Genomic DNA, 255,161 nt, shown 5'->3' with positions numbered 1-255,161 from the left:
GAGCCTACTCCCCCCATGGGGCTGCTTCTCCCACCCCCCCTTGCCTCCAACCATCCCCATCCATGGGGCTACTCCCCCCACCGCACCCGCATTCCCCCTGGGCACAGCAGCAGTAACATGATCCCTTGAGCTGTTTCAGGACTTGGATTCACCTTTATAAATGTGAGGTGCTACCACAAAATTTGGGACTGGGTAACCCTAGCTAAATGCCACAAACAGCAGCAGATAAGAGGAGGAACTTACCAGAGCTGTTGGGAGACAGCTCCTTAGCTCCTAGCCTGTGAAAGATCCCAGCAGACAGGCTCCCAGCAAATGGATGGCTAGGCCATAGACTATGCATGTGCCTGACCCTTATAGGCACACAACTGTCAACATTCAAAAGCTAGTATTGTTATTAGAAATAATGTATATAACACCCTGAATCTAGAAGCTGCAAACACCAATTAAAACATACTCCTTTGCCTGAAGAGCTTATTATTTAGTGGGAGTATTTGCTGCTAGCAACTGTCCAGAAAGAAATCCTGCACACTACGACTGGCCTGGTGTTAAACAGCTCCCAGTGCTAGAGGGGTGCTTTCCGAGTGAGCCTTTTAATATGGTTTAAATAAGGCTCTCTGGAGACTCCAGGCAGTTCATCATGCCATTCTAATTTACATGAAAATTTGTTTAGAAATTACAGTGGTGGGTGTGATAGAAAAAAAACTAAAATAATTTGGGTCTAAGTGATTTACCTCAGAGATTCTCAAACTGTGGTGGTCCACGAGCTCCACTCAAGTGGTCCAAAGATAGTTCGCTCTAACCATCCTCCCACCCCATGGGGCTGCTCCCCTGAACCCTCCTCCCAGAGCCTCCCTCCCCTATGGGGTTCCCTCTAAGGTGCACACCAAAGTGGCCACACACAAGAGAACGAAGGGCCACCCACCTAATCAGTGGAGTCGCACAGGCGTGGCTACACTAATTAGGTGCCTGGACTCTGGAGAAGATGCAAATGTAAGGTGAGATAGTGGCCTTGGGGACAATAGGGAATTGGGGGGGGGGCAGTGAGGTGAGAAGAGGGGGTGGGGGCAATTAGGGATGTGCAGGGCTGCGGCAGCCAGAGAAAGAGGCGACTTCCCCAGCTCCAGGGCTGCAGCTGCTGGGAAGAGACCCCCCTCCTTCCCAGCCTCAGCTCAGGGACTGCTGCGGTGTGGGAGAGAGGGAGAGACTCCACTCCTCTCCAGCCCCAGCTCAGGGTCTGCTATGGCAGGGGAGAGGGGCACAGCCATCACATTAGAAATTTAAAACTACTGATATTAAAATATGAGTTGTGTGCTTTTAATTTGCATAACAAAAAAAGTTTATTATTATTAAGGGGGGTTTTATATAGCACTTTTCATCAAAATGCTTTACAATCATTAGCTAATGGTGTTGGGTCTAAACTTTTGGTGAACTTTGGAGCCAAAAAAGAACACCCAGACTGGCCGTCTCTGCATAATCCTTTCTGAACCTTTTTTGAACAAAGCACTGACCTGCAAACTACTCATGACACCCCCTTCCTCAAGTAGCCATTAGCCTTTTATCTCTATGCATTTACTTCTTAAACTTGCTCTTCCTGTAAAATCTTGATTGATTATGCATGACCATTATCTTTTGTTAATCACTTTGTTTACTTCTGTGTATAAATATTGATGCCCACCCCTAATAAAGGGGCCACACTTATTCTAAAGCTTTTGGGGTAGTGTGTGCCCGTTGATCAACGCATTTGTGTCTGGTCTCTGACAGAATTGTGGGCCCATATTCCAACTCCGCACAACCTCGGGTGTTGGAGAGGTGAGTGAGGACTTGCTTTATTACCTAACAATTTGGGGGCTCGTCCGGGATTCCTTCTGGTGCGGTACCTCTGTCCAGTGGTCAGACCACTCATATATGAATTGGCAAGGCGCCACAGGAGATTTCTCCTAGCCAATTCAATATTGAGGGGTCGTGTATTGGACAGCAGGGTAAACGCCAGTTGGAGGGCTCCTGTCAGACACCATGGGTCAAGGGACTAGCGTGCCTCTTGAGAGTCCGTTGGGGATTGTAAATAAGTTATGGAATGAAGGGAAACTCCCAGTACAGACAGGAATGTCTAGGAAGAAGTTGTACACACTATGTGTAAGGAATTGGACTGGGTATACCGCGGTATTGGCCGACTCGGAGATGAGGTGGCCTTCGTATGGCTCTTTCGAGCAGGCTGCCTTAAGAGGAGTAAAGAGCCAGATCGAAAAAGACCATCCGGGACAGTTATGTTACTGGTTTTGTTGGGACACAGCAGCAGAGCTGTGGAAATCTTTAAAAATTATGGCAGTCAGGTACTCTCCCGAGAGTGAACCCCCTCCAGGTTATTTCGATGAAGGGTGTAGACCACGGCGTGTTTTGACTCGTCAGCTGGTCCCCTCTGCACCTGCCCCTATTCCTCCGCAGGGGAACTCTCTCCTTGTAGCAGAGGGGAATCTGCAGGATCCCAGATTGGAATTTGTGCAGAAGGATGAGGAGGAATTGGAGGGGCCAACCTTGGGAGGAGTAGTTACTAGGCTTAGGTCCAAGCAGGTACAGCAGGGTGCATGCCCCCCCCTGAGGATAGCCTAGAGGATGTCTCTGTCAAATCTCTTGCGAATAATAAAAGTATGGTTATAGAGATGCCTTTACAGGTGCACGATCAACCTTATATGAGCAATGATGGACGATTGCAACATGCTAGTATTGTGGAATATAAAGGATGGCTAGAATGGGATTTGAAAGAGTGGGGACAGTTGTCAGGGTCTTTTGGGGAAAATCCCCGAAAGATCATAGAACTTCTAGAAAGATTGTTTTTAAGTTATAATCCTACTTATACGGATGTGGATCAGTTGTTAAGTAGAGTTTTGACTGGAGAAGAACGTAGTAGATTGTGGATGGCAGAAAGGACATGGGGAGATAGCAATGCAGCTAATGTTACTTGGATGGATAGGCGGGATCTGGCCGCTGGCTGGAACCCCCTAGACTGGACTCAGCTAAGGCTGACTCAGCTGCGAACAGATAGAGAGCGATTGTTAGAGAGACTCAAGGAAATGGCTCGCCGCTCGCCTAATCAGGCTAAGTTCATGCAGATTCGGCAGGAATCTGATGAGCCGCCCAGAAAGTTCTGGTCGAGGCTATTGGAGGGGGCCCGAATGTTCACTCAGATGGATCCTGAGAGAGAAGCAGACCACCCTACTCTTATTTCATTTTTTGTGAATCAGTCGGTGCCCCCTGTAAGGGATTACTTCTTAAAGTTTCGCCCTGGTTGGGGAGGTGAGTCAGTCACTTCAGTGTTGGAAGTAGCTGATTTTGCCTGGGAGAAAGAAAGGGAAAGTAGTAAAAAGAAAGAGAAAAAGGAAGAATATAAGCTGATGGCTTTAGCTTTTCACGGTGGTGTTCGAGGCAAAGGCCGTGGCCGTGGCAGGGGATTCCAGGGCGCCCGGGGAAGAGGGTCCTGGCGACCCCAGCCATCAGGAAATTGTTTTCAGTGCGGACAGCCTGGTCACTTTAAACGTGAATGCCCCTGGGGACGCCCAGAAGGTCTGGCTGCATCCGCAGATGCTTACACAAGTGAGGAATACACCCCTGCACCACTAGCTCAGCCCATCCCCCAGGCCTGGATCAACTATGGAAAACAGCAGCAGCCGCAGCAAACGCAGCCTCCTCAATGACGGTACCCCGGGGGCGAAGGCAAACAATGTGATGGTCTTATTTCCTTAATGTCTTTAGCCGGCTCCTTTCTCACTTTCTCTCCTCCCAGCGAAGAGCCTCGTTTAACCCTTTCAGTCCAGGGACTGCCTGTCTCTTTCCTCATTGATACTGGGGCTACTTTCTCTCTTTTAAATCATGCCCCCTCTCCCTGGCTATCCTCTGAGATTAAAACTGCGACTGGGGTGGAGGGCAACCCACAGTCTCTGGGACTCACTTTGCCTTTGAATGTTATTTATGCTGATAAATGTTTTTCTCACCGTTTTCTTTTTTCCCCAGCTTGTCCGATTCCTTTGATGGGCCGGGATTTACTCTGTAAGCTTGAGGCTACTTTAACCTGCACTCCTGAAGGGGTAGGATTATTGATGACAGTGTTAGGAGATTCGGCCCCTACTCAGGGTAATTGGGAAACACCCCCCTCTCTCTCCCCTGACCTCACTGACTTGCCTTCAACCCTCTGGGGAATTTCTGACACTGATGTTGGCCTGCTCCTTTCGGCAGAGCCCGTAAGGATTCAGGTAAAGCCTTCCTTAACCCCCCCCGTCAGTCCCTCAATACCCCCTGTCGCTGGAAGCCCGGGAGGGCATCCGCCCCATTATTGAGGGATTCATTGCACAAAAGCTAGTCCGCCCTCAGCGCACTCCCTGTAACACCCCTATACTGCCTGTCAAAAAGCCTCCTAAAAAGGACGGAGACCCTGTTCGTTGGCGCTTTGTACAGGATCTACGAGTTATTAATCAGTATGTGGTCCCTCTTCATGCAGTAGTTCCTGACCCAGCTACTATCATCAGCCAAATCCCCTGGGATGCTGAGTGGTTCACTGTTATTGACTTAAAATCAGCTTTTTTCAGCATTCCTGTGCACCCAGACTCTCAGTATCTCTTTGGTTTCACCTGGGAGGGACAAAGTTATGTCTGGCAACGACTTCCTCAAGGCTACAGAGACAGCCCCACGATTTTCAGCCAGTGCCTCCGCCACGACTTGGAAGGTTTCACCAGTCCGCAGGGATCCACATTGGTCCTATACGTAGATGACATCCTATTAGGTAATCGCGAAGAAGCTGCCCTCCGCATCGATGGTAAGGCACTTTTATTATACCTACACACCAGAGGCCACAAGGTAGACCCTAAAAAGATTCAGTGGGTCTCACAGAAGGTCCGATATCTGGGCTTCCTGTTAACCCCAGAAGGAAGACAGATGGACCCAGCCCGCATAAAGACTATTCAAACTGCCCTCTACCGAACACCAAGAAACAACTTCGAGGTTTCTTAGGATTAATTGGCTTCTGTCGCCCCTGGTTGCCGTCCTGCGGGGAGTTAAGCAAACCGCTCCACCGACTCACTGCTAACCTTGCTCCTGACCCTTTGCAGTGGTCCCCGGACACTATTCAAGCCTTTCAGTTACTCAAGGACAGTGTGGCCTCCTCCATGTCTCTCCGCCCCCCCAATTACAGCAAACCCTTTCACCTTTTTGTCCACGAGAGGGGCGGAATTGCTAGTGGTGTCCTTACCCAGCTGAGCGGGCCCCACCATTTCCCGCTTGCTTTTTACTCTCAGCAAATCGACCCTGTCGCTCAGGGAACCCCATCCTGCACCCGGACTCTGGCAGCAGCTGCCCTGCTGATCACAAAGGCAAAGAGCCTAACCCTGGGTCATTTTACCACGGTTTGGACCTCTCATGCCTTGTCAGCCCTTCTGCGTAGGGGCACAACCCAAGTCTTTTCGGCCCATCGTCAGCAACAGCTAGAGGCCGAACTCTTAGAAGACACTAACCTAATTTTTGAAAGGTGTGGACCCCTTAATCCAGCTACCTTGCTTCCTGACCTGCCAGTCCCCCAGGACCAGCACGACTGTGTGGAAGTAGTTTCCAGCATCTTACAGATAAGAGACAACCTGTTTGACGTGCCACTGGACAACCCCGATTGCATCCTCTTCTCGGACGGAAGCTCCTTCTATGTTGATGGCAAGCGTTTCACTGGTTATGCTGTCACCTCTGAATGGGACATTCAAGAAGCCGCCTCACTGCCAGGCAACTGGGGAGCCCAAGCCGCTGAACTCTATGTCCTGGCCCGAGCTTGCCAGTTGGCCGCTGGTAAGACCGTTACCATTTTTACTGATAGCAAATATGCTTTTGGAGTTGTGCATTGTCATATCCACCTCTGGAAGTTTCGAGGTTTCCAGACAGCTGCCGGTAAACCCATTCAGCACCTCCCCCTCATCCACAAGCTTTTGGACGCCCTCCAAAAACTCTCCGTCCTGGCTGTAGTTCACTGCCGGGCCCATACTAAAGATAGCAGCCCCGTTACCCGTGGGAATGCCCTGGCTGACGCCTCCGCCAAGAAGGCTGCCACCTTACCTTTAGCCATGCCCACATTGGCTATTGCAACCTCCTCCTTTACTCCACCGCACCCCGTACCAGTACCCGCTGCTGAACTAAATCATGGGAAAGCCTCGGGGCCACTCTGGTCAAAGGGACCTGGCTTATGCCAGATGGCCGAGCCTGCCTCCCTCGCTCCACATACCCTGTGGCAGTTCGCTGGCACCATGATAAAGGGGGTCACTACGGCACGCACGCCCTCGTGGACACTATCGCTCGCTTTTGGTATGCTCCAGGCATTCAACCCTATTGCCTATCAATAGTGAAAGCATGCAGCACATGTCAGCGTAATGGACCTGCTCCACCTCTTAACAAAATTAAGGGTGGAAGACCTCCGCCTGCTGCTCCATTTCAACATCTTCAAATTGATTTTGCAGATATGCCAAAGGCTTTTGGAAAAAAGCACCTCCTTGTTTTGGTTTGCCCTCTGACTTCCTGGGTCGAAGCTTTTCCTACTGCTAATTGTACTGCTGCCACAGTGGCGAAGATTCTCCTTAGAGATATTGTACCCCGTTTTGGCATCCCTCTTGTGCTCGACTCAGATCGCGGACCTCACTTTACTGGTCATGTCCTTGGCCATTTAGAACAAGGACTGGGCATTTCACACTCCTTTCATACACCCTACCACCCCCAGTCTAGCGGGAAAGTTGAGCGTATGAATAGGGAACTTAAGTTTACATTGGCTAAATACTGTCAGGAAACAGGATTAAAGTGGCCTCAGGTACTTCCCTTGGTCCTGTTTCACCTTCGTACTCGCCCAACCCGCGCATTGGGATTATCCCCCTTTGAACTGCTCTATGGACACCCCCCTTTCAAAGGCGGGGCGCTACCACGTGCTGATGTTTCACTATTGGGAGGGGATCATATGACTGCGTGTCAGTTTCTCTCCCTACAGGCTCGCCTCCGTACCCTTTGGAAAGCCTCGCAGTTTTCCCAGACCGTGCCGCTGGAGGAACAAATCCACCCGTTCCAACCAGGGGACTTCGTCTGGGCCAAAAAGTTCGTTCGTGACGACACCCTCCAGCCAAGGTTTACTGGACCCCACCAGGTTCTTTTGACAACCCAGACTGCAGTGTTCCTGGAAGGACGCAAATCTTGGATCCACCACTCCCACGTCAAGCCAGCCGTAGTGGACCACAGTGACGGACCAGCAGCTCTTGTCACCACTGAGGACACTGCCTTCGACCAGTGGACCAGCTTACCTCTCTCAGACATTAGACTTAAATTAACTCGAAAAAAATGAGAGGACCCTTTATTCTGACAACTGTATGTTTTTTATGCTTTTTCAGTTTATTTTCTGCTTATGAAGATAATGCTTTTATTAGATATTCCCATGAGGTTAAAACTCGTATTTTAGGAAATAGAAGTGATTGCTGGGTATGTACTCAATTTCCAGTAAATGCAGCACAGGGACTCCCCTTCACACCCATTCCCCTAACCACTGCTAATATGACTTGGATGCCACCGACTAGAATAAAAGATCCAGTCCAACCCAATCTTACATGGGACAAAACAGAAGTGCCAATTAACAAATATCTCAGGGTAACCAATCAAACAGGATCATTGTGTTTTGTTAAAGAAAAAGGGTCAACTTTTGTGGGAACAAGTAAATGCAACATATATTTTAATGGCACCGCCTTTAGTAAAAATCTTGGCTTCAAGCCTTGCGCATCCCACTTATCCCATATGTGGATCCCTCACCCCGATCCAACCTTTTCAACTTTTTCATGGAGGGGCAGGTTTTCAGAGTCAGTTTTTAAAAAACCCTGCTCAGAGCTCGAGGGTGTCCAACTAATTGTTAAAGGATACACAATTGCCTTCTACAACTGCTCAAGCAGTACTACACTGCCCTTTGAGGACAACACTACCAAATTGTGCCTCTGCAGTTCACACAACGACCCCTCTGCGTTACCAGGGGAACAGTGGTACAACGGGCGGTGGGTTACCTCCTACTTTGAGAAATGGAATACCCAAAACGCATTATATGGAACATACTGGGTGTGCGGGCCCAAGGCTTATTATTTCCTCTCCCCTGATTGGGCAGGGTCATGTTATTTGGCATGGCTAGCACCGCCTTCTCGGATCTCCCTCACCCCCCCTCATTTTCCCCACGTTCGTAACATCCGTGAAACTGACAGAGATATTAATCTCCGTGATGGTTTGTCCTGGCAGCGGTGGGCTGGTCACACTAGCTTGAAGGGTGCTATCATCCGTCTACAGGGACTATTAGAATCTTTGACCAATGAAACTGCAACCCTATTTGAGAACCAGGCCGGGGAAATGTCCCAGCTGCGCCAGTTGGCTTTGCAAAACAGAATGGCTTTAGATATGATGTTAGCAGCCCAGGGAGGAACTTGCGCCCTCATAAATGAAGAATGCTGTGTTTTTGTAAATGACACCTACTCTGACACTTTTCAACGTACCAAACACCTAAGGGAAATGGCTAAAAACTACTCCTCTGGCCAGCCACCTTATGATTGGTGGGGAGCCTTATGGAATTGGCTGCCCGGATTTGGGTGGGTTAAAAACCTCTTGGTGGGTGTTGTTGGGGCCATGGTAGTCCTTATAATACTGTGTTGCTGTATTCAGTGTGTCCCCTCCTTCATAAACTCATGTAAGTCAGTTTATTCTTTTCCCACTTCAGCTAAAAGCCTTACTCTCTTCGAATTGGCCCAGGCTGAAATTGCCAAGCGGCCCTTGAGATCTTGAAATAGGGTGTAGCTTTTTGATTAATAGTTATCTCAAAGCTACAAATGGAGGAATGTTGGGTCTAAACTTTTGGTGAACTTTGGAGCCAAAAAAGAACACCCAGACTGGCCGTCTCTGCATAATCCTTTCTGAACCTTTTTTGAACAAAGCACTGACCTGCAAACTACTCATGACACCCCCTTCCTCAAGTAGCCATTAGCCTTTTATCTCTATGCATTTACTTCTTAAACTTGCTCTTCCTGTAAAATCTTGATTGATTATGCATGACCATTATCTTTTGTTAATCACTTTGTTTACTTCTGTGTATAAATATTGATGCCCACCCCTAATAAAGGGGCCACACTTATTCTAAAGCTTTTGGGGTAGTGTGTGCCCGTTGATCAACGCATTTGTGTCTGGTCTCTGACAGAATTGTGGGCCCATATTCCAACTCCGCACAACCTCGGGTGTTGGAGAGGTGAGTGAGGACTTGCTTTATTACCTAACAATTGTACAAACAACATTTGGAAAGTTCATTAAATGGTCCACCAAGACCCTCACCAATTTTCAAGTGGTCTGTGGAAAAAAGAAAAGTTTTATTGCATAATAAGTAATTATCTATTCATATCTGGGGGAGGGGGCAATGACTTTTCTGGTAAGCATATTAGTCAGTGACTGAAATGCCTGGTAAGCATGGAGGAATAGTAACTGGAATTAGGTAAGCCAAATCCTAGCACTGTGATGCTGGGTTTTTTTTGTTTTTTTTTATTGACAAGCCATATGGTAAGTAGGACACTGACTAGAGGCGCACTAAAGTACCCCTGCTCAGCCGCATTTTAGAAGGCTGGAGTCCAGCTTCTTCCTCTGCTACGGCCACCTGTTATCAGGTAGGGATGCAGAGGTGCAAAGGCTTCAACTTCCCGCTCGGCACCGGCCCGGCACCCTAGCCGGCACCGCTCCCTCTCCTCGAGAAGCAAGAAGCACAGGGCTCCTGTGGTACCTGCAACTGCACCGCAGTCAGAGCGTGCCTCCAAACCTGACCGCCCGGCACCGTCATCCGCCGCGGCACCGAGCGTCGTCACACCGTCGACTCCGGCTCCTCAGGGACCGTTGAGTCCGGTGCATCTCAGCTCCCCAGTGAGAACAGCGGTTGAGCTCGTCGCGCCCTCCACGCCGGAGACCTTCTCCGTTGCACGCGACCTCATCGCCATGACAGAGCCCGAGCTGCCCCAACCCCCGGCACCGCCGGTGCGGGTTCTCCAATCTATGGGCAAGCCCGCCATGGTGCGGCCGCATTCGCCGGACACTACTGGGCATCGGTCCCGTTCCAGATCGAGGGACCACTCTCAGCGTCGCCGCTCGAGATCCAGACGCCACTCGCAGTCCCGAGACCGCTACCTGCGGCACCGGTCGTACTTGTGGCACCGTTCAAGATCCCGGTCGCCATCGTACTACTCTCGGCACCAGTCTAGATCGCGGCACCGACGTTCCTACCGCAGCCAATCCCGGCACGGCAGCGTACGGCACCGGTCGACCTCCCGGCACCGAGCTGGTAGCAGGTCTCGGTCCAGATCGAGGTACCACCATGACTCCTGGTACCGCTCGCCGGCACCGCGCAGCGATATTGGGGCGCACAGAGGCCTGATGCAGTCATCGACGGCTCCTCCATGGCCTTCGAGGCAATCGTCCGCTTCTTCCCATATGGACAGCGCCTCTTACGGGGGTTCAGATGTGCAGGCCCACCTGGACCAGGGACCACCTCAATGGTCCTTTTGGATGCCCTGGGCATACCACCAAGCCCAGGGTGAACCTTCGGGCCCCGCTCGCTCCGGCCAATCGGAGCATCGTGCACCGGAGGCTACGGCCAGCTGCCCCCCCCTCAGGTATGGAGGAAGTCCCTATGGATCCCCTGGCGCAGCAGGATGCTCGGGAAGTGGAGGTCCCTCTGGACGAGGCTTCAGTTCAGGAACCACTCCTCCCTGGGGTGTCTTCGTCCTCGTCCCTAGATGAGGCAGTAGCGGACACATCTTCATCAGGGCCCCCGCCGATTGATCTCTGGGCACACCAGGACCTTCTGAGGCGAGTTTCCCAGAACATAAACCTTCCTCTCGAGGAAGTCCCGGAAGTGGAGGACCCGGTGGTAAGCATCCTTTCTGCAGAGGCACCGACCAGGGTAGCCCTCCCCTTCATCAAGTCGATCCAGGCGAAGGCGGACACCATCTGGCAGTCTCCGGCCTCCATTCCACCCACTGCCCGCGGCGTGGAAAGGAAGTATATGGTACCATCTAAGGGGTATGAGTGCCTCTATGTACACCCCGCTCCCTGCTCCTTGGTGGTACAGTCAGTCAATGAGCGGGAACGCCACAGCCAGCAAGCTCCTGTGCCAAAATCCAGGGAAGCCAGGCGTATGGACTTTTTGGGCCGCAAGGTTTACTCCGCGGGAGGCCTTCAGCTCCGTGTGGCGAACCAGCAAGCCCTCCTGAGCCGTTACAGCCACAACACCTGGGAGGCTGTCGGCAAATTTACGGAGCTGCTTCCCCAGGACTCACGCCAGGAATTTTCATCTCTCCTGGAAGAGGGCAGGAGGGTCGCCAGGACCTCCCTACAAGCGTCCTTAGATGCCGCAGATTCGGCAGCAAGAACACTGGCATCGGGCGTAGCCATGCGCCATATATCGTGGCTGCAGTCTTCCGGACTACCGCCGGAGCTACAGTACACGATTCAGGACCTGCCATTCGATGGGCAGAGCCTTTTCTCTGAGAAGACAGATCCCAGGCTACAGAGCCTGAAGGATAACCAAGTCATCATGCGGTCACTGGGAATGCACACGCCCCAGACTCCGAGAAGGCCATTCCGCCCCTACCATCAGCGCACTTACCCCTCGCCTCGCCCCAGACAAGATTTCAACCGGAGGCGAGGTCGGCCGAACCGTAGATGTCAAGCAGGTCCTCAAAGGGGTAATACTTCCGGGTCCGACAAGCCACCGCAGGGACCCAAGGCGAACTTTTGAAGGTGCGCCCAAGAGCAGCTTACCAATCCCTTCCCTGGATCCACTTCATTTCCTCAACCGTCTCCGCCCCTTCCTGCCGTCATGGTCCCAGCTAACCTCGGATCGTTGGGTCCTGCGCACGGTGCAGTTTGGTTACCATCTTCAGTTTGTTTCTCCACTCTCCTCCCATCCTCCCTCCTCGTCCCTCTTCAGGGACCCCTCTCACGAGAAACTTATCGTCCAGGAGGTTCACAAGCTCCTGCTCATTGGAGCTATAGAGGAGGTACCAAGGGAGCTAAGGGGCAAGGGATTTTATTCCCGGTACTTCTTAATCCCCAAGTCAAAAGGGGGCCTTCGACCCATCCTGGACCTGCGAGGCCTGAACAAATTCATCAAAAAGTTCAAGTTCCGCATGGTAACCTTAGGAACCATCATTCCCTCCCTGGATCCTGGAGATTGGTACGCCACTCTCGACATGAAGGACGCATACTTCCACATTGCGATCTTTCCCCCGCACAGACGGTATCTTCGCTTTGTGGTAAATCAGGACCACTACCAGTTCACGGTCCTCTCCTTTGGGCTCTCCTCAGCCCCCCGGGTGTTCACCAAGTGTATGGCGGTCGTCGCCGCTGCCCTGCGCCGTCGTCGTATCCATGTCTTCCCTTACCTTGACGGCTGGCTCATTCGAGGCACGTCAGAGGCGCAGGTGACCGGGCACATCACCATCATCACGGAGCTGTTTGCGAGTCTAGGCTTGACCATCAACCCGGACAAGTCCACTCTGGTGCCTACGCAGAGCATAAAGTTCATCGGGGCAATGCTGGACTCCAACCTCGCGACAGTCATGCTCCCCCGGCACCGATTCCAAGCCATAGTGTCCATGGTCACAAGCCTACAGGCCTTCCCGACCACGTCTGCTCGAACATGCCTCGCTCTTCTGGGACACATGGCCGCATGCACCTTCATCACCAAGCATGCAAGACTCCACATGCGCCTGCTGCAGACCTGGCTCGCGTCGGTCTATCGACCAGGCAGGGACGGCATAGACACAATCGTAACGATTCCACTGAATGTTCTCGGTTCCCTAGGCTGGTGGACAACGCCCTCCCAAGTGTGTGCGGGCCTGCCGTTTCACGCCCCTTAGCTCTCAGTGTCATTGACGACGGACGCGTCATCGCTGGGTTGGGGTGCACACCTGGGGACCCTGCGTACACAGGATCTATGGTCACAGAGAGAGTTGACTCTTCACATCAATGTGCAGGAGCTGCGGGCAGTTCGCCTAGCATGCCAGACATTCCAACGCCATTTGCATGGCCGTTGTGTCGCAGTATTCACGGACAACACAACGGCCATGTATTACATCAACAAACAGGGCGGGACCCGGTCCTCCCCACTGTGTCAGGAAGCAATACGTCTGTGGGACTTTTGCATAGCCCACTCTATTCATCTAGTGGCCTCCTTTCTCCCGGGAGTGCAGAACACCCTTGCGGATCACCTGAGCAGATCCTTTCTGTCCCACGAATGGTCCATCCGTCCGGACGTCCTCTATGTCATTTTCCGGAGGTGGGGGTTTCCCCAGATAGATCTGTTCACCTCCAGATCGAACAGGAAATGCTAGGTGTTCTGCTCTCTGCAGGGTCGCTCCCCGGGCTCCCTGTCGGATGCGTTCCTCATTCCGTGGACGGGACGTCTTTGCTACGCCTTTCCACCCTTCTCTCTTGTCCACCGAGTCCTGATCAAGGTCTGGAGAGACAAGGCCCGCCTCATCCTGATCGCTCCGGCTTGGCCGGGCAGCCTTGGTACATCATGCTGCTCGATCTGTCCCTGGCGAATCCAATTGCCCTACCTCTTTGGCCAGATCTGATCATACAGGACTTCGGTAGGATGCGCCATCCGGATCTACAGTCCCTCCACATCTGTCTGCCTGGCTCCTGGCTGGTTAAGCCAGTCCGAGTTGCGCTGTTCTGATGCAGTACAACAAGTGTTGTTGGGCAGCAGGAAGCCTTCCACGCGTTCAACCTACCTAGCGAAATGGAAACGCTTCTGCTGCTGGTGCAACCAGCACGGCCACGACCCACTCTCCGTGCTAGTCCCCACCATTTTGGACTATGTGTGGTCTCTCAAGCAGCAGGGCTTGGCGATCTCCTCTCTGCGCGTCCATCTCATGGCTATATCCACCTTCTATCCAGGCGAGGCTGGCAAGTCCGTGTTTTCCCACCCTATGGTGTCAAGATTCATCAAGGGCCTGGAGTGACTATACCCTCAGGTCAAACGGCCTACCCCTACTTGGGACCTGAACCTTGTCTTGACTAGGCTCATGGCGCCCCCCTTCGAACCCTTAGCCACATGATCGCTGCTGTACCTGTCCTGGAAAGTGGCCTTCCTAGTCGCTATCACGTCGGCTCGGCGAGTCTCGGAGCTTCGGGCTCTAACCGTGGACCCTCCCGTATACGGTGTTCCATAAGGACAAGGTACAGCTGCGACTGCACCCGGCATTCCTCCCTAAGGTCGTCTCCGCCTTCCATATTAACCAAGATGTCTTCCTGCCAGTCTTTTACCCAAAGCCGCATTCATCCCGAAGAGAGCAACAGCTCCATACCTTGGATGTCCGAAGGGCTCTTGCGTTCTATATTGAGAGAACTAAACCCTTCCGACGCTCACCACAATTGTTTGTGGCAGCAGCGGAACGCATGAGAGGCATGGCAATCTCCTCCCAGCGTATCGCATCCTGGGTCATGTCCTGACGACTTGGCCCGTGTGCCAATGGGGGCCCTTACCGCCCATTCTACCAGGGCTCAGGCTTCGTCGGCCGCGTTTTTGGCTCATGTCCCCATACAGGAAATCTGCCGTGCGGCCACCTGGTCTTCTGTGCACACCTTCGCATCACACTATGCACTGGTCCAGCAAGCTAGAGACGATGCCGCTTTCGGCGCAGCGGTTTTACAGTCTGCAACGTCTTGCTTCGACCCCACCGCCTAGGTAAGGCTTGGGAATCACCTAATTGGAATGGATATGAGCAAGCACTCGAAGAAGAAAAGACGGTTACTCACTTTTGTAACTGTTGTTCTTCGAGATGTGTTGCTCATATCCATTCCACACCCACCCTCCTTCCCCTCTGTTGGAGTAGCCGGCAAGAAGGAACTGAGGAGCGGGCGGGCCAGCAGGGGTATATATCAGGCACCATACCGGCGCCACTCCAGGGGGCTACCTGCTGGCCCACCGAGTGTTGCTAGGGTAAAAAGTCTCCGACGAACGTGCATGCTGGGCGCGCACACCTAATTGGAATGGATATGAGCAAGCACTCGAAGAAGAACCACTGATTTACCTAGTGAGTCATTAGCAGAGCCAGGAATAGAAAACATGTATCTTGCCTCCCATTCTGGTGGCCTAGCCACTGGACCACACTGCCTCAAGCTATATAAATAAATGTGCAAGTCTTTAAAGTGCTTTGAAATCTACATCTGAAACAAAAATGTTAATGTATGGGCTAAACATTATTGCAGTGGTCCCCAACTTTTTTGGCCAACGGGCACCAGCCGAAGGACCACAGTGGAGTACCCGCCAAAATTTCCCGAATTTCGGCAGCATTTTGGCGCCAATGCCTCTTGATGACACCACTTGCCGACGCCTCTCGATGACGTCACTCATCGATGGCAAGCGTCATCGAGAGGCGGATGCTCTCCCGGGGGCCAGGACGCGGGCACATTAAGATGCCCCCGCAGGCACCATATTGGGAACCACTGCATTATTGAATCTGTTTGATAGACTAGGTTTGCCTTTCAAGAACCATTTAGAGTTCAGCCCACATTAATGGCAGTAATAGGACAGATTCTGATCTCAGCTCCACCCAGATAAGCCTATTGTATTGAATGGTAATAGTGTGGGTTTACATTGGTGGAACTGAGCTAACAATCTGGTCCAGTGATTTTACTTCTGGCTCTTTATTTTCAATCACTAGCTACCTGTCTTCTGAGCATAAGTTGATAAATAAATGGAATAATAATTACATCCCATATATGAGAAATTGATCAGAGCACCTTATATCGCTTCCCTTGTGAGGACATTATGACTATGCCCTATTTTATTTTCTCTATACGGACAAAGCTCCTTACAGCCAAGATAAAACTAGTTCTAAAATTTTATGTGGACTAAATTGTGGAACTAGACAGGGACTGTAGGAGTTCAAACACTTTGTATGGTAAACATAAAATAATTAACCATTTCAGTGAATCCTGTATGTTGTATGCATCAGAAACGTTAGCATTAGTTAACATTCTAGCTAGGCACAGCAGAGGATATAAGGCTGAGATTTCTGTGTAATGGATTGGGCTTAGGGTGACCAGACGGCAAATGTGAAAAATCGGGATGGGAGTGGAGGGTAATAGGAGCCTATATAAGAAAAAGAGTCCAAAATTGGGACTGTCCCTATAAAATTGGGACATCTGGTCACCCTAATCAGGCTTGTTTATAGAATCATAGACATGTAGGGCTGGAAGGGACTTCAAGAGTCTGTGTGTGCTGAGGCAGGATCAAATAAACCTAGACCAGCCTGACAGGTGTTTGTCCATCTTGCTCTTGAAAACCTCCAATGAAGGGATTCCACAACCTCCCTTGGAAGCCTGTTCTGGAGCTTAACTACCCTTAGAGGTAGAAAGTTTTTCCTAATAGCTCACCTAAATTTCCCTTGCAGCAGATTAAGCCCATTACTTTCTGCCCTACCTTCAGCGGACATGGAGAGCAAGTGATCCCACCCTCGTTATAACAGTCCTTAACATATTTCAAAACTATTATCACGTTCCCTCAAGTCTTTTCTCAAAACTAAACATGGCCAGTTTTTTAAACCTTTCCTCACAGATCAGCTTTTCTAAACCTTTAATCATTTTTGTTGCCCTCCTCTAGACTCTCCCCAATTTCTTCACAACTTTCCTAAAGTGTAGCACCAAGAATAGGACAGGGTACTCCTGCTGAGGCCTCACAAGCCCTGAGTAGAGTGGGACAATTACCTCACGTGTCTTACATACAACACTCGTGTTAATTGGCCCCAGAATGATATTTGGGATAATACAATTTGTACAGTGTATAATTAGCAGAGTAACATACCTGTCATGTCACTGCTAGTTTCTTTGTTGATATACTCCCATCTCAGTTTACATTACAAAAGAACAATGGATGTTATGACTGCTATTTGCATTTATACAAGAAGCAAACCTGGGTAGCACGTGCTCTCTGGACTATGCACGGCATTGGGAACTAGGAATTCCTGGGTTTTATGCCTGACTCTGCCACTGACTCTCTAGATAGCCTTGGGCAAATCTCTGTACTGTTCTGTATACGTTTCCTGTTCTGTAAAAAAGGGAGCTAATATCACCTACCTGCGGCTGTGAGAATGAATGACTTGCGCTAAAATTTTCAAACATAGCTGCCTAAAGTTAGGCTCCTAAATCCACATTTAGACATCTAACCAGAAGTGGTCTGATTGTCAGAGGTGTTTGGTGTCCTCTGCTCCCATGAACGTTAAAGTAATGTACCAGAGTGAAGAATCAGGCTCTTGGTCCCCTGCTCCACTACTCATGCTTCTCCCGCTCCATAGTATAGTACAGTAGCATGGACAGTAAGGAGCTAGCATTCTGTTATCTATGTATGGTTACTGTTTTATCAGAGCTGTGTCACTTCAAAGGAATCCATGCAGGATACGCAATATTCTTTGTTGAAGCAAAACCAATAAAAACTGTTCTTTTTTATTTCCAGTAGTGCCCAAACTGTTCTTTCCAAGCTGAGAAGACAACAAAATGCAGCTAAGCTGATTTACACCAGCCGAGGATCTGGCCTGCAAGGTTCTTTATTTCTTTGAAATGGAGGTGCTCTCCCTAACGTACCAGTCTTATCAGCACTACTTATCAAATGGGGAAACTGAGGCATAGAACTAGCAAGTCCAAGGCAGAGCCAGAAAGGGCACTGAGGTTTTCACTCTCTCGCTATGGTTTTTAATGGCACCCATCATGGCCAAATTTCCTAACTCCCAGTACAGTATTGTAATCAACAGACCATCCTCCTTACCCTTTAACTTTAAAGGTTACACCAGAACCTGACCTTCTTCCTGCATTTGTTCTCTAGAGGTTAGAGTGCTTGGAAGGCCTTACAAGGTCTTATCCATTTAATGACTTTTCCTTGTTTTATTTAGCTGATTCAGCACCTCCTCCTGTATTTGCCCTTTACTTAACATTAACAAATTACTCAGATAGTTTTACTGGCCTTTCATAGTCTACCACCGTTGTTGTAAGTGCCTCTTTATCACTGTGTTTGCATCTCATCCAAAGTCCTTACCACTTTTCTTCTGAACAGGGCTTTCAGCAATCTGTTGTCAATTTCCAATTACATTTTTAGAACACACTGGTTTAGAATGAGACATCATATCAAGTAGCAATGGCACTGCCACTGTTTTCTTTCTTAGATGTCTCTGCTCATCGGCTCTCACTTTCTTCAAATTTCATCCAAGAAGATCCTTTTCTATACATCTTAATGTATCTCTTCTGTTGTTTTTATTAATGGGCCCAAATCTGCAAACATTAAGGGTGAAATTTGTTCCTGTGCAGAGGATCTTTCTCACAAAGTCTGTACCACTTAAGTCCCACATAAGCCCTATTTTGGGGATTTAAGTAGTCTATAGGTCTTGTATTGGCCCCCTGTACAGGGATGAATTTCACCCAAGATTGGGAATTACAGAATTAGGCCTTAACTTTGTAACTGTATTATTTAACTGTATAGCATTTGAGAATACAGTTTGCAAGAAAGATACCTCTTGGCCTTAAGATCAAGAATAGTGTCAGTTTAAAATCAGATAATGTAGGAGCCTTATCTGTAGTCTTTATCCTACCCTTACAGGCATAAGAAATCCATACATTAATAAGAGGCATTTCCCATTGCTGCAATGATCCAAAACAACCACTCATTACTAAAAAGGTTGGGCTTTGATCATCATCAGAATCTTAACTTCACGCTGCTCTGTTCAAATGTTTCTTGTTTCCTCTGTTGATGCATTTTGGGGATGCACCTGTTTTCCTATGACTGAGTCAGATCCTCAGCTGATGTAAATCAAGAGTGAATCAATGGAGCTATGCTGATTATACCCGCTAGTGGCATAGCTAGAAGCAGTTCACTGCATTTTTCTGTCCCTCTTCTTTTCTGCTTGGGTTATTCTCTTTCCCGACAAGTGAATAAATACAAGACTCAACACCAATCCTGAGGTGAAATCCTGGTTCCATTGTAGTTAATGGGTGTTTTCCCATTGACTTCAAGGTGACCAGGATTTCACCCTTGCTTTCTAAACATCCTGTAGCTCTGTATTCTGTAAGTGTCCTGGCCTCAAGAGAAAGCAGCTGTTGGGGAATCCAATTCTATATACAAATCATAACTTTTCCTCTAGCAGTTTGGTTTTGAACCTTGATATTTAAAACAGATTTCACTTCTTTGTGCAGTTTCCACGGGGTTTCCCCGCTCCTGGCCTTTTTGGTTTCTGATTACATAAAGAAATTGTTGGCTGGTATTTTCACTTCACTGGGAGCTGGACATCTATCTCCCTTCTGCTCCTTTAAATATACCAGCCTTAAACTTTTTTTTTTTTTTTTTTTTAAGTGCTACAGGATCTTTTTTCTTTCATTGATGTGGGCTGGATGTTTACATGTATGACTCTTATTGGTAGGCTTACCTCCAAAATTAGAGAAAGAAGATGTTACTTTAAAGTACCTGTTTGAGTAAAGGTGGAAGACTCAGGACCTGTGTAGCACCAAGAATAGGACACGATACTCCTGCAGGACCTGTGTGCACTGTGTGAAGTTCACTTCTGTGCACAGGTCAGCACAAAGCTGATGTACCATTTTGTTCCTTTTTATGCCCTCAAAATAGGGTTTAAGTGGGATGTAAGTGTGACAGGCCTTGTTCAGGATTTCTGCACAAGGCCTGAATTTCATCCTTTTTGAGTGGGTCCATTTTAACCATCCTGTGTTAATCTATGTATTCTTTACTTGCTCTAATAATATTTATAACCAAAGATGTTAAGCTGTAGGGGCAAATTTTTCATACCTGGATGTGGTACTGAACGAAGAGCTGGATTCTGTCACATTGAGTAGTGACTTACTGTGCAGGTCGTCTCACTGATTTGAAATGGATTTCTCACAGAGTAAGATACTTGTCACCATGAATAAGACTGGCTCACCCTTGCCCTTTGTGACCTGATTTTCAAAGCACACGCACCTCCCACACGGATTTAGGTGCCTAATTCTAGGCACCCAATTTTGACCTAGAAGGTTTAAAAGTCAGAGGCTGAATCCTCAGATGGTGAAGAATCAGCATATTTCTATCCAAGTGGCACTATGCTGATTTACAGCAGCTGATAATCCGGCTCTAGATTTCTTAGGATGGTTTAAGATGGAGATTTTCCAGGGATCCTAAGGAATGACAACCCAGTTCCTCAGAAGTTGAGGATCTGGGCCCAGCTGCCCAAGGGTATGTCCACACTACCTGCCGGATTGGGAGGCAGCGATCGATCCAGAGAGAATTGATTTATTGCGACTAGTCTAGACGTGATAAATTGACCCCCGAGCACTCTCCCATTGACTCCTGTACTCCAGCGCTGTGAGAGACACAGGCAGAGTTGACGGGGAAGCGGAGGCAGTCAACTCACTGTGGTGAAGACACTATGGTAAGTCGATCTAACTATGTCGATCTAAGTATGTTGGGTAACTTAGATAGATTCCCGCCCCCCCACCCCCCAGTGTAGACCAGGGCTTAATCTCATTGAAATTCAGTGAGAGTCAGACAACTTATTCCCTTAGGCTTCTTCGAAGACCTCAGACTAATAGTCTATGGTCCGTGTGACCTTTAAAGTCCAGTTGTGTGATCTTTCCGAGTCATCATCAAATAAGAAACAGCTTCATCTTCACTAAGTTTGGTGGGGGAGAGGAAAAAAAGACACTGAATTTGAGTGCAAAAAATAAATATAAAATTTATTAAAACACCCACAATATTTTAAAGATATCAGGAATAATACATTTCACAAACCAGCTGGTTGTGTGTAACTTAAAATACAAATTAAAAAAAAAGGATCCATACTTGCAATTTTTAGGCATCCTAAAAAATAAATTTACTGAAACACTGGAGAAAAAAAAGTGTAAGGAAAAAATACAAACGAAAAAGAGGGGGGAAATTATACAAAATAAAATTATCAGCATAAATTTACTGTACTAATAATATCTACAGTTTAATACACATTAATCCTATTGCCTTGAGACATTGTAAAATCTACCATTCGTCAATCAACCCCAGATAAAACTTCATTTCAAGTAGCCACAGTCACAAGTCAACAAAGAAATCTTCAAGTGTGATTCACAAGGATGCCTCCACTGGAGGCCTTGTCACCAAATATGAATTCAAAGAGACAAGAAATCAAATACATAGAGAAGTTACGGTTTTAAAATTAACTAAACTGAATCAGTCTGTCACAATACAACCTTTTTCCTCATTTCTCTTAAATTAAAAATGCATTTTTGTTGTTAAAAAAAAGAAAAGACAGCATCACACCTATACTTAACCTGTTTTTGTTTTGTTACATACAAAAAAAAAAGTATTAAAAATAAAGACTTGGAGGTCAAGAACCAGCTAAACAGTAAAATGTTTTCAAAGTGTGACCAGCGGTGAGTAATCCCTGAAAAATGGTTGTTAAAATGAGGAAAAGATGGGAAAATCACTACAAAAAGGATCCCTGATATTGGAACAGAAGAAGAATTAGGCCAGTATGCTCTGCTATTCTTAGGCAAAAAGAGCAACATAAAATCTAGACCTTGAACCTGCATCTCCTTTATAAAGGCAAAGCTCCCATAGGGCCTGGTTCTCATTTACATTAAAGCCCATTTTACCACTTTGGCTGAGTAAAGGGACCTTAATGTAAATGAGCAATAGGCCCTGCTGAGTTTAATGGGATACTTGTCTTCATTAAGAAAGCAGGGGCGGTCCGCATTGCTACCGGATATATGATTTAGCATTGGCACCTGGAAAATAATCTATGTATGAGCTGAAGAGTACAGTTACAAAACATAATTTAGTGAGACCCTTGTTATTCAAAGGACTAAACAGAACTGACTTTGTGATGAGTTTTGGGTGCTCAGCACTGCCCAAAATTGGACCCTCAGGGCCAAATCCTCAGGTGTATGTGCCATGAATGATGCTGTTTAACACCAGCTGAGAATCTGGCACTAAATGTCACTGTCCAGTCTCACCAGATTATGTCTCGTGACTGTACTCTTCAGCTTGCATCTGGATTAACACACCCAGCACCTTCAATCCTTGCTCAAGCAAAAATCCCACTGAAGCTCAGGGAAGTTTTGCAGGAGAAATGGATTGGAAGCATGAAGCCCTAATATTTCCAGGAGTATTTTCCCCCAGAATATGTAGAAAGAAGCAAATATAGTTGTTTGTTATAATTTTGTTTAAAAAGACTAGTAAAGTATGCAGATCAAACTCTGCTCTGAATGACACTGGTGTAAATCCAGAATAAACACCACTGATTTCAATCAGTGCACAATACTTCAGATTTACCCCAGTGCGCCTGAGGACCTGAGTTTTGATACCATTAGTGGGTAGCTCTTTATTTCACAAGCAACGTCATTGAGCCAGAGCTTTGGCTAATGTAAATCAGTGTAGCTCCGCTGAAGTCAGTGAAACTATGCCAATTTATACCAGCTGAGACTTCAATGAGACACGTGGAATTAGGTCCTATTCAAAATGAACAAGGGTATTGAGTAAGATGAATGAGAAATCACCTAAGAATAGAGCTAAACAGGCCAAAAAGTTCTAAAATGTCAAGTACAGTGTAAAATTAACCAAATGCATACCCTAGTTTTTAATATTTTTATCTATCTTTATTCCATTATCTATAGTTGAATCATAAATTGCCACGACAGTCTATTTTTGAGGTATTTTTCTTATGTATCGTGACAACAGCAAGCTTACACAACAAAACTCAGGTGTCTGTACAGCTTATAACATCAAATCACATGAACCCAAAAGAAAAGAAAGAGTAGCGCAAGTGGGGGGCGTGGGGAGAATGGAAATGTAAAAGTATTGGTATAAGTTTTAGGTATCTCTCTGTTTCTAGCCACAAATAGTGATATACGAAGAAAAGTCAGACTAAGTGGTAGAAATGAAGCAGGCATTCCTAAAAGAAGCAGCTCTATGGTCTATCCTGCAAAAAACAAAGAACTCCCACTGGGCTATATTCAGCTGTCATTTACATCCCTATCACCTGACTTTCAGTCATGTGATAGCAGTGTCAGGGCCTGGTCCAAAGACCACTGAAGTCAACAAAAAGCTTCCCACTGACTTCACTGGACTCTGGGTCGGGCCCTAACCGAATGCAAAAGGAAGTGTTTGCTCTCGGTTACACTCGTGAAAACATGCCTTGATTTCAATGGACTTTCTTCAGATTTACCCCAGCAACACCGCAAATGGCATCTAGCCCAGTAGGAGATTTTCGTAAGTAAAGAGAGCAAGATCAGGGCCCCACAGGACTAAACCCTTACTTTTTGCTTTGAAACAAAGTGAGTTGAAGAAGTAGAATGTTACATTAACTTTTAGAATAACTGCTCTGGGTCCACAGAAACACGGTTCCTTTCTTTTCCTCTCTTCACACAGATGGAATTTACCACCCACTCATGGGGGTAAAAAATTCCATTCTGTGCTCGAACGACGCTAAATCTTGAATTCTGCACCAATTTTATTTTTGCATAATAACTATAAATTCAGGGCACCAGTTCTACCCTCGCTGCATTGTGCATCTTGGGTAAGATTTCACAAGAGTAACTAAGAGCACAGTTGGGACCATGAAGTGCATTTGGTTTCCCCGCAAGAAGAAAACCAAGGAAGAAAACCCCTTTCATTTTTTACCCACGGTAATAAGATTTACAGTTATTTGCTTGGGTTCTGATTCTGCCACCCCTTCCAATTTATAGAACTTTTCCAGGAGCAGGCAGGAATTAACCCTTAATTAGCTGAGCAAATACCAACTATAGGGACCAGATTCTCAGCAGATTTAAACCATCACAGCTTCATGTAAGTCATATGGAGCTACATTCATTCACAGTAGCTGAGGATCTGGCCCTGGGAGGCAAATTCAGATCTCACACCAGGTCTAAATCCAGAGTAATCCCCAGAAAATGATGCTGGATTTCCAGCAGCACGAATTAGATCAGAATCTGGCTCTATATTTAGATCCAGAGCAGAGATGCTAAAAGCTGTCACTGAAGAAAAAGAAACTTTATTCTCAGCTATTTTTTTTTCTTGGTTCTCTGGTTTTACATATACATAAGTAGCACCTCAGCAAGATGGAATCAGGCAAAACATGATACAATTTGTTAAAACACCATAGCACCATTTTATTACAAGATTTCATTTAATAAAAATATGCCTTATATAGCCCACAAAGCATATTCCAATATTAAAAGGAAAAGTTGAGGCACCTCAGGAATTCTTTTTTCTCTCTCTTTACTATGCCTTATTACAGGACACAGCTACGGTTTTGGTACATGAGGAATGGTCCTAACTGGTTTCCCAATGAGACTTTAGGCCCATAGGATTTTGCCTTTGACCTCATAGGGAGCAGGAAGAAGCTTCCTCCCCAACCTGTCTGCTAATCACTCGGAGCGAAATTTGTCCCCGCAAAGGGCCTATGTGCCATGTCAGATCTATGGGATTTGAGTGGTGTGTACTCATGCTGGTCCTCTGTACGAGGGTATATTTCACTCTGCATAAGTAATATTTAGGAGTACAGCAAATGCAATCCTGGATTCCTTGCACAATCTGAATTCAGTGATAGGTGAGGGAGGCTGGGAATGCAGCATCAGGGCCAATATTTGGTTCCCGTACATTCCCTTCACTCCCCTTTTGCTGTGAGCCCCGGATTTTATCAGAAGCAAGAAATAAGTGTCAAAAGCGAGAGACTTCAGTCCACTCCGCTGTGTCTGGGTAACAAGGCAAAGCATTACAGATGAAGAGACTGATGTCCTGAAAGAAAAACATTAAAACAACCTCTTTGGGCTCAAAACCTCTTCCCATGGAAGTCGATGGAAGCTTTGCTGATGACTTTAATGGGAGCAGGAGCAGGCCCTTTGTCAAGATTTTCCCAGGGTTATAGACTTGTTTGTTGTCCTAGCACCGTTTGTTGGTTATACCTGCTGCAAATCATTACACCAAAAGTAAATAAAAATCCCTTAGCAGTATTCTGAGCTTGTCATTTCACCTGTGTTATGACATTAAAGACAAATCAATGTGGTGGGACACTGGGCTGGATTCTGCTCTGAGTGGGTAAAATTCACCCTTGCGCAGAACACCTGTGCACCACTTATGTTCCACTTAAAGCCAACATGAGCTGAAGTGGTGCATCGGCCTTTAGCTGTTTCTCTGCACATGGCTTGCTGTCACCCAGTTACAATGGTGGAGTCAACGGGCCTGGATCCTCACCTCACTCCTCAGTGGACATCAGAAGTAATTCCATTGAAGTCGCCTGGCCTGGTGTAAATCAGCGCAGCTCTACTGTCATCAATGGAGCTACGCTGATTTATGCCAGCTTGAGGATCAGTGGAATTGCTCAGGGGAAATCAGAGCAAAAATCAAGCCTATTTCTTCAAGTGGCTTCAAATTTATTCTGGTGTAACGAGCAGAATCCGGTGTATCCTTCAATTATGAGAGATAATAGACTCCTAGGGACAGATCCTCAGCAGGTGTATATTGGCATGGCTCCACTGACTTAATCTTTTGCAGCCATCCTAAGAATACAGCTGTATATAGGGTCCATTTCTGCTTCATGCTATTGGATTCTTTTAATGCTTTGAATCACAATGGCTTTTTCATGGTTAAAAACAATTGTGATCGCCATGACATTAGATACAAATGATAGTGCCAATAGAAAATAAAGAAAAATATTTTAAACAGACTTTCAGCAGCAAGGGGTTAATAGCTGTGCATAGTTTTATATTTTTAATAGAAGTCTGAAGCATGCTAATTTTTAATGACTGAGATTTGAGGTAGGTTATATATGTAGTGTAAAACAATGTGAGACTGCAAAAGTATTCATCATCAATTAAAACACCATTTTAGCTGTGCTGGCTGGAATTGGGAGGTTTTGCTTTTAATTGGAACAGCATTATTTTTTTAACCAAAACTATCTATTTTAAAACTGTTTGGGAAAATGATAGGCCAGATTCTGACCTAATTTACTCTGGTGTAACTCCACTCCAGATTTATACCAACATAGATAAAATCAGAATATGAGGTCATGACCCTGACTCTGTGCCCCGTTATGCTGGTGTAAAATTGGCATGATGGAGCAAGTGGAGAGTCAGGCTCTATGTTCTTAGTTAAAGGGCCAAAACTACGGGCCAAGACTCTGATCTCAGTTACGCCAGTGTAATTCTACCAACTGGAGTGAAATGACTCTGGGTTTACAAGGGGGTCACTGAGATCAGAATCCGGCCCTCAAGGATTATTTGCGTGAGTGAGGCAAGCAGGGTTTGGCCCTTCTGTCATTTTCTCCCACTCCATCTAATAATATCACCACTATTACCAATAGGATATGACCAGACATACACTGAACATGAGTATAGTCACAAATGTTATAATATATCACAATCAGATCCAGTCTAAAAATTCCTAAACAGAAACCTACGAAGAAGTGTGACTCTGACAAATCAGATGGACTCTGTCACATTCTTAAAATGTATTCCCCTTCCCCTCCACCCCAAATATTACAATTTCTTGCTCTCCAAAGTCATCTAAAAGAAGCTTTCAAGGCACCCATGCAACAACCTAAAATATGGAAGTCGAATGAGACCTGGGTGAAAAGTACGGATGCTGGAAAGAAATCAAAACCACCACAACAACAAAAACAAGTCATTTTTAAGAAGTTCAGGTGCAACATTTCCTCAAAGCTAGAAAATTAGCATGCTCACTAAGGGCCTGATCCTGCAACTATCGGGGTCAATGGTAAAACTCCCATTGCCTTCAACAGTGCATTACAGGATCATAAGGACTGAGGGCCAGAGACACAGCTGACATAGTTCCACTGAAGACAATGGCCACTCTACACCAGCTGAGGATCTACCTCCTTGAGTGCTTTAGTTTGTTATAATATGAAGTTCAGAGGGTTTCCTATAAATCTGACTTGGAATAATTCTACAGCCTTGATATGATCTTGGGTATTTATAACTAAGCAATAATAGCTCATTGATTTTCCTTGTCAAATATATGCAACTATACAGAATACAGAAAAAAAAATTATGACGGACGGACAAAGCATGTTAAATATTTTGCCACTATATACAGTTCTCCCACAATAATTTGTTTAAAACATACTGCTTTCAAGTTGTCGGGGTTTTTTTGTTTTGTTTTGTTTTTAAATCTAGGTGAAAGTGCTTTTAAAAAAATCTTTCCCTATTTACAGTTTAAAATCAGACCACACAAACGTTCAGGATGTTTTACAGCGATCCTGTGATTTTCTGTGCCAGTGCACGAGGAACAAGGTTTACAGTAAACAAAACGTTATGTACGGTTAAGTTCTCAGTTCTCTCTCTCTCTCTCTCTCTCTCTGACTCTCCAAAAGGCACCTGAAAGTGCAGAATTATAACTGAGTATTGTTATCCAGTTTTAAATGTCTACCAGGCCTGATCTTTCAGAATCTTATGCAGGGGAGCAGCCCCTCCATCCCTAAGAAGTAATGGGGCTACTCAGCTGAAGAACCAGGCTTCTACATTTGGAATTTCCCACAGAATGTCCTGTAGGAACAGCAGGCAATGGACTTACTCTGACTTCCGCTGAAGTCAGTGGGAATTTTGCCGGTGATTTCAACGGGAGCGGGATAGCACCTGTTATCCATTAAGTACTTTATCATTTATCTCAGGGCTCAGTTCCCATGAAGGAAGAAATTCACCTCTGTAGAGAACATGCTCAAGGGCCCAGGCATCACTTAAGTACCATTTAAACTCTCAGGGCCAGATTCTCAGCTGGGGTAAATGATTGTAACTAGTGAAATCAATAGTCTTTTTACACCAGGCGAGACCTAAGCAGTGAGAACTCAGGGCTTAAGTTGGGCACAGAAATTGTGCAGGGCTTCTGCACATGGGTGAATTTCACCCTACATTTTTTTTTGGGATCACTCCATATAATTTCTGCTAACATCACAGAAATGCAGCCCTCCCATGGAGAACGTCTCTCTAGCTTCAGAGAATTTCCTCCCACCCGTTGCTCCTATTTAGCAAGTTATTTGAATCAATCGTTCCCAACAGCTTTGTAGAGGGGGATAAGAAGTCATGATTCAGATTGTTAAAAAGCACCACTTAGTTTTGCTGTAATCATCATCGTCGTTATAAAAAAATGGCACCAGGAAAATAATTAGCTTGCAGGAAACGGTCATCAATTTCATTTTTGTGTTTGAAAACGCCGACTTGTCATAGGGGAGTTTTTACAGTACAGAAGCATGCACCATTGGAAAATGTAGGAGGCGGCTTGCAAGTCATTTTCGGTATTCACTCCTCCCAGAGCTGATCAAACAGAGAACGTCCCCTTGAGACTGAAAGCACCAAACTTAGCAACAGTGAGTACACAGAGCAACACTAACTATTCACAGTTTTTGTTGGGTTCTTGAAGATACAGTAACCCCCTCTTTAACCCCTCCAGATTTTTTTTTTTTACCGCTATAAGGTGACAGAGTATGATCGGTACAAAAATAGCAAGGACAGTAGTCCAGATGTCCCAGGCTCATCTCTCTTGTATAAGAAACCTACTGTCCTCTATACTGTCACCTTGTAGCTGAATACATAACAATGTGAGTTTGGTGAGAATATCAAAATAGCTGATAAACTATTCAGCATGAAGACAAATCATCCTGGATAATTTGGTCTTGCTTTCAACCTGGTTTATAATGTATTCATCAAAAGTGTTTGGTGTTAGCTCACATTCTGAACTCACAGCACTTTAAAGCCATCAGACCTGACTGTTCTCCCACTTAGGAAATTACCCCTTTGCAGAGGGGCCAGGATGAGGCATAGCACCACTTAAGTCAGACTTAGGGACTTCTGCTGCCTGTTTACACAGGCTCTGGTTTTCCACTGGTGTAACTCCATCAATTTCAGTGGATTTATTCCTGAGGCAAGTAGGAGGCAAATCAAACCCTTTACCTATAAACAGGCGCTGTTAGGAGAAAACATCTCCGTTAGACACACCATCTTCAAAACCCCAGCATCTGCCTAGAAGTAGGAATCCTTTACTCTATCTGCAACTGGTTTCCACATCATTCTCTGTATATTTCCCAGCCCCAGAGGGTTACTGTATCTGTAAGAAACGATCAGTCAAGCTGCAAAATACGCACTTTAGTTAATTTGAAAAACAGGATGTTCAAACCATTTTCGATTGACTTTAAAGCACACATTTCCAGATGGTTTCCAAGCTGAAATTCCCTACCAGCGTTAACATGAGTGAGCTGTACAGATTCTACTTTTTTCAAGCTGGTTTGGTGTTTTTTTTTGTTTTTGTTTTTTTAAGATCTGCTTCATTGTTGTAATAATAAAAAAAATCCAATAAATACATATTTTAAATGGAATTAAAAACCTCTCCTTTGTGAAAGGACACTATAAATTTTTCTTTTCCATTCTTGTGATGTACAAGGATAGATTAAAAAAATGCGGAGATATAAATATTAGATTACTGAAAAATGTTAACAGCAATAAGTGTTCGTTCGTTCGTTTGTTTAACTCCTCTCAAAGTGCAGATTTTAGAAGGTTTGCACTTGAGTAGATTTTTTTTCCCCTACATGCATTAGGAGAAAGCACCACAAAGCAACACTGTGGTCCAGTGTCGCAGACGATGAGGTAAGATGGCCATATTAGCTGTATTAATCTCATATCCAGCGACTGTATGGTCCAGTTACCTTGGTATAGGCATATGAGGACACAGTGATAGCAGAGTTTGTTGGAATAGCCACTGCTTGCCGTGTTGGGACAGAATCTTTCTTTTCTTTGTGTCGGGGTTCGGGGGCCATGGCGCCTCCCCACTTGCGCTTTTTGCTGAATGGCTTGGTATCCTGCTGGAGCCCAAGCCTGGCTGCTTCTTCCTGCCTCACTCTCGCCCTCTCCGCCAGCTGTTTCATCTTGGCTTCCCAAAGGGCGAGGCCGTGATTGGGCTGGTTCAAGTTTTTGTGTTGGTAAAACACCAGTGAGATGCGGGTTGGGTGACACCGGTTGGGTTTCTTGAGCGGGGTGGTGGCGTGCAGCTCCCGCCTGGCGCATTCAATCAGGATGGAGCCGTGGGCCGGGGCCACCGCCACCCCGCCTATGTTTTCATCCAGGAAATTGTGTTCGCTGTCTGACCACTCCTCTTCCTCCTCATCATCTTCCTCCTCCTCCTTGAGGGTTTTATCGGGCAGCTCCTCCATGCTGTCATCCAAGCTGAAGGGGTCCCACAGTTTCTCCTGATGATGGATACTGGGCAAGAACGCATTACCGTCTGCTTTCAAGGTGCCAAATGGCTTCTCGCTACACACGCTTGACCCCATGGTGGCTGATGAGCCAAAGGAATCCCATGGCTTCTCATGCAGCCCTGAGCTAGGCGTCGGAGTCCTCCTCTCATCCACCTTGACCGAGTTCCACAGTTCATCTTGAAACCCAGGGTTCCCCTTGAGGGTGGAGCTGAAGTTCAGCTGGCTGAGGTTCCAGGGCTTTTCCTGCAGGTTTGAATTTGCAGAACTAGGCAAGACTGAAGGGCTTTCATTGAGTTTGCAAGGGCTCCATGGTTTCCCAAGCAGGCTAGAACTATGTTGCATTGCCTGCCCATCTCCAGAAAATATATTCCATTGTTTCTCCTGGAGCTGAGACTGGGGTAACTGGGTAGCGTTTGAGTGTCCATTGAAGGAATTCAATTTATCCTGCATGCTCGTGTTGGGTAAGTTGGTATTGTCATTGGGCGTAAACATATTCCAAGAACGCTCTGCATTACTAGTCCTGTCAGAAGGAGACACATTCCTGGTGACTTTGTAGGGGCTCCACTGTTGTTCCTGATCGCCGTTCTGCGATGACAAGGGCACACCGGACAGATTGAGACTTGAGTTTTGTACATTCACGGCAGCCCTTTGAATGGACTCGATGTGTGACAAGGCGTCTACGGGCTCTTGTTTGATTGCTCGGTTGCTGAAACAGTTTGTGTTTTGTGCAAATGGTGGGGTTTCCATTGGGACTGAGTTAGTCCTTTGGGACATGGCCATGGATTTCTGGCTGGCATACCTGTTGGCTTTCTCATAGGTCCGCTGGTGGTGGTTTTTGTTTCGTACAGAGGGTGGGAGTTGCTCTGAGAACTCTGAATTCCTGTAAGTGTGGTTAAGGTTATCTTGCAATTCTTGGAGGTCGGGTTTCTTCTCATAGCTGCTACTTACCCAATCCCCACTCCTCGGCTCAGTGGCACCATAATTCAGAAACTGCGAAGGGAACATGTGGTTGCTGGAGAATCCGTAATATCCAAAGGAGGGAAAAGTGAACTTTGAATGAAACCCATTCATGGAAGGCAGATTAGGCTGTGCATAGTAGGAATGGTAAGAGTAAACGCTGTTCATGCTGTACGGGTCTGAGGGGCGGCAGCTCCCCAGAACGGAGTAGCTTTCCACCACTGCATTGCCGTTGTATTTGAAAGTGTTGTAATGGTTGTGCGGTTCAACTTTGATGGAAGGTTTGACTGAGTGCTGGGAGAGTCCATTTTGTAATGCCATACCTGTGGGCAAAACACAAAGCGTAACGGTGACTGGCCATACAACCTAGGGGAATCTCCTTAGTAAGCCAAAGATTAAGTCATGGGCCAGCACTTCAGCTGGTGTAAATCAGCAGAGCCCCACTGGAGTCCATGGAACTCCATTGCTCTACACCAGCTGAGGATCTTCTCCCCAGAACCAATCACTGCCAAAGCTTCACCAAGGGTCATACGCTGCTTATTATGTGATTGGAGATGTCAAGAGAATGCTGGTTCTAAACTAGTGGCCTGTACAACACGACTAACGTAGAAGAGCTATGCCATCCAAATGCTGCTTAGAGGGCAGGCTGTGGCTGTGTTTGATTGTTGGTCACATGCCTATAATATTCGGTAAGCTACATGCCTTGCAGCAAAGCACAGCTGTCCTGGTGCACAGAAGATCCAAATAAAAAAGCCCCCACCGGCATAGCATTAAAAAGCCAGAAAAGGGCCTGAATAGTGCCTGAACTAGAAGCAGGATTTGTGGTCTGAATCTCACTGTGAGCATTAGTGCAACAGAACTATCGAACACACAAAGCATCTGTGCTCTAAAGTAGGCCTGCACAACTCGTAAAGCGGCAAGGGCCACATTACTACAAAGAAAATAGCTGAGGGCCAAACCCCCCCAGCCCCACGGAAACATCCCCCCCTCCAGGACCTCCCGGCCCTGCGGAAACACCCTGCCCAGCACCGCCAAGCCCTGCAGAAACAAACCCTCTTTCCCCAGCACCACCCCACCAAAACAGCTGTGGGCCAAAAAGGAAGGTTGGGGGTGGGAAAGTGATACTTGATTTTAAATCAATCAGGGGCTCCCAGCTGAAGAGGTGGCTGGGAGATGTCAGGGGCAAATTAAAGGGCCCAGGGCTCCGGCGGCTGGGGGAACCCGGAGCTTTGCGGGGCTGGGGCAGGGATTTAAAGGGCCCAGAGCTCCTGCTGCTGAGGGGAGCCCGAGCCCTTTAAATCCCAGCCCCAGCCCATCCGCTGGAGCTGCGGTCAGGATTCAAAGGGCTCTGGGCAGCCCACAGCCACGGGGAGCCCTGAGCCCTTTAAATCTCAGCCGCGGCCGGGATTCATAGGGCTCTGGGCTGCCAGCAGTGGCGGGGAGCCCAGCGCCCTTTAAATCCCAGCCGCGGCCGGGATTCAAAGGGCTCTGGGCTGCATGCAGCCGCGGGCAGCCCAGAGCCCTATGAATCCCGGCAGCAGCTGGGATTTAAAGGGCTCTGGGCTCCCCGCAGCTGTGGGCAGCTCAGAGCCTTTTGAATCCTGGCCGCGGCTGAGATTTAAAGGACTCTGGGCTCCCAGCTGCGGGCCACACAGTGAGCCTCCGCGGGCCGCATGTTGTGCAGGCCTGCTCTAAAGCATACCGATGAGCTAATACAACAGGGTACCACAAAGCATCTGTGCCATGAAGCAAACTGGTGAGCTAATGCATTGGTGCAACACAAAACTTGCTACACAAAGGATCTGTGCTATCGAGCGAACTGGTGAGCTAATAAAATAGTGCACCACAAAGGATCCTCGCTATAAAGCATCCTGATAAATTCATATCTGAGGGCAACAAAACTGTGCAACACACCTGAGATACAGGCACGTGGCAAACCCAGAGCCCTGCCCCTGTTACCTGTATTTTGCTGGAGTGTCGGGATTTCTAGTGCTTCCTGCTTTATCTTCTCAGGGGTGATTAGCTTCTCTTTCTGCATTTTTTTCTTCTCAGCAGCTGCTTTTTTGGCTTCTAGCTGCCTTTGCCTGCAAGACTTGGCAGGCTCAGGCAGCTTCCTGACCTCCCTGGGGAAGGAGGTGAGCACCTGAATGGCCCCACTGCCCATCTTTGCGTTTTGATTTTCCTCGCTGCCAAACTCATCCGTGGTGGACATTTTATACAGTGGAAGGACGTGCAGCTGCTCATCCTCAGGAATCTTTCCAATGCTCCGATTGTCCTCCTTCGTTAAGGTACACACCTGGGGTGGACAGGGGAGAGGCAGCAATTAACCAATGGCCAGGAAACTGAAAGCCCCATTCAAACTGTTAATAACATATGCCCTGAAAGCATCTCTGTTCAGGAAGGGCACTTAAATACATGCAGAAGCTGACTGTGGGACAGAAGTACACGGTTAAAATTAAGCACAGGCTTAAGTGCTTTCCTGAATTGGGGCTACCGTGGTGATAATTCACACCCATGATAAATGGCACCTCTCATCGCAAAGTATCCAAGACACTTTACAATCCATATGTAAAGAAGTATCACTCTGCCCGCCACTGAAATGCAGCCACCCCTAGGACAAAGCAAGGCTGCTGTTTAACAGCACACAGCACCACTGCAACAACAGATATGCTGCGAAGAATACTACCTACCCACTGAAATGGCAGGGAGGATTTATACGGATAATGTGGCAGATCTAGTAGCCTCACCTGCTTTCACTTAGCCTCAGTGCCTTATTTGTGCAAACAATTTACTCCTGTCCATGGAAATTACGTCCGCTGCTTCCCCCACCTAGAGCTTTTTTATACTGAAATAAACACACCAAGCCCCCTTCACTTTAGATATTTACACACATTATTGAAATTAGCCTCACATTCTTCCCCTTGGGGACTGGTAGGGAAGTACTTATCATCCTCACCCCCTCGGCAAAATGTAGCACAGCGGCTTTCTGAGCTCACGCAGGATGAAAATAATCCTTATGCAGAGTGTTAACCCAAAATCAACCGTGTGGGCTGTGGAAGTAGAGAAAGAACTGACAGGGATTTGTAGGGGATCTTAATGCATGACAGTTTCTGTTAGCAAGAGTTAGGCTAACTGTAACCCTAATTGCTTATTATTGTCTGTAACAAAAGTATAAATGCTTGCTGTAATTGTTTACTGGTTGAGAGACCTGTCTAGGAAGGGGAGACCCTATGTCCTAGTGCACTCTCTCCCTCCTGTAGCTGCTAAACAGAATAAAGTATCTGACTCTGCTGCACCCAACCAAAAAGTGAGAACTAAGTTTTTCTCCAACAGGGCCTTCTGTAGAGGGATGACTATCACCCACAGTGAGTTAGAGCACCCAGGAACAGCACCCAGGAGTGAGCCTTCCCAGAAACCTTGCTCCAACCACTGCACGACACTGCCTCCCAGAAAACTCTGCCAGATTTGTCAGGCCTGGGCTCAAGAGTATCCCATGTATTTTGGTGCTGTTGCTGGTGATGACAGCAAATTAATATCAGTAATTAGCACTTGTCCTTAATCTAGCCCTGGCATTTTCACAGCACTGTACAGAGATTAATTCATGAATCGCAAGGCTTTGATGTCCCTTCTGCATTCTCAGGCAATCACAGAGAGAGATTTGAGTGAACGCTGATATTTTGTCTTGCAATAACTGGGTATTGTACTCAGTGTGTGTGTGTTGGGGTGCAGGGGAAGGGTGTCATAATTAAGTATGTAGCCTCTCAGATCTTTCAGCAGTGGATCACAGAACCCTTGATAGGCAGAGATCATTCCTTCTCCAGAAAGGGAATTTCTAATTAAATCAAAACTCAAAGACGCCGCTATTGAAATCAAGCTCTCTGAAAAGAGAGGAGGGAATACAAATATTGTCTGTTAACAGATGGCAGCACTTTGTATATGCTGCCTAGCTACGTCCGAGCTGTGCTCGAGGCAGCTCAAGAGGGGTGCAGCAAAGGTGAGTAACCGTTATCTCCTCCCCCACTGCAAGGAGCAGCTAGCACATGCAGACCTGCTTCAGAACATGCCCTGAGTTTGAGACGTGGGGCCAGACCCTCAGCTGATGCAAACCAACACAGCTCTGTGGACTTCAGTGAAGCTATATCGATTTCTACTGGCTAAAAATCTAGCCAGTGGCCGGCCCCTTGCTAGGTGAGGGGAAGCAGCCTTATCCACAGCCCTGACTTTGTCCCCAGCTGCTGGATCCCAAACCAGCCCAGGTTCAGGGGAATCAAATGTTTCTGCCTGAGGGACAGATAGGGGCTCTCAATCCACCTGCATCTCTCACTCATACACACACATAACCAGCCTAGCGTAAATGGCACTCACTAACACCACCTGTCTTACATGGCATTTTTCATCAGCGGCTCTCAAAGCACTTTACAAAGGAGGTCAGCCCCACCATCCCCAATTGGCACAGAATGGGGAAGTGACTTGCCTAGCAGCAGCCTGGGATGAGAACCCAGCTCTCCTGAGGGCCAAGCTATTGCTCATTCCACTAGGCTATAGTGCTTCCCCTGATTATTCCTTAGCAGCCCCACTGGAAATGTCTGAGTGCACCATGGAGACCAACCGAACCCCCACCTCAAGGTGGGCCTTGCAGAGCAAAAGAGGGATGGTAGGGAGGGGTGTTGTCACGCTGCATCCACCCTGCAAACCAGGCACCTTTAACCCAAGTTGACCTTGCAAGAGAAGGGTGCTCTCCCCACCCTCTTTCTTTAAGCCGAGAATGAAAATGCCTCCTTACCACCGTGCATCCGTTGTAGAGGTTATGCTGATCCTTGTGAGCATGCGCACAGAAGTCCATACATGCGGTCACCCCAGAGAATGGCCTTCCTTCTTTCAGACCAAGCCGGCAGTCTATTGCGATATCCTCATTTGTAATCTAGCCCAAGGGAAATGAGACAGCTCCTGTTACTCCACTGCCATATGAAAACCTGCCCGTATCGGAGGTACCCGTTACTGGGCAAAGCCACCTCAGTAACATGCTGGAGTCAGGGGCCTGGGAAGAGACTTATGACACTCCAGACAACTGCTGGAGCCTCCATTGGCACTAGCAACCACAAGCTGAGAGCTGCTGCTGTAGGCCTTAGGCCAGCAAAACACTTTGGGTCCCAATTCACAGCTAGACTGAGGCCCTTTCACACTGCTCTGGCTGTACTCTAAAGGGATTAGCTGTCATCTACACTCATTGGGTACATCTACGCTGCACACTGAGCCTAGGTGCTGATTCAGATTTGAGTCCATGCCTTCCTTTCCGTCCACACACAAATTAGCCTGATTTGGCCAGCAGGTGCTCAGGGCCCCGCCAGGGAGGCGGGTCAGAGCCCGAATCCTGTCAAGACTTGGGTGCAAGCTCTGTTGTTCTGCGGTGTTGACGCAGCTTCAGCCGCAGTTGTGAGTCAGAAGGGCTGCATGACCCAGTACGGACAGGCTAGCACGGCGTGGGTGCAGCAACTGCAAACCCAGGGTTACAATGCAGTGTAGACAGACCCTGGAAGGCCAGAGTGGTGCAAAGCAGCTTTAGTGTGAATGAGAATTAGACCTTAAGCATGTGTGCATTTTTAAGCAGGTGAATGCTTAAGGGCTTTGCTGGATCAGGGCCTTCCATTATCACAGAAAAGCCCATTGGGATAAATGTGGGACCCTGGTACATCAGGTTTGTTGGGGCACCACCTCTGCCGATTTCAATTTATTTACACAGACATTACAGCTGTTTTGGGGGCTCCCTGAGTTTAGGGCTCTGGTACAACTGTCCCCCACATTCCCCGTCTGTCTACAGCCTTGATTACAGATCCAAATCTTTCTGGGGAGCGATGCTCTGAACACACACACACTGTATGTAAAAAAACACACACAAAGGGCTCAGTCATGACTGACTCCAGATTGGTTGTGCGAGGGGCGGTGGAGGGTAGGCAGAGATCACATGGCTGGCCGTGTCCCAGATGCCAGACTCTTGAGCTCAGTGCCATCAGCGTAAATCCAAAGCCAGAGGGGTGAGCCTGCTCCTGTCTGGACGTAACCCCTGCCCTGTGCATCTCTCCTGTCATCACCCCCAAGCAACAACCCTCCTTTTCTCTGCCTTAGAGCCTCAGCAGAGCCCAGGCTATATATGCTTCCCCAGCCGTGTTGTGGACACTCATCCTGGGGTGCATTTTCTCCAAGCTGCTGCCAAACATCCTCCTTGGAAACAGAACCCATGTCACTCATGATCCAAGCATCCTGCCTCCTGGTTTCGGCCACTAAAAACGCTCAGCCTGCGCCAGTCCTGATGGGGCTGGGTGGTTCTAACACGAGGGCGGAGCACAATCTAAGCGCACTTCTAAGTCATTTACAGCACGAACATCTGGCCAGATGCTATCACTTTATACTCAGGGGATGGTCTTTGGCCTGCCAGGTGCTGAGCTCCTTGAGTGCCCACCGATTTTAACTAAATTGGGGGATGCATAGCACCTTGCAGGACTGACCCTTTCTTCCACGCTGGCATAATAAAACTCCACCACTTTTTGGCAGCCTAAGGACTGAATGGATGATGGAGAGTGCTAGAGATGGGGGGATCTCCCCCAGGGGAAGCCCACCATGTGGAAAAACAGAGGAGTTTGGGGCTGTCAGCCTAGCACCATCTGCCAGCAATAGAATCCCTTCAGCTAATCAAGGAAAGCAGCAAATATCTAGCAGCCCTGAAGGCTTCACTCTGCTGGCATGTCACCCACTCAGCATTACAGGGCTGTGTCTGTGCAATAAGTCACAGGGGTACCGCTCTGGGCTGTATCACCAGGGACATGTGCCCACAACCTCCATGGGTTTGCATCAGGCAAAATTAGCTCTGTGCTGCTAGAGAATTGCTGGGGGAAATTCAAATGCCCAGTGCTGTGTCAGTCAATGACAGGACAGCTGCTTGACACCCCCTCCCACACCTCCTACAGTTAGCTCCAGCTGGGACTGTGGCCGTATCAGGGCAGTTGTGCTGGTGGGATCTTCATCCAAGCAGACACTGAGCAGCCCTAAACTAAGGATCTGTAATGCCAATACCAGAGGGGGGAGGAAGAGCAGTTTTATTTGGTACCTGATTTTGATAGGCCTGCGGCGCAAGCCTCCTATAAAGTGGAGCGACTTCAGTAGCCAAGTCCTGGAAGCTGTTTCTGAGCACTTCCTCCTGGAAAAGGGAATAAAGAGAGAGCATTTATTCTCCAGCGTCTCATCCAGATCACAGTCTGGGTGGGGCAAGGTGTGTACACCTCAGCCCAAGGGGGACATGGCTCTCGAGAGGAGAATGCATTTGTGAGCTACACAGGTCGCAGGTCTTTAGGCCAGAAGGAACCATTGTGCTCACATAGTCTGGTTTCCTGCCTAGCACAGGCCAGAGAATCTCACTCAGGGATTCCTGCACCAATCCCAGCACTTGTGGCTGAGCTAGAACATTCCTTACAGAAAGTGACACCCAACAGATTCCACGTGACAGGGAATCCACCACGTCTCTTGGGGTCTGGCCCACTGGCCAATTCCCTTCACTGTCAAAAATACGCATCTATATTTACTTTGAATTTTGCTGACTGCAGCTTCCAGCTACTGGATCTTGTTCTGCCTTTGCTTCCTAGATTACAGAGACCTCGAGTCTCAGATAACTTCTCCCTGCGTCGGTAACTATATGGCCTGGTTTGGGTCATCCCAACTGAGTCGCTGTGAAAGTTTTATACCACGTGGCATCACCACGTACTCTGGAGATCCCCAGGGTGAAAGCCTGGCTCCATCGCCAACAATGATAATTTTACCATTGATTTCGCTGGGGCCAGGATTTCACCCTATGTGTTTAACAGAAAGGCTATTTCAGAAATGCTTTACTGGGATGACGTTTTGTATCCTTTCATCTGTAAAGCCAGGATCTACTGATAAAGAGCCTCCCCTCCAGCACCTTTCCCTGCTTGAGTTAATGGAGGCAGGTAGAGGGGGCTCACTGACCTCTTTGGGATTGTCCCCCACCAGTCGGAACTTCCGGGGAGTTTTGCTTCGGGCGTACTTGCATCCATTGAAATACATGCTCCAAGAGCAGCCGAAGGAGAAAGAAGCACCACAGGTGTTGGGGTCCTTGCCCTGACATGCACAGGTCCGACTAGAAGAGAAAAGCAAGGAGGAATTTCACTCACCAGGGATGCCAGCTCTGTTCTGGCCAACGGAGCGCCCAGTAGACGCTGCGGCGGGAATTCCAGGAGGCAGAACGCACTGACCCCAGTTGGAATCTGGCTCTAAGCGAGGTAGCGCCCAGGTGAGTCTTTACAACATGCAACACACAACAATCTGTAACAGGATGAGCCCAAGAGCTGGGCACCTCTCATTAGTTTCCCTTTGCACAGGGGGCTGATGCAGTCGTTTCCTTGCAGGAGTTTGCAGCTCCTAAATTCCAGCCTCAGAAAGCTCGAAGTCAAATGCAGTCTATGTCTCTGCTGCGGCGGGCTCGTGGGATTCTCAGTGGATGTACACGAGCCAGCATGCTAAAAAGCTAGCCACCTGAACACACACCTAGGATCTCGGCCGGGCTTGTACTCAGGTGGCTAGTCCAAGCCGCTCTCTTTTTAGCTGTGCTGCTCTTTTTAGCACACTAGCTCCATCAAAGCTTGCACATGCATGTCTACCTGAGCTAGGAATGATATCTCCCAGCTGCAGGGAAGACATCGTCTTAGCTAAAACAGATTTGGGCTCGAAACTCCCCTTGGTTTCCATCCGAAAATCCATGGACCCAGCATTACATTACGGAACCTACACAGCACTGGGACTCTGGCGGAAAGAAAGTGCCATGAGACCTGTAACGTCCACAAGCCATCAGGGCCTCCGTTTGACGTGCCACCCAGAAAGATGGCCCCCTGGCCCCAGCAGTCCCACCAACAGCAGCGCCGTGCTGACTCTGAACGTCACCTGCCCTGAAGAGCCCCGGGAAGACCTCCCGTGCAAACACTGGCCAAAGCCCCTGTTTAGCAGGGGAAATCACAGGTCCCGGGCTGCAGCGCAAACAAAACTTACTCATCGTTCAGGCCGCATCTGCGGCTGGTGGGGTTTCCGTATTTAGTTAGCGTTTCAGTGAGCTCCTGATACAGCGTGTCACCCAGGGTACGAGGGATGCCCTCCCAGGCCAGGATTAAAATGATGATGACGGCGTTCTGGCAGTGGTGACCGGCTCGGTGCCGCACCAAACACAGCAGCTTCTCTTCTTGGTTGTGCCTCCTGATCACCTGGAAAGCAGCCATGCACAGTTAGTGGCGAAAGACAAGGGCGAAGACAGGAAGCTCTGTCCCCGGAAAACATCTGGAGCCAACTGCCCTCAAATGCATGTTTTCCTTCTCGCTTTCGCCAGGAATGGCTGTGAAGAGCTTGCAGGCCCTTCTAATCGGGGACCGGCAATGGGATATTCAACCCCTAGATCTGCTCAGTAGTGACCAATAGTCACTACTATTATTATGAACAGCTGTGCTACTGGAGTGCCCAGAGATCCCACCAAGAGCAGGTTGCATCGTGCTAGGTGGTGTACAGACATCTAGTAAGAGACAGTCCCGCTCCAAACAGCTTACAGTCTAAACAGATAAGACACAGGGTGGGAAGAGAAGGAAAAGCACAGGGAGGTGCAGTGGCTAGAAATGGGCAATGCTGGGAATAGAGCCTGTCCTACTGGGGCACGCTGCACTCAGTGGTCAGAAATCTAGGCAAAATATGTTGGCAATCTCAGGACTAAATGGGCCTGCAACCTGAACCCCCCTCCCTCGGGGTCCCGTCAGTGCTGAGACACACCAAGGACACTGTCATATGGTGGAGGTTGTACAGACACTGCTTGTGCTATTAACACTTGGTGGGTAAATGGAACTAGATTCTCTGGGTTCTCAATCCAGCTCCTTCCACCAGAACGTGATCCACTGGAAGGGAGAGATTTTCAAGAGCCCTATGGGATTCAGGAGCACAAGTCCCACCTCTGTTCTCCTAAATTCCTTACACGTTTCTAAAATATTGCCCTATAAGCAGGAGGCCAGGTATTCTCAAAAGTCAACCTGGCTGCCCACTTTAGAGGGGCCTGGTTTTCAGAGTGAGAGGTGCTCAACACTTTCTGAAAGTCACAACCAGTTACGATGTCTCAAAATCATGAGTCACTTTTGGAAGCCCTATGTAGATCTCCGGAAATATTAAAAGGCCAGATCTTGAAGACTTTAGTTTTCACCCAGATTTTGGGCTGGGCAGAATGGTTTTCCCATCCCATGAGACGTTTCAACATCGCAACATGTATTCCTGCCTCAAATCCAGAGAAAAATCAAAATGTCAAAAAAATTCTGCAAACCAAAAATACGAAAACAAAATTTGGTTTTGAGTCAATGGAAATGTTTGTTTTCCATTTCACCCTTTTTTCCTTAAAAAAAAAAAAAAACACCAAATTTTTTTAGTGTAAATTTACCCAAACTTGGAAATTAAAAGTTGTTTAGGCTTGAAAAACTTAAATTTTCTGGTTTGACAACTTTGAAACTATTTTTTTTTCACCACCAATTTTTCACACTGGGTGTTTCATTGAGCCCAGTGCTTAGAGGCCTGCAAATCTGCAGCTATCCACTTTATCCCCGTGGATATCTGCGGACCATGTTTGCAGATCGCAGATGGATGCAGATCCAAATTCTATATCTGGAGCCCTGCAAATCTGCAGATATCCATGGACCATGCTGGCAGATTGGAGGCATATCCGAATTTTGTATCCATGCAAGGCTCTACCAATACTGTCTTCAAACAGTTCAGGTTTCAACAAATCGGCTTTTTTTTTTTTTGATGAAAAACATTTTGTGGAAGAAATCCCAACAAGCTCTACTCAGGTCCCTACCTGGGCAAAGCTCCCACTGAGGAATTAATGGACTAACGGCTTCAGGATTTGGCCCCATACGCATGAGAAAAGTGTGTGTATGTCTCTATAAACACATACAGGAACTCCTCACTTAAAGTCGTCTGGTTAACGTTGTTTCAATGTTAAGTTGCTGATCAATTAAGGAACATGCTCCTTTAAAGTTGTGAAATGCTCCCTTCTAACCTCGTTTGGCAGCCACCTGCTTTGTCTGTTGCTTGCAGGAAGAGCAGCCCGTTGCAGTTAGCTGGTGGGTGGTTGGAACCAGGGTGGACCAGCAGCCCCCCAACAGCTCCCCACTCCCCTAAGTTCCCTGTGCAGCAGCTGGCCCTCCCCCCACTGCCATGTGGTGCTCCTGCCCTCTGCATTGGAGCTGCTCCCAGAGACTCCTGCTTGCTGTACGGGGGAGGGGCTAATGTCACGGTGTCTCCTCCTCCCCCGGCTCCTGCACCCTGCTTACCCCATCTTCCATAGAGCAGGAGGGACACACGAGGGAGGAAGGGAGCTTCTAGGCAGTAGCTGCAGTCTCAGGTCTCAGCAAGTTGATTTAATTAACAAGGCAGTGTACGTAAGTCTGGTGTCAGCTACTTAAAGGGGAAATGCGCATTTTTTCTCTCTCACACAGGGTGTGCATGTGAGTGTCTGCCCTCCCTCCTTTCCTGCTTGTAGAGTGTTGTGAGAATTAACCACTGAGGGCTCAGTCAATTGCTAGTTCATTTAGCAGTAAGGCATTCCCTGGGAAATATCCCACCTTCTGACTCCTCCACCTCAACCAAGCTTCACAATCATCATCACTGTGTACCAGTATTAAATTGTTTGTTTAAAACTTATAGTGTGTGTGTGTGTGTGTGTGTGTGTGTGTGTGTGTGTGTGTGTGTGTGTGTATTTTATATATATATATATATATATATATATATATATATATATATATATATATATATATATATATATATATATATATATATATATGGTCCTTTGTCTGGTGAAAAAAATTTCCCTGGAACCTAAACACCTCATTTACATTAATTCTTATGGGGAAATTGGATTTGCTTAACATCTTTCACTTAAAGTTGCATTTTTCAGGAACATAACTACAACGTTAAGTGAGAAGTTCCTGTATAATCAAATCCTGGAATCCTTTATTTGGGCAAAATCCCCACTGATTTCAATAAGTGCCACTGGAATTGCAGTGTCATGATTTGGCCAATCACAGCTGCTTCATACCAGATCTGTGAGCTAAAGCACTGGAGCCAGGCAGACGTTCTAACATAGCATGAGTTGAAATGATCTCTCGGACACCGGGGTCATGTGCCTATCACCTATCCCCACTCAATGTGGTGCGGTGTCCCTCTCTAGTGGTGGCTGGGCCACATACAGAGGTTGCTGAGCCTGCTATACTATCAGCCAACGGATGTGGGTCATTTAGCTCAGGCCCTAAACGCACGTAGTCCCAGGTTTGATGCCAATGACCCTCCCTGGTGCTTGGGAATTACACGCAGACTTTGCAAACTTTTCCCACGGCTGCTAACACAGGTTTCATCTGCACTGAGGCAAGCAGCCTTGATAGCCCTAGCATAGACAGGCCCCCAGCCTTTTGAGCCTCAAGAGTGAAATCCTGGACACAATAAAGTCGATGGCAAAGCTCCCACTGACCCCTGGAAGCCAGGATTTCAGCCCATGTCTATGAGACCTGCTCTGAGCAGGGTGTTTACAGCTGCAGAGCTGAGTGGGGGTTAGCAACGGTGGGAAATTCTGCAAAATTTCCCTAACACAGACAAGGTTCGACTAACCTACTCAGCCACAGCCTTTCACTTCCATATCGGCTAGTCCATTACACACACTGCTACTCTCATATCCTGGCACTCACTCGCTCATTCACCTCCCGCTGCTGAGACACTGGGGAATTCCTCACACTGGCTGCTTTTCACACCCACCCGGCTGCTTCTCTAAACCACATCCACCAGCGCTGCCATGAGCCACCAGGACCCCTGCACGTCTGACCTCCAAAGGCAGCATCTACACCTGGCTGGGGGCAACCATCCAGCACCAACTCAGATTATTTCCTACTGGTACATCGACACTGCTTGTTGGAGCAACTATGTTCTCTATGCAAATCTCTCAGCCAAGTACTGGCCCTGCTTAGCATGGGGGATCTGAGAGGGTCACGGGAAAGGGAAACACATTTGCCATTCAGCCTGTATCTGCATCTGGGGGGGTTTCCATGTTTTATGAAAGCATCAGTGACGCCTCCCCTTCTCCCTCGCAATGTCTGGGGATGTTTGAATCCAGGTCATCTCAACCACACATACCCACACAAATAAAAACACATCTGACATGCTCTAAAAGAAATCAACGAGCTGGCCCCTTGGACATGCATAATGTTCAAACTTGACTTCCTTTTCCCACCCCAGAAGAACATTAATTCCCACCCTGACAACAGGGTAAAGGTGCCCCCTCACAGCTGGACAGCAACCCCCCTGACATTGGGGTATATCCCCCTGAATGTGGTAGAACTGCACCTTCCCTGCTTTAAAACATGACGGAAAGGGTTTCTGTCAGCCAGCAGCACTGCCCCAGCTACCCTCCCTCTCTGAACCAGAAACAGAGTTGGTTCTAGATTGGCCTGTAATTTAGGATTCAGACTTTGTCCCTCGATCTCAAGTTCTTCATGTTTCACCACCACAGCCAGCAGCACAGAGCAACACAGAAACACAACTGAGTTGGCAGCTGGCTTCCACCCCCCAGGACACTGTGCTGTTTGGTCCCTGTTGGGCCAGCGTTATCTCCTCCCATATGCTCCCCGGTGGCCACTCTTATCAGCTGCTCTTGAGTGTCTCTGCCCAGCTAGCGTGTCCCAGTGATCACGCTCAGCCCTTCCAGCAATGCGACCTTCACTGGACACCTGTTCTCAGCTCAATCCCTCCCGATGCAGTGCGAGAGACAATCCCACAGTGGGCTCTTACAGAACGGCCACAAGGAACTGATCCGAATTAGCCGGACATCCTCGCAGGTAATAGGCAGCTCGACGTCCTGGTAACCCAGAGATACCAGCTCCAAGCTTGAGCCAATCAAAACTTGATGGGCAGATTCTGGGCTCTCCAGGCTTTCAAGGGGGTTGCTCCTGATTTATGCTCATGTCATTGAGAAAAGAATCAGGAATTCCTCAGTTACAGCAATGTAACTCCATTGCCTTCAGCAAATTTACACTGGTGCCAATGAGATCTGAATCTGGCCCAGTGTTCTTTAAAATAACACACGGTTAAAATGATTTCCGTAATTTCTCCCACAGTGTGGGTCTTTTCTGCTCCCTCCTTCTACACATCAGGTCCCTCCCCCACTTCTGCACTCCCCTGGCATTTCTTCAGTTCCCAGGGCTGAGCAGTGTTTAGGATGGAAATGCCCAAGATCCTGTTAAATGCAGCAGGAATCCCCAGAGAAGTCTGGGACAGGTGGTGAATTCCATAGTCCAGGTTCACCTCCAGCTACAGGTCTCGAAGTGCAATATTCAGTATAACAGGCACATGGACATTAACCAAATACAAGCTGGTGGTTTGGAACACAATGGGTCAGGTTCTCCTCTCAGCTGATAGGGTTTAAGTCAATTCGTTCATATGATCCCCTCGCTGAAACCAACTGAGGGCAGGGCTACACAGCCAGAGAGCGCACACGCTCCCCTACCTGAATCCAGGTAACAAAGGTAACTGCAGCAGTGTAGACAGGACAGCGCGAACTTCAGAGCATGCCAGGCTCTCTAGTACAGACTGTGCTGTTCACACTTCTGTTGGGACCCAAGCTAGCTGCATTCACGCTAGCCCGGATAGGGTAGCCCACCATGTGCAGCTTTTGCTGGGTTGCCACATCCTAAGATTGGCCCATTGGATTTCACAATACCAGACTATCTCGCCCTGAGCGTCCCAGGATCTGCTCCGGGAGCAGCCATCACTCAGCAGGACAAGAACTAGGTCCCTCCAGCACGGCCCAGTATCACCCAGCTAAAAACATCGAGCACCAAAAACAGAGACCAAAAAAGGAAAGACAGGCCCCATTGCTCCCATGGAACAAAGAACTCTGCCCAGCCAAGCCCTCCTGCTGCTCAGAGCCTCTGTTAGCCTGCTGATGGCCCATCTGAGCATGGAGCAGTTCACTGACCAGTGAGACCAGGTGCTGGGGGTAGAGTTGGTTTCCCCTCACCTCCTCGTTTAGAGTTACCACCATTTCAAAGTGGCCACTGAAAAGCACAGAAGGGCCAATCTGTGGCCAGCTGGCTGGCTGGCTGCCATGCTCTGAGCAAAGAGAGGGACCAGGTGGGGGAAGGAATGGGATAGTGATTAAAGGGAGAAATAGGGAGAGGAGAGAGAGGGAGGGTCAGTGCAGAGAGAGGAGAGAGAAGAGATGTCCAAATACCAAGGTGATAAGCGAGGCACGAATAACTAGATAAACTATGGCAGATTAGATTATTATTACTTATATCAGTCTCACCTGGAGACTCCACTTAACCTGTACATACACATAGTGCGAGACAGTCACTACAGCAAAGAATTTACAGGCTAAACAGACAAGACACACAAAAGGAGCACTGTCATCCCCACGTTAAAGATGGGCCCTGGAGGCACAGAGAGATAAGTGACTCATAGATTTTAAGTCCAGAATGGAACAATTTGCCCACCTATTCTGACCACCTCCATAACACCGGTCACAGGATTTCATCCAGCGGTTCTTGAATCAAGACTATTATTTGTGGTCTAACTGGAGGGTAGTTTTCCAGAAGACTTGCCCCACATCACATAGCGAAGAAATTGAGCCTAGATCAGTTGAGTTCCAGTCCAGCGTTTTAATCCTCCTCCTCCCCATAATTAGATTACGAAAGCAGATCAAACAGATTAGAGTAGATTCAACATACTAGCTCAAATTAAAGAGCTGTTTTAGATCAAACAGATTAAATTGCACAGATTAGATGCAGATCAGATTAGCGCAAACAGATTAGATTACCTCGGATAGATTAGATCCAATTGACTAGATTAGATGGCTAGATTAAGCCAATGAAATAAAATTAGATGGATTTGAGTTAAGAAAAGAGAGAGCTCTCTAACACTTCTGAACACGAGACCAACAAAAATATCCCACCTGTGTGTGCATGTTCTATTTTCTGCATCTAGCCCTCCATCCATTCATTCTATGCCCATCCTCACAGCCTCCGAGCGCCTGTACCGTTAATGTAGACACATTCTCTGATCACCTCATCTCCCCAAAGCACAAGATGACTTTGAGATCACACTCAGTCGACAGAAGAGTTGGGAAACCATTCTAGGCCTGAGTCAATCATATTAAAAAAAATCTGAAAGCCCACCGAGACAGCTGGCACTTACCCACTTCGCTATCGGGCAGCCCCGGGAGCTTTTGCCTTCCTTCCCTGTATAGATGACCTTTTCGATTCTGATGGCTTTCCCCTTCTCGCCATACCTGGTGGAAAAAGACATCAAATTAGTGTAGGCAAGAGTAAGGACATGCCACGAAAGAATGAGCACCCGCTGAGCTGCCAGAATGGATGTGATTTAAAAAACAGACTGTCCCTAAAGGAAATGAGAGAGAACAGCAGCATTTCCTAGCTGCTATATACAGCTTTTTCAGTTATAGATTTCAAAGTGTTTTGCAAAGGACGTCAGTATCATCGTTGCTTTTTTACAGATGGGGAAACTGAGGCACAGAGGTGGGGAAAGTGACTTGCTGCAGGTCACTCAGCATGCCAATGGCAGAGCAAGGAATCGAACCCAAGTCTCCTAAATTCCAAGCCCATTGCATCATGAACGCTTCTTTTCACTCGCATGGCCATTTGTATTTCACTTTCCTCCTTGCTTCCCCGAGCGTACATATTAAGATTTTCTTCCTCAGCATCACTGAACACCCCAAAGTCTTCCAAGTCTATCATTCGGCGTCTACACATCTTCTTCATGTCACCCATTTTTTGTAATACTGCTTCTGCAGTGTTCGTTATAAGTTTGTCAAACAAAATGGATTGGTTTGTAGTACTATAACGGCTTCGCCTGACTCTGCAACTGCGATGCACCTCCACATCCCCACTCTCTCCATGGACTTTTTCAGCAGCTTTCACATCAGTTCTGGTTTTCAAAGATCTAGTGACTGGAATTACTGCTTTATAATCTTCATTTTTTGGTCAGCCTGCAGCTTAGCCAACTGCCTTGTAAAGTGCCTTCCATTAACATTCTCACTTAACATTTCCATACTTTTGTCAAAGCTAGAGTCTGAAGAGTGCAGGTAACTTTTTCTCATTGGTCTTAAGGAATGTTTAGTGAAACATTCAGCTTTGCCAGAAGAAAATTCGCTGCCCGTGCCCTCTGGGGCTCTCCTGGCTCCTCTGCTGCATTTGCTGCCGGAAGCAGCTGCGGCCAAGCGGGTGCCCATCCTGTGGCTTTGGGGCACCAAGGAGTTCAGGGACAGGAACTTGGAGCTCGAGTCCATCAGGTCATAAATTGACCCCTGTGCACCACCTTCACCCTCCAAACAGCGGGATCCAGCTGGTGCACAGGTCTGGTTCTAACCTCTGAATTTCACCCTGTTCCACAAAGGTGACAGCAGAGCAGCCCCGCTCTAAGCTACGATTCAGCTCTTCTGTGCTGGCCATGCCAATGGGTGCGGGTGGATTCCCCTCAGATGTCTCAGGTGAGGAGATGGGGTAGCTAGCCAGACTCCAGGAGCGGAAGATCGCAGACCTCACAGCTATGTTAATTCCTGAGAGACTTGCTTATGCCCAAGGCATGGGAGGCATGGTCTCCCCTGGCCTCTAACCCCATCGGACGGGTGTGACTCACCCCACGCATCCCATCTGCTGCGCATCTAAGTGCCTTCCCCACTACAACCCCAGTTGGGTCCCAATCGCCTCTCCCTAGCCACCCAGCTGGAAGTCAACCAAGGTCTCGTCTGCACTGGGATTTTGAGACATAGCTACAGCTATGCAAATCGTGTCTGCACTAGGGATCTGCAGCTGGGCAGCGAGACTAAGGTCTAAGGACACCTGAAATTCTGCATAGCATTCACTCCCTCCCCTCCACCGCACACAGTAGTTTGGTAACACAATCCTTTATCCCAGCACAGCTGCGTCCCAGCCCTCTCATTCTCAGGAGCCACACTTCAGGTATGTCTACACTTGGACCTCAGAGGAGGCTGGGAATCGCATGCCTCCCTCCAAGCGTGGACATACTGAGCACCTGGGGTATCTCAAGGAGTGGGTCCAATTTTTCGCAGCCAGGGAAAGGAAGGCATTTTGAGGGAGACTACCTTAAGTCCCCCCACCTTTCCCTTACACTCCTCTTGCAGGATCAGGCCCTAATTTCTACACTGGTGTTATCCCATTGGCCGCGAGTTCAACAGTGTTCCTTCCGATGTGCACCAGGGGAGAGCCCTTTGTCTCTTCATTCCTTCCCCTCTGGCATGCAGACCAGAGTGTCCTGTCAGACACTCTCATCCAACTGATCGTGGCAACCTGGGGTTTTCGCTGGAGCTAAGCAGCACAGATTAATCTTCTCACTCACCTCCTTCCTGGAAGCACTAATTAACGAAGCCAGCTACTCCCTCCACCCCATCCCCCCCGAAGCCAGCACTATCCATCACCCCTGGGGGAAGAGAGCCGGCCCACACGGCCCTGCCGAGTTTTGTTAGCGAGATACTTTTAAACAAGGATTCCCATGCCCCGGCTGATGTTCATGGGTGAGCGCACCCACACAGCCATTGTGGCTGGGCTGCCTCATGCCGGCAGAACTGCCAGGTGCTTCAGAGACTTTGCAGATGTTGGGAACCGGGGGTAGGAGGGAAGCGGGACGGGGACACAAAAAGACAGGCTGGGTGCATTCTGATGGAAAAACCAGAGCTGAAGCGACTGCACTTTGGTCACACTTTATGTGTGGGGGAGGACATTTGTAAACAGTGGATACAGGGTTAATTTGTGTCCGATGGGTGTTTTAATACGTGGGCGATCAATTGCAAAATTGCGGCACTATTTGCAAACCATCGCTCTAATTACTCTGCCTGTATGCGAGACTCTTTTCTGTTAACCCTTTGTCTGCCTTATTTCTTTAGATTGTAGGGACTGTTTCTTATTATGCGTATGTGCAGCACCTAACACAACTGGGCCCCATTCTTGGTCAGTCCCTAGGCACTACAATAATGGCAAAAAATAGGTCAATAGATTGCTTTACAACCATAGCTTATAATTATCAATAATACCTTCCGCTGATGTGTGCATAACAGTCTGCAACACACACTGCTTCTGGGGAAGATTTTCAAATGGACAAATGGCAGTCGAGTGCCTAGATCCCACTGAACGTCATTAGCCTGTGGAACTCATTGCCACTAGAAGTCATGGAGGCCAAGAACTGAGCAAGAGTCAAAAAGGAATTCGGTGTTTATATGAATATTCAGAGATCTGTCAATGCCAGCAAAAGTGTTGGAAGGGATATGAACCTTCATGCTTCAAGGCTTGAGCTAATCTAACTGTTAGGGGTCAGGCTGAGACCAAATGTGGAGGGCAGATGATCCCATACCTGCTACTGCAGGGTTCTCACATCTTCTTCTGAAGCGTATGGTGCTGGCCACCATCTAAGACAGGACACTGGGATGGACTGAGTTTGGGTGAGATGCAGCCTAGCAGTTTCTATGAATTTCCAGGCAATGCCAGCCAACTCCACTGAGAAGGGCTTTGCAGGTCCCACTGTAGACAAATGGAATTTCAGCTCGATGTAAAATTGCTATTCATCTACATGAGATTTTGCCGCAAAGTGGGCAGCGGGCAGGGCCGGTTTTAGGCCAATTCAGCCGATTCCCAGGAATCGGGCCCGCACCTAAGAGGGCCCCATGCTGAGAGCCGGAGCCCCGGCCGGAGCGCGGCAAGCACCACCGCTCTCCCGGCTGGAGCCGCAGCCGGAGCGCAGCAAGCCGTCCTGCAGCCCCGCTCTCCCAGCTGGAGTCCTGGCCGGAGCGCAGCAAGCTGCCCCGCAGCCCCGGTCTCCCGGCCGGAGCCCTGGCCGGAGCGCGGCAACCAGCCCCGCTCTCCCGGCTGGAGTCCCGGCCGGAGCGCAGCAAGCCACCCCGCAGCCTCGCTCTCCCGGCTGGAGCCCCGGCTGGAGCGCAGCAAGCCACCCTGCAGCCCTGCTCTCCCGGCTGGAGCTCCAGCCGGAGCGCAGCAAGCAGCACCGCTCTCCCGGCTGGAGCTCCGGGCCCTTTAAATAGCCCCCATAGCCCTGGGATAGTGGGGGGCTCTGGGGGCTATTTAAAGGGCCGGGGCTCCAGCTGCCTCTGCCACCCCGTCCTTTAAATAGCCGCCGGAGCCCTGCCGCCACCATGTATTCTCCAGGCCTCTCGCCGCTATTTAAAAGGTCCAGGGCGGGGTAGAAGCAGGGGAGCCCTGAGCCCTTTAAATAACCCCCCGAGCCCTGGGATAGCGGGAGGCTTGGGGACTATTTAAAGGGCTGGGGCTCCAGCTGCCTCTGCTGCACCCCCTGCCCTGCCCCCAGCTAGCTCTGCCCCCAGCCAGCTCTGCACTCCGTGCCCACAGCCAGCCCCTGCCAAACCCCCTGCCCTGTCTCCAGCCACCCCCTGCCACACACCCGTGTGGCTCTGCCTAAAGCCAGCCAGACCCCACACACCCCTGCCCGCACCAGCCCTACACACCCTGCCCATACCCAGCCCCAAATCCCCTGCCCTGTCTCCAGCCAACCCCGCTGCACTCCCCTGCCTGAAGCCAGCCAGTTCTGCTCTCCTCTGTCTCCAGCCCTCCCAACCCCTGCTGCATCCCCCTGCGGCCCTGCCTGAAGCCAGCCCACCCCACACCCCCGTCTCCAGCCAGCCCTGCACCCCTTTCCCTGCCTGCAGCTAGACCCTACCTCCAGTCAGCCCCTGCCCTACCTCCAACCAGCCCCATGTCCACTCCTGCCCTGCAGTTCCCAGGGCAGTAACCCTGCACACTTGCTTCAATGAGGCGGGCAGAGAGCAGCTGAGACCCACACATGTGCACACCCGCAGGGAGTGGCAGGGACCCACACGTGTAATGGCGGTCATTAATAAGCGATCAACAGCATATATGATGCAAAGTACATAATATATAATTGTATTATTTATATAGTTATGGAAAGTAAATAATATATGGAAGAAATGAAAGGGTTTTTTTTTAACACTTTTTTTTTTTTTAAACATCCCTGCCAGGGCCCAGCCGAAAATGTTCGAATGGGGCCCCGCACTTCCTAAAGCCGGCCCTGGCAGCGGGTTTGCACACCACTGCCCTGTATGGGAAGAAATCAAAACTGCTTATCTGCGTGGCTTAGACCCCATACTGCTTTAGACCAAGCAGCAGCGGTTTGTCTTCTGGAACAGGAGGACCTGAGTTTTGTCCCCATCACATAGCAACGGCTGTGAAACCCTAGACACCCAAGTTTACAAGGACACGTGCACAAAGCTCCATCTCATGCATGAACATAACTGGAAAGCCAGAGCAAACTGCAGCACGTCTCCACTGCACAGAAGCATATTATGATTTATAGTGTGGTGGCTGCCCCGAAAAGCCCCGGCCACGGCCCAAGCCCCCATTATGCCAGGTGCTATACAGACACAGAACAAAAGGACAGTCCCTGTCCCCAAAGAGCTGACAACCTGCCCTGCTCTTCATCTCATGATCTCACAGTGTTGTATCAATGCCCCCACCTGCCTGGAAAGCACTGCCCTCCCCATGACAGTCTACGGGCACTTCTATTGAGAGCCAACAAATAAGCTAATCTAATTGCTGGCCATTCCCTTGTCACTGATCAACCCGCCTAGTTATTCCGTTCTCAGCTGAAAGCCTCCAGAAAAGAACGGCACCAGCAAGAGAAGATGGAGCCGAAACACAGGCATCTCATCGGCCCTGCAGAATTCTCCACTGCTTGGCTCCCAAGCTCAGATGTTCCTGATCTACAGGGTGGATGGGAACTTCCTGGACTGGATTTCATCTCCCTCACCCACGAGGAACACGGATAGCGATGGGGAAGATTTGAGCAGCAGCGGCTAATGCGTACATCTCATTAACCCGCTCTACACCCATTCATTTACCTCTGACCGACTGGAGAGAGATGCGATCCAGACAATACACTTCAAAAAGGACTACGGGGAGCGTAAAGCCAAGCCTCAGCATCCCACTTTCCTAATAACTACCTGCTTCACCACCGCAAAGTGAATCCAGAGCTCGCTCTGGCATGTAGGAACTGGTGGCCAGGAGGCAGCTGAGAAAACTGAAGCCGCTGTTGTAGGAACCGCAGGTGAGACTAAGCAGGAGAATGCATCATCACCACCACTTGTGGTAGGTCATTATCCAGGGCTTTAAACACAGGTGAGCACCCATGGGCTTGCAGCTCCTGGGCTGTGCCGTCACCCTCTCTGGCAGCCAGCTGAGAACAGGAGGCAATTTCCAGTATGAGCTTTCCAACCCCCTGGCCCCCATCGACACTCATGACTGTAACGGCCAAGGCGCAGGCAGTGATGTCTGCTGGGCCGGGGTCGAAGGCAGGAATTGGGACCAAAACGGGGTGAAGGATGAGGTCAGTAGCAGTAGAAAGCCAGAGCCTGCTTTGTTGCTCAGACGGCTTCCTGGGGCAGCTTCCTGCTTTAAATAGTTGGTGCTGACCAATCAGGCAGCTGCAGGGTTCTGTCTCTCTAGCTTCTTTGAGCGGTACTTCCTTCAGTGCCTAACTCACCAGTAATCGTTGGCTGCTATTTCACCTGGTTCCCCAGTAGGGTGACCAGACAGCAAGTGTGAAAAATCGGGACGGGATGGAGGGTAATAGGAGCCCATGTAAGAAAAAGACCCAAAAATCGGGACTGTCCCTATAAAATCGGGACATCTGGTCACCCTACTCCCCAGTGGTGAGGTGGAGGCATCGGTCACCCAGGACCCTGCAACCCCGGATCCTAGACCTGACTCAAAATGACCTGCCTGCTCCAGCGATGGAAACTGGGGCATGTGACAGACCAAAATTTGTTGCTGCACATCTCGAGAGGGATCTTCTGTAGCGTTTAGTGTTGTTCCCACTGAAGTCAATGGGAGCTTTATTGCTGATTTCAGCAGAAGCAGAGTGGGGACCGACGCTGTCCACTCCCGTCCTTGAACTAAATCCAGCCCATTTAGTGAAGGGAGCTTAGACACCCTTATGCACACTGGGATTCCTGGTGGGAGTTTTTCAAGGAACAGTTCCACCAAAGCTCTATGGTGCCCAGTGGACCAGCTTGTGCTCAGCTGAACTGGTGAATAGCCACTGGTGCCAGTGCAGTGCTTCCAGATCTACTCCGACCGAGTGCACAGCCTGGCTTGGCATGTGCAGTTCTGATGCTGAAGTCACTCCCAAGCTGCAAATGCTGTATCCCCTGACCTAGAAGCACAGACAGGTGTAAAAACACCATAAAACTCCACATTATTTCTGTGAAAAGACTATCTGCTGAAAGAGTGCGGGTGAATTTCTATTGCCCTGAGCTGCAAAGCTTCCAGAATCCACAGGGGGTGCTCACTGCACAGGCTGATGGGCAGGAAATTTAATTCCCACAAGCCCAGACTGAGAACATGAAATAACAAAACTTGTTGATTTCACTTTTCAAAATAATTTGCACTTGTATCCTCCCCTTCTATTCAAGAACCTCAATTCACTTCACAAAGATTACCTAACTTCAGCCTCACAACACCCTCTGGGAGGCAGGCAAGATGGGGAAACTGAGGCACAGAGCGATTTAATACATGGCTTGCTTGAAGATGACACAGTTGGTGGCAGAGGCAAGACTCCAAGCCAGTGAGAATTTATGCCTCATTAGGGGCCCGATCCTGCCAAGCAATACTGACTTGCATGGGAGTTGAGGTAGTCAACACCTCTCAGGGGTGCTTGGTACCTTTCTGGAACAGCACCAGTCAATGTCTGTTGGCTCTGAGGGCGTTCATGTGGCGTCAGTAATTACCCCCTGCCCTGGAGGGAGTTGTGGGTTCCTTTCAATGGCTCGCCTGTTCCCCCGTGATTCACCGTGTCTCCAGGGTCGGTGACGTAATGCCATCAACCCTGGTGATGTTGTATTTCTGGCTGACTCAGCACCGTGACTCAGTCTCCGGGCTGTAACCCAGTTAATCTGGGCCCCACCTGCCTGGGTGGTACTTTGCCGCTTCCCACCCTGCAGGCATATTTCTGCCTGCTGCACAATAGAGAACAAGCAGATCTGACACCAGCCCATTCATCACATAGGGGGCAGGCCTGGAGCAGGATTCTAGGCTTTGCCACAGCCAGGCTATGATGGGCCCTGTTTGTTTAGGCTGGGGGTGGAGTAGGGGGGTTGACCTCCAGAGTAGTCCAGAATCCAGGGGAAGCACAGCTGGTGCAAAGCCCATCCCCTTCCCCTGGCTAGTACCGTCCCCGTCTCCAACCCCAGGGTGAAGTTCTGGCCACGGTGACGTCCATGAGAGTTTGGCCTGCAACGAGGCCAGGATTTTACTTGGTGTTCCCAGTCCTGAAGGGCTGGAGGGCTCGATTAGATTAGCCTGGGATTAGCAAACCAACCCTGCCCTGTCAAATCCAAACATCCCAGCCCCTTGGTAGGACACAGAACAGAGGGGAAAGGGAGTGCACGTGCTCCCCAAGCAGCTGCCAGCAGCCCCTCCATGGCAGGTGTGTACAGTGGCTGAGGGTTCCCTCTAATGATATTCAGTGCCCAATCTGAGAGCTTGTTGCTGAGCCCATGGTCCCAAGTCACGGCAAATTGGGCTCTCAGAAATTAAGGCAGCGCCATCTGCTTTTTGATTTTCCTGACCAGGGGATGAGCAGAATGATGCTCAGTGCAGGCAGGAGGAGAGCTGGACATCTTAGCCAGGGGACTAAGCCCACAAAACCAGGATCCTGATGCACAGCTGGGCAGAGATCAACGGGGATTAACTCCCATTGACTGTCCAGCTGTACTGCCGCCTTGCGATCTGCAAGCTGCTCCCTCCCAAATCCCCACATTCCTACTGCTGAGAAGCCACAACACCCTCGAACTGCGCTGGCTCAGGCAACATGCATCCATCCTCCTAAGTCCCTTCCGCGCCTTTTCAACCTGCAAAGGGGATAGGTGAACCAGACAGCAAATGTGAAAAATCAGGACAGGGGGTGGGGGGTAATAGGAGCCTATATAAGAAAAAGACCCAAAATTGGGACTGTCCTTATAAAATTGAGATATTTGATCACCTTAAAAGGGGAGGATGTGGGCCTGGAGACAACTCAGCTGCACAAATATGTCCGGGATGTGATAACCAAGGCAGCAGATGGTAGAACTGGGTGGTAGGACCCTGCACTATGGGATGAAATTGAGCAAAGGGAAAAATGTTTCCTAACAGCAAGATCTATTAACGGTAGGACCTAACCCAGCCAGACTCAGGCACATTTACAGCTAACTAGCAGCGAGCAGGCTCTGGCTACCAGTGAGATTGTACAGTATCCCCAGAGGAAGGGGCGGGAGGCCTGTTGCTTGAGACAAAAAACAACCACCGCCAAAAATCCTGGACTACACTGGACAGCGAGCTGTAGGAAAGAATCCTGCCCTGGCAGAAGGACAGGTTGGGTGACCCCACTGGTCTTCTCTATTGCCAATTTCACAGACTTGACCACAGTCATAAGGAATAGTAACCGTGAAAGGTTTTGACTTGTCCTTGGCTGGTTGCTTAGTTTGGCAGCTGTTGAACTGTCTGTGGGAGGCAAATGATACGTCTCGTCATGCGATACTCATTGGCGTGCCATGCAGAAATACACCCAGGCAGCACACGAGTCGCCAGCAGCCCTGCCAGCCCTGGCTGTGGGAAGCAAAGCAAACCAGTTGGCCAAACCAAGCCCGAAGTGACTCCCTGCAGCAAATTGGACTAACCAGTGTGGTTTCCCACAGGCATCTAGTTCCCACCATGGCTTTCCCTTTCAGCACCTTAGCCTGTGTTTAAGGCAGGGTGTCGTGCCTCCACTAGGCCTTTCCGGAGTGTCAGCTAACACCCTCATCCAACTCTAAATCCTGATCTAGCCAAGGCCACAGTGATTTACGTTAAGTGCAGTCAGAGGTGCGACCACTGTATGTGCCGTAGGCTGATCTACATTAGAGTTAACAATAGCAGTGAAACCCCCCAGAAGCAGCATCCTTCCATATCAGGGACCTTGGGTATATACTGGGGTGCCCCCCACCTCCATAGAGCTGGATCAAAGATAGCTCAGGTTATCCATCGGTGCTGTAACTATGCCTCCCGTTGGCAGTGCAGAAAAACGCTTCAGGGACCTGTGAAAGTTGTTTTCACCAGCACCTCTCCCAGGCACTGCTGACAAACCCAGATAATTTTCACTGGAACTCAAGCTGGGAGAGCAAAAATCTCATGCCCCGTCCTGCACCACAACCCCGGGATAATGCAACCAGCAGGCAGGTGAATTCAAGCACAAGAAGAACATGTGCAGCGGGGGAAGCACGGTGGCAGGAGGGTGGCTTTTCAGTTTCCCATTTATGCTGTCCACAAGCGTCATGCCAGATGGAGGGGAAGCGGTGGGCCTGGTGCAGAAGAAGAATCTGGATGTGCCTGATAAATAGGAGGAATTGTTTGCCCTGGCACAGACACGATTCTGCCCAGATCAGCCTTCCACTGGGGTGACAACACCAGCCTTCCTGGAAGACGCCCGTGGGTTAGATTCCGCCTGGGGTGATGTGGCTACAGCCCCTGGCACAGGGGCCTCGGCGGCAGCATGACCAGCAGAGGGCACTGGAAGCATCTGCAATTGCCCCCCTCTTCCCAGGGGGTCCTTTGCAAGGCAGAAAAGTGAGCAGCCCCAGCTGTGAAGGAGGCAGGGAGGGGCAGTGAAGGAATGCACTGATTCAGCATAGCCCCTCCTCCACAGGGCCTTATGCACGGGTGTGGGGGGATTTTACTCTGCCTATCTCACTTGTTGCAAACCATCTGGGACGTACCTCTCTTCCATGAGATCCCTGATAGATGCCACTGTTGGTCCTGATCCCAGGTGGGTGTAGTATGGTCCCTCGTCTTTCTCCACTATTTGTTCTAGGAAAAACAAGGGGGAGGGGGGAAATTACTTCATTTGAACTGGTGCCAACACCCTCACCCCTCCCCGGAAGCATGCAGATGCTGTAGGCTAATGCAAGTCCTCAGTGAAATCAAGATGGCCCCACGTTCTTCACCGGATGCCCACCAGCGGCACCTGCGCAGCCTCAGTTTGCAGAGCTGCAGCTGACCAAACTTTGGGCGTGTTCACATGACAGGCGGCACAGCGCCACAGCTATGGAGCGACAGCTATGCTGCCATTTTCTGTTGCTGCGGGAACTCTGCCTTCCCGAGCAAAGGCAGCGACGTCGAGGGACGCACCCTTCCATCCCCCTAGCAGTGTCTACACTGCAGATTATATCGGCGTAGCCACAGCGTGCAGGGGGATAGATTCTGCACAGCCCCAAGTGCCAAAGCTCGGTCGATAGAAATTTTAAGCGCAGACCAGGCCTAAGGCTTGTCCACACTTGAAAGTGAATTCGGATTAAGGCAAGATATGAATTTAAAGGCAACAGCTGGTCCTGATCTTAACTCCAGGCGTAGCCAAGCCCTTAGCCAAGCATTTGGTTGACGATGCACAATAAGAAATGGCCCTCAGCTCCCTCTCCTGGGACTGCAGGGCTAGCAAGAGTTAGAAAGAGCAACGCTTACTACCGCATCTTGGGTGAGCAGACAGAACTGTGGGCGTACGCACAGAAGAAGTTATTACTATTATTGCTTAGTTTACAGTAGCACCTACAGGTCCTCACCCAGCTCCAGGCCCCTTTAGGCCAGGCACTGTACAGACACGCAGTGGGACGGCCCCACTCTCAAAGAGCTCACAATATAAGCACACAAAGGAGGGATTGTTACCCCCAGACTACAGCTGGGGACTAAAGCACATGAATATTACGTCACGTATGGCAGAGCCAGGAATGGAACATGGATCTGCAGAGCACCAGTCTAGTGTATTAACCACAAGGCCATGCTGATAAGCAACCTAGTGCCTTAGCTGCACAGTCCTTTCCCACACCAGAGCTGTGCTGTGAATGCCAGATTCTGCCACCCTTACTCCTGATCATTAGTGCCTTTCTCCCCTGTGACTTCAGTGGGCTCCGGAAAGCACAATCCAGCCCTTAGCAAACAGAGGTGTGCCGGCTTTTAACACACAGCCAACGCCTAGCAAAACCACCCTCCCTTTTCACGCAGTGACAACAAACAGGTTCTCAGCCATTCCTGGCAGGATTGCCTGCAGCACACCTCACGCCCTTTAAATGCAGCCATGGAGAAAAGCTGCTTCGGCGTGTGTTCCGTTTGCGTTTATTTTGCAATCAGCCGCGTGGGGAAGATACATGCAAATCCACCTCTCTTTCCTGAAACTAAACACAACAGGCCCGATCCCCAGCTGGGAAAGATCAACAGAGCTCCACTGAAATTGGTACAGCTATGGTAATCCACATCAGTGGAGAGTCCTGCCCAGTGAATCTTGTGGCGTGTAATGGAACAAGGTAAAACACACACAACCCCCAGACTCAGGTCCAACAAAACAGCTTCAGGCATGGCCCAGCATCAAGCAGGTACAGAGCCAGGCAGTCACTGCATCAAGCAAGCATGACCTGGCACTCACTGCGTTCTTATATAGCTGGCCTCTGGAGGGCAACAACCAACAGGGGTGGGCGATGTGAACACAGCTACGAGCCCTGCACAGGACGCATGAGTTCCTTGCCTGGAGACATCACAGTCAGGCTCCTCCAATCAGCTGGAACAAGATTGTCTGGTGAAGGCTGAGAAGCCGGATTATATTGGGAGAAAAGCGACAGGTTTCTAAATCACAGATTAACCAGCTCTCTGGCAGGGGCAGATTTTGTTATTTTCTGGCCCACACAGAATGTTTTCTCCCTCTCTCTTTTCACAGCCTCCTGGGATCAAGGTGAAGCTGGAGAGAGACAGGAGCAAAGAACGCAGCTGTGACCCAAAGCCATCTACGTTCCCCAGCTGGGTCAAATGCTGCTATTTCACCTCAAACCCAGGCAGTGTAAGGCAAGGGAAAGACCCTACTTAGTTATGCTCTGCATCTGGGAGATTATTGGTTGCCTCCTGGGTCAGAGCACATAGCTGAGAGAGCACAGGTGCAGCAGAGATGAACTAGGGAGAGTCCCATTCCTGTAGCTGGGCTTGGCTATGGCCAGAAAGCAGAACAGGAGTAGGGTTAGCTGTAGAGTGGAGAGGAATCCCAAGCCAGGGTCGATGAAGACCAGGGAATGAGACAGACGCATAGGAGGGGTGAAAGGCTAGGGGGAAGTCAGGGTCAGTACCTTGACAAGGGGAAGGAGTTGAAGTTGAGCTGAGGAGGGGCAAAGGATCCTTTTTTTGTTTAGAGCTGAACCCAGAAGGGGACTGAACTGAGCCATGCACGGAAGACCAAGCAAGGTGCTCTGGAGGAGGGACTGGCTGGGGCTGACCATCTGGGCAGAGGAAGTGCCCACCAGAAGGAGTGCAAGAAGCAAAATCCCCTTCAATGCCATGTCCGGGCACAAAGGGCGGCCTAGCGGTAAGGACGTGCGCTTATACTCCTTCCTTTACTCCAGTGTAAGTAGGACATGCCAGAGCCTCAACCACTGCAGATCAGCTCCTCACATTTACACCAACTGAGCATCTGACCCACTGGCTACAATGGAGTTACTCCTGACTTACACCACCGTGAGAGTCATTTATCTGAGTGCGGGTCAGATCCCTTTCTCAGGTACACATTTGGGAGACTCCACCGACTCTGAAAGGTCACCAGCACATGGCCAAGAGAAGGAGCTGTGGGAACGGCGAGAGATGGGCAGAAACTGATGACACTGGACGGGAAGAGGAGACCAAACTGAGCAAGGGCCCCAACTACAGCGGGTAAAAGCACCACGGATAACCCCCAGCTGGGCACCCAGGAGATGGAAAAGTGAGTGAGAAGGGCAACGGAGGAGAGGAATGAGGAGGAACAATCAGAAGTTCAGGGACGTGGACCCCTTCCCCATGTGGAGCCATCTACACCAGTGCAATGTGCCACCACAACTGAATATGACACTCTCTTTGCACTGTTGTGAATGACTCCACCACGTGCAGGGCACTAATGAAAGGGCCTGGCGTCAGAGGTAAGAGTGGGGAATCCAGCAGGAAATCTGGAAGGAGAGGCCTAGCAGGCTCAGGACTCATTGGTGCGGTGGAGGTAGGCTGGGAATTTCTATCCCAAAGCTTCTTTGGAAATCCTGGCCGTGAGTCACAAACTCAAAGGTAGCACCCGCTGTAACATTCACCGCCCCAGCACAACGGGACATGGAATTCAAGCCCAAGCAGCTGGGGGAGAAAGAGACTCATGCAGTCACTGGATATCAGACACCTGGGGGCTAGTAGACACCATGGCCAGTCAGGAAGACACAGGAATGGCCAGAGTTATAGAATCATGTCAGGGCCCAACTGAGCCAAAATTAGCTCCAATTTCTCCATGTTTCCTCCTCTGTTGTGTTTTTGTGTAGGAGGTAGAGTTGGCCTGGCACAGCCAGTGCCCCGATAAGGCACACTCTCTGGAGTTCAGGGGCAATGCCAAGGTCCACATTACCCCAAGCCCAAGGCATTATTGTCTAAGGGCACGTCTACACAGCAAACTATTGCCAACACAACTGACGTCAGCATAAAGCCGCCACAGCCAGTATATCACTCGTGCACGTACATATGTGGCTTCTTGCGTTGGCACTGCAGGAGCATTCGTGTCAATGCACGGTGCACCATGGGGAGGTATCCCAGTGTGCAACTCATCATCATCCAGTGCACTCTTTCTTGGGAAGAGTTTTGACAATGTATGGTGAGGGCAGAAATGAGTCACGCAGGGCGTGACTTGGCTTGTGGTACCAAGTTCCCATCACGCAACTTTCCCGATCCCATAATGCCATCTCTGTCCCATAACTGTCATGCCTATTTTGCAAATCCTATGAATCTGTGCAGGACTTGTCGCTGTCCATCATCTCTGAACAAAGCATGGAGGCTGCACAGCTCTGCATTATTGTCACGAGCGCTGCAAGCACAGGATGAGTGATCCTCTGGTAGTTGCAGAGCTGCAAGAACAGCAAAGGGGAAAAATGGTGATTTCCAGAAGGGCAGACCGCTGTGGAACGTAGCAAGAACAATTCAATCTCTCTGGTGGCATTCATGGAGCAGCTGCAAACGGTGGAGCGCCGCTTCTGGACCCAAGAAACAAGCACTTACTGGTGGAATCCCATTGTAATGGAGGCTTAGGATAATGTGCAGCGGCTGAAGAACTTTCAGATATAAAAGGCCATATTCCTGGATCTGTGTGCCGAGCTCACCACAGCCCCCCGGTACAGGGATACCAGACTGAGAGCTGCACTGACAGTGGAGAAGCGAGCGACGATTGCAATGTGCAATGCTGGATTGCTACAGGTCAGCAGGAAAATCATTCTGCAGTTGGAAAATCCACAGAGGGGCTACTGTCAGGCAAGTGTGCAAGGCCATTAACTGTCTCCTGCTCTGCAGGACCGTGACTCTCAGCATTGTGCAGGACTTAGTGGATTTGCAGCAATGGGGCTCCCAAACTGTAGTGGAATGATAGCCGGCATGGATATCCCTATTTTGGCATCAGCCAACTTTGCCAGAGAGTACATTAACAGAAAGGGTTATTTTTGTATGGTATTGCAAGTGCTGGTTGATCACTGGAAACACTTCACTGACATCAGTGTTGGCAGGTCAGGGAAGGTGCATGACACTTGCATCTTTAAGAACATAGAACTATTCAGAAAGCTAAAAGCAGGAATTTTCTTTCATGACCAGCGGATTACCATTGGTGATGTTGAAATGTCCACAGTGATTCTGGAGGACGCAGCCTACCCCTTGCTCACGAAGCCATACACTGGCCACTTTGGCAGCACCAAGAATAAGATTCAACAGCCAGCTCAGCAGGTGCAGAATGACAGCTGAATGTAAGTTGAAAGGATGCTGGGGTTGTTTACTCACCAGACATTTTCTGTGAGGAAAAATATCCTAGTGGTTAGAGCTGCCTTCTGCGTCCTGCATAATATCTGTGACGCAAAGGGGGAAAAGTTGCTGCTGGAGTGGAGGGTGCAGGTGGAGCAGCTGTCTGAGGAGTTTGAACAGCCAGACACAAGGGCTATCCAAAAGAGCTCAACGCAGAGCCACACAGCTCAGAGAGGCTTTGAAAGAGCACTTTATCAATGAGCCCAAGTAATGTGTCATGGTGGACTGTGCTCTACTCAGTCCTGCAGTTTGGGGGCCTGTTAGGAATTGTGTGGTGCTTGGTCACATCTATGAACATAACACTGAATTTTGCAGTGTTTGCTGTACATGTATGAGCATTACACTGTGGGTGTCACTGATATGATGAGTTGTCACAGTGTATGATAACAAGCAAGTGGGTATCCTCACTACCACCAGCCATTCTGCAGCATACATTGGGAATGAATAAAAATAAATTATTTTCCAAACAAGAGAGTTTAACTGACTCACAAAAACACTTCAGCGGAGTGTTAAGAGCAAATATATTAAAACCTTAATAAAGTTATGGATCAGAGTTTTAGGAAGAGGAAAGAACATTCATGTGCATTTTAGCTACTCATACAACCACCATGGCTCTCACAGGTTAGTGCATGCAAAGCGGTGGCTGTCCTTAGTGTGGAGCAGTAGGAGAAGCTCCTAGTGCATCTCCCTCTTCTTTGCCTGCTGGGACTCCTGGATCTTTCTCCTTTCTGTTCTTTCCTTCTCCATCCAGTCTGCAATATTCACCCTCCAGGCCCTCTGCTCACAGTCTGATGCAGCTCTGGCTTGCAGGATCTTGCTGAACACGTCATCCTAAGTCCTCTTCTTTCTCTGACTCAAGCATTCCACAGGCGTAGAGGGGGAACTCCAGAAGGCCACCACAGCAGCAGCTGTGGATACAAGACACAGAGGGTACTACTGTCAGTATGTGAAACAGAAAGTGAAAATTAAGTTTCTGAACTCCCTTTCCATGCTTCCCTGAAGCTTTAAGCAAGACCTGCTGATTGAGTATGCTTCCAAGTGCACTATGCACAGCACTTGAGGGAAATGAGGAGTGTATTGCTTGGTTGTATAAACTATGAGTACAGGGCAATGGTGCTGAATACCGGCACCATTTTTCACAGGCTGTGGTGATCTGAGCTGATATCCCACTCCTGAGGGTGACAAAGGCAGAGAGAGCTCAGCTGCAGCTTGCATTCCCAAGGCCCATGTGCTGCAAGCCTGCATACTGCAACAGTACCTGCCGAAGTTATCAAGGACTGGTGTAGGAAAATGCCCTACCACAGAGGGGGAAATAAGGCTGCTGGCCCTAGAAACCTTTCCTCAAGATCATTCAGGAGGATTCAAGACACATCCCTGTGTACAGACATAAACTGCTATGCGTGACAATCCCTCCAGCCACCTGTCTAACTCTAGAGGGGAATGAAAAATAGATAACTACTCTACCTCTTTGCTGTATCGCTACCTCGCCTAGTATAAGCACATTAAGGAAAAGTCAACAGCTTTGTTTTGCTAAGTTGGGGGCATCATCACTTTAATGGGAAATAAATTTACACACTTACCTGAGGTTCCTTCCCTTGCATCAGGCTTGACAGCTGGAACTAGCTGAACTATAGTGGAGTCTCAAACAGATCCTGGCTCATGGCATAGTTGGGCCTCCTGGGCACACGTCCTTCGTCCTCTTCGTCCTCGCTGTTCATGCCAGGGGCCTCTGTCTCAGGCTCCTCGGTAGTACCCATGGTGGTGCATGGGGAGGTCTCCACAAATATGGCATGCAGCTCTTGATAAAAGCAGGTCTGTGGCTCGACACTGGATTGACTGTTGGCCTCTCTGCCCTTCTGGTCTGCTTGCCACAGTTCCTTCGCTTTCACGCGGCACTGCTGCCTGTCGTACCCCTTCTCCTGCATCCCCCATGCAATCTACTCGGAGATCTTCACATTTCTTTGGCTGGTCCTTAGCTGTGCTTACACAGCCTCTTCTTCCCACAGGCCCAGGAGATCCAATATCTCCTGTCTACTCCAGGTTGGAACATGTCCGGATTGCGTAGCCAGCATGGTCAGCTGGGCCCTTGTGCATAACACTGGAGAGCTGCTAAGTGGGGCAATCAAGAAAAGGCACTTAAAAAATTCTTGGGGGTTTGATGGAAGGAGGCTTCTGGTCTCTGTGACCCCTTGGGCAGTGGAATTAACCATTGTGACCAGAGTGGTTTGTGTATGGTATTGTGGGCCAGCTGCTGGAGATCTGCGAGAGTCAACATAGGTAACACAGTACCTGCAGCAGTGCTGCGTTGACCTCAGTACATTGATCATGATTCAATGCTGCTCGAGGAGGTGATGTTACTATGTCGGTGTAATGGAGAGCTTACATCAGTGGGAAACAAATTTAAATGTAGACACATGCCCAGCAGGTCAGTGCATTAGTCAACCTAATTTTGTAGTGCAGATCAGGCCTAAGGGACAGCCTTTTAAAGGTATTCAGGTGCCTAACTCCCACTGATTTTTTGTAGAGGCGCTGGGTGCCCAAATACCTATAAAAATTGGGCCCTAAAAGCTTTTTGCCATAAAACCAAACAACTGGTTTTGTCAAAACTTCAGTTTCTCCCTCAAGGTGACTACTTCAATTGGGGACAGTGATAGTGTCTCTGCAGATCTGCAAGGGAAAAGGGGGGATAGTGTCTCTTACTATTAATTTCACTATCATCTTTCTACCACCCAACCAAAAAAAAAATGTTTTCTCAATCCAGCATCCTTTCAATTTAAATTATTTGACTTCTTTAAACTCGGAAACCCAACATATATTGTAAATTCAAGTGACACTGTCAGGGGCCCAGCAACTAGCTACTGCAATAACTAATATTCTGGAAAAATGAGAGAGAAATCTCTTAAAGCAGGAAGAAATAAAGATAGCGAGACAGGCAGATAAATAGAGGAGAAAAATGATAGATGTATAGTTAAATTAAGACATGCAGACAGATATAAACAGATTAAGAGAGATGATGGCTACATGAGATTACACTCAAAACATCTAAAATATAAATGATTTTAAGACTAATCTGAATGGAAATATGTTTATGATCGGTCTTCAGCTATCCAAATGTGATGGTGCCCAAATGCATGGGAAAAAACTATTTTAGCACTTTAAAATATTCAGGATGAAAATGTAACAGCAAAAATATATAAAGATACAATCCAAGAAAATGTTTGGCAATCACAATGACCTACCAAGCCATCTGGCAAGAGGAGAAAAATCTAACAACACCTGAGAATTGTTCACTGGTACATGCCGCTCTCAGAAATGCTGCGTCTACCAGGTTCACTTGAATTCAGAAGAGATTTACCTGCCCCAATGCCAAAGACAAAGTACTTTCCATTTTCCAGATTTGCAAGGAATGTCTAAGCATTTGGATTAGTAAGAGTAGGAAAGAATGTCCATAATTCTGTCTCTCGGCAAGAAATCGGGACCACTCCAAATTCCATTTCCTGTTTCTAAACAAGAGGTTGCAAATTGCTTCCCTTTCCGGAGTACAATTACCCGCAGAGCACACGCAGAGTGGACTCAGCCACAAATATCAGAGAGGCCAAACTGACGCAACATTACACCTGGCATCACAGTCCGGCGGGAATATTGTTAGAGACGATCCAAACGAGAGGCGAACAGATTCGGGAAGCAACTTTTTCGCTCCGTTGCAAACAAATGCTGCTATTTTGGAACGTCTCCATGTCAGCTGGCTATCCCTAAAGCATGCAAGAAAGAATCAAGCACCTGCATGGAAGAAGGCAGCATCTTCACTGATTCGGTCATTTCGGGGAGACATCTACAAATTCATCCTAAATTAAAATTCTGATTTCAAAGCTCTCCTTTTGACTGCCTCACAGCAAAGCTTCATCTTAGATTCACAGATTCCAAGGCCAGAAGGGACCACTGTGATCAGCTAACCCGACCTCCTGTATACAGGCCAGAGAGCTCCAGGAGCTCTGTTCAGAACATACTGTTCAGAATTCCCACCGATTTGCAAAGCATTAATACCTTTCAGTGCTGGTTTCCAGACTCGGTTCCAGCCAAACATTTTGTGAGCTGGCTACGGACGCTGTGTTACTAATTTCCACAGCTCTTGGAGAGAAAGATGAACCACAAGTTTAAGTAGATTTCAGCCACATCTAGCTCAAACCTTTTCGGCTCAGAACATTACTAGAATGTCGGGTTCTAGGTGGCATGGGGAGTGATCTTCAAGGCTAAGATTTTCAAAAGTGACCAGTGATTTCGGATGCCTCAATTTTCGATTGCCCAGCTTGAGATCCCTTAAAGGGACTGGACTTTCCCTGGGCTGGGTGCTCAGCACTTTCTGAAACTGCCCCTTTTTAAGGTGTCTTGTGTGGAGCACCCAAAAAAATGAGGCACCCAGAATCACTAGTCAGTTTTTAAAATATTGGCCTAACATTCTGCCTTGCTACTTTGTTTAGAATACGCTAAAGCCTTTTTCCTCACTAAACTAGTTCTCCTCCTGTCATGTGCATGTGACTTTGTTATTGTAGGGTTTAGCTTGTTTCTAAAAAGCAGGCTTTTAAATAACAATGATTAGTATTATTTGTATGAGAACCCCACTGGGCTAGGGGTTATACTAATAGTGAGAGAGAGCCGCTCTCCCCAAAGAGCTGATAATCTAAATAGACATGATAGACAAAGGGAGTATTATTGTACAGATGGGAGGAACTGGGACAAAGATTTTTGTTCTCAGCATGCGCAACACCTAACACAATGGGGATCTGATCATTGATTAAGACCTCTCGGCACTACCAAAATACAAACGCTGCTAATTAAAATCATCATAATTCAGGAGGAGATTTTGCAAAGACATCACAAACCCTGATCCTGCTCTCAATGAAGTCAGTGGCAAAACTCCTGCTCACTCCAACAGTGCCGAGCCAGTCCTAATTCTCACTGAAACTCAATGGGAGTCAGGCATCAACGTGCCATTTGTGTCTTTGAAAACTTCCCTGTGACATGCCAAGGTCACACATGGTGCCTGTATCAGAGCCCGGAGTGGAATCCACAACCCCTCAATCCCACTTGCCAGCACCCTTCCTCCCACTGCACTGATGGTTTAGAACTTACTGCACCAATCCATCATGACCAAATAATCTTAAAGTACCCAAGAACATCGTTTGCACTCAAGTATAAAAATCATGAAACAGAATAGTGTGTCAGTTCTGATAGGGTTACAGCTGTTTGCTATTGCAGGGTTACACTAGCTTCTTATTGTAGGACCAAGCATTATTTGTAGTGATGGATTACAATCATTTTTGTTAACACGGGGTGCTCTTGTGCATTGTGCTCCGATAACTGATTTGTTTGAACTTTCAAGTTGGTTCAATAAAAGATTTTACCTCACGCACCCCTACGGATTTTTGCAGACAGAAGAGAAATGAAAGTAAAATATATTAGCCTTAAAGGTGTGTGTTTAAAGAGCAATTGACAGGTGCATGTTTTATTTGGAGACCATTTTGCAGATCAGGTCTGTTGTATAACATGACAGCTGCCATACTGGGTCTGACCATTGGTCCAGCTAGCTCATATAGCCTATCTCCAACAGTGGCCAGTACCAGAGCTTTAGAGGGAGCATACAGGCCAGGGGAAGTATGCAGTGATCGACTCCCATTTTCACTCCTGGCTTCTGATAGGCATAGGTTTATGGATACCCGGAGCATGGAGTTGTGTCCCTGGACATCTTGGCTAATAGCCATTGACAGACCTATCCTCCATGAACTAATCTAGTTCTTTTTTAAACCCAGTTATACTTTTGGCCTTCACAATATCCCTTGGCAATGAGTTCCGCAGGTTAGTTGTGCGTTGTGTGAAAAAGTACTTCCTCTTGTTTGTATTGAACCTGCTGCTTATTAATTTCACTAGGTGACTCCTAGTTCTTGTGTTATGTGAAACAGTAAATAACACTTCCCTGTTCACTTTCTCCACATCATCCATGATTTTATAGACCATCATATCCCTCTTCCGTTGTCTCTTTTCTAAGCTGAATAGCCCATATCTTTTTAGTGTCTCCTAGTATGGAACCCTTTTTTTTTAACCCTTATCAGCTGTGTTGCCCTTCCCTGAGCCTTTTCTAGTTCCACTAAATCCTTTTAGAGATGGGACGACCAGAACTGGACACAGTATTCAAGGTGTGGGTTCACTATGAATTTATAGTGACATTAAGGTATTTTCAGTCTTATCTTCTGTCCCTTTCCTAATAGTTCCTACCATGCTGTTGGCCTTTTTGACCACTGCAGCAGTTTTCAGAGAACTATCCACGGTGATTCCAAGATCCCTCTTGGGGGGTAACTGCTAATTTAGAAGTCGTTGTATATGGGTATATTTTCTTTCTTCTCTTGCTAGTACCTTGTTAGTGAAAAAATTCTCATGGGAAAAGGGTCTTAGTACTTTGAAAGCTTTCATGTGAGATTTCAGCAGTGCTGGGCTATGAGCAGAAATTTGGGTATTGTATTTGTTTATGACCTTATAACTTCCATGATAACCAAATGTCCCAACCCCTTCGGGGCATTCTCTCTTCAGATGGCGGGAGCAGTAGCAGAAATGGGCATATGCTCCAGAGGGAGAGATTCCCTGCAAAAACCTTTAAGAATAAAACAGGTTAGACCTACAAAAAGTGAGCTACCACGAGCTCAACTTGAGACCCCTGGATCTTAGTTGTCAGAGGGGCTGAGCACTTCCACTGCCTTAGCTAGAGTTACATTTCCTCAGTACCTGTGGATACCAAAGCGAGAAAAACCCTAAAACCAGCAGCCACGGGGGAAAATCCTATGACCGTTTGATCTTTGGCCTCTCTGCTGAGACAGCAACCAAGTAGGTCAGACTACACGATCCTCCTGGTCCTTTCTGGCCTTAAAACCGCAGCAAACTCCACTACCAATGCTGCTGGATCAGAGTCTGACGGGCTGGAGCACTCGTTCCACATGGGTTCCCTGGGCCAAACCTTCTGCTCCACTGAGCTCACATTACACCAGCTGCGACTCTTGTCCCCTCATGTAAGAAAAGTACTCAAAGACCATCCCAACCAGGACTCCTGTCCCCTACTGGAGCAAGCTCCGGAGCAGGGTCCAAAGAGCCCAGGAGGAGAATAGGGGATTGGCTTCTGTGGGTGTCCTATAAAATAATCAGATCTGGATGATCCATAAGCGAATTGGGCACATCAGTCAATTTTACCCGTTAGTGTTGTTTAAAACAATTAGGATTTGAGGGCACCTGATCAGATCAGACCCTAACATCCCCAGACGCTTGATTCCCCTTGGTATGGTTCAGTTATTCCAGACTTGAGCTTTCCAGGTAGTATTCAGCACTGAGCCAGGGACTTTGTCCTTCCACTCCGGAGGCCTGAACAGTGGCTTGTAAACCACACTGCCCCGGCTCCCCAAACTCGTTCCTGGAACAAATAGCAACTAGGCAGTGATGGGGGCCAGAATCCTGGCTGGCTTTTCTTTCTTTCTTTCTTTCTTTTTTTAGGTTTCACAAGCTGCTGCTAATATGATTTGTTCTTTTGGTTACTCTGTTGAGCGTAAATGCAGCTGGCCGTCTTTTCTCTGAAACTTGATTGTCCTGGCTCTGACCGTGCTCAGAGGGAGTGCTGGGCTATTTGAATGATAAAGCACCAATACAGAGATAATTAAAAACAGATATTTCAGCCTTGGCCAGCATGGTTACTAGTACATGGTGGGGAACAGGCAACCAGCCTGCATTTGTTGAAGAAGAACTAGTTAGCAGATGCTTCAGTTCGACTTGGTTTCTGTCTGGCACTGCTGAGCAACTGACATGGATTTAGGGCCTGACTCTTTATTCTGCACCTTCTGCAGTTGTGCCACGTGGGGATCAGAAGGGAACTGTTTTACACTCTCCTTGCCCTGGTGTAAATGACTGTCCACAATGCAAGGCAATGGCAGTTCAAGCCCTTTGTGTTATCTCCTGGGATGATCTCATGCCACACGGTAACTGATAACAGGCAAGCACTACGTACTATCAATATTTCGCTACCTCCTCCTCCCCCGTTAAACTGGGGCATCCCTTAATGCCAAGGGGGCAGCAGCTCCCTGCCTGGGTGCCTGCTCATCTTGCCATTCCACAGCTGCTCTCCAAAGAGACCCCTGGAGCAGGATGCCTATGCTGGCCATTAATTACTTTGCAAGGCCTGTCTTCCCAGGCCTTCTCCTGAGGGGAGGGAGAGCTTGCCCTCTGCGCAGTGGCTTGGGAAGGGCTTCGATGGAGGGTCTTGGTGCAGTGGGTAAGGTGGTGCATTTGGTTAACACATGGGGTACGTACACCTACAGCACTGGGAGAGGCTCCTTGGAAATACATTACATTCAGGTGGGTTTACTGGAACTACAGTCAAGAGGGATAAACCTACCAAGGTCCCCAGAAGGATGCATTAGAGCTCTCTTTGTGGCTGCTGGAAGGCTGCATGCTTGGCTCTCTCCTAAACAGGCAAGGGCAGGAACTGCGGACTGACACTCCTCCTCCCCACCCCCCAATACACTAGCCAGCCACGCTATGCTGGCTTGGAGGGGAGTGCATCCAGTGAAGAGCTGCAGGAAGTCACATCAGCAGGGAAGGAAGTAGGGAGGAAACTTAGAGTTTCATAGAGTTTAAGGCCAAAATGGCCAACCAGATCATCAGGTCTGACCACCTGTATAGCACAGGCCTCTCTAAATCCTGCTCCCTCTCTGCGTCTCCCCCAGGGGTGGCCCCACACCACTCGCCTGTAACACAGTGCATTCAGCAACAGCTTGTTCTAGCCCTCCATCAATAACAACTCCTCGGTACTTAGACAGCCCTGGCCTGCTGGTGTCAACCGCTAAAATATCAGAAAAGGAAAGCAAGTACCAATGGGGTTAGGAACAGATTCTCTTCAACGGTCCTCCAATAAACAACCCAAGAGGCTCTTGCCCAGGTCTCCATCCCCTTAGGTGCCACTGTTGTAATCTCCGCTGCTACACCTTTGATGCTAGCCACAGTGCCTCCAAACCATGCAAAACGTCACGGGCCAGGATAATCTTCCGGGCTCACTGCTCCAACCACATCATATCCTTGGCATCCCTCCACTGACTCCCTCTCTGCCACCCCACCCAACACAAATCTTGGCTTTGCCTTTAAAGCCCTTTGCCATGCCTTGCCCATCAGATCTACTAGCTTACAATACAGCTACCTAGCGCTTCTCATTGTTGTAAAGCACTTTGAGAGCGAGCAGAGGTTGCTATGATTCTCCTCATTCTACAGAGGGAGAATCAGAGACACACAGAGGGTCGCTCCAGGGCAGTGATGGAGCTGGGAACAGAATCCAGGCGTTCTGATGAGTTCCTGTCCAGCGTGCTATCCACACTGGCTCCCCTGTATCAAATATCACCACCACCAGAGCCTTTTTTTAGACAGAGCCCTGGGCATTCTGTGTGAAATGACACGATCAATTTCAGACCCACACATCTGTCTGAAAACGCTTCCCTTGTTACCATAACACACACGGTCCCTGTTAACTGAAGCAGATCGGAGGGCTAGGAAAAATATTTCTCGCTGATCTTTTCAGTCTGTTTCCTTTACGCACTGGACGGCACTAAGTCAGTGTGCAGGCAGTTTCACATTTCTCCCTATATGATCAGTTTCCTTGGTCTTTCACATGCCAAAGGAGAAGAGAAAAACATTTTAGAAAATCCTCAGAAATTGGGAGGGGGACTCCAGGCCATGGCTAGAACTTGAAACTTTTAACTCATTTGTTTAATTCACAAATTACATTTGTATAGTGGCCCTATAATTTGACTATTTTTTTTAAACAAGCAACATGTGTATTTAAAATAAAATACCAAAACAAGACACTCGACATCGAACACTTCTCCCGGGAAGATGGTAAGAGCACAGACACCACATGATGGATGTACAGTCACGCTGCTTAATGTACTACTGAAAGGAGCTCCGAAGCTACAGTGATTGAGAAGCTAGAAAGAACCAGTCCCATCCTTCCAGTATGGTTACTCCGCAGCCTGACTGCCTTTAAGCCACGATTCCCATCAGTTCTCACGAGCCAAGGAGGGCCGTGTTGCATGAGTACTTGGACAGGGAGATTGCCAAGGAACATGTTGCCGGGGAGTCACTATCATTTTTTCCTCTTAGCTGGTGTGGAGGTGAGATGGGGACGTACTGTAAAACCGAGAGCCTGGTTATTAATGATCCCATGGTGCCATTCTCCAAGGGTAGGAGTCAGGAGTCCTGGCCAAAAGCCAACTTTGGTCATTAGACTCTGCCTTGCTGAAAACTTCACCTGCAATTTCAATCATGGGAAAACAAATCTCCACTCATGTGGTGTCAAAGTCCAGGTAAAGGGAGATAGGCCAAAGCCAGCAAAGCAGGAGCGATCCTGCTTTAACACGGACGTGCAGAGAGAAGAGCAGAGCTAGGATATAAACAGAGGAAACCAGAGGAAGGAAAGGGACAATGCCAAAATCTCCTGTCAAAGCTATGCACATGGCTCCCTGGCTCTCCAGAGCCCCGCTGAGACATCAGGGAGGGTGGGCTGAGTCACTGACCAGTTAGGAAGCGGGGGCTACAAGTCAGAACTATTGGTTAACTTCACATCTTCCCCACTAACTTGGTGGGTGACCTGGGGAAAGTCATGTCTCTGCCCCATGCCTCAGTTTCCTCATCTGTAAAAAGGAAACAATAGTGCAGGCTGTGAGACTCAACTCATTAATGTCTGTAAAGCGGATGGATGGCGCCCCATCCCTGCTCCGGCCACTGCCCTGCACCTGGCCAAAAATCAACACAGCCTTGTGCAACATCTCGCCGTGGGCTAACGAGCTGCATTGTACCAATACTTCTCAGGACTTTCTAGCCATATCAATTCACAGCAGGAGTGGGTGGCTGCGAGCACTATCAAGGTACAACAAGGATCCTTCATCCCCTGCTGCTGCTGGGAATCCAGGCACGGCTGTAGTGATGTTGGAGAGGATTACATGCAATGAGTTGTGCCTCAGTTTCCCCTCCCATCTTTTGCCTGTCTTGTCTAATTAGAATGCAAGTTCTCTGTGGCAAGTGCTGTCTCTTCCCAAGCATAAGCACAGCACCCAGAGCAAGGGAGTCCTGATCTTGTGACCTCTATGTGCTGCTGTCATACGAACTCTGAAAATCCCATAAAGTCAGTATAATGGAGTGGCGAATCCGACGCTGCATCAGAAATCTCAGTAGAGAGACTACAGTGTAAAACGGCCGTGTATGTTTAATTCAGCAACACGGGACTGAAAGGGAGCTCCTGGACCAGTGAGTCCAGTCCCGGCTATCATAAACTTTCTGCTCATCCCTAGCGGTTCCACCTCCAGTTTGCTGACAGTGGCTGGGGAAGTCTATATTGCCACTGTCCCTGTGGACAGAGGACATCACCCTCCAGGGTAGATAATCCAGCACGGATACCCCCTTAAAAGAATACAAAGAACTCCTCCATGAGGGCCTCAAGGCATTGAAAGCCACCTCTACCACTCCATCCCTGGGGGAGTGTTCTGCAAAGCATTCCCCGACCTCAATGCCAGCAGGACAGGAGTAATAAAATGTGGAGGTGTTCTTAAGGCAGTATTTTAACCCTGAAAGATCAGACTCTGCTTTACAACGTTGTGCCAGCCCTGAACTGGCCCGCAACAGTCATCGCAAACTGAACAGCACCGCAGCTCCCCAGATGCTACAGGATTTGCATAGGCTGGCTCAGTGCTGTGCATTTTTATGAGCTCTGTGGAGAGCCGATTAGCAGAGAGAGGCTGGCACACAAACCCCTCCCCGCCCACCCCAGCCCTCCCTACCCCACCTGCTCCCCTCCAGCTCCCACGCTCGCTGCTATTCAGCCAGCTGGCCCGCCTTGCCCTCTTCATGCTGGCTGCATTTGTCTGCGATTGTCTTGGCCAGATACTGCCAAGGGAGATGGGTTGCCTTGCGCTGTTGCTGAGCTGCTTAAACCACACTGGAGTCTGAGCGGAGGTTGGCTCGGGGCTGAAGGGGCAGGATAGCGGCTCACTCAGGGCTGGATTCTGATCTCAGACTGGCATAACTCCGGAGGAACGGCACGGATTCCAACAGGGGTGGCGCTGTATTGATGATGGGGTAACTGAGACCCGAATCCAGCTCCGAGGGCATTTAAAACGCTCCCTATTCAGGCAACAGCTCAGTGCAATGGCAGGAGGACAAACCATAAACATTTGGAACTCTCTGTGCATTGGTCTTCTCCAAATTCTCAAACTGTCCAGCATCTCTACACCTGAGGCTGCAGAAGGGTCAACAATGTGCTGGAGCAGAGGTGTCTGTGCACCGCTTTCCTCCCCTGGATGGAATGTTGGTCCTGCCCTCCAGTACACGCTATGCATGAGTGACCCAGAGGCCCACCAGTGGCTCACAAGTCTGTGTCAGCAGCTCTTGTGAGGCCCCAACATACTCATTACACCTAACACACTGGTGTCATCCTGGTTATCCAGAAAATGTCCTGCAAGGTATCAAACGAAAGCCGGTGACACACCAAGACAACAGGGCTTTTGTAAGGGGGAAATCACACCTCACCAATCTATTGGAATTGTTTGAGGGTGTCAATAAGCATCTGGACACGGGTGAGCCAGTGGATATAGTGGACTTGGACTTTCAGAAAGCCTTTGACAAGATCCCACGCCAAAGGCTCTTAAACAAAGCAAAGCAAATCTTTTCACAGTTCAGTAATGGGTTAAAATGTAGGAAGCAAAGGGGTGGAATAAATGGTCAGTTTTCACAACGGAAAGTGGTAAATGGCAGGATCTAGACTGGGACCCCAAGGATCTAGACTGGGACCTGTGCTGTTCAACATATTCAATAATGATCTGGAAAAGGGGATAAACAGTGAGATGGCAAAGTTTGCAGATGATACAAAATTACTCAAGATATTTAAGTCCAAAGCAGACTGCCAGGAGTTACAAAGGGATCTCACAAAACTGAGTGACTGGGCAATAAAATGGCAGATGAAATTCAATGTTGATAAATGCAAAGTAATGCACATTGGAAAACATAATCCCAACCATACATACAAAACGATGGGGTCTAACTTAGCTGTTACCACTCAAGAAAGACTTGGAGTCATTATGGATAGTTCTCTGAAAACATCCACTCAATCTGCAGCCACAGTCAAAAAAGCGAACAGAAGCTTAAGAACCATTAGGAAAGGAACAGATAATAAGACAGAAAATATCACAATGCCACTATATAAATCCATGGTACGCCCACATCTTGAAAACTGTGTCAAGTTCTGGTCGCCCTATTTGGAAAAAGTACACAGAGGGGAAAAATGGTTAGGAGTATAGAACAGCTCCCATAGAAGAAGAGATTTAAAAGACTGGGATTGTTCATTTTAGACAAGCGATGACTAAGAGGGGAAATGATGGAGATCTATAACATCATGAATGGTGTGGAGAAAGTAAATAGTCAAGTGTTATTTACCTCTTCACATACCACGAGAACTAGGGCTCACTTGAGGAATTTAATAGACAGCAGATTTAGAACAAACGTAAAAGAAGTAATTCTATACACAACACACAGTCAACCTGTGGAATTCGTTGCCAGGAGATGTCGTGAAGGCCAAAAGTATAAATGAGTTAAAAAAAAAAACTAGATTAGTTCATGAGATGGTAGGTCTGTCAATGGCTATTAGCATTAGGGATGCAACTCCATGCTCTGGATGTCCATGAACCTCTGGGACTTCCAGAAGCTGGGAGTGGACAACAGAAATGGATCACTTGATAAATTGCCCTGTTCTGTTTATTCCCTCTGAAGCACCTGGCACTAGCTCGTCAGAAGACAGGATACTGGGCTAGATGGACCATGGGTCTCACCCAGGATAGCTGTTATGTTCTTACTGGTCACTAGTATCAGTGTGAAATGTCTGTATTAACACTATATGAGAAATAATATATACTCCCTGATATTATGCTTTAAAGTTTGTAACCTAACACAGGGAAAAACAGGTTTTCTTCCCGACAGGGGGGAAGGGAATTATCTCCCTTCCTCTAATGTAAATTAAGCAGTGTGAAATCAACACAAAGGACGCACAATTTGTATGCAAGTCAACAGGAAAAGCCAGGTCGTGAAGTCAGCCTAGGAAGACACCAGAGGCTAAAGCCACAGGAGGTTGTCTTGACTCTGGGGTCCAAACAGTGAGTTTTGGGGAAATATAAGGCGAAGCAAAACAACATTGCGCTAATTATCACTGAGGAGGTGCAAGGAACAGTACATATGCCGCCATGACAGCTAGATCCTGGCTGAAAGGTCATGTTAGGTAAGAAAACTGCTTTAGACAGAAGATCGTAACCTGATAAAGCTAAGTTTTAGTCACTGGACAGCAAGTTATACTTTTGTTTTATTAGTAACCATTTTGGTTTGCTTCGTATCACTGACAAAATCTCGATCTAGTAATAAACTTCTCTTTGTTTTGCCCTAAGCCAATCACAGTGCCGTAATAGCAAAGGAAAGTGTGCCTCCTCGGCCTAGCCAACGGCTAGTGTGCATATTGCCTCTTTGGAAACAGCCGAATCGGTAACTTCTGGGGGTGTCCTGGGACAGCGGTGATGTGCTATAGGAAAACTCGAGGAGGTTCAGGAACTGAAGTGCACCAAGTGTTACCAGCAAGGCAAACTACAGGCTGGCAGGGTCCTGGGGCACTGGCTAACACAATGGAGTGTCAGGGAGCCAATACACAGTTTAGCATCTGCAAACCTCTCTCTCACTGAGGCAGAAGGGCAACAAGGTAACTTGCAGTTCTGGAGCCTCCCAAAAAGCATCACAGCATGTTCCTTTAGTACAGGGGTCGACAACCTTTTGGAAGTGGTGTGCCAAGTTTTCATTTATTCACTCTAATTTAAGGTTCCGCGTGCCAATAATACATTTTAACGTTTTTAGAAGGTCTCTTTCTATAAGTCTATAATATATAATTAAACTATTGTTGTATGTAAATTAAATAAGGTTTTTAAAATGTTTAAGAAGCTTCATTTAAAATTAAATTAAAATGCAGAGCTCCCTAGACTGGTGGTCAGGACCTGGGCAGCGTGAGGGCCACTGAAAATCAGCTCGTGTGCCGCCTTCAGCAGTGCCATAGGTTGCCTAGCCCTGCTTTAGTAGTAGCAGCCCACAGAAGAGCTACTCCCTGATTCTCGACTGCCCTGCACTTGGGGCAGTCGTTTATACCAGGGCAAAATGCTGCCAAGCCAGAACGTGCAATCAAACCAAAAGTTCTAATGCTACTAGAGAGGTAGTGTGGCCTAACAGATTCAGGAGACCCAGGTTCCTGTTCCTAGCTCTCTCACTGGAATGCAAGTCACTTCCATGCTGCGTGCCTCAGTTTCCCTGCAACATGCTGCTGGGGCACCCAGAGCTGGGAGCCACTGTGTTTCTTTCCTCCCTGCCTCAGCGAAAGTGAGCTTTGCTGGAGATTGGACTGTGTCAGCTCCTAGCCTGTCTGCCTCGCCAGCAAACTCCTCAAGGCTATCCCAGCCCAAACCTTGCCTAGCAGGTGACAATCAGCGACCTCCAGCCCCCGGGGCTCCTCAGAGAAGTTTCTCTGCAATGCACAGCCCCTACTGCTGTACATTGACAGAAGATATTAAGTTCGCTGCTCTTTTACGGCTTATACCTTAACTGCGGTAAACACACCCTTCCCTTCAAACACAGCCCTGAGTTGGTTTAGAGCCAAAACAAAGTAAGTGTATTACCAAAAGGGCATAGGTTAAGTGACACCGGGTAGAAAGAGTAACAAACAAACAAAAGTAAAAATACATTTTCTAATGACTGAGAACTTAACAAGCTACAGCCTTTGCACAAGGTAGTTTCCTCACCAATTTTCCTAGCCCGGCAATGGCTGGCTTGCTTTCAGCCAGGATCCCTGCAGAGGCCAAGGAGTTGGTTTTCCTTGTCCGTTAGGTGCAGGATAAGGCAAAGTCTTTCTGTGTGCCCTTATACGTCAAAGTCTGCCTTGGTTTCAAGGGCTAAATTGCTCCCTTGGGGTTCAGTCTCCTCCATGGAGTGACTCCAATTGATTACAGCTTTCCAATGTGATGCTTCCTGATGCAACTGCACAGTGTAAAATGTTCTCTCCTGCAACCTCAGATACAAATGAATAGCCCATTGAATCTGGCCACACCTGGTTTGAGGTGTTGGCCTCTTTCCTTTGTCTTGAGAAAACCTGTTTATCAACTCCCCCAACACACCTGGTTTAAACACCTTTTAATCCCAGATCTCAAAGCATAATGTCAGCGAGTATCCACAATTCCACACACAGCACTGTCACCCACATCTCACAATGATATTACTGACCAGAACATAAGAATGGCCAGACTGGGTCAGACCAAAGGTCCATCTAGCCCAGTGTCCTGTCTACTGACAGCCGCCAAAGCCAGGTGCCCCACAGGGAATGAACAGAACAGGAAATCATTGAGTGATCCTTCCCCTGTCGCCCATTCCCAACTTCTGGCAAACAGAGGCTCGGGATACCATCCCTGCCAATAGCCTCTGATGGACCTGTCCTCTGTGAACTTATCTAGTTCTTTTTTGAACCCTGTTAGAGTCTTGGCATGTACCACAGCATGCGGTTCATTTTCAAATGTTACCTTAAAAGCAGCGATACCCAGACTGAGGCTCGCAAGCTGCAAGTGGCTCTTTAATGTGTCTCTTGTGGCTCTTTGTAGAACACATTAAAACTGTGTGATTTAATTATCAACCAATCTAAATTATTAGCCAGTCAGGATGCTTTTACTGCATAATTAACCAATTGTAGTTGATGATATAATAATACCTGGTCAGACCTTTTGTTGTGAGAATATACAAAAATAGTAAGTTAAACAATGAATTCACATGACTGTGGCTCTTCCGGGTAACGCTGACTGCTAATTTGGCTTCTGAACCACTGAGGTTTGAATATCACTGCTCAAAAGGCATATTTTGTACAGGTGGTACAGTATTGTGCAGCGTTTGAACATGGGGGCTATGGTCACATTCCCGATCTGTAAAATGGGGCAAACAATACCGACACCCTCTGCAAAACACTTGGAGATCTACTGTTATTACAGAGCTCACAGATCCCCCTGTAGTTCCAGAGGCAGCAGATCCCCCTGTAGTTCCAGAGGCAGCAGATCCCCCTGTAGTTCCAGAGGTAGCAGGCTGTAGCTTTTAGAGCAGCAGATCAGGGGTTCCAGCCACAAAGTAAACAGGGCAAAGGGCTGGAAGGAAAAGAGCTGGCAGAAGAACCCAAGGACTGGCTAGTATACATAAGCCACAGCTTTGGATCTTGGCAGCACCCATGAGCATCAGCCATGTGGTCAGGGTAAGGGAGCGCAAGTAATTACATATATTTATTATCGTTATTTCTCCAGCTAAGTCAATTTGTTAAGCAGAGTGGGACTCTGCAGCTCAGAAGGAGACAACAGTAACTTGTACACCTGCTACCTTCAACTGCATCTGCTCCTGCTTCACTGCTATATGTATAGTGCTGCTGGAGCTGGCGGAGGCAGGGCTTGGTGAGAATGAACACTGGGGGCGGGGGAGGTTTAATAGAGGCTGCTGGACACAGGCAGACCCTGTGGTTCTCTCTGTCTCTCTAGCTCTCCAGCCTGTGCTGCCTAGGGTCACCACGCCGGATCTCCCTAATTCACGAGAGGGATACTCCAGCAGTATGAGAATGGCAGCTGATTTACTTTAAAGCAGTGCTTTCCAAAACTGTTGATACTCACGACCCAATGGAGCAGGAGATGAGGGGTTTGGGGTGTGGGTGTAGGCTCAGGGCTGGGGGTTGGGATGTGGGATGGGGTCAGGGCTCTGGGATGGGGCCAGGGATGAAGGCTTAAGGGTGCAGGAGGGGGCTCCAAGTTTGGGGGGGCTCAGGACTGGGGCATGGGGTTGGGGCGCAGGCCAACCTCAGGTGGCTCCCAGTCAGTGGCACAGCAGGGGTGCTAAGGCAGGTTTCCTGCCTGTCCTGGCATCACAAACCGTGCTGGGCCCTGGAAGTGGCCAGCAGCAGGTCTGGCTCCTAGGCAGAGGCGCACAAGCAGCTCTGCGCAGCTCTTGCCTGCAGGCACCGCCCCCCAGCTCTCATTGGCTGGGAAAAGGCCAATGGGAGTGCGGAGCCAGTGCTCAGGGCAGGGGCAGCACGCGGAGTCCCGTGGCCCCCTTGCCTAGGAGCCGGACCTGCTGCTGGCTCCTTCTAGGGTGCAGTGCGCTGTCAGAACAGGTAGGGACTAGCCTGCCTTAGCTGGGCAGAACTACCAATGTGACTTTTAAGGCCCGGTCAGTGGTGCTGACAAGAGCCACCATGATCTAGTGCCTTACATTCCGTGACCCAGTACTGGATCACGCCCCACAGTTTGAAACCCAGTGCTTTAAAGTCATAGTCAATGAGGTTTCCAGCGCTGGCTCTAGCACTGGGGGAATGGGGGACATCAGCATGACCGGGATGCAACTAGAGGATCAATTGATCTCAGAGGACTGCAGAGGCTTGGAAGATTTAGGGCCAGGGAAGACAATCGGCATCTTTTCTTGGACTTCCGTGGGCTCTGGATCAGCCCTTTAGAGAGCTGGTTATCCAAGGTGGAATAGCCGGTACCATTAACTGAACCCTGTTCAGACTGTGATCTCACAGAGAACTTGCTTGGCTGGGAGAATTAGTCGAGCTCTTCTGGGGCTTCCAGAGAGATTGGAGGGCTTAGGAAGTTTGCTAATCAGGGAAGAAAGTGGGCCTGATCCAAACTCCACGGAAATCAGATTCCCATTAACTTCAATGTGCTTTGGATAAAACTCAGTATGAGCTTGCCAACCTCAGAGGACCTAGAGAACTCACTCTCCCGGCAGGGAACTTGCAGTCAGGTTAACAGCACTTTCCTTGGGGCTTCAGTGAGCACAGAAGGCTCCTTAATTAGGCAGGGGTTTCCCGTTGGGTTGTTTTTTCTTTCCCACTCCTCCCCAGTCCTAATTTTTATTCCCGTCATGTCTAACTGGCCCCGTGCCAAGGAAAGGAGAAAGCAAATCTCAGCTGGGCTGCAGGCGTCCAGACAGAGATCAATAAGTGACACGCAGAGGAGTCTGATTTTATTAGTCTAACAGCAGAGATACCTAATAAAGTACCAAGTCCGACCTCCTACTTAATTGCTTTCTCTTGCAGCTTTTCTTTCTTTCTTTCTCTGCCCAAAATAACCCAAATCTTTCCTGGTAATGGAGGCAAAACTCAAACATGATGAAAGTTTCAACCAACTCCACAAACGCTGGGAGTTTCTTTGCATTTTTTTGGTGCCATTTGGTACAATCACTGCTTTAAATTTACAAGCCAATACATAAATAAATGGCTGCTGATAAAAGCTCAGTTTTTCTTTGTCCAGAAGCCAGCTCCCAATCAAACATGGGGTCTTCTTTTTGCGGCCCTCTGTTGATTTCAATACACCCCAAATTCTTTCCTCAGCTTTTCTATGCGAGTGCAACATTGGTGGAAATGCTCAGCCTATTTAAAGCCTCAGGGGGTAGGCGGAGCCTATCAGACCAGAAGGCCCACCCTCTCAGGTGAGGGAGGACTCCAATTTAACTGCGGACAGGGGACATAAAATAAAAAAACAAGGATGGGGGTTAAAGATGTATTAGCAGGAGTGTTGTAAGCAAGACACAAGAAGAAATTCTTCTGCTCTACTCTCCGCTGATTAGGCCTCAACTGGAGTAGCGTGTCCAGTTCTGGGCAACCATATTTCAGGAAGGATGTGGACAAATTGGAGAGAGTCCAGAGAAGAGCAACAAAAATGATGAAAGGTCCAGAAAACATGACCTATGACAGAAGATTGAAAAAATTGGGTTTGTTTAGTCTGGAAAAAAGAAGACCGAGAGGGAACATGATAACAGTTTTCAAGTACATAAAAGGTTGTTACAAGGAGGAGGGAGAAGAACTGCTCTTCTTAACCTCAGAGGATAGGACAAGAAGCAATGGGCATAAATTGCAGCAAGGAAGGTTTAGGTTTTGACATTAGGAAAAACTTCATAGACTCTAGGACTGGAAGAGACCTCAAGAGGTCATTGAGTCCAGTCCCCTGCCCTCATGGCAGGACCAAATACTGTCTAGACCATCCCTGATAGCCATTTATCTAACCCACTCTTAAATATCTCCAGAAATGGAGATTCAACAACCTCCCTAGGCAATTTATTCCAGTGTTTAACCACCCTGACAGTTAGAAACTTTTTCCTAATGTCCAACCTAAACCTCCCTTAACCACCCTGAAAAGGGTGGTTAAGCACTGGAATTCAAATTTCCTAGCGAGGTTGTGGAATCTTCATCATTGGGGATTTTTAAGAGCAGGTTGGACAAACACCTGTCAGGGATGGTCTAGATAATACTTAGTCCTGCCATGAGTGCAAGAGACTGGATTAGATGACCTCTCGAGGTCCCTTCCAGTCCAAGGATTCTATGATGATCCAGAGTCAAAGCAAAGGATCCAGAGAGGAAGACCACGCAGAGAACCTCCAACATCACTCAAAGGAACTCTGCCTAGATTTGTGAATGGACGGGACCGGAAAAAGGACCCGCAATTGTAGAGAACCCTTCTCTCCCTACTCAGCCTTCTTCCTCCTGGACTGACAGACAGGCTGGAGAATGAGCATCCCAGTTGGTCCACAGAACAGGTACAACATAGGCTGTTTCCCCAAATGTGCCCCTGATCCCGAGGGATCCCCCTTGTAGGGCGAAGAGAGAGTTCAGCTAGCACTGTTGCAAAGGCCCACCTAGGGCCCAATCTGAAGGACACAGGAGTCTTTCAATCGATTTCAATGAGATTTAATGGAAATCTTTACAGGGACACGGTCCAGTGATTTATACCCTAAAATGTAGCTTTCTCTGCCAAAGAAAAATGGTCACAAAAATGCACAACCCAAAACTTTCAAAAAGATCCTCTAATTCTCGGGGCCTCAGTTTCTGGACGCTCCGTTGGAGACACTTGAAAGGGGCCTGATTTCAGAGCGACTGCATACCCACTCCTCTAAGTGACATCTGTCTATACAGCAGCCAGGTGTGAGGCCCCTCGCCCAGATAGACTGATTCGTGCTAAGTATGCTTGTGCGCTAAAAGCGGCAGTGTGGATACTGCGGCTTGGGCAGCAGCTCTACCACGCAATCCTCTGGATCTGAGTGAGCTGGCAAAAGCCTGAGTCTCTGCAGGAGCCCCAACGGCTAGTGCAAGTCTGTCTGCCCAGGCCTGGAGGCTTGATCCCAGCTGCAATGCAGACATACCCAATGGGAGCTGCAGAAGCTCGGCCCTTCTGAAAATCAGTCCCTAAGGCCTGGTGGAAATTGGCGTAGTTCCCTTCACTCCAGCGATGTTGTGCCGATTTACAGCAGCTGAGAAGCTAACGTATATGTCCCTAAAATCTGACACTCAAAACAGGAGGCATCAAATATTAGAGTCTATTTTTGAAAACTCGACCCCTCTCCAAATAGAATTGTTTTGTGATTTCTTTATTCTCAGTTTCCACAAAACCAGGCATTTTCACTGGGATGAAATGTAAACATTCCTGGCAGCGTCAGAAACCCGAACACTGCAGCTTGACTTCAGTGAAGGAGATCCATAAAGTAAAACTGCCCATCAACAGGGGCAGGGAGATGGCTCAACTCCCACCACCCCCACGGATGGAAAAACAAATGGGGGACAAATTAAAGTTGAAATTTAAGTGCACTGAGGTAGAGACTGGCAGTTGTTACAAGTCTGTACAGTACCAGGCACAGCAGGGCCTGACAGGGCATTACCACAATATACATGTTAGAATAGACTAATAAAAAAATGATGAGTTGAAAAATTGTTTCAGTTTTCATAATCTCAGGTATCACAATTAACATAGGTAGAGATTTCCTTTTAAAGATCTAATTTGATTTTAGTAGTATATCATTAGGAATATATGCACGTAGAATCATAGGTCAGAAGGGACCGCAAGGGTCATCTAGTCTAACCCCCTGCCAAGATGCAGCATTTGTTTTATCTGTCAGTGGTTTTCAACCTATTTACCATTTCAGGCCACATCCAATACTACCTGTATGGCCCTGAGGATGTCACATGGGCCGCAGCTATGTGCTGATTGGGCCACAAGCAGCTCGCGGGCTGAGAACCACTGAACCATCCGAGACAGATGGCACATCTCTCACTCATACCTATTCTGCTACTGATGTGGAATCTTTAACAGTGTGCTCATGCATGCACCTCTCCTCCCTCCCTCCCCTCCCGCAGTTAAATGTCTTTGCAGTTCATCTTAAAATAATTGCAACGGATTCCAACATATACCACAAATCCTGATTGGGAAAACAATCCCTGTTCATCACTTCCCAGCTTTATTTTGTCCAGGATACTTACAAAGATGCTAGAATCCTTGTATATTTCCTCCTGTGTTGCAAACCTGTTCACTTATTTTTTGCATCAGAGTGAAATTCACCCCTTGCGCAGAGGATCAACACAAGAGCCTACATACCACTCCAGTCACAAGTCCTCAAAGGAGTGGTGCAAAGGGCCTCATGTGGGCTCTCTGTACAGGGGTGAACACACACACACACACACACACACACACACACACACACACACACACACACACACACACACACACACACACACCTTCTGCAGTCTTTATTTAGCCCAAACACCCCCCATAGCATAGGAGATCAAGATCCGGCCCTTGTAAGCCATGGAGAAGCGGCTTCACTTACCCACGCAGTCGCAAGTGGGGAATTCTGCTTGAGCCCGCTTGGCTGGGGTGTCCAATAAACTTTTTGTTGGCGTATCCAGGTATTTCAAAGGAGATTCCAAAAATCCACTGAGGGTTGGCGCAAACGGCACATCGTTCTTGGTCGGGGTCCCGTCCAGGTAAGTGGCATCCGCGTTTTGGTTTTCCTCGGAGTAAAAGCAAGTGGTTGACACCACGGTGATAGCACCAGAAGATTCTATTTTAATCTGCTTGGGGGACCTAGCTGCAAAGGGGTTCTCAAAATGCTGCCCCATCCCGGGCGACAGCGAAAAGCCTTTGGATCCCACTTCAGGAGCTTCGGCCAGGGGTGGCACTCCATCTTCAGCAGTCGGCACTTGGAGGGTTGTGTCTGAGCCCCCTGGCAGTTCTGGAGAGTGGCTCAGAGAAGACGACTGGTGGGAGAGAGGCTGGGGGGGCAGCCCATCAGTGAGTGGAGCCTGGAGGTCAGAATTCTGCAGGCTGAAATTTTCCCCGAACTCCGCCTCGAACTGCCTGATCAGCTCCTCCAGCTTGTCGTCCACCATGAGCGAGTTCTGGGCCGGCAGTGGGTCCGATGAGTTTAAGGGCTTGGGGGGAGCTTGGTCCTGCCCGTCGCTGGAGGAAACAGCAGAGCAGCAGGGCGCGTAGCTGGAGACGGGAGTGCTGGGCGGGGTAGGGTGGCACACAAAGTTCTGGTGAAGGTGATGCTGGCGGTTTTCCTCTGGACTCCCTTGGCTGAGAGCGCCCATTTCCTGAGTGTTGGGAGCCTGGCTTCTGTCGTCCAGCTGCTGTTGCAGCGGAGACTGTGCAGCGGAGATGGGTGTGAATAGTGCAAGAGATGGGGACTTGACAGGGGTGTTGGGGGGAGGCTGCTCAGTCTGCATCTCTTCCGTCGGGAGCTCAGGGGCGGTGGCTGAGTGAAATCCTTCCAAGCTAATTTGCCTCAGGGGCAGGAACAGTGGTTGTGAATCCTTCTGCTTGGACTTCTTGATCTGGACTTGCTTCCGGAGTGGCTTGACCTGGGGGGGTTTGTCGGGCTGAATTTTCTTCTTCTTCTCTTTGATCTGCTTTTCAGATGGCTTCGGAAGCAGGACTTGAGAGCTGGGAGCCCACCAGTTGGGCAGCTGGTCCTGTGGGCCCGGCTGGGCCAGGTTCTGGTCCAGGAAGAGATTGCGCTTATGATGGAGGTGCTGCTGCAGCACCATCTGGGTCTTCTTATGGAAGTCCGTTTCTTGCAGCAGATGTGACATGTGCTGGCTGGTGGCCAACTTGGGATGGCCACCCCCAGCTTCCTTCTTCAGAGGCAGGACCAGCGGCTCTTGCTTCGGCTTGACAGCTTTGACCTTGTTGGGCATTGCTTCAGGCCTCTTAAACACCGACTTGATGTAATCGTTAGCGCTGCCCAGCAGCTGCTCCAGCTCAGCCATCGGGTCGCTCACCGAGGTGGGCGCGTCGGAGTTGAGCATCCACAAGTTGTTTTTTGGCTTGGGTTCTTCGTCCCACAGCTCAGGAAATTCCAGTTTCTGGGGGGTGGAGGTGAAATTGGGGAAGAGGCCTGCAGGCTCCCGGGGGGCGCTGGGTTTAAGAATATACTGGGGGTCCGCCGGCTGCCAAGAGGACTGTGTCAGGGCCCGAGATGTCTGGAGCACGTTGTGTCCGCCATAGGGTTGTGCATTCTGGCTCTGGTACGGCTCATTGCTGGATGTGGGTAACACCGGGGGTTCATCTGGGCTGAAGGGGGACGAACAGACCAGCTGCTCCTTGGAGGCGAATGATACGGATGGCAAGGGGCTGCCAGGAGTGGCTGGAGTCACCCTGGCCGGCGGTGGGAGAGCGGATGACAGCTGGGTCAGGGCTTCTATGGCGATGGCTGTCTGGAGGCTAATGTTCTTCTCCTTGGCGATGTTCAGTGCACTTTGGGAAAAGGGGAGGCCATCTGAAGGGCATGGCTTAAGCGTCTCCACCACGGCAGGCACCTGATTGGGAGTAGCACCTTTGTCTAAGGGCTGGTGGTGGGCGTCGCTGAGATGCTGGGATGAGTGGGTCTGCCTCTCCCCAAGGGCCGACTTGATCTTCTGCTCCAGCCACTCCAGGTAGTCGGGACACTCAGGGCCGTCACAGTTGCAGTTGGGGGGCTTCATGCCATGCTTGGCCAGGGTCAGGGCTGCCTTCAGGGCGTTCAGGTCCTCACCTTCAGGGATGCCGTCGGGATGGGGGAGCCCTGGGTTGCCCGCCCCTCCCCGGCTCATCTCCAGGTTGAATTTCTCATACAGCTGCGTGCTCAGCAGTGACGGGGACCCAGCGGCTGGCATTCCGTAGGAAGACATGGCCTCGGCCACGGCGGAGAAGGCCACCAGGTTCCGAGCATCCTCCAGGTTCGCATCGTTGGTGGCGTCCCCCTGGCCCGGGGCCGAAGCGCTATCCCATTTGGCTTTCTCGCTGGAGAGCTGGGCGACAGGCTGGCTGGCAAGCCAGCCATCCGTTTCCATTAGCAGGGCACTTCCCCCAGCCTCCTGGCTCACCCCATTCACCAGGCTGGGCCTGCTTCCTTCGTTCAACCTTCTTTCTTCAACATAGTTAATTGGCCCTTCTTCCATTTGGCCTGTTTTGGGTCCATCAACTGGGTTGCCCTCTGAACCTGTCTGAGAGGATGGAGAAAAGCAGAGAGTAAATACCCACATAGCCACCCTGGCACCCCCAGATCATCCTCTTTTAGGGTGAAATCTGCCCCCACCCCACCCCGAGAGGGCCAGGAGGAGGCCAAAGCACCACCTGAGTGGTACCAATAATGGGCATGCCAGAGTAGAGCAGGCGTCAGCTTTTTAACCATAGTGTCATCTGAGGCCTTGGCTGCCTGTAAACTTGCACTGGTTTAACAAAACCAGTGCAAACCCCGGTGTGGATGCTCTTATTCCGGTTCATTTCACCTTACCTGACAGTGTTTTCCAATCGACTTAATCTAGACTGGTTTGAATTGAAATCAGAGCATCCACACAGCATTTGGCATTGGCTTAACCACATTGGTTTAGGCTAAACAGGTGCAACTCTGTGTGGACAAGTCCTGAACATGCTCACAGCAAGTCTGTGACACACGGGCTAAAACGCCAGTCCCTTGCCTACATTAGTGCTCCCAGATGCACCAGTGGTAGCAACAATGGGAAATGTTGAAGATCTAATGAAGACTGAGTGTATGAATGGGATCTTCCCAGGAGCAAGGTGCATACCTCACTAGACCATCCCAGCGAGCAAACCCTTTTAAAGGCACAAGCCTCACTCACCTTCCCCTGCTCCTTTTGTTCCATTCCTCACTGATTCTAGCCCTGAAAGATACCTGCTTGGATCTCTTTCTGCCTCTCTGTTTCCTTTTCCTCTGCTCCGTCTGTTTTCCCCTCTCTGCCTGTGTCGCTCAGCTCTGGGAAATGTTATCACAGAATCGGAAAAAAGTTAGAGACGGGAAATAGCTCTCAGTGTGGGTCAGCTAGTCCATCTCTCAGCGGCCAGGTGCAGCTCCCTCTGGACGCTTTTCGAGTGCTTTCCTACCTTTGGCTAAACAGTGGCTGGAGGGTGGCTTGCAAATCTCCAATGTCTGCTCTCTACCTCCACTCTCCATGGGGTGGTGAGTGAAACCAACTGGATGGAAATGACTAGATTGCATTCAGGGTGATGGTGGGTTGGGCTGACTATGAAGATTTATGACATATGTGGAACAAATTTGGAGGGTCTCTGTCCCAATGCTTGCTGTCACAAAAATCGCCACCAGAACCAGTACCAATTGGCTTCTTCGTTAGCAGCCTTGACAGAAGAATCAAACGGGCCATATAGAGCAAACTCGCCTCTTAGCTTCAGGCTGAGGTCAGCAGCACAGGGCAGCTGGTGCTGTAGCTCTGATCAAAGCGTGGACAGGGCCCAAAAGGGAGAAGTTTGAGCGCGTAGGTCAAGAGGTTGCTCTCTGTTTGACCCCAACTCTAGACCTAGCTGGGAAATCTATTCCTGCTGCTGTAGTCAGTGCCTTGTGCATTGCATGTGTGAAAGTCCAGATATAAGCCAGTGGGGTCTCCGGAGTGGGCCAGTTTATTGCAAGCGGAAGCAGAGTGACTAGCTGCATAAACAAGTGTCAGCTCACAAGACCAGAGCGCCTGGCTTGTGGCATTCCAGCATCACAGGCTTCCTAGCGATATCAATCACAGCGCCTGCACAGCTGGCCCTGGGGCAGGGACACAGACAGCCCTAGGGTGAGGCAGTATACTGGGAGGGGACATTTTAAGTCTGCTCTCCAGTCCGTCTCGGGGAGAGGTGATTGGAGTGGATCTCCGTAAAGGCAATGCAAGCAGCATATAATACTCTGCACTCAGCAGATCTCAAACCATTTGTAAGCATTCTTACCTCCAGATTACAGATGGGCAACTGAGTCACTCAGGGATTAAGTGACTTTCCATATGGAGTCAGAGTCAGGAATAGAAATATGATCTCCTGAGAGGAGGCAGCATGGTCTAGCAGATAGATCATTGCTGTGCGATTCAGAAGACCTGGGTTCTATTCCCACTACTGGCCTGCTGGATGATCTAGCAAATGTTACTTTGCCACTTTGTGCCTCAGTTTCCCCATCTAAACACAAGGATGATAATACTGAACTGTTCCACAAAGAGGTTTGAGATTTACTGATGGAAAGCAATACATGCATTATTGTAATGCCCAGACGTGCTCTATCACGCCACACTGACTCTTAATGCCCACCTCAGTTAATCCTCATTATACCTTAGGAGGTAAGTTTCATTGCCTCCACATTACAGATGGGCAAACTGAGGCACAGCCCCAAAGCCTATATTTCCAATCATTCTGGCTGCTTGATTTTTTGTAGGGGGCCTAATCTACAACACCTACAGCCTGATTTTCAGAGGTGCTGAGCACCTGCAGCTCCCATTGACTTCAACTGGAGCACTGGGTGGTTGGCACCTCTGAAAACCAGGTTGAAGGTATCTCATGTTGGGCACCTAAAAGTGGAAGCACTCAAAATTAGTGGCCCTTGCAAAGTGACCTGGCCAAGGCCATATTGGAAGTCAGTGGCAGAGCTAGGAAATGAATGAGGGCAGTCTCTACCTACTGGACCACAGCTTCTGTTGTGAAAACACCCCAGAGTTCTTTCTAGATTGTGCATATACATACGGCTCATCCACTGTCTATAGACATACAGCTCAGCCACTCATCACTGGAATACAGCCACCTCTACCCAAAGGAGGCTAAAATGCACTGTTTCAGGAGGGGAAGTTGAGAATGAACTTTTGCTATTAAAACAACAAGAGGATTTTTCCAGAGGCTCAAAACAATCCCCCAGGAAATCACGGCTCACTGCAACAACCCCTCCTATTGCAAAAAGCATCATGCAATCCCCACAGCAATTCCAAGAAGCAGAGCCTTTGGTTAGCGTGCCTATTAACTGTAACCTACAAGCCCAATTTGGGGAATAAAATGCATGCTAATTCAAGAGGATCTATTTCACCTCTTCCATTCTTTGCCTCTGGGCTGAGCTGTGTCAGTTTAACCTGGCTTCTGCCAATGTCACTTAGATCAATTAGGGACGGGTTTAAGCTAAACCCAATTAACAGCATCTATACAGGGTTTTGCACCAGTTTTAGTAAACCAGTTTAAACACCAATAAAAGTTAAACTGATGCTACTTGTGTGTGCACAGACAAGGCCTCACCAGGTGCAAATTTGCATGCAGACAACCCCTAACTTTAAATAGGGTGCCCCTCACCCTACCATCTGCCTGTCATGTGACAGGCACTGATTTCACACTCAGCCCTTACATCTCAGCAGTAACGATGGGGGAGAATAGGCCCCTTAGGAAATCTGCAGACCGGAGAATGCTATTTTCATGACCCAACATTCTCTTGCTCCGTGATGCTACTTTCAAACCACTCTATGGCACATTTAACCAAGACTGAAAGGAAGTGAGCGGCTGGAGAGGTGGGATGCGAGTGGTTAGCTTCCTGAATGCTAAAAATATAACAATCCTTTTCGGAAAAAGAGCAGTGGGGGCCAGAGTGCCCCACCTCCCAAAGTGGTCTGTTTACCAGCACTTAGGGACAAGAATTTTTATATGCCCACTGTCACGTGCAGTAGTTGGAACACCAGATTAATGTAGTGTAGGGAACAGTGCTGAATCAGCTGGGGGACAAACCAGAGAGGACCTATCTGCTCAAAGTACAATAGCTTCCTACATGATCCTGCGAGGAGCTAAGAGCATCTTTGTCTCCTTTGAAAAACCTTTTCCAACACAGCAAGAACGACATTTGCAACACTGCCCCCTAGTAAATAAAAAGTAGAAACCAGTAACAAACAAGCAAATCAAATACCTCACGTGAAGCTTTTTACCCCAAAAGGGAAATGTGCCCAATTTCATGAAGTCCACTAGTGCAACAGTTTTCAACCTTTTTTCACTTGTGGACCCCTAAAAATTGCCAAATGGAGGCATAGTCTGCGGATCCCCAGAGGGCTGCGGATCACAGGTTGAAAACCACTGCACTGGAGACAGCATTATAACTACTGCTATTGATTTTGTACGGAAGGTGCTCAAATACAATGGTGATACGTGCTTGTATAAAAACAACTGGACGGATCCCTGCTAAAAGGCAAACATATCCCTGTTAACAGATGGATTTTCCAAAAAACATTTCAAAGGAAACTAAAAACATATCACTCCGTTCAAAATTTGCCGAGGAACTTTATTTTATTTTTCATGTAAATGAAATAAAAAGACCCCAATCATTTACATTCAAATTGAACATTTTCTTCTTCCTTTTTTCCACTGGAGTAAAAAGGGGGAGGGAAAACCACATTGAAAATGTTTTGTTTTGAAGTGAATCAAAATGAAATTTTCCTTTCGACAAAATAATTTCTTTTTTCCTGCGGAAAATTCCATCTTATTCAAAAAGGAATATTCCTGCCCCCACCTCCAAAAGAAAAAATCTTTCTGACAAAACAATTCCGACTGCTCTAGTTAAAATCCAAATGGGTATCTCTATTGCTCTATTAGCCCAGCACAGCAGTCACTGTTGCTGGGAGTTACCAATGACCTACAGGGATTTGGCATCAAAGGGTTCTAGGCTGGGCCCTTTGTTTAGCAAGTGCTTATGTTATGGGGGCATACAAATACCAGAAGTGACTCCTAGAAATTACTGTTAAAATGAGGGCAGTGTAATGCCATGGGCTGAATTAAGGCTAAACAAGGCCTATTCCCCCAGTGATTCAAACCACCCTCCCTTTTACCTGGACAGATTTTTCCTACTCCTAGAGCAGATCTATCTCTGCCAGCACTTCTGGTGATGGAGCCTCACCTTGATCCTCCTCCTAAACAGGCGATTTTGGGTGCTGTGCTGCTGACTGCCCCTCTGACTCACTGCCCCAGATGCCAGGATTCCCGAGCCTTCCCTAATCCAGCCCTGTGCCAGTTAGAGATGACGGTGGGGGCATAGCATGCTGGATGCCAGCGCTGGACAGGAAAATTCTTGCAGAGGTTTCAAAGTACGGGGCATGTCTGTACACTTAATCCTTAAGAGACTGATCAGCATTCAGGCAGCGGACCTCTACAAAACAAACACCTTTAAGGCAGGGGGTCAGGGAGAGAATGCTAGTGTCACTCTACCCTCCCCAGTCCACTAGCTACAGGCACAGGGTAAACATCCTACAGCATGTGCATTTTTCTGAAGCCTGAGTATTTCTAAGTGAAAACTGTTTGAAGGTTGATTGCGGAAGGCAGACACGCCACTTGAGTTCAGGCTGGTTTCTAAACTGCAGATAAGCATGTTGCTGACTACAGAAAAAAGCTGCATAATGAAATATGGGCCACTCCCAGCTAGTCAAGAGACTTTCCTGCCTGAGAAGTCGTTCAAGCTCAATCCTGCACACAAAACGCTTGCTGAGTTCAGTGGGAGTTCTGTCCGAGTAGGTGCCACAAGTTGAGGCCATAAAGGTTTCGGGATATTCTGACATATATAACAAGACCTTACAAGGTTAAACACACACAAACCTGACATAAATCAGCAAATCTCCACTAACATTGGTGGATCTCTGCTGATCTATGCTAGCTGAGGTTCTGACTTCAACTTGAAAGGGGCTCAGATTTCAACTTTGAAGGAACAGAGAGCTGAGGGTTTGTCTCTCTCTTACGCTTCAGCAATGCACGTACAGCTTTCCAATACCAACAGTGCTTCAATGAAATGAACTGAAATGAACTGCCTGGAAGCGGCGTACCTCTTCTTGGTACAAGCAATACCTAAGCTCTCTCTAATTAAAAGCTTAAATTCTTTTCTGTTTTGTTTTTGCAATTTGCTGACTGCACGACAGCACTCTGTGTCGTCGATTTCACTATTTTTCCACGTGCAGTCAGTTAGCAAAGTACAAACCAACTAACTTCAAAGACCCCTATAAACATCCACTGAGGAAGAGGAAAACCACCCTTGTTAAAAATCCTTTGGCATGGAAATTTTAAAACAAGATTTTGGGACATTCAAATTTGAAAGAGGAATAAATGGAAATGTTAAAAAAATGAAGCTGGTCATTTCCCTTTAAACAATCATTTATATAGCCTCTCGTCCGGCAAACCCTTATTCTCAAGAGCCAACCCACCATGGACTGCAAGCTAAAAATGATGAAGAATGCAAAGAATCTCATCTATTATTATTTCTATCATCTTAGCAGCACTGTACAAACACAGAATAAAGAGACGGCCTCCACCCCAAACAGCTGATAATTTAAGTGCTGCTTCTTATAAACACCAATATAAGCCCTGACTTGGCCATCCAGACCTGGTCAGTAAAATATCTAAGCCCATCCTTAAAGTGATGGAATCCTCCCACTACTATATCATTATACCCACTTTACAGCTGGGGAAACCAAGGTAGAGGGTCCAATCCACTGCTAGCATAAACAGGCACAAGCCTAGAGAAATCAGTGTCCGCAAGGGGGTTGAATCTGGTACAGGGAGATTAACGGCCTGGAATCTAGTGGAGTCTTTGATGCAAGCGCTCTCTTTTCCAGGGCATTGTCTACTAGGTGAAACAGAAATCACTCCTGCTCCCACGTGGAATGACACTCCACAGCCACACAACAGAATCTGGAAAGCAGAGAGTAACTAGTTCTTTTGTCCGATGGACCCCCACTGACGTCAACCAGTCCCTTGAGTCTCACACTTTGTAGTTAATATTTGCAGGCCTTACAGTGAAGGGTTTGGGTAGCTGAAGCCCCCGGCGCACTGTAGGTTAGCTGCAGTGGAAACAACTGCTGGGCATGCTTCTAAAGCACTCCTGCTAAGATGATGTTTACACTACAAGCTAGGGCTGTGACTCCCCTGCTCGTGTACACATACCAGCACTTGTTCACATCCAGCTAGTGCAAGTATAAATAGCAGTGTCGCTGCATTAGTTAGCAAGAGTAGCAGCAGCTTAGCCATGCCACTGGAAAAACCATAGGTTTCAGGCAGGTACGCGGCCAGGGAATCACACCTCTAGTTCATAGTGTAGACATAGCCTAATCGTAATCTACTCGATAGGGCACTGGAGTGGGAGTCAGGAGATCAGAGTTCTGCCACTGACCCGCTGTGTCACTCTGGGCAAGTCATTTCACTTGGTGCCTTTGTTTTCCCTCCCACCCTATGTCTGTTTAGAGTGTAAATTGTTGGGAGCAGGGACTGTCCCCTGCTATGATTTACAGTGCCCAACACAACTGGGCCCTGATCCTGATTGTGCCTCTAGATGTTACTGTACAGATGATAAAAATAAACCTGAAAGGGCCACGTTCTCCAGAGATACAGACAAATTCTCTCCCCACAGTCTAGCTAAGTTCTAAGTAGCTCTGGAGCATGTAACATAGTCACCCCCAACTCCATTACCAGGAAAGAAAAGGGGACCTCATGGGACCAGAACTCCATTATATGAGGGCATGTCACTCAGGTAAGACCCTAAGGTTATGTCTACACTGCAATAAACCCCTGTGACTAACCAGTGTCAGCTGATGGGCTTGGAGGGCTCAGATTGCAGGACTATAAAACTGCAGTAGAAACGCTCCAGCTGGAGCCCGAGCTCTGGGACCCCACAGGGTCTATCCAGCAATTTTATAGCCCCACAGCCCATGTCAGCTGACACAGGCCAGCTGCAGGTGTTTTACTGCAGTTTAGTCATGGAACCAGAGAATCACCGAACTGGAAGGGACCTTGAGAGGTCGTCTAGTCCAGTCCCCTACACTCACAGCAGGACTAAGTATTTTCTAGACCAGGGATGGGCAAACTTTTTAGCCTGAGGGCCACATCTGAGTATGGAAATTGTATGTCAGGCCATGAATGCTCATGAAATTGGAGGCTGGAGGATGGGAGCGCTCTGGCTGGGGGTGCAGGCTCTGGGGTGGGGTTGGGAATGACGGTTTGAGGGTGCAGGAGGGTGCTCCAGGCTGGAGCCGAGAGATTAGGAGGGCAGGAGGAGGGATCAGGGCTGGGGCAGGGGGTTGGGACATGGGAAGGGTATCAGGGGTGCAGGCTCTAGGTAGCGCTTACTTCAAGCAGCTTTCAGAAACAGCAGCATGTCCCCCCTCCAGCTCCTATGCGGAGGCGCAGCCAGGAGGCTGTGTGCTGCCCTGTCTGCAGGTGCTGCCCCTGCAGCTCCCACTGGCTGCTGTTCATTACCAATGAGAGCTGCGGGGGCAGCGCTTGGGGTGGGGGCAGCGTGCAGAGCCCTCTGGCTGCCCTTAAGCATAGGAGCCAGAGGGGGGACATGCTGCTGCTTCCAGGAGCTGTGTGGAGTGGGGCAAGTCCCTGGCCCTGCTCCCCAGCTGGAGCACCAGAGCAGGGCAAGCCCCGGACCCCACTTCCTGGCAGGAGCTCGAGGGCTGGATTAAAACACTTAGAGGCCCATATGTGGCTCCCAGGCCGTAGTTTGCCCACCACTGATCTAGACCATCCATGAGGGATGGCTCATTGGTTTGAGCACTGGTCTGCTAAACCCAGCGTTGTGAGTTCAATCCTTGAGGAGGCCATTTAGGGAACTCAGGTAAAATTCTGTCTGGGGATTGGTCCTGCTTTGAGCAGAAGATTGGATTAGGTGACCTCCTGAGGTCCCTTCCAACCTTAATATTCTATGATCCTATGACAGGTGTTTGTATAACCTGCTCTTAAAAATCTCCAATGATGGAGATTCCACAACCTACCTAGGCAATTTATTCCAATGCTTAATCACCCTGACAGTTAGGAAGTTTTTCCTAATGTCTAACCTAAACCTCCCTTGCTGCAATTTAAGCCCATTGTTTCTTGTCCTATTCTCAGAGGTTGAGGAGAACAGTTTTTCTCCCTCCTCCTTGTAACAACCTTTGTCCCCTCTCATTGTCTACACTGCATTGTAAACCTGGACTTAGGTTTGAGACCAGTCCCTCCTACCATCTACACGCAAATCTGTCTGACTCTGGTCAGCAAGCACTCAGGACCCAAGTGGGAGCGAGTGGGTCTGAGCCTGAGACCAGCTGAGACTCAGTTCCAAGCCCTGTCATTTTGCAGTGTGGACGCAGATCAAGCTGCAGACCTGAGTCAGATGGTCTGCATGGCACAATATAGATGTGTTAGCACGGCTGGGAGACCCAGGTCCAGCAACTGTAAGACCAGGTTTACAATACAGTGTGGGCCTGGAAACACTGAGTCCACAAGCTTGGTCCCACAGACCCCAATTTACAATGTAATGTAGACAGACCCTAACTGGCCTGCAACTCCCACTAACCTGACTTTATTTCACTGTTTATTCAAGGAGCCTAGAAACTATGGTGATGAGCACAAGCTAAGGGATAAGATATGATGAGAGAGGAGATAACTAAAAGATAAGAGGATGGCTGGCTGGATAATCGGGATTTGATTTGATTGTAATTAGGTTGTAAGCTCCTGAGAGCATGGACAGCAGTGGACAGTGCTGTCTGTCAGCAATTAACACATAATAGTAAATCACCATCATTTGTCTCTATGAGCACATACACACACAAATTATCCACGCTCTCTCTGGAGAATACACTGTAGGCAGCAATCCTGCCCTGGACTCTGGGAGTTGGACTGAGGGAGTCTCACAGTGCTTTTCCACCTCTGCATGTGTCTGACTGCAGGGACATACGGTGGGGAGGGAACATCTGGAGTCAACCAAATACAGTCTGCAAAACAAACAAGATGAGGCCTAGGCCCCCTGGCCTGAAGTCCTGCCCATCCAGTGCTGTAATCCCCACAGCTTCTCCGACAGTCAGACAGAAACAGACCAGGGTTTGCAGACAAGGGATTTTTGTGACCTAAAACGGTCTCTGAGGCAGTCAGTTTTCTTCCCCCTTAATCTCCAGATTGTGTTTCTCGCAGCCATTCCGAGAGGAGGAAGAGAGCACGAATGCTCTCCACCCCACCCAGACAAAGGAAGCACTGCAAAGGCGCCTCCAACTTAGCATCCCCTCGAGGACTGGCCCATTTTCTCTTTCGCTAGCAGCGTTATTCCAGCGGGCTGAGCATATGGTTGGCTTTGCTGGAGCGCCCTGTCCTCGCCTTACCCGGGCGCATCGTCCCTCGCGGGAAAGAGCAACTGAGAATTGCCACCGCAGGCAACAACGAGGGAACGCCGCTGGCATCAGGGCTCGGGCACTGAGAACCGATGAGTCTGATGCCAACGCTGACAACTCCTCCTGTAACTTCTAACATCCAATACGTGAACCAGAGATAACAATGCTCAGGAGTGAGTTCCGAGGCTGAGGTCTCGTCTACACACAAATTTGCTTTGATCTAGCTGAACCAATGCAAAACCTCCGCATGGGACACTCTTACTTGATTTAGTTGGGGATTGATCCTGCTTTCAGCAGGGGGTTGGACTAGATGACCTCCTGAGGTTCCTTCCAACCCTGATATTGTATGATTCTACGATACTTGGATTTAGTTCCAACCTGTTTCTAAAATGAATCGAAATAAACCTGCATTAACCTGAAATAAGAGTGTCCACACGAATGTTTGTGCCATTTAACTAAGCCGGTTCAAGGGGCGCCACTCAGCATGTAGATGATCTCCGCAAAAGTTAGCTTGTGGCAATACTCTGTGGCCTGGTCTACACTATGCGTTTAAACCGATTTTAGCAGTGTTAAACCGATTTAACACTGTACCCGTCCACACTACGAGGCCCTTTATATCGATATAAAGGGCTCTTTATATTGGTTTATGTACTCCTCCCCAACGAGAGGAGTAGCGCTAAAATCGGTATTACCATATCGGATTAGAGTTAGTGTGGCCGCAAGTCGACAGTATTGGCCTCCGGGCGGTATCCCACAGTGCACCACTGTGACCGCTCTGGACAGCAATCTCAACTCGGATGCAGTGGCCAGGTAAACAGGAAAAGCCCCACGAAATTTTGATTTTCATTTCCTGTTTGCCCAGCGTAGAGGTCTGATCAGCACGGGTGGCGATGCAGTCCCAAATCCAAAAAGAGCTCCAGTATGGACCGTACAGGAGATACTGAATCTGATCGCTGTATGGGGAAACAAATCTGTTCTATCAGAGCTCCGTTACAGAAGACGAAATGCCAAAGCGTTTGAAAAAAAAATCTACAGGCTACACAGTGCTGCGTGACAAGCGTAACGGGAAGCCAGAGACTCAAACGGACGCTCATGGAGGGAGGGAGGGGGTACTGAGGACTCCAGCTATCCCACAGTCCCCAGCAGTCTCCGAAAAGTATTTGCATTCTTGGCTGAGCTCCCAATGCCTGTAGGGTCAAACACATTGTCTGGCGTGGTTCAGGGAATAGCTCCCCAATTTACTCCCTCTCCCCCCCACGTGAAAGAAAAGGGAAAGAAATCGTTTCTTGACTTTTTTCAGTGTCACCCTATGTCTACTGAATGCTGCTGGTAGACGCAATGCTGCAGCAGTGAAGACCAGTATCCGCTCCTCTCCCCTCCCCGGTGGCAGACGGTGCAGTAGGACTGGTAACCGTCCTTCTTATCAACCCGTGAGTGCTCCTGGCTGGCTTCAGGTGAAGCTGGCCGGGGGTGCCTGGGTGAAAATAGGAATGACTCTCGGTCATTCCTAGTAGATGGTACAGAACGGCTGGTAACCGTCTTCATCATAGCAACTGGGGGCTGAGCTTCAATCAGCCCTCTCCCTTTCATGTGAGAAGAAAAGATTCTGTACTGCCCGGACTATCATAGCAGTGGGATGCTGGGTTCCTCTCCCCCATACCGCTTAATGTCCTGGCTGGACTATCATAGCACCAGGAGGCTGCCTCCCCCTCATTTTATGTCACTAAAAACTCAGTGTTTCTTATTCCTGCATTCTTTATTACTTCATGACACGAATGGGGGGGACACTGCCACAGTAGCCCAGGAAGGTTGGGGGAGGAGGGAAGCAATGAGTGGGGTTGTTGCAGGGGCACTCCCCGTGAATGGCACGTAGCTCATCATTTCTGTGGGATCTGACACAGAGCAGCTATACTCTCTGATACACTGCTTCTCTAGTACATTTGCCCCATATTCTAGGCAGGACTGACTCTATTTTTAGAAACCATAAAGGAGGGATTGACTCGGGGAGTCATTCCCAGTTTTGCTTTTGCGCACCCGGCCGATCTCAGCCAGGGGCACCCATGATAACAGCAGACAGCACAGAAGGACAGATAACCGTCATCTCATTGCCAAATTACACTGGTAGCAGACGGTACAGAACGACTGGTAACCATCTCTGCTATCATGCAAAAGCAAATGAATGCTGCTGTGTAGCGCTGGAGTATCGCCTCTGTCCGCAGCATCCAGTATACATACGGTGACTGTAAAAAAAAAAAACTGAACGGCTCCAGGGAAAAAGGGCGCGAAATGATTGTGTGCCGTTGCTTTCCTGGAGGAAGGAATGACTGACGACATTTACCCAGAACCACCCGCGACAATGATTTTTGCCCCATCACCACTGGGCTCTCAACCTAGAATTCTAAGGGGCGGGGGAGACTGCGGGAACTATGGGATAGCTATGGAATAGCTACCCACAGTGCAACGCTCCAGAAATCGACACTAGCCTCGGACCATGGACGCACACAGCTGAATTAATGTGCTTAGTGTGGCCGCGTGCACTCGACTTTATACAATCTGTTTTATAAAACTGGTTTATGTAAAATCGGAATAATCCCGTAGTGTAGACATACCCTGTAACTGAAACACAGTCTCCACACGCCGAGTGCTACCTGCAGGAAAGGCCAAGTCCTGAAGGTCTGAACACAGAGATTAACCCTGATCAGGGAAATAGTGAAAAATCAGTTTCATTCCACGTGTGGATTTAGAGCCAGGCCGAGCGCCCTGAAAATTTCTTGGCAGGGCACATTTCCTCCAGCACTGCCTCTTCGAGGGGGTAGAACCACCATCTCACCTCCTGGCTCATTCACCTCAAGCCTCTCTGCCAAGGTGAGGGCCTATTAGTGCTGGAGCAAGTGAGACGCCTAAGCCCATTTCACCTACAGTGGAGCCATCTTTCCGTCCACCTTGGTACGTCTGTGGCCCGCGTGACCACTCCACTGACGTGCTTCCTGAACACGAGCCTCACGCCACTCCCTGTGAGGTCAGGATTCTCAACCCCATTTCACATCAGCAATACTGAAGCCAGGAGCGGGGAAGAGACAGAAGCCTTGTCCACACTTAAAAACACCACAGCAGCAGAGTGTTTCAGTACAGACACTGCCTATGGCCTACGCCAACGGGAGAATCCCTCCCATCAGCATAGGTAATCCATCTCCCCAAGAGATGGTAGCTTGGAAGAATTATTCCGTTGACCTAGTACCGGTTATACAAGCACCTAGGTCAGCATAACTACATCGCTCAGGGGTGTGGGAAGTTTTCACATCCCTTGGCGACGTAGTTAGGCCAACATAATTTTCTAGTGTAGACCAGGCCTTACATGTGAAGTCTGTGGCAGAGTGAAGCCTCGGCTTCCTGACGCCTAGTTATGAGCCAGCCTTTGTATCTTCTGGCTAATAATGTAGGGCTTGATTCACCAGACTGAGCAGCAATTTCCCTCCTCACTAATTCCCACTGTGCCCCAGTCTACACCTAAATATTAGCACAATCTAGCCACACCACTCAGAACTGTAAAAAATATCATGCCCTGTGTGATGCAGTTAGGTTAACCAATGCCCCTGCCCCCAGAACAGATTCAGCGAGGTTGATTGAAGAGTTCTTCCGCCGACCCAGCTACAGCCACTCAGAAAGGTGGATTAACTACATCAATGGAAAAACTCCTTCTGTCACTGAAGTAAATGTCTACACTACAATGCTAGGTCGGTGTAGCTGCAGCTATGCCAGTAATGTAGACATAGCCTTAGTTTCATGCCTGAGATGCCTTTCCAATTCACTTTCCCCGAGAACAAAAGAGCCCCACTTCAAAGTGAGACTGGAGCAGTCAGTCGCTGGCCAGTATAAACAACCCAAGACCTGCTGTAACCCCATAACAAGGAGAGGCCAAAAGAAGTAACTTCCCACCCGAAAGGGACAGCCAGTCCCTTCGGAAATCTTCTAAATACAGCTCCAACCAAGAGGGCTTCTTCAAAGGCGGCCCTGTGTTTTGAGAGAACCCTTAGGGGAAGGGTTCCGTCTCCCACGTTCCATACAGTACTCTAATGTGACACAAATGTTGGTAGCACAAGAAGTCTGTTCTACCACCGCTCACATGCCAAGGAGACATCTGACAGCAATTTCCCAGGCTGCCAGAGGGACCCGTCTCTGAGGAGACTGTGCCGTTTCGCCTCCCAAGACCAGAAGCAAGGTAGCAGCACATTTAAGAAAAAACAACAAACCAAACAAGGTCTGTGTTCCCAGCAGTGAGGTTGCTGGACCCAGGATGCTCACAGAAAGAGGGGGGAGGGTTGTCCTCAGCAGAGTGTCCATATTCTGGTTTTCTGACTTTGACAGGGGTGGGACATGGGCTCATCATGCCAATCTGGGTGGAGTTAATAGGATGGCGTCAGCGCCAGTTCAGTGGATCGAATCGTGGTAGGAGGAGAGTGAGGTGGAATTGCTGGAGGGGAGCTCTGTGAACCTCACCCAAAGTTCTTCTCTCTGAGAGCACGAATAGCAGGGATCTCAGACCCTCCAGATCTACTAGAGCACAAGTTTTCAACCACCCTCCCTTTCTTTGTGGCTAGACAGGAGGAAGAGCCTCAAACTCTTTTCTGATGTAACATGAGGGCATGGAATCAGCAGAACCGTTATCCCCTGGGCTAGGGGCCTTGTGGGACTTCCTTTGCCCCTCTCCAGCCTCCATGGAGCCATGCTGCCAGGGGCCACTCAGCTGCCCCCTCAAAGGGAGATGCCATGGTGCAGAGTGGGAATTAGGAAAAGCTAATGCAGCCTCAAATTTCTGTGGATTCCTCACCACCAGCTGGGAGGGGACACATATATACCACCCGCCCAGCCCCTACTTCCATGAATGGATCTCTCTCTCAGATGAATGGGGGGGAATCCTCTCCACCCACACACGCAACCCATTTCATTCTGCCCATGCAGGACAATCCCTTGCTCTAGGCTGCTTCTCCAGGGCTGTGCTAGAGTAACGCAATGACAAGTGTCTCCTCACTTCCCAGGGCAGCCAGTCACTCAGCCGAGCAGATATTCAGACTCGATCTTCCTATAGTTCATCTCATCTCATCCTTCTTAGTTATGGCCATCACCTAGACAAAACCCTCTACCCTTGGTGTCCATGTCTGCTGAATGCCCATAAAGGGTTACCAGCTTCCCTCACCCTGGCCTGCTCTACACCTATTGAACTCTTGTTCCAAAAATCAGTCCCCTCCAGCCCAAGCACCACTTTCGTTTCTCGCCTTCAAATTCCCTCTAGCTCACTACCCCTGTGGGGCCTAGACCTAAACCCAGAACTCCAGACCTTGGCTCACAAGGAAAGAAGTCTGGTCTTGTGGTTAAGACGCTCCGACTGGCAGACAGCAGAGAAGACCTAGGTTCAATCCTCAGCCCTGCCATCAACTCCTTGGGTCAAAACAAGTGACTCTTGAAAATCTGGCTCTACGTGTCCCAATGGGAGCTGCTGACCATGTTTGAAAATCCGGCCATCTCAGAGGGGTGACTGCAGCATGCGAGGACATAGCCATACTTAGTTTGATCCAGTAGCTCGAAAAGCCAATAGCGGTGAAGCCATGGCAGCACGGGATTGCCACTCAAGTAAACACCCAGGGTCCCGCCTGAGCTTCACCACTATTAGAGTGAGCTAGCTCAGGTGTGTCTACACATGCTGCATTTTGTCACACCTCTCACTACAGCACAGACAGACCTGAAACCTGAGTTTCCCCATCTGTTCCAACAGGGATAGTAGCACTTCACAGGCGTGCAGAGTGTCCATCGCATCGCCAGTGTTATGGAGGAGAAGAGAGCATCCAAGAACCTAAGTAGGCAGGAAAGGTCTGAAACGGAGCTGGGCTCTGGGAATTTCTCCTAGTTGCTCTGTTTCCCCTACCCTGAGATGTGTCTCGTGCGTGGGGAGGGGAGAATGCTGGTGTAACCGCAATTAGAAATGCAAGAGGCATGAAAAAGGAGATGACGTGGTGCTGAAAACCATCGAGGGCCACACAATTATAGCCGTGTTCTCAGTAGCTCGGCCAACACGCCAGCTTTGACATGCTTCGTTTAAGCCCGTTGAAAATATGCAGAAATATTATCGGGGTGGGGGACTGAGTGCATTTGGGGACCACTGCGAAAACAGTGCTTGGCGTCTTAATGAATATTAAGAAGTTGCAGTTGAACCCTGGCATCCAGTGACCTCCCAGGGCTTTGCAACACTAAGTCCCACGCAACCAGGACAGGAAGGGGATGCTGGTGTTGATCAGGGCTGAGCAGCATCAGCAGAGCTCTGCGCAGGGAAAGCCCATGGCTGGGACAGCAGCGGTAGCTGGATGTCATGCGAGAGTTCATCAGCAGCCAGGCAAATGTGAGCTTTGGCTCTCACTACTAGTTGCTGTCGCTCCCAGATGCTGACCTCACCCACAAAACCTTGGCGAATCGAACCTCCAGTCCACAGAACCAAGCCGCATAGTTCAACCTGAGGCTGTAAACTGGCTTAGCCAGTACAAGGGCCACGCCCGCACCGTAGATGCACATCAGACATTTGCTCAGGTGTGTATTGCAGAAAGCAACACACAACAAGCTGTGGACTTCAAGCTCACGGAACTCAAATGCAAGACTCTTGCTGACTTCAGTGGGAACATGACCATGCCTGGGATAGCTATGGGAGGGCACAGGGATATTAAAGGGTAACTATGCACGCTGCATATTGGTCGTCTTTGCTCCCACTGTGTTTACCATCCGCCAGGGGATTCCATTACGGACCAGGATAAAAAAAAAACAACAAATCACACTATAGTTCACATGAAGGCTGTCAGTCAAGGGGGTGGGGGGTGTCTTTGGGTGATCCGCTCTAGTTAAGCAAGAGGGGGGCACGATGCAAGGATCGCCAGGCGATGAGCACAGTGACCCCTTCAGGCCTTAAAACTTCTGAATTGATGAAAAAGTTCCTCTACAAACCCCAGACTCTGCTCAATTAAATGCTGAAGGAGGTAGGAGGGATAGAGGCAAAGCGCATCATCCGACCACGCTACAGCTCAACTGGGAGCTGCAGTCCAGGGCGATAAGGTATGGAAGACTGCATCCCGGAGACCCGATTCCACTGTGCTTGTGGGCTCTCCAAAGGGTTAATTATAAATCTAATATATTTTACAGATCAGAGGCAGTTTTTTCACACACAAAGCCAATCAAATCTACTCCTTATCTAACAAATCCTGCACATCACGGCTTTTCCGCCCAGCTCCCTTTGTTCCTTTGCAGCGCAGCTAGGGGTGGGGGAACTCTGAGGAGGAACCTCTACAGTTCGTGCCTTTTCCCCTGCTTCTCTCCCCACACACACACACACACACACCCCACATCCCAGCCATCAGCAGCATCGCCGCCCCTGCCCCCTTGGCCCTGACAAGGCTTTGAATCTGCCAATCTGTGCAAAGATCTTGCAGGATGTGCATTGTGAGACCATTCTGCTTCCTTAGTGGGGATCAATTATTCAGAATCCCTTTCTCTCTTTTGCCTGAGTGACACTGAAGAAATCAACCTCCCACCGGACAAAGTCACCCCAGTTTTCATGACAAATATGCCCCCCCCACCTCGATTATCACCACCATTCTCCCTTGAAAATGCACCTCTGGGCTAACTCTCCTTTTATTTACACAGGCAAATAATAAAGATCTTTTTTTTTTTTTTTAATCCCCAGCTTCTTTCCCCCCAATGATCATTTTTGAGTTCCCCAGAAGTGAAGCAGACAATATTTTTAGAAGGAAAAAAAAAAGTCCACCTTAAGGGAAAGTGAGTCTTTTTTTTTTTAAATGCCTCGGCCAAAAAAAGAAAACCACACACACACACTCTTTGGAAAGCTTCCAAATTCAGTAAGCTACTTAAGAAAATAAGTTAGTAGCCATTTATAATTTAAGATCATTACAGGAAAACCCCACTGCGGATCTCCAAGACCTTACAAATGACAGGGTAACCTTTGTGCAGAAGAAATGTGTTTCCTCTCTTGTCTTCCCCACCACCACCGCTAGCCTCTCCGTCTAGTTATTTTGGTGCCCCGGGGGGCAAATGCTGTCAAAGCAAACTATTTCTGAGCTCGCCCCCTGCCCAGATGGCTGCATGGAACCGGTGCAAGATTTTAGAAAATGTGGGGAGCAGCAGGGCTGGTTTTCCATAGCAACAGCTTACAAAGGTCGGTGCCCCCCCATCGTCGCCCTGAACTACAACTGTGTCTGCCAGTTCAGCTGCGGTTTGCAAATTCTGCTATTTAAACATGACATGTACTGCTGCTGCTGCCTTCCACCAGCTTTGTAATCTCTGCATGCAGTAGATCGATAGACGGATACCAGAGAAAGCTGCACCAGATACACACACACACACACACACACACACACACACACACACACACACACCGTGGCCAAGGTTTAACCAAACACACACACATGCGCGCGCCGGGTAAACCTTGGCACTCTCTGTAACAAAGACAGAGACAGACAGACAGACAGACATCTCGGAAAACTGCACACAAGGGAAAGATAAAAAGGGAACACTTACATTTGCAGAATCCACTGGAAAAGAACCAAAAACAGAAAGGCGAAAGGAAAGGGAAGCACGGAAGGGTCCACAGGAAAACGTGACACACCACAACTAAGGACCACAGAGGAGGAAACACTGATCTAGTTATTCAGCCTACACACACTTCCCCCTCCCCCCGCCGAACAGCTGTAGGGGCCATTATCCTTCTTGCACAGTGCACGTACATAGCCGGAATGGCAGCAGTACTGCAGGCAGGCGGAGAAAGCAGGGTCAGTGTGGGCGACGGAGGGACAGAATTAACTCCACCACCTCTTTGAAATAAAACGCCGCGCTCCGGCAGGCTCAGAGGGGGCAGGCCTTGGCCTCTTCAGGGAGGCTTTGAAAAAGCAAAAGAAAGAAATGGATAAATACATCATCGACCGGCACCAAATCTCCCACCCCCAAACAGCTGAGATTCAGCATTTTGCAAGCGCTGAGTTTTTCTGCCTTCAGCTTCAATCGAAGAACCTTAAATGCCCCCTGACTGCTCTGTTAAAGGGACCAGTAGCGTACGCTGCTACTGCAGCACAGATGCAACCCACATATCCCTTAATGCAGGGCTGGGCGCTCCTGTTTGGGAACATAGCAGTGGCCGGCTGCTGTTTTCTTTAATGCACTATGTCATTTCTGGTGGGAAAGCCTCAGTCCAATCGGCGTTCACTGACACCCCCCCCCAAGACCCTCAACCTGGGGTGAATGCAGGTCTGGATCAAGGAGACCCTGCGTGGGAATGAAAGCAACCAGCCACCCTTCTCCCTGCTCTCACTTCCCCTCTGATGTAATCAGGGAAGCTCACAGAACCAAGGAGTTGTGGAGTCATTCCACCGTACATGCCTACGTAGAGTCATGCTGCCAATCACCTACCGCGCGGCACGGATCCCTATCACAAGGTCCTAGACTTATAACCCGTTCACTTGCGGAAGAATCAAAATCATCTTGACAGCAATCCTGGGGAGGGGATAAGTAACATTTTCCCATCATCTCTTATCATCTAAGAGCCACCACCTAGTGATCCAACAAGCTTTACATGCGTTATTTCTCCTGCTCCTGGCTCTCAAAGCATTTGGGGAGCTAAGCGCAGCTCCGTCAATCCTAAATCCCAGGTGCCTGGAACAAGGCGGTGAGCTGGATGGCTCAGGAGGTTGGTGCGGGGAAGGAGGAGTCATCTGGTTCAAATCCTGGTATATGGGTAGAGACTCTGAGATGCTGGCTCCCTGGTGAGAGGTTGGGGGCTCTCGTTTCCCTAAGAGTGTGTGCGTCCGCATGTCACAAACCACAACCCCTGCTCTCTGTGATACAAGACGACAGTCTCAATCCAGCTGCTAATGACACAAAACCCAGCATCCAGGCTGGCCACATGTTGGCAGTCTCCGCGGGATGGAAGAGGACTGAATGGACCCTAGAGATCTCACTCCCATCTCATTCGCTAGAAGGTCTCGAAGACAAGGGATCTGGGACAAATCAACGCAGTGGTACGGGGGAACCATACACTGCTGCGAGCTGCTCTGTGGGGAGACAGATGGGCTCTGTCCTGCAGGGGTTTTCCCATCCAAAAGCACCACATGAACTCAAAAAGAATCTAAAATAGGCCAGCTTGAATGGCAAAGGAATCACAAATGCCAGCAGCACTGTATCTTCTGGGTGCAGGAATGGAAGAGGCTTTCCCAGTGGCTCCATGGGACAAGGCATGAATGGGAAGAGATTGCAAGTGACCCTTCCCGTCTTCCAAGAGCTGGTAGTTGCTAGAATCCTCTGCAGAACAAATCCATTCATCTCCCCACGGAGCAGCTAGCAATAGCGTACGGTTCCCCCATACCACAATGTTGATGTGTCCCAGATCCCTTGTCTTGGAGACCTTCTGGTTGTTCCCCAGGGGCTGCTGTGATCACTATTCCCAATGAGGTACAGACTTATTGCACATGTCCATTATGCTTTGAGTCCAAGCAGCCTCATGCTTCTGGAGTTAATTCTCAGGCCCTCGAAGGTCTGTATGAACCAGCAGTGATCAAAGACACAGGGAGAGCAGAGAAATGTGGTCCGCAAACAGGACAGCTCTGGAGCTCCACAACTGTGATCTTCAAAAGGAGTTAGGTGCCCAACTTCTAGCAACTTTTAACAGGCATTGAGCACCTGATTCCCTCGGGCTCCCAGCCCATGTTGCCTCTGTAACACACCAGCTAAGTGTGCTAAGTCCCACTCAAATGTCTGGCCCAGGTTAAGAACCTACTACCGCAACCAGCTAAAAAGGAGTGACTTAATCTCAAGCAATAGAAATGTGTGCTTTTAGCACCGAAGAGCTGGGGTTCAAACCATTTTTGATGTTTTGCAAAGGAATGAGTGTTCATTTACAACTCGGGAACAGGATATTTTCCAGATTTTAAAATAATATATAATGTCAATTTCCCCCATCTGCCCCAAAGGCAGAGGGAAGCCCAGGACAAAGACATGCACTAAGTGGGCATCTTAAGTTTTCCTGGTCCCTGGGGAAGACAGGTCTAGACTTCATGCTAAAGGGGACACCTGCCCAGCCTTGTATTTGCTAACTTTCCAAAGCTCACAATAGGCCCTCGAGAGTAAAATCCTGTTATGACTGGCCAGATGGGGAAGCTCTTACAGGAAACTGCAGGGGGTCTATGGAGAACTAAGTATTGCAAATGTAGTGACATCCCAACTCCTTCAGTGAGCAGGGCATGTGGCTAGGATGACAGAAGACAAACCAACTAAGCTTCTCTTGAAGACTAGCCGTATGCTGGCTGACCTCCTGGCTGCCTCTTCTCAATCATCCTTGTTAGCCACATCACAAGCTGCTCGGGATGCTGGTGGACTCATGAAGCCCAAGAGCCCCCAAGGGCAAATGGCTGGGTAGAAGCTGCTACTGTCCTGAGAATAAGAGAATGCAATCCTCTGCTGTGCCACTCACATGGCCTCGCTGCTGCCTTATGCCCTTCCTGTTTGTCTTACCCACCTTTCATCTGTTGTCTCTCATCCCAGAGTTAGACTGCAAGCTGTTTCCTTTCCACTATATGAACACCCAGCACAACGGGGCCCCGATCCCCAATTTGGGGCACTAGACATCATAAAATAAACAAATATAATACTAACCAGAGGGCTCAGAGAAGAGGAATCCCGAGGACTGTGAACAACCATATGCCCAAGAGCGGAGCACCGAATGTGATCTTGTGGTTAGAGTAGGGAATCGGGAGTCCGGGCATCCATTCCCAATGTGGCTATTGATTCACTGGGAGGGGTACAAAGAGCCAGCACAAGGGCCTGTCTATGCCACATGCAAGCCCATTGGGTGAATTTCGCCCACTGCACTTCATTTGGGTTGCACTCCAGCGTTCCTGGAAACGCTGTGACAGACAACGCCCAAAATGTCTCTGCAGTGCCCCAGGAGGGACCTCAGTCCTTATCTAGAAGGACCACCCTGTCTGAAACAGACAGGTGGTTGACTGTCTAGTCTAGCCAGACCTTTTGCCTCTGCTTAGCAAAAGCCATCCGCCATGCCTGCAGGGGTTGAATTACTCTGGTGGGGTTGTAATGCTGAGAACTCTCCTCTTGTGCAAGAGGCTGGGACTGGCTTCAAGGCAGTACTTGGTGATCCAAGACTCTTAGCATTGTCCTATCACGCCATGGAAAGGTAGCAGGAGAGAGGGAAGGCGAAGAACGGGGTCTTATCATGCCTGGGGCTTGTGGCCCATATAAAATATGCCATCGCAATTCACTGGGCTCGGTGCAGGAATCGCTGCGTGAAATGATACGGCCAGTGCCATGCACGAGGTCAGATGATCATGATAGTCCCTTCTAGCCTGGACATCGATAGGCCAGACCTGCAGCAGGGACAACTCAGCACAGCATCACTGATTTCACTGGCGCTGCACCAATTTATGTCCACTGAGGATGTGGCCCTGGGATCAGTCACAAGCCCACTGACATGTGCAAATGTTCTGTCCCCTCCCCAGCAAACTCCTGAATAATAGTCCCACGCAGAACTCAAGATTGGGTATCCTGAAAATTTCTGAATGGCCCCAGATTATATAGTGTCTACAGAATCTGCTCGGCTTACCCCAGGGATGCATTCAGTCCAGTGGCTTTCCTAGGAAAAGCCTGCATGCTTCGGCACTGAGAGTTTTATTCAGATTTTTTCTTCTGGCATGACTGATCATTTGCCTCTCAACAGACCACAGACCTCAAAGCACTTTGGAAGCTTAACTGCATCATGCTTATACTCTTCCCACCCCCATATTATCCTCCCCTTTTTTCATTTGGAGAAACTGAGGCACAGGAGAGGTTTACTTATCCCTGGCTGTGAGCCAGTGGCAGAGTGAGCCAGTGGCAGATGCAGGAATAGTACCACGTGTCCTGAGTGCCTGCTCTAACCTGCAGCAGAATGCGCTACCAAGTGGGATAACAGGATGCTACGGTAGATTTAGCCCATTAGCAGAGTGCCCACTCTGATAGAAAGATCTCCTTGATTGGAACATGCCCTGAATGTTACCAGTCCAGCCAAGTCCACAGCTGCTTTATCAGAGCAGCTGTGCTGTGTTGGCACCTCACAGAATGTGCATCCAACCTCTTGCAGGCTCTCTCTTTCAGCTTCTGCCTATATAATCTGGTTGACAACCTATCCATGAGACTAACCATAACAGTATCAGTGAGGACATGGCAGCGTGTTCATCTATTGGATACCTTGAGGCAGAGAAGTGCTTGCGGACATCAGCTGGCCTGGGCGCTGCTTGCCAAAGGCCATTAAGAAAACCTGTGGTTTAGGTTTGACTGGATCCCCAAGGAGAAAGCAAGATCCTGCCATCCCAGGAGGGAACAAGCCTTTGAATCCCAAAGCAACCCTGTGTCAGCCTGCTAAGCATCAGAACGAGAGATAAGCCCAGATCTCTGTGTCCAGATTGGGACTGGTAGTCCCCTAGCTGTGCAGCCAGACCATGTAAAAACCAGAAACGGTTCAAAGATGGGGGCTATTTTTTTAAAAATCTCCTGAACGAATAATCATAATAATAAATAACCCAGAACAAAACAGCCGAGCCCTTCTTCCATGTTCCTCCCCGCTGTAAATCAAGTGTCACTCCCGAAGCCAGCTCCAAACCGCACGCTCTCTCCGCAGGAAAAATCAACAGCTGGCAAAGCCAGGGAACAGGTTTTAAATCCCTCTTGCACAGGAAGCACCAGCCCAGCTTGATCCTTGGGCCTGCAGGGATTTTTTGTGTGTTTGCTTGTTCCCCTCGTGTTTCAGAGGCACCAAGGGGCAGTTGGGCGCCTGGTTCTCCCCTACAAATGAATGTGAGTTGGGGTCCTGCCCTACTTCCCAGTGTGGTTAGCAACAAAGCCGCCCTGGTGGGAGTCTGTTAATAACTCACTTATAATAAGGCAAATACAAACACGGGACCATTCAGCCAGCTGCCTCCATGGGTACCTGGCATTACCAAGCCCAGGAGTGCCCCAAAGGAGAACGAAGGGAAATTAAACATTAAAATGGGCTGGGACCACACCAGCCAGCGTGGATATCATCTGACAGCACCAGGTGACGGGCCAGGGGTGGGTCAGAGGATGGAAGGTACCCAGGGGCAGCTGACCCAATGCAGGCAGCACAGTCCAATGGTTAGAGAAGAGGAAACCAGAGTCAAGGTGCCTGGGTTCCGTTCTCAGCTCTTGGTGTGAATCAGTTCACTTCCCTGTACCTCAGTTTCCCCAGCCATAAAATGGGGATAATGGTATTTCGCCACCTCTTTAAAGCAACCAAAGATGTACAGCTGTAGAAGCATGCTGGGGCAGCACAAGGGGAGTTCATTATTCTTTGGGCGGTGCTTAGGGGCCCAAGAAGTGCAACATACCATATTCACTTGGTTCTCATCTCATTATGCACAGCCCTGCTCTTTAAACTAGCGTGGGGTCCAAGTGACGGGCAACTGGCTGCCTGCGGAGCTTTCTGACAGTAGCTGCCCTCTGCCTTCCCAGCTCTTAAAGCAATTCCTGAGCTTCCAAACCCTGACCTGTGTTAGGATCTGCTCCTCTTCCCCAGACACATTCACACACACGTAAACACACACACACACCCCACACGCGTGTCCACACAAAACCCAGACACACAGAGCTTCATGCACAACTCCCCCACACACACGTTTGTGTGCTCATGCGCCTTGTATGCCTGTGTCTGCACACAGGTTCCCATACTTCCAGACAGCTCCACACGCACGTATGGGCACTCGCACAAAACCCCTGTACACATACACACACACCACCCACACACACACACCACACCCACTTCGGCTGAGGACAGGAAGACCCAGAGCCTGAATGATGTCAGCTACCGAAGGGCGTGTGCAGTGTACATACAAGCTGAGCTCCATCCTGTTCTCACACGCCCACTCCAGTTGCAGTGGCTTTGTCCTGTTCAGTGGCTTCCCCACCCTGGAGAGCTCCTGCCCAGTCTGGAGGATGGAGAGAGGCTTAAATAAAAAAGGCAAATCATCAAATCCTATCTAGCCCTTGTGGGCCGGCGGCATCGCTTCCCCTTTCTCAGCTAGACGCCTACCCCTCTTTCTCCGGGGTTTGTAATCTGTACCTGCCAGGAGAACGTTGATCATGCTCCTCCCCCCACCCCCCACCGCACCTGCTGGTGCTGAAATGGGACCAGCTCCTCAGCCGTTGTCATTCAGCACAGCTCCCGCTGGAGTCAATGGAGCAATGCCAATTGATGCCAGCTGAGGAGCCAGCCCCAGAGTTTAACAAGTACAGGACCAAGCAGAAATCACAAGCTGGGCTACAGCAAAGTGAAGAGGGCAATTCACTCCAGTTCATTGTTATTTAATGAAGGCGTGGCTGTAGCACCCCAGGGCTCAGTCCAGACTGCACTAAGTAAAGGAGAGCAATGTCCCTGCGCTTACAGACATCCCAAGCTTAGGAGATGAGGAGGGTGATGGACCCAGTCAAATACATCCTGTACTTAGACACATGGGCTATTTGTCTGGGGCTTTTTTACATACTTATTATAAGTGCTGACTAGCTACATCTGTCCCTCAATCCAGCCATCACAAACGGGCTGATTTCTTATCAGGTAGCACAAAAGGGGTGAGTTCAAAGGGGAGATTTGAAGGGCAGAAAGGAGCCTTACAGAGCAGCACAAGGGAGGTAGCAGACAGGGCACAGGGCTGGAACTCAGAAGCCACCAGTTCTATTCCTAGTTCTGCCATGGACCAACTGTGGGAACTCAGGCAAATCCCATTCTACCCTCTGTGACTCAGATTCCCCTTCCACTCTGTGTCTGTCCTATCTATTTTAACTGTAAGCTCCTCAAGGCAGGGACTGTCTCTTGATCTCTATATGTACAGAGCCTCAAACAATGGGGCCCTGATCTCGGTTGTGACCTCTAGTTTCTACCATAATATAAGTAATAATCTTCTAAGTGTCACAGCAGAGGTGGGTGCTAAGGAGAGGTTTAAAGGGGCACGGAGCAGAGGCCCTGCCCATTATTCCAAGGAGAGTGCACTACTTAAAAGCAGGGTCGATTTAGCTTTGCCCCATTCAGTTCTTTTTTCTATTATGTATTTTATACAGTCTACAAAGAGCAGCTGTTCCTACAGCTCCAGGGAAGTCAGAATGAAATTTCTGCACCGCCTGCCCTCCTCCCCTCTCATCCCCAGCCACCTTTCTCTCTTCACTGAACTCCACCCCAGGCACAGCTAATTGTGCTGACACTGAGGTCAAAGGAATGAGGAACATGCTGCTGGTACAAAAACTCTCCCCCCTCCCCGTCATCCCAAAGGCCTCAGAGTGAGACCTTGTCCTGGAGAGCCTGCAGCCTCAATGGAGAAAGGGCAGGAGGGGAAACTGAGGCACACAGCAGGTCAGTGGCAGAGCTGGGACTGGAATCCAAGTCTCCTGACTCCCAGTCCAGAGTACTGTGCATTAGGCCGCTGCCTCTCCAACTGATCTAGCACGTTGCTGAGACCATGGGTTTGCTGTAAGATCTCACCAATGCACAAGCGAGTTGGCAGGCAATGCAGCAGACGTTCCCCCAGATCTTCATGGGAGTGTGGGAGAAAGGACAGGGGGATTTTCATTCCAGCCCAAGCTAAGTTCTTTTCTGGAGGGACAAAATGGATCAATCAAAGCCCCCTACCCCAGATGCCAATTGCAGCGATTGGAAAGACCCCCAAGGACTTCAAAGGGCTTTGGATCAGGCCATGTTTCCTTGGAGGAGGGGGAAGAGTGTGGAATTCAAAGCAGCATGTTACTCAAGGGCTGGGCTACCAGGTGGCTCTATCCCAGATTACTCGCAGGAACCTGGACAGCCAGGGTCACTGCAAAGCTGGGCAGATGCTTGCTTCACTTAAACCAGACAAGAGACAGGCCCAAGCTGCCCCCCTACAGCCCTGCCCTTGAGGAAGCAGGGCAGTACGGGCTGGCCAGGCTGCCTGTGTTTAGCTGTTTCTACTCGCAGGGAACCAGAGAGCTGATCAGATCGAAGCTGTACCAGTTCATGCTTTCAATTATGAGTTCCGGCAGCGAGAGGATGTGGGGGGGCAGCTGCTCAACCCCCGCCCCCTCCCTGGGGACAAAGGTCTTTGCCATCACCAGCTGCGGCTTTGGCTGATTCGGGGGAAGTAGCAGGGGGAGGAATGGAAGTCCCATTGCACAGCACAGCTCCGTCATGCGGGGAGCGGCGTGTGTGTTGCAGAGTATACTCAGGAGGTCAGCGAGGGAGACGCAAACACACCACTGACAACCATAAACCTCAGACTTCCAAGAGACTTCAGTCTCGCTGGCTCCCTGCCTCACACTTCAGCGCGCGAATGGAGTACATCCAGGCCAGAGACTCAGCTTGCGGTTTCCCTGCACTGGCAGCATCACTGCTGCTGCTCCACAAGAGCTGGCTACGAGATCCCTGCGCTGGGTGAAGAAGCAATGCCCATTAGGGTCAGTATGCACTGCCTGGTAAAGCCAGGCTCCGGTTTGCACCCAAACCCCTCTACCTTCCGCACTCAAATGTGTCTGACTTGGGCTGCCAAGCACTCCCGCCCTGGGTCCCAGGACCCACCTGCAGGGGATGGATCCGAGTCCAAGACCTGCTGAAACTCGGGTCCAAGCGCTGTCATTCTGCCGTGCGGACGCAACTCAAGCCGCAGACCTGAATCAGAAGGGCTGCGTAATGCAGTATGAAACCGTTAACATGGCCAAGACCTGGGTCCAGCAATTGTAAACCCAGGTTTATAATGCAGTGTGGACACACGAGTGCGGACTTGGAAACTGTAAGGCTACAAGACCAGGCCCCAAAGACCCTGATTTACAGCACAGCGTAGACCAGGGGTAGGCAACCTATGGCACGGATGCCGAAGGCAGCACGCAAGCTGATTTTCACTGGCATTCACACTGCCTAGGTCCTGGCCACTGGTCCGGGGGGCTCTACATTTTAATTTAATTTTAAATGAAGCTTCTTAAACATTTTAAAAACCGTATTTACTTTACATACAACAAAAGTTTAGTTAGATTTCATGGACTTACAGAAAGAGACCTTCTAAAAACGTTAAAATGTATTACTGGCAAGCGAAACCTTAAATTAGAGTGAATAAACGAAGTCTCGGCAACTACTTCTGAAAGACTGCCAACCCCTGGTGTAGACAGACCCTTAGCTGCAATATAAGGATAATAAAACTACCACTACAGTATGTGTAGGGCCCTACCAAATTCACCACCATGAAAAACGCGTCACGGATCATGAAATCTGGTCTTTTGTGTGGTTTTACCCTGTACTATACAGATTTTACAGACTGCTCTGAAGGCAGCGCCCTGCCACCACCAGCACAGAAGTAAGGGTGCCAATACCATACCATGACATCCTTACTTCTGCGCTGCTGCCTTCCGAGCTGGACAGCTGGAGAGTGGTGGCTGCTGACTGAGGGCCCAGCTCTGCAGGCAGCAGCACAGAAGTAAGGGCGGCAATACCATACCAGGCCACCCTTACTTCTACACTGCTGCTGACGGCAGCGCTGCCTTCAGAGCTGGGTTCCCAGCCAGCAGCTGCCGCTCTCCAGCTGTCCAGCTCTGCAGGCAGCACCACTGCCAGCAACAGCGCAGGAGTAAGGGTAACAGTACTGCAACCCCCCTACAATAACCTTGTGACTCCCTCCTCCCCCCCCCAAAAAAAACTCCTTTTTGGATCAGGACCCCTTCAATTACAACACTGTAAAATTTCAGCTTTAAACAGCTGAAATCGTGAAATTGATGATTTTTAAGATCGTATGACCGTGAAATTGACCAAAATGGTCCGTGAATTTGGTAGGGCCCTAAGTATGTGCCACGCAACTCTTAGGGTGAGCCCTGCATTACCAACTCCTACTGGGAAAAGTGCAGGATCACACGTAGACGATACAAGAATCAGTTATTCAATTTAGAGCAGTAGTTTTCAACGCTGGGGGTATGCAGAAGTCTTTCAGGGGGTACATCAACTCATCTAGGAATTTGCCTAGTTTTACAACAGGCTACATAAAATGCACTAGCCAAGTCACTACCACTAAAATGTCGTCAATGACATTTATACTGCTCTATTTGCTATCCACTGAAATGTAAGTACAATATTTATATTCCAACTGATTTATTTTATAATCATATGGTAAAACGAGAACGTAAGCAATTTTTTTAGTAATAGTGTGGCTGGGACACTTTTGTATTTTTATGGCTGATTTTTTTAAGCAAGTCATTTTTAAGTGAGGTGAAATTTGGGGGCACGTGAGACAAATTAGACTCTTGAAAGGGGGACAGTCATCTGAAAAAGGGAGAGAGCCACTGATTTAGAGCAAAGAACATGCCTAACTCAGGAGACTCTGGTGTACTCTACACTTGTTCCTCGCACCATCCACGCCCCATCCTTCCCCAGCAACCAGTAGTGAAAATAAATATATGTAGCCCAGCACCCACAAGCAACCCTACAATAACAAACTGGTGAAAGCAACCCTACAATAAACCCGTGTTCACAAGCAGCCCTATAATAACAAACCCCTGCACAAGCAGGATGAAAGAATTAAGCAAGAAAAGGAAGATCTTTGCCTTTCATGTTCCTAGGGGCACTGTAAGAAAAAGCAAATTGAAGGAATGAGAAATTTTATTAAAGCTAATGTTAAAAAATATTATATAGTACACAGTTTTAAAAAAGTGTCTGTACATCTGGGTATAGTGCTTAGATTATCCACAAATACAAAGTTTTTAAAGTGATAAGATACATATAGTGTATAATCATCAATAGCCCACATTTAGGTGAGTATATTTAAGAATAGTTTAGATATTAGCATCCAAGTATTCGGTTACATCACTCATGAAAAGTTATATGTGCTTTCCACTACCAACTCTCCGTGTATCAATGAGTGAAGATTGTCCCTCAGCAGTTGGGAATTGAGGGTAGGTTGTCCATTTGGAAAACACAGTGCATGAGGAAGGTATTTCAGTTACGTTCCCCACTGTGCTTTTCATCGGCAGTCCAGCTCAGCCCTCCTGGTATTGCCAATGTCCGGTATGACAAGGGCCTTTCCAAGACATCCTAGCTGACTGCATTGGGCATTTCACTAAATCAATACAAGCAGCACTCCCCCACACCTTCTGCAAGCTACAGCTCCCCCCAGGGAGCTAAGGGAGACACCAGTTAGAAGAGCCAGCTACGGAGGCAGCCATGCTGATTGTTCCTCGGAGCCAGAAGGGAAGGCAGGATGCCAAGAGCGGGGGGCTGGCTTCAGGTCCGACACGCACCTCACAGCGAGGGGTAGCCTGGAGAGCATTTCAGGGAAAGGAAGCTCTGGGAACTGTCTGCTGTCAGATACACTGGAGCTTATTCCCTCAGCAGTTCTTTGGGAAGAATCCCGCCCGACCCTGCGCAAACCACAAGGAAATAAGACATGAGGAAAAAGGCCGAGGGCTGGTTTGAGGTTGGGGAGGAGATCTGACACTGCCATGGGCTCTGCCCACTGACTCCACACCATAGAAAAAGCTGGAATCCCAGCCACTTCCTATTATTTTACAGGTACGTGGGATTCAAGGGCAGCTGAAAGATGCCGGCATGACCCTCCAGGAGACCAAGGGATCAGATTCTCTGCCCCACTGAGCTTACCCTCTGCTGTGTTAAGCTTCCCCAGCTTTGCCTGGAACACACACTTTGTGGGCAACATTCTGACTTCAGCCACCCTGGTGCAAAGCCATACTGGCCCTGGTAAAGTGAAGAGATCCTTTGGATTTCTGCCAACATGCACGTGACTAGGATCTTCTCCCTGCAACTTACACTCTTCACCCGTGAGGCGCTGGGCAGCCAGGCACAGCTGAGCATGATGGGATGCCCCCAAGTAAGACACTGGCAGGGAGGACAGAACCCTGGATCTCTCGACCCAAGAGCCTGTATGGCCTGCGTTCAAAGTCCGCTAGCTTTAGTGCTCTAGCAGACTCAACCTCAAAGTCGTCCAGGAATTAGGTAGGGACAGAAAGCCCTACCGCGTAAACTTGGTTTCCCTGAGAATCCGGGAGCTGTTCCCCTGCCCAGCCCCATGCAAAGCTGTGTTTCCTACGTCCAAGAATTCACATACAAAAGCTGCTGCTCTATGGATAAGTGGGCCTGATTTTGCCTTTGCTTCAGTGTAAATCTGCAATAAACCACACTAAAGTCGATGGACTCATTGAAGGATACATGGGAGGAGAATCAGAACCGTGGCCTTTCTAACAACAGGTGAACTCAGGGCAATGGGTGGGGGCAGCGAACACCCCTTACTATCTGCTCCCATCTCGTAGGGGGCTCTCCCGTAGGGACCACCTTGGCCCCAGGGTTCGAATGGTGCTCAGTCGTACAGAGAAACCGCAGCCCAAGTGTCTGGAGAAATAGGGGGAGAAGAAACCTAACATTCGTGCTCCTGACCAAAGCCAAGCTCTGCATCTCTTACTCCAGCAAGCATCCTGGTGAATATTAACACCTGGGCATGGCAGTCAGCCTGGTCCTGCCCAGCCGTTCTCTGATCAGCTGTATGGCAGGCAGGGTAGCTGGTGGAGAGGGCAAGGGCTGCTCCATCCACAGTCCCCAGGGCTTGTTCAGTGCTTCAGACCCATAACTTGATGGAACAGCCCCGGTTAGGCCGTGCATGAGCCCAGCACAGAGCTGAGATGACAGGTATCACAACAGGACTGCAGGCGGCTGTGTGTCACCAGGGCTGCCACAGAGAATAATTGGAGAACAACACAGCTGGGCAACACAGGAGGGACAGTGAAAGGTCTCCAATGCCCTACATCAGTATCATTCTCAGGGGGCGGGGGGAGTCTACTTTACTTTGTATCCTCTTCTTAGTTGCTTTTCCTGCTACTCTGTCCCCCTTCTGCCTCCTTGGTCTACAAGGTGCAACCTCCCTGCATGTGGGATCTGTGCAAGTTGCACAGGCATTTCCAGAGATACTTACTGCCACTGATTAAGCTCGGGGTCAAATTTGGGCTTCTCAAGCCTTCTCTCAGACGCATCAGTGTAAACCCACGTCAGTGGAGACCCTCCTGATCTACGCTGCTCTAGCAGAGAGCACCATCTCAGTGGAGTCACTGGTGTGAGATCAGAATAAGGCCCAGAATTTGCCCATTGCCCAGTGACTCAGCGGTGAAGAGTGCAAGTCAAAGTGGCCAGATCCTGGTTGCACTTACCTTGGCACAAATCCAAAGAAGCTCCCTTGACGTCAGCAGAACCAATGTGGATTTGCACCAGGGTGAGATCAGAATGCTGCTCACAAAGTCTGTGCGACAGTTGAGACAGGCTGAGGAATTCCTCTCGCTCTCTCTCAGGTACTTAGCTGGCCCAGGCCTTCGTAGTATCCAAGCGCCTTCCAATTTTTAATGTACTTGTCCTCACAACACACTATGCGTAAGGCAACACTATTACCCCCATTTTATGGATAGGGAACTGAGCCCCAGAGAGGCTAAGTGGCCCAGCTCCTACAGGGAGCTGCATTTTCCCAGTCCCATGCTAGTGCTCTAACCACTGGATCCTCCTGCCTCTCCCAGTCCCTCAACACGGTACCTAATAATTGGACTTCTGTGCACATCTGGGGGAGCGTGAATTTCTAAGCTAAACAATCCTCTAAGGAGAACCCCATTAGGCACAACTGCCCCCCTATGGTACACAGGCAAGAGGTTGTGGTCTCCAGTGTGTGACAGAAACAGAACGGCTCAATCCAGACAGACAGAGCGAGGGGAAAATGACTCTGCAGAGCAGGAGGAAGCAGGTTAGCTAGCCAAAGAGAGGCTGCCACCCACCAGAAAAGGGCCATTTATAGCCACCGCAGGGAAAACAGCAATACACCAAGATGCCACAGATGGAAAGAAAAACTCCTGGATTTGGGGTCTGGGCCAGCTGCCAGGTATTCCGTCTCCGGCCACAACTGTCACCTCTGGCAGCAGGGAAGTAAGGGTATGTGGGCAAAAGGGCGAATAGGAGGAAGAATGCCTGGCTGCGGGGTGATGGAAAGAGGCCAAGAAATAGAGTAGGGATGAAGGGTCTTGCACCGGATGCTGCTTTCGGTTACTTCAGCACATTGTAAACCCAGAGATTCCACTGAAGTCAGGGGAGTTATTACAGATTTACAGCAGCATAACTGAAATCCAGATATTTGCCTTCAAATCATTATTTCCAATAAATCGGTTTGCTTGTTTTAGCGGTTACCATTCCCAGCTTCGGTAAAACAGCGAAACAGAGAGAAGGATTCTCAAAAAACCTCTATGGATAATTAATCTAATATTCCTACTGGGCCTGATGCTGATCTCATTCACATCAGTTTTACTCTGGGGAGATTTCACCGACATCAGACTCAAGTGAAGAGAGAAACAGACTCGTATGATTTATCCAGCTACAGAAACCTAATCACAGCTGGCTAAGGAGCTGTGGGCAAGGGATAAACTCAGCTGCGGTGCTGTGCTGTGCATTGAGAAGGGCCATGCAAAGGAATACGGTAGCTGTGCCCCTGAAACACACACGCACGCTGCTCTGCAAAGGAAAAGCTTGGAGCACAGGGACGGCTTCTGAAGTTCCTCAGTGCAGTTTAGACCTTTGACGAGGCAATAAGCTCCCCAAGGAGTGAGCAGACCAAAGCGTGGGACCTGCAGGCGGAACGCCAGCTGCAGACAAGTGGCAGCGGTTGGAAGCGCAGTGTTTGGACGGAGCATTCCGCTCATTACCAAGGCATGGGGAAGGGTGCTTTAAACCATCTGCTGTTAATCTGCCTTGGACCCCTTTCAAAGCAAAGTTGGAAAATTTGTAACTGCACACGCAATCGGCAAATCAGTCCGGCCCTGCAACTCGCAGCAATCCGGACACTCCAGTCACACAGCCTGCTGCAACCTTCCTGTGCCGGCCAGGTCAGGGGGAAGGGTGAGGCACACGAAAGCCAGGACCGCTGGGATAAGAGTTTTCTGAGCCGGTGGGGCTTTTTAAGGCCATGATGTTCTCCCTTAAGGAAAGGCTGGGGGAGGAGAGACAGATTTTCAGTATCAAAAAAGTCTAAAAGGCTCAATTCTGGCTTTGCCATGAGTCCCGAGTGAGGAGCAGCACGTAACCACGCTGCCTCAACACCAGTGGCTCAGGATAAGTCTTAGACGCTTCCTAGCTCAGGAGACAGACATGCTAGTTCTGCTCAAGCTAGTGCACTACGAATAGCAGCGTAGCAGGGGGTAGCACAGGCTGCCTGAGTACATACGCTGGGCAAATTTGTACTCAGACGAGCTGTGGCCTATGCTACCCCCAGCTACACTGCTATTTCGAATGGGCTACCTGAGCTGGCAAGCACATTCCCAGTGTAGTGTAGATGGACCCTCAAACAGTCTGATTCATGGGTCTCCCCTGGCACCTGGAAGGAAGCAACCAGACTTACTGCCTGAAGAAAGGAATGAAATTCCAGAAGCCTGATTCTCCGAACTAATCAGCAGTAATCAGCATCTCCTACCAATTATTTTTCTATAGAAATTTTGAAACATTTTGGTTGTGGGTTTCTTTCAAAATTTCCTGTGGAATTTTTTTCATGCTTTTTTCCTCCCCATTTTCAAAAAAAAAAAATCTGTTTATACTGAAAATTTTTTGGGTTTTGTTTTTACACTGAACATTTTTGACATAAATGAAGATTTTCTGCAGAAATTGTTTTGCCCCAAAAGCCATTTTGAAAAGACAAAGCGTTCAGACAAAACTATTTCGACCAACTCCAATCCTCAGCGTCTTTGTCTCTGCACCACAACCCTGGATTCCGCAAACAGATATAGGAAGGTAGATCACATTTCAGGCCTTCCTTAACAACTGATGTCATGTCTGTAGCTCTTCTGTACCAGTCACTTACTTATTCATTAAAAGGGCCATGTTGCATAGCAACACCTGCATCGCTTGACGCATGGGGTTTCTGAAAGGCAGGGCATCTAAGCGGAGAGGAGACCAGCCATTAGAGTAGAAGGTGAAATCTGACACTTACAGGCCATTCGGAAGGCAAATGACCCAGGTTGGCTTATCTCTGTTTATACCACACTTATCCCTCCTGCATCTGATCATCACAAAACTGCAATGGAAAACCACGCTGTTTCTTGCAAATGCAACTCCAGTGACCGGATCCTCAGAGGGCATATCTCATTGACTTCATTTACATCTGCTGAGGGTCTCATTCCAACTCAACAATATAGACTATTGGCCAATCTTGCATAACCTTTACTCATGCCATCAGGCTCACTGACTTCTGTAGGACAATGTGGATCAAGACTATCCACTTGGGCAAGGACTGCAGATCAGGCTCTGGTTCTACGAATAGATGACTAGACTATTATTATTTTATTATTTGCATTACAGAAGCCTCTGCTGAGACCAGGCCCCGCTGTGCTCGGTGCTGTACAAACACAGAGACCGTCTCTAATCCAAAGAGTTTACAACCTAAAAAAATAAGGCAGATGATGAGCAAGAGGGGAAAGAGAGGGATGAAATTATTTGCCCAAGGAGCTTGTACTACCTAGTAACAAGACAGTATACTCCCGGCTCACCAAAAATAGGTACTACATGGGCCTTACTGAAGGGTCTTCACGTGGGCAGACCTAGCCATGCAAGGTGAAATTCATCCACATGACTCATTGAGGCCATTCCTATCACTGGGAAGGAAAAGATCTCCTATTGCGGAACACAATTCATCCACGAAGGATGCAAGGTTCTGCGGAGAGGAGGAATGTTCATTCCCTAGCTCAGTTCAAAGGAGATTATTTTTTAACCACTTCTGCCTGCCTGCCCTTCCGACGTGCCACAGGAATCTGGATCCTGTGTAATACAATGCAAAATGGGGTCACGCAAGCCCAGGAAACGGCAGGCTTCCTGAATGGTGCCAGGACACGACCACATTGGATAGCACATCTCCCATAAACAGGAGTTAAGGGATGCATGGCCTAGTGGCTAAGGCCCTGGGTCAGAAAGAAGAGGACCTGCATTCAATTCCTGGCTCTGCCACTGAGTTTGCGGCCTTGGGCAAGCCACTTCCTCTCTCTGTGCCTCAGTTGCCACTCTAAAAAGAGGATAATTGATACTGGCTTCTCTTTTGCAAATCCTTTGGAGTCCGTGGATTATGAAAGAGGGAGGCATTTCACATCAACTGGCAAGAAATAGCAGGGGGAAAAGACCTTTTTCTGAGTGAAAAGAAGACCCGAGTAGAGGAACAGACACAGAATGTATGCATTCCATTTAGACAAAGGTTGACGTCTGCGCTGATTCTTATGACAGTGAGATATTGTGCATATTTCGAGGCCAAAACAAAAAAATCTTTCATCAGCTAGATGAATAGATCACAAAAAAAGTCCCAGAACAAAAGCCCATAAAATGCTCTGAGATCTTATCATCTTCACACACCATTATTTGACAGTCACAAACAACTGTGACCCCAGAACTTCCTGTATCCTAGCTACATACACTATATGGAGGGGTACATGTTAACTAATCAACCCTTTGCAAACCGCTGGGGTGTGGGTATCATTCCCATTCACACGCTCCAGATGCGGACACGGGGGCAGAGAAAGGGAACTTGAAGAGGCAGTGTGGTCTCACAGACACAATGTTGGACTAGTACTCAGGAGACCTGGCTCCTGGCTTGAGGCTAGTAAGGTTAGACAGGTCAGTACTACAGAGTCATAATTGTCCATGCTCTCATGGCAAGTCAGTGATGGTGGGCAGAAGACAGGAAGGATAATCCAGTAGTGAAGACACTAGCCTGGGACTTGGAAATCTTGCGATTAATTCCCTGCCTTGCCTCAGACTTCCCGTGTCACCTTGGGAAAGTCACGGAGTCACTGCAATCAGGGGTAGACAATTAGCTAGCTCGGGTGCTGGGCAGTGTGGCCATGATGACACACGCTAGCCGCCTGAGTCAGTAGTCAGGGTCCCAAGCAGGTTTGTACAGCCTGCCCTAAAGCTGGCTCCGGTACATAGACATGTGCTGCATCACACCTCTGACTGCAGCACTGCCATGCCCTGAGGACAACTCTCCACTTAAAACACTGCATTGGTGCAGCTGTGCTGCTGCAGTGCTTAAGTGAAGATGCTCCCACACTGACAGGAGAGAGCTCGCCCATCAGTGCAGCTAATCTGCCCCCCCAAAAGGCGGTAGCTAAGTTGGCGGGAAGACACAGCGCTGTCTCCATGGGAGTTTAAGGTTGGTATAACTACTTCGCTCCTTCTCTGTGCTTTAACTACTACAACTTTCTTCCTCTGGCTCCCACTGAAGCCAAAAGAGCAAAAATTGGCCCCCTGGTTGTGTGGAGCACGGCACTCCGCTGGCAGAGAGAGCACATGGATTCCTTCAAATTGCCTCTTGGCTAGAGCTGCTCCAAACAACGCAGCTGACTTTTTCATTCATGCGAGCATCCAGGTCGTAACTCTGATTCCTAGCACATCATCGGCACAGCGTGAAGCGCAAGCCAGAGAACTCAGGAGGAGCCAACTGGCAGCTGGGCCATTCCAGAAGGAAACAATTTCCAGGGCTGGGAGCACAGCGGCTGTTTGAGTCAAGTCAAGGGAGCAAGTTCCAAAGAGAAGGGGGAGGGGCGGAGAAAAAACCCTTTTTTGTGCAAACTAAAAGAACGTGTTCTATTTTTGTTCTGGACTCCAAGTCTCTTCTTAGTCTCAAACTCAGCTGACTTCCCCCAGCACAAACACTGAGCCACCAGATCAGCTTTCCAGCTCAGTGCCGGGTGGCTGAATAGCACGGAGTAGAAGACGTACAGTGGAGTTTGATGTAGGCTGCCTGCCCAGCGGAGTGGGTTGGCCAGATTTCCAGTCATTGGCAACCTGCTCCATGGCAGCACAATATGTCCCAAATGCCAGCTGTCACACACCCCCCACCTCTGCGATAGGCCTTGCAATAACCGGATCCATGGGGGAAAGGTACTGGGAAGGGCTCTGGCTGCCCAAATACATACCGCCTCCAGGGAAGAGGAGGAATCATTCTGCTCTCCCACACACCGGTGTAAATCAGGAGTCATTGCAATGCAGCCCAAACCAGTGTGACATCAGAATCAGGTCCCACTGTGCCAGACCAGCCTCTCACAAGCTATAGCATAACCGAACAGAAATCAGGGATACCACAGAAAGTGATCTGGAGGCTCTCTGGAGGCATCTGTCCCTCACCCCCGGAGGCAGGTCCCTAAGCATGAGACAGATACATGCTGAAAAGCAGTCATGCGTGCTGTACATTTGCTCCAGTTACTGGTTACTAAAGGCTGCCCGCGTCACCTGGCCATGGCGGCGTGGGAACGTAGAGAGGGCTGCGTTGGAGTGACTCCTTAGTCACTTAGTTACAAAGAGCTGACCTCTGCCCACCCCCGAGAGACGGTGCCTCCCAGTACCCACCCCGGCTTGCATCCACCACTCAGAACATCTCGATGCTGTGCCTAGGGCTGCTTTGAAGGGAAGGCGATTTGGGCAGCCCTTGACCCAAAAGACAAAAATATCCCACAGGAGGGGCTATAGGAAGGAAGACAAGGAAGCCCTCAGGACAGAGACCAACCAAAGGAAAGGGGTTTGCAGCAAATCTCAGGGGAAAAGTCACCTCCCCCACATCTTAAATCCCCACGTAACACCCCCCCGTCTAACAGATGTCAGGAGAATGCTCCCCTAGATGACAGAATAACCCCTCCCTTCAAATTACCCCCTCCAAACCAACTCTCTGCTCCGAATAAATGCAAAACGCATTCAGACCTTACCACTGACTGATTAAGGAGGCCCTCACCCCAATCCCTTCATACACCGAACTCCTCCTCCAACAGGAAGGTGCTGAGATAACCCTACAAATAACAACTTCCCTATTCACCCTAGCCATGGTACAACAACTTCCACTGAAGTCAATGGGAGCTACTTGTTATCACATAGAGCTGGGGGGAGAATTAGGGCCCACAAGAACAATCTCACTATGACTACAAAACACCAGCATCTCCTCTTAGAACTGCTCAGATCAAAGCTTCCAAGCGCATGCCTCCGCCCTATATGAAAGGCAGGGTAATGCCCGCCCCTCAATGTCTAGCCCCCAAGTAAATACACCTAATCACACACTCCCTCATCCCCTGTAATTATCACGATCAAACCACCAGGGAAAACTGAGCTTTGCCCATCCAAGCAGATCACCTACACAGCAGAGTGCCCCCGAACCCGTCCTATCCCAGCTGGCGGCTCTCACATATTTGGCATCTTAGCGTCTCTCTCTCTCTCTCATGACCACATGGGGGACACAGGTCAGAGGCTGGCAAGGCAGCATGAGGCATCCCACAGGCTGCCACGTGGCCCCCTTCTGCCTGGGGTATGATTCCCTCTTTTGCACCCAACCTTTAAATTAAAAGCAGGTGGAGATTTCAACATGCCCCAATCCAGGTAAGTGCTGACAGGTTTCCTGTGCAATACACAGCCGCCCAAACCAAACACTGCTGGCGACCAACAGGCAACTGTGAGCCCCGCCCCGCCCAATCCGTCTGCTGGATCTGGAGTTATGAATCCTTGGTTCCTAAACCCAGACCTGGGCATGAGTTTCTAACTACCCCACCTGCAAGGAACAAGCACCACAGTACCAAAGCACTAAAGCAAGGCCCTTCCCCAGCTCTGTGCCTCGGTTTCCCCATCTGTATGATACAGACCAACCCCTCCAAGTACGTTTTGTAGATTATTTAATCATTCAGAAAGTGCTTTGAAGATAAAGCTCCTGCTGCTAAATAGATTGCCACCTAGATACCATACAGCACTTTTCATATGTCGGTCTCTAAGCACTTCAGAAAGGAGGTCATAGAATCATAGACTATCAAGGCTGGAAGGGACCTCAGGAGGTGTCTAGTCCAACCCCCTGCTCAAAGCAGGACCAATCCCCAACTACATCAGGTCACAATCCACCTTTTACAGCTGGGGAAACTGAGGGAAAGAGAGAAAAAGTGACTTGTCCGAGGTCACCAAAGCAGGTTGGTGACAGAACCCAGGTCTCCCAAAATCTCGATCCAGCCCACACCGCTTCCTAGGGCATGGCATTTTCTCCTTGCTCTTAGATCTCTAAAACACCTTCCTCCCCAGGTAATTAACACTTTAAGCACACTCAGAAAGGACATACGTTTAAAGGGGTATAAATATTTTACGGTGGGCGGCACACATACCTTCCACATCTGCTTTGGCAATTGACAGTCCGGGGCGAACAGTTTCCTTCGTTTATATATAATTTTTTTCCCCCTCTCTTCTCTGGTTCCCCCCCCAAGCTTGTTTCGTGCCGCTAATGACTTCAGTGATCGCTCATTTCCAACACAGAGTCATGAAGAGAAAGGCCAATGATTCACTTTTCCAGAACCCCCGGCTGCTCTCCTCGTCAAGGCTAATTGTAATTGCTTCTTGGGGCATGTGCCATGTGCTCAGATGGAGGTGGTGACTCATTAGCAGTCCCCCATATACACCCCCACCCCGCTCCGCAGAGAAGTGACGAAAAGGAGAGAGGCAGAGTAACGGCTATTTTCCAGCAATTCAGCCTCCAAGAAGCCATCTCTCACAGGCTGCAGCAAGTCGAAATCGCATGTGGTGATACTGCTGGCTTAGGGCTCTGCTGCTGCAGTCCCTCACGTAGCTGCAAGAGCTCCCAGGACCTGTGTCAGAGCGAGTAAGACAGGCGAGCCGGGGATTCCCCAGTTCTGAACGGCTGCCCAAGCAAGCAGCAACTGCTGCATGCAGGGGAGAGCTGGGAAGAAATGTCTCATCGCCTCCAGGGTATCACGCAGGATGCTTTTTGAGTCATACCTCAAATCTTGTTTCTGGTCGAGAGGCAGGTAGCTGAAGCACAGGCCTGGGCCTCAGTTATTGATCTTCTGGGGTGGGTTTTGTCTTGGGCACATTTTAAACCAGATGCAAAAATCAGTGGAGAAGCAGGCCCCAATGGGCAGCTTTGGGCAAGTCGTCACTTCCCCTCTCTGGGACTCAATGAGTCTCCGCTGTAAAATGGGGGTGAGGAAACTTCCCCCCTCTGCCCCTCCTTTATAAGATGCTTTGAGGTCTTGCCATGAACAGCACCTGAGTCCGAGGTGCGAATGCACCTGGCCACCCAAAGGAAACGTGAGATCAGCAGAGGAGAGGCACAGAGGGTATGTCTACAATGCAAAGAACCTGCAGTGCCAAGTCTCAGAGACTGGGTCAACAGCCTCAGACTCGCAAGGCTAAGAACAGCAGCATAGATGGTCCTGCTCGGGCTGGAGCCTGGACTCTGGGCCCAAGTGAGAACATTGACATTGCTATTTTTTAGCCCTGGAGCCTGAGGATTCTGTGCCATTGGTTCTTCTTTCAGTGCAGACATCCCCAGAGAGGGGGGACTTGTCCAAGGTTGCCCAGCAGCTCTGTGGCAGAGGCAGCTATCGTGCCTACGGTCCCTAACTCCTGACCTGGTAGAATACGCTGCCTTTCCTAGGATGGTAAATCTTCTCTGCCTCAAAACATTCTGCAAATTCATTGTCCCGTGAGACCAGACCTAATGAATAAAAGTGCCTCAAGGCTAAGCACATCCCCAAGCTACATGGCCCACAGCTTAAGAGAGAAACAGCAGTTGCATTGGGCGCATGCCAGTTCTCCGAATAAGTAACAACAGCTTCCATTGCACGGCTCACGCCAGAGGGCTTCGGTGTTTAGGGCCCTGATTCACCACTGCGCTACTCTGGTGTTACCCTACTGAAATCCACACATGCAACTGCTAGCAGCACAGAGATACGCAAACATGCAGCACCACGCTCAAACACACGCCAGCCTGGGAGGCACACACCAACCCCATTCTCCTCCCCACATACTCACTCACAAATGCTGCGGCACCCATCTCCCGTTGTCTCTCGTCTCATATGCAGATTGTAAACTTTTTGGGGCAGGGAGTGTCTTGTTCCGTGTCTGTACAGCACCTTGCACAATGGGGTCCTAGGCTAGGACTGGGGCTCCAAGGAGCTACTCAAATAAAACAGAATAATACCTCAACCTAGATGTATGCACACCAGTCCTACACATGGGCTGCGCACCCACCCCGTAACCTCTCACAAACTCAGACTGGCCGCATCCTGCTCCACACACCAGCCCTGCATCACGTACACACACAAAAGACATCGAGTTAAATTCATCTCTAGCTAAATGCCTCCAACCGTCTGGACTTTACACCAGCCAGGAAACTGACCCAGAGTTCTATTTCCTACTTCTATTATCTGCTGCAAAGAGAGACTGGACCATCCAGATTTCCTAATCCAAACGTGTGTGTGTTTTTCCTCTGGTTACAACGGACAAAACACTTGACTCCAACAGTGCCTGTCCACCTTCAGGAGACATGTCCGTGCATACATGGGGCAAAGAGACGCTGCAGAGACTGAACTTCCAGCCGGTTGTTATCCCCAAAGCTGTATAAACTCGATTAGGTTACACACAGTCAGTGTACAGGTCGGCGTTTTCCGCTGTCCCTAAAGCACCCCTAATAAGCACTCGCCTGAGTCCTCCCTGACCAGGAAACCTGCCAAACTGGCAGCCAAGTGGCGCTTCCCCAGTTCCCGTCAGCGCCAAACTTCCTTCGAAACAAACAATCCAACCCAGCCGCTTGTGCGGTGACCGCAGATTGAAGGCTGAAGACTGTGTGCGCACTAGGGGTGAGGAAATCAGGGACCGAGTGACCAAGCAGTGCTCTGAGGAGGGGCTGCGGCTTCCCCAGCATGGATTCAGACATACCGTAGGCCTGCATTCAACAACGAGTAGACGCACATGCAGACCCTCACACGAAAAATCAAATGCACACAAGCGAAAAGCATGCACGTGTGCATACATATACACACACACAAAGACACAAATGTGGGCATAACCATGGACACCTTGCCTCCCTACACACAGACACAGACACACACGTAAAACCATACAGGCATACACACTGGGTACGTCCTTGAGCTGGGCGGTGCAACCCCCAGCTTGCGTGGACCCCTATCTGCACTAGGTCTGCTCAAGCTAGCGTCTAAAAACAGCAGTATGTCTGCAGCAGCACAGGTGGCCATGAACTAGCCGCTCTGAATACAACCACACCAAGCCCAATGGGTATGTACCCGGGAAGCTAGCTCAAGCCGCCGTCCGTGGGCACACTGCTATTGTTAGGCACTAGCTCAGATACAGGTCTACGTAAGCTGGGAATCACTCTCCCAGCTCAAATACAGACATATCCAGAGAGAAGCACACACAGATGTATGCACAATTGCAACACACACGCGGCCACAAGCCTGTGTACACAGCCAGCACACGTCCCAACACAAAAAGACCCAAGACACCCACATATCTGCAGGGTTATGATGGTGCCTCACCCCTGCCACTGACACGTTGTGCGACCTTGGACAAGCCATCTCCCCTTCCAGGGCCTCAATTTCCCCATCAGCAAAAGGGGGTGCATGATACTGATCGGCCTCCCTCAGAGAGCTAATTAGTCATTCCTGTTTTATTATTATGGACTCCAACCTGTCAGCCTGCACTGGACACGGAACAGAGTTGCAGCATGCCAGCGTTGCTAGAGCCAGCTGTAGGGGGGTGCACCATAAAACCAAGGCCCTGATCTCCTGTGGTTTTAATGAGTTTGCAGAGAGAAAAATCTTAACCCCACGTGCTGGCCAGGCTCCAGAGCAGGTACCACACCCTGCCTCTCTTAATATCCCCATGGCGCTCACTGGATACATTTATACTCCATTCAAACCCCAGGAAAGGCATGCTGCTCAACAGTGCCCCTTCTAACCAGGTAAGGAATGGTATCAGCAGGGTGTCCTGCCCAGTCCTCCCAGGCCAATGGCATGGCCGCTCCAACAGGAGACGCTTTGGCATAACTGGGAGAAGGGATTTCCCAGCCAGTTTCCAAGAGCCAAGAGGAGCCTGCAGCAGCGTCATGTGGGTAAATCACTCCGTAGCAGTTCTATTACATACCTACTGCTTTCCCAGACCGTTGCAGATACAAAGAGTGTTCAATGTGTATCAATGCGCCAAGTTGCACTGTTCCCTCCCTTCCAGAGAGCATGGTGGAAAGCAAACCCCTTCCCTTTCTATACTCCCATCCTTGGCCCAAAGTAAGGCCTTGGTGCAAGTTCACCTCATTTCAACAGCTATTCCCACTTTCGGCTCCCTCTTCAGAGGCACTGACCACCTATAGTTCCCACTGACCTTAACTGGGATTGTGGGTGCTTAACTCTTCTGAAGAAGCAGGCCCCAACTATCTACTCACAAGTAAAGGGAGGACAAAAGCAATGATGGAGAGAAGACTGCGGAAGGTCCTATGAAATGCGGGTTGTGGTGAGTAAATTTGCCTGCTTTCCCCTCCCAGCTCTACAGGTAGCTCGCATGTGAATAGGGAGAAGTTTCCTCTCATGCAGATATGTTTTCCTCAACCGTGAAGACAATGTTAACAAGGCCAAATGACAACTCTTTGACATCACCCAGTATAAAGAACTCAAAGAAGACCCACACCACAGTTTACCTAGAAATTTAAGAATATCATCAATCCTTCCCAAGAGAAACTCTGCAACCTATCCCCCATGAACCCACCCCAGGATCTTCTACATGCTTTCCAAGATACACAAAAAAGGGAACCCAGGCAGACCCATTATATTTGGCAGCAGGACTCTCACTGATGGAATATCGAGACTCACAGAAACCATCCTCAAACCACTCATCACACAAACAGCCAGCTTCCTCCAGGACACAACTGATTTCCTCTACAAACTCTGCCACATTAACAATCTCGCTCAGAACACCATCCTCGCCACCCTGGATATCACTTTCCTATGCACCAACATCCCTCACAAAATGGCATAGCCTGCCTCAAACATTTACACGCCAATGGACAGCCCTCAAAGGTCCACCCCAAACACATTGCCAGGCTCATCCATTTCATCCTAGTCCTTAACAATTTTACATTCAACAGCAAACACTTTGTCCAAGCCATGGGAACAGCCATGGGTACTAGGACAGCTCCCTAATATGCTAACCTCTTCGTAGGCCCTCTTGAAGAAGAATTTGTGGACAAATGCACCACGAAACCAACGATAAGCCTGAGATACAATCAATGATATTTTCATCCTCTGGAAAGATGACTTACGCTCCCTCATAGACTTCCATCACAACTTCAACAATCATCTCCCCATCCATTAAATTCTCTCTGGAACATTCCCACACAGCATCAACTTCCTGGACAACATGATCAGATTCAGCAACGGAACCCTATGGACAACTATATATAAGAAACCCCACAGCTCACTACACCTCCCTACATAGATCCGGTAACCACCCCAAATATACCATGAAATCTGTTCTCTAACAGCCAGGCATTGAGATATTAGAGAATATGCTCTGAGGAGAAAGCTCGGGATATACACCTTAACATACTCAAAACTGCCTTCACTAAACAAGGACACTCCACCAGAGAAGTAGAAATCATCATGGAACAGGCTACCCATATACCTTGAGAGAACCTGCTTCAATACAGAAGTAAAAAAACCCTCTGACCACACATCCCTAGTTGTCACCTACCACCCCACACTGGAACCCATCCGGGATATCATCAAGCAACTACAATTTATACTCACTGGGGACCCCATCCTGGAAGAAATCTTTCCAGAACCCTCTCTTCTGGCTTTCAAACAACCCCCCAACCTCATCATCAGAAGCAAGCTCCCCACAGACCAGGATCTACCAACTCAAAGCAGCACCAGACTCTGCCAGAACCACTGATGCAAAACCTGTAGCTCCACTGCTACAATGATCAACACGCCCCACAACGCACTTTTCAAGATCCATGGGTTCTACACACGCCAATCACAATATGTGGTGTATCTCATCCAGTGCACTACATGCCCCAATAACATTTATATGGGTGAAACCAGACACTCACTACGCTGTCGAATGAACTCACTGAGGAAAATGACAAAAGGCAAAAACACCCTGTCATCTGTGGTGGAACTCTTTTCGCTCGGCATCTGACCTATTAGTCCTCATCCTCAAGAAAACCGGCAAATGCTTACAAAAGACAAACCTGAAAGCTTAAATAAATACTTTGCTAGACATTATACATATGGTCTTAATGAAGACACTGGATTTATGGCTTATCACAACAACCTGTAACCACAAAACCCCACTACAGGAGTGTTAACAGGCCACTTCACCTTGAATGGTCCCTAAGAATAGGTGCTAACTACTTATGTCTTAGGGCTTGTCTATACCACCAGCATGTGAACGCTCTTTTGCGGTATTCTGTCAGTACTTTTGCCAACAAAATACTTCCAGTCCCGCGAGTGGCATAAGCTTTGTTGGCAGGAAAGTGGTTCTGCCATCAAAGCCGAGTTCACGCTGCTGCTTATGTCGGCAAAACTTTTGTCTTTTGCAGGGGAGGCTTTTTTAAGTACCCGCGAAAGACAAAAGTTTTGGCTACAACTGTGCAGTGTAGAGAAACCCAAACTCTCTCTTCAATCTCATATTTAGCTGTAACACTTTTAGGCAGGTCTACATCAAAAAGTTGCATCAGTGCAGTTGTGCCGCCGTAGCATGTCTGGAGAAGACACTCTAAAGCCGACAGGAGAGAGTTCTCTTGTTGAATTAACTCCACCTCTGTGAAAGGCAGAAGCTATGCTGGCGGGAAGAAGCTGCTGTCTACACAGGGGGGTTCCGTTGGTATAACGATGTCGCTCAGGTGCGTGGATTTTTCATCACACCTCTCAGGGACATCGTTATACCAAAATAAGAGTCTAGGGTTGACCTGGCCTCAGTACCTTTCCCAGGAGAAGAGCTTTGTGTAGCTTCAAAGCTTATCTCTCTCACCAACAGAAGTTAAGACCATAAGAATGGCCATTCTGGGTCAGACCAAAGGTCCATCTAGCCCAGTGTCCTATCTTCTGACAGTAGCCAGTGCCAGGTGTCCCAGAGGGAATGAACAGAACAGGTAATCATCAAGTTGGTCCAACAAAAGATATTACCTCACAGACCCTGTCTTTCTTTTCACCAGCTAGGCAGAGCAATCATGTGTTACCATTTTCAGGTTCCAGTGACTGCCTCGGATGTGGCTGTCGTTCATTGGTGTAGGTAACACTGGAGTACTCCTGAGTTAACATCAGATCCGAGAAACAGGGAGGAAGGATGGCCTAACTGAAAGGCACTAGAAAGCAGGGACCTAGGTGTAATCCCAGCTCTGGCACACACTTTCATGCATGAATTTGATAAAGTCACCTCCAACACTCTGTGGTTTCATCTTCCTCCCATCCTCCCTGCAAAGTAGACACACTTGTTGGGTGGGCTGCAATGGTTAACAGCTGAGCTCAGCAGAGGAAAAGTTGTACTAGCCACATTTTCAAAGGGACCTTTAGTTTGAGTGCCTAAGCTTTTCGGTGCCCAACTTCACACACTGTGGGCCTGGCTTCTAGAAGTGTTGGCACCAGCTTCAGACAGTGGGAGCTGCAGATGCTCAGCACACCTGTGAAATGCAAGCCAATGTGTCCTGTGACGGACTGAGGCAACCAAAAGTCATAGCCCATGTAAACCAAAGAACTAATTCTGCCAGAGCCGAACAAGGCTTCATCTAGTACAGGGGTCGGCAACCTTTCAGAAGTGCTGTGCCGAGTCTTCATTTATTCACTCTAATTTAAGGTTTTGCATGCCAGTAATACATTTTAACGTTTTTAGAAGGTTTCTTTCTATAAGTCTATGATATATAACTAAACTAGTGTTGTATGTAAAAGTAAATAAGGTTTTTAAAATGTTTAAGAAGCTTCATTTAAAATTAAATTAAAATGCAGAGCCCCCCTGACCAGTGGCTAGGACCCGGGCAGTGTGAGTGCCACTGAAAATCAGCTTGTGTGTCGCCTTCGGCACCCATGCCATAGGTTGCTTACCCTTGCTCTAGTACAACATCTTGGCTCTCATGTCAGAGTGCTGCAGAGGAAGGTATAAAATCCCCCATAATGCACCTAACTGGGCAATACATCATAGTGGACCAGTTTCTTCCATACTCTCATGGCTGATCAGCTAAAGCACAAGGCTTGGATTGCCCCCTTATTTATCTGTAACAGTGGCCATGATGCAGGAAAGCTCTTAAGCATGTGCTCAAAGTTAAACAGACACCCAGGTGCCTTGCTGAACCAGGGCCCACATCTGGCCTAACAAAAATTGGGTGGATAAAAGGCTGCTTAAATCCAAGGTTTTGATTCTGGGCTATCTGTACAGAATAAAAAATAAGGGAGGAGGGAGAGATGATAAAACCCAGATAATAAGTACTCAGGCCGAGGGATAGTGCAAGGATTAATTTGTTAATGTTCATGAAGTGATTTCAGGCTGAGAAGTATCACAAAGGCTAAGTATGGATTTTAGCTGCCATCTCTGCATTCACCCAAATAATACAGTTCATAGTACACACTGCACTGGACCCTGACTGCCACAGCAAGGGGATTTGGGTAACTGTCTTATACTCAGCCCATACAGGGTTTAAGGTTGTAACCCAGATGGAGGATTCTACCTGATTTCACAGGGGACGTGACAGATGCATCCCTGATGCAGTAAGGAGAAAACGATATTTGCTTCAGTTCTTTCATCCTTATTCTAAATCTCTCTCTCGCTGGCCCAGTTCAGATCTGGGAAATGCTAGAGTTGGATTCCCCCAATGCCAGAAGAGGTTTAGCTTAGCAGGTCCAATAATGGCTCATCTCTGATTATTACTGTTCACATGGATGATCCCACTCATGCCATGGGCGTTTCACCATGGAACGGACTAGGCAGACCATGCAACTAGTGCTCAGAACTCCCCGGCAGAACAAAGATTTCTTACGGCTGACCCCTGACCTGCCCGACTGTCTCCCAAACCCTCCTAAAAAACCCATTGCAGCCCCGGATGTGTCATCTAACTCAGCCAAAACTGTACAAATCCAACTGCCAATCTACAGAGCTACGTCAGCTCCAAAACATACACACTTCAATCCTCTCCCTGCGGCTTTCCCTGCTGCTGCTGGGAATCCCGTGACCTTGGGGCCATCGACCTAGTAACTAGCCGTCAATAACAGGGACTGAAGTCCTTTGCCCCCCAGCATACAAAGGGTGAAGCATGTTACTGTGAGAAAGGTACTATACGCTAACATAATGCTTAGCTATCTGTTTATGACAAATGCAATAGACACAAACCCTCTGCTGCTAGTCTGCTGCATAGCCATGTCAAGAATTAGCCACCTAGGAACAGATAGTAAAAGCCAGAAAGTGACCAAAACAAAAACATCATAGGAGTCTACATTTCGCTGGCAGTGGTTTCTCAGAACATGGCTAGCAATTCCTCTGGCAGTGGCCCTTAGTTACAAGTCAAGAGAGGATTTTTCTGATTGCCCAGCACCACCGCCTTTGGCCTGTCTGCTGAGCTTCCCAGAAACGTACTAGTTGGGATGGGGAGAATCCTTCAACCACCTAAATCAGAAAAGAGCCCCTAGATAGGAACAGATTTTTGTTACAGCTGATCTGAGCTGGGTCTGAACCAGCGCCACTGAGGGGAAAAGTTCTTCATTACAAGGCCTGAGCCACCCAGCTTAAAGTTCTGGAAGAGAAAAGTAGCTTTCAAGAGAGGCACAGTGGCAAACGGATGATCAGCCACCTCTGGGGTGAATGGAAGCAGCCTTTAAACAGCATACAGCAACAAGATCAAGGACGAGTGGCTTATTCAACTGGAAACTTAAATATCTCTCTTCTAAAAGACACTGCAGCCTGCCACACAGGATCCAGCTAGGGACATCGGCTGACTCAGAGCAAAGGCTGACATCTGCTGAGTCAACGGCACCACCACAGTTTTCCAGTGACCGTCCAAACACCCAAGCCAGCTCTTGCTTAGCTTGAGATCAGACCATGTCACCATCGGAGGTGATGGCAGCAGGAGTCAGACACTTCAGATGTACAGCAACAGAGCTACTCAAAGGGACACCCTCTCAGGTACACGTTGTAGGCTAATGCAGTTCAACTTATTGATTTCTACCCATGGCAGAAGCACAGCATGGAAACAGGGGTCTCTGCCTTTCAGATGGATTAAAATATGACCACGTAGATAAGCTTGGGTTGCTAACCGTTTTCCCTCATAGACAAAAAAACAGGATCCATTCAATAGCACTGACCTCCTACTCCCCCTGTCTGCTAACCCATTAACACTCAAACAGTGATCCAGGACACTTGACTTGCCCTCTCATAGCACACTCCGCTCCAGTCCCGACCTCTGGGACAACTGGAGAAAAGCTGTGCCATAATCTCCGATATTGCACGGTCAAGACTGATCAGCCCTTAAAACAGACCCAGGCCTCAACTTCATGGTGTGTTTAGCCCTCGTTAGCTGTCCACGACACTAGCACTAATTGAGTGCTAATATCAGTGCCTTCCAGAAAGTTTCCATTCTGCTCCATTCTCCCTGCAGACCGTGAAGGACTGGCCACCAAACTGCCATAGAATTGGGGCAGGACGTGCAGATCAGCTCCTGGAATATTTACATATCAGTAGATACGAGGCTCAGATGGAGGAGGGAGTGCGCGCCATTCTTTCAGAGCTAGTTCCTCCATAACGCAGGGCGGAAGTTCTGCTTCCTCCCACCTTTGCTTTTCAAACCAGGTCCAGGATGCCTCCTTGGGTCGCTGCTTGATGAGCTGTCCCGATAGTGGCCTGATTCCTCGGGAGAGGCTTAAAGCATGGTATGAAGGAGCACCCACCTAATCATGAGATGGAGCAGGCACGTGACAGTTGACATATGTCGCACGCAGGCAAGGAGGCAGAAAGATGAAACTTCTCACCATGGCTTGCTGGAGACACAGGGACTGAATGGGTTTCAATCACAATTCCAAATTATTCTTCAGCCCTGGGGCCAGGTGCTGAGTCTAGCTCCACTGACATCGGTAGAGGTGCTATGCCCATTTATGCCAGCTGGGGCTCTGTCCCCCTTGACTCCAGGGCAGAGACACCCATTTACACTAGTGGGGATCTGATCCTACTGACTTCAATGGAGCAGTGTCCAGGGACTCCAGATGGGGACCCACTCTGTACATACTGCAAAATCAAGCCAGGTTTTGTACCAGCCATGGACCTGCTGCAGGGTACCCCGTCCCCCAGAACGGCAGGTTCTTTTCCTGAGGCCTTCCACCTCAGGTGTTGACTGCAGAAAGGCCTTAGTTAACTGTGCTCAGGGTCCCTTTGACTGGGCAGAGTGTTGATCTCAGGGTGTTGGCCAAAATAAGGAAGGAAAATGGCCCGCAATTAAGAGCTGTTGTGATCTCATTACTATGCATGGCCTGTGTCACCTTTGATACTCACAGTCAGGGAATGATGCCCTCCCCCACTGAGAGTAGCACCTCCAGGAATCCACACCGACGAATCTACATAATGAATGGCCATTAACTCAGGCCACAAGGTCCAAAGCAGAAGGTCCTTCCCACATCTCCCAGGCGGGCTTTCCATGATATCCCTCCTCTCTTAGCCTATGGCACTGAGATCTCGCCACTTGGATGAGATTCTTAATCAAAGGACTTCAGGGGCCCATTCTAGACTAGATGGAGACAGGCCCATGTCATGCAGACAACAGCACGCAACCAATAACTCTTGGGAGAGTCCATTTCTTATTGTGTCCAGCAGTTTCTCCAGTGGGTTGTTAATTCCCACTCTGCTAGATCTCTCTACCTACCTCTTCATGACCACAGTGCGTACACTTGCCCGCGAAAGCATGGAACGGCCCTGGGTTCCGTTTCCACCTCTTTTACCGGGGCTCTTCTGTAAAAGACATGCAGCTCAGGAGCATGTGTTTAGGGAGGCAGCACAGTTCAGGAAACCTGGGTTCTATATCCAGCTGTGGCTGGGCACTGTGGTCTAATGATTAGGGCAGGGGGGAGCTGGGAGCTAGGACTCTTAGGTATGCACTCTGGTGACTAGAGCAGCAGCCGGGCAGCCAGGACTCCTGGGTTCTCCTCCCAGCTCTCAGAGGGAGCATGGTCCAGCGTCTATCTGCAAAGAGTTCGAGATGTTCCTTATATTACACTTATCTACATCACCCCTAGCTGGATGCTCAGTTATTCTGAAATAATTGCCCATGCAAGGTGTGAGCCGACTAAAGTCATTTTACTCATCCTTTCTCCTTAACATTTCCCACCAGTGGTAGTACTAGTGGCCACCAGCTTTTTAACCACCGCACCTCCTGGCCCTGCCTAGCAGACACAGGGGTTAGAACACCAGCTACGGCTTGAGCCCTGTCTACACTAGAGTACCCCCCACGCCATCCTGCCTGCAGTGTCGTCCCAATGGTAAACTCAGACTCTCCGCTGCAGCCATCCCCAAGGGGGATGGTGGCTTTTGGGATGCAGAGCTGGAGCGGGTAAACCTGATCTCATACAGAGCTGCCATCAGATGTTAAACACTTTCAATCACTGCCAGCCAAGTTCACAGCTGACCTAGAGGTGAAACGCAGCAGATCTTGTTACGGAGCCCTACAGCTCCTCCTGTGGATTGATGTATGTGCACTAGAAAGCTTTGATAACGGAGGGCTGGTGTTGTGGCCCAGGGCAGCCCTGCAGTTAGGAGAGCAACCAGAAGGATTTCTAATCCCTCTCCACCCACACCTCCAGCCCTTCTCCAATAAATTTGAGCTCTGCCTGGCCTCTACAGCCATTTTCCGCCTGATCATAGGATCCAGCAGGCTGCAAGCACATCAATAATTCAAGCATGCTGTCAAAGCGACCTGCATCCCATCTGATTTAGGGGCCTAGTCAAGTTAAAAGGAGTTAATGCAGCTAAGAGGCCTTAATCAAGGCACACGGAGCAGAAGGAACTAATCAGAGCTCTGCATTCCTCCATGGCTAACATATTTCCATTAAGGCTGCCAGGACATTCTGCAGGCAGAACAGAGGCTGCAAAAAAGAGAGAGGCCGGGGCAATCCCAGAGAACGCAGAACCTGGTTTGTTTCAACCATCCTGCTAACCCCTGGGTCTGTCATGCCTTCCACTCTCACCCCCACCTCCCCCGCCGGTCCCTGTCACAGATCCCAAGCTGCGAGGGAAAGCTTTGCATGCAGATGAAGACAGATCCGACTGCTGCTTCTCCCTGACGCCTGGAGGAAGCAGCTAAAAATAGCACACACAGCACAAGGCGCGCTCCTAAGGCTGCAGTCAGGGAGGAGGGACCATTGCTCTTCTCAAAGCAGCAGCCAAAGGGGGACGGTAAACGAAGCCAGGACATGGCGTTGGGCCACTGAACGTCCCACCAACAAGGCAGCCCCAGTCCTTCACAGTCCTGCTTTGCCGCCCCCTTTGTAACTGGGCTCAGTGCAGAGGAACAGATCTGGAGCGGCGGGGGGAGATTCCCCGCCCCTCTCCCCTACTTCTGCAACAGCAGCAAAACTGAAGGCCATTGGGGCTGCAAGAGTTTTAATCCACCCTGTCGCTAGATCCTCTTCCCCCCAACAATATTGTAAATGTCCCTTTAAATGTTTTTTAAAGAAAACCCAGGCACTGGATTGAAATAAAGACCTTCAGCTGCCATGCGGATCGCGTTAATAATCCAGCCATTGTTGATTGCCCTCGACTGTCCCCTGCTCCGAGCATGCCTGTGCTACTGTATGTCCCCCCCCCCCCCCGAAAAAAGTAGCAGGGATCCAAGCAAAGGGGGATTCCCGGGGCGGGTTGGATAGACTGGCCATAGCAATGGGTGCCGCGTCCAGGAGTTACAAACCCCGCTGCTGTTCGCCGATCAGAATTGCCGTCACCTCTCCGGGTTCCTTATTAAGACGTCCCCTCCCCGTTCTGACTGTACCCAACTCTCTCCTGTGGCCAGCCGACTTCTCATTCGGGTCATCGTCACTTTCTCACCTTCCGCGCCCCCCCCCCAACAAACGAAGGCACACACACCGCCTCCTCCCTCCCCTGGTGCCTCGTTCTGCGAGCTCTGCAATCGTGACGGGGCTGATGACTCACAGGGTGATGCACGCATGAGGCTGTAATGTTTGTAAACCTAAAAAAGCCATGTGCACGCAGGCGGCGTGATCCGGCCGGGAGCACCGGCTGCCAACTGCACGAGGAGACAGCATCTCCAGACAGGGAATAAAGGGGCCCTCCAAATGAGCTAAAAATAGGCACAAACCACCACTGCGTCTCCCAGCGTTTGCTCAGTCACGGGCCTGGGAAACCAGCGCAGAATGAGCCAAGACGGGAGCAGAGAACTACCTCTCGGCAAATTTCAACTCTCCTCGCTGGGGAAGGCATTTAAAGGGAAAATGTCAGAGCCTCCCCCTCATCAGATTAATGAAGACCTTACAAGCTATGATGACAGCTACGGTGCGTCTGACAGGCAGCGATCGGGGGTTGGGTTGATCTAAAGATCTGCTGTGCTTACGGTGATTTATGTTGCAGTTGCACCACAGACCAGGCTCCCATTGTGCAAGGTGCTGTACAAACAGAGAGCTTGACAAACCACCACCAGTCACAATTGTTGTCCATGGTACCTTTCAGCCCATACTCACTCTCGCAAGCACAGATGCACTTAGCTCCTCATTTTTAAGCACAGGCGTAAAGAGTCCCAGCCTGGCCCATTTCAAACCAAACTGAAACAGCACATCTGTCTGTCTCCACCTGTTGTCTCTTATCTTCCTTTTAGACTGCCAGCTCTTTGGGCAGGGGCTGTCAGCACTTTGTTCTGTGTTTGTACCGCACCTAGTGTTACGGGCTCATTCTCCACAACTCCAGCTCCTACGATCTATGGAGTACGAGCAATATCCAATAATATCTAGCTAGGTAAATACGTATACGATTGATTGACTTGAAAACCAGAAGGGAGCACTAGTTTTATTTATTGGCATTGCAGGAGCACCTGAGAGCCTGAGTCCTGGACGATGCCACCATGATGATGTCATTTGACCTTTTCTATAACCCAAGCTGGAGAATTCCATCTAGCAATTCCTGCGTGTGGACCTGGCGCTGAAGCAGCTGAGTGCCTAATAAATATACACCTCTCACCCACCCACCCAAGATGCTGCTATTTAGGACATGGCCGATTGAAAGACCTCTGCATGCGATGAACTGCGTAGAGCTAGGCTAAATGAAGAGCCAAGTGCAAGCACACCCCTGCAAGACCAGATATGCAGGCTGTGTTGCCAACCCCCTCAAGGAGACTAGAACTTTGCACATCTCAGACCTGGGACAACAAAAAGCCACTGCACACAAATCATCAGATCCAGTGAGTGAAGGCTCTGTCTCTTAGCTGCCCATCTAAAGAGCAGGCATCAACCTTTCTGAATGGCCCTGCAAACTCCATCGGACACAGCTAGCTTGTACCACATTAATGCAGAGATGCACGGCTCCATGATCTGGCTGGATTTCTTACTAGAGGAGGGTTCTGGACTGACCCTAAGGGACCAATCTTGTTCCTAAAGAAGTCAACTGCAAAACCCTCCGATGGGAGCAAGTCCTTGCAGCAATCTGGATCCCTTGATTCACAGTCTCCCCCCACCCCGCAACATCTGTCCCCGAAGAAGAAATCCACAGCTGTTTCTTTTCATGATTATTTATTTGAAGCAGCACCCGCAATCTCCTGGCTGCTTTCCAGACATACAAGAAAGGGTGTTCCATGCCCTGAATAGATCACAGTCTGCATGGACAACTCACGTAACATACAGATGCGCTTGCAGAGCACCTGAAATCCAACTGAAAATGAAATGTAGCAATATACCAGAAGTGAGGGGACTCATGATCCCACTCTTTATGACATCAGCAGTACATAATTGTGCTTGGTCCCTGGGGAAAAGTCATCCAGACATTATTTCATACCTTGCATGCTGAACTGATTGGAGGCACAAGAATGCAGCAGGCAATTAGAACTATTACGATTAACCCGTCTTTTTTTTTTTCCTTCATGTGGCTGCTTTGGAAATTGAGATCTCAGTGATGAACATTTCCCAGCTTGTTGATTTCAGAGCAAAGTCTCATTTTAAAATGGAAATACTACTACTAAAGGGATGCAGCTGCATGGATCTGCAGAAGGTACACTTTAAATAAACAAACAACTGCCATTTTAGATTAAACAAACAAAAATGCAGTATTGTCTCTGCTCAAGGTCTCATTCTGAATACCTTTCAGAAAACAATGCTGACAGCACACTGGGAATCAATACAGCCAATCTTCTTCCGTGCCGAACTGGCATCTGCTAAGCATCCTTCTTGGGTTCCCAACAATGTTGGTGATGGGCGAAATAGCAATTTTGGAAAGATCCCTTCCTGGTTACAGCATTTCCAGTGGAACCAGCTCATCTGATCTGCAGCAATGGCTGAACTTTGGCGGGGAGGGTTTTGTTCCACCATTTGTACAAGCATCGATCCGTAGGGAATATAGAGGAGCTGATTAGACCCAGACTTTCCCATCTCCAGCCTCTTCACATTTGATTTCAACTTCACTTGGGACAGAGCACAGTGAAACAGCAAGGCTCTTTTCCAATAACACGGCACTGGTCAAGTCTCTTCCAGCGAACTCAAAGCACAAATAAGATGAATGTCACAGACAGGGGTATAAATATGTTTTTAAGATTTGGGAGTGAACTTAGGGCATGCAGAAGCAAAGGGACTGGCAGGGCGCTGGTCTACGTCAGAGCAGGCAAGTGCTGTGCAAACCATCTCCACCTCTCCTGAGGCACCTGACAGAAGGTCTCTCTGCTGTGCCAGACCCAGCCTGATCCTGACCTGCAGTCCTGTGTATATATAGCTCTGCCCATGCCCTTCAATCCCCTCCCTCTCAGCTATTCCAGTTCCTGGCCACCCTACACATTTCTGCTAACGTTAATGTCCATCTGTTCTAACCATCAGCCTCCCCCCTACCATTCCAGCTCCGGGCCTTCCATCCCAACCCTGCCAATGAACCTCAGTACCGACTCGCCCAGCACCCTGTTAGTCAGGCATGGATCTCTCCCGAGCGAAGATACACGGCGCCACTGAACCATGCCAAACCGTCCAGGGAGGTGGTTACCCCGGCTGAGACCTAAAGTCATTTCCGCTTGTGAACCCTGGAAATCCCAACCACTGAGAGATCAATGGAAACGGATGCAGGGAATAACTGGATGCAGGGTATCTGGGCAAAGAGTGGAGTATATCAGAGAAGAAAAACGTCAGTCACAGGCCCCTTTTGGTTGGCTTTGGATTCAAAATGCTGCTGCCCCCCCACCCCACCTCAGAATGGCAAGGGTCACCTCGGTGCATGGAACCCACCTCACTGAGGACCCCAGTGCAGTGTGGCTGGGGCGCTTCCGTTGCCCAAGGGCTGGTGATTGAGAAGGGAGGCTGTGCCCTGTTGCAGAATGGGGCTTCATTACAGCTCTGGAGAGCACAGCACACGGGAGGGAGAGGTGGACGGGACGTGGGCGCCATTCATCACCGCGCCCTTCACAGGAGCTGGAACGGGAAGGATCTGGCTGCTGTGCCCACCAGCTGGGATGGATTCCATTCTGAACCCCCCAAAACTCCATCGATGCTGACTTGGCGGGGAGGAGGGGTGAATTTCATCTGGTTAACGCAAGTTAAGGGCTTGAATTTGGGGAGGGAAAAATCTCATTTGCCTTCTTTCTTCCCACCCTTTGCAACCCTGCTGCTACAACATCTGCCCCTTGTACCTATGTTGGCGTGGTATTTCACACCAAAAACAAAAGAAATGAAGAGGTCAGGCAGCAGGCCAGGGTTTTTTTGTTCCCCATCCTCCCCACTCTAAATGCAAACCGCTCCCTCTGGCCTGACCTTTCCCTAATTACCTGTGATAAAGGATCCACATTGGTAAAGCAAACAAACATCATCACTGCTAATTAGGTGCCACCAAAGACTTAGCACTCCAGTCAGGACTTGTTTGTTTACCAAGCTAGCATGACAACAGCTGCTCCATTTGGAACCTTCCCTGGCAGAGTCCTGATGCAACCTCCGGCTCACCTGGTTGGCAGGAGGCTGAACCTGAAAAATGTGCATGTATCCAACGGGCCAGACATTCAGCCAGCGTAAACTGGCACAGCTCCATTGACATTGACACTCACTCACACCGTTGGATGGGATTTTCAAAACCAGCCAAAGTGAGTTAGAAGCACAAGACCCACTAAAACCCAATAGGACGTGTGCTCCTAACTCACTTAGGTGCTTTTGAATTACAAAAAATCTCACCCTCTGATGTCAATGGCGCAACGCCTGCACAGCCACCAATGTAAGATCCGAATGAGGCCCAGTGGGAATCAAGCAGGAGGACCTGACACATTGTTTGCTAGGTCGCAGCTAAAAGCAGCAAGCAAGTTATGGATCATGGATCCCCTCCATTGGGACCCCGGGGACAACCTCGCTTAAAATTGCAAAGCACCACTCCAGTTACACAACCGGGAGCGGTAGCATTTCCAAGCATTACATTTCCTCTCAGCACAGGACAGAGATGGTTGTCATTTACAAACGGGTATAAGGGAAGCTACCATAACCACCGGCCTAATTTGCTAAGGCGCCGGGCACCTGCAGCAACCACAGAATTGTAAGTGCTCAGCACTTCACCTCAAGGAGCCTGAGGGCCAGGCTTGGATCTTGTGCTGATATAACAAACCGTGGGCAGATTCCCCACTGCTAGGCACCATGGGCTCTCACTTACCCCAGTGCACCAAAGGCCACAAGCTCCGAATGGCAATATTTTATATTGTGAGAACACAAGACATAGGGCACACTAGGAACATGCCCAGCACTGCTGGAAGCTCCAACTTTAATCAGTATCCCCTTACCGCCTCTTTTGAGCTACTTTGCCCTTAGACACCATAGTCTAAGGTGAAAGTGGCCCTAGAAATAGCCAGGATATACATATCCAGCTCCTCTCCCTTGGCTCCTGGGTGCAACACACCTGAGGAATAGGAAATGCAATCAGAGAACAAAATAAGCAATGACTGGCCCTTAGCTAGTGTCAAAAGTGTACTTTCATCGATGTTAATGCAGCTAAAATGGTTCACACCAGCGGAGGATCTTGCCCGTTATTTCTAAAGCACAGACTGAATATCAGGAAACCTTCCTATCGGCAAGATCTGTGGAGTGGTCTCCCCAAAGGAATGATGGAAACCCCATCAGTTGGGACACTTTAAAATAAAAATAAAAATCAGAGACTGGCGAAAACACAGTAACGGAACCACATTGGTCGAGCCTCTGTAATGCTTCAGTGTAAACACTATATACACCAACAGCAAGGGTTCTACCGATAGTATAAGTAACCCACCTCCCCAAGAGGCGGTAGCTAGGTCGATGGAAGAATTCTTCTGTCAAATTTCGCACAGTCTACAGGGGGCCGTAGGTCAGTTTAACAACGCCACTCAGGGGTGTGGATTTTTCACACCCCTGACCAATGAAGTTAAACCAATCTAATTTTCCAGTGCAGACCCAGCCTCAGTCCCTGCAAGGTAACGCTCCTGAAACCGCTAATGAAATCAGCTCGCTCACCTTCCCTCTTCCTTTTTTCTTAGCCTCCCTCTTCCCCATCTCATATTCCTGGAGCATTAGTGTTGAGGCAAACTGCAGTGCCACGCTCTAAACTTTGTCCCCATAGCAACCCCCATGGTGAGCTACTCCTGGGAATTTTCCCAAGGCACAGGCATCAGATCTGCAGCGGAGTACAGGACTAGGTCTAAATCTAGAGGAACCCCACTGATTTCAGCCGGGTTGACATGGGCATAACACGGAGTGGAAACCGGCCTTAAACCTCAAGCGACAAAACCTAAGAAACCTTGCCTTCTCCCTCCACTTCGTCATGATGTTTTTCCCCAGATGCAGAAAAACCAAGTTGCGGTTTTGGGTCATGGCAGCTCAGACAGACTCTCCGGGTCCACCCTAGTGAGGTATGACAGGTGCCGTCATCATGGTTACATCAGCGTGATGTCATGCCTGCTTCAAAGTGGGGCAGTCTAGTCTCTCTTGTTAATTGCACCGGACTCAGAAGATCTAGGGGAGAGAGGGGAGAGGCTGTCGCTCCCCTGTAAACACAAGGGTGAAGAGGAGATTGTGGTGATATTTATTTATTTTTGCTTCTGCACCACAAGAGGAGAGGAGATGCTGAAAAGCAGTGATTCCTTCCACCCCTGCAAAAACATCACAGCTTAAAATAACAACTGCAAATGCCTGGATGAAGAAGCATCTGCAATTCAGCAGGGGAAAAGCTGGAGATGCCTGGGTTTTTAAATACCACAACACATGCTTCACTATCGCTAGTGCTTGGCCAATTCCACCCCCCACCACAGATTCCCTTCCAGGCTTTGTCCTCAATCTTTAAGCAAGAAAAAAAAAAAGGTACCTTTGTCACCAGCACTTGCTCCTGCGTCCCACCTTCTTTACTGTCCCTTATTTCCACCTGCAAGAGGAATTAAAAAAAAAATCAGAATAAAATGCAGTTCAGGCCAAGCCAATCCTGGCAACACCAGCTACCACAGACCTCCTGCTACCAAGGGAATTGCATGGAGAAAGGGGGGAGGCATGTTGTGTGTTATTTAAACACACACTGTCTATTCGAAAATCCCTATCAAATTCCCTTGGACTGGGGAGGGCAACTCTCACATTTAAAGCCATTGAAACAAAACACAACGCAGAGCCTATATTTACCTTGTTCTGCTTTTAATTCTCTTTCCTCTCTCAGCTTGCCAACGATCGCCCACCCCCACACAAAAATCCCCCCCCCAGCCCTCGTCAGTTCCAGCGAGAATCCACCACTACCAGGCAGCCATCTTGCTTCATTCTCCTTTAAGCTTGGTTACAGACACCCTGGTGCATTCAGGGGCTTTTTTTCCTTTCTGCCAGACGCTAGAGTCATTATCATACCACTGAGCTCCGGCTCGCTTCCCCCCCCACCCCCAAGAAACAAACACTGTGGACGTGATATGCATGCCCACTCCCCTGCCCGCCTCAGCGAGGGGGTGGGTGAGCCAATCCTCGCAGGCTTCACCGTGTGTGTGTGTGTGTGTACGCGCACGCGTGCGTGGGAGAAGAGGAGGAAGAGAGGGATGTGGTTTTTTCTGCTAGCGATTCGACCGTATCGACTTCTTTCAGGTCTCATGAAGCACCAGGCAGCTCTCTCGCTCCCTCCCCGCCTGAGCCAGCTACAAGAGACAGTTGGGCAGCTGTCACAGATTTCTAAAGAGCTTCTCTTCATTTGAACCAGCTAAGGATCTGGCTCAGCGAGGGTGGGCACCTGCTTAAATCAGTTTTACACTTGGCTAACTCCACTGAAGTTACTCCAGATTTACACTGCAGCAGAGAAGCAGTAGGAAAGCATAGCTCCTTCTGTGCTCATCCCAACAGCCAGAGGTAGTTTAAAGAGCCCCAGAAAAGCAATGAACCAAATTCTGACTCCAGTGACATCAGTGTCAGAGACCTTGTTTATAAGATCTGATTTTGTCCTCACTAATATTGGTGTAACATTATCCACTTCACTAGAGACACTCCAGATTACAACAGCGTATAATCATCATCCCAGCCTCTTCTTAGCACATTCCATCAGTAGATCTCAAAGCACTTACAACGGAGGTCAGTATCATGGTCTCTGTTGTAAAGATGGGGAAACTGAGGCATGGGGCAGCGAATGTCCAAGGTCACAAGCAGGCCAGGGTAAAGCTGCGATTAAAATCCAGGTTGCTTGAGTCCCAGTCCAGTGCTCTAACCACTAGGCAACATAGCACCCCTCTATCCAACTCTAGGTAACCAAGAACAAATTAGAAGCCTGATCCTGACCTCATTCCTGTTTGATAACGTCCAGTCCAGCGGGGTCACTCTGGATTTACCCATCTGCAATACTAGCGCATACTTGATAATAACAGTTTATCTAGATATTCACACCCCGACTCATCAGTGTGGTATATAAATGCTGTAATATTTGGCCCTTCTGTCTAGCACTTTTTTAATCCATAGAGCTCCCTAATTAATTTTTTTTTAATTAAAAGGTTTTAATATATGGTTTAGAGAGTGCTGGGAATTTACACATGAAAATGACAGGTTCCCATGCCCAAAAGAGCTTGAAATGCAACTCCTAAGGGGTAGTGTGGCCCAGTGGACTGATCACATGTCTGAGAGCCAGGAGCTTCTGTGTTAAATACCCTCTTTTGAACCAGCCACACTTTATTATTTATTTGTATCACCGTGGCATCTAGAGGCCCTAGTCACGGACTCAGACCCCACTGCGCTAGGTGCTTGTACAAAGTGGCTGCACTGTGGACAAGTTTGCTTCATCTCTCCTCCTCCGCCCCACACTCAGTTAGGTTTGGAAGGACTTGATCATTATCATAATGTTGGTAAACATCTATTTCCCCATGCACACATTACTCACGACAAAATATTCCTACCGATACACAATCAAAATGTGCAAAAGAGGCAAAGGAAGGCAAGAACTCCGTCTGATTTCAGACTATTTGCTTTGTACATTCTGACATGGATGTTGACAGTTTGTGTTTCGACAATTACAAAAGCTTTAAACTTTTGAATCTCATCTCAACTGTCATTAAATAATTCATGTCTGACCCTGCACTGTCCCTCCCGTAATTTCCACAATCCGTGAACGTTAAATAGATAAAATAAAATGTTAAAAATATTTAAAACCCATAACTTTGAGCAATGGGGAAAATATGACATGATAATAGAAAAAAATGCTTTAAAATACACATTGATATTGTCCATCAAAATGATTAAAAACAATAAAAATGGAGTATCTACGTCGTCCTCCCACAAGGCTTTTCATCCATAGACCTCAAAGGCGGGTCAGTATCATTACTCAAAATGTAAAGATGGGGGAAACTGAGGCACAAATGAGGGAAGTGACATGCCCAAGGTCACACAATGAATCAGCGACTGAGCCAGAATTTGTACCTCGACTGTCAGCCCAGTGCCCTACCCACTAGGATATGCTGCCTCTCACCTAGGCAGCTGTGGATACCAATGACTGCAGATTCCATCCAGACCCCTGAATTATAGGGAAGCAGAATAAAAGCAGCCCAAGTCCTGTACAAACCCATTGCATCACGCAGACTGCACTGGGACTGTGGGGGGAATCGTCTCTGCACCCAATGACTTCATCCCTAGAGTGTCTCCATGTACACTGCCTTGTAGCCCGCATGTGGCTATGGACAGCTCATCCTCTTTGCTAGGTACAGAAACAATATTAGCCGGGTTTAATTACCATTACGCCCTGATCAGACACATTAGCACCTTTAAGTCTACAGCCGGGCTGGGCAGGCTTGCTCAGTGTCACAGCTGCTAATGACCCAACGCTGCTAATGCTTTGGAGCTGACACCAGGTTACCTGAAGACCCTTGTAAATGCAAAGCAATGGGTGGCTAAGCCTCTGGTATCCTCCATTCCTTGTAGTGACCCTCTCTGCCTTGGGCCTTCAGGACTTTCAGAGCAGGTCCCCCTGGTTCAAGGAAGTGCATTTACCCTTCCCTGACCCACAGAGGACTGCGGACGAGGCGGGAATTCACCCCTAAGGTGGTAAATGTCAACTGTACTTTAATTCCCACTCTGGGCTCCACAGAAGCTTTGCAAGCTAAGGGGATGTGCATCCTCCAGCTGGACAGGCCATTTCCCTCTTTCAGCTGCTGTCAGCCACTTTCTGGGAGATGCTAAATCCCTCACACCCTATGTCCTGGTGGAAAACAGTCTCATCCTATCATCTGCCATCTTGGAAAATGGCATCCCTGTGGCCCCACCACCACTGTGACAACAACAAAGGCCTATGGAGACTTCATAAAAGCTCTTGATCACTGCCTGCTTTGTAGACACCAACACAATTCTGGGGGAACCCCTGCTATGTCTCCGCAAGCTGGACTCCAACCATGGCCACTTTGGAGGGTGTTAGAGGCTCTACTTACCGCTACACGGGGCCAAAACCACCCTGGAATCGTGAGGACGTTTGGACCCAGAAACCGGAGCTTGAACTCAAGTTACTGGAGCGACCGGAGGTGAATTTGGCCCAGCGTATCCTTCTACCCGCAGCGCCAGTGCTGGCAACTGGGGAGCAGCTGGTGGAAACTGAGACACCAAAGGGTTGATGCAGTGTAGATGATTAGGCTCCGGCTGGAGCCCTGACTCTAGGACCTGTGAGATGGGAGGGTTCGCCCCAGTCCCAAATGACAACAGGACAATTAAACAGCCCCTCAGCTGAGTCAACTGACCTGGGCCAGCCATGGGTGTCTAATTGCACTGTAGACATAGCCTAAGGGGCCAATTCCAGAAACCACCCCTGGGACCCCTTGCTGACAGCTCTGGCTGATACCTACGATAGCGAGGCGTTGGGTGTTTATAGCACATTTCCGGAGCTGGCAGGTTCCTGGAATGGCGCTAATGGGTGCATGAGAAGGGAAGAGGGTTTAAAAAACAAAAACAAATGTAACTGGATAGGAATTTTGCGCTCATGAAATTTACAAGATCAACTGTCCTGGAAACTCAGTCGTCCCTGAATATCAACAGAACTGGTACCTCCCAGGCAGTCGTGCAGGAGTGTGTGTGTGTAAGATTCTTGCAGCCTGGCCAGCCAATAAGCCTCACCTCTGACCCCAAGATCACAAAAGGAGTTTAGTGTCCACGGCTCTCACTCAGTCCTTGGAATCTGGATGAAACTTGACCCATCAAATTCATTTCACACAGGCCTCTGCTGGGAACATATTCCTCCCGCCGGCCACCCTGACTGGCTTCAAACCATTGAGCAATACTGGCAAACTGTGAAAAGTTCCAGGGGCCACATTTTCAAAAGGAAGTTGGAAAACTGGAAAGGGTGCAGAGAAGAGCCACAAAAATGATCTGATGACTGGAGAAAATGCCCTACAGTGGGAGACTCGGAGAGCCCAATCTGTTTAGCTAATAAAGAAGATGATCAAGGGTGACTTACGGTGTATAAGTACCTCAGTTGGCAAAAAAAAATACTAAGTGTTAAAGGGCTCTTTAATGTAAAAGAGAAAGGCAAAACAAGCAGCAGTGGCTGGAAATGGAAGCCAGCCAAATTAGAAATAAGGCACAATTTCTAACAGTGGAACACTCTACCAAGGGAAGTGATGGATTGTCCGTCTTAAGCCTCGGTGCCTTATTAGAGGGTTTGCTTTAGCTAAGCACAAGTTACTGGGCTCAGTACAGCGATAACCAGGTGTGGCCTGTGTTATCTAGACGGCCAGACTAGATGCTCTAATGGTCCCTTGCAGGCTTAATCTACAAATGTCTGAGGAGCGCTGTAAGGCTCTGCAGGCCATTCGCTGATAACCCTGGGCTTGTATTTTCTCCATTCGACAGTACGCCAACACCACCAGTGAACATCAGTTTGTGGAAATCCTCCACTCCCTTCACTGCTACCATTAGAAACGATAGGTTTCTGGAACATCATCATTTTACAGCGAGCCAAACAGAGGAAGAAGCAGAGGCACTGAATAGTTCTGAGCCTGGAGAGAACGCGCAGCTGTTTCTGGAACAGAGGGGATTTTCCCTGGGTGAGCTGGGAAGTTGAAAACAGATGAAGTAGAGACTTTAGTCTTCACTTCTGTCCCGTGGCCAATATGATAGCAGGCAACGAACCAGGAGAATAAGTCCACTGAACAGTCTCAAAGCACTTGATAAACACTTCGCTTTACAATAGACCCAACAGATGAGGAAAACTGACGCACAGAGAAGTGACTTTGCCTGAGTAGGAAGGTGAGTGGCATAACTAGGAACAGAAACCAGGAGACCTAACTCCCAGTCCCCCTCACGCTAATCACTAGATACCACTACAGAGTCAGGAGTAGAATCCAGGAGTCCTGAACCAGTCATCTGCTCTAAGTGCTAGACCGCACTGCCCCAGTAAGTGGGTGGCTACATTTTGCTGGTAACTGACGCCATCCCTGTAGCCTTGTGAAGTCTGATGACAAGCTGAGAGTTTAGGATGAAGGGCCCTTTACATTAGAAATGTCAGCCTTCAACAGGGTATTATCTGTTCCCTGCACTCCAGAGAGCTGGTTATCAAGAGCGTTTTCTGGGGTTTAGCATAGGGCAGCTGAGAGTTAGGACTCCTGGGTACTATTCTCAGCTTTGGGATGGGAGGGGTTCCAGTGGTTAGAGCGGGAGGGACAGAACCCCGAAGTCCTGACTCTGTGTCCCCTCTTCCACCATAACACCCTAGTACAGGGGTAGGCAAACCTGAGCTGATTTTCAGTGGCACTCACACTGCCCCAGTCCTGGCCACCGGTCCGGGGGCTCTGCATTTTAATTTAATTTTAAATGAAGCTTCTTAAACATTTTAAAAACCTTATTTACTTTACATACAACACTAGTTTAGTAATATATAATAGACATAAAAAGAGACCTTCTAAAAACGTTAAAATGTATTACTGGCATGCAAAATCTTAAATTCAAGTGAATAAATGAAGACTCAGCGCACCACTTCTGAAAGGTTGCCGACCCCTGCCCTAGTACCTCTTCCATTCCAGGAGTAGAATCCAGGACTGCTGCAGCCTAGCCCCCTGCACTAACTGGTAGATACACTTCCCTCCCCGAGCTGCGGATACAACTCACGAGTTTGGGAGGGAAGTGGGTCTACTAACCCCTCCTCCTTCAGAGCCACTCCCTGTCTACCATGCCTCGAGCAAAGGGGGAGACAGCACTCACTGTCGACAATTTACTACTACAGACAGCAACCCTAGGCTCAGATTTAAGCTGCAGATGTCTTTGAACAGACTAAGGTCGTCCCAAGACTCACACAAAGGAAGGTCAGAGATATTAATCGTGGGCCTAGTAAAGGGCTTCGAGAAGCCAAAGATAAAAGACCCCATGTAAGTGCGACATTGCAGCAGCGTGAAGCCATCAGAGCATGGGCGAGAGATCGGCTGGCCTGGGCACCACACAGTTCCGGCTCATGCCCAGTCACATAAAGAACAGAAAAGGGCACTGAGCCAGCACAGGTGTTTTTAGTTCCACTGAATTTTGTGGCGACTGGGGCTCTGCTTCACCGGCCCCCCAAGACACTCTGCATCCTAACATGCATGGGGCCCTGGGGAAAAGGAGTCCCCCAAACCACCCTCTCCCACAGGGTTCGTTTTAGTCAGCCACCAGCTCCTATCACCAGAGTCACTCCCCACAGTGCACACAACCCATCCAGCCAACGCCTGCAGAACAGATTCCTACAAGTGAGGGCACCCAGAGCGGGCCTTTAAATCACCCTTCCCAGGGAGGGAGGCCAGCTTGGCAGCCAAGACACTGGTCTGGGAATCAGGACACCAGAGGCTCAGCTTCCTTGGGCAAGTCGCTTAGGCTTGGTCTGCACTACCAGCTTCTTTCGGAATAACGCCGTAGCTGAGCGACACTTAACACACGTGGCCCCAGTGCTCTGACCGCTGCCTCTCAGGGAGGTGGAGTATCTACGGCAACGGGAAAAGCTCTCCCATCGGTAAAGGTAACTTCCTCACTAAGCACAGGGGTAGCTCTAGGTATTTTGCCGCCCCAAGCACTGCAGGTAGGCTGCCCTTGGCGGTTTGCCTGCGGGAGGTCCCTGGTCCTGCGGATTCGGCGGCACGCCTGCAGGAGGTCCGCCGAAGCCGCGGGACCAGCGGACCCTCCGCAGGCAAGCCGCCAAAGGCAACCTGCCTGCCGCCCTCACGGCGACCAGCAGAGTGCCCCCCGTGGCTTGCCGCCCCAAGCACACATGTAGCGTGCTGGTGCCTGGAGCCGCCCCTGACTAAGCACTACAGTGGCACAGCTGCACTGCTGCAGACAAGCCCTTAATCTCTCTGGATTTCAGGTCCCCACCTGTAAAATGTGGACAAGGACACCTCCTTTCCCCCACCTTCTGTCTGTTTTGTCTTTTAGAGTGCTGCCTCTTCCAGGCAGAACAGTCTCCTACCCAGGGTCTCTGCCGTGTCCAGCGCAACAGGGCCCTGATTTTGGTTAGGAAACGACCATAATACAAGTCAGCTTGAAACTGAGCAGATCTGGTAACACGATGGAAGAGCCACTCATCTCCAGAAGGGGCACACTAAGATACATTTCACCCTACACGGAGCACTGTTCGCTGCCCCAGCATACGAGTCCTAGGATCTGAGTTCCTCCCTCAGCTCAGCCATTGGATTTGCTGCACAAGTCATCTTCTCTCCCTGTGCCTCAGTCTCCTCATCTGTAATACTGACTCACCTTTGTAAAGTTCTTGGAACAGTTCAGACCAAAAGAGGCAATAAGCGCGGAGCGTTATTAGTCTCACACCTCCGGACACGCACAAGGATTGAATTCAGGCAAGGGCTTGGTGAAAGTTTCATCACTCAAACCCTCAAAAGCCACACAAAACTTTTTAGGTGCCACTACTGACACAGATGTCAGCCCAGAGCTGGCCAGGAACCTGAGGAGGGTTTATGCATGGAGATCAAAACCACATGGGAAGTCAAAGTGTTTTCATTAAAAGCTGCCATTTCTGCAGCATTTGGCTCAGAGCTTTGGCGGGCGGAGCAGAAGCAGACAGGCTGAGTCAAGCATGCTGGGGACACAGCCCCAACCACCACGCTAACCACAGCAGGTCTCCAAACAAGAGAGGGCAGAGCCTACAAGGGTGACTGCAGATCTTCCTCAAAGCACTGGGAAGTCCGGATAGTGGGTGCTAGTTCCATGTGTTATAGGCATGGAGGCCGACTATTACCAGCTCAGATCTAGATGCAAGGTCTGTGGGTGTTTGGGTCAGGGGGATTGGTTCTGGGCCCACATCCAGGCAGAAGGCTGCAGTGGGAACTTCCTAGGAGCACCCGGACAGCACCTATTTTGTGTGCATTTGCATGCATCAACGTAATGCCCGATTCAGAGAATGCTGTATTGTTCCTACCCACTGTGCCTAAGTAATTCTGTGCACTGGTGGTTCTGTATAAACAACAGATGTTAAATACATTGCATTGTATTAAAAAAATGCATAGGCAAAAACAACATGCCCAGACTCATAATATTTGCCCAGGCTTGTATCGTCCTTGATAGAGCTGAAGGAATTAGTTTCAGGTTGAACTCTGCAGCAATACCATCTGCAGTCAACAGAACACAACCTTATATGTATCTTTTGCACATGCAGTTGCAATTCCAATTGAACCAAATGGGAGGCTGTATCTATTGGGTTTCTGGGAACTGGGCGGGCGGAAGCCCGCTCCCACCCTGAAGGGGTAAAAACAGCCCGGGGAGGGGGCTGTGGCTGGAGAAAGCAGCTTTTAGGCTGGGCTGATTGGGGGAAGTGACTGCAGTTGGGCCCACGCCCCAAACAGACTCTGCTGGCCCTGTAAAGGCAGAGAAGCCAGGGGCAGACAGTGAGTTTCCCTCTGCCTGTAGAGGGAGATGGGCTTGGCTGCAGGGAGCTAGACATAGGGTACCTGAGTGGAGCAGGGCTGGGGCAAGGGCAGAGGAGCTGGGGCGCTCCAATCTGGAAAGCCCCAGGATGCTGTCCAGCACTGGGCTAAAAGGTACTGAGGATTGCAGAGGGCAGCCCCGGGGTAGGCCTGGGCAGCAGGTCCAAACCCTCCTTGCCAGTGATGAGTGGCTGATACTGCAGTCTGCCCCAGGGCTAGACAATGACTGGCAGTAGCCGTATATTGAGATGAGGTGAGAATAGTGAGTGGGGGTTCCCCAGTGAGGGGAGACCCTAAGACTGAGGGGTTACTGCCAGAGGGCAGCACCCCATGTAAAAGGGCACCAGGTCCGGGAGGGACACGGGGGCCAGAGGACAGGTGGATCACTGGCCTGCAGAGGGAACTCCGGAGCTGGAATGAGCTCATTCCCTGAGAGACCAGCAGCAGGCGCTGCAGGAGTGAGTCTGCACGTCTATAAAGGCAAATCTATTATAGTTAGAGGGGGTGTGTTTGTACAGCACCTGGAAAAGACGGTTACTCACCTTTGTAACTGTTGTTCTTCGAGATGTGTTGCTCATATCCATTCCAGTTAGGTGTGTGCGCCGCGCGTGCACATTCGTCAGAAAACTTTTACCCTAGCAACTCAGTGGGCCGGCAGGTCGCCCCCTAGAGTGGCGCTGTCATGGTGCTCGATATATACCCCTGCCGGCCCACCCGCTCCTCAGTTCCTTCTTGCCGGCTACTCCAACAGTGGGGAAGGAGGGCGGGTGCGGAATGGATATGAGCAACACATCTCGAAGAACAACAGTTACAAAGGTGAGTAACCGTCTTTTCTTCTTCGAGTGATTGCTCATATCCATTCCAGTTAGGTGAATCCCAAGCCTTACGTAGGCGGTGGGGTCTGAGCAGAATGAAAACTACTGAGCCAGAGGCTACAGCATCTCTTGACTGTTGAACCAGGGCATACTGCGAAGCAAAGGTATGGACTGAGGACCAGTGGAGCTGCGCGACAGATCTCGTGGGTAGGAACACGAGCCAGCAAGGCGGCAGATGAAGCCTGAGCCCTGGTAGAATGCACGGTGATGTGGCTTGGGGAAATATGAGCCAAATCATAACAAGTGCGGATGTACGCCATCACCCAAGATGAGATCCTCTGAGAGGAAAACAAGCAAGCCCTCCCTTTGGTCTGCTACCGTGACAGAGCTGGGGCACCTTACGAAATGGTTCTGTCAGCGCAATATAAATGCGAGCACTCCACAGATGTCCAGGGAGTGCAATGGTTGCGCCCATTGCGTTGAGCTGTGGGTAACATGAAAGGCCGAAACCACCTTAGGGAGGAAAGCCAGGTGCGGTCATAACTGCACCTTGTCTTTGTGAAACCTAGTGTACGGCGGAACCACCGTAAGAGCTCTAAGCTCGGAGACCTGTCTGGCCGATGTAACAGCTACGAGGAAAGTTGTCATCCAAGACAGGTATAGCAGAGGGCCGGTCGCGAACGGCTCGAATGGGGGAGACATAAGTCTGGTTAAAACTAGGTTGAGGTCCCAGGTTGGGGTTGGGCGGCGCACCCGAGGGTGCAAGCGCTCCAAGCCCTTGAGGGACCTCGAACCCATACAGTGTGAGAACACGGAACGTCCACCTTAGCCTGGCTGGAAGGTAGAGATGGCTGCCGAGTGTACCCTCAGCGATGTTACCGCCAGGTCCTGCCGCTGAAGGCCAGAGGCAGGCCAAATAGAGGGGATCGAGACCTCAGTAGGAGCAAGATCGAGCGTATTGCAGCTGTAGAAGAAACGCTTCCACTCGGCCCAGTATCTTGACCAGGTGGAAGGCTTCCTGTCACCCCGGCTCAGTTACGCAGCAGCCACACCGTGAGGCGAAGAGGCTGCAGGTCCGGGTGACGAAGCTTGTCGTTGCCCTGAGTGATGAGGTCTGGGTGGGGTGGCAGGGTAATTGGGTCGGTTATTGACAGGCCGAGCAACGTGGTATATCAGTGCTGCCTGGACCACTCTGGAGTGATCATGATGATGCGCGCTCTGCCCCTGCGGAGTTTGAGCAGGACCTAATGAACCAGTGGGAACAGTGGGAAGGCATAAAGGAGTTGGCCTTTCCATGGCATCAGGAATGCGTCCAAGATCAATCCCGAGGAGAGACCTTGGAAGGAGCAGAACATCTGGCATTTTCTGCTCTCGCGGTGAGCGAACAGGTCTATGTGAGAAAACATCTCCACTTCTGGAAAGCAGAACGCCTCACATGGGGCAGAGTGATCACTCGTAAGACAGGAAAGACCTGCTGAGTCAAAGCGCCAAGACGTTCCGAACGCCTGGGAGAAAGGACGTCACCAGCTCCATCGAGTGGGCCATGCAAAAGTCCCGGAAATGGATGGCCTCCTGACAAAAGGGGGGAGGACCATGTCCCTCCCTGGTTATTTATGAAGCACATGGCCGTTGTGTTGGCTGTAAACACCGAGATACCACGGCCTCGCAGCTGCTGCTGGAACCCCTGGCACGCCAGGCGGACTACTCTCATTTTTGGGGCACTGATGTGGAATGCCAGCTCCCGAGAAGACCAAAGGCCTTAAGCTCGGAGGTGACCATGAGCACTCGAGCAGAGAGATGACGCGTCCGTCATCAGGGGCAGTGAGGGCTGGGGCGGATGGAACCGCATCCCTGCCCACACCAGGGAGGGAGTTAGCCACCACTCTAGGGAGCCTAAGGTGCTCGAGGGAACGGTGACTACCATGACCATTGGCTCCCTGTCCGGGTGGTACACCGAGGTGAGCCGGACTTGGAGAGGACGGACGCAGAGCTTGGCGTGTTTGGTTATAAACTTGCAGGCAGCCATGGACCCAGGAGACTGAGACAAGTACGAGCAGAGGTCGTTGGGAAAGCCTGCAGACCTCGGATGATTGTTGCCATCGCCTAAAACCGCAGTTGTGATAAGCAGGCTCCGGCTAGGTAGGAGACCAGGATAGCCCCTAGGAAGTCCAACCTCTGCGTGGGAACCAGAGTGGATTGCTCTATAGTAATCATCAGGCCTAGACCTGTGAATAAGACTGTGACGATGCCCACGTGCTGAGTGGTTTGTGTCTCGGAGTCTCCTCGGATAAGCGAATCGTCCAGATACGGAAAAACGCATATCCGACATCAGCGAAGGTAGGCGGTGACTATGGCCGTAAACCAGAAGTACTGACGGTTGGCTAGAAAGCAGAGGTATCTCCTGTGCGGAGGGAAGATGGCGTTGCGAAAGTACGCGTCCTTCATATCGAGGGCGGCATAGTAGCCCCCAGAAGGCAAGGATGGAATAATGGTTCCCAGGGATACCATGCGGAACATCAACCTTATCCTAAACCGGTTGAGTCCGTGCAGGACTAGGAAGGTCTGAGACCTCCGTTCGAGTGGGGGACTAGGGCATAACAGGAGTAAACCCCCTTGCCCCTTTCGTCAGTTGGCGTCTGCACCTCTTGTACGAGGAATTGCTCGTGAGAGGGGTCCCTGAAGGGGGACAGGGCTGGAACAAATTAGAGGTGGTACCTATGCTCCACCGTGTGCAGGACCCAGCGATCTGAAATTAACTGGGGCCACGCCAGGAGAAAGCGGGATTGGGATCCCGGCCTGTGACTGGTACACTGCCCTCAGGCGCACCTTGGAAGGTTCGTCTTTGGTCCCAGTGGTAATTGCGAGGGACCTTGACCTTGGCTCTTAGGGGTCCTGACGTTCGTCTGCGACCACCTTGGCCTCGCCGTTTGCCAAAGTCCTGTCTCTGGCTAGGCACAGAGTATGGCGGCTGGGGACAGAAAGGCCTGCGTTTGGTCGCTGGCATATGCATGCTGAGAGAGCGCATTAGGACCCTATTGTCCATCAGGCTTCGCAGCCTGGGGCTGTCTTTGCCGCGAAGAGGCCTTTACCAACAAAGGGTAAATCCTGAATGGCATACTGCAGCTCCGGCCGGAGGTTTGAAACCTGAAGCCATGAGATGCACCTCATGGCGACACCAAAGGCCAGAGTCCTGGCTGCTGAGTCTGCTGCGTCCAACGAGGCCTGGAGGGACGCTCTGGGTACCTTTTTCCCCCCGTCCTCCAAGACGGCAGCGAACCCTTGGCGGGAGTTTTGAGGGAGAAACTCCATAAACTAAACTACCTTCACCCAGGTGCTATAATTATAGCGGCTAAGCAAGGCTTGTTGCTTTGCTACCCAGAGCTGCAGGGCCTCTGCAGAGTACACCTAGCGGCCAAGCAGGTTCATTCGCCAAGCCTCTTTCGGTTTCGGGGCTGGCGCCCACTGGCCATGCCAATACCTCTCCTTAACAGACTGAAAGACTAGTGAGCAGAGAGGAGAGCGGACAGTCGAGTAGTCGTACCCCTTAGAGGGCCCTATACCGGGTCCTCTACCTCTGGGACCTCCTCCACCTCAGGTTGTCGGGGGGCGTATCAGAATCGTGGTCCTGAGCATAAGATCTGCGCATGTGGGATGACACGGATGCGTGTCTGGATGGCCATGGAGGTACTAAAAGAAGGCACAGGCAGAGTCTCTGACTCTATCGGACCTTGCCCAACTCGACACCAGGGACCGGCACCGGGAGGCGTACCGGTACCTGGAACGAGATCCAGACCTGCAACCAGAACGGTGCCGGGAGGTCGACCGAGATCTCGAGGCTCGGGGAGAGGCTACAGGAGTCAAGGTACCTGTCGCGGTGCCGGGAGTCGGACGGTGCCGATAGCGGGTCGGCGAATGGGATACCGACCGGTGCGGCGAGTGCGACCAGTACCGATGAGGAAAACAGCACCAGGACTGCAAGTGGTGTCGGGTGTGCCGACGGGACCTGGAGTGTCTGCGGGACCGTGATCATGAACGGTGCCGCTCTGCTGTGCTGACAGAGGACGGTCATATGAAGAGACTGTATTACCCGCACCGGCGGTGCCGGGGTCAGGCAGCATCGACTCTGTCATGGCAATGAGATCCCTCGCCGTTGGTAATGTCTCCGGCGTGGAGGGAACAGCAGGCTCAACCACAGTGCATACTGGGGAGCTGTCAGGCACAGGATTTGACAGCCCTCATGGGACCGGGATCAACGGTACCGAGGTCGTCAGAGCTTCGGTAGGTGTCAGTGCCAGGCAATCCGACTTAGACGAGCTCTCTGGCTGCGGTGCCGTCGGCACGGAAGCAGCAGGAGCAATAAGCTCAACCACGGCGCGTGCCGGGGAGCCGACAGGCACCGGATTCGACGGCCCTTGTGGGACTGGAATCGACGGTGCCGACGTTGTCCGTGCCTCAGAGGTGTCGGTGCCGGGCGATCCGACTTAGACGAGCTCTCTGGCTGCGGTGCAGTTGGCACGGAAGCAGCAGGAGCAGTAAGCTCAACCACGGCGCGTGCCGGGGAGCCGTCAGGCACCGGATTCGACGGCCCTTGTGGGGCCGGGATCGACGGTGCTGACGTCGTCAGTGCCTCAGCAGGTGTCGGTGCCAGGCGATCCGACTTAGACGAGCTCTCTGGCTGCGGTGCAGTTGGCACAGAAGCAGCGGGAGCAGTAAGCTCTACCACAGCGCATGCCGGGGAGCTGTCAGGCACTGGATTCAATGGCCCTGGGGGACTGGAATCGACGGTGCCAATGTCATCGGTGCCTCTGCAGGTGTCGGTGCCGGGCAATCCGACTTAGACGAGCTCTCTGGCTGCGATGCAGGTGGCACAGAAGCAGCAGGAGCAGGGGGCTCAGCCACGGCGCGTGCCGGGGAGCCGTTAGGCACCAGCAGGAATCGTAGGCTCTCTCGACCTCGGAGGAAGGGAGTGGTGCTGAGTCGACTTTGGTGCTGGCGACGGCCAGTGCCGAAAGGCCTTGGCAGTACCGGCGGGGTCCGGTGCTGAGGAGGCTCTTCTGCCAGCCGCTTGATCATCGCTCGGCACCAAAGGTGGAGGGGTAAGTGAAAGTCCCGCTCCTTTTTGTTCTCGGCTTAAAAGCCTTGCAAATGGGGCACTTAGCTGTCAAGTGTGATTCCCTGAGGCACTTCAAACAGGAGTCGTGTGGATCTCCCTTCGGCATCGGCTTCTGGCAGGTCGAGCCCATTTTAAAACCCGGTGAGCCGTGCATGGGCTCCGGCACCAGGTTCATGGAAGGGGCTACTTCCTGAACCCCGCTAACTATTACTAAACTAACTATGTTAGCAAAGAAAAAACGTATAACTATACAAATATATATATAAAAGGATTATAACTGCATAACTATATATGAGAACTACGAGTAGCTAGGGAAGTGGAGGTCAGCTAAGCCGCGCTCCACTGTTCCAACGACCAACACGGGCGGTAAGAAGGAACTGAGGAGCGGGTGGGCCGGCAGGGGTATATATCGAGCACCATGATGGCGCCACTCTATGGGGCGACCTGCTGGCCCACTGAGTTGCTAGGGTAAAAGTTTTCCGACGAATGTGCACGCGCGGCGCACACACCTAACTGGAATGGGTATGAGCAATCACTCGAAGAAGAACACTGGGGCTCTGGTCCATAACTGCGACTCCTAAGTACTATGGTAATTTAAATAATATCACATATCTGCTAGCGGCCACTTTGCTTTGCATGACACAGTGCACCTGAGACCCTACAACATAAGAGGACCCTGAAGACATGGAGCAAAATAAGGATTGCAAGTGCCTCTATATTTGACGGCATGAGGATCTAAGGGGTTCAGAACAGTCTATTATAGGGTTAGGAGAATGCTGTGAAATTCAGATCTGGAATCTGTCATACCCCTGCTTTGCCAAAATTTCGGGGGTGTTGGTACCAAAGGTTTGTCTCTAACCACTGATGATTTGGTCTCACCCCAAGAAGGTTATCCCTTGCCTTTATTACAGGGGAAGGCCAGGCATGTTTCAAGACTCTCCAAACTGCATTTCCCCCTCTGCCTGCACTGAGTGCCTGAATGTAAGCTAAGAGCAAAGATCTCTGCCCCTCCCAGGTCAGAACTGATCAGACTAAAGGATAAGCAGTTCTTGCTTGGATGGAAAATCTACCCCTCCATTGAGCCACGTGCACTGAAAACCCGTTCATTTTAAAAGGACCAGGATCCATGCAAACATTGCCTAGTACACCTCTGGAACTCAATGCCACATGAGCTTACGGAGGGCAAGAGCTTAACAGGGTCCTTAAAAGGACTGGGCATTTATATGGATGACAAGAGCATCCTCAGTTGCAACAGCATGGATTAAACAGAACCAACTAATCTGGAAGGGCTATAAACCCCCATGTCTCAGGGCATAAACCAAGTTCTAACTACTAGGGGTCAGGAAGAACCTTCCCTACAGGCAGGCTATCCCTTCAGTGCCTGGTGCAGGATCTCTTGCACCTTTCTCTGAAACAGCTGGTGCTGGCCCCTGTCAGAGACAAGACACCAGTAACAGGTGAACACAGGTCTGAGCCACTGTGGCAATCTTAGGTTCCTCCTTGGCCAGCTGCACGGCCCTCTGTGTTCCCAAGGGATTTGAGTGCTGACCAGGGAGTTTACCATTAACTAGCCTCTCTGGAGGCTCTCATTAGAATGAGAAAGGCTCTAGGGCAATAACAGTGAAAATGGATGGAAGTGAATGGGTCAGTGGGCACTGTATCTTGGGGGCAGAGCTTCACCCTCCCCCCCCATCAATAATGACATCACAAACAGAAAGCTATTTCCTTTCTCTAGCAACGGTTCACAATATGCCCGCAGCTGAAAAGCCCTCTCTCCCTTTGGAATGAGAGGCAAAGAAAGAGCATGCATTGACTAATGTCCCCTCTTCAGCTCCTAAAGCTCCATTACAGCTGGCACAAGCTTTACCCTCTCTGAAAGAACACAGGGCTTCTGCAAAGCAGGCAAATGTTTCAGCCTATTGTACCTGGGCAGGGCTGCAGGTACCACTCGCGCTCAGCACCAGCAAGCCTGCCCTATGTGGCATGCAAGACTGGTTGCTCCTTGGAGGTCCAGGGTCATGGACACATGAAGGGACAGAGGGACATATATGGCGCTTGAGTGGCTGCACTCATGTAGATAGCGTGGACCATGGGCAGAACTTCCCCCAAAGTTCTGGGTATGCCAGATCGAAGGGACCGCCTTGGCTCATCATAAGCAAGAGGGCTAGCTACAAATGTTTAACTTTTAAACCCCTTTGCCCCATATGCTCAAGTGGCAACTCAGCATTCTCTCTCACAGCATCCAGCTTCTCACATGGCCATATCCCTCCTCTGGCTGGGCTCAATTATGTCCAACAGGATCAGCGCTTGGATGGGGAAACTTTCCCGGGAGTAGCCAGGTGCAGCAGGTGGCAGGGTGGGATTCAGCAGGAGGCATTCTTCCCTCTGTATCACAGCCTGATGCTGGCTGCAGGAGGGGCTGTGCTCGCGGAGAGCCCTGTGACGGCCACAGGCTAACATGGGGATGCCCCGGCAGGCTCATTACAGACCCCATGGCACCTTTCTCAAGCCCTCCACTCTGATCACGCTTTTCACAGAGCCACAGACAGAGGAAGTGACTTGCCCTAGATTGGCTGCAGAACCGGGGCTAGAACCCAGGTCTTCCAACTGACAGCTGGGCACCCTAACTACACACAGCCTTCCTCTACCAGCAAGGTTTCCCACAGCATAGCGTCCAGCTGGGGCCAGTACACTCAGCTCCCTGAAACTCCCCAGTAGTTGCCCTTGCATTCAGTGTTCTTGTCCCCTGTAGCACTGTCGGGGCAGAGAATTGCTGCATCTCCCCCCTGAGAAGGTAAAGGAAGCAAGACAGAGGTGCTATCTCATTATTGGTTCTTCAAACAGTGGGCCAGTCACTGAACACATTCCCCTGCAGCAGACAGCATCTCATGGATGGACCAAGGACAGCAGCAGGCCTGTGTTTTGGAAGCAGAGGGAATTCCTCCATAGCACTGCAGTCAGCTCAGCCTCGATCCCAGAATCCAAAGGTGTGTCACACGCAGTTCACCAAAAAGCAGTGTGTGACCGTGGGTAGAGCAGGAGGAAGGGAGCCAGGATTCCTGGTCATATTCCAAGCTCTGCCACTGACTTGGTGGGTGACCCTTGCTCAAATCACTCCCCCTCACCCCCGGTCTGTGCCTATACTGACTCATGGTTGCAAGGCCTGTGGGGTGAACACCCATAAAGTGCTTGGGATATCTGTGAGCGAAAGCTGTCTATGGTTTATATTATTTGGGTGTTGTAACATTGCACAACCAGCGTTGTGCAACTTGCCGTGGGGGTTGCATCAATTCACAATGACATGGCATAACAATGCAGCACCAAGCCCAGGCAGAGAGGCTCCTGACAGCACAACCCAGCCCCACAGGACAAACACTTGGTGGGGGCAGCACTCTCCCACCCCGCCATATTAGTATCCGGGGCATGAGACCATGCTCTCCATCTTTGCCTCCATCTCAGCCAAGGCAAATGGTTCTCTGTAGGCAGAGGTCTGAACAGAGCCGCTTATATCAAGCTTAATCTATATACGGAGGTCAGAGATACTGATTAACTGTCCTGCCACAGCTGAAGAAATGGCCTATCTAGGGTGGGGGCCCATCTTTGAAGGCAGCCAGCAGGGGACACTGCACAGGAAGGCATCATCCCAACATCTGACTGTGTGTGATTCCCGTCACCACAGCTGCAGCAGGGCAGTTGGGTGGGTCGGAAGCCAATCTCCAGGGCCACAATTCGTTTCTGCAGTGCTCCTTGTTTTACACGCAGAGCTATAAACCACCGCTGATTAAACCGTCCATCCACCCCATCTGCGAGCAACGCAAGAGTCAGACAGCCAGCTTCAGACCCCAAACAGCTAGGTGGTGTCAATCCAGAGTAAGAATGCGTGGGCCAGATTCAGAGCTCAAGCAGGTTAAACATAAATCCTAAGTAGCACTGTCTAAATCAGCGGTGTTTACATCAATAACCAGGCTCAGAATCAGCTTCCCATCCCTTGCCAGCAGTGTTGCTACATTCCAGCTGCCAGCCACCCGGGGTAGCTTCAGTCAGCACTAGTAGCACATTGTCCAGCCACTGGGTTCCCATCCCTCATCCCAGCTTTGTGTACAAGCTACCTCTGTGCTATCAGCCCCCCACAATCCTCCTTGGGACCAGTCTTGAGCCAACTGTGAAACTCACATCCACCCGGAGGATCCTAGGAAAACTCTCATAGGAAGAGAGAATGAAACAACTGGGATGGTTTGCAGGAAATGAATAAGAGGAGACATGATCATCATCAAGGAAAATACCAAGGGACACAGTCTCTTTGCAGTTCAAGCAGCACCCAGATCACCATCAGCCAGAGGGGACATGAGAAAAGTACACAAAAGAACAAGGCAATTTATTCAACAAAACTTAAAAGGTGCCCAGTTCATACTGGAAAAACGAAAAAATTAGTTTTCACTCTGTGAAATTAGCCTGTGGAACTCACTGCCACAGGACATCACGAAGGCCAAGGATTTAGCAAAATTCAAAGAGGGACTGGATGTTTGTCTGGATAACGAGAATATCCACAGTTAGAATGGTTAGTGCTAACAGAGTCAAACCACATGCTTCAGGGTTAAACCAAATCTCTGCTGGGGATTGGGAGGAGCCTCAGGGAAGGCAAGTTTACCCATCTGCCTCCTGGGAGAGGAGAGGGTCTCTTGCACCTTTCCTATGAAGCATCTGGTGCTGGGCCAACATCAGAGACAGGACATTGGACTAGCTGGACCAAGGTCTGATCCAAAAATGGCAATCCCCGTGTCCCTATGCAAACAAGAGAGGCAAAGGTCACATATTCACCCTATATATGCCGCCCCGCTCCTCCAAGCAAAGATCTTCACTAGCCACTTGGCTCTGGGAATCTGCCCAATGAACCGCATTAGCACAAAAGGCTCAAACCACAGAAAGGCATTCAGATGCTTTTGTTCATTCCACTGACCTGGGCTGCTGCTAATATCCAGAGAGATTTAATTAAGCAAATATAGTTTAAAAAAAACAAGAAAAGGAAGAAGATACCACTGCATTTTATTCTGGAGCGACACATTCTATTCCACCACACACACTTGCTGCAAAAGTACAGTAATTTTAGCTGATAACATCACAGCCTAGATTTGAAGTATCTTCCACTATAGGCATGGTAACAGCACTTGCATTTGTGGGCGAGCAGCATTCTAAATTAGCCAGGACGTCAGCAAGTAAAGGATGGAGGGAGGGATTCAGCAGGCAGAAGAGTGAGGGGATGGGTCCCCTCTGCAGGGGTGTACGCAGGCAAAGGACAGCTGCAGGAGATGTTAGCGGTGAGGCAGAGAGGTCGATCCTTGCCTGGAGCTGCTAGGCCTATCTTGTGCAGGCCTGCGGGGATGCCAAGGGAGCTGCAAGCAGATCAACCCCCAGTAAGTTGCGAGTTGTGGGGAGCGACTCGGTGGGGGTAGGACCAGATTTCTCCACTAAGGAAGAGTCCCTATGCAGCACTCCAGGGGCGAGGCGTCATCTAAGCAATGGGACGGGGGTACCCAGAGTCTGCCCAGCTGAGGACTGCAGCAGCATCTGGCTCAGGTGCCCATTCTGTCAAAACAGAGCAGAGAGCAAGCTGCCTCTTCCTCAACACGGCAGTTCAAGAAAACCAAGATGACAGGCTCATTTGGGTCCTGCTTGAGTTCAGCAGACAGGTAAGAATCTAGCTAACTATGATCCTGATATGGCCCCCTCCATTACCACAGTAGCTCAGCACCTCACAGTCTTTCATGTATTTATCCCTAGGAGAGAAGGCAGAGCTATATCCCATTTTGCAAATGGGCAACAGAGGAACTAAGTGACTTGGACCAAGGTCATATAAAGAGTCTGTGGCAGAGCAGGAAATTAACCCTGCATCTTTATGAGGCTAGCGCCCAATGGCTAAACTAATGCTCTCACCACTGACCTGCCCTCCTTCGCCCCATACACCAATGTCCCCCTGCAGCGATCCCTCTAAACTCACTCCCTAGAGTTCCAAGCAGACCGCCAAGAGCCAGGTCGGAGGAAAGCGAGAGCAAAGTGCTGATTCCTCAGCAGCTGTGCAGGCAGAGGCCAGCGGAGATCCCTCCGATGCATCAGCCTCAGCCAATGAGATTTCATAGCTAGCTTCACACTGGCAACTCAAACCGCTCTTGCAAGCTGGTAAGCAGCAGATTCAGGGCTGCCTTGGCAGGGCATTTGAGTACCCCTTCTGCTCCGCACCTGCAAACAGACCCAGGCCTAAAGAAATAGCATCCAGCTGGCTCCGGAAGGGCTGACAAAATTAGTAATTTTTTTTTATCCTTAATGCTTTAAATGAGATTCTCTCTAATCCCAACAGCCTTTGGCACAGAGACAGATTCACGCTGGAGTTTGCATCTCCCGACAGTGGGACAGAATCCTTGCGTCGACCCAGTTCCCATCTCTCGGAGAGGTGGATTTGTCTACAGAGATGGAAAATGCCTGCCGTCGGCTGCAGTGTTGCGAGCGCAGTTGTAGCCTTACTCCTATACCCCTGTAGCACTTACACCCAGTTGGCTGTGGGGGTAAGTGGCAGCATGTGCGTGCAGGAGATTGGGGAAGTTTAGGCCCACAAAGCGCAGAGCTACTCTGAAAAGCGATTCAGTGGCAGTGGCAAGGTGGGTTCCTGCAGTCTACAAAATGTAGGTCAGTTTGCAAGTAAAAATGATCTGGAGGGCGTGTCGCCCGTTCCTCCAAGCTGCCAGCTCTGCAAACTTACAGTGGCTCTTGGACTCCAGCGGAGGGGGATGGGAGTGAACTTTTCAAAAATACTTTAGCAATTGAAGTACCTAAGTCAAAGACTATCAGGGTTAGAAGAGACTTCAGGAGGTCATGTAATCCAACCCCCTGCTCAAAGCAGGACCAATCCCCAAACAGATTTTTTTGCCCCAGATCCCTAAATGGCCCCCTCAAGGGCTGAACTCACAACCCTGGGTTTAGCAGGCCAATGCTCAAACCACTGAGCTATCCCTCTCCCCAATGATGTGGGTGCTTTTGAAGATGTCTCCCAGATGTCTTTCCTGCTCGCATATTGTCACTAGTGATATGGGTTCAGTGGGCCTGAGGCACAGCTCTTCCGCTGCACTGCCATAAGTGGAATGACTGTGCTCTGCAAACTGCTGCTGATGCACCAGGAGGAGAACCCAGGCCCCAGAGCTAGGTTGGCTCACTGGGCTAGCAGGCAGAAAAGACAGTAACAATGAAAAGCCACCTGTTCCTGGCATTTGAGAGAGCAGATCTCACGCCAACACACCAAGGGAGGGGGGAGATCAGATGAGGGATCAGATGCTGTTTGTGCACCACTTGGCCAAACAGATTTGCACTTTAAACAAATTGGCCGAGATTGGGGAAGGGAGGGAGTGATTAGGGTGACCAAACAGCAAGTGTGAAAAATTGGGACCGGGGGTGGGGGTAATAGGAGTCTATATAAAAAAAAAAAGCACCAAATATCAGGACATCTGGTCACCCTAGGAGTGACTAGCAATTTTAAGCAGCCAGCATCAGATACCTTTAAAGGGATCCCAATGTGTAGAACCTACTGGGTTCTTCAGAAAGATTCAGATCCCTTTAAAGGCACCTCAAGTTGAGTGCAAAACAAAACAAGAAACACCAAGGCACTCAATAACTAGTTGTCTGGCAATTATTTCTACCTTGACAACATTCCTTTAAAGGGTTGTGTGTGCTAGTTATAGATATCAAATAATGAACTTTCAACCCCTCCACTCTGAAGTCTCTGATACTCTCAAAGCCCTTTCTTCCTGAAAGGGTAAATCTTTTCCCACACAAGTTAGCCCAAGGAAGAGATTAGGTGCTCAGAGCAGCAGAGAGAGAAATACAGTAGAGGGGTTCAAGCCTGCAATCGCCTCTCGTTAATAGGAAAGAATATATTTCTCTCACGGACAGTCTAGCCAAAGGAGCAATCTGGCATTCTAAGGCAAGGCTTTACGAAGGAGGAGACACAAAACTGGTAAAACGCTTGTGTGGCAATGAAAAAAGGAGAACAAATAAGATTCAGGGATGAAATTAAATCCTGCAAAAGGGAGATTTCATCAGAGGCGGAGCGGGGGGGGGGGGGGGGAGAATTAACCTCTTGATTGCTTTATTTGCAGGTCTAAAAATGAGTGCTCAGCACACGGTGGGTTTCCAAGGCTGTGGTTTTTCAAGCTGTAATTTTAAACCTGGTCAGTTTCTCCCTTCACCATCAGTATAATTTGCCTGTAAAAAATTCCCCAACGTTGAATGGAAGTTTTTACCACGTTTCCAGTGTCAGTAATGAGCTGTTAACAAGACATCGATTACTTATGCAAATTAATGGAAGTGGGCAGAGGGGGGGGTTTCAGAGGAGGCTAGTTTTTGCCCCATCTATGTGGCCATGTTAAATCACTGAGCCTGTAATGCCAGTTCTGAACGGCTTGGACACATGCCCTTTCTGGCAGCAGGGAACTGTCTAGGGCTGAAAATGCTTACTCTTGCGAGGAATGCAGCTGAGTTCAACAAGATTACATGCCAGAAATGGGCGGCTGAGGTCCCAGACTTGGTACATGTCGGTAACGCCAGGCCAAAGGGAGTGCAAAGGGCTACTACCTCTGATCAAGAGTGAAAGGCTGCCTAATTGTCTGGTGTAAACCCTGGGAGAAGAGCAACACAAAACCAGACCCTGGACATTTGCAGAATATGAGAATGGCCTTTCTGGGTCAGACCAAAGGTCCATCTAGCTCAGTATCCAGAACAGGGAATCATCAAGTGACCCATGCCCTGTCACTCATTCCCAGCTTCTGGCAAACAGTGGCGAGGGACACCATCTTGCTTGAAAGAACATAAGAATGGTCATCCTGGGTCAGACCAAAGGTCCATCTAACCCAATATCCTGTCTTCCGACAGTGGCCAATGCCAGGTGCCCCAGAGGGAATGAACAGAACAGGCAATCACCAAGTGATCCAGGCCTTTTGGAGCCCAACTGGCAAATGCCACACACTTCCTGGGTGAGCCTGGGCAACTGCCTCTGAGCCGCAGGTCTGTCTCAATGGAAATAAGAATTCCTTTCTCCCACCCTTGGTCTGTCTTTTCTTTTTAGACTGTGCAGCACCTAACAGAGCAGGGCGCCAAAATTGATCAGGCACACTAGACATTACCATAGTTCACGTAACAAGTTAGCGGTTATAGGCTCAGAATCACTGACAGCGTTCAAGGGTCCGAGTCTGTGACAAGTACAAGACCAGTCCAGACCCAAAGCAAAGCAAATCTTTGAGGCGATTGCTCTTGGCTGCACACCGCAGCAGGACTCAAAGGGTTACGGAAGCTTTTGCAGCCTCATCTGCATGTCTATACAGATCAGCAAGGGAGGGCTGTCAAGGAGATAATTAGCCCAACCGGATTCAAGCCGCCTTGAGTGACCGAGAGGGACGGACAGATGCCAGACGAAAAAACTGGGATGAGTGCTTCCAACTTTCAGAAGTCTGGTAACGGGTTGACGACTGGGGAGAACTTATGACTAGAAAGGAGTTGCAAATCTCCATCCACAGCATGGAATAATTGACCCTTCAAGAAAATGAAGAACCCCAGCACTACTGAAATCTTAAATATCAGCTCCAAAGCCCTTCTCCCATCACTCAGCCAGAAGCTCAGTTGTTCTTGGCAGGACGATCCCCTCCCCAACCCTTTACCTCTTTCAGGGGACCTATAGAACTCTTGCAGTCGTGAGCAGTTTCTGCCTTGCAGTCATTAGAGATCCTTATAATTAATAATCAGCTGTATATCGTAGGAGCTCTAGTCATGAACCAGGATCCCACTGCGCTAGGTGCAGCACGCACAAAGAACATAAACACAGTCCCCGCCCCAAGGAGATCAGGGATGACTCACATTTCAGAATCCTCAGTCAATCACCCCATCCCACTGGGAATGAGAGGGTTAAAAGGAAAAGTTCTTCTGCTGCTGGTGGTCACTGTGGAGCAGGGTTATGGATCACCCCCACATGAAACCTTCCAACCTGTAGCTTCCTTGGGTGGCTCTTTCTCTCCCCCCCTAGCCATGCCCAGAGAAAGATGGCGGGAAGGATACAGAAGCATTTGCACGGTATTGTTGTAACTGACCAAAGGTTCCGCACGGCTCTTTAACTCATGCCCGTGACTCAGGAAAGGAAGCAAAATGCTGTTCTTGATGAGAACACAAGGACCTAACCAGGCAGCTAGATTCCTGCACACCCACTGGAATCCACACCGCCACTTCCAATTCTGAGCAGCTCAGAACTCATCGGGTCAAGAAAGCCAAACAGCTCAAACTTCACGGCTCCAGCTGTAGCATGCAGCCATTCCCCCCTCTGGCGGCTAGAGCTCACAGGCTAAGCAAAGACAGGCCTGGCTGGTTCAAGAACTGGGCCAGATGCCCCAAGTTGCAGCAGATGCCACTTTTCAGAGGTGACACAAGCCCCAAGCCACGATCACTTGTGTGCTTTAAAGGTCTGGTGGCACATGTCACAAGGGCGGAGGGAGGTTATACCCAGAGGCAGCATGGTCTAATGGATGGAGCACAGGACGGGGAGCAGGGAACCCTGGCTTGCAGTCCTAGCTCTTGGGCCACTCATTTCACCATCTGTAAAATGGAGACTTGTTATCCCTCATTGCAAGGATTAGGTTTGTAAAGGGCTTTGAGAATACATAGTGCTAGAAATCCTAGCTACCACTCTCATCATTAACTGATGTCCTTGGTAGAGTCCACACTCCTGCCTGTCTAGAGCCTGCTTGCAGTTTCAAATGAATACAGCATTCTTCTTCTCTCCCTCTCCTGGTGCCTTGCTGTGTGCTGTTCTAAGCAGCAGCTGCGTCCCAGCCTGGAAACAGCTGCATTTTAGCAGGGCGTGAGGCGATTCCGGAAAAGCCCTTTGGGATCTTTAAGGATGGTGGGGATCGAGAAAGATAAAACATTGTGAACTTAAGTGACAGCGGGACTCACACACCCTATTTAAGGGAAAAACACCCTTGGACCAGATCCACAAAGGTATTTAGGCACCTAACTCCCACTGATGCCAGTAGGATTTAGGAACCTAAATGCCGAGACTGTGGGCCCATCTACCGGCTGAATAACTCTCTTGCAGCACAGGGGCAGGAGCTACCTTTGATGGCAAGAAACTTACCCTTGCCACCCTTTGTGACTCAGAGCTATCCACATCAGTGGGTGTCTCCCACAAGCGGCACTCTGCCTCCGAGCTCCATCACAGCTGCTGATGAAAGGACTGACTCAAAGATTTACTGGTGACTTCAAAGGCCTCCCAAGAGACTCCTTCCTCAGCCTCCATGCTCAGCAGCCAGGTGCTGCTCACCCACCTCTCCCGTACAGTTAAGCAGGGGGCAGGGGTGGACAGAACGTGTTCTACGGCTAATTCCCCTCTGCTGGGGAGTTCAGGCACGGGCTGCCAGCAGAAGGAGAGGTTGTGGTTCTCAGTGGAGTGGCCAGAAGAGTTTGGGGAGCAGCCAGGTGGCCTCATGCATCAGTTTCCGCACCGTGGGAAATGGGAGATGTTGAATTGCAACTTCCCTATTCCCCCCATTCCTGCAACTGCCAGAAGCAGAACTGGAGGGGAAACAATACAGCAGAAGTCTGGCTATCCCCTTTGCACTGGGCTCAGTCCTGATCTTCAAAGCACTTCCCACCCTGGGCCCAGGCCATGAACAGACTGGTTAGCACTGCAGGACCGTGGCTGACAACTCCACTCCTCTGGTACAATGGAATTCTCGACAATAAGAATCAAGCATGTTCGTGCAGGAGACGGAACCTTCTCCGGGGTGGTCTGAGGCTGTGGAGTGAACTCCTCCAGTAACTGATGCCTGGTCTATACTGGAGCAACCATGCTACCCCCAACATAGGCACCGACTCCGTGGGTGTTCTGGGGCTCGAGCAATGATGGGAAAAAATTAGTGGGTGCTCTGCACCCACTGGCAGCCAAGCTCCGCACCCTGCCTCACCTCCTCCTCTGAGAGAACTGCATCCCCACTTCTCTGCCTACCTCCCAGCGCTTATGGTCGCCAAACAGCTGTATCAAGCTCTGGGAGGGAGGGGGGAGGAGCAGGAATGTGGCGCTCAGGGGAGGAGGCAGGGCCGGGGCAGGGATTTGGGGAAGGGGTTGGAATGAGGGGGAGGCAAGGGTGGAGTTGGAGCGGGGCTAGAATCTTAGGGGGGTCAAGCACCCACCGGCGCCAGTAGAAGTAGGGGCCTATAACCCCCAGTGTAAACAGGTCGACGGAAGTATTCTTCCAATCGCAGAGGTGGTTTAATGACAGTGATGGCTAACCCCTTCCGTCCATACAGGAGGCGTGTATACTACAACGCTACAACAGCACGCTAGCAGAGACACAGCCTAAGGACCATTCCAAACCTCAGCACATTCCGCTCACAGTGCCAAGTGCGTTTTTTTGACCTTGCCCTCGCTAACAGAAACACAGAGCAACAGGTATATTTATTTAACAAATACAAAATAAGAAAACACTACCAAAATTTGGCACTCCACTTCCTGCACTCCTCCCTCTGGAGGAAGGATAAGAACAAACAACATGTGACAGCTGTTTACCGTGTTGCTAAAGGTACTGTTGGAAGGCATCCTTCTTAAATAATTATTGTTCTACCCTCCCCTTACTGCCTGACTCCCCCGCCCCCATAACATCCTGCAAGTGGGAACATTTAAATGGATAAAAAAAATTAAAAATGGATCATCTCCTGCAACTGTGAATAGAACAACTGCTAAAAATAAACGTCGATCTTATCCATCAAAGTTAGAGAAAAATAAAAAATCAAATTCTGCCGAGCCTGCCTATATAGAATACAATCAAATCAGTAAAAAGAACGAGGAGTATTGTGGCACCTTAGCAACTAACTCTAAGGTGCCACAAGGACTCCTCGTTCTTTTTGCTGATACAGACTAACACGGCTACCACTCTGAAACCAATCATATCAGTGTAGGTGGAACAGAGATCGAGCCGGTGCAGACCATCTACGGCAGGTGTCGGCAACCTTTCAGAAGTGCTGTGTCGAGTCTTCATTTTATTCACTCTAATTTAAGGTTGCGCGTGCCAGTAATACATTTTAACGTTTTCAGAAGGTCTCTTTCTATAAGTCTATAATAGATAACTAAACTATTGTTGTATATAAAGTAAATAAGGTTTTTTAAATGTTTAAAAAGCTTCATTTAAAACTAAATTAAAATTTAGAGTCCCCTGGACCAGTGGCCAGGACTCAGGCAGTGTGAGTGCCACTGAAAATCAGCTCGCGTGCCGCCTTTGGCACCCGTGCCATAGGTTGCCTACCCCTGATCTAGGGAGTTCCACTCTCCCACTTGCCAAAACAGAGCCTCACTCACTCCCAGGTTCATTCTGAAGCCTGGACACACACAGCTCGCACCCCCCAGCAGAGGGAAACCCCTAAATGCAGTTGGGTTGCATTCACTCCGGGTTTGAGGAAGGGCCCATTCCTTGCCCTCCTCAACCTAAGTCGACCAGGAGGTTCAAGGCAGGAAGAAGCCACAGAGCTGCAGCAGGCCCGGCAGGGCACACGGTTAGTGGATCCAGCTAGCAGCCCCATTCCACTCCAAGCTGAGGAGGGACCCACAGGCTGAACCAGCCTCACAGAACCCATTTGTCAACAGCAACCCACAAACCCAGCTATTAAAAGAGAAAGGGTTTAAAAAAAAAAAAAAAGCTGCTCATGGATGGACTAAAACGGCTAAATTTGTGGAACGAGCTGTGGCTCACGCAGGACTGCTCCGGAATCAGAGATTCTCCCGGGGCTGTGTTTGTCCCTGAAAGTTGGAAGAGCAACTCCACCCTTCCCACCCTGCATTTACCTACTACACGAGGCTACGTGTGGTTATGAGGAGTCACATTTAGCACCTCCCATCTGAGGATCTCAAGGAGCTTCATGAAGCACCATTTCCCCCTGCTCCCCCTCCCCAGCCGCAGAGCAAGGAGAGAAATGGAGGCAGAGGGGACGGCACTTGCCCGAGAGCAAACAGACAGTCAGTGGCAGAGCTTGGAATAGAAGAACCCAGGTCTCCCGACTCTTAGTCCATCCCCTCTCCACCGCATAATTGCTGATCAGTTCTATGTTGCCAAAGAACGTTCCCAATGTCTGAGTGTCCCCCGCTCCAAGGGGAGCCAATGAGGGCTGAGGGTGCCTAGCACCACTGGACACCAGGTCCAAGCACCCTTCAGCAGACTCAAACTCAGTCCGGTGGCCAGCGTCATCCGTCATCCAATTGACTAATCACAAATACACACACACCTCATCAACGCAAGACTCCTTGGGGCAGCAAAGCAGAGATATCAGGCATGGACCTAAACATCTCCAGACCCATCTCCACAGCTAACCCATTCCTAGATGGTTTAATTGAGGATGATTAGATTAAACCTAAACCTGGATGATTAAATCCAGAGCACTGAAGCAAACCCAGCAGCAGGCTCAGAGCTCTGCAAGTGGAGCCCGGAGGAGGGGCCTGTGAGAGGCTCTTTCAGTTGCAAAATTCATTCTGCTGTAAGCACCACTAATGATTTGTGAAATCTCACACTTGTTTCCTGGGCCAGGTGATTACACAGTGCCTGGAATATACATAGCAGGAGCTGGCCTGCTGGGTTCCTAAGCGAGAGGTAGGAGAAAAGGAGTCACATGTGTTACTCACCTACAGAAATCCGTTCTCTTGCTTTAGCCTGGAGCTCATAAGCCAACACCCGACATCAGGGGAATCCATCTGGGGCCTGACAGACACACAGGTGTTTTCTGCAGTCCAAGAGAATCAACCATGCCCAAGGAAGAAGCTAATTCTGCTCCTCAGAAGAGCCAAGTCACCCCCAACAACACCAGAAACAAGTCTGGCCTTGGAGCTAAAGGTCAGGTTCCGCTCTCAGGCCTGGTCTACACTTTGCCTGGTGGAGTTCCTACAGCAACAGCCCTGTTGCTGTAGGAAGCATTCTACACTAAGGCCTTGCAGCCACATAGTTCTGGTGCTGTAACATCCGTAGTGTAGACAAAGCCTCAGTCACTCTGGCTTTAATCCAGAGTCACTCCACTTATGTCAACGGAGCAACTCTGGAGTTACAGCACAGTAAATGGGAGATCAGAATCTCCCAGTCAAATCAGTAACAGGTAGATGAAGATGGGTCAAGTTTTGTGGACTAATCCCCAGAGCCTAGCTCAAAAATAGACCAGCTCCACATTGCTTCAATGCTCTTTTCCTCCAAGCCCCCATTCTTCCATGAGGTCAATAAAGCCTAGTCCAAGGGTAACAAAACAAAGAACACAGAACTAACAAGACCCTGTGCTAAACATCACCCGCTTTTTGTCTGTCCTCGTTAGCTGTATTATGGTAGCACCTAGAAGCTGCCGAAACTTAGAGCAGGGCCCCACTGTTCTGGGCACCATACATATGGAGAGAGAGTCCCTGCCCCGTAGAGCTTACAAACGAAACAGCCAAGACACACACCAGATGGGTGGGAAGGGAAACAAGCAGTGACTCGCCTTCAATCCCCCAGCAGGTCAGTGACAGAACTGGGACTAGAACCCAGGGCTGCCGACTCTCAGTCCTGCAGCCTAGCCACTGTCTCACCTTCCATCCTTCAGCTAGACATTGCCTGCTACTCAGGGTGGGGAGCCGGTTTCCTAGTACGCTGGTGCGAGGCACTTTGCAGACACGTATTTGACCATCTCTACCCAAAGAGTTCTTTACAAAAATGGGTAAACATCAACACTACCCGCCCCTCGTGCCTTTTGCAGCAGGGGTAACTGAGGCATGGGGAATTGCTATGACTTGTTGTGTCAACAGCAGAGCTGGGAATGGACCCCAAGGAGTCTAGACTCCCATAAGCTCAAAGCCACGTCTGCCAAGCCATGAGATGGTGCACACCTCCTGGATCAGAGTCCATCTCCAGCCAGGATCTAGGCCCTGAAACAGGGATAGAGGTCACACCGGCAGATCTTATTGCATTAGGAAATGTACAAGGTCAGGGGAAGCCCCAGTACTGGACGTTCTCTGGAGCACAAACTCAGGAGGGGAACCCAGCCAAGCAGCACCACAGCCAGAGAACTTTAAATCTCTCCAGCTGCATTCTGTTTCATGAGCGCCTCTGCCCTTCCCCCACCTACTCCAGGGGCTGAAGTAAGGGGTGGGGAGTGTGGGGGACTGACTGGAAGAGAATTCCTCTTCCAGTAGCCCAGCAATCGCCTCCAGGCTAAGTGATAAATACCCTCCAAAGGCAATAAGCAAAGCTCTGCTCCACCCCTCGTTCTGAGAAGTTTGTGCACTGAAGAATCAGGGAAGCTGCCTGTCAGCCTGTAGTGGGGATAAGCCGCCAGCTATGAGCTACAGCCGGGTAGCTCCTGGACATCCCTCCACTGCCCTTGTATGTTTACACTGCATTTTGGAGGAAGACTCTCAGCCTGGGTCAACAGACTCAGGCTTGCAGGGTTCACGCTAGACCCTAAAGATCGCTGTGTAAGTAGCCCCCGAGCTTGTGAGGATAGATTAAAAAGACTGGGACTGTTCAGCTTGGACAGGAGATGACAGTGAGAGAGAATACAGCAGAGGTCTACAAAATCATTAGTCGTATGGGGAAAGCAAGTGTAATTTACCCCTTTACGTAACATAAGAATAAGAGGTCGCCTGATGGAAGTAATAGGCAGCAGGTTTAAAACAAACAGAGGAAGTACTACTTCTCACAGCGCACAGTGAACCGGTGGAACTCATTGCTGAGCGAGTGTCATGAAGGTCAAAAGTATAACTGGGTTCAAAAAAGAACTAGACGAGTTCATGGAGGACAGGTCCATTTACGGCTTTTAGCCAAGATGGTCAGGGATGCAAACACATGCTCTGGGTGTCTCTAAACCTCTGACTGCCAGATGTTTGGCTGGATGCCAGGAGATGGATCACTCAATGACTGCCCTGTTCAATTCATTCTCTCTGAAGCATCTGGCATCGGCCACTGTCGGCAGATAGGATACCTGGCTAGATGGACCATTGATCTGACCCAGCATGGCTGTTCTTAGGTTCAGAGCCTGGTGGTAATTCAAGCCACAACTTCAAAGGGCTCTCGCATGAGCCCTGCTACCTGAGCTGGTAGGCTTGCTCCCATGGTCCCCAAAGCCCAGTGTAGACATTGCCTTCTGAAGCACCTCGGGGTGTGATTCCAGATGTTCCCATGGGAACCACAACTGCAGTCCTGCCCTCCTAGGAAGAGTGGGCTGTTTAGACTGGAAGAACGTGGAGAATTTACCTGAGACTGCTTGGAAGCCTTTTCAAGACTTAAATAAAGAAAATACTGTAGATGCTATTCCTTAAGAAGGCTCATAGCTCCTCCTCATCTTGCACTTGTGTAAAGGTTGGGATCACGTCTATATTACCACCACCGAGGGATTTTATTTGTGTTTGAATGTTCCTCTCACTCTAGGGTTGCACAGCCCAATGCATCTAGCACTAGATCGGGAATCGGGAGACTTGGGTTTTATCCCCAGCGCTCTCACCCACCTCAGGTAAAGCACATCCCCTCTCAGGATCAAACCACGTTGAGCGCTGGTTATTGGACTGGCTGCTCCTTCCAAATCCCTAGTGTAACAGGTGAAGAGCACAGCCCATCCCCACCAACGTTCAGCCTCGGCTCCAAACCTGAGCAATGAAATAACGTTGTGACGGCCTCAAAGAAATAAGCATCTTGTTATGAGTTGATCAGCCACGGCAGCCAGCTCTTCCACGAATGTTGACTCTCTTCACCCAGCCGAGCAACTTGATAGAAACTGGAAAATTAGTCATTAACTGACAGGAAGTCACTCGCCAGTCAACAGGGGCAGCATGCTCTGGGTTATATAGCTAGAGAATACTAGCTCAGCAGCGTCTGCCTGAGAGACGCAGAGCTCCCACACAATCACGCACTAGGAGAGGTTTCTGAGATGCTGGCAGGCACAGAAAGGGTGGAACAAGAGGCTGATGCCCCCACCTTCCACATAACTAAACCACACTGGTAAAGGCGCCAGTGGATCAGCTTTTCCCATGGCCACATCACATCGCTGCTGTGGGACAGCTTGCGAATTCCCTGCTCTCTCCACTCTGGCTTACGGCCCCCGTGGCAAGCAAAGTGCGCTTAAGCCAGAGGAAGGGGAAAACCTCAAAATTTGGGGTACAAGTAGAGCTATTCCACACTAGCTCTGGGCAAGGGACATTTGGGCTCCAGCGAGGTTCTTAACTCAGGCGTTCTGTCTACGGGGGAACTGCCAGCCATAGCTGTAGTGGAATAACTACTCTGCCATCACTATTCAAGTGTGGGACATTCTATTCTGGAATTCCAGGATAGCTGGTCCATTTCCAAAGCAGAGTAACTAATCCAGACTAAACAGTCAATTTATTTTGGAAGAGAACATTCACATGGGGGAGTTATTCCAGAACGCTATGGCAGAATCACGATGCTGTCAATTTCCCAAGGCCCAGAGTACCTTTCATTACTGAAACTTACATGACATGTCTAAACCCTGCATTCCCCCAGCAGAGATTGCAGACCATCACTGCAGACAGGGTTTGGGTCAGACAGCTGTTTAGAGCCGTGGAGTGGGTTAAAGGGTGCGGCCTTTATTTTAAATGACATGCCCAGCTGCAGGTAAATTTGGTGTTTGCCAGGGTTTTATTTATTTATTTGAAACCCGCCACAGCCAGATTCTAATCTTCCATGGATTAACTGGCCAAGATTTGCAGGAGTGGCTATAGAGGCGTCAATAGGACATGTTAAAGAGGCCTGGGATGCAGAGGGCAGGAGCCCAGCAGTTCATGGGAAATAGACTCCTTTAGGGAGTCTGAAGTTTGGCACCTTAAAAATTCGTTAGTCCCTTTTGAAAATGTAGCCCACCTATTTCAAAGCCAGAAAGGGCCACAATCTAATCTGACCGCCTGCCCAATGGGCCCTGGAATGAGCAGTCAAAGAGTTTATAATGCCAGAGGCGGCTATTTTTCCACACACATGCCCCCATTCTAAATCATCTGAGTTTCTCTCTCATTGATCATTCAAGATCAATCCATCCCTAGGAATATCCACACTGCATAAAGACCCAGAAATTAAGACCAGTGCAGAACAGCGGAATTCTGACCTCTGCCAATACAGCAGCTCCTCTTTCCCCACAGCCCATCTAGCAGCAGACTCCCATCTTCCTCCAGCATAACCCCACCTGAGCCCTCACCCAGCAGGAGTGCAGGGACATGAACCGCAAACGCAATTGCTCTTAGTCAGTTTCACGCTGCTGCCAGCATGGTGCGGAAAACCCGGCTGTGCAGGAGTAACAAGTGCCACTGTGCCATTGGAAAGCACTTGTCTTTCACTGGAGACACTTGAGAGAGAGAGAGGGGAAACGTGAAATGAGCGTGGAGCAGGTGAATAATTCGAAAGGGGAAAGAAGAGACTGAGAGACAGTATCCGGGTGCTTATACAGAATGGATATTCTTTGAACAATCAAGAAGTCTAAAGCCTCACCCCGGAGATGTTTTATTCCTCCTCCCCAGTTATCTAAGGTAGGGCAAGATTCCCGCATCTGGCGGCCAACAACAAAATAAGAACCTCAACATTTAGGCAGGAGTCATAACTGCTCACGTTTTGTTATTAAAACCACATGACACACAGCAACAAAGGAGTAGAAGGGACGTCCCGGGTCACCAAGTCCAGTCCCCGGCTATCACAGGCAATGCCATCATTAGGTCCCATTCATAAAACGTAGCAAGTTCCATCTTCAAGCTAGTTAGGTAGTTTGCCCCAACTCCTGTTATTGGAAGCTGGGCCAGAACCTCACTCCTCTTGATGGTTAGAAACCTTCTAACTTCCAACCTATGTTTGTTCATGAGCCACCACTGTCCTCTAGTTTGGAGAGCTCTTTCTTTTCCCTGGTGTTTTCCCTCCTGATGTATTTATAGAGGGCAACCATATCCTTGTCATTGCTCTGCTAAGCTAAACAAGCCAAACTCTTTCAGTCTCCTCTCACAGCTCTTCATTCAACTGACCATTCCAGCACCCTTCTCTCCATGTCTCGCAGTCTGAATTAGTCTTTTTTCCAACACAGGTGAGCAGAATTGCACACAGTATTCCAGAGGAGATCTTACCAGTGCCTTGTCCAATAGCACTAATATGTCCCTATTTGATCCGGTCAGAAAGCGACTTTCCACACCGATATCCCAAGGGGCCTTATCATCGCACAGACACAGACAGTTGGGCCAGGAGGAGCAGCCATTTAAAAGCCAAGCAAGTCTGTTTCCAGGCTAAAGACAGAGATATCCCTTGAAATCCAGACATGAGATGGTTCAGTCCCTGACAGATCGGATTCTGCTCTCCAGAACCAGAAGACAATGAGCTGTGTTGAGACCTGTGCTGAGAAAAAGGAGCCCAAGTCTTCCACTCTCAGTCATGCTGAGTAGTACCTACCTCGGGCAAGTTGCCCCAGTGATCTCTCAATGCAACAGCTTGTATGAGTGAAGGTTGCAGAATTCAGGCCTATAGTAAAAGCATCATAGGAAGTGACATACCTGGATCAGAGCAGTGGTCAATCTAGTCCCAACGCAGACAATGGCCAGCACTGAACGATTCAGAACAAGGCGCACGAAACCCTGCAAGAGGCAGGTCTGGGATAACCTGTCCCCAGGGAAAGTTGTCTCCTGACCCTCAATAGCAAGAGGTTAGCAGATGCCCTGAAGCATGAGGATTCTGATAGGCAGGACATCCAGAAGAGCAACATTGTTTAGCAATCAAACTGGTTAACAGGACAGCAGCGATATGTCAGCTTCCTCACGGAAACCTAAAGAGTTGTAGACCCACCACATGCCATTCCCAGAAAGATTAATTTAAAGATGATGGGAAAGCTAACATGTAACCAAAAATAACCAACAGTCTGTTACATTTTCAAATTTCCTCCACTTTTAGGAGATATGCCAAGATCACTTATTTGATGGCATCTTTTCATATTATTTTCCAGTAATTTCAAGTGAAAGCCCAGAAATCTGATCCAAACAAACAAAAAAACCTCACAAGCTATGTCTTTATCTTCATGCCATATAACACTAAGTTATCATATCATCTTGGATCAACAGTTCTGGGTCTCAACAAACACTATCCCAACATTTCTTAAGCGACTAGTGATTTTGCGGGTGTCCAACTTGAGACAACACCTTAAAGCGGTCTGATTTTCAGAGGGTGAGTGCATGGCACATTCTGAAAAATCAGGCCATCAAGTGCCCCTCAGTCTGGACACTGCCCCCCCAAATCATTAGTCACTCTTGAAGATTTAGACTGAGCTCTCCCCATCTTGTGCTTCTTAAAAATAAGCACAGGTCAGGGCTGGCTCCAGGTTTTCTTCCACCTCAAGCGGGGGGGAGGGGGGGGGGAAGCCGCGGCAGCGTGATTGCGCCACTCCTCTCTTTGGCGGCAATTCGGCAGCAGATCCTTTGCTCCGAGACGGACTGAGGGACCCGCTGCTGAATTGCCACCGAAGAGACCGGGATGTGCTGCCCCAATAGCTGCTGGAGTGCCGCCCCTTAGTATTGGCCGCCTCAAGCATCTGCTTCTTTAGCTGGTGCCTGGAGCAAACCCTTGCACAGGTTGTCATATTTTCAAATGCAACACATTTCTTTTTTTAAAAAATAAACCTACTTATTTTAAATTTTAAATAAATCCTTTTTTAAAAAATCATTGATTTTTATCCAGCATGAGTATGAGGCACTTTGATACTGGTGTAACGGTATCCACACGAGGGGTTGAACCAGAATAAATATATTGGTTTAAAAACAAACAGAAAAACCACACCCTGACATGGTTTTACCAGCGATGAAACTGAGCATAGATCAAGTCTTTGTACAAACAGCTAAAACGCAGCCAGCATAGGGTAAAGTAGCCTGTTGCATGGCAGACAGCAGTGTGCAAAGAGAAGTATTTCAACTTGGTATGCTCAAAGGGAAAAGGAATTTGCTGCTACTTCCCAATCTCTCTGTCTCTTTAAGAATTGCATGTGCAGCATTTTTAACCAGAATGTAGCAACCACCCCAGCCGGTAAAACCAGAAATTAGTAATCTTTGTCCTATATAATGCGGCAAGTCTTGTTTTATAGCTCTCACTCAGAGATGCTTTATTGATAGGATCTTGCTCTACAGAACGAAGCAGGTTTCCTTGGCTTTCCTAGGTGGAGTTGTACAGAGGATCAGAGCTGCAAGAAGAGGGACATACAATATCGCTCTTTCCCCACCCCCAGGAAGGTGTCCTTATCTGGGATTGTTTCAATCTATTTAGCTTAACAAAGAGAAGGTTAAAGGGTGACTTGATTACACTCTAAAGTATCTACAGGGGAACAAACATTTCATAATGGGCTTTTCAATCTAGTAGAGGAAGGTCTAACATGATCCAATGGCTGGAAGTTGAAGCTAGACAAATTCAGACTGGAAATAAGGCAAAAAAATTTTGACAATAAGGGTAATTAACCATAGGAACAACTTGCTAAGGGTCATGGTGGATTCTCCATTATGGGCAATTTTTAAATCAAGATTGGATGTTTTTCTAAACAATCGGATCTAGGAATTATTTGGGGAAGTTCTCTGGCTTGTGTCATCCAGGAGATCAGACTAGATGGTGGGCCCATCTGACCTCGGAATCTATGAGCTCTTCTTCCAGTTGGGGTACTTTGGATTTCAAACAATCCCAAGCTGCAGTAAGAAGAATGCTAAGGTTGCCAGATGGTGACTGGGAGAGCTGTGTTGCCTCTCCACTTTTGTTCCAGTTGCTAAACTGCATTCGAAGAAGTGGCTGCGGTGATGAATGCTACCACCCTACTGACACTTTCCCATGTAAGCAACTGCTGCAGATAGGGATGTTTTGTGATCACAAGTGGGAAGGGTGGTGGGCCCTGGGGACCAGCAAACAGGAGGGGAGGGATCCTCGAGCCATGTTCAACATGAAGAGATGGTCCACATTGAGACAAAGTTTGAGAACCTCATGCACAGAGAGACATGGCTGGTGCTTGACACCTTATTAAAAGAATAGGCAGGCAGACCAGGGTAACTTTTCCCCAGGAAGGAGAGGAGATGCTAATTTGACCGGGAATTCTTGTGAGTTGCAAGCATCAAGTTGCACACTCTTCTAGCCTCTCTGTCCCACTCGCTCCTCCGCCCCTTTGTGAGACTCACCTGTTGCATCTCCACTTTCTTTGTGGCCTGAACCACGTCAGCCTATGGGTCTGGGCACCCCTTAGCACAACAGGCGTACCGATTCGGACCACGATTTAAATAAATAATAAAAGTTGGGTACACAGGGGCACATTTCTCTTAAGAAAAACTTGCTCTGCAGATTCAAACAACTCCCTCTAGCTGTGTACATCACTACAATACAGTGCTCTGAAGAAGACTCTTCTCCTAGCCAGCTTCAGCCGCGATGCACAACAATGGACTCATGCCACTTCCAAAGGCCCCGCTCCCCACGCAGCTCTCCGAGCTGGACAAATATTTTCTTTGCTGTTGCAAGCCAGTTTGGCTTAAGAGCAGAGCGAGATAACATGCACACTGAGAGACAAGAGTGCCACCACCAAACGTCAGTCCAAACGCATCCAATTTATCTTCCCCTCCAACCCCTTCCTAGAAGAGCAAACTCACTTTGTGAGCATCGGCACAGACTGATCATTTCTGCGTCGTTTCTTACTCCCCCAGGGCTTGGACACAGGATCTTTGTTTAAAGGGGCATTTGCTTCGCTCTGCACATGACACCCCAACCAATTCCACAGCAATCAAAGAGAAGTTGGCAGGCACAGCTGTGGTTTCCCAGGTAGAGACAGGAAGCGGGATCAGTTTTTAAAGAAATAAAGATCCCATTTTTCATGCAACTACCCTGAGAACTCCACCCCATCCCCCTAATATCCCAATGGTCCATCTCATTCAGTATCCTGTCCCCAGTGCCATAGGCTCCTGGTCTTAATCCAATTTGTAAGTACTAGGAATTACGTTTCCTGCAACTTCCCTGATGCTTCTGGTGCCAGCCACTGTCAGACAGGTTACTGAACTAGACAGACCTTGGGACTGATCCAGTCTCACAAGTCCTGAGAGTCCTAGATGCTCCATAATGGCACCAAATAATGCAATGCTCTGCCATTGAAGGGAGAAGAGAATTTCTTCCTGACCCTTCTCAGGAATTGGCTAGAGCCCTGAAGCATAAGGATTAATAGAACCTCTCTCATTCGTATCCAAACTAGCCTCCCTGCAAGTGGCACTGTTTGCACAAGGAAGAAATTCACCGAGGGACAGAGGAGTCAATATAAGGCCCTCCACGCCACTGATGCCCTGCACAAGGGTTGCACAGGAGGGTGAGATGGAAGCAGGGCCAGTGCTTTCACAGCCTCAGTATGCCACGGAACTGCCCTCTAGAATGTCTTCACATAGGCGAAGGCCGAAGGGACTTCTTGGGATTGGGGGGAGGGGGAAGATGAGGCCAAAGTAGGAGCCAATAGGATCTGCATTTATAGGAGCTCAAAGCATCCCCAAAGTGACGTGGAAGGAGCCTTAAATCCAAGATTGGGGAGCTCAATTTTGCCCCACAGCCAGCCAACCCACCTGCACTTCTCCCCCCACAGACCACGATTACTCACACTTTTCACACACAAGGACTAAATTCCACTTTCACTGACATCTCTGTGACCCCACTACAGTCAATAAGCCAAATTCCCCCCTCTGTAGTCATTGTCACCAGGGCTGCATGAGCACCAAGGACAACACCAGGTGCAAGAGCAGTGGGGAAAACACACTCAGGAGGTGAGAGGGCAGAACTCACCCATAACTGTTGGGCCCTATTTTAATAGGTTTCCTGAGTTGCATCTTTGCTTTTTGCCTACATTCTATCCTGCACCAGAGAGTTACACCAGTTATCCCACACACTTAGGCAAACCAGGAAGATGCAGGAAGTGGAGTATTTCTAAGCTTTCAGAGCTCCCCATGGAGTGGGAGTGGAAAGCACAGACTTCACACACTGTTACCAGCCACGCAAGCTCATTCAACAGCCCAATCGGGCACTCACCTCTCTGAGAAGCACCGATTTTTTCTTCTTCAGCACCTCGCACTTCCTCATTTTGCAGATCTGGTGGCTGGTCCTTCGGTTCACGCAGTGGGTGCACGCACCGCAATTGCCCTTCCTCAAGCAGGGGACGCAGAGCCCGCAGCGCTTCCGTTTCTTTGGCACCTGGCCAGAGGCATCCATGCCAAGACAGACGTCTCTCTTCTCCAGGATCAGAAAGCCGCCTTCGCAAGCACTCAACATCTCGCCGCCTTCAGGGAAGCCGTAGGCACCTGCCGATTCATTCCTAAGCTGCAGCAATGACTGGAATTTCTTCATGGCTCCTTGTTGGGCCGGGGATCAATGCAGGGGAGCAATTTTTTTTTTGCTGGACCTAAATACTGAAGGATGCCAAAGGACTGGTAAAGGGGGAACCCCTCTCCCCCCTTACTAAAAATGAGGAATATAAATCTATAGCTAAACAAATGTGATCACTCCACTAGTTCAGTCTCTTCGTTCTGCCAAACCTTCCGGCTCCGTTCCACCCTCTTTGCAGTTCATCTGGTTTTACACCCGAGTGATTTCTCTCTTCTTGGGGTGCTTCGCTTCCACACTCTGAGTTCTGTTTCCCTGCGAGGGGATCATCCTGGATACCACCACACTTTCAGTGGCGGGGGCAGGGGAGCAGTGACTTGGAAACTTGCAGAGTTTAGTTGGAATCTCCTAGGTTGCTGAAGTCTCCAGGACAAAATAATAGTAAAGCTTCTCTCACTACTTAAGATTGGGGGATCTCGAAGAAATAAGAGTGAAGAAGGTGTCTTCTGGTGGAGGAAGCAAAACAAAAAACAAAACAAAAAAACACAACAGACTGTAACCCCAGTAATTTTGTAGCTCTAAATTAATTTCACTCCCACTCACACCACCAGATCAAGTGCCAAAAAAGTAAGGCACTTTTGGTAAGGCTAAGAACTCAAAATGACCCTGTGCCATTCTCCAACACTAAGTCATTTCCAAAAAACAAGCACTTAAACATTGGAGTTGCAATTAAAGCAAGTATTACAAATCCCAAAATAAAACTTCCTCCAGGAAAAAGGTACGTTTAAAACACAGTTTTAAGATACTAATAGCTTAAACCAGAACCCCTTTAAATTCCCACCACTCCTGGAGAAGATCCACTCCCCAACTTTCGTGCTGTCCATTTTTACTTGGCAAATCGGGACTCCTTAAACCCCAACCATGACAGACCAAGCTGCTGCTACCACCAGCGAGAGCAGAAGTTTAATAACCCCTTCACTTTCAGTCTCTTTTGCAAACTGCTTTCCCTCTTAACTGCTTCGCTGCTAACTTCGGATCTTTCTTTGCCTGCAGCCGTGTGTGTGTGTGTTTAATAGCCACGGATCTGTTTATCTACCCTCTTTGGAAGCTGAGGTTGGTTTTTTTTAAACACATATCACCCCACTGCCCTCCAGCCCCCAATACACAAAGAGCCATTACCAACAACAAGAGGTGCAGCAAATAGCCCTGCAAACGTGTGAATCGGCAAGGAGATAAAGAAGAGAGAGAGAAGTGCATGAAGGAGAAGGGGAAACGAACAAGCAGAAGTGTGGATGCAAATTGCAAAGGCAGCTGCTGCTGCAGCACGTTGCTTGCTGCTGCTTCTTTGTTCTGGAGATTCCTGCAACACCAGCCCTGCAGCCAGCTCCTTCCCCCTCTGCTACAGGAGGGGGCCTCTTTCTAAACAGCATGAGCCCAGCGGGCTCTGGCGCCTCGCAGAGCTGGGGAATCCCCCCGCCAACCCAGCCGCGGAATCGGAGAACGAACTCACCCCCAGCCCCAGTGCAGGGGACGGACAATGGGGGAAGTTTCCAGGCAGCTGCGGGGAGCGGAGAGGAAGGGCGTGGGGAACCACTTTGCTTCCTCTCCGAGCAGCGCCCCCACAATGCTGGGGGAGGGGAGAGGGTACAGCCAGACCCCCCGCCCCGACGCTGGGAACACAAATTCCCGGAACCCCCCTGGAGCGGACCCAGGGGACCCCCCCCCCAGCTGGATCAGCAGTTCCTCTTCCCAGGATCAGCGCGCTAGCGGGATCCCGGCTAACCACCCCCTTCCCGGAGGCATCGGGTGAACCCGACCCCCAACCGTCCCGCCCGGAGTGCGGCTACCGCGGCCTGCCCCCGGGGGCGCTACGGGAAGTTGAGGGGCTGCTAAACTCCAAGACTTCCTCCCTGGGGTCTCCTCTCCCGGGATCCCCCCGTTCCCGCAGGGCTGCCGCCCAGCCGCACTCACCTGCCCGGCTAACGGGGCGCCCAGCCCACGGAGGCGCTTGGCTGGAGACACATGGCTCCGGGGCTTTACCATGCGCACGATCCGCCCAGCCAGGCTCTGCCTCTGTCCCCCTGGAGGGAGGGGGGCTGCCGCTCCCCTGCGGGGAGAGCTGGGGCTGCTTCCCTGGCTGTCTGGGGCAGGCGGGGGACCCTGCCCAGAGGCTGCCAGCACCTCCCCTGGCTGGCAGGCGGCTCCCCCGCTGCCGGGGGCTTTGGAAGGTTTCCACATGCTGGCCAGGAACGTGCCCTCGCCCCAGCTGCACACGCCAGGGGGAGCAGCGGGGAGAGGGGCGGGAATTATCCATCAGCTGCGAAATATGGCTGGGCTGGGCTGCTCCCAGGGCAATACACTGCTGGGTGCTTCCCAGGGCGCAGCAGGGAACTGGGGCAAGGTGGCGACCATGTCACACACGCACACTCCTTTGTGCTAAGGGCTGCTGGGCTCCCCACAAGATGCGGTATTATTGTGAAGTGCTCCTGAGAGCTGGAGAGCGGGTGCATCCCCTCGGTTGTAGGATGCTCCAAGGGGGCTAGGCTATGCATTCCCTGGCTTGTTATTGGAGGGTTGCTCCAAGAGGCGGGGCCATGCATTCCCTGGTTTGTTATTGTAGGGTCACTCCAAGGGGCTGGATCATGCACTCACTGGTTTGTTGTTGTAGGGCTGCTTCAGCAGGCTGGGCACTCCCTAGTTTGTTATTGTAGAGTTGCTCCTTGGGGTATTATTGTAGCATCCCTCTTGGGGGTGAGCTACACAACACTGCTTTGTTATTGTAGGGTCACTCCAGGAGATGGCGCTTGTCTAGGGGCTGTTATCATAGGTGCAGCCACAGGACAGTGGCTGGCAGTAATTGAGCCCCAGAAGTTGAGGGAGGAGGCCCAAGAAGCTGGCTCTACAGCTGAGCTGTTTCTCCACTTTCCCTTCCCAGCAGCACCATGTCCTTCATTTATAGCCCAGAACCGGGATACTGCCAGCGTGGGCGTGAGCGCATAACTCTGCGCTCTGGGTCCCATGTACCCAGTTCTTTCAGCCCCCTACCCTGTACTCTGCCACCCCTGAGCCCCTACCATAACCCCCCATGTTCCCCAACCTCCTATGCCCCCCAGCACTCTGGGTACCCCATAGGACCCCCACATTTGTCCCCCCCAATGCTTTGATGTCTCCCAACACTGGGGAAGGGGAATGTGGGGGTGACAGTCTTCTGTCCCCATGTCACCAGTAGGGGGTGCCTGCATCCTATCCAGCAGTACCCCTCCTCCCACTTTGGAGGGGGTCTGGCAGGTGTCTTCTGTGCCCCCTATATTCCCCTATGCCCTGACCCACCATTTGCTCTTAGGCCTTTCTCCCCGTCACTCCCTTCCCGGGCAGCTCTTAGCAATGGTGCTGGCTTCTTCCCTCTGGCTCCCCCTGCTGGCTGAGTCTGGCACCACCCCAGTCAGCCACACCACAGATGAGGGAGGTTGTTATTGTAGGGTTACTCTTGGGGGCTGGGTTTATGCACACATTGTTTTGTGTTTGTTGAGTCACTCTTGGGAGCTGGGTTTATGCACGCACTGGTTTGTTACTGTAGGGTTACCTTGGGAGCTGGATTTATGCACATACTGGTTTGCTATTGTAGGGTCACTCTTGGGGGCTGGGTTTACGCACACACTGGCTTGTTATTGTAGGTTACTCTGAGGATGACTTGGTCATACATGCTCTGTTTTTGTTTTTGTAGGGCCACTCTCAGGGCCTGGACAATGCAGACACTTGATTTGTTATTGTGAGCCTGGCTTTTAGTTCGAAGGGGCCCTAAACAGGATCACCCTTATTTGTTTTCAGGCTAGATATTTATTTCCCCAGTTTGAGATGGACTGTGCCATGGAGAAAGCAGGATGAGCTCAGCTTTTCAGGACAGGGACAGTTTCTCACAGTCTTTGTACAGCACCTAGCACCCCAGGCCTTCAATCAGCACCAAAGCCTCCAGGCACTACCCTAATGCAAGTAACAATCATGATAATTTAAGGATTTATATTTAAGCAATTAGAGATTTGTAACATCTAGCACCGTGATTAGTTCTTGATGGGGGACAGAGGCTCTGTTAACAAGCTCAGTCCTCCTGTTCCCCAAGGGTCAGTCCTAGGACCAATTCTATTCAATTTATTCATAAATGATCTGGAGAAAGGGGTAAACAGTGAGGTGGCAAAGTTTGCAGATGATACTAAACTACTCAAGATAGTTAAGACCAAAGCAGATTTTGAAGTTCTTCACAAAGATCTCACAAAACTAAGTGATTGGGCAACAAAATGGCAAATGAAATTTAATGTGGATAAATGTAAAGTAATGCACATTGGAAAAAATAACCCCAACTATACATACAATATGATGCGGGCTAATGTAGCTACAACGAGTCAGGAAAAAGATCTTGGTGTCATCGTGGATAGTTCTCTGAAGATGTCCACGCAGTGCGCAGAGGCGGTTAAAAAAGCAAACAGGACGTTAGGAATCATTAAAAAGGGGATAGAGAATAAGACTGAGAATATATTATTGCCCTTATATAAATCCATGGTATGCCCACATCTCGAACTGTGTACAGATGTGATCTCACCTCAAAAAAGATATTCCAGCACTAGAAAAGGTTCAGAAAAGGGCAACTAAAATGATTAGGGGTTTGGAGAGGGTCCCATACAAGGAAAGATTAAAGAGGCTAGTCCTCTTCAGCGTGGAAAAGAGGAGACTAAGGGGGGATATGATAGAGGTATATAAAATAATGAGTGATGTGGAGAAAGTGGATAAGGAAAAGTTATTTACTTATTCCCATAATACAAGAACTAGGGGCCACCAAGTGAAATTAATAGGTAGCAGGTTTAAAACAAATAAAAGGAAGTTCTTCACACAGCGCACAGTCAACTTGTGGAACTCCTTACCTGAGGAGGTTGTGAAGGCTGGGACTATAACAATGTTTAAAAGGGAACTGGATAAATTCATGGCGGCTAAGTCCATAAATGGCTATTAGCCAGGAAGGGTAAAGAATGGTGTCCCTAGCCTCTGTTCATCAGAGGATGGACATGGATGGCAGGAGAGAGATCACTTGATCATTGCCTGTTAGCTTCACTGCCTTTGGGGCACCTGGCATTGGCCACTATCGGTAGACAGATACTGGACTAGATGGACCTTTGATCTGACCCGGTACGGCTGTTCTTATGAATTTGTGTTTGTCTAATGCCAGGGATGGATGGTTTTAATAAGTCAAAGACTGAACAACGTTCAGGTAGTTTGCATGCTGCGCCTGTTGCTTACTACATGACACGATTGTCTCACTGTTACCTTGTGCTACCCTCGTCTATCTGTTGTATACACCTGTCATCCCTCTTAGGCTAAAGCTGTTTGGGGCTTTTTTGTTATGGGTACATCCAGTGCCTAACACAATGGGGCCCAGATCCTTGATTGGGGCCTCTAGGGTGCTTCCGCAGTACTAACCATAAAAGGATAGTCTTACATTCATCCTACCCAATGTTTCTTCAGTGTAAGCTCAGACAAGAAGTAATGGGTTTAACCTGCAGCAAGGGAGATTTAGGTTAGATATCAGGAAAAACTTTCTAACTCTAAGGGTAGGGTAGTTAAATTCTACAACAGGCTTCCAAGGGAGGTTGCAGAATCCCCAACACTGGAGGTTTGAAAAAACAGGTTAGACAAACACCTGTCAGGGATGGTCTAAGTCACAGGTAGGCAACTTATGGCATGTGTGCCAAAGGCAGCACCCGAGCTGATTTTCAGTGGCACTCACACTGCCCGGGGCCTGGTTACCAGTCTGGGGGGCTCTGGATTTTAATTTAATTTTAAATGAAGCTTTGAAACATTTTAAAAATCTTATTTACTTTACATACAACACTAGTTTAGTTATATAATCTGGACTTATAAAATAGCCCTTCTAAAAACATTAAAATGTATTACTGGCACGCAAAACCTTAAATTAGAGTGAATAAATGAAGACTCTGCAACTACTTCTGAAAGGCTGCCAACCCTGGGTCTAGGTTGACTTGATCCTGCCTCACCACTGGGCTCGATCACCTCCGCAGTTCCTTCCAGACCGACATTTCTCTGATTCTAAGCTTAGAAGCAGCGCCACTTTCCCCTGTGTTTTCTACCAGCTTTTCCAACTCAATGCAATGCACCAGTGCCAGCAAAGACAAGTGCAGCAGAGCTTCTACTGGCTTGGCTGCAGGCAACCTCCCTTTTCTCACAGCTGCAAAAGCTGCCGCCTACAAAGCCACAAGTGTCCGCGGTTTGTGCCTTCTCTGGCACGCAGGCAACGTATGCGTCGAGCCCATCCAGCTAACAGATGGGGAGACTTTGCTAATTGATTAATTTGGCACTAGAGCAAGACAACCAGGGAAGACAACAATCAAAGAGGCCCTTACATTTCAGAGCAACTTGAAAGCAGATTATGGGGAGTGAACTAATAGAATGGGAGGATGGAAGAGGCAGCAGGATTAAGTACAGGACTAGCAGTCAGGAGCAGCTGTCTTTATCCTGCTCTGGCACTGACTTGTTATATGATCTTGGGCAAGGTCCTTGACCAGCCAAGGGCAGAAGTGATGTGTGAAGAAGGCTTTAAAGAATAATAATAATAATAATACTTCTCTCCATCCTTTCAAGTTTATTTTTCTGTGGCTGTTCATTTTCTATATTTAAAAAAAGTAGCTCTTCTCTATTCTGTCGTTCCCAGAAGTCTGTATGGATGACTGGACAACTGAAAATCTGATTAATGAAGACTGGAAGTGATTTAATATTCAGAGCATTTAAAACCTTTGTTTAGTCTTTGCTTTAAGGCCTGAGAAACTTTGGGAGAAAATAGATCTTGTAATAAAGACTCACTACTATTATTACTTATACTGCATTTGTGCTTAGGGGGCCACCTGAAAATGAAGCCATATCGTGCTAGGTACTGTACAGAGTAAGAGATTTGCTATGAGACTCAGGCCCAGATCCTGAAAGCTACTTAGGTGCCTAATTCCCCTTGAAATCAACAGAGGGGAGTTAGGCACTTTATACCTTAAGGATCTCGGCCTAAGAGTTTATATTCTAACTAGACCAGGAAAACACAGAGTGGGGCTGGGTTAGAATAGGCACAAAGTGGGGAAATGGCTTGCCCAGGCCACCCAGAAGGTCTGTAGTAAAACTGGGAACAGAGCACAGCTCTCTTGACTTCTAGTTCTTTAGCTACTGGACCAGGCTGCCTCTCAAGTCAATCAAGGGGTGATGATACTCACCCCATCCTTAAAACCAACAGTACTCCAGCAGAATGAGGAAAATCCAGACTAACAATCCTGACATGTCTACAGTTAAACAAACACAACTATTCAGGCCAGCTTTAGCCAATATAAAGAAGTAACACAGGGCACTAACTCAATTCCCTACCTTAAATCTCTCTGTACTTCTGTTTCACCCAGGTGCTAATATCTACCTAATAAGAGATCATAAAGATTAATTAGTTAATGTTTGTAAATCACTATATAAATATTATTGTTAAAAATGCAACTAACTCATTAATCCATAGCACAGGGTCTAATGCAAGATTGTTACAAGGTTTAGAGCCCTGACTGAGCAAAGCCTTTAAGTACATGCCTAACTTTAAGTGCACAAGTAATTCCTTTCCCATTCAGCAAAGCATTTAGGTCCAGGCCCTTAAAGATATTCATGCTCCTAATGTCCACTGATTTCAATGGATCCGGCCTCTGGCACATGCTTACATCCCGTTGTCTTTAATAGAAGGGGAGCACATGCTAAGAGTTCAGCCCATGCTCCAAAACTTTGCTGAATCAGGGCCCAGGCCTTTAGTAAACTAGGGAAAATGTTCCAGCTCTTTACAATAAGGTGTGTCAAGTCAGCACCAATGATTGGGAAATCTCCTATTATCTTACTGGTCTGATTTCTGGACTCAAATGAGGCTCAGTGCTTATTTGTTGTGAATTACATGTAGCTGATTTTTGCAGCACTGTTCTGCAGGGCCTCTTAAATTCAAGGCTTTTACTGCAGAAGGCAAGTTGCTCCAATGATTGTAACATGCCTTTCAAGGATTCCGTGCTGGCAAACCCTCTGGTTTTTACATCAACGTATGTTGGCTTCATGTGCTCTAGGAAGAATGAGGCGCCTCTTTCATTTCCACAACATCAGGTTTTGAACGTTCTGATCACTATTCAAACTGCACTTGAATATGTTCTCAATGAGAGCCTAAGTCTGTTCCTCTTAACCTGTCCCCATACATTCAAAGTTTCCAGTCCTTTATGCTGCAATGCGGGAGCCTGTGTTCCATGACCGCAAATTAGTTCACTGAAGAGTATGCTTTCCACTTACAGCCATGATTCTTCAAATTCCTCTGACCCCTGAGCCTGCACACAGTCCCACTGAAGTTAATGGATCATGGCCTAATTCTCTATATACACTGGTCTTCTTATTTCCCCGAGTCAAAGAGTACCGGGCCATACTCTCATTGAAATAGAGGTCACAGCCTCCACTGACTTTAGCAAGAGCTGGGTTGACCCTAGAATTATAGCTATGAGTGACTGGAGAGAACTGATATGCCATATAGTCCATCCCACATAGGATCAAATAAAGGATTTGTTCCTACATTGAACAAAGTACTTTGTCCAGAGTCATTTAAAATGACTCCAGTAATGAAATTCTCACACTTGCCTGAGAAGACTGTTCCGTGATCTAATAGCTTTCAGCCTCTTCCGTGCAAACTATCCCGAAACACTGCAGAGTTAAAACAACAAAGTTACAATGTGAAATAACAGCAGAGGGAGAGACGCACCGAGAAGTATAAAGTAAGGCAAAGAAGTGCTTTCAGTTGAGAGATGCAGGAGAGAGAAATGAAATACCATTTTTCCTATACTGTCCGGTTAAATTTCTATGCATTTCTCTCTCCTTGCTTCATCTACCAGGGACCAAACATTTTTTTAAAAAAATTCTAAGCCCAGGATTGTTCTATGCTAATAATAATAATTTCTCACATCCATATTCATCTGAGCATCTGCTTGAGTGAAATGCATACATGGTGCTGGAACCAAGATCAGTCATTTAAACGACTGTATACACGCATGCCATTCTAGGGAACACCTGGATGTTGCTGGCACATCGGGAGATGCATAAGGACACAAACCAGTTTAGTCTGATCCCTAGTCATTTGCAGCTTTAACTCCAATAACTCGCTAGATCACAGCTGGCTGACAGAACTGAGAGAGGAAAACTGTAAGTTCCCTGGGGCAGGCATATGTCTATTTCTTTGCAAAGTGGCAGGTCCATTTTGGCACCAGGGCTGGAATTTTCAGAGGTGTCTCAAGAAGTTAGGACCACAGACTACCATAAACATCAGCATTACAAAATCCACTTACGTGGCACCTTTAGTGGGCAGTCCCAACAGACACTAATAAATGAATGGAGGTTCCACTGAATTATGGTCCTCCAGGTCAGAGGTTACAAACAGTGGCTGAGATTTTCAAAAGTGACTAGTGATTTTGGATGCCCAGCTTAAAAGTTGCCTCAGCATCCAGGCCCCATTATGGTGGTTGCAATTGGACACCCAAAATTATCAGTCACTCTTTGAAAATCTTGGCCAGAGGCTTGGTCTGCATTACATTTGCTAGTACTGTTTTAATACATATTATCTAAACCTGATTTGCCAATTGTACTGTAGACACAGGGCTCGTGTTTGTCCCCCCTTCCCATGTTTAACCCTCGGGTAAAACAGGATTAGCAATAGCAGTGTAAACATGCTAAGTGGTGGGGGCAGTGTGGGTATGTAAGCTTGCAGCAATGTGCTTAGATCAACAGGTTATTTTAGTCCTGAATTCCCAATTACACTAGGTCCCTTTATACCATCTTGGCTCTATAAAGGGGCTTTAAAGTGGAGGTTAGCTATCTGACCATTTCACATGGCTAGAGCAGTATAAAAAGGCTTAGTCTCAATGAAAATTAGGCCAGTCTTCCAGCTGGGCTCTCAAGACAGCACCTTTCAGCAACACCAAATTCATTCACTTATTTATTTTTAAATAAGCTGAATGGAGTCAACTTTAAAAAGAATCTGGACTCCTTTAATAAACCAAACCCCAGATACTTTGTCCTTTATCTTTCTGCTATGTCTAGCAAGAGTCCACTCCAGCACTGATAAGGGCCCAAACCCAGCCCTCCCTGTCCCGTCTGGTATTTCCGTGTGTTCATAGTCTGGATATTCCACATAGTTCTCTAGCTGATGTGTTTGTGTAAATTCACACAGCAGGGGAAGGAGGCATTTGCCTCTGAATGTATTTGGGGATAAGTTTGTAAAACTGGGGTGATGAAATGATTCCTGAGCACTCAGAAGGCAGAGAATTAACAACCCCATAACCCTATTCTGCATCTTCCTTCTCTCCAACCTCTCTGATGAATTGGAATATCCCTCCTCTCAAGCAGATTTTAAGGATCAATTTAGATTACAAACCTTTTGGGCACAGGGCCCGTGGCCTTGATTCTGATCTTGCTGGCACTAGCGTAAATCAGCAGTAACTCTGTTGAAATCAATCAAGTTGGAGACATATAAAACCAGCGTGAAAGGAGAATACAGGCCTATAACTTTAGTCACTATGTAAAGCACAATGCATTCCTGCGTTGCTATGTACAAATGAGAACAAACAATGCATCTGCTGCAGGCACTTGAAAAAAAGGAAAAAAAAGGGTATACTGTCTCTTACTACTACACATAAGCTGATCAAGATAGGGTCATTTAGGGATTCTGTCCTTCACCTAACCACAGCACTTGATAATTGGGTTAGGTGTATTAGATGGGGGTGGAGTTCCAAATAATTGCTGAGCCAGTGGTACTTGCTAGCCTTTCACTCTGAAGAACAGCATAATTTTGTTTGTTAAACAATGCAGACGGATGCACAATGTAAAACTAATCTAAATAGGTATGATAACTCCCTGTAAAACTGGATACAGTCAGCACTTGTAATAGAATAACTAGGAAAAAAAGGGGGGGGGAAAAACAGCTTATTACTATGGGCCAAATTCCGTCTTCATTTATCCAAGGGAAGTCACTGGACTTGGACCAGAATAAATGGAGACAGAATTTGGATATGTGTGTAACCTATGTCTCAAAAAGAGACAACCTCATCTGAGAATTGTTACAGAAGTAGCAAAGTTCTGCTCTCTTCCAGTGTAAATCCAAAGTGACTACATGGAGTTAGTTGCACTGGTGACAGTAGTTGCCACTCCACACTAAAAACAGAAGAGAACCCTTTGTGAGAAACCCAGGAGTACCAGAACTGTAAAAGCATTGGGTCTGCTTCTCCTCTTACACGGGTGTACCTGATTCAAATGGATTTACACTGGGGTAAGGGAAAGGAGAATCAGGCCTTTTGTTTTATAAAAGGGCCCAACCATGAGAATTTTACACAGTTTGTAGAGATTTATGATCCAGAAAATCAAATTACCTTAACTCCTAGATCTTTGCACTTGCCAGCTTTTTTCCATCAGAGTGTAAATAATGTCTGACAACTATTCATTAAAGAGAAAGTCACCTCACATGAGACACCAAACAGTACTCGTAGGACAACAGTCGCTACTTACCAGGGCTGGATTTGCACACCAGTAGCATAGCAGCAAAAAAACCTCTCTATCCCATTGCTTTGAGGGACTTGGAATAAACAACCCAGTGAAAACACACATGGCAAGAAAGAGACACTATTATGCACTGGGGCAACTCACACGCTCACAGGATTTTCAAAAGGAGACTAATGGAGTTTGGCTTCCGACAACCCAGTTAATCCAATGTAATGGAGTGGACAATCAGGCTAAGAGAGTAGCTAGCAGGAATCAGCTAGCCAATAGCTCCTCCATGACTTGAGTTACGCTAGTATAACTCCACTGGAATCAACCAGCAGAGACAGCCTGGTTCAGCATAGCCAGCATACCAGGTTCTGAGCACTGTTTGACACCAGCTGCAACTGGGCTTCCATACAAGTTCTGTTTACAGGCCCCTCTACTTCAGCTCCACACAACAGACCTTAGGAAACCACCTGTCCTTTATTATTAATACATGAACTAAAGCATAAAGGTGTTTGGTATAATTTGAAGCCTCGTCCCTCCAGTTCCCAAAAAGTGGTTTGGGATGGGGGAGGGAAACCATACATCAGGCTTTGTGAGTATGGGATTAAGGAGTTTAGACACTCACCTACTGCACATTTACAATGCAACTTTTCAAGTGTTGCCTGATAAAGCAAACTCAATGGTGATGCTCAACTATAAACAAGAAGTCAGGGCTTCTGAATGTGGTAGGACAAAAGGTCTTTCTACATCATCTGTATCACTTGAGGTCATCCCAGTGCAAACACATAGCTGAAGGATTATTCTGTGCTGGTCACAAGTCAGGGAGGGTTGGTCAGTTTTTCAAACATTAAATCTAGATCGCCATTGCAAGCGGCCACAGCAAGGAATGAGTGACCCATGGAGGCTAAAGACCCCACTTCTAGGCAGTGCTAAAGAGGCACCCTGGTTGGCAAAGGTGTAGAGGCAGCTTGGCCCACTACAGCAAAACAAGTAGCGAGTTGTGTATCTTAGTCAACTTGGAGGCTTTGCAGAGACAATGTGTCTCTGGAAAAACTCTCCTCCTACTCAGAACAGAATTTCGCTTCCTGTTCCTTGCATGATTTGTGTCATCCATTTGGTACAGAAGCAGCAACTTTCAATGCAGAACAGGACAATGGGGGTTCTTACATCTTCCTCTAAAGCATCTCATATCGACAGCTGGCAGAGACAGGATTCTGGATTAGCTGGACCTCGGGCTGATCCAATCTGGCAATTCTTATTCTCCAAATAATATGCAGATAACAGGCTAAAATTCCCTGCTAGTATAAATTGGCACAGTTCTACTGAAGTCAGTGGAGATGCACTAGTTCACACCAATAAAAAAAACTGACCCAACTGAAGTATCCTAATGTGATTTGATCTATAGCTACACAACCACTGAAATGCAGCCAACGCTGGGGAGGAGGTGGTAGCTGCTGCATGCAGCATGCGGTGCAAATATTGGGGGTAGGACATATGTTAGTGACAGGGCAATGTCCAACTCGTATGAAAAGTGTAATGGGCTCTGTCAGAGCAGAACCACAGTTTTCAAAGGTTTCCTTTAAACACTACAAGTTGCACAGATCTCAGTTTATCTTCCTCGGAAAGGTTGAGTTAATTCTGTTCAGATTCCAACTTGCAGTTCCAGGGAGTGTAAGTATTTGATAACTGTAATATCCCCTTACAGAGCGGTCACCAGAATTAGCCTGATCAGTACCACAGAGGGTGCAGTAAGTTAGATATAAATACTAAGCAGTCTGTTCACAAAATGGTTAGAAGACAGAGTCAGGATACCTAGGTTCCTATATGCCACTCTGCCATTGACTCACGGGGGTACCTTCAGCTAGTCATTTCACCTCCCCATACCTCAGTTTCCTCATCTGTTTCCTCATCTGTAATATGGGGATTGTAGACCACTGAGATCCAGGGCTGAAGAGTGCTATGAAAATGCAAAGTATGATAAGAAAGGTTGCTTTCAGGGATTAAGAAATACAGCAAGATGTATGCCCATCTATCCCTAGGAAAGGGCATTTAATTAACCATACTCTACAGAAAGAAGGTGACTGTGTAACTAGGGAAGAGAAGAAAATCTGTTAGAACAAAAGAACTATGTTGTGTTGAAATTACAAAATGCAAACTTATGTTCTGCTTTCTGATAATAGCAGCAGCACAGCTGAGATCTAAAACCACACAGGAGACAAGAGACAGCTTTCTTGGCAGGTGATTTTTTGATCCAGAATTCCTATTACTAAGTAACTGATTAAGAATATACATTAGGGGTAATACTAAGCTATGGTTATCTAAAAGGAAGTCTGAAAATTGCCCACCCTGGGAACACTGGCTTCTGTGTTTCCCTATTTGCTACGACCTCGCCATGCATAAAAAAAACCAAACCTCATTTGTTTTACAGCCCTTGCAAGTACCTCTGAGTATCCATGCTTTTTATTATTCCTAGCAAATAAGCAATTTAGAGCACAGTTTAAAATAAATAAATTGAATCAGGAAACAGGAGCTTGGAGGTCAGGCGCCATCTAGTGTCCCACTTCAGACTGTAACAGGCACTGATGGCCTGATGGGAAGCCAACTGGGAGTTGCAGAGGCCAGCACCCACTACAGAAGCAAAGGGAAAGAAGATAGATGACTTGTTTAATGAGCTCAGCACCCAGTGTGCTGAGCACTTCTGAATATCTAACTCTAAGTGACTGGCCCAAAAAAATCAGACAGTGGGTCTGACCCAGGTCTCCCAGTCCACTTCCTTAGCCACAAGACAATCCTGCCAATAGTCACTAGTCGTCCCCAACACTGATTTGCATGACTGATGCAATTTACCACCACACAGCTCCTTTCACTGCTGGACAGCCAAAACATGGACAAGACAGCTGAAAAGTAATATACTTTTTAATTTAACACAAGCTAAATAAATACCCAGAATTTTCCTTCAGAATTTAACCAGTCCACCAAATTTACATTATGAGGTGGCTGTTCCTCAAATATTCACCCTGCAGACATCTAGACACATATATTTATGTTCCCCTTGGAGCACAAGGTGATATCTAGATAAGTTTGTACAGTTTACTATTTACCTTTAGACTAAAGAGGTCTAAAACTAAACTACGTATACAGATTTGCTTGATTTTAGTCCTTCTTGGTCATAGGAACTGCTGAGTGTTGCAATGTAACCTAACAGTAACGTGTAGGTCTACACCTTAAGAGTGACCAGACAATCATTTCACAAAATTCCCTCTGATTCACCAACAGGTAAACTCCTGACCCTACTGAAGACAGCAGGAGTCTTACGATTGACTTCAATGGGACCAGGATTTCATCCAATACACAATGGCCCCACAAGAGTTTGATTACGAAGGGCATCTCAGCACACACACAGTTGGAAAGATCTTTGCTACTGTCTTAACAAGGCCATATTTCTCTCTGGTATTTCAAAACTGCCTGTCTTAAGATCATTCCTGCTTCTCCTTTGTCTCTTCATGTTTACTGAAGACTTATTAGTCTTATGAGGCTTTATGGTCTTAGAGGGACACGCTGCACCTTCTAACAAATCCATTCAGGTATGTTTCAGCAAGGAAAGATAAGTGGGAGCTAGATGGACAAAGCCAAATTTGTGCACCGCTGACCTCGTTGCATTTCAGATCAGATTTTCAAAAGGAAAATAAGGGAAGCAGGCAGCCAACTTCCACTGAAATTCATGTCTTTCTTTCTTCTCCCCTTCTTAGCTTCTGCAGTGTCCAGATTACATCCCAGGGTGGACTGCACTAGTGTCGGCCCATCCAAGGTGCCAGGTTGAGTGGTAAGGTAAAAGCAGCTTGTCAAACAGCTATCATTTTGCAAGGTATTTTAAGAACAGGATCTGTTTTGCATATTATATGTATAAATGCCTTTCATCTGAGGATGTCATAAATGCTGAAGAGGCTAAATGACTTGCATGAAATAACAGAGCAAGTCAGTGGTGGGGGTGGTAACAGAACCCAAGTGATCCTGACTTCCAATCCCCTATTCTAAATCATTAGGCTTACTTTAAAATGTGAAATATTAAAACATTTTCAGACAATATATGGTATGCCATTTCTCTTTTCCTTCCGTGAGGGCTCCAGCAGCTGTCTGGCTGATGAGATGATACTAGGGTAATTCATCATTAGGCCCAAGATATAGAAAACACACCAAGTAAGTTGCAAACTTAATAAGAGAAGCTGGCTTAATATTAAATAAGATTGCCTTCTACTGCAATGAGTGGATTAGAAGTGCCAAAAATGGCTATGTTGGGTCTTATTCTCCACTGACTTCAACGTACCACTTACACTTGTGCTAAATGAGTGTGAAATGCTGACACTGATTTGGCAGCATATTACATTCACTTTGCACGGGTGCAGAGCCGTGGGGAATCGGGACCATTGGTTCCTATAATTCTTTACAATACCCTCATTGGGTGCATTCAGCATGTAATGGAATAGAAGGTTTCTGCAGATCACCTTCAGCAATGAAAGGAAAGCAAGGCTGAAATACTTAAGCTGTGGCATAAGTAGAAGGCATTTTCATAACGTCTAAAATCACTTCTTTCCGCCACTGATCATAACACCCTTTGGAAGATCAGAAAATTAATTTTCTGAGGTTCTTAATCTTCTTCTTTCCATAAGATGCACATGGGTGTGTTACTATAGGGTTGCTCATGGGTGACTGTACATCTTTTCTCCTGGAAAAGTAACATTTGGTTTGGAAGAAAAACACAGAATTCAATGCAATTCACTAAAATACCTCAGTTACATTTTTGGCCTTCCAAGTTTGACACACAGATTTGCTGATTATTTTGTTTGACCCTTTAATGGCAAGCAGCATTATCAGGTCCAACTGGTCGCAAATAAATAAGAAATTCTGGGTTGGTAGTGGAGGGAGATGGCAAAGCTTCAGATCACAGAGTCTTTATAAAAGCCTTTACCTGTGAGGGAAAGAGAGCAACTTTTATAAAAGTGAAATTTATCAGACTGCACAAAAAGCATGCAACAAAAACCTAAGTAGTTCTACATTTCATTCAAAACAATCTATTTGCTAAGGAGTTATCACAAGGACTTCACAGTTAGACTATTTTCTTAGGAACACTGATAGAGCAACAAGCTTTAGCAGGTCTTAAAACTTTTGACCTGGAGGGGTCAATGAAGAAGATATCACTATTTTCATTGCAGTAGTGCTCAAAGTTCACCATCAAGGTCAAGGCCCCCCATTGTGGCAGACGCTGTACAAACACATACGAAGATTACAATCAAGCATACATTTTTTCACATACATTTTAGAGGACAAGCAGTAACACTGCAATGTACTCATATTTAATAAGTCTGTGAAATGTAACTCGTTTATTAGACTCATATCTACATGAATGCATTACACACACACAATATTAGTAGAATACAATCCCACCAATGTATTCCCTGGGAAAAAACCAGCGTTTCCCCTTTAGCAAGCCAGCCACCACATCAATACAACTCCACAAAAGGAAGAATAATACTATCTTCTGTGTTTGCACCGTGCCTCACGCAATGGATTCCTGGTCCATGACTGTAGCTTCTAGGTACCTATCACAATACAAGTAGTAATAATAAAAATGGACAAACATTATCCTGCTCGTAAACAAACAAACCTCCACTATGGACTTCCTGGCAGAATTCACAGTGTATTCTCACTGATCAGAGAAGTAATATTGTCATCCTCTATTTATTCAGGCTCCTCAAGGATGAGAGGAGCTATAGTTTTAAAAACTATTCAGAGGGATCATTTTTCTCCAGTACTGAAATACAGTACTGTTATACCAATTATACTAGACCAGTAAAAACCAGCAGGATCTTATTAAAGGGGATAAGACATTTGTCACATTTATTGTTAATACCATAATAAAAGATAACAGCAAACAATGTTGTTTGGCTACTTATTCCTATGATTACTTTATATATATATATATAATCTCCATTCACACAATCATTCATACAGGTTCTATATAGATATTATAGTTACCAGCCTAAAGTTGCTTGTGACAGAATACTGGCCAGGTACCCTGTACACAAGAGTGGAGCCAAGTCCGGATCAGGTGCACCTGATGCTCCTGGAAGCTGGCAGCAGAACCATAGACTCAAAGTTCTCAGTCTTCAGAGTCCAGTTTTTATAGGGATTTTTCCCTAGGTCATGGGAGTTGTTTCATTCTGCTGTTGCTAGATCAATCAGCAGGTAGCTGGCTCCATTCTGTCAGATGTTTGTTAGGTGCTTGGGGTGGATTCCAGTTCGCCCTCCGGGGGTCATCTGGTTGATTCCACTTGACACCTTCTTCGGCCGACACTGAATTTTTCAGGCTGGTAACTCCCTAACCATTCATTCATCATTTAAACTAGGCACTCATTCACATACACTCTTGATCTTTAGATAAAAATGAATTTACAGAGGCGGGGGTCTCTATTTGTAGTAATTATACAGTTTTGCCTGAGGCATAGGGTCAATTGACGGCTTGCGCGCTGAATCAATTGACCAATTTAGCACTACAAAGTTTCACTTAGAGAACAGACGCTTAGAGTCTATTGACATTTAACAAGTTTTATACAAAGTATCTCTTTGGCTTCACACAGACACAGCTATTTCTAACAATAAATCATTACAAATTTACTTCTAACATAAACCTTAAGTTCTAAAGTGTAAACCTTAAGTTCTAAAGTATTAACAATAAATCAATAAATCATTTCTCACATAAACCATGTTTAATATAAACCTTTAAATATCCCTACAGTATTTCTGGGGTGAAACCCATCAGTTGTTTAACAGCTTACAAAAATGCTATGGTTTAGGGAAGGAAACTGGAAAATCGTATCCAACAGCAACTTCAGTGGGAATTTACACAGATAGCATGTTATTACCTGATATGGCACTTGGCCAAGAGGTGAAAACTATGCCTTTCAAGAAGTGTGACACTGAAGATCTCACAGCAATCAGGCCTTTAGTTTTACGTCTTATCTATAAGTCATCACCTCTAGCAGCACAGCATCTCTTAATACCAAGCCAGGATGCTGGAGACAGTAGCTAGCATACATACAAAGCACCTGGAGATCTCTTGTCCAATTGCTGACCTCGCCTGACTGATTAGCTTATGGGGTGAAATTGGATCAGAGAATAAGGTGATATTGCTGCAGGAACAGTCCAAGCTGATAGGACAGTACATAACAGATGGCTATTAGAAGGAGAAAGACATGCAAAAGAGAAAGAAAATATTCCTCATTCTCACACAACACATCTAATTCTGCATTTTACATGAATAGCAAAAATGAGCTGGTATCAACACTGCTTACCTTCCTCATGAGCTCTTCTTGTTCTGCTGGGTCATCCTCAAAATCATGATTGACATTAAGCACAAAGACTGGAGCATTCCTTAGGTTTTCAAAGTGGACTCTGAAGAAAACAACAACAAGAGAACTGAACAATAGGCTTATTAGTGTACCTCTGGGGAGAGGTAAGAGACAATATGCCCAGACACAGGACAGGTGTGTCACACCACTGCTTCAACATAAGTTTATTTTATAAGAAAGATGTCTGCTGCATATAGAATTTCACCATCGTTAAAAAAAAGACTCCTCCAGCTGCACAGAACAAGTCCCTTCCCTCCAGCCCCATCAAAAGAGAAGATTTCCAAGCAAAGGGTTTGATACTGAGAGATGCCTGGAACCCTCCACTCCCATTGGCGTCAGCACCTAAGACAGTAGAGCCCTCTACTTGCTTACGAGCAAGATACCTACACGCTATTTGGATTCCAAGATTCAGTAAACTACCAGCACATTATACAAGCAAAACCCAAGGTAAGAGTATGGAAGGGAAGGGGTCACCTTAGATTTTCATGAGGTAGATGAGCTTTCTCCCTCTTCTGAATTGTGTTATACCCTATTGGTATCTGGAAAGAGAACATGCCTAATAGAGGAGAGGACTGGAACCTTGAACCCTTGGGTTCTATCACTGTTTGGCTGTGATACCTTGGGCAAGTCACTTCATTTCTGTGACCCTGCTGTGTGGTAGGAAGAGTGATGGAATGAGTAGTCAGTGGAGAAGCCCCAGAGACAGCAGCCCCTTGACTATCTGACTGTAGCTGGGTTAGAGTGGTCTCTGGGAAGGAACTACAGCATTTGGTGTGATGGAGAGAAGCACAAGTAACAAAGGGGAGCTTACTGCTGAAAGGGACGAGCCTGCTGAAATGTCCTTAGAAGACTGTGTTCGGTGTCATTAAGATTGATGGCAGAAAGCTGGCTGGGTAAAGGGAGGACTAAGCGAGGGATGAAGATGGGTGGTGGACAGCTGGAGGCATCAGGGAGGGGATCTCTAGGGTTGGGAAAGGTACCAGATTATACAGGCAGGATGGTGGTAGGGAGCTAAGCCACAAACTAAAAACAGGCACCTTTGCACAACAGAAGACATATTATTCACCCATTTAAAGAGCCAGGCTTGCATGGCCGAGAATCTGGAAGCCATTTCTATTGTCACTTACTCCGTGGTTTTCTTTACTAGCCAGTTTTCATGCTGAGTGTGAAGCTGCTCCAGATATTCCAGCTGGATCGCCTTCTCCTCAGGCCTCCCCCTTCGGTGCAACCGCTCCAGACATTTCTGAAGGGAGGAAATGACAGCTCCTCCATTAGCATGACCCACTCATTTACCCCACAGGACTCAATGAGGTCTGCTTTGCAAACTCAACCACATTTGGATAGGGCCAATGGGGATGGGGCACTTCAGACAACAGCAGCAGTTCAAATTCAGCATTAGGCAGCTGGAAAGGGATGCAGCCACACAAAGTAGGAATGGCTTCACACAACAGACCAGTCACAATGCCTGTCTAGGGCCAGACATATAGTGGGTGTGTAAGGATTTGACCATTCATCCACCGGAGTCAGGGGCAAAACTCCATTAACTTCACTACAAGCACAACTGGGCCCCATACTTGGAATGTTTACACACACACCCGCCCAGTGCTAGAAGGGCAGCAACTTGTGTCAGTGTTGACAGATACAGCTCTGGAAGAAGCTGAATCCAGCCATCATCAGGAAGAGCCAACATGATGCACAGAGAGGAAGCCCCGAGAGCAGTCATCCATACATAAAAGCAGTCTATATTCTCCCAACCCTCAAAGTAGTTTCCCATATACTGGGGCTAAGCCTTTAAAAAACAAGAGCAAGGAGTAGCTGTTTGGAACTAAGGCTGCATAGTGAGCACTGCATAACCGAGGGAACTGATTTTCCCTCTGGGTTACAGAATAAGTTCTTAGAAGAAAATGGCCCTCACTGGATAGGCAACGTGGTCCAGCTCACAGAGCACTGGATTAGCATTTAAGAGATTTGGGTTCTATTCCTGATTCTGCTGCTGATCTGCTGTGTAAGATCAGCCAAGTAACTGGATTCTTTGTGCCTTGGTTTCCCATCCCTCCCTCCCTTTGTTTTGTCTGCTTAGTCCCTTTCCTGAAGAACTTGCACTGTCTCTCAGTATGTATACATATAGTGCCTTGAACACTGGGGCCTCAATCTTGGTCAGGGCTTCCAGGAGCTACCCTAATACAACTAGTGACTAACCTCAACTACTCGCTGCTTTCCTGCCTTGAGCAGTTGCAAACTGTCTCAAGACCCTTACATCGAAAGCTCAGAGCAGTTAGAAGGTTCTTTACAGAGGGATGTGCCAGAATTATACTAGGACAGGTAAATAAGATGGCTATCACAGGAATCTCTAGTGCAGACAAGTCCTTAGGTGTATTGGTTTTTACCCTCTCACATTTCTGGAACCTTTCAGAGACCCCTCCCCACATTAATTGCTGGGCTATCATCATCATACAGATTGGGAACTGAGGCACAGGGATTAATTGACTTGACCCAAATTACATAGCAAGGCTGGGAGTTAAACCCAGACCTCTTGAGTCCCAGTCTGTTTCTGATCAGATATAATCCAGAGTTCCTTTGCCTCTCAAGGAAAGCAAGGCCAACCTTCAATGCAGCCACTAGAGATTATTTTAGTTAGTTTCCAGTCATGGTCTCAGTTACCTCTGGAGTTGCCTGGAGATACAGAAAGCCATGCAGAGCAGTTCGATCCCCAAACTCTTGTAGGAGGAAGGTGTGCAAGTCCTGGTAAATGGTCCATTCAATCTCAGTGAGGTGGCCAAGCTCAAAGAGATTCTTAGCAAAGATGTACCTAGGGAAGGAAGGACAAAAGAGAACAGCAAGTAGATTAAACCTGCCTAAACAAAGTCCCTGCAGTTCTAGAATGAGAAAGTGCATTTTAACTGTGGTAAGATCCATAATGCGCCAGGCGCTGCACAGACACATAGGGAGACAGCCCCTGCTCCAAGAGGTCATGTCAACAGCATAGATTTAACACAGACATTTCAGTACCCAGAGAAGAAAGAGACAAGTTGGACAGTGTCACATTGGTTAGCAGAACAGTTACTCGAGGGTTTTTCTATCGTTAATTGTCTTAGTTCTGGTCTAGGTAATGCAGCTGTAGCTGTGTTGATTGGGCTGTCAGCCCTGGATGATGAGGGCATGTTTTCTTACAGAACAAGGATGGAGCGGACAGTGGTAGGGGGAGCTTCCCTCTTGCACTACCCTGCCAATGCACCTTGAACCTGACTTGTAGGGGCCCATTGTAATAATAGTCCTGAGTTTAATTGTAAGACGTGAATGACAGTTCATGTGATGTCACAATAACCTATAAAACAAATATTGATGGGAAAAGGCACAAAAAGGAGACAGAAAAACTGAAACAGTCTAAACAAAAATGGCCTACTGCTACAGTTCTCAAGGCTTGTTGAAATCATGCTTGTGAAAAATAGATTACGTGGAGCTGGATGTTAATGAACCAAAACTGGTGTGTCAGCTATTAGGCCTAATTGGTGGACAAAATGAGGAAACGGGCTATTCCACACATCACTCCCTTGTTGGGTCCTTACAAAAAGAGAATTTTGAGGGTGTGGTGGGGACACTCAAAGAACCAATGGAGGCTACTGAAGCAAGGCTCTCCATCAGGGCTGCCATCACTACCACTTCCTGCAACCTTGGGCCTTTGTAATCATGACAGATGTTCTGACCAAACCAGGCCACAGGGAGGGACCCAGATGACATCACCATTTCTGTCAGCTCCAGCTGAATTCATAACACAATCTGGGATGAGTTATTACCACCTAAGAGACCTGAAGCAAGAGAGCTTTTCTTCGAAAACTGATTTCAACAAACAGCAGCTTTAGCCCAGATCAACCAGCTTTTCTTTCCTCCAAAAAGAAGCGTTACTGCCATTTTGGATACCATCTAAGGCTTTGTCTACACTAGCACTTTTGTCAGCAAAACTTTTGTCGGTGTAGGGGGAAAAAACCCACCCCTAACTCACATAAATTACACTGACAGAAGTGCTGGTGTGGACAGCACTATATCAGTGAGAGATACTCTCCTGCCAACATAGCTACTGCTGCTCATTTGGAGTGGTTTAATTATGCCAGCAGGAGAGCTCTCTCCTCCTGGCACAGAGCAGCTACACAGGAGACTGTAGAGTGGTGGAGCAGCAGCGGTACAAAAAAATAAAAATAAATGGAGATATACCCATCTCATAGAGCTGGAAGGGACTCTGAAAGGTCATTGAATCCCCCTGCCTTCACTATCAGGACCAAGTACTGATTTTGCCCCAGATCCCTAAGTGGCCCCCTCAAGGATTGAGCTCATAACCCTGGGTTTAGCAGGCCAATGCTCAAACCACTCTAGCCCTTCCCCCACTGAGCTATCCCTCCCCAGCTGTGCCACTGTAAGGTCTGTAGTGTAGACATAGCCTAAGGGCTCATCCAGACTAGGGGGGGAAAATTGATCTTAGATACGCAACTTCAGCTACATGAATAACGTAGCTGAAGTCGAATATCTAAGATCGAATTACTCACCCGTCCAGATGGCGCGGGATCGATGTCCGCGGCTCTCCGTGTCGAATCCGGAACTCCGTTGGGGTTGATGGAGTTCCGGAATCGATAAAAGCGCGCTCGGGGATCGATATATCGCGTCTAGATTAGACACGATATATCGATCCCCGAGCAATCGATTTTAACCCGCCGATACGGCGGGGTAGTCTGGACGAGGGCTAAGAGACTATCAAACAAAGGGCTTTTCCTTTTAAACCTCTCTCTAGCAAAAGCGAAAGGAAACAAGAAATGTTGCTAAATTAAAGCCTTATTTAATGCTTTACATTTCAAATGCTTTTACGGTTTTTCCTTCTTTTCTGGATTTTTAATAGTGGGCCATGGTGCTAAGCAGGCTGAGGTCTCTGTATACCAAACCTTGTTTAAGACTGTTTAGTTTTGGATGGTGGCTGGGTTATGTTAACACCTTTGGCCTATATGTACTCCACCTAAATTAATACAACCGATCTTCTCTAGGGTTGGGAAGGGAATTGTGTCTCACTGGACCATTAAGTCTTTTACCTGTCTGCTGAGACCACCAGCAATGATGAAGTCAGATAGTACCAAGCCTGTTGGTGGTGTGGTGTGAGGCCCTCCATCCCCACCCCAGCTGGAACAAGGCAGAGATTCACCAACTCATTTCACACAGACCACCAACTGAGCATGACATAAAGCAGTAACAATTTTTGGTCACTACTGACCTAAGCACGATTTGAAACAGCGCCTTAAAGTTGAAAAGCTCAATTAACTCATTCCCAATCCCTTCAGACATTTAATTCCAACACATTTAAGTGAAAATAGGTTTCCCAGACTGCAGTGCATGATTGGTATCATACATTAACTTTCCCCTTCTAGAAGAGCTTAATCCCCAAAATCCAAAAGGTGTTAACTCCCTCCCACACTGCCTGCAGGCGAAAGCTGTAGAAATGGGTCTTGGAGCATGGCCTCAAGATTGACAAATTTTGGTGGAGTCTTTGGAATGGTCTCACTGAAAACCCTCTACTGCAGGACTCTTTGCTGAAACGTTGGTTTGAATTAGAGAGATGAAATTGCAAGTCCGTTAGCGAGAATTTTTAATGAATCAGTAAACTCAGAGGTTGTACCGTATGACTAGAGAATTGCTAACGTAGTTCCTATCTTTAAGAAAGGGAGAAAGAGTGATCCGAGTAACTATAGGCCTGTTAGTTTGACATCTGTAGTATGTAAGGTCTTGGAAAAAATTTTGAAGGAGAAAGTAGTTAAGGACATTGAGGTCAATGGTAATTGGGACAAAGTACAACATGGTTTTACTAAAGGTAGATCATGCCAAACCAACCTGATCTCCTTCTTTGAGAAGGTGACAGACTATTTAGACAAAGGAAATGCGGTAGACCTAATTTACCTCAATTCCAGTAAGGCATTTGACACGGTTCCACATGCGGAATTATTAGTCAAATTGGAAAAGATGGGGATCAATATGAGAATTGAAAGGTGCATAAGGAACTGGTTAAAGGGGAGACTACAACGGGTCATACTGAAGGGTGAACTGTCAGGCTGGAAGGAGGTTACTAGTGGAGTTCCTCAAGGATCGGTTCTGGGACCAATCTTATTTAACCTTTTTATTACCGACCTTGGCACAAAAAGCGGGAATGTGCTAATAAAGTTTGCGGATGACACGAAGCTGGGGGGTATTGCTAACATGGAGAAGGACCGGGATATCATACAGGAAGATCTGGACGACCTTGTAAACTGGAGTAATAGTAATAGGATGAAATTTAATAGTGAAAAGTGCAAGGTCATGCACTTAGGGATTAATAATAAGAACTTTAGATATAGATTGGGGACGCATCAGTTGGAAGCAACAGAGGAGGAGAAGCAGGGCCGTCCATAGGATTTATGGGGCCCTACGCAGTATTATTAAACTGGTGGCCCTATGCCGGATGGCAGCCCAAGCTCACAGCCTGGTGGGGGAGGGGGAGGAGGGACTTGACAGCAAAGGATAATGAGATGCCCAGCCTGCCTCATGATGGCGGAGAGTCACAGTTCCCCACAGAGACTTCCATGCACTCTCCCTCATGCAGAATGGACATGAAGAAAGTACCTAATTAAAAGCACTAAAATTTGGGAATAAAAATGTCAGTCACAGGTTTTTTGATATGCCCTGAAGTTTGTCAGAGATTTATTTGCAAAAACTTCATAGTAAGGGTGAGTCAGCTGTCCTGCTGAATACAACATTACATATAATGGAATACATGATGCAGCTCTTCTCTGTTCTACATTTTCTTCATCAGTATTTTTAAGTTGAATTTATATTTTAAATGTACTCAAATCTTAAGCCAGCATTCCAGATTACTACATATTTAACTCACTGAAACAAAGACATTCTTTTAAATTAATCAGAGAGTGTGTTCATAACAATGTTCATTGCTTTTAGAAAAAGGGAACTGTAATTTACTTTGTGTGATCTCCATAACAAGAGACATGGTTATGAAATTTCACCAACTTTAAAAAAATATGTTTCCAAAGATTTTAGGTATAACAAGGATTTTGTCTTACTAAGGTACTGATTTTGCTGGAGGGTTCTTTTAAAACTAGTTTGTCAGATAGTCAGAAGTAAAGAAAGGGAACTCTTTGTCCAGCTATCTGGAAGGGAAGGACTGTTGTCCCTTTAAGGGCTCTCTTGAGTGGGGAGTGGGGAGAAAGGTGGTGAAGGGATGGACAGAAAGGACAGGAAGACTTGGAAGCACTTTTTTTTTTTAACTATAGTAATTAAAATGTGTATTTTAGATAAGGGAGGTCTTTTGAAGGATTTATTTAAAAAACTATGTGTGAAGATCCACACATTTAAGGCTAAAGATGATTGTGCATCTAAAACTCTATGCAAGCATTTTTTAGAAATGTGATTTTATAATCTTCACCAGCTCACTAATGAAATATTTTTAAAGCAAATTTTAAACTGAAGTCCTGTAGACTGACATGTTCTGTGTAAATATTACATTAATGCACAACTGTTTTTGTCAGTAAAGTCAGAAACTGATAGTATAAAAATTTATTTTGGCATAAGCTTTCGTGGACATCTGATGAAATGGGTTCTAGTCCAAAAAGCTTATGCCCAAATAATTTGTTAGTCTTTGAGGTGACACAAGGACTCGTCCTTGTTTTTGCTGATACAGACTAAGGGTATGTCTACATCTACAATTTTGCAGCGCTGGTTGTTACAGCTGTATTAGTACAGCTGTATAGGGCCAGCGCTGCAGATTGGCCACACTTACAGCAACCAGCGCTGCAAGTGGTGTTAGATGTGGCCACACTGCAGCGCTGTTGAGCGGCTTCAAGGGGGGTTCGGGGAACGCGAGAGCAAACCGCAGGGAAGGAGACCTGCTTGCACGGGGGTTCGGGGAACGCGAGAGCAAACCAGGGAAGGAGACCTGCTTCCCCGCGGTTTGCTCTTGCGTTCCCCGAACCCCCCTGCAAACTGCAGGGAAGGAGACCTGCTTGCATGGGGGTTCGGGGAACGCGAGAGCAAACCGCAGGGAAGGAGACCTGCTTGCTCGGGGGTTCGGGGAACGCGAGAGCAAACCGGGGAAGGAAACCTGCTTGATTACCAGAGAGGCTTCCTCAGGTATGCTGCGATACCTGCTTATTCCACGGAGGTCAAGAAAAGCGCTGGTAAGTGTCTACACTTGATTACCAGCGCTGGATCACCAGCGCTGGATCCTCTACACCCGAGACAAAATGGGAGTACGGCCAGCGCTGCAAACAGGGAGTTGCAGCGCTGGTGATGCCCTGCAGATGTGTACACCTCCTAAGTTGCAGCGCTGTAACCCCTTCACCAGCGCTGCAACTTTGTGATGTAGACAAGCCCTAACAGTGCCTTGGGGTTGGCAAATGCCTGTTAAATGTCTTTATTACCCCTTGAATGTCTCTTTAACAGTTTCAATGTTGTGCTAATAGGTCTGGCAGGCTGGAGGTTTTTTCACTTTTAACTACTAGATTCCCTCCCAAGGAAGACTCACCAGGCTAGAGCAGTCATCTGTGGGAGCCTGCAGGAAGGGTCAGAACAGGGATAGGAAAACAAGAGGGTGGACACTAAGACCCAGTGGTGCCCCAAATTTTCAGGTGCCCTACGCAGCTGCCTATGTTGCCTATGCCTAAGGACGGCCCTGAGGAGAAGGACCTTGGGGTATTGGTAGATCACAGGATGACTATGAGCCGCCAATGTGATATGGCCATTAAAAAAGCTAATGCGGTTTTAGGATGCATTAGGCGAGGTATTTCCAGCAAAGATAAGGAGGTGTTAGTACAGTTATATAAAGTGCTGGTGAGACCCCACCTGGAATACTGTGTGCAGTTCTGGTCTCCCATGTTTAAGGATGAATTCAAACTGGAACAGGTTCAGAGACGGGCTACTAGGATGATCCGAGAAATGGAAAACCTGTCATATGAAAGGAGACTCAAAGAGCTTGGCTTGTTTAGTCTAGCCAAAAGAAGGCTGAGGGGGGATATGCTTGCTCTTTATAAATATATCAGAGGGATTCATATTAGGGAGGGAGAGGAATTATTTAAGCTTAGTACCAATGTAGACACAAGAACGAATGGGTATAAACTGGACACTAGGAAGTTTAGACTTGAAATTAGATGAAGGTTTCTAACCATTAGAAGAGTGAAGTTCTGGAACAGCCTTCCAAGGGGAGTAGTGGGGGCAAAAGACATATCTGGCTTTAAGATTAAGCTTGATAAGTTTATGGATGGGATGGTATGATGGGAGAGCCTAATTTTGGCAACTGATCTTTGATTATCGCCAGATAAGTATGCCCAGTGGTTGGTGATGGCATGTTGGATGGGATGGGATCTGAGTTACTGCAGAGAATTCTTTCCTGAGTGCTGGCTGGTGAGTCTTGCCCACATGCTCAGGATTTAGCTGATCGCCATATTTGGGGTCGGGAAGGAATTTTCCTCCAGGGCAGATTGGCAGAGGCCCTGGAGGTTTTTCGTCTTCCCCTGCAGCATGGGGCATGGGTCACTTGCTGGTGGATTCTCTGCAGCTTGAGGTCTTCAGACCACAATTTGAAGACTTCAATAACTTAGGCATAGGTTAGGGGTTTGTTATAGAAGTGGATGGGTAGGGTTCTGTGGCCTGCTTTGTGCAGGGGGTCGGACTAGATGATCACATTGGTCCCTTCTGACCCTAAAATCTATGAGATGCTACTAAAACAGCCAGCTACTATTTTTTTTTTAAATAGTGAATTATAATCAGGGGTTATATTTTTCCACACACCATGAATTACTTCCCTCTTTCACAAGTCTCAACCCAAAGCATTTGCATCAACACACTGTTTATGCTACTCTTATGTAATGTTCACACTTCCCTCACTTTCAGCGAATGCATAAATATAGTTTATTATCTCACCTCCAATCCGCTTCACCAAGGCATCTGGAAAAAGTGACCCTTTAGCCAGATCTAATGCCAACATATTCTGAATAGCCTAGAAGGCATTACATCATAGGAGACACCTCTTTGGAAAACAAGCACTTCCAATATGCCTCATGCTTCACTTCATACAACTGGGCAGACAGAAAATCTTGTAATTCCCATTTTTCAAGTCAACATCTGTTTAAACACTGCAAGTCCCATTAATTGACAGGAGCTACAAAATAAGCTCCTTCCAGTATACACATGAAACTTTAATTAAATGAGTGAGGATGGTTCTTTTTGGTCTGCAACATAAGTGGCAATTAGCAACTCAAAATATATATTCAACTAGGTTCTAAAGATTGTTTCTTTGAAATAATAGGAATGGAAACATTTAAATGAATTTTATATAAACCTTTAAATTAACTGCTTTAATTAACATTCTTCTTCTGTGCTGGAAAACCAACCACAACAGCATCAAGTTAATGCAAGAGAATCAGGAAATGAAACTGAGAACAGCATGACAAACACCACAGATCAGCTTTAACTAGTCCTTGGAACTCAAGGACATTTAGGGTATGGCTACACTCGAAACTTCAAAGCGCTGCCATGGCTTGAAGTATGAGTGTAGTCGCAGCGCCAGCTCTCCCAGCGCTGCATGTACTCCACATCCTCATGGGGTTTAGCTTGCAGCGCTGGGAGCCGCGCTCCCAGCGCTGCGGCACTGTTTACATTGACGCTTTACAGCGCTGTATCTTGCAGCGCTCAGGGGGGTGTTTTTTCCATACCCCTGAGCGAGAAAGGTGCAGCGCTGTAAAGCGCCAGTGTAGCCATGGCTTAGCTTATTGGCTAAAGTTTTCACTTGTCCTTTAGAAATGGACTGCTGAAAACGGTGGCAGTTGGTTCGGTTGCTTCATGTGGGACAAAGTCTGCTTAGTTGCACTGGTAACTACAATGGAATTATTTCCAAATTTACACCAGAGTAAATGAAAGCAGTGTGAACATGTATGAACTGCTCCAATTAAAATCATGTGAAAGATTCATAAATATCATGTGCATATTACATGAACCTATGATCCTTGAGGTATCAGCAAGATAATTTTGTTTGACCTTTTTAACCTAAATGAATCAAGCAACCATTTTATTGCTCACCTGAATGATCCTTTAAGGCAGAGTTCCATGTATACCTAAGAGTGAAACTGACCAGGCTACTTTCATTCCTTGAGTTGAGTGCGTTGTAAATTGGAAGCAAGAAAAATGAAAAAAAATTTGAATCTGAAAATCCAACTACCTCTTGTGTTCCCTCTCTTAGGTATTTATGGGACACCAATTACCACTGGACCTATTATTAACAACATATGTGATTTTCTTTTTTAAACATCAGTTTCAAGTTTATGTTGACAGTAGGACTTTTGGCCATTCAAGTGCCAGATGGATTGCATTATCATCTCATCACTAGTCCAGAATACACCCTGAATGTGTGTTTGATTTCTGCGATGCTTGAACACATCACAGGGACCTAGAATTCAATCATTAATCCACAGTTTTCTGCTGCTCCTGTAGGTGCCAAAAGACACATAATCTGGGGCAGTTTATGGAAGGATGATCTTTTGTTAAGGCACTTGATTGGGACTCAGGAGACCTGGATTCAATTCCCACCTCTGTCACATACCTCCTGTACAACCTTGGGTTTGGTTCACCAACTCCCTGCACTTTGTGCAGTCATTTACACTGGGGCACGGCAAGCATGAAATTCTACCCCTCTGTTCTGATGGCATTTTACATTTATTTTATATTGGTGTAAGTAACACAAGGTGCAGAACAGCAATGAATCAGGCTCTTAGGCTCTGTGCCTCAGTTTCCCCATCTGTAAAACACACGTAATACCTCTGTGATGTAGAGAGTATTACGATAAGAAATGTTTGTGATACAATGGTGAAAGGGGTCAGAAAAGTGCCTATTTACATAGTTGTAAGGATTCTCTGATCAGTTTGTTGATGTTAAAAGGGGTGTGTGTCAGAAACCCACCTCTAGAAAACAAACAGTATTTATTGTGTGGCCAAGTGCCATAAAAGAGGCATGGTATCTTAAATGGCATTGCCCTGTTTCTCAGCACATACTGACTAACAGAAAGCACTGTAGTTTAGCTGAAGCAGTTGGAGATTTTTAGCACTGTACCTATCACTGTATACAGATCTCTCAAAAATCTGCACTGGATCCGGGGTCTTCAACAGCTTCTCTGAAAGGGGCTCCAGCTGGGCCTTAAGTCGACTCATGCAGGAGTATGTCTGGAACGTATAGGACCACCGAGAAGGCTCCTGATAGACCATTTGAAGCAGGTTGCCAAAGTTCTGAGAAGACGAGGTCTGCCAGGGAATGGCAAAAAAGCACATTTAAGAAGAAAGTCTCACTGAAAGAGGTTTTCAGGCTATCCATCCCTATCACTGGCCGCAGGGTATTCTCAGGTACAACTGGTGCAGGACTCAGATTTCAGCATCAGAAGTGTCATAAACAGATAGTTAGGATTAATGTCTTTTTTACCTGTAAAGGGTTAAGAAGCTCAGTAAACCTTGCCGACACCTGACCAGAAGACCAATAGGGGAACAAGATACTTTCAAATCTTGGTGGAGGGAAGTCTTTTGTTTGTGCTCTTTGTGTTGTTGTTGTTCGCTCGAGACTAAGAGGGACCAGACGTACATCCAGGCTCTCCAAATCTTTCTGAATCAGTCTCTCATGTTTCAAACTTGTAAGTAATTAGTCAGGCAAGGCGTGTTAGTCTTATGTTTGTTTTCTCAACTTGTAAATGTTTCTTTTTGCTGGAAGGATTTTACCTCTGTTTGCTGTAATTTTGAACTTAAGGCTAGGCGGGCTCCTCTGGTCTATAGGAAACTGATTACCCTGTAAAGCATTTTCCATCCTGATTTCACAGAGATAATTTTTACCTTTTCTTTCTTTAATTAAAAGCTTTCTTTTTAAGAACCTGATTGATTTTTTCCTTGTTTTAAGATCCAAGGGGATTGGATCTGGACTCACCAGGGATTGGTGGGGGAAAAGGAGGGGGATGGTAAATTTCTCCTTGTTTTAAGATCCAAGGGGTTTGGACCTGTGTTCACCAGGGAATTGGTGAAGTCCCTCAAGGCAACCCAGGGAGGGGACGAAGTTTTGGGGAAACAGAGAGTGCCCCAGACATTGGAATTCTGGGTGGTGGCAGTGTTACCAGATCTAAGCTAGTAATTAAGCTTAGAAGTGTCCACGCAGGTCCCCACATTTGTACCCATAAGTTCAGAGTGGGAAAAGAAACCTTGACAAGAAGGGATAACTATGATCATCTAGTCTGATTTCTTGCATAACATAGGCCAGAGAATTTCACCCAGGAAATCCTGCAGCGGAAAGGATTATTCTCTGCTAGATATTTGAGCCTAATAACTTGTAGTTGAACTAGAGCAATGGTTCTCAACCAGAGGTACACATACCCCTAGGGGTATGCAGAGGTCTTTCAGGGGATACATCAACTCAGCCTAGTTTTATAACAGGCTACATAGCGAAGTCAGTACAGTAACTCCTCACTTAAAGTCATCCTGGTTAATGTTGTTTCGTTGCACAACACTCCCTTCTAAAGTTGTTTGGCAACCGCCTGCTTTGTCTACTGCTTGCAGGAAGAGCAGCCCATTGCAGCTAGCTGGTGGGCGCTTGGAACCAGGGTGGACCAGTAGCCCCTATCAGCTCCCTGCTCCCCTAAGCTGCCCAGCAGGATAGCAATTGCAGCTATCCCTCCCCCCACTGCCATGTGCTCCTGCCCTCTGCCTTGGAGCTGCTCCCCGAGACTCCTGCTTGCTGTGCAGGGGGGGGGGGAGGAAGAGGGGGGCTAATGTCAGGGTGTCTCCCTCCCCCCTGTTCCTGCACCCCACTTACCCCATCTTCCATAGAGCAGGGAGGACACACCAGGGCTCAGGACAGAGGGAGCTTGCAGCAGCTGCGGTCTCAGCAAGCTGATCTAATTAACAAGGCAGTGTACTTAAAGGGGAAATGCCCATATCTCTTGGTGTGTGTCTCTGCCTGTGATGTCACCCCTCCCTCCATTCCTGCTGCCTTGTAGAGTGAGAGAGTTAACCCTTGAGGGCTCAGCCAATTGCTAGTTCATCATTTAGCAGTAAGGGAAATATCCCACTCTTTGACTCCTTCACCTCAACCAAGCTTCACAATCATCATCACTGTGTACCAATATTAAATTGTTTGTTTAAAACTTATACTCTGTGTGTGTATAAATACACACACACACACACACGGTGAAAAAAATTTCACTGGCCCCTAACTCCCTCATTTAGATTAATTCTTAAGTGGAAATTGGATTCACTTAACATCATTTAGCTTAAAGTCACATTTTTCAGGAACATAACTACAACGTTAAGTGAGGAGTTACTGTACAAAATAAAATTTCATACAGACAATGACTTGATTATACTACTCTATATGCTATACACTGGAATGTAATACAATACTTATATTCCAGTTGATTTATTTTATAACTATATGGTAAAAATGAGAAGGTAAGCAATTTTTCAGTAATAGTTGCTGTGACACTTTTGTATTTTTTGGTCTGATTTTGTAAGCAAGTATTTTTTAAGTGTGGTGAAACTTGGGGGTATGCAAGACAAATCAGATTCGTGAAAGGGGTACAGTAGTTTGGAAAAGTTGAGGGCCTTGAACTAGAGCATTTTAGAGATATTCACCCTCAATTTAAAGACTCCAAGTGATGAGGAATTTACCTTGTTAAGTTGTTCCAATGGTTAGCTACCCTCACTGTTAAGGTACAACTTTTTATTTCCAGTTTTAATTTTTCTACTACAAGCCACTGGATTTTATTCTGCCTTTGATAGCTAGACTCACTGTAAAGGGATTTCTAGACCATAATCAAGTCACCTCTTAACCTCTTCCTTGATTAACTAAATAGATTAAGCTCCTTAAATCTCTTACTGCATGTTTTCCAGACCTCAGATTATTCCTGTAGCTCTTCTCTGAATCCTCTCCAGTTTTTCCATCCTTTTAAAAGAACTGTTAACACCAAAACTGGACACAGAAAACTCAGCAATAATCTTTTCTCTCTAATGCACATAGAATCATAGATTAGGGTTGGAAGAGACCTCAGGAGGTATCTAGTCCAACCCCCTGCTCAAAGCAGGACCAATTCCCAACTAAATCATCCCAGCCAGGGCTTTGTTAAACCTGGCCTTAAAAACCTCTAAGGAGATTCCACCACCTCCCTAGGTAACCCATTCCAGTGCTTCACCACCCTCCTAGTGAAACAGTGTTTCCTAATATCCACCCTAGACCTCTCCCACTGCAACTTGAGACCATTGCTCCTTGTTCTGTCATCTGTCACCACTGAGAACATCCTCTTTGGAACATCCATCCTCTTTGGAACCCCCTTCAGGTGCTTGAAGGTTGCTATCAAATCCCCCCTCGCTCTTCTCTTCTGTAGAGTAAATAACCCCAGTTCCCTCAGCCTTTCCTCGTAAGTCATATGCCCCAGCCCCCTAATCATTTTTGTTGCCCTCCACTGGACTGTCTACAATTTGTCCACAACTTTCTGTAGTGGGGGGGCAAAACTGGATGCAGTACTTCAGATGTGGCCTCACAAGTGCTGAATAGAGGGGAATAATCACTTCCCTCAATCTGCTGGCAATGCTTCTACTAATGCAGCCCAATATGCTGTTAGCCTTCTTGGCAACAAGGCACATGCTTGACCTTGATCCCAGATGGCTAATTGTCAACATTTGGGGACAAAAATTATGCTTGCCTTACGCGCCTACCCCAATTACTCCATGGAGTTTATCATGAAGGAGGAGAGCAGGCGTTATCCCCTCCAGGGTTGTGGTACTTCATAGAAAATTGCTACTATTGCTGGTCAGCAGTGGTTGATTCGGCCTATAATGTACATCATTAAAAAATATATATTATCACGACAATGAGCTCATGATAAATTAAAGATGTAAGTCCTGTACAAGAAATATCAGGGAGAATACAGAGGTACAGGCATTAGCAGATTCTGTCTAGGTCTTTAATAAGAATCAGGTTGTTCTGCTCAACATTTATTTTGTCATTAGAGAGCTGAACTCAATGCAAGTAAAAAATATTTGTCCTCTGGATGTTTGGATGAGCTGTATAAAAAATAAATACCTGTTTCTTAAAAGCTCTTAAGAATTTACAGTTGATGCAATCATAGTCTAGATCACAGGAGTTGGCGTGTTAAATTTTTATCTCCCCTTTAAAAACATGTATCTATTCAAGTATCAAATTATGGAAGAGACTTATGGATGAGGAAAACCATCTTGAACAGAGACCAGTGACAACATCATCAGGTTTAACTGAACTCCCTTCTTAACTTTGTCTTACAGGGAAGGGTTGAGGCACAATAGTAGAACAATGAGTGAAGCCTGTCCTGATGCTGCGCTGTGGATAAAGAGAGGATTTAGGTCCCCAGGGTTCATAAGCACTGCTAAAAATCACAACAAATTTTGAAAAGCCTAAAGCCGGTTGATGGAAACTCTTATCACAGCACCCACGAATTCTCACTCTGGTTATTCACTATCATACCTACCTCTCTGGTACTGGAAGCTTGAACCTTTTGCCATTTTGCCACAGGTTCTGTAGCCATTTGCCATTCTGGAAAGGTTTTTCCCAGCAGCCTTAAGAAAGTGGACTTGCCCACAGCTACAAATTAAAATACAAGAGCAGTTGTCAAAGTCTGGCTAGGAAAGCATTATCAGATCCTGCAGGTAAGCTCAATTTAAAAAAAAGTGACTTTCCTAACCAAAAATAGAGACAATGATACATGCAGGATTTGCCTTGCCTGATCAGACTTTTTAGTCATCTAGCCCAGTATCCTGCCTCCAATATTAGCTAAGTTGCCATTGTTTACACATGTATTAAGTACATATTTTGTTTTAAAAAAATACACTAAAAATACCTTTTGGTAACCCCCCTCTCCATACAGAAGAAACTCTCTCCTATCAGCACAAAATTAACAGCTTCTCCTTCTCCAAGGTTGAATGGAAACTCAATACGAGACCCTATCTTTTTTTTTTTTAAACCAAATATATAACAATATATTTACTCAACACAGACAACATATAAGACACACCTAAAGAATACCTAGGATGTAGACTTACTAGGACTTTATGATGTACTAGAATTAACAAGATAAGCTGGTTGTCTATTCCTATTTGTCTGCCTTAATTTTTAAGGCCACAGTTCTAAAAACATTCATCTCTATGCATAATGAGTATTTGAAGATTGGGGCCTTTGATCATAAACTCTGAGTCTGGGACTGTACTGTATTCTATGTTTGTACTGCCTAGCCCAGTTCATCCCTGATCTCAGCTGGAACATCAGAATACTATCATGATAAACATTTTAATGAAATGCATCTTACAGTAGATTGTGCTTGCTTTTTATTGGTTCCACACTAGTTTCCAAAGTTTGGTCACTTGCAACGAATCTTCCATCCATTAGTGTGAATTAGCAAAGTGCTAGAGTGTTACATTTAACACTATCAAGCAAAATCATAATCTCATTATTTAAGGAGAACACTGTTAGATTCTGAAAGAAAAGATCACAACTATGGGCTCAGGCTTTCTGTTCTGTACAGTACTGGGCATGCTGTCCAAGCTTCCAAGATAATATTTTGGATCCCAATCCCTGCAAACCCCTTCCACAGATCCTTGACTTTAAATTCCACTGAAGTCAATGTGATTACTCGTGTGTTTAAGAGTCTGCAATATAAGGGGCATAGAGGGGTCTTATGTTGCTAACAAGATAGATCCAACATAGAACTTTAAAGCAAATCTTTTTAGATATCTAATCTGTTTGCAGTCCAAACCGACACCACCATAGCCAGTAATGCAGGCTAGGGCACTATCACTGCCTGTTTGCCTTTCTCTCTCACACACTCTAGCCCAAAGCGCTGATGTAGGGACCCCTCATGTTCCTTTAGTGCGCCCTCCCCTCACAGCCCCCACCCAGCACCCCCCTCTCCTCACAGCCCCCCCAGCTCCTCTCACACACCCCTCTCCTCACAGCCCCCACCAAGCACCCCCTCTCCTCACAGCCCCCACTCCTCACAGCCCCCACCAAGCACCTCCCTCTCCTCAAAGCCCCCCCAGCTCCTCTCACACACCCCTCTCCTCACAGCCCCCACTCCTCACAGCCCCCACCAAGCACCCCCTCTCCTCATAGCCCCCCCAGCTCCTCTCACACACCCCTCTCCTCACAGCCCCCACCAAGCACCCCTCTCCTCACAGCCCCCACTCCTCACAGCCCCCACCAAGCACCCCCTCTCCTCACAGCCCCCCCAGCTCCTCTCACACACCCCTCTCCTCACAGCCCCCACTCCTCACAGCCCCCACCAAGCACCCCCTCTCCTCACAGCCCCCCCAGCTCCTCTCACACACCCCTCTCCTCACAGCCCCCACCAAGCACCCCCTCTCCTCACAGCCCCCCCAGCTCCTCTCACACACCCCACTCCTCACAGCCCCCACCCAACACCCCCCTCTCCTCACAGCCCCCTCAGCTCCTCTCACTCCCCTCCCAACCCCCCAGCTCTCCCCACTCCTCACAACCCCCCCAGCCCCCTACTCCGCCCTCGCCTCACGGAGCCCCTCCTAACGCAGCGCCCCCGGCCCGTACCGATGTTGCCCTCGATGGAGAGCCGCCAGGCGGACCCCCCGCGCCGGGCCTTGCCGAAGCAGCGCGGGAGCGCCCCGGCCGCCGCCCGCCGGAGCCGCAGGGGCAACAGCGGCCTCATCCCGCCACCCCGATCCCGGCCAGCCCCAGCCCCAGGCCCAGGCCCTGAACGAGATGCAAATCATATGCTAATTTATGCACCTCCTCCTCGGCGGCCGCCCGTGGGTTTGACGTGCGCGGATCGTCGCGTTCACATGCTGACGTAGGTCGCGTTTATTGTGGTATGCTGATTTATGCAGATAATTTTTATAATATGCTGACGTATGAGCTTGCTGTTGTAGCTGTATGCAGACGTAGATCAATTGCCAGTATAATAATATGCTGATTTATGCAGATATTCATGGTACTGATATACTGACATGGATTTGATTATGGCATGCCTATTGATACGGATTGCTATTATAATAATAGGCTGATTTATGCACATCTATGATAGTGATCTAGGGAGCATTTATTATAATAATATGCCGATTTTGCAGATCCCAGCCGATCTAGGCAGATCTACCTGTCTGAAAACTATGCTGATTTGTGCACATTTCAATTATAATGATACGTTGATACAGCTAGATTTCATTTTGTAATAATATGCTGATTTGTGCACTGTTCCAATACAATTTTACCAGCATAATTATCTGAGTATTAACTCTCCATGTGGACACTCTTATTCCAGTTTAGATTATATAGCTTCCCTATAATTCCAAAAAGAACAGGAGTACTTGTGGCACTTTACAGACTAACAGATTTATTTGAGCATAAGCTTTTGTGGGCTAAAACCCACTTCATCGGATGCATGCAGTGGAAAATACAGTAGGAAGATATATATATGCAGAGGACATGAAAAAATGGGTGTTGCCATATTAACTATAACAGGGGTAGGAAACCTATGGCACGTGTGCCGAAGGCGGCACGCAAGCTGATTTCAGTGGCACTCACACTGCCCGGGTCCTGGCCACCGGTCCGGAGGGCTCTGCATTTTAATTTAATTTTTAAATGAAGCTTCTTAAACATTTAAAAAACCTTATTTACTTTACATACAATAATAGTTTAGTTCTATATTATAGACTTATAGAAAGAGACCTTCTAAAAACGTTAAAATTTATTACTGGCATGCAAAACCTTAAATTAGAGTGAATAAATGAAGACTTAGCACACCACTTCTGAAAGGTTGCCGACCCCTGAACTATAACAAGAGTAATCAGTTAAGGTGAGCTATTATCAGCAGGAGAAAAAAAATTTGTAGTGATAATCTGGATGGCCAATTTCAAACAGTTGACAAGAAGGTGTGAGTAACAGTAGGGGGAAAATTAGCATGGGGAAATAGGTTTTACATTGTGTAATGACCCATCCACTCCCAGTCTTTATTCAAGCCTAATTTAATGGTGTCAAGTTTGCAAATTAATTCCAATTCTCAGTTTCTTGTTGGAGTCTGTTTTTGAAGTTTTTTTATTAGAGTATTGCTACTTTGAGGTCTGTAATCAAGTGACCAGGGAGACTGAAATGTTCTCCAGCTGGTTTTTGAATGTTATAATTCATGACGTCTGATTTGTGTCCATTTATTCTTTTGCATAGAGACTGTCCGATTTGGCCAATGTACATGGCCGAGGGGCAGTGGTGGCACATGATGGCATATATCACATTGGTAGATGTGCAGGCGAACGAGCCTCTGATAATGTGGCTGATGTGATTAGTTCCTAAGATGGTGTCCCCTGAAATGTGGACAGAGTTGGCAATGGGCTTTGTTGCAAGGATAGGTTCCTGGGTTAGTGTTTTTGTTGTGTATTATCTTTGCTGATACAGTTTAACATGGCTACCACTCTGAAACCTATAATTCCAGGATACTGGTATAATTCTGCCATCATAAATATAATTTCCTGTATAGACAAGCCCTTGACACCTTTTCTTAGTCAAGAACTAGACAAATTGTGAAGGACTGGGCCAAAAGAAATTGGATGAGGTTCAACAAGGACAAGCACAGAGTCCTGCACTTAGGAAGGAAGAATCCCATGCACTGCTACAGCCTGGAGACCAACTGGCTAAGCAGCAGTTCTGCAGAAAAAGACCTGGGGATTACAGTGGACGAGAAGCTGGATATGAGTCAGCAGTGTGCTCTCGTTGCCAAGAAGGCTAATGGTATATTGGGCTGCATTAGTAGTAGCATTGCCAGCAGATTGAGGGAAATTATTGTTCTCCTCTATTCGGCACTGGTGAGGCCATCCAGTTTTGGGTCCCCCACTACAGAAAGGATATGGACAAATTGGAGAGAGTCCAGCAGACGGTAATGAAAATGATCAGGGGGCTGGGGCACATGACTTGGGAGCAGGGCTGCCCAGTGGATTCAGGGGGCCTGGGGCAAAGCAATTTCAGGGGCCTCTTCCATAAAAAAAACTTGCAATACTATAGAATACTATATTCTTGTGGGGGCCTCTCTGGGGCCTGGGGCAAGTTGCCCCACTTGCCCCTCCCCCCATTCCCGGGCAGCTCTGCTTGGGAGGAGAGGCTGAGGGAACTGGGCTTGTTTAGTCTGCAGAAGAGAAGGGTGAGGGGGGATTTGATAGCAAACTTCAACTATCTGAAGGTAGGTTCCAAAGAGGATGGAGCTCGGCCGTTCTCAGTGATGGCAGAGGACAGAACAAGGAGCAATGGTCTCAAGTTGCAGTGGGAGAGGTCTAGGTTGGATATTAGGAAACACTATTTCACTAGGCGGGTGGTGAAGCACTGGAATGGGTTACCTAGGGAGGTGGTGGAATCTCCTTCCTTAGAGGTTTTTAAGGCCCAGCTTGACAAAACCCTGGCTGGGATGATTTAATAGGGATTCCTGCTTTGAGCAGGGGGTTGGACTAGATGACCTCCTGAGATCTTTTCCAACCCTAATTTTTTATGATTCTCTGAAGACAAGGCCTAAATGTAGGTGGGGTTTAGCTAGCATGTGCTATCTAAACACCACCTAAACTCAGACTTTTTCCTACTCAAGACAAGGTGTTAAAATCAATTTAAACTGGGCTGTATTTATATCATGAAGTGTAAATCAACTCCTTAACAATGTAAATTAAATCCATTTCAGAGTGCCCACACCTTAATTCTAGGATTATTGTATTTCAGACCAGATGCCACCTCTCCGCTCCAGAAAAGAGGTCTGGCATGACTCACATGGGAGTATTTGTTACCCACTTGATGGCAACTGGGTAGCAATATATTAACAAGAGCAAAGGTGTTGCCATCTGTAACAGAGCCAGTCACCACCTGTTCACCCCCTCATGGCCAGAGGTTACTCTGCAGTACCCTGCCTCTCTTTCCTCATCTTCAGGACCCCTTACTCAGCACATTTTTTCTGTGGTCCTCCTTGGGTTTTGGGATTATTCACAGAAAATTACTTCAAAATCTCCAATTAAAATCCAACAAACAAAAATCTCTCTTCCTGCTCCCAGGCCTTTCTGCCTGGAATACTCTGCAGTCTTTCTCTGGCTTGTTCAGGGTTCTCCCAGGACTGCCTGCAAAGCTTTGCAGTCTCTTTTGTTTGTCCCCCTGCTTGCGTCTCTCCCAAGCCTTCCTACAGGTTTGCCAACTTTCTAATCACACAAAACCGAACACCTCTGCCCTGAAGCCCTGTCCCATCCCTTCTCTGAGGCCCTGCCCCCATTCATTCCTTCCCCCCTCCCTAGCTCACTGTCCCCCACCCTCACTCACTTTCACTGGGCTGGGGTAGAAAGTTGGGGTATGGGAGGGGGTGAGGGCTCCAGCTGAGGGTGCAGTGTGGGAGGTGGTTCTGGGTCAAAGTGCTGGAAGCTCCCCGGAAGTGGCTGCCAGGTCCCTGCAGCCCCTAGGCCAGCGGTGGGCAAACTTTTTGGTCCGAGGGCCACATCTGGGGAAGGAAATTGTATGACAGGCCCTGAATGCCCGGTGATGGAGGGGAACTCTATGGGATGTAGCATGGCGGAGCTGTATAAGGGATGTTACTGAGGTGGGAAGGAGGACTCATGGGGTGTGGCATGGGGGAGGGAGGGGTTCTATGGGGCAGTACCGGGGGCTCCTAGGGGGCCTGCCAGCAGTGACACCCAGGGGGCCATACCAGGCACCACAATGGGCAGAGTCACCCTAGCTGCGATGGGAGCAGCCCCATGGCGATTTTGAGGCTCTCGAGGGTGGGGCCATAGGAGACCGCCACCTAGTGGCGGGGGGCTGCTGTGTAGGGGCGGGGTTCCAATCCCAGAAACAGTGCGGTGATGTCACGGTTTGCAGAGTTTGGCTCTGCATGCAGAAGATGGAGCTCATAAAGGGAATTGTGTGTTGGGGCTGGGGTGCTCCAGGCAGAGCAGGGCAAACCCCTGACCCTGCTCCCCGGCGAGAGCTTGAGGGCCAGATAAAAACATCTGACGGGCCAGAAGCGTAGTTTGCCCACTCCTGCCCTAGGCGCATGGGCGGCCAGCGAGGCTCTGCACACTGCCCTCGAGCCCGCAGGCACTGCCCGTGCAGCTCCCGTTGGTCACAGTTCCCAGCCAATGGGAGCTGTGGAGCCAGCACTTGGGGCAGAGGCAGCACACGGAGCCTCCCTGGCTGCCCATGCACCTATGGGCCACAAGGACCTGTCCACTGCTTCCAGGATCCATGCAGAGCTAGGGCAGGCAGGAAGTCTGCTTTAGCCCCAGGCCCCCGCTGAGCAGCCAACCGGACTTTTGACAGCCCAGTCAGCAGTGCCGACCAGAGGCACCAGGGTCCTTTTTCAACCAGGCGTTCCGGTCAAAAACCGGACACCTTATAACCCTACCTTCCTACCTGAAGAGCTTTTGCACTCTGTTTGGTCAGTGTAATGGAGCAGTGTCCATTTTCCCTAGCCCAAGAGCTGGCTTTGGAAGTTCAAATGTTGCTCCCTAGAGCGGAGGTTCCCAGTTCTTTCTTTGGTTGGACCACCTCTAGGTGCTAGAGCTGATTGGAACATGGGAGTGTGGAGGAGAAGGTGTTTCAGTGGAAAATTTTGTTGAAATCTTCAGTTGAAAACATTTTTTTTTATTTTACAAAAAAAAATTGCTGAAATCTAAATTGTTTTCAGCTAAAGATTTTCAGGTTTTTGGTTTCTCCAAAGAAAAATAAGGACCACAGACAGCTTCCACAAATGTTTTGTTTTGCCAAAAACTCAATTTCCCCATCAGAAAGTTTTGAGGGAAGATTTTCTACCAGCCCCAGGCTATGGACCCTTGACATAAGGGCATGGCACATAAGTAGGGATCTTCATTTTCCATTTTTATTTTATTTTAATTTTCCCAGGAATTTATCTGTGTTTATTACTAAAAAACAAAAACAGGTGAAAATTGGTGGAAAAAAACTATTAATTTTTCTGGGTAAATATCAGGGTTTATTTTGGTGGACAGAAGGACAGTGGGGGAAGTATTCAGTGGATTAATGCTTTGATGAATGGAATTTAATGTGGTTTGCTGCAGAACTAAAATAGAACTCAAAACACAATGCTACCTCTGAATTTAAGAAAACAGTATCTCTCTAATCCCCAAATAAACCTTTTCATTTGAATAAACAGTTTACTGCTATAGACTTAGCCTATAAATATTTACATTTAATAACTGGGCTACAGTATTGCTGCGCTTACACTCAACCCATCCTTATCTCCTGTTTTTGTTTTTTAAAAACTTTTGAATTCTTCCTTGTGTGCTGAAACACATTCTGATACCAATTTTTGTTTTCTTCCCATTTTAGTGGGTAAGATCTTTAAATTGTTTCCTGCTAACAGCTTGAAATGTGTCCGTGGTGGGCATGAGATTCATCAGTACGTTCAGATGCACAGGCACTTCAGGGCTTGCATGGGTGCCTGTTTGTTTATTGTGTGCTTCTTCTAGAGTTACGTCCACAGGCTGCTTTGCATATACACACACAGACTAATGTATTATCGTAATACATATGTTGCATGCAATGTGTTGTATTTTCCTAATAAAATAAGTTATTTTTTTTATATATTTGCATCATACAAAAGGAGGGTGAAAATCGGGGTGGGAAGAATAATCCTTTTTGTAAAACCCGAGATTTTTTCTGTAAAAATCAGTTTAAACTGAAAACAAAGGGGCTTACACATAGAACTCGCTTGCTCTCCTGTCCTCGCTCTCCGCCTCCCCCATCAGCTCCTTTTGTCCCTGTTTTTCTGCTCTGCAGGGGGGCAGGAATAATTTGTATAGTGGGGGTGCAAAGAGCCATTGAACCAAACTGTAAATCCTGTATAGAATGGAAACCACTTCAAGTACCGCATCCCCAGCTCCCCCAGTTGCAGCAGCTATGCTGCTCTGTATAGTTAATATATTTTAAATTCCCTTTTATTCTCATTTTTTTCTTGTTCCCCTTCCCTTGGTCCCTCTCCCCCGCCCCCAGTCCCATCCACTTTTCCTGGTGTCAGTTCCCACCCCCCCCCCACACACACAATCTTCCTGCCATCCCCTTCCCTGGTAGCTCTCCTACATCCTCCTAAGGAAGTTTGTTTTACTTGCTGCTGCAGCAGTAAGTATACTGAGGGAGGGAAAGTTAGGGGTCCAATCACTCACTCAGATTTCCCTCCTCCCACTTCCTTTGGCCCATGACCTCCCCCCACTCCCAAATTGGTCTCTGTCCTCCTTCCTAGGTGGGCCTACCCCCCTACTCGAGGAACACTGCCCCAGGAGGACCCTTAGGAATCCCCACCCCCTACTGCCACCTGTGCAACTTTGATATGGAAATTACACACTCATCAGAAAGAGACTGAATGGGAGACATGGGCCAATTTTGAAAGAAGTATTATCATGATAAACAGGTAATTCTTCAAAGGGCTGGACAAACAAACAATGCTGCAAGGCAATTGTGCGCAGCTGAACTGGGGCTCTGGCCTGCACGAAGGATGCTAGATCCTGCAACTATTCGCCCATTCTTATTCTCAGATTGCAGCTTTAAACCCCCCCACCACGAACCCCATCCTACAGAGAAGATCACCCATTGAACTGCAGCCCCACAGCCTGCTGGGAAGGCAGGGAACAATGCACCACACGCAGGGAAGGCGTGAAAAAAAAGTTTTAATGCTTTTTAAATGGTTAGAAATAATTGCAAAGGGAGAGAAGGAACTGGGAAGCACCCGAGGTCCTGAAGAACGGGCGCTCTGTCCTTAGAAGCACTTCCTGTGGACAATGGAAGGGCCAGCCTCGTCATATTCCGGTTTGCTGATCCACATCTGCTGGAAGGTGGAGAGAGAGGCCAAGATGGAGCCTCCAATCCAGACGGAGTATTTACGTTCAGGGGGGGCGATGATCTGTCAAAACAATTGCAGACAAGATCTGGTTATAAGGTGAAACAAGGCTGCACACTTCCAGAAGCCACAGTTATGGTATGGACACCTAGACATACAGACTAAGAGCTGGTCTATGCTTAAAAATTAGGTTGACTTAGCTACATTGCTCAGGGTTGTGAAAAATTTCATATCCTGATTCCCATAGTTAGGTCAAACTAACCCCCCAGTGTAGATGCAGCTAAGTTGCTGGAAGAATTCTTCCGCCTACCTACCCACTGCCTCTCAGAGAGATGGATTAACTACAGTGACAGAAAAACCCCTTCTGCCAATGTAGGAAGCATCTACACTACAGCAGCACAGCGACAACCGGAGTTGTTGTGTAGACCCACAGCCTTAGACAGACAGGTCTGATCCCGCAAAGTGCCAAGCACCCTCCATTCTCATTGAGCTGAATGCAAGGGGAGGGGTGACCCAAAGGTCTTTGAAATCAATGGGAGTCTTTCCACCGACTCCACCTGGCTTTGGATCAGGCCCTAAGGGCATGCCCCACCTCACAGGATTGGACCCATAAAAAGCAAACCAGTTTCTGTTACTGCATGTGTGGACTTGGACTCAATGGTAGGTAATTACTTCTCCTTATAAGCTACAGGAGAAGTTTTTTTTGTTTTTTGTTTTTTTTTTACAGTTCTTAAGGGCTTTAGGAGCACAGGCTCTTTGGGACAGGGACTGTCTTTTTGTCTGTGTACAGCCCCAAGCAAAGTGGTTCCTGGTCCAGAGAGTTTAAGGCCAGACAGGACCACTAGATCATCTAGTCAGACCCTCTGTGCATTACAGGCTACCAGCACCGGCCAGCACCAACACACCAAACCCAATAACCAAGATTAGGCCAAATGACTGGGGCTTCTAGAGGCCCTGGTGAGATAATTCATACATAATAATAAATCCTATCGAAAGTCCCTTGTTTGCTTTGTATTAAATCCTCCCCTGTAGTATTAACAAGCAGCTTTCTGGAGTTAGAAACTTTTGGGCTAAGCTATGCACTGCATGGCTCTGCAATACTGAGCACAGTGGCAAGTTTGTGTGAGAGAGTCACGGATCGGAACTGCTTTGTTATTAAAAGGTGACTTCTGCCCAAGTAGCAGAGCATCATCCTCAGTTGTGTGAGTTAATGGAACAAAGGGCATCAAACTATGGATGTGAAATTCTGGTCATCAGGACGACCTTCGAAATGTGGGAAAAACAAAGGATCTACATGGATATTTTGATTTAGAGTCACTGGGAGAAGTTTTACTGCCCAACTTTTTCTGAAGTAACTCTGCGTGATCGGGTTGTAGATGGTGTGTGGAGGGCAGGGGAATCTCAAACTTCATTGCACCCCGACCCCCTTCTGACAACAAAAATTACTACACAACCCCAGAAGGGGGCACCAAAGCCTGAGCCTGCCCGAGCCCCGCCACCTCAGGCAGAGCGGAGGGGACAAAGCTAAAGTGAGGAGCCTATAACCTGAACCCCACCATCCAGGGCTGAAACCCTTCGGCTTTGGCGCCAGGCAGTGGGACCCAGCAAGTCTAACACCAACCCTCTAACGGAGTTGCAACCCACTTTGGGGTCCTGACCCACAGTTTGAGAGCCACTGGTGTAGGGAGAGAGAAGCCCAACCCGCTGCCTAGCAGCCAATAACCAAGACGTACTTTAATTTTCATTGTGCTTGGAGCCAGGGCTGTGATTTCCTTTTGCATCCTGTCCGCGATCCCAGGGTACATGGTGGTGCCCCCAGAAAGGACATTGTTGGCATACAGGTCCTTACGGATGTCGATGTCGCACTTCATGATGGAGTTGTAGGTGGTCTCGTGAATTCCAGCAGACTCCATGCCTGGGGGAAGCAGCACATACATGATCAGTGTGGGGTTACACAGGGAGAGACTGCTCACAACCCCTTTCTTTCTTCAAAGCCTGATCCTCTCCCTCTGGAGCCCGTGGGAGTTGCTCTATTGATTGCAATGAGAGGTGCATCAGGACATCAATGCATACATAACCTTATTCCCTTATAACTTGAATCTTCGTGTACACCTAGCTAGTGGGGTGGTTGCTTTACACAGGCCTATGAATAGTTACTACAGTGATCAGTGCTTTATATAAGTGACAGACCAGCCTAGGGTCAAGCAGCAAGTCCAGCCTCTGTACTTCGATTGTGATCTCTTTAGGGACTGGTTTTTGGTTTTGCATTTGTACGGCACCTAGCACCTGGGCACCACAGCAATACAAATAATATCTATGCACTTGTTATTGTGTAGCAATGCCTGCATCTTCTATCCCCAGGCCAAGAAGTTCTAACTAAACCCAAAGGCCAAACTCTGCTCTCATGTACATCAGTGATGCTTTCGGTGACATTTGCCTTGAACCCATATAACCAAGCAGAGCCCTCCTCCTTTTCTCCTATTCACGGCAATTAGCAGAGAAAACAAACCACGATCACCTGAGGAATTCCACTCTCTTAAATTTCCCTCAAGCATTTACAAGGGAGACTCCCACTGTGGAAAATATGGACTGTAGAAGGGTGGGGGAAGATGTTACTAGTATATCCCCATCCCTCTGTCCCAGTATTTAAACTGATGGAAAAATAAATAACCCAACCAATCTACCCTCCCTTTGCCCCTCTCCCGCCATATCAGTAAATATATTTCGAAATGGGCTCTACCCAACCCATCAGATCCAAATGGCCTCACGCTCTGGATCCAGATCTGAAAGTTGCAGAATCTTTACATGAAAAGGGGGTGGGATGGAATGGACCCTCACCAATGAAGGACGGTTGGAAGAGGGTTTCTGGGCAACGGAAACGCTCATTGCCGATGGTGATAACCTGACCGTCAGGCAGCTCGTAGCTCTTCTCTAGAGAGGAGGAAGAGGCAGCTGTGGCCATCTCGTTTTCAAAGTCCAGGGCCACGTAGCACAGCTTCTCCTTGATGTCGCGCACGATTTCTCGTTCAGCTGTGGAAGGCAGGAGCAAGTGCTGTTAGCTATGCAGCTCTGACATGGTCTCCATTCCACTGGGGCGAAGGTGGGGAGCACCAAGCAGTGGTGGAGCAGGGCTGTCAGAACTATGGGACCCATTTTCATTTAACTGTGAGAGTTGATTAACTAGGAGAACAAGCTACCTAGGGAAGTGGCAGATTCTCTGTCTCTTGGGGTCTGCAAATCAAGTCTAGATGCCTTTCTGGAAGATGCTTTAGCCAAACACAAGTTATACAGGGGTAAATGGAGACAACTGAATGGTCTGTGATATACAGAAGCTCAGATCAGATGATCCCTTCTGGCCTTAAACTTTATGAATTTAGTCTGGCCTGATATCATGAGATGTGACCTCTGCCAGCAAAGAACTGTGTCGTCATTAAATATTGTCCCTCATCTGTAACCTCCTTTTGCCCCCCAACTCACAAGTCTCACATCACCCTCTAGCACCTCATTAAATGCCACCCCTGTTGTCTCATGAGACAACAGAAGTGATTACACAACAGATCTAGCAGTAATGTGATCAGAATGTTTCCCACTCCCTCTAGATACCAATGGCACCTTCTCTCCGCAGTGCTCTGAGGGATCCATTGGCTCTAAAAGCTGAGTTTCCCCACTTGGCACTCATTAACCTGCCCCCTCTCCTCCCAGGTCTCTGTGCCAAACCCAGAGAGACCAGACCAAATGCTCCCCTTCGTACCAGTGGTGACGAAAGAGTAGCCTCTCTCCGTGAGGATCTTCATGAGGTAGTCCGTAAGATCGCGACCAGCCAGGTCGAGACGCATGATCGCATGGGGCAGAGCATATCCTTCATAGATGGGGACGTTGTGAGTGACACCATCCCCGGAGTCCAGAACGATACCTGGAGACAATGGAAAGAGCGGAGTTAAAAGACGGTTCATGGATCTGCTGGCCCTGCATCTCTCTTACGTGCAGAGAGCAAAGAGAAATGTGTGCCTCAATTATTAACATAATTCCACTCCTCACAACAAGCTGAGCTCTTCAGAGAGAAAGTACCATCCAGGGGTTGGGGCACTAGCATAGGACATGGGAAACCCAGGTTCAAATCACTGTTCCACCCCAGCCTTCCTGTGTGACCTTGAACAAATCATTCTGTGCCTCAGTTCCCTGTCTGTACCATGGGGATAACAGCACTGCTGTGCCTCACAGGGGCAGCTGAGGATAAATATGTTAAAGTGTGTGAGGCCCTCAGATCCCTACCTATCTAAATACCTTAGATTGGCAAAGAGAGAGACATTTGACTGAAAATACTTTTGCCCCCAGCAGGGCTAAATGCTCTGCTCCGGTATGTAAAAGAGGGGGATGGTAGCAGGAAGTTATAATAATTTAGTGATGCATGGATAGATATCCCTGGCAAGCTTGCCAGCCTGTACACCAAGGGGATGCATTCAAATGGAAGGGTTTGCCTGTCTTTGCCTTCCCATCTGGCTAGCACAGACACTGCCGTCACTAACAAGTTCTAGCCAGCGGCAGCTTAGGTCATGCTGTGCTCTTGCCTGGAGGAGTAGCAATACATGCTGCACCAAGGCCCCAGGCCTACTAAGAGAAAGCTTACTCTGTGCCATCACGAGATCTATTATAGGGGACACAGCTGCCAGCATCCCTGCTCCATCTCAGAGTTGCTCCCCAAAAAGAGCAGGATTTAGGCGGACCAATACCCAGTAGTGGATTTAAACGGTCCTGAGAAAATGCAGCTCCCATTGAATTCAGTGAGAACTGTGAGTGCCCGGCACTCCTGCAAAATCAAGCCGACAGCACATACGCCTCATCAGTGGAAGAGAACTACTCACCAGTAGTACGGCCAGACGCATAGAGGGACAACACAGCTTGGATTGCAACGTACATGGCGGGGACGTTAAAGGTTTCAAACATGATCTGAAAAGAATTCCAATTCAAATGTTCAAGGTCAGTGCATTGCCAGATGCAGAATGCACACATTTACATGTAATGCATTCCGAAGTGCATTGCTGACTGCGTGACGTCCGATGCGTGTGCGCGTACACACACCAATCTAGAGACAGGAGGGTGCTGAAATGCAAGATGTTCTGCTGTTATCACAGAAACACCTGGGGCGGTTGGGTCCCACAATGCACCCAATAGCCCAGTGAACATAGGTTGAGTTTTCGGTATCCAAACTCTTCAACTGCCATCTGGGGTGGGACTTAGCTGGGTAAATAGAGAATTATATCATCCACTGCAACAGCAGAACCTCTGGGTTTCTGATCTGCTAGTTATGGATATTCTCCACATGGTGTGGATAGGGGACCTCACCCATAGCTAAGAGTAAGATCTAAGGGCATCCTATTCTACAGATGGACCAGCACCTCCCCCAGCTCAGCTGTATTTCTGCTGATAACTTCCAAGAAGGGATCAAGTTGGCATTTGCCATCTAACCAGTTGTGGGCCATTTTTCTCCACCAATGATATCAGCAAAGGCTGGACATCAGGCAGCTAAAGCAAAGCTCTTCAGCTACGGATCTAGCTTCTCAGATCCCAACACACTAAAGATTTTTCGGGGACTCCAGAAGCGCAAGAGTCCCCGCAACCAGTATACAGTCTGGTTGGATTTTCCCCTGGATGGGACAGTGCCGACCATGAGACAAGTAGAGGGAACATTCCAGGAAGTTGATGTTTTACCTGGGTCATCTTCTCACGGTTCGCCTTGGGGTTCAGGGGTGCTTCTGTGAGAAGGGTGGGGTGTTCTTCCGGAGCCACTCGTAATTCATTGTAGAAAGAGTGGTGCCAGATCTAGGCCGGAGGAGACAAAACAACAATGGAGTGAGTGGTGAGTGAGTGAGCTCAGACTCCGTGCTGAAGGATCAGTTCTTCTAACTGACTCCATTGAGGGAACGGATATGGGCCTGTCTGCATTGGGGATTCGCAGCAGTTTCAGCCATCAGTGCAGCTGCACCAGGGCAAACTCCTTGTGTACAATGGCTAAACTGAAACTTGCTCTGGCGCAGCTTACTCCAGTTTAAAGCAGATGTAAACACGACTGGTGCATGTGGCGGCTTTGCCCTGTCCACACCAGGGGTTGGCAGCAGTGTAGCTATGCTGGTGACTGGAATTGGGGTGAAGCCTCAGCATGGACCAGACTTTGGTCTAGAAATGGGCCTGAGCTGGAAAATCCAGACTCACCACATTAACCCCTTTCAGCCCCAGAATTAAACTGCAGCTAGAATGCAGCCACAAGACTGCAGCTCGGGAGTGAAGCAAAGAGTCAATGGGGCTCAGATTTTGGGGGTCTGGTCCTACCTCCATCCACCCACCCATGTCTGAGATTAAAACTGAGGGCTTGATTTATGATAAAAGGAAACTGAATTTGTACAGCTGGGCTAACATACAAGTTGGGGTCTGCAGTGGGAAGGAGGGGAAGTGACCATCCATCAGGTGTGTAAGCCACATGGAATGAGAGGGATTGATTAGGATGGTTCAGGGAGGTGGGGGAACAGCTCGGAGAGATAAGAGGACATTAAGCAAAGGGGAATACTGGCTGTACATCAGGAAACACTTCCTGAGGCTGTGAAGTCATCTCCCCAATGAATGGCGCAGCAGATTGGACAAAGCCTGAAAATTAGAGAGGTTTCTGTAGCTGCCATCATTACAGCATGAAGTGTGCCATGTTCCCCTCTAATGGCTGGCCCCCATGGCAGATAACAGCTTATTACCGTCAGCAACTGATGGAGTCATTCCTTTAGCTCAAGAGGTAGAGGCCTGTGGTTTGGAGATAAAGAGTAAAGTATTCAACCTTCAACCCACAGAGGAGGCTGTTATGTAAATGCTGTAGAAAACAGTCCTGCTTTGGCCACAGCTGATGTACAATGGAAGGACTTCGGCGTTGGACCCAACAATAGAAATTTCACACAAGTGTCACCACCACAGTCATTGGCCGACACACGGGGGACTGCCAGAGCTAAAAGTGCGAGTTGCTACAGATTGAGCCAAAGAGCCAGCCTCCCTCGCGGGGGCTGTTAAACTCATCCTCCGAGATCAGGCACAGACGGGGGACTTGCAACACCATCTCCAGCGAGTAACACGAGTACATTTTGAAATTAGGAAAGGAAAATTATAATAACCCTTGACTGGCTCACTGGTTTTTCTATTCGACTCTGCAGAAGAGTGGGACTCTTAAAGGCAAATGATCAAAATCATTTGAAAAATAACAGTGGAGAAAGTTTGGTGGGTTTTTTTTTGCTGATTGAGTCCAAAGGAGAACAAGAGCTCCCCGTCCTACCTTCTCCATGTCGTCCCAGTTGGTGATGATGCCATGTTCGATGGGGTACTTGAGAGTAAGGATTCCTCTCTTGCTTTGAGCCTCATCCCCTACGTAGCTGTCTTTCTGGCCCATACCCACCATCACACCCTAGAAAACAACAAGGGAGATGTTAACTGCCAAGCTCGCCTCCATGGGACAGAAGAAAAATGTCCGGTAGCTCAGATACGCACACTGATCCATGCGCCTATTTATTGTACCATCGTGGGCAGCAGAAATATTGGGCAAAACCTGAGGTTCTTACTCAGTTTTCATTCAGTCTGACCTTAGGGCCAAACTAATGGGCTCTAATGAGACTATTCCCAGATGAAGGCGTCATTCAGCCACTATTTGCACCTGTGCAGTTTATTCCTGCTTGAAACTGGGGTGAGCTGTGCCAGTGCAAATTACACTGATGTCATACCAATGGCTGAAATTGGGGCAAATTCACAGTGTAGGCAGGCATCCCTCCATGGAGCAGCAACAGTATCAGAATCAGGCCCTTAGAAATGGTTTGAGGCCAGATCCTGATCGCCGGTTAGTCCAGAATCCATAGAGCTGCTTTGGAGTTACTCCAGATTCACACCAGCACAGCCCAGCGGAGAATGAGACCCAATCAATAATCATTTTTATGGCCAAATTCATCCGTTACCTGCCATGGATTTACATCAGGGATGATTTAGTTGGGGATTGGTCCTGCTTTGAGCAGGGGGTTGGACTAGATACCTCCTGAGGTCCCTTCCAACCCTGATATTCTATGATTCTATGATACATTTGGCCCTTTTGCAGCAACCTTGATACTTTTACAAATGGGAATGAAACAACATGAAAAACCTTCCATGGAATTGGCAGAATGACACAGCGGCAAGGTCTAGCAGACTGAACATGGGGCCGGGCACCAGGAACTCTTGAGTCCCAACTCCATCTCTGACACGGGAGTCAAGCCTGCTCCCAATGGGGGTCAATTGGAGTTTTGCTGTCTGGCTTCTATAAGAACAGGGTCAAGGCTTATCACTGGCTATGGAGTCTTGGCATTGTCATTTACTCTGTATGGGTCTGTCTACACTGCATTGTAACAGGGTGACCAGATGTCCCGATTTTATAAGGACAGTCCTGATTTTTGGTTTTTTTCTTATATCGGTTCCTATCAGCCCCCAACCCTATCCCGATTTTTCACATTTGCTGTCTGGTGACCCTACATTGTAAACTCAGATCTGCAGACCCTGGCTTGCAGACTCAGTGTTTCAAAGCCTGCACTTGAGCGTCCACACTGCATCATAAACCTGGGTTTACAATTGCTGGCCCTGGGTTTCACAGCTGTGCTGAAGCGTCTGTACTGTGCCAGGCAGACCTTCTGCCCCGGGTCTGCGACTTGAGCTGCGTCCACACTGCAAAGTGACAGGGTTGGACCTAAGTCACAGTGGGATTCAGGCTCTAACCCCCCACCCGAGTCCTAGGGCACAGATTCTGAATACCTGCTGACTCAAGTCAGTCGCAAGACTAAGGTGTCCAGCTCCAGTCTGGATCACCCTGATATTGGACATTGGACTATAACCTGTGGAACTAATTTTGAAAGAACTCTTTGCAACTCCAAAGCTCACTATCTTTTCTATGAAACTGACCTAAGAATTTTATTCAAGCCTGTATGTATCACGACATTTTTACCTGTAGTCACTCTTTTTTTTTAATACATTTTAGTTTAGTTAATGAGAATTGGCTGTAAGCATGTATTTGGGTAAGATCTGAAATATTCATTGACCTGGGGGCAGGGCCGTCCAGAGGATTCAGGGGGCCTGGGGTCTTCGGTGGTGGGGGACGCCCTACTTCAGTGGTAATTTGGTGGCGGGGGGTCCTTCCACTCCGGGACCCACCGCCAAAGTGCCTCGAAGACCCGCGGCGGGGTCCCCCTGCTGCCGAATTACCGAAGACCTGGGACTTCGGCGGTGGGTCCCGCTTTGGCGGTAATTCAGCGGCGGGGGGTCTTTCCGCCCCAGAGTGGAAGGACTCCTTTCCGCCGAAGACCCGGAGCGGAAGCAGCTCTGGGGGCCCCAGCCCTGCGAGTGTTTTCCAGGGCCCCTGAAGCGAGTGAAGGACCCCGCTCCAGGGGTCCCGAAAAACTGTCCTTGGGGCCCCTGGGGGCCTGGGACAAATTGCCCCACTTGCCCCCACCTCTGGGCGGCACTTCCTGGGGGGGTGATGTGCCCAATCCTTTGGGATTGGTAGGACTTTTTATATAATTAACAAGATTTTCAGTAATCCTCATCATATTTGACTTGGCTGTCTGGGTGGGAGCCCAAGGCTGGAGTCTTTTAAGGGAACTGTATTTTTGGCTTCTGGGTAACCAGTAAGGCATTGTAGGATCTGTTTGGTTGCTGGCTTAGTGAATCTAATTATTAGAATAATCACCAGTTTGGGGGATTGTCTGCCCCATTCTTTGCAGTTTGCCCTGACTGAGCAATCTCAGTGTGGGTCCTCTGGGCCCACGATCATGTGTGTGGACGGAAGAAGGGCTTGGGTTCAAACCTGTGTCAGAGCCAGGGTTAGGGTGCAGTGTGTCTCCTCTCTTTTGCTCCCATCTGTAAACTGGAGATAATAAAGGTACCTGCTTCCCAGGGGCATTGTGAGGGGTGGTTAGTTAAATGCCTGTGCAGCACTTTGAGGCCAGTGGGAGTTAAGTAACAATAAGTAGATTGTTTCAATCAGAGGCAGCTGCCTTGGCTCTGCAAATGTTGGGGGTAAAAGCCCTCTTTCCTCAGATCCCAGGTCAAGATGCAACACAGGGCACCAGCAGCTCTACAGATACTCCCCTCTCAGAGCAGTAAAACCCTGACCCAATCCATGTGCCAAGCCGGCCAGTAGGAGCAGCAGGCTGACAGCAGCTGGCATTCTGCCCAGCGCTTGGGCTGCAGCTTTCTGCATTAGCTGCAGGCTGGCCAGTTTCATCGGTAGAATGCTGAACGCAGCAAGCAATGTTATAAAGACACGCTGAGGCTACCACTGCCACCGATTGGGTTAACAGGGCCAACACAGCCCCTAGGATGTGACTCTGCTTGGAGAGCATACCATGCTCATCCTCGAAAACTGTCCTCCTATTAGAAAGGAAAATCAGAAGGTTCCCCCTCATACCCACCCCCCCCGTATTTAAATTCACAGTAACTCCACTGGCATCAGTAGAGACCTGGAGTCGCTTTCAGATCAGAACCTGGTCCATGATCTTAGTTTCGGGCCATTGAGGATTCACCCAGTTTCACTACCACCAGGATAGTTTTATCAGCTAGGACTAAAGCCTGCCCTGGAGGTAGTAAAGCAAAGTCCAGCGATCAGCTATATTGAATGCTTCAGAAAGACTGAATATCCTGTGTATCATGAGAAACAGATCCTGGAGCACTCTGACAACGGGAGTCTCAAGTCAGCTTCCGGCTCCAGACAGAAGGAGGAGAAGATCATATACCCAGTGTCTGTCCAGACTCTCCTGTTATCATCTTGCCCTGGACTTTAGCCAAATACGCCAATAATGCTGAGAAAGAGAGGCTAGCAGGACACAGCCCAGGAATGTCATCTGAGCATGGGGTGAACTCTACAGCAGGTTCTGTGGCTGTAGAATGGGGCCCTACTTCTATGGTGCCAGACAGGTGCACAGTACTTTATTAACAAACAAGAGCAGGCTGACTCCCTGCCTTAAAGATTTTAGGATCTAAGTCAAGACAAGAGCAGCAGGGGGAGATCACGAAGGAAGGATTGAGGGTGGGAAAGACTATGTGATCTGTGTTCAACTGGAAGAGGCTGACGTGCACACCTCGAGACTTAGTTTTATCACATATAAAGTAGTTTACAACTAAGATTCCTTAAAGGGCTTCCACTGGGCAGACCTTTCCTTCTGGATCCTCCTTGCTTTCATGAACACATGGACCAAAGGCTCACAGTCCTTAATCTTCCCCCCAAGGACTGTGCTCTCTTCCCCCAAATCAGTTCTCACATGCAACGCCAGCACTCCTCCCCTGTTTACATTCTGGGTCTGGACGTTGAGTTACTTTCAACCCCAGTGGGATCAGACCACCAACGTACTGTTATCGGGCCCCGCCTTGGTAATCCATGCCAGACGCTATCTGAGGTTCAGCCTTCGACAGGAACAAAGTCAGTGTGGAGCTGGCATTTAAATCTAACACCATTAATCCCCCAATCACAGCCCTGCTTACAAAAGAATTCACTTCCAGAGAACTACTTCTTTCGTGGTTCCTCCATGGTCGGCCTAAGGTTCTGACAACCCTACCTGCAACCCAAGTCCCTTCCCTGCTCTTCAACTGCATCCCCTGGAATATCCAGTCCTCCTGAAGCATTTAGAAGCATACAGGACATGTGACATTTCCATCCAAGTTAAACTCTGGAACAGGTTCCCTAGGGAGATTGTGGAATCCCCGTTACTGGAGGTTTTTAAGAACAGGTTGGACAAACACCTGCCAGGGATGGTCTAGGTTGACTTCATCCTGTCTCAGTGAGAGGGGCTGGACTAGCTGTATATATTTGGGTTTAAGAGTGCTTTTCAAACATTAATTAAGCCTCACAATGCTCCTTAGGAGGCAAGGCAGCCCCAGCCCCATTTTACGGAGGGGTAAATTGAGGCATGGAGCAGTTATGGACATTCTCAGAATCATCCCATTCATTTTGGAGGCCCAACTCGAGGCCCTTTAAGCCCAGTTTTTTCCAAAAGTGCTGACCACCCACCACTGCAGCCGAAGCCAATGGAAGCGGCAGGTGCTCAGTACCTCTTCGGATCACCTCCAGGACGTCTCAAATTCAGCTCTCAAGAACTGGGGCACACAAAAATCAGCGATGGCTTATGAAAAATGTTGGCTTCAGCCACTTGCCGAAAGTCTGCCACAGTGCTCGGAACCCCGGGGTCCTGACTCCCAGGCCTGTCCTTCGTTAGTTGTATTACCATAGGAGTCTTAGTCATGAACCCACCCCCATGGTGCAAATTGCTGTACAAAGACAGAACCAAAAGACAGCCCCTGCCCATAGATGTTACAAGCATGTTCTAGGCATGAGCTAGCGATGGTTCTCAGCACATCAGCAGAACATGTTTTAGATGGCTATACACAACCCACTGACCTCCTGGACTCTATAGAAAATTCATCAGCCACTTATCAAAACACCTATTAATCCTATGTTCACCCTTGACACATGGAACTGTAATATAAAAGTTGACCAACAATTCATCAGATTTTAGGGCCTGATTAGGATAGACTGATTGGGTCACCAACCAGGCTGGTATTAATAATGGAGATATACCTGTCTCCTAGAACTGGAAAGAACCCCCAAGGGTCTTTGAGTCCAGCCCCCTGCCTTCACTAGCAGAACCAAATATTGATTTTGCCCCAGCTCCCTAAACGGCCCTCTGAGCGCTTGAGCTCACAACCCTGGGTTTAGCAGGCCAATGCTCAAACCACTGAGCTCTCCCTCCCCAGTCCAAATCCAACATGCAATGCACATGAAAGAGCATCTCAGCTCAGTCCACCCCAGCCCAGATTATGCAAGTGTTTTCCATGCAGCATTCCCCTGGATTCAAATGGGACTTCCTCACGCCTTTTGCCTCAGGCTGACAGCATTTTCTTACGGAGTGGGGGTTGACTGCCATTGAGGTACTGCACAAACCTGGTGACGAGGGCGACCCACTATGGATGGGAAGACAGCGCGTGGGGCGTCATCGCCGGCAAAGCCAGCCTTGCACAGCCCAGAGCCATTGTCGCAGACCAAAGCGGTGGTCTCCTCTTCACACATGGCGGAGCTGAGAGATGCTGGAATTCAGAGGCACCTGGAAGAGGCAGAGATAAAGGGGAATGTTAAAAATGACATGCAGCTCTGACTGGCTATTCAAGGATTGGACCAAATGCCACGCTCAGCTACACCCATCCAACCACACAGGAGTCAAAGTGCTACAACGGAGAGCAAAATCCAACCCCACATTTTCAAGGAGTTCAACTGAGAAAGCAAGTGATAGAGGAAGCAAGAAGCCGGAGCCTCAGCTGGTGCAAATCCACGTAGCTCTGCTGAGGTCAGTGGAGTTACAGCAATTTTCCTCCGCTATGGGTCTGGCCTACTGAATGCAAAGATCCTACGGACTATATATTTTGTCACATACAGAGGCAGATGAGATGGAGATAAGAGATTCAGATCATTGGGTCTATATTCACTCAGCTTTATCTGTGTCAGTCACTTCAGGGCCCACTTGGCATGTAAAACAAATGATTTTTCATCAATCAGAAAATTCAGTCATGAAAAGGCTACACCAGTGGTTAGAACCATCTGGCAAAGGCTCAGCCAAATTAAATGAGCCTTATGCCACGCCCAAAAAGCTGCAGCGGGTACATCTTTAAGCCAGAAGGGACCATTACGACCACCTAGCCTGGCTTCCTGCAGAACACAGGCCAGAAAGCTTCACCCAGGGAGTCCTTCATCAAACCCATAAACTCTGGTTTGACCTAGAGCCGATCTCCCAGAAAGAGACCAAGTCTTCACTTAAAGAATCCAGCTGATGGAGACTTCCCCATGCCTAGTGATTAATTACCCTCACGTGTAACATTCTTAACCTTATTTCCACTCTGGATCTGATGACCAACCAGAGGGGGAGCGTTCTGCCACCTTCCATTGCAGTCACCCCGCCTCCAGCTCTCAGTAGCTCACGCCTAAGAGCTGTTAGGAGAAGCATCTCAGTTAGACTCAGCTGCTGAGGTGGAGCACGGGGAAAGAGGCCTCCTTTAAAGTAGCCAGCTCCGAACTTGCAGCCAATGCCTTGGGTTGCACTTGGAAGCAGAGAGGATGCCTGGGCCTTGCCCAGAGCACAGGTGTCACAGGCCTGCACTAAACAGGCACTCCCAAAAGTCACCTTTTAGGGTTGCTTTGGAAGCCAAGTCAAGAGACCTAGGTCTGATTTGCCGTCCTGGTCTTTCCTGCAGAGGCCAGGAGCGAATCACAGAAACTAGACGTGGAGGAGACACAGCAAACTGGGGCACCGTGCACCTATTGTTGAAGGTGCTCCAACAGGTCCTTTTGGAGACTAGCCTCAATTCTTCTCTCAGCTGCAGCAGCAAGTCCCACTGAACCTCAGGGACTTCAGTGGGGTTGCAGTGGAGGGAGAGTAAGATTCAGCCCATTCCCTTTAAGGAAGTTTCTTTTGAGCATCTCCCTACGCTGATCGGGCCTGCACTACAGAAGTCAGTGGGAGTTTTGCCACTGATTTACACGAGCATAGGTTGAGGCTTTTCAAGAGGTGTGGTCCATGACATAACAGATGGACCCAGCTCAATGAGGAAGTGCAAACTCTGCAGCTGACGGCAGCTATGTAGTGAATGGAATGTTCAAGGGGGTCCGACTCTCATGGTTGGAAGCTTGGATGCGAGACCATCCTTGGTCTGATAGACAAGGCCCACATGAAGGCCAGGAATCAGAGAGATGTTAGAAATGAACCTGCTAAAGGGGGAATTTTAACGTCATGTACCTAGCTGGCAATAGGAAAAAAAATAAATCAAGGGTTCAGAGGGGGATAATCCACCATGGAGCTGGCTATAGGTTTTAAACATCCGCCCAGCTTCAGAGGAGCTTCCTTTGATACAAGACCAGGCAGAAATAAAAAAGTCTCCAAGCCTAACTGGCTTTTTACTACAGCCCATTGGTAAATGTTAAACACAGACATAACAACAGCACTATTGGCATCAATATAACCAGAAATGGGCCCAAGGCCGAGTCTGTCCATCATTCAGTGCATGGTCCAGTGATTTGTATTTTGTTTTAAACTGCATTGCATGCGCATGAGTTTGTACACCTGGAGGAGAAAAGTCTCCAGCCACAAAGTGCAGGGAGACTCTGGGCTCATGCTATGAGCCGGATAACTCAGTTTAAGTCAGAGGAGTTGCTCTGAAATTACACAGCAGAATCTGGCCCCTTGTATATAAATAACAAAGCCAGCTATACAACTTCTCATTGTCTTTTAATGAGTTAGTTTCCTCATTTGCCCTGTACTTGATAATGCTGACCCCTTGATGGGCAACCAAAGTGGGGAGATTGGAGATGCCTGGTTGTGTACTGCTGTTGTGGCCAGGAACCTGTTAGCAGGAAGCAGTTGCACATTAGAAAAACGGGGGCAGGGCTTGAGTCTTCTCTCATAGCACTCACTTCAGTGCAGTTACCTGTGATGGATGCCAGGCCTACCGCATAGCTCCCATCACAGAGGGATGCAACAGAAGGGGATTCCTGACCAGCTGGTAGCATTGCAGAGTAGCCCACAAGGGAAGAAATTGGGGAAGGAGATCGCTTGCAGCCCAGCAGCATTTCTGTACAGCCTGGGGGAATCGTGCTAATGTACATTTCACTGCTTCCCTCAGGTGTTTTTAAAATCCCTGGGCCAGATCCGCAGCACCAATGGAGCAATGTCCTTTTACATCAGCTGAGGATTCAACCACCCACAACCATTCTTCCACTGCTGGAAAACAGTCATTCCAGGAATTACTCAGATCCAGTGGCAGGTTAATTATCCCTCCTGTTTAAGCTTTTGGAGAGGATTTTCTACAAACTGTATGAAGTCCTCTGGCTTGTCAGCCTAGATGAACTAATGGTTCCTCCTGGCCTTAGAATCTATGAATCAAACCAGACTGAATTCCAGCCAGAATCCTAGCTCTTTTACTGTCAAACCTACTGATTCCAAATGGCTCATCCTTCCCTAAAGCAGAAGGCTAATCCATCATCTGGATACACACTAAATTAATGCATCGTGGGTATCTATTTGGGGGCCTGCTTTGTTTTAAAAGAAAAGCGAATAGCAATAATAATGCCATGCTCAGTCTTATTTATCGTTTTTCATCCATCCATCCCAAAGCAATTTACAAAGAAGGTCAGTATCATTTCACAGATGGGGAAACAGAGGCAATCCTGAGTCCCAAACCAGTGCTCCATCCATGAGGCCACACTGCCTCCCTGGTAGTCCTTATTCATAGCCAAGGGTGGCAAAGCTAATAGGCTCTCCAGGGCAGGGGCTGCATCTTTCTTCAAGTGTGGTCAATGCCAGGTGGAGGCTACAGGACTAGAAATAATAATCAATCTTGCAGTCCTTACTCATGCAACTCTCCCACTAAAGTCAGTGAGAGTTTGCTTTGAGTGACCCATGATGGAAGACACCTGCCCATGAAATAAGCATAATATTTTACACTCCAGCATCCAATGGAAAATCCACTGTAAAAAGAGAGACATGAGGAAGTTAACATGATTGGTCAAAAATAATGCGTGCGAGCCCAGTTCTAATCTACCCGTGCCAGTCACAGATGAGTTACTCCTGAGTCATGCTAGCGTAAGTGTAATCAGAATTAGACCCCCGTGTCTAGTCAATGCAATGTATACACTTCAGTGCAACTGGTAGCGTATGATATGACTCTGCAGACATTCATGCATGTTGTGAGGTCTGGAATTACACTACATGTGTGAAATATTTCTGTAGTCAGATTCTCTTCAGTTCCACCACCTTCAATAGGAATGATTTTAGATTTATGCTGATGGAATTGGGATCAGAATCTGGTCCAATCTGACTTCAAATGGCTGTAACTCAGGGCAGAATCCAACCCTTTGTCTTTCATTTAACCTAACATCTATCTAGAAAAGCCCCTTGGGCTCAAAGCAGAAATAAAAATATTGGCAATTCTGTTGCGGGGGAAGAAGGGAGAGGAATACCTCAGCTTCCTGGCAGCATCAGTGGGGTAAACACGACCCCTCCCTTAACTGCAGCAGTAACACTGATCTATTCCTCCAAAATACTGGAAGACAAAGGGCTAGATGCTGATTTCATTTACACTGGTGCCAGTCTAGAGTAAGCCTAATAGCTTCCATGGAAACCAGCATCAGCCTCTAACCTACATTCCTGAGGTTAACTTCTTCACTTTGAACAGCCCTATCAACTATGGTTTCTCCCCGGAGAATATTGCAATTCCCCTTCAAGACAAATTCCCTGTTATAAGAGACCGCAGAGGCATGAAGGCAGGTATCGGCTCTCTGAAAAAACACAGGCACTTTTCCTTTTATCCAGTTTGCAACGGTCCCTGATGTCTATAATTCTTTATCAGCATGAATCAGAGCCTGAGACAAACCACACTGGGGCTCGAGTAAACACAAACATGAGGCTACATCCCAGGCTTTCCCAAAAATGGAAATAGTTTTCCCAACTCCTGGTTTGCAGAAGGCCACTCCCAACATTTTCACTTCCTGTCTGGAGACAATGTGGAGCAGCTCCTAGAATAGGATGCAGCCCAGAGCAGGGGGAAACAAAGCTGTCAGCATTTACGCTGAGCCATGTCAATTTCAGTTTCCACTGAAGACAGAGGATTATTAAGAACAAGTGGCCAATAAGAAACAAACAAAATTGATCAATTCAAATGATCTGTTCTATGTATAAGATTAATAACCCTCCCTCCCCACTCTTCAGCCCCACCCACCAAGTTCTGGTTTGTGTGTGTTGCCCTCTGGCCCACACCTGTGTCACACAAGCCTATATCATCCAGGAGGCTGAGCACTTTGCAGGATAGGGCTCTGCAGACTCTTTGTAAGTGCCATGCACACATGCTGTAAACAATGCGTCCTAACAGCAGCCCACTTTGCTGCTGTGTTAACTTTCCTATTGCAAAACCAGAACTGTAACATGAGCGTTAAAAATCACAGCAGCCCAAAACATAGATGCAGCCTGGCTTCTCCAGGCATTCTAGGAAAACTGCAGCAGTCAAAGTCGTTTCTGCTTGATAGCTGCAGACACTAAGATTATGCTGCATCCCAGAGTTTCTCTCTGTCTCCCTTTACATGACGCATATTTCTAAGGATCAAAGAAAGATCATGCAGCTGCTTCCCCTTTTGCTGCTACAGCCTCCACACAAGTCCCCCCAAAGGGCACATGCTGGGAGCAATTTGCAGGTGCAGCCAGAGCCCCTGACTTAACAGCAACATGATTAAAACAACATTATTCTTGTAGGATTCCCATCTCACCCCTAGATGGACCTTCTGAACCTTAGCAAGGCTTGTGATAGCAAAGAGAGAATAGATCTTTTGCAGTACTCACCAAGTACACAAGAGTTCCTTTCCTCTGGGACTGCGCTCTGATGTGCCTTTGGTATAAATACCAGCCAGACTATGAAACCTCAGAGGCGGATCCTCCTTAAACAGAGCCCCTAAAAAGGCTAACTGATGGTGTGTTAGCCATATGGCCATATAAGGTGTTTTATTTCATTATACTGACCTTGGACTCATGGTAGAACTAAGCACAGTTAATTATTATAAGAAAAATGTATGCAAGAGTATTTGGGAGGCAACACCCCCTTAGTGAATCTGTTCCTTTTATGCTACACTTTGATAAACAAGTTCCACACAAGTCCTTATAAGCTACATTCAAAAAGGAAGTGGAGTCACCTACAATTCCTGGAGAGAGAAAGATACCAAGAATGGCATTGGGGCCTCGGCCGTCTGGCCTGTGGGTCTCACTCTCAATTCAGAGTAAAGGAGGAATGCCGGAAAAGTGGAAGTATTTCATTGAAAGCAATGATTGGAATCTGGTGCTGGTCTGCAGCTCTTGGACATGTCTGGCTATTTATTTGGTTATTTAAACTAGGGGTATGAGCCAGCAGTTAAAAACCAATGTGAATCCAGAGTCACTCCAGATTTACAGAGGTGGACAGTGACTTAAGGCCTAATCCTGGAAATAAGATTGCAGCACATGCATAAAGCTCCACTGATGCCACCAAGGTTCTGCTGGCCCTGAGCCTATTGCAGATTGAGTCTTTATCAGGGTGTAAGAGGACAGAATTTGGCCCACCTGCGTGGTGCAAATCCAGAGCATCTCCACAGACTTCAGAATCACGTCTCTGGATTTACAGTGGTAGAAAAGAGCTGGATGTGGCTCAGAGTCTGAATTATATACCAGCATATCAGCACCATTATCACATTATTCTCCCTTCTTTTAGAGCTGTCAACTTAATTCCAGCATTCTGCTATCGCAGCCCACCCATCCTAGAGTTACTGCACTAAAGTCACTGGAGTGCCTCCAGGTTTACACCAGCTGCACATGAGAGCAGAGCATGGTCCGCCATCCTGCCAATGAACCTGCCAATCCCACACAATGGCCCCGATCCCGCTGCCGTTGACATCAGCAGTAAAACCCCCCGTGATGTCAGCAGAAGCACCCCCAGTATGGTGGTTGTAGCAGGACAGGTGCTCAGTTGGTGTAAACTGGCAGCATAACTCCAGTGAAGTCATGGGGCTAGGCAGACATGCACCACCTGGGTAAGGGATAGCTCGGTGGTTTGAGCATTGGCCTGCTAAACCCAGAGTTGTGAGTTCAGCCCTTAAGGGGGCCACTTAGGGATCTGGGGCAAAATCGCTACTTGGTCCTGCTAGTAAAGGCAGGGGGCTAGACTCAGTGACCTTTCATAGTCCCTTCCAGCTCGATGAGATAGGTATACATATATTATAATCTGGCCTGAGATTTAGCAGGATGTTAAAGAACAAAATACTCCCCCACCAGTCAAACAGGACTGTTCCTACAAACTCTCGCTTGCACCTCACTCAGCGCTCGCAACTTCCCTGGGCCTACTTGTGTACTTGCCTAATTCATGCATACACAAAAGTAGCACATCTAGGCAAAGAACAAGAGAACGTGCAGTTACAGGAGGGTTGAATGTGAATGTGCAATGAACAAGCATCAGATTTCAGACCCAAGTCCAGTATATGGGGGTCCCATGGACTTTAATGGCAATTCTGCATCCAGGAGGCTGGAAAAATCCAACCCTTTGCGAGGTGGGGTTCAATGTAACTTCACCTTTAAAACAAAGTGTAGCATCACATTCTGGACATGGAGCTGGTTCCTCCCCAAAGCTCCTCCTTTTCAGCATGATCTTTATCTATATTAAACCAATCAAAACTATGGTAAAAGAACATTAAAACTGTAAAGTCAAACACCCAAAAAAGCTAGGAAATGCCAGAATTAAGGTTGCCTGTGTAATCTTAATTCAACCCAGTTCTGTGCATGTGTAACCCACATACCTCCTGAGGGTGGCGTTCTGTCCCATCTAGTGGCACCGAGGCCACTTAGAAAGAGATGAATGAGTTTGCTCTACAGCCTTAGCTAACAGCCAGTTGGCTTTTAGCTCATGCAGGAAAGGCTCATGAACTAAGCTCCAGAAGTCCCCAGGTTCGATCTCACCTGCTGACAACCAATCTCTGTGCGTTACACGTGCATTGTGACACAGTCTTCAATTACATGATCATGCACTGTTTTTTCCACCCCACCTGTGCCTCATGCAACACTCAGGATGGGAACAAATCAGTCATATTGCAGAACGATGTATTTTTCTTTAATCTCACTCTTGGAAATGGCCAAACTGCTTTGGCTGAAATTTTCCAAAAGAAAATGCAGCTAGAGGCAGACTCCCCAGTCTGGAGGATTTCAGACCAAATTATTAAAGTCTGATAACATTATAACCAGCTAATAACAGGGTCTGATCATGGGAAATGTTGCACAATCTTAATGGCAGGAGGTGGTACCAGTCACACCTGTAATACCTTGGCTGAGCCCTTTGGAAGCTTGTTGGTCTACTGACATGTGCTCCTAAATACTTAGGCACAGAGGGAAATCCCACTCTATTATCTATCTGTATCACAATAG

General features: G+C 48.3%; 3 protein-coding genes and 2 long non-coding RNA genes across 17 annotated transcripts; 2 read left to right on the top strand and 3 right to left on the bottom strand.

The window, feature by feature from the left end:
• Positions 1-21,380: 21,380 nt before the first annotated feature.
• TET3 (tet methylcytosine dioxygenase 3) lies at positions 21,381-189,326 on the bottom strand. 5 transcript variants are annotated; one of them, XM_030551912.1, is made up of 12 exons: positions 149,283-149,616; positions 148,978-149,034; positions 148,419-148,765; positions 85,988-88,646; positions 58,129-58,219; positions 47,517-47,610; positions 40,305-40,513; positions 39,249-39,399; positions 38,356-38,445; positions 36,037-36,174; positions 33,213-33,549; positions 21,381-31,576 (listed from the first exon to the last, which is right to left on the bottom strand). In XM_030551912.1, the coding sequence occupies exons 3-12, from the start codon at positions 148,485-148,487 to the stop codon at positions 29,718-29,720; spliced, it is 5,697 nt and encodes a 1,898-aa protein (XP_030407772.1). In that variant the 5' UTR covers positions 148,488-148,765; positions 148,978-149,034; positions 149,283-149,616; the 3' UTR covers positions 21,381-29,717. The 5 variants fall into 5 exon arrangements, with proteins under 5 accessions (XP_030407772.1, XP_030407774.1, XP_030407773.1 ...); XM_030551914.1 differs by having other exon boundaries at positions 148,419-148,660; XM_030551913.1 differs by having other exon boundaries at positions 148,419-148,628.
• LOC115646271 lies at positions 153,970-157,586 on the top strand. The gene is made up of 2 exons (XR_003998981.1): positions 153,970-154,343; positions 156,492-157,586. It is a non-coding gene; the product is annotated as an uncharacterized LOC115646271 (long non-coding RNA).
• Positions 169,209-172,277, top strand: LOC115646270. The gene is made up of 3 exons (XR_003998980.1): positions 169,209-169,608; positions 170,274-170,478; positions 172,063-172,277. It is a non-coding gene; the product is annotated as an uncharacterized LOC115646270 (long non-coding RNA).
• Positions 189,327-198,009: 8,683 nt separating the features above from the next.
• On the bottom strand, positions 198,010-227,164 carry DGUOK (deoxyguanosine kinase). 9 transcript variants are annotated; one of them, XR_003998978.1, is made up of 8 exons: positions 226,890-227,022; positions 224,803-224,915; positions 220,383-220,570; positions 210,924-211,071; positions 209,390-209,505; positions 208,206-208,305; positions 199,751-199,817; positions 198,010-198,027 (listed from the first exon to the last, which is right to left on the bottom strand). XR_003998978.1 is itself a non-coding variant. In XM_030551919.1 (8 exons), the coding sequence occupies exons 1-8, from the start codon at positions 227,005-227,007 to the stop codon at positions 205,791-205,793; spliced, it is 864 nt and encodes a 287-aa protein (XP_030407779.1). In that variant the 5' UTR covers positions 227,008-227,022; the 3' UTR covers positions 205,629-205,790. The 9 variants fall into 9 exon arrangements, 8 of the variants coding, with proteins under 8 accessions (XP_030407779.1, XP_030407780.1, XP_030407781.1 ...); XM_030551919.1 differs by lacking the exons at positions 198,010-198,027; positions 199,751-199,817 and adding exons at positions 205,629-205,822; positions 206,405-206,453; XM_030551920.1 differs by lacking the exons at positions 198,010-198,027; positions 199,751-199,817 and adding exons at positions 205,629-205,822; positions 206,410-206,453.
• Positions 227,165-233,963: 6,799 nt separating this feature from the next.
• ACTG2 (actin gamma 2, smooth muscle) lies at positions 233,964-252,664 on the bottom strand. Its single transcript, XM_030551916.1, has 9 exons — positions 252,564-252,664; positions 247,130-247,289; positions 241,460-241,588; positions 239,863-239,973; positions 239,016-239,100; positions 237,905-238,066; positions 236,992-237,183; positions 235,887-236,068; positions 233,964-234,216 (listed from the first exon to the last, which is right to left on the bottom strand). The coding sequence occupies exons 2-9, from the start codon at positions 247,253-247,255 to the stop codon at positions 234,073-234,075; spliced, it is 1,131 nt and encodes a 376-aa protein (XP_030407776.1). The 5' UTR covers positions 247,256-247,289; positions 252,564-252,664; the 3' UTR covers positions 233,964-234,072.
• Positions 252,665-255,161: the final 2,497 nt, after the last annotated feature.

The sequence above is a fragment of the Gopherus evgoodei genome, chromosome 2 (genome assembly GCF_007399415.2).
Source record: "Gopherus evgoodei ecotype Sinaloan lineage chromosome 2, rGopEvg1_v1.p, whole genome shotgun sequence".
In the NCBI taxonomy this organism is placed as follows: Eukaryota; Metazoa; Chordata; order Testudines; family Testudinidae; genus Gopherus; species Gopherus evgoodei.
This window is presented reverse-complemented; position numbering and strand designations above follow the sequence as displayed.

Coding starts and splice junctions, on each gene's coding strand:
- TET3 (XM_030551911.1), bottom strand. CDS start 189,306: ATGAAGAAATTCCAGTCATTGCTGCAGCTTAGGAATGAATCGGCAGGT. Junction 39,400..40,304: donor AGATGCGGCCTGAACGATGA/GTAAGTTTTGTT, acceptor TTTCTCTTCTAG/TCGGACCTGTGCATGTCAGG. Junction 31,577..33,212: donor GACACTCCAGCAAAATACAG/GTAACAGGGGCA, acceptor TTTTGCCCACAG/GTATGGCATTACAAAATGGA.
- DGUOK (XM_030551917.1), bottom strand. CDS start 227,007: ATGAGGCCGCTGTTGCCCCTGCGGCTCCGGCGGGCGGCGGCCGGGGCG. Junction 211,072..220,382: donor AGATCTGTATACAGTGATAG/GTACAGTGCTAA, acceptor TTCCTTCCCTAG/GTACATCTTTGCTAAGAATC. Junction 209,506..210,923: donor ATCTCCAGGCAACTCCAGAG/GTAACTGAGACC, acceptor TCCTCCCTTCAG/AAATGTCTGGAGCGGTTGCA.
- ACTG2 (XM_030551916.1), bottom strand. CDS start 247,255: ATGTGTGAAGAGGAGACCACCGCTTTGGTCTGCGACAATGGCTCTGGG. Junction 236,069..236,991: donor CTTCCAACCGTCCTTCATTG/GTGAGGGTCCAT, acceptor TGCTTCCCCCAG/GCATGGAGTCTGCTGGAATT. Junction 234,217..235,886: donor CAAGCACAATGAAAATTAAA/GTACGTCTTGGT, acceptor TTGTTTTGACAG/ATCATCGCCCCCCCTGAACG.